The sequence below is a fragment of the Epinephelus fuscoguttatus genome, linkage group LG15 (genome assembly GCF_011397635.1).
Source record: "Epinephelus fuscoguttatus linkage group LG15, E.fuscoguttatus.final_Chr_v1".
Taxonomy (NCBI): domain Eukaryota; kingdom Metazoa; phylum Chordata; class Actinopteri; order Perciformes; family Serranidae; genus Epinephelus; species Epinephelus fuscoguttatus.
The window spans coordinates 15619801-15908158 of NC_064766.1; the positions used below are offsets into that span (position 1 = coordinate 15619801).

Below are 288358 nucleotides of genomic sequence, written 5' to 3' on the forward strand. Positions count from 1 at the left end.
GCTGTAACAAATGTGTTCATATCCCTGCAATGTCTTCATCCAGTCTGCTATGGAGTCATGTCTCCCTCTCCCTCTATTACCTCTTTTTGGTTAATGGCTTTTAATGGCTTTTTGGCATGTTTCACTGTGGTATTGCAATGATTTGTTGGTGTTTCTTTGAGTGGTTTTGTATTAAGTGGCAATTCTTTTTTAAGTAAGACACTTAAGGGGTTAGAGTACACAGATGACTGCGTGTTTAATTCAGTGAATCATTATTTGGTCATATATGGCAGATGATAACAGCAGATTAGACATCAAGTGATCCTGACAGCTTCATATGCCCTCTCCAGTTCACTGGTAAGGGCCCTAATAATGAGAGGTGACATGTATTTCACAGACAGCACATGTCAAAGTGCATGTCATGTCACTGCTGAAGGAGCCTCTGGGAGCCCTGCAGTGTAAGGTGGGGCTATGAAAAAAACAAAGCCTTCATGCAATTCTCATGTAACATTACAATGCAGCGAACAGAGGGACTGCTGGAAAAGGCAACAACAAAATCAGTCTTGACACAAAGCAGAGTGCCTTTGCAGGTCTGCCATCTGCTTCAATCCTCCAGACGTCTTTTACTTCTGCTGTTTTTTGACCCACAGCATCACTCCCCTTTCTCATCATAGTAATGCCCTTCTCATGCATCACATTAGAAAATGAAAAGGCAAGGGTAGCGCTCCAACAGAACAGTTCTTCTGATATAAATCTAATCATTATTCCATTTTCAATCCATAAATTAACATTTCCCTGTCAGGCTGTTTTGTCCTCGGCAGTGATTCATGATTATGCGTGAAATGTTATTCAGATGTAGTGATCCAGACATTCTAACACACTGATGTCACAGAACTAATCTAAAGTTGCTCTCTGATATAACCAACATGGAGACTTAAAATCAGCTGTCCAGTTGTCAAGAGGATTAGTGGCCTATAATGATCAAATCCTATGGGACAAACCAGTGGCCTATTCCCGTGTTGCCTAAAAAAGGCTTGATCCAGTGGCATTGAACTTCTTAACTGTTTGTTTATATGCATGCCCCAAACTAAAGTTATACATTGTTATGCAACTTAAGTGGAACCTGCAGCCAAACACATACACCCAGCTATATTTAGCTGCACTGAAGGGTTTCATTGTTTTAGTTTGTACCACTCAGTGATGCAGTCTGTCACATATTTTGGAGTGCCATGCTTTTATTAGTTTATTACATTTGTCAAGTACAAAAACCTTAAAGGGGAACTACAAGAATGTTACCAGTAATGATGAACTACTCCCTCCCAAATCCAAAAGCTACTCAAATTTGTGATGTCATAGGATATAAAGTCTGGAGCTGCTCCGTGAAAATGAATTGGGAATGATGTTAGAGATGACAGTGAGAGCACCCAGGGGAATGTTCTGAGTATATGGGCTGGGTATAAAAAGAAAAACATCCCGTGGGTCCACAAAATCAGGCTTGCATTCATCGTCTATCAAGCAACTCCAGACTTTATACTTGATGACATCATGAGTTTGAGACTGACTTCTCTGGTTTCTGGCTTTGGGAGAGAGAAGCTCACGTTCACAAATATGGATTAAACTTCAACAGGCCATATTGAAAGTCTCTATTTAGGTGGTGCTCCCCTTGAATCTCGGAGAAGACATGTATTGTTATACCTACTTCCATCTGCAGTAAGAGTTAGAAGTCTCGTCAGTATAATTACATGGCAATACCTTTTAAAATGCTGTCAAAATGTTGAGGTTGACAATGAATTATTGAACATTGGGGGGGGCAATGTTCCAATTATTTAGGTTGACGCCCACACACCCCTATCTACACCTATGTCTAGGCCTATCATTATCTGACTGTTATTTTAGTTACAGAAACACCAAGTTTCCAGGCTGACTGTATGAAAAACGCCGAGCAGAGGCGGCGCGTGCGTTATTTGGCACAGCGCGCAACCTCTGTGCCAGCGTCAAGGCACACACGGTGCGTGCTACTGGAAGCGGAGCGCTGTAGGAGGGAAGGACGAACGAGCCGCGCATCCGCATCACCGAGGAGGAGGAGGGTGTCGCGGTGGCATCGCCTGCAGGAATCCAGTTGTAAAGTCCACACACGAGGCAACAATGCGCTGAGGGGAAACTGTTTGGAGCTCGGTTGTTAACCCAGAGAGAATACCTTACAGCACTGAGACATCTGAAGACCTAAAACACGCTTCGGACAAGTTGTGATTTCAGAGGAAATCCGACTGGAGATGAATACCAACGATGCCAAGGAGTATCTCGCACGGCGGGAGATACCTCAACTATTTGAGGTGAGAGCTGGTGTGAGCTTTGTGAGGATGAGATGAGACGTGCAGGTTTGACCGTGTCATTTTTAAAGAAACATTCATGTTGCTCATCGATGTCAGAGTGACGGGGAAGATCTCTTTGCGATGTGTACATCTTGTTACTGTTGATGAAGGTGCGAATACGCGCCTCTCTGAGACCATACTTCTTGATTAAAATAGTGGTTTAAATCAGAAACCCTGCTGATTTTACAAAGTGCTTCCTCAAACTGTTTGTATGGTAATGTGTAATCACATTAGTCAAACTGTATTAAAGCTCCTCTGCAAAATTTAAATGGATTCATAATTCTGATGATGAAGATGTTGAAGATGTTCTCAGTCAGAGACTTTATACTTTTAACATGAAAAATGAAAATGAAGACTGTAACATCAAAAGAAAACATTCAATTATCTCAATTATTGCAGCAACTAAAGCAATATTGGCCATATATTCATTAGGTGCAGATTTCTGGGGGACGCAGGGGACACCAATATTTAGAATATGTTCATTAGTCTCCGCCAATGAAAGCATGAAATTAGCAGAGGACTCCTATTTTGCCAACTGCACCATAAATAGAAAATGAAATGTGTGATGCTCAAAATGTTTTGGCAGAGGATCACCAAACCCTGCGTTTCATATGCGTGTCCCCCAGTGTTGAAACAAAACCAAAGCCTTTGCACATATTGGTGTTAGACAGACACAAAATGACTATAAAGTATGAGAAGGTGCCTAAAATTTAACAATTAATGAAGTCTGTATCTGAATATTAAGTTAAGCTTGTTATAAATAACAAGCTTAACTTGAAATATAATATGAACTATTGTTTATATTCCCAAGGGAAACGTAAATTGGCTCATCCACTTAATTAGACACAATCCTAAGTGCGGTGCAGCTAATGTATGCAAGCAATCACTGCTTGTTTATTTACACCCAGTCCAAATTATACTGAGCAGTGAAGTGACACATCATCATCATCGTCATCGTCCTAACTGCACTGTAATTTTTACGGCTTCACACATGAAAGTGCAGTCATTATCCATCAACCAAATAAGCACATCACATTGTTTTCAGTCGGGAGAAGCTTTGTGTTTTCATGCTGCTGCTGGAGTTGGAGTTGTTGTTGTTGGAGAGGAGGGTGGAGATGAAGGAGGAAGTCCCAGGGGAAGGTATTGTTTTAAAACATTCAGGGTCGTTGAGGACAAATGTCACACAAACATACACTTGACTCATGTTTTTTGGCGTGGACTTCATTCTCACATTAATCACAGAAGCTGGCGTTCCTCCTCAACCATAACAGCCCGGCAAATAAACGCAGACCCCCGATGACCTGAGTCCTATTTCATGGGCTTCTGACAAGATGAGATGGTTTGTTCTACCCGGTGGAGCCAAGCTAGGGCAACCATATCTGCGCTTCAAAACTTCACCTCATTAAAACGTGGGCTGCTCATCACCACCACAGCACATCATAAGAAAGATGAAGTGATGCCAGAGGAAGCATCTCCTCCCTCTTATTCTCCCTTTGTGCCTCATCATGTCCACCTCCACTGTTTGTCTCCAGAGCCTGCTGACAGGTCTGATGTACTACCGGCCTGACGACCCCATCGACTACTTGGAGGGCTGTCTAAAGAAAGCCAGGGAGCTCGGAGGACCAGACAAGGTGCGGTGGGATACCTTTGTGGGCCAGGAGAAGAAGTCCCTTCCTCCTCTTAATGGCGGCCAGTCACGCAGGTCCCTCTTCAGAAATGGTGAGCAGTGAATGCTGATAGTACAGTACAACAAAGCACATCAGAGCCGAAACAATAAGTTAATCGACAGATAATAAATCAGCAACAATTTTAAGTTATATTTGAGGAGAAAATGCCAAACTTTGCTGGTTCCAGCCTCTTAAATGTGAGGATTTCCTGCTTTAGTTTGTTCTATATGATAGAAAATGCCATTTCTTTAGGTTTAGACGTTTAAAGACATCACATCAGGCTCTTAAAAACGTATAACTTATGACTAATTTATAATATTTTAAGACTAAATAATTCACTGAGATTAATCAATGGTGAAAATAATTGTAATTCTATGTCTTGGATTCTCAGCTTTAGTCCAGTACGTTGTTTTTTGGGAGGCAAATATTCTTTTGGCTTCTCCCTAAGGATGCTGGGAGCAGAACATCTTCCTCTCCTACACAATCACAACTGGCTCACTGTTTGAACAGCGAGTGTTGACATTTGTACTGTACCCTCATGAGCCCCATTGTAGATACATTGTTAAAACGTTTGTGCCGCTCTCAGAAACCCTAGCAGTGGAGGATTTTTAGGTCGTATTGAGATAGGAGGCTTTCCTTTCTGCAGCAACAGTGTGAAGCGCAGCTGTGTACATCGATACTCTCAGATGGATGTAGTTTACAAAAAGTGCCAGAAGCGTTTGTTCAGACACCAGAGCACCCACAAACAAACCACCATCTATCACCTCCTAAACCTGTCAGACCTATCATGTTCAAAAACAGACTCCAAAGTACAGAGCGCAGCCTTAAAAATGCCAGTGCTGCCTTCACTGACCTGTGGTAGCCTGGTACAGTGCAGTAAAAGAAAGATGAACATGTAGTTAATCATTCACATGAATGAAAATACAAGAAAAGGCTCTCTACTCATCAGTTATAGATTCCAGCTGTGGGTTTGAGCATGTCTAACCAATGTAGGAAGATGCAAATGTATTTTGCATGCTACGGCTGTCATATGCTAATTACATTTTCTGTGTGCATTGTATTACTAGCTATTTTAAATTCAAACATATATGTCTTTGTTTGATGAAGCATGGCAGCAATGTCCACAGGATCTACCATGAGAATAACGTAGAATAGAGTCATGTGTGTGAGCAGCTTACAGGCCAATCACTCACTCCACAGAACAATGCAAGCATGAGCAGATATTTTTTTCTAAAAGAGAAATCTTCACTGTTAAAAAGTATTGAGGGCAGACTGCTCTGAGTAATTCAGATTCATCTCACTCCTCTTAATATGTTGGTAAAGATGCCTGAAAGCTTTGCCAGCTGCAGTGCTGAGCTGCTGGGAACTTCAGTCTAATCAGAGAGAGAGATTTTCCTGTCCCGCAATTCCCCTCTTGGCTGAAAGCTGAAGCTCCAATCTGCTGTGTTTCGTGACGTCTGCGAAAGGGGAAGGCTGCTCTCGCCTCCTAAGTTATTCCTGTCTCGGTCTGATTGACTGATCAGGGTGTTAAAAATGTTTAAAGGGCAAAAGTAAGCCTGGAGATTCCTGCAACCTTCTGTGTGTTTTGCTAAGTTGTTTGCATAAAACAGCATCTCTGTTCCATTTAGTTTGAGCAAAACCTCTACGGTATATGTATTGTCACTGCATGATCAATACCATTCTCATCCCTATAATGCCGTGTAAAGAGACAATATTGGTTCTGTATGTAAATTATAGCAGCTTTTCTCTCCTGGAACAGCATGCAATAATGATTTCTGTCTTTGTTAAATGTGTTACAATCAGTGCTTTCATCAGCAGAGACAGCTGTATAATTACTAAACTGGATGAAGCATTGAATTCATCACACTAAGACGGTTTCATCTCAGATCCACTGTCTGACTGTTAAAGGACGCATGACTTTTTTTGGGGGTTCTGAAATGGGATTAGCAGCTTATGAAATAATGTGACATCTGCACCTTTGAAGTGACTGACAGTAAGTGATGATGATAATTAAGATGTTTTAATAGTGAGCTTCAGGCTCTGGAATAAAATAGTTTTTTACTAATACACCACAAAAAAAGCAGACGAATCAATTCTCATCTCTACCTTTGTGTGTGCGTGTGTGTTACAGTGTTGCCCGACAGTCCCAATTTCCCCTACAGACGTTATGACCGCCTTCCTCCCATCAGCCAGTTTTCCATCGAGAGCGACTCAGACCTGTCGGAGACGGCGGAGCTCATAGAGGAGTACGAGGTGTTTGATCCATCCAGACCACGACCCAAAGTCATCCTCGTCATTGGTAAAGGACCAGCACACGAGAAACACAAACATTCAAACTATAAATATCTGGTCATCTGCTTACATAACACAAGAATGAGGAAAGTTTGGGGCAAAAATGCATCCTCATCTGCTGCTGTAGATCTGGATTCCTGCTGAGTCATGTTTTCCATTAAATAAGACGAGGCAGTAAAGATCCTTTTATGTGTAAACATAGAAAGACGCTGTGTGTCTATTTACTGCCTCTGATCAGAGCTTTATGCATTTATATAAAAAGCGCAACAAAAATACAAAGTTTATATTTGCCTCGCTGATGATCTAAAAATAAATGGCCTGGCAGGGAATCAAAGAGTCGGGGAGTGTGTGTGTGTGTGTGTGTGTGTGTGTGTGTGTGTGTGTGTGTGTGTGTGTGTGTGTGTGTGTGTGTATACTTGCAGTGTGTTTTTCCTGGTATTTTGAAAGTAGCCCCGCCTCTCTCTGTTGGTATCAGCGGGGAGATCTTGTTGCATGTCACTCACTGTGTTAGGCACTCACGCACTCCTAATCTGATTTCCTTGATGGGCCTGCATTAACCCGTCAAATACTTTCATTAATCATATGAACTAAGCATGGCAGCTGTATATAAGATGAGAGTAATGACACTGGTCAAGCTGGGCTGAATAAGTGCCGCTATTTATAAACCCTCTTGAAAATAGTTTATCTAAGGTTTTTAAAAAAGCAAGAAAAGGACTTGGATATCGGTTAAAAGCTCCTAAAAACCCCTCTGACAGCCCATCTGCTTCAGCATGTTTTGATTTTTTGTGTCTACCTGGGATGTTCACTCTGTCTGTCTGCACTGTGGATGATAGTTATTTGTCCTCACAGCACAAAGCCAGTTTCTATCTCGTCTTTGTGAGCACATTGTGCCCCATTTTAAAGGGAAAAACAGGATGGCAGCAGCTGTCATCTCGTTGGTGGATCGTGGCAAATGTTTTGCCTGACAGGTTTGCAGAGAGAGAGAGACAGACTGACGAACGCTCATGTGGTTAGGAGGAGGAGGAGGAGGAGGAGGGTGGGTCGAACATTACAAAATACTCAGATGTGAGATAAAGTGCTCATTTGCTGAATACATATTATAGTTTCCCTCTGATCCTCCTACTCCTTCCTTGTATTGCAAAACTTTCACTTTATTGGCTCTTTTCTGCATGAGGAGGATATTTTGTTAAATCTATGAGACTTTTTGTTCATAAGACATAATGATCATAGACAAAACGTTAGAAACATAAATAATGGCTGCATTGTGTATGGTTCATAATTCTCAGTGGGAAATTGTTAAAGGGACAGTTCACCACTAAATTAAAACTACATATTTTTGGTCTTACCTGTAGTGCTACTTATCAGTCTAGATTATTTTGGTGCAAGTTGCCGATTGTTGGAGATATCACCTGTAACAATGTCTGCCTTCTCTCCAGTGTAATGGAACTAGATGGCACTCGGCTTGTGGTGCTCAAAGAGCCAAAAAAATACATTTGAAAAACTCAACAGCAATGTCTCTTTCCAGAAATCATGACCCAGTTACTCAAGATAATCCACAGACCTTGTTGTGAGCAGTTTAATGTAGGAACTATTTTCTTTCTATCAAACTACACCTACTAACAGATATCACTTAGAAGGAAGCATGCATCTACTCATGGATGACAGGCTCGTGCTCATAACAGTGCAAGATGTAAACATTAATGACGTCCTCCTCGGCTGAGCTGTAATGTTTACATGCTCAGTGGTGCTAGGTGAGCTAGTAGTAGATGCACACTTCCTTTTGTGCAGTGGTACAGTCGGTGGGTGTAGTTCCTTACAAAGAATATAGTTCCTACATGAAACTGCTCACAATGATCTGATTTCTGGAAATAGACATTGCTGTTCTTTTCTTACTATGACACGTCAAAATGTCTCTCATTAACCCTAACTGTAAGTACACTGTACCTTTTACACAATTGAGAGCATCACTTGGAATTCAGTTGTGGGACACATTACAGTTACTTCATTGAAACTTGGCTGTCTCTGATTTGTAATGGGTTTTTTTTTTCACTTTTGGGCGGACACTCTTTTCCTCTTCCCTAAAAGAAATCATTTCTGATAGCAACACCATGATAGAATAAATTACCCACACAGCTTTGTTCTCCGACTAATTTCACTTCACTCTGGCTGGGCTTTCAACCAGGAGTCATTTTTGGAGCAGTTGACATTTCTGTGGTAACAGTAGCATTTCTAAAATCCTGGAATGAAATTCAGTAAAAGCAGCATTCAGGGTGTCAGATGGCTTTTACAGGCAATTATTCATGCCTCTCAAAAATTGACAGCTTGTATAGTATGTCCATTTTGCACCATTAAGACGTCATTGCTAATAACTATCTTCCCTTGATTCCAAAATGTGGTTTTGACATATATTTTTTACTTTTTGAGGAATAATGATGTCGTTATGTGTAAAATTCTGTTGCACTGATGTTAAAACAGCAGCTATCGTGATATATATTCATTATGATGTTACCAAACTATCCAGCATCAAGCTAACACATCCTTCTTTCCTTTGAAATATGGAGATCAAAATGAAGAGGATTTGGTAGCAAATGTAGGAGGTTCACACATACCTGTTTGTCTCATCCACCCCCCCCACATGCCCTTCTTCTCCCCCGCAAAACACACACAAGCAATTACACACAGTCACGCAGTCAGACACACTCAGTTGCAAATGTGCAAACACAAGCAGAGCCATGCACGCACACACACAGTCTCACATAGGCCGGATTTCTCTCACTAATACACACGTGCGCCTACGCTAACACACCCACACGCATAATGTTTCACAATCACACAGACACATTTCACACACCAAATCTCTCCCAAAACATCAACAGCTCTCCTTCTGTGCCTAGGTGGCCCTGGCAGCGGCAAAGGAACACAGAGCCTGAAGATTGCCGAGCGCTACGGCTTCCAGTATGTGTCCGTGGGCGAGCTGTTGAGGAAGAAGATGATCCACAACGCCACAAGCAACAGAAAGTGGAGCCTGATTGCTAAAATCATCACCAATGGAGAGCTGGCACCACAGGTAGCACAGAAACAGGGAGGGAGAGGGGTGTGTGTGTGTGTGTGTGTGTGTGAGAAACAGGGAGAATATGAGAGGAAGTGTGTCCAGTCACTCGCAGGTCATTATCACAGCGAGGATGTAAGAAGGGACTAATTAGCAGCATCCATATCACAAGCGGGCTGCAGAGAGGGATGCTTATCCATCTTATTAGCATCCTTGTTTGCAAGATAATGACTCTGCTTGGGAAGAAAATGGGCACAGACCCCCTGTGGTTGTTTGCGCATTCATTCATTGAAACACTATGGAAAACGCACGTGACACTTCAATATGTGTATGAAATCAAGAATACAATGTTGATTGAAATACAAATTGCACATCAAGCTCAGAGGGAGGACTACACCATAACATAAAAGGTGTTTTTTCATGGTTAAACCCATTAAACACAAATCACTTATGCTATGGATGGCTGCTAAACACTTTCTATGAAAACCTCATTGAGATGTAAAGCATCCTGTAGACTTGGACACCCAGACAGGTTAATTACCTTCATGTATTTATTGATCAATGAAAGGTTTTCAGCACATTGTGATGCAGTTGGAATCAGGATGCTCAGTCACTGGTAATTAAAGGGGACCTATTATGCTCATTTTCAGGTTCATACTTCTACTCTGAGTTTCTACTAGAACATGTTTACATGCTTTAATGTTCAAAAAATACTTCATTTTCCTAATACTGTCTGTGCTGGGACACCTGTATTCACCCTCTGTCTGAGACGATCAATTTTAGTGTCAGTCTCTTTAAATCCCCCCTCCTAAGAAAGCCCAGTCTACTCTGGTCAGTGTTTCTGGGTTTTTCATATGTTGGACTCACTGCACCATCATTGCACTCTGGGAAATGACAGACAATAGCGGCACTTCTTATTGAGAAAAATCACCAATTAAAGCTTCTAAGCACAAGCATAAAGAATATGATCCAAAATTGGGGAGCAGTTAACAACATCAGCATCCAAGATTACATGTTTTGCTGATGTTAGCATGTAGCTACATGTAGCAGTGTATGTAATGTATGCACTTGCAGTAGCGTGCCTGGTGTAGGTGACCATATAAAGAAATCTTCACAATCTGATGTCAGTTTGTTGCCAAAATAGAAGAAAAACATAGGAAACTTAGGAAAATTCAGAACGGTCTGAAGCCTGAGCTCATACAACCTGTCATTAGAGTCGATTGATGCAGACCACTTCAAGATACAACCACCGCAGCACGCTTCTGTCAGACAAAACAAATAAAGAGTTATAACTCATCTATTATGCGTTATGATAACCCACAGATCAATTATTTTCCAACAAAAATGTTTCTTAAACAGTCATACACTCCCAATGGTCCACACAATTTAAATCCAGTGAAAATATTTAGTCCAAACGCATTATTAAATCCAAAAATATCCACAAGCGGCTGTTGCATCGTTTCAAATGTTCATATTTCTCTGCTTACTGTATGCAATATCTCCCATTTGCATGTAAATATGCTGATTCATTGCTATCAAAATGGTTGCTGAGCTCTGACCTTTTTATTGACGCCTCACTTGAGCCAATAGGAGCTTCCACAGCCAGTATAGGCTTCAATAACCAACAAGGGCATGTGTTGAAAGGAAGGGCCTGCCTCACTTCATGGCACAACAGAGCCAGTCATAAGTCAGTGATGGTCCTAAAGTCAATGGAGTTATTAAATCGTTCTTGACATTATAGACTGGTACAAATGTATATAAATGATAAACAAATGGTCCCTCTGTTGTGTTCAGAGAAAACAGTCTTTCCTATTGATTTAGGTTTTCTACAAATGGGCATTGGATGAGGACAACTAACCACCTGTTAGCACGTGACCATTTTTCAGTACTGACGTCATAGTGTAGATAGATCATCATCATCATAGATTATCACACCTTATCAAGGTTAATTTGCTGAAGAAGGCTGCCTCAAAAAGTACTGGAAAAACCACAGATATACTTTTAAGATCAAGAATGAATCTCCATGCCCATAATGCAAGACAGTGTGTGTACTTGAGACCAAACTTCAAACTAGGTTTTATTATACAAGAAAATTAATTGAATATTTTTATGACATCTGTGTTGGCTTATCATTTATCTTTCAAGTTTAATTCTGGGACAGTAAGTTGATTATGAATGCAGCCTATTTGGTTGTGAGGAAGGAAATAATAGGGAGAACACACTTTATCTATACAGCACTTTTCAGAACAAAGTTAAAAATTGTCACAAAGTACAACAGACGAAAATGTGACAACACAAGGAGAATGAGGTTCAATCTACAAAGACCCCCTGAAGTCTATAAAAATCTGCTTTACTGGTGAAGATTTAATGGAAGTCATGTGGAAATTTCAACAGGGAGGTTGTTCCAGAGTTTTGCCAGCCCTTGTGGTTTTAAGAGTAGGGCAGGGGTGAGGGGAGACTTGTTGCAGGATCTGGGCACAAAAGCTCATAAATATATGCTGCTGCAAGTCCTTGTAAGCCTCTGCTGGCTTCAGTCCTTAGTTTTAAACACACTATGTCATGCATAGCCCACTACAGACTCATGGGTAAAGTATGTGTCTGAGCTTATTTAATGCTACTTTGGTTGGAGGTTTGGTTATCAGAACAAACATGAGAATAGAAGCACTTATTTGGGATTTGTCTTATATAAGAAATAGGCTGAAGCAATTTAAGTGATTCTGGTTGTCTGGATTCATTTTGATGAACATTATAAAAACACCTGAGACGAGGGTCTTTACTGTCAACCTGGGCACCATGATGCATTGTTGATGCAGCGAGGTACAAGGCTCTAACACGGACACCGCGGACCCCCGGCTGCTTCGTGACTGACAGCTCTTAGCTCACGTCCTCTCGTGAATTATCTTCAATAACTGCGCCCACCTCATCATTTATCATCCCATCCTCACATTTCTGGCACGACGGCGCATCTCCCATCTGGCCATTCACCAGATGTCAGTCCAGGAACCAGCATGTTAAACAGCAAAGTAGGCCGAGCTGCAGACATATTAGATATGATAAAGTGACGGGTGTGTCTGTAAGGCATTTCATTTCCTGCCATGATGAGTTTAGCAAAGTGGAGAGGAGAATTTGGTTTCTTCATGATGGGAGGCAAAATACTGTAAATAACTATTACTCAGCAGCTTTAAACAGGGGCCCTGATGACAATGTTGATTGTGTAAATATATATGATGTGTTGAGTGACATATTACTGATTCTAAGCTTGTCATATTCTCCCCTTTTATACCATATGATCCAAATAGCTTTATCAATCAACAATTAGAAGAGCTGCAGAGCTTAGTGTTGGATAACTAATATATTTTCTCCGCTTCAACAACAGAAATCAGAAAATGCTGTAATTTTGCTAATTACTGAGTCTAACTGAAGATTCATGTAAGAAATCTGAGTTTTCACTTTGAGAGTTATGTTTTTAAAAGCAAATTAAAGGAATAGTTTGACATTTTTTGGAAGTTTGATACTACTCTTACATCTGTTAAAGTCGAGATGAAACGAAAAATGCCTTTTTAACCCTTTTCGAATTTTTTTAAATCAAAGTCTTCCCAATGTTATAGCCCACCTGCCCATCCTGTTTGACTCTGTAATATGTCATCAAACTGAAGCTAGATACCCTCAAAATGCTGTTTCATCTGGACTTTAAATATGAAGCTACAGCTGACAGACTGTTAGCAGCTAAACATAAAGACTAGAAACTGGTGAAACAGTCACCCTGGCTTGAAATAATCCAACACATAGCTTCCCATAAAAGCACAACTTGCCTTTTTACATGTCCATTTTTTGATGGATTTAACAAACAAGTTATAATGTGTTTATTGGTGAGGTGTTTTATAGGTGCAAGTGGATATTTTGTCTTTGGACAGAGCCAGGCTAGCTGTTCCCCCCTGTTTCCAGTCTATCTGCTGAGCCAAACTAATTATCTGCTGGCATTATATTTAGCACACAAACATAAGAGCGGTGTCGATCCTCTCATTTAATTCTCAGGCAAAAAAGCAAGTAAACATATTCCCAAAAATGTTAAACTATTCCTTTTAAATGCATAGTTTTATAACTTAGACATTTCTCTCTGTAGGTAGGCTGAAAAAAACATCATTCATGGGTTTATTCTTGTAGTTTTGAGCACTGTATCTGTGCTCAGCTGTGGTTCAAAATCCAGCAAACACGCAGAACCACTTCACTGACTCTCAGCCAACAGCCACATCAACTTCAAGTTCTCGCTGTTTGTCTGTAACTCACTGCAAGGTCATATGACTCAGTATTTATCAGAACCTCTGTTCCCTCAGAAATCCCACAGGTCTCTGCATAAGAGGATCTTGGATGTTTGACAGTCTGGTCTAAAATTAAAGACTAATAGCACTTGTGCTTTTATATCCCCAGACCATGGAAAAATCTTCATGTTAAGATGGTTCAGCAGAATCCGGTGCCCTTTAAAGACAACTAAAGACTAGCTTAAACTGTGTGGGCCTTCAAAGTGAATAAAATGTTGAATTTTAGCAGATGCTGACCATTTTTTGTCTATTTATTGTGTCTTTTTTTCCCCTTAAAGGAAAGCACAGTGTTACAAAAGCTGTGTGCCAATGCCATACGACAGACTAACATGTACATATACACAGGCTACTATGGTATGGTCTACATACTGATTGCTGCAGTTGCAGTTAGTGTAGATGTAGAAATATTTTACCATCGCTACAGTAAAAGCACCAGTGGATGTCAGTCAGACTTAGATTTTGGAAAAACACTATTAATTAAACTTCACAAAGAGAAAGCAAATAGTTTTTCCAAAGATTTATTACTTATTATTTTGTTTTGCGTTTGTCTCACTACCACAGGTAATTAGTTACATTTTCTGAAGTTGTTAGTAGCTTCATTATTAGCTCCATTATTGACAGCTCCTCCTTGATCCTAGAAACAGCAGCTGATGAAACAGTCAGGGTCCACTTACTGAGTTTTGACCCCGACACTTGGTGTTTTCAGCCAATGGAGCCCAGTTGTCATATTGTTATTCTGAACACTTCTAAAACTCGTTTGTACTATCTTGAAAACTTTTTATCCCCTTTTTTTGGTTTGTTTTTTTACTTACAAAGTCTTTTTGGGTTGTCACCATCATTTGCAATTAGTGTCATTTTTTCTGTCATGTTATGTTTAGTGGTTGCAAGCCTCAAAGCCTGTTTACAACCAGTATGCAGTATGGAACTGGGACACAGCTAACACGTTTTATGTTCCAAAGAACATCAAACCAAAAAAGTTTGACTGTTTTTCAAACTTTTTTTTCATAGTAGACCTTATGCACGAATTAGAGCTCTTTAAAGCAAAGGAGGCATCTCAGCTGCATTTTTCAGTTGCCTGGCTCACACTCATCTGACAGAACAGATACACCTTAATATTTATCAGCTGTCAGCACAACTTGCATTTTTATAGTGGTAGAAGTATTCAGATGTTTTACTGAGTTTAACGTAATAGCACCGCTCTGTGGAAATACTTTAAAGTCATACACTCAAGATTTCACTTAAAGCTACAGTAGGTAACTGTTTTAGTAAATATGACAAGAAGTTTTTCTAACTGTCACTACATCCTGACAGTACATGTACATAAAGTGAAACAAAGCATGTTCCTCTGCGTCCTCATAGTGCTCCTAATGGCACTTTTAAGAATCAAGAAAATAAGCAAAAGGACCCAAGGAGTCTCCAATTTAGCTGTCAATCATGTCAATCACTGCTTGTGAACTATGGTCGAACCTTCAAACTCTGCAGTGCTGATCAAATATGAATCAGAATTCTGATACTGCACTGACTATTTCTTGGCTCAGATGTTTTCAGAAACACATTTTAGTGTACTGTTCATTCATCTTCTAACCGCTTCATCCTCTTGAGGGTCGCGCGGGGGGGCTGGAGCCTATCCCAGCTGACATCGGGCGAGAGGCAGGGTACACCCTGGACAGGTCTCCAGACTATCGCAGGGCTGACACATAGAGACAAACAACCATTCACACTCACATTCACACCTATGGACAATTTAGAGTTACCAGTTAACCTAGTCCCCAATCTGCATGTCTTTGGACTGTGGGAGGAAGCCGGAGTGCCCGGAGAGAACCCACGCTGACACGGGGAGAACATGCAAACTCCGCACAGAAGGGATTTTAGTGTACTGTTTAGCTGTTAAATGAGAAAGTTTGCTTCGGGCGGTTGGTGGGGTTTAGTTTTCAACATGGCAGCCAGGTCACTAACAAGTGAAGCACTTTGTGCTGCATTTTTAATGTATGAAAAGTGCTATACAAATAAAGTTTGATTTGATTTGATCCTCATTTTACAGCTCAGCAGTATACACTAAAATATGTTTCTGAAAACATGTGAGATGAGAAATAGGCAATGCAGAATGAGAATGCAGTGAAGAAAAAAAGCACAATATTTCCCTCTAAAATGTAGTGAAGTTGAGTAAATGTAATTTGTTACTTTCTACCACCACGCTACACAAGCATAAATGCACAATGCTTCAAGTCTATTTCCATCTGTTCTCTGCTGATGCTGAGGTACTGCTTCAGTTGTGTCCTCATGTGTCCCTATTTGCTATATAGTGCACCACAGTTACATACAGCAGTCTTAACTGAGTGTCTAAGCTCTAGTGTATGAAATTCATACACTGCGTGGTGCCCTAAAAATTCTGTGGTGTTAAAAAAAAAAAAGTAGGTTACCTAAAAGCATGTGGGTGAACCCTCCTTTTTTTTTTTATAAATAATCCCAGTAAGTAATGTGTCACATTTATTAGACTGCACCTGTTTGTGATGGTGCAAAATAACAATAATTCATGAGGGTCAAAAAATAGTTCATTGTATCGAATGTTTATAGGAAGAAGTCAGTAAGTGAACATGGCAGTATTTTGGGCAGCAGTTTTAGGATGGTTTTCTCCAGCTGCTGTATGTTTGCTGGTACAGTGCTGTAAATAGATCGTCTCTTTGAGAGTCAGAGATTATTGTCTGATGCCTGGCACTACTGTGAGAGCACAGACATGGAGCCGTGCAGCAGATCGGAGGGCTTTTCTTGGAGTAGCTTTTCTCATTTTATTGTACACAAATACATTAATCTGTTCAATGGAATCTAGATTAGGTTTAATCTCTGTGTAGTCTGTCAGGCCACTGCCGTTATTCTGTGGGTGGAGGGAAATTAAACGTCTGTGTTACTCAGCGTCGGGCCATGGATGTTATTTTTAGAGCTGAGAGTTGTTCATGTATCTCTGCCATATCGTATGATGCATTCAGCTCGGGGAAATGAAATACATTAGAACATGTTGACCTCCTTCAGCCGTGAGGAAGTAATTGATGCTAGGGGATGCTGGCATTCTGTGGCCTGTGGCACAATCACAACAGTTGTTCTGCTGGATTCAGATGTATTAAAGTACAGTTGGATAAAGTGATTAATTATATTGTGGAATTCTCCAATGTGCTGTCATAGTTTTCCGTTCACCTTCTTTAAGACTCTAAATTAGCTCCTCATTATTAATTTTCAGGGGGTTTTAACTAATCTGCAACCTTGATGAATCTGGGAATTGCAACAACATTAACGGCACTAATCTCCTCCTTCATGCTCCTGCTGGAAAAGCTAATTATAATTACAACCATAAACATTTTTGCTTTATAAATTTGTTGTTGAAATGTCCCACGACACCAGTCGCTCACTCAGAGAACTGCCCACATTGTTTAGCATTTAAAAAGTAACAAAGTGAAGTGAAACAGGAGTTCAGGAAACCAGGAGCTCAAGCATCAGGCTAATTGTTGAGTTACTTGTATTGAACAAAAATCCAATTAACCCCCTGCTAATAGAGTAATTGTATCGTTTATTGCCCTTATGACATTTGCACATAATTATGAAACCTGTTGTTGCCACTGTTCTCCAGGAGACAACAATAACCGAGATCAAGCAGAAGATTATGAAGATCCCAGAGGCAGATGGTATCGTCATAGATGGGTTTCCTCGAGATGTCGGACAGGCCTTGTCCTTTGAAGACCAGGTGAGTGTCTATCAGATTTATTCAAATGCAGATTCCCTCTTTAAGCACTTTGTCCAAGTATTTTGATATTTCATTCTGTCAGAATCTTAAGTAGACATTGTTTTATCTGCACACTAAAGCTTCCACAACTGGTACTGTACGTGATAACAGCTGTAATGCGAAAATTTGGTGCAGGAATATGGACAATCCATGTGCAAAATTTTCGGATGACAACAAATTATTGAGCTGTCGTATTCCATTTTAACCCAGTGAGTTTCCTCCGAAATAGCAAGTCCACTCCACATAGAAAAACCTATACAATACAGATACAAGAGGCTAACTATAACACAATACATCAACTAATCGGACCCCAAATTTGACGCTAGCTGTTGTGGCTAGCCCCGTACCGTGACCAACATATAATCTTATCAAGTGTGTATCAGCTACAGTACCATCTTCATCATATCCCAGCTGCTGGGGGATCTCACGTCATGTATTGTCCTTATTTAACTAAACTGATAAGACATTTCCCCATTTTTGCAGCAAGCTAGCTCAGAATTGGAGGTATGACATCAGTTGGAACAAAGGATGTCATTGGTCAGACATATATTTCTGCCGACCAAACCTGAGTCTGAATATTTTTACTGCGCAAATGTTCCACAGGGGTGTACAAGCATTTATAACTCATTTTTAATTTCTGTACAAAACACCTATGAATGCGTCATTTTGACCCAATTCATTGTTCAAAAGAGCAGCTGATTTTCATATTTAGTGCAGATTATGTGGGACAACATGAGAGCTCCTTCAAAGCAGACCCCACGGCCATCATTCTGTGCTTAGTTCAGAACTGTTTTTCAAGACTTAACCTTAGATAATCACTTTCACTCTGAAGAGAAACAGCTTCAGGAACAGAAAACCTAAGGCTAAGGAAGGACGGACTTACAAAAAATGCTTAATTGTTCTCTAATTTTAACTATTCATTATTTCCCTATTCAATGCACTGCAGATGTTTCAACCTGTAACAAACTGGTAAATATTATGTCTTTCTTTTGGCATCCAGACAAGTTTCAGAGTCCAACACACACAATGAGCTATTCATTCACCTGCTACAAGCCAAATATGTAAACGAGTTGGTCACACACCACACGCTGCTGCTGTTATCCCTCAGGGTTTATCTCCAACAGCGTGAGATGTAAGGGCAACAACGTCGTTTGCTCTGTGGTTTGAGTCACACCGCCAGGGTTTGATGTATTTGACATCAGATGCTGCACAACGTCTCAGGGTCACTGTCAGAGCATTTAGACTCTTTGGCAAGATGTAAACATTAAAACATTTTATACGTTTTATATGTGGATCAAAGTGTATCCAAATGAGCAATTAAATTAATTATAATAATATGTGTGCATCTACTTGGCACGGCAGTCAGTCGAACGGTAATTTGAATTATCTTTGTGTAGGGAAATATGAACTGTGATGACACAGATAATGCTATTGTGCCTACTGCTTCTCAAAGAGGTCATATTTGTGGAAACAGCGTCTAAGCTTCAGGCCTCTGGGTGGGCGTCTCCCAAGGCAGCCAGTGACTTACATTTGACAGCCAGCGTTGTTTGGAGACACACTTTTTTGTCATGTGAAAGTAGCCCTATAGCCTACAAACGTTGACATTTCTGTCCTTTTTTCAACAAACCCTCATAGCATTGGTTATGTACCGCTGGCAATTGAAGCTTTCTGTCCCTTTACAACATTCAAAAGATGGTGAGGACCCATCATGCTGTTCAGTTTGTATTCCACATGAAAGTGCAAGCTGGATGCTAACGTTAGCACCGATTCTCACTTGGCGGTACTTTTCATTCATGGTATTTCAACACATGCTGAGTCATCAGCAGGTCCTGCAGCTCTGAGTTGTACCACTGTATAGAAGTGAGGTGGTGTACTGTAGCTAGCATTAGCATTCCTCCTCAGGTCCAGGTTGTGGTGACAGCAAAAATCGATGTCAGTATGAAACAACCTCGAGATAATGAAGCCCATTTTCTCCAGATAACGAAATTAACTCAAGATAATGGAGAAGATAATGGCATCGGAAAAAAATGGAAGTATGACCAATCTCCATTTCTGTATATTTCATTGCAAAGATTAGATTAAATTAAACACCTAGAACATCCTCAAGGACCTTTGGGGCATCCTGGATATAATGAGGAAGTGTAATTTCATTAATATCATATTTACCTGAACTTACTATAAAAGGAAAACGTTTCACTTTTGGAGTTACACTACTGTACAGTTTTGAATCAGCAACATAAATTTCCCAATATAGATCCCTGAAGTAACATTTCAGCATTTCAGGCTGCAGAGGGTCCATTAGGATGTGAAAGAAGCCTTATTATCAAAGATATTGACTGGTGGAGTTTGGCTGATGTTCTATTTTCTCATTAAGAGAGAGACTATATGGTGTTATAGACTAGATATTATATTTGCATCTACAACATGAGCTATAAACCAGTCAGTGTGACTGTATGATCTCGTCTACAGTGTAATATTTATGTCAGCACTAACCCTGAGCCCGTGCTGTTTGTACTCACAATGCCTCAGGTCAACATGTCTCAGCTGCTGCTGTTCAGCTATTCAACAGTGAAACAACAGTTTTCCATTTCGCTGCCCAGTCAAAGCTCAGTGTTCCTGAAATGAACAGGTAGACAAGTGTCACACTGAGCAAGGACTCTGCCCTTTGACTGGCAGGTGCACAGTCTTTGTGTCGTCAAGCATCAGTCCCACTAAAGGCTTAAAATACCTTGCAGCTGTCGCTCTGTTTTGACCTGTTTCCTGAGGATCAATAAAGCATTACTGCCAGTTTTGTGAGACAAGAAAGGAGAATTCATTTTCCATGAAGAGGCACTACAGTGTAAATCAGCAATGTAGGAACAATGAATGTGTTATCGATGTTACTCTGACGACACAGATGCTACGATACAGTATATATTCTACAGCAGTGTTTCTGTGCTGGAGCCCCCTAATGGAAATGTATCCTTTACAGCTGAGTGGCCAAGTGTGTGACACAATGGTCGATTGCTTTTAGAAGGATTGATCCTCTTCATCGCATTTAAAGCCACTTATCATTTATCAACTTTTAAATGAGCACTAAATGACTTTTAGAGTGGTTAGGGAATGGGCTGAGGTCTATCTGGGTCAGTGTGAGTAAAGCGTGACTGTATAATCTGGTCATTTTAGCTGCATTACAGGGAACAACCAAGAAGGACATCAGAGTCTCAAGTCCCATTTGGACAGGATTTATATTCCAGGGGGAGCTGAATATTTTCTCTGCTCCAGAGTACTGGAGTCATTGTTCCAGATGGTATTTCAGATGTGATCTAATTCACAAGGTAAATCAGCAGTTATTATAAAAGGTATATTATTTAGTTAAATGTCATATTATTGATTAGTGACTTTGTCTTCATAGTCCAGTCTCTCCAAGATTGCACCGACTTTCTGTGTAATTACCGGTGCCCAAAATGACCAAAGTAATACTAACATTTGTCATTAAATTTTCAAAAATGTGTTGTTTTGTGTTTTTGATTTGTTGCTGCAATATTAAAGTAAGATGTGAAAAATTATATCTGTTTTGAAAAATCATTGATAATACTTTTCATTAAGAGTAAAATGAATTAAGAAATTTAGGCAGGACCTATTTCTGTCTGCTAGCATGGCTTGCTAGCGCGGATGTTAAAGTTACATGTTTTGAGTTTTCTTTGCTAAATTTATTTAGTCTGTAGCTCCCTACCTCACTGTGTAGCACTGCCCACAAGATCCATGAATCAAATGCATAGTTTTAAACATTAGATTAGTTCAGTTTAGGTCTTACGTTGGTGAAGATTCTCAGTCATTCAGGTCATGGTAATCCTGGTAACCATTAGAACTAAAGAAGCCTCTTGAATGAGAGGTGAAACGTTGTCCAGTTGCCAATGATATAGCACTTAGGATTTAGTTTTGGTTACTTTAGAGGGCTACTGTGTAAGATGTAAGGGGATTTTGTGGAATATCGCAGTGAGGATTGCAGAGATTGCAACCAGCTGAAACATCTCCTGATTAGAATTCCCTCAGTGGTCATTACTTTACATTCTTTATTTCCATTTACAGCCACTATAGCAAAAGCGCTGCACAGTTTGCTCGGTGTCTTCTGTAGTGAGCATATCCATCAACTGCCATGTTTTGTTAATGTGGTATTTAAGGAGGCGCTGAAGTAGAGCACAAGCGTAAATATCAAACAGTCTACAAACTGCGGTTCCAAATGGTGATTAAACGTGTGTTAGTGGGCTCCTGCGGGCAAAACCAGATGGGGCTCTCCTGGAGGTACGTTTAGTGAAAGATGGCTCGGAGCTTTATCTCGTCATCTTTCCAGTTAACACATGTGAATGGCTTGTTAACGTAGGCAGTCATGGGAGGTTAACTGGCTGTATAGAGTCCGTCTGCTCCAGTCAGTTAACAAACAGCGCAAGAAGGCAATCTGTGTTTCTTGTATTGTGTCTTATTCCTTGTTTCACACCAATTACTGAGTGTGTCTTAAACACACACAAACAGAGGTAAACATGCGCAAACATATGCACACAGTCAATACATATACTCTGACATACACACATGCACATAAACATAGACAAATGCACACAACCTCATCTTTGCATCTTTGAATAAAGTCATGCAAACATATTCACACACATGGAAGCACATAGATACATATATATGCACAAAGAGTAACACGATTTCATCACATACTATACACACATATGTAGATAAATAAGACATATACATATACAGAAAAACAGGAATAGGGAAAAAGTTGTTTAGGTGCATCCCTGCAGAAAAATAATCTGTATACACGCACATATAATACATAATCATAACATAAAGACTGTAGGCAGTGAGATTCAACATGAGCATGTTTTTAAATTTGCTTTGGGAGTCTCTCTTCAGTGGTTGCAGTTAAGGTTTTAATTGTTTTGTCGGCCTTGGATTCATAAATAATACTGTGAATTAATTAATCAGGATGAGTCATATTTTGAGTCATGGTTTAAAGAATTAAGTCAGAATCATCCACTGCAGATTTGAGGGAGATTAGCATTAACACTCTGTAACTCCTCCAATTAAATGTTTTTTCTTTGTGCAGAATAATTTACTTTTGCTGTTTGTGTAAATTAGGTTTTCTTTGATTGAATAGAGGTGTGGAGCATCATAAGCTGCTAACAATGCATCAGTGGGTCAGAGCTGAGAGCTTCTTCAGGGTCTCATGTTGACCCAAACGCCAGCCTGGTCTCACTCCTGGGTCGCAAAATATGACTAAAGGCAGTATCCCCATCATCACTATTATGACACCGAGGGCACCCTTTAGTGTCTGTATGAGACACACCAAGCTTTCAACCAACCCCTAAATAAACTCAAACATACATTTCTTAGATGTTCAGAGCAATGGACAGGGTTTGAAGAGCATGAAAGTCCACTTTGAGGGTAGGAGGGGGGGTAGATGGGTCCAACAAGCACAGGACTTTAACCCAGTAGACTGGTTTTAGTTTCCCATGACTTAGAGTCAACTTTGATTTATTTGGTCATGTCAGTCACCTTAAGTGAGTCGTTAGTCAGTCATTAGCCACGTGCGTCATTAGTCAGTAGTTAGTCACTCATCATGTGAGTTGTTAGTTACCTGTTAGTCAGTCATTAGTCACGCAAGTCATTAGTCACTTGGTAGTCATATGAGTTGTGTCAGTTGTTAGTCGTTAGTCAGTCTTAGTCACATGAGTCAAATCGTGATTAAAGTGAGCAAGTAGTTTTGTTACCTAAACCTAAGCGACGACCCCTTCTTAATCATATTACATGACTTACGTGACTTACTGCTAACCCCATCTGCATCAAAATACAATGGAAAAGGCTGCTTCGGCATTATTATAAAGACTGTGGCAGTCAAGCCTCAAAATATGATGAGTATGAATTAGATTGAATTGAAAATGCTGTTGAAATGAGGTGGTATTTCCACCCTAAATTGAAGGAAACTTAAAGAATAATTTTTGAAATTGAATTTTGAAAATGGACATGGTTCCCCTTTAAGAGGAACCTATTATTTTGGGGGTTTTTAAACTGTCACCATAAAAGCCTTTGGCAGCCTCACTGTACAGATTTTAAACTAATTAACAGGTGATTAAGGTACATTATGTACCTACACTAACCAATTCATTTGTTCCTTTACTTTCATTTCTTTTAAATTACCAAGTTGCATTAATTTCCTCCATAGTTCTGTACGTTCGATCTTGAATACTCCTCTTGTGTATCCTGCAGGCAAACCTGATCAATTGCACAGCAAACTGGTACAGGCATTGTGTCTGGGTTCTTTGGCTCGTCACACTAACCACTGTGGACTGCTAACCCTCTCCCATGTCTTCGTTAGATTCTCTCATCTCCCCGGTAATTGTAACATTCGCTCCCTCTTTTTGTGAAGAGGCCAAGTCTCGGCGTAATGAGAGCTCGTAATGTGGTTGCTGCTGTCTGGAGTTCCACCTCGCCTGACAGCAGATGCCACTTAGTACATGTTCCCTGTCTGAAAGCAGCACAAGGAATGCAAACAAAGAAACAAGATGATATATGTGGCTGGCTCATGTGCAGAGAGAGGGATTTCTAACCAGACAATACCCACACAATCACACACACCAGCCCTCATTGTTGGAGCTTACAGTTTAGCTATTACTTGGTTATTATCAGCAAACTCCAGCTGTTTCAAACATGGAGCGGATCAGATGTGATTAGCATACTTTCCCTCGGCACGTCCACCTCAGCTGAGGCGGTAAATAGAAAATAGACATACAGTTAGTGACTAACTCACTCCATCCCCACATTCAAGAAGCTTAGTAATTCTTAATTAAAATGTTGCTTCATCTCTCATCTTATAATTTAGTGAACTGGTAAATTGCATTTCATAATTGATATCCACAGAAATTTAATTCAGCTGAATAGATTTTTTTATTGTCACAATGTTACTTAAACTATCACATAAAACGACTGCGAGAAGGGTTGATGACAGTTTGCAAATGCGCCCCGGGGGTTAGATAAGGACCTGAGGAAGTTCACTGGAGATGAAATCACTTAGATAATGCATGTATACAGTTGTGTTTATAACCGTGTCCAGGCAACCGTTCAAAAACAGCTCATACAGTTGTTGAGGATTGGACGGAAGCTGATGACTGCTCAGTCAATAATGCACAGATGCGGAGCCCCTGGGATTTACAATAGAATTAGGTGACAGCTGGTTATTAAAGGGCCTTTTGTGCAGCTCAGAAGCAAGGAGAGAAAATAACAGTGGAGGCCTGCATAACATGCAGAGGCCTTGGGCTGTCACTTATTACCGTGAGCTCATGAGCTTTATGGTCAGCAGAGAGTGCTTGGCAGCTTTTTTGTCCCCTGGGTTTCACATCTCAGGTGAAATACACTGGTAGAGGTTGTTTGAAAAGATATACCTGCAGACACCACTTAGTCTCTCTACTCTCAACATTATTTCTTGTGAATATATTCCTAAAAATCAACTAGAAATGAACATCAGTCAAAAATGGTGGTATTTCAAACAACAAAATCAAAGTCAAACAATATAGTAGCGTGCTCTTTGTGGTAAAGATATAAATAGGCTTCAACATTATTTATCCTAAAGTATGAGAAACTAAAAATGAATTGGTAAATGCACAATGGTGCAGTTGCCTCACAGCAAGAGGGTTCCTGGTTCGAATCCAGGGTGGGGGGGTTCAAACCTTGAGGCGGGGGAGCCCTCCTGTGTGAAGTTTGCATGTTCTCCCCATGTCAGCGTGGGTTCTCTCCGGGTACTCTGGCTTACCCCCACAGTTCAAAGACATGCAGGCTAGGTAAATTGGTCACTCTCATAGGTGTGAATGATGAGCATGAATGGTTGTCTGTCTTCTATGTGTCAGCCCTGCGATAGTCTGATTACTTGTCCAGGGTGTACCCTGCCTCTCGCCCAATGTCAGCTGGGATAGGCTCCAGCCCCCACGCAACTGCCAACAGATTAAATGGTTGGCCAGAGCCAAGAGGAAACTACCTTATCATAAAGGGACAGTTCACACCAAAATCAAAAATACATATTTTTCCTCCTACCTGTAGAGCTATTTATCAATCTACATGGTTTTTGTATGAGTTGTCAAATATTAGAGATATCTGCCATAGAGATGTCTGCCTTCTCTTGAATATAATGGAACTAGATGGCACTGGGCTTGTGGTGCTCAATTTGCATGAACTGTTTCCTCAAGATAATCCACAGACCTTGTTGTGAGCAGTTTCATGTAGGAACTATTTACTTTCTACTGAACTACACTCACCAACTGTATCACCACACAGAAGGTGAAGTAAAATGAGTTATAGCACATAATTTCCTTGTAATTTTTAGAGGTGCATGTACAGAAAATGTTTTATTTTTTACAAAATTGGACAGAGATAGGCCAGCTTTTTGGTAGATTCCAGTTGCATACACATGCTAAGCTAAGCTCATTGCCTTATGGCTGTAGCTACGTACATACCGAGAGAGGAACTGATCTTTTCATTTCAGAAATGAAAGTGAAAAAGTGTTTTCACCAAAAGGTTGAACTGTGTCTTGAAGTCAAATGACTTGTTTATCTCAGTGCTGCTTTTATCTTTGGTTGGTTGGTTGGTTGGTTGGACCTTGAGGGCATTTTAGCTTTTATACAGCTTATTTCTTATACTGAATGAAACAAAAAGATAAAGCATTTGTGTTTGTTTGACAAATTGATTTCAAGCCTCTAAGAAATAAGTCCACAGTTGCTTAGAAACATCTTTGTGTGTCCTTTCAGTTTTAGTCTGACAGTTGGATCTGCCGTATTTTCGACATTTATCTGAACATGTTCAAGTTCGTCCATCATCTGTCATGGCGAGACAAAATTAAATCGCATGCAAATCCATGTTATCTACGCCTGGTAATGTCAAATAATGTGCCTCAGTGGGTTTTTTTTGCAGGAGCAGAAAATGTGCCACCTGAATGCAGCAAAGTGATTTGGGAAGTGATAGTGATTAGGCAGTCAGGCACAGGTACTACATCATAAGCATGGTGAGGTACATACGTTGTATAGTTATAGGAAAGAAGGCTAAACATAGAAAGTAGTAGAAGCTCAGAAGAAGAGGCTATTTTAAGTAAATTATTGAGATTTGATTTGGTTTATTTAAACTTAGTCAACTGATCAATCTGCCAAATACTGTGTCATTAAGTAAATTAATCATGTGATGTATGAAATGTCAGAAAATAGAGAAAAAGATTTTCCCTTTAGCAACCAATCCATGCTTATATTGAGGTTATTTTAATTAAACCGAGTGTGTGGATCCATAAAATTTGTCCAAAAGTGACCAGAAATGCTTTCATATTTGATGCTAAGAAAGGTTGAACTTTAATCTTCACCTGTAACCTGCACAGATTTTTGTAAATGTCTTCTTTACACTTTTCTAGTTTAATCTCAGTGGCTATGTATCTGGGTGCGACTACACAGAAAATGAAAGGAGTTTTATTTAGAGAGCTTTGTAAGCTCGCTAAAAGAAGAATTATATAACATTACTGTCTTTGCAACCTTCCCTTTTAAGCCTCCAGAAACCTCGAAGGAGGAGGTAGATGAAGCCATGTGCACTTGCAGTACACAGTAATTAATTCCTCTCACAGAGTAATGTTTAATTTCTCTCTGATGTTGGACAGGAATGTGCAGAGAGAGTTTCAGCATCCACATTGAAAAAACAAAGCAAAGTAGCTGCTGCTCTGTGTTGCTGTTTTGTCCTCTTTGTTATAACCGTCATGGTGGATGAGTAAATACAAGGTGACGGCTGCAAGCAGCAAAGTGATTAATCAGTCACAACCTCGGGCCAATTGACATTGCATAACAACAGTTTTTAACATCAGTTACTGTCTTGACTTTTTCTTTTTTTATGTCAAATGTCACAGAGTAGTGAATACTGCTTGATATGTCCGTCAAACAGTCCAAAACCCAAAGATTTGAAAATTACAATGATACAGAAGAGAGGAGCACATTTGAGTGGCAGTACCCAGTGTATGTTTGGTATTTTTCCATGATAAACTTCTTGTTCTTTGTGTGACTGATCAATTGCCAAAATTGATAGATGCGTGTACTTGATTTAGACACACACAGGTAGATTGACAGGGCTGAATAGATAAACTGACACCTCTGTAGTCAAGAGGTGTGGCAGTAAAAAGCCTGGAGCGGGGGATGAAGGGATAGGCGGTCTCTCTGGGCAGCTTTAAAGAGGAGCAGGACGGTTGTGGCGTCCCACAGGAGCGGTTCATAAATGGCTGCTGTGATGTTGTAAAGGGCAGAGCAGCAGCATGGGGTAAGGGGGGACTAATGAAAATGGATGCGGCGGGTCCCCAGAGGATCACTCGGAGCTCCCACTGTGTTGAGGAATATGGGATTCAAAGTAAAGCACCGAACCTTCCAGAATATGAATTATATGATGCTTCAAGTAGCACAGAGTCTGTTTGAAAGTCATTTAGAAAGTCAATGAAACACTCAATCGGATTTAACCCTTTAGAGGTCTCTTCAGATATTCTGTGGACTGAAGCTCTGCAGAGGAAGTGGTTTGTGCTCGACCACATTCATGCAAAATGGCTTAAAACCTGGAAAGATTTTTAAATTTCTCCAAAACTGGCTTGGTGGGGTTGACGTGGGGGACGTAAACTCCCCTCTGAAATGATTCGATTCATGGATTGCGAAGGAGCTCCTCTAAGCCTGAATAAGGATGTTTATTGTTTGTTTGTTTGTTTGTAAACACATTGTTTATATTGAGGTTTATAACATTAAAATTACATTCACATTCATGATATACATCACCTCGAAATGTGTCAGATTGTTAGCACCAGCATATTTCCCAGGAATCCAAACTTTCACCCATCTTCAGATAAGGTTTCCAGACTCTGTGTGACTTTGTGGCTAACCATCCCCCTCCATCTGTCTCCTCCACCCTTCATCTTTAATCACAGCAGCTTCTCTCCATCCATCTCAGCCTTTCTTCTTCACATCTCTCTGTTAAGAGTCCAAGTCAAGTGTTGTACTACTGCTAATGATGAAGAGTTCTGAGTTGTGTCTACAGCAGCCCCACTGGGACATTTAAAAAAGACTGTCCGGTATTTTTATTACACTCAGTTTTTTAGTGCCTGTTCAGTGGAAATAATAGGCCTATACTGTGCAGTGTGGAGTTTAATAATCTATTTATTCATATCTATTTATTTATATTATGTTCTTAAATTACATACTATCAAATATCTTTGGGTTTAAAGTGATTGAGGACAAAACAAGCAATTTAAACACATCACCTTGGGCTCTGGGAACTTTTGAGGGACATTTTTTGCTACAACCTTAATTCCAAAACAAGTTGGGATGCCTGTAAAATGTTTTAAAAAAAACAGAATGGGATCCTTTTTTTTACTCATATTCAAGTGAATACAGTACAAAGACAAGATATTCATTGTTCAAACTGATACACTTTATTGCTTTTCGTAAATATACACTCATTCTGAATTTCAGACTGCAACATATCCCAAAAAAGTTGGGTTAGGGGCATGTTTAGCACTGCGTTACATCACCTTTGCTTAGAACACTCAGTAAATGTGTGGAAAAAAAGAAAACTAGTTGTTAAAGTTTTGAAAGTGTAATTCTTTCCTTTTCTTGCTTGATATACAACTTCAGTTCAATAGTCCAGAGTAACAGTTGTCATATTTCGCTCTTCATAATGCGCCACACATTTTCAGTGGTAGTCAGGTTGGGACTGGAGGTGAGCCAGTCTAGTACCCACACTCTTGTTCTACAAAGCCATGGGTTTTGTAACGTGGCTTGGCAATGCCTTGCTGGAATAAGCAGGGACATTCCTGAAAAAGATATCGTCTGGATGGCAGGATATGTTGCCCCAAAACCTGTCTGTACATTTCAGCGTTCATGGTGCCTTCACAGATGTGCAAGTTAGCCATGTTGCCATGGGCACTAACACACCCCCATACCATCACAGATGCTGGCTTTTGAACTTTGAGCAGGTAACAATCTGAATGGTCCTTGTCATCTTAAGCCCGGAGGACGCAACATCAGTGATGAACTTGTCAGACCACAGCACACTTTTCTACTTTATGTCAGTCCATCTCAGATGAGTTTGGGTCCAGACAAGTCAGTGGCGTTTCCGGATGTTGTTCATACGTATATATGACTTGTACTTTGCATGGTTTGGTTTTAATTTGTATTTGTAGATACAGCGACAAACTGTGTTTACTGACTATGGTTTTCCAAAGTTCTCCCAAGCCCATGTACTCATATCCTTTATACAGACGTGAGTTTTTTATGCAGTGCAGCCTTAGGGGTCAAAGGTCATGGCCATTCAGTAATGTTTTCCAGCTTTGCTCTTTATGTGCAGAGATTTTTCTGCATTCTCTGAATCTTTTGTTTATGTTATGGATTGTAGATGGTGAAATCCCTAAATTCCTTGCAGTTGTACATTGGGAAACATTGTTCTTAAACTGTTGGACTGTTTGCCCACACATTTTTTACACAGTGACAACCCTTGCTTGTAAACAGCTGAGCCTTTTGAGGATGCCCCTTTTATACCCACTCATGATACTTCAATCTGTCACCAGTTAACCTGTTTACCTGTGAAATGATCTAAACAGGTGTTTTTTTTAGCATTCAGCAGCTTTTCCAGTCTTTTGCTGCTACTGTTCTAACTTTTTTAAAACGTATTAAAGGCATCAAATTCAGAATAAGTGTATATTTTATCAGTTTGATGTTTTACTCTACCAGCTTTTTGGGAATTGAGGTTGTGAGAGAAATCCCTCTGTTGCTGTCCTTGTGTTGATGTCAAGATGTTCTTGTGAAGACACTAAACTGGGGCTGCAGTGATCGGTCAGTTTTTAGCCAACTGCCGCAACTATTTTGATGAGCAAAAATGCCAAACATTGCTGAGTTTGAACTCCTCACTTGTGCTGCTGTTTCTTTTCTTTTAATTTTCATTTTTACCTGGTGGTTTTATGGTAGAGGCAATCTGAAAATGTCACCTTGGGCTTTAGGAAATTGCTTTCACCATTTCCAACAATTATTTCAGAAGATAATCTGCGGATTAATGAATAATAAAAAACGAATTATTCCAGCCCTACACTGAACCAAGGCCAGTAAATGAAGGCTGGGATGCAGTCCTTGACCCCATGGGAGCTATGGGGTATAACACGTGCAATATAGCCGGAGCTGCAGTGTTGGAGGGTTACAGCGGACGGCACTAGAAATACAGGGATGGTGTCCCGTCAGGTGCCCCTTAGGCCCGGGCGGTCGCCAGAAGAAAATGTTTGCATTGCACGTTTCTGCAAACAGCATATCAATGTTTCTGAGGTGGCGTACTATATGAGCTGATTTTATCTTCAGGAGTTGGAGGGGATTGTAGATAATGTGACACTTAAAAACAACACGTAAAAAGCTGCCAAGCTGCAGATCATCGCAGGCCACTGTTCAAGACCAATAAACAACAACACAGGTTGTTTTTTAACAACCCTTTGCAGCTTTTCCAATTTTATTCCTGGCACCAAACCTTGGTGTTTTAGCAGCATGTTGTGGCGTTTCCCAGCAGCTTTTGATGCACCCAAACTACATTACAGTGTTACCCAGCTGTGTTTGAGCCCCAGAACCTGGGTGTTTTCTACCTGTCCCTTATTTTCCAGCTGTTTTTGTGGCACAATATGTGTGTCTCTTAAGCCTAAGCATGATCTTTTCCTCACCATAACCAAATGGTTTTTGTGCCTAAACTTAACCACACCTTGAATCATGAAGTTTTAACATATCCGCTACAAAATAATACATCCATGGTTTGCTAAATGATACAGTGTGAACATATTTTCTGCCACTTTGGTTGCTGTAAGGCCCAAGTCCTTATGAAGAAATGATGTGTTTGCTTTAGTTCTGTTTGTTTGGACAAGTGAAATTAATGCCACGCAAACCTCCCTGAGACCAAATGAAGAGTCTGGAGGGATTTTCCTTTTGGGAGTTTCGCCTCAGACGAACCAAGGGTCTAAGGATAGATGTGTCGTGTGCTGTAGAGACTGTAAAGCCCCTTGATGCAAATTTGTGATCTGTGATACTGGGCTATATAAATAAAACTGTCTTGACTTGTTCTCCATGAGAAAAAGGGGATGGATGGCGGGTGGAGAGGAAATGACCCCAGAATGCTCTGGTTCATGGAGACGGATGGAGACGACTGATAACCAGCAGCTCCACATGTTTAAAAAGGCAGAACAAAATAAACTAAAGGCAAACATTGGACTGATGCCTAACATCAGCTGCTTCTTCATATACAGTAGCTGTAAGATTAATTTCGGGAAAGAGTTCATTATGATTAAAGTTTGAACAGTTTGAGATAGTTAATAGAATAAAATGTTTTCCAAATGTTTTATCTCTTATTTATACAGGGCTACTTCCCACTGAACAAAATAAACTGTAAGAGTGAATGTGTCAGATCCACTATATTTTCTAAGTGACAGAATTTTACTTTTGAAGCTTTTACATTCAGCGTCATAGAAGATGTTGCAGCAGGAAAGGGAGCCACATTTCAGTGCTTGAATCTCATCTGGCAGAACATCCCTAAAAGGGTATTAGCTGTCGTGTTAGGCGCGGCGATCAGGTCAACATCTGCCTGCTTATGCACCGTTTTTAGGACTCTGTGTGTGTGCACATGTGTGTGTTAGAGAGGAAGCCTACATACCACACGCTTTCTGGCCTTTAAGCAAGAGAGATAACATCACTCACAGAACTGCCGGCATTAAAGCTGTTTCTGAAATAGACGCTCTTACGTGATGCGATGATAATACATTTCTGGAGACATTTTAATGATGAGAAATCTAATATCTCGTCATCAAACACCTGGGGTGACCGATGGCTGCTCCACATTAGCAGTACAACCTGAGGGGAAAAAAGAGGGCACCAATGTTGTCACTATGGAAACGGAAACTTTGTTTTGCAAGACTCAGAACTGAGTCGCGTTGTCGGAGTGGCATGTGCCTCAATAAACAACACCATCTGAGCTATTTTTGGCCGTGGGTGTGTGCCAGATCAAATGCAGACTCTGGAGTGTTCAACATGTGCATTTCATCTAACAAAGCAGGAAAACAAACAACGGAGTATGAATAGTAATAAAACACCCTTGATGCTTTTTATAGAGAGAAGTTCCCGGTGGTGATGAGCAGGGTGAATCCGTTGTCAGGGTCAAGTTGAGGAGAGTATCTCTGCCATCTAGAGGTGCCTCACCTTAAGAGGTTGGAGCCATAGAAGCCGAGTTATTTCCCTTTGACACTGCTTTGCATTAGATAACAGCATCCTTCTCTGATCTTAAAATAGTCAGCACACACCTCAGCCTGTTTACTTCACGTACTCGTTGGTTACTAAGGAATGTTATTGTGCATTGGACTTTGTAAAACAGAAGCGGTCAAGCTCATTGTTGTGTCACAAATTAAATGTCTATTACTCAGGCCCCAGTCTATGCTGTTGCCTGACCTTTTCCCTTTAAATTAGAAAAGCTAGTGTTTATATGCTTGCTATCAGAGCTTGGCAACAGTCACTGTAGGCTTGTTGAAATTATTACATCATCTCCTGCTGCAGTAGTTTGAGCTGAATCAGAAAGCTTTGCTATGAAGTTGATTATGAATTGGGCCACAGCATTTAAAATGACTATTAATTTATCCTTCCCAAGTTATAAATGAATAAACTCTTATTATGAAAGGTGCCAACTAGAATCATATATTATTCAACAAACCACATTGTGTGTTCTTCTGAAAACCTTTTTAAATTGTAAAGGTTTCATCCAAAACCCACCCAAGGGCTCAAAACACACCCATGCTTTCAATAATCCAAGAAGAACTCTTTCTTGGATGAAAATGGTCTTTAATGAAACCCTTAAGGCCTTTGCACACTGAGTTGTTTACATATTCAGATAAAAAAAACCTCTGTGCAAAGGCCTTTAGGCTTACAGAGTACCCTTGAAGAACTCTAACTCATTCAAATGGCGTCGTGTTTACCATGTTAACAGGAAGAGTACGCCTGTTGTGGTATTCATGGCCTCGTAAGGGGGGATTTTCTGAGAGCTCCAAGTTCACAAGTTCATGTTCACAACTTCCCATGTCGTAAACATGAGCTGACCTGTTCCATTTGAAGGCAAAATAATGACTCTTTAAAATAAACAAGTTCTTATTGGAACCTTTAAGCCCAGTTCAGACCAAAGATTCACTACAAGACCAGTTGAAACATGCAACTATTTGTGATGCGTCATCCTGTTAAGTTCTAAAAACCTGCCAAATCACACCAATGCAACTAGATGAGATGGCGTATCATCTCTATGCAACAACTCTCTGTACTTCCGTTCAGATTTCCAGCTTTTCAGGCTTATTTTGTGGCTGAATATAATTAGTAGCCTCTTAAAATATGAATGAGGATAGTGAAAGTGAGATACTGGCTATGGTTGCATTTGTAGTGGTGATGAGACGGCGGAACAGAGACAAAACGAGCAGCAGCTGAGCTGAGTTGCATCACCAATCTTTGGTCTGGGCTTTAGTCTGACAATGAACCCATGACGAAACCCTTTTTTGAAGAAGGGTTTCTTCAAAAGCAAATGCTTCTGGGTAGAGCTTCAACCCTTTTGGAACCCTTATTTCTAAGAGTGTACAGTCCCTACACATGAGCATTTTTATAGAGATTTCATAGTCTCTCACACATCACTGAAGTGAATATATAAAGCTTTCTCAAGTCACATTGTGTAATCAAGCTTTTCTAGCAAGATTTGGTATAGAAAGAAAATATGCTTGATTGCATATTTTATTTTAAAAAATGAATTAAAGCTGCACTTATCAATATTCTTAGTTAACAATGGGTCAAATTACTATGTGTAGGGTGAAGAGAGGCACTTGTAGTGATAAAGCCACCAATAATTGTCACCTAACTCTGCAGCCTCATGTATCGTTCCAGCTTCATCCAGATCATTGTTTCAGTTTTACGGCCCACAACTGCTGTTTGGTTTAAGTCTCACTGCTTTCATTGTCTTCACCATTAAAAGGCAGGTAATTTAAGTTAAAAGAAGACCCAAAAAAACCACTGTACACTATTATCTCAGCACCAAACAGCAGACAGCCATAGTTAGCAAGTAGCTCATGAACACAATCGAGCATTTAGCAGCTAAAGAACCAGATATTTCCCTCACGAGTTGGTGGAGACCAAGACAGAAGTACAGGACCATAAAATATAGCAGGTGGCTTGAAACATGACCCCAAATGAATGATAATGCTGCATTCTATCTGCTGAAAATTAGTACATACAGCAAACAGGTTTGACAAATTATTATACTTAGCTGATACATCTATGTTGTGTTTATGTGACTCCAAGTACTGATAAATAAATAAATACAACCATTCAGCTTTAAACATCGGTATATGTTATTTCAGAACAAGCTTTTAAAATTAAATCTGTGCAGCAGAGCAGGAAGTAAAATACAATGCAAAAAACACCCAATAATAACTTATGTAATCACAAATCATCAGTTACAGTTTTATGGTTGTGGTAGCAACAAAATAACAAACAAACAAAGACTATTGTGTAACCACAGCTTTTATGCATTTTATGTCTCAAGCTGTCGAATTGGACCTAATAACAGGCTCCTCTTCACATCGGATCTCTAAATAGAAAACTGCCATCACAGTTACGGAAAAGGCTACATGTGTGATCACACCTATAATGTCATTTACTGTTACTCACGTCACCAAAAAGAACTTTTCCTGTGTTTCCTTCCTTCTCTGCAATCTCAATCTTTTTTGTTAAAACAAAATCTGTGCACCTGGTAATAATGTTGAGAAAGTACAGTATTATCCTGTTGACTCATAATCCCTCCTGTAATATAACTGCATGAACAGTGGAGCAGCTGCAGGCTATTTTCAAGGCTACATTCTTAAATCTTAATGGCGCTGATTAAATCCTGTGTAATTCAGGTGGTGGACACTTCAAATTTCAAAAACTGCTGTCAAAGAAAAAAAAAAAGTAGTCTCTTTTAGACCTTACTGAGAGTGAGGTTGCATTGAAATTCAAAAAGGAGACTGACCCCAACTTGATCTTCGGTTCCCCCATTTGCATCTCAGTCAGAGCTTCCTCAGGGTCAGATCGTGAACATCGCATATGAATGAAGGTTTGGCTGTGATGTTTCACGCTTCTTTACCTCTCCCGGTAGATCTGCACTCCCGACCTGGTGGTGTTCCTGGCCTGCACCAACCACCGTTTGAAGGAGAGGCTGCAGAAGCGAGCAGAGCAGCAGGGACGACCAGACGACAACCCCAAGGCCATCGACCGCCGCCTGACCAACTTCAAACAAAACACCATTCCTCTGGTCAAATACTTCCAGGAGAGGGGCCTTATTGTGACGGTGAGTCGAGTAGAATATGTCCGCGTGTGTTCGCATTAAAGAGAAAGATAAAAGAAGTGATAACATACGTGCACATGCATGTTTATTTTCCTAAAGCAGCCCATTATCTCTAGAAATTTGCTCTAAATGACTCTGCAGTGCAGCATGTAAGAGCAACCTTCAGTGCCAACACAGAAAGTAATGACAGGAAGTAAGGGTGTAGAGCTGCGTTCATCAAGTCCAGCTTTTGTGCCAGGGACCGAACTTCCTGGCACGTATGAACAGCTATACCATCATCATGTCATGTTGGGTGAAAAGAAGCAGTGGGATGTTAAAGTGTTCATGCTACTAGATGGCTGCCAGTCTCATGGTCAACACTAACACACAAGAACAAGTAACACAAATGTTAGCAACACTTTTTTATTTGTTCATTTTTTTTAATTTTTTATTTATTTAGAGGACAGTGCACATTAATGAACATTGCTGTAAATGTGCCAGTGTTAGCCAAAGGCTAATTTTCAACTGTAGTCCTCCGGCATGATGTTAAAAAGACCTCAGACCTTTAAAAAACACAGCCTACGTCAATAAAATTACCTACCTAAATTATTTGTAAACAGATGGAGTGTTACTTGACCTGTGAATGAGTAACATTAGCGATCGTAGAGTGTGTGTAAACAATACTGTGCGTGATCCATAAAGAACTCCATATTCATTTGCTTTTTTCAAACACATTCAGAGCAAAATCAGATATATTGGAGCTTTAAGAAAAATACGTTGTAATTAGGACTTGGATGTTGACATGAATGGTACCTTTGAGCTGTAAACTGGTAATACAGGAACTCACACATTACCTGAACATGGCATCATTGACTGTGTTTACAAGGTCTTTAGTATCCCGGGTTTGATTGGGTTTTTTAAGTATCCTGTTTTTGTGTTTGTGCATGTAAACACCATATCCTGAATTCAGAAACCAGGTTATGCCCTTTTCCCGGTTTCAAGAAACCCGGTTTTGCCACCTGGAGTACTCCGATAGAAGCCGGGATACTGGAGCATGTATACGCCTTATCCCGGTTTCATGAATGGTTCAACTACGTCACACAGCCGGCTGAAGGATGCCCTGCTCATTCTGAAGTTTTCTCTCCACTCTGAATCTGTAAACTCCATGAGAACGATCCTATCCCACCAGTCACAGCTACATATTTTCATCCACTGTTGCCTTGTACTGCGTGGTGGCAGTGACAGCCGAATACCTATCAAAGTTGGTAATCAAAGTATCAAATATTTGTTGTCGCTCTCTGCTCCCATTGCTGAAGATGAAGTGGATGAGCCATAGCTGTAATGCGACGTGAGTATTTACTAATGCTAAGCCCGCCAGAAGCCACAGAGGTCTCATTTTTGTCTTACTTCTGAATATAATAAATATATCACATTTCCCGCTCAATCTGTTGCAAACAAAAGACGTAAAAGACGTAACACATACCTGCGCAGATAGGATGCAGTGATCAGAAAACGGGTTACTGGTATTTATCATGTATACAGGGATGTGAATAACCGGGTTTCTCTGTGTTCCATGTAAACATCATATCCCGGATATGCTCAAAGCCGGGATAAGCCTCAAAACCGGGATACTAAAGACCTTGTAAACACAGTCACTGTTATTTTAAACTTATTATTCACCTTTTCGGAACATAACCCCATTATTTCCCTGACCAGAATGTTTACATGCTTTAATGTTGTATTGTATTTAACCTCACTCTGAGATGCTGTTTTAGCATCTGTCTCTTTAAAGCCCCCCTGCTGAAAAAGTCCAGTCTGCTCTGAGTGATCAAAGTTTCCAGCCCTGCGTTCCAAATCGCATACTTCTACTATATACTTTTAGTATGTACTGCAGCGGCCCTTAAAAAGTATGTAGTGTAGTATGCAGTATGCATGCAGTATGCATGCTACTGGGACACACTACATCCGCTCCCTGAACTCCGACCCTCTTGCTTACTTCCGCCGCTGTCCGTAGCGCCACATTCGAATATTTTGTTTTGTTGTATTTCGGAGATGCAGCAAATCTCCTCTTGTCGAGCTCGCCAGAGTCGTGCATACCGTCGGAGGTGCCGGAGAGCTCTGTTGCTGTTATGTCGTAATGTATGTTGTTGTTTCTAATAAACTGACGTGTTCACATAAACAGTCCCAAGCCTATTATTAGTGACCTGTCTATTGAACTAGTCACCAGTAGGCATATTAACCCCCTTCACACACAGCTCTCTGTTGCTGGCAGATGTTTGATGTTAAATATATTTACAGCTATGCAGCTGCTGGCACTATATTCTGTCTGCATGTGAAGCAGCCTTACATTCACATTACTTTTATTTGTAGTTTATTTGCACATTCTTACTACATTACTTAATATGTATTTGACTTTTACTATTTATATATTTACTAGTCTATACTGCTCATACCTGGCCCATAGTGTATTCATATTTAGTCATATTCATTCATTATTTATACCACACTTACACCACTGCCTATACTGGTAGAATCTTCTATATTGTAGTCATAGTTGAACCCTGACATTGATTATACTATAATCACAATAAAGTTGTCTGTGTTGTCTGTGTCGTGTTGTCTTCCGTGCTATATGTGGGCGTTGGTTGTACACGCAGCTCAGTCAGTGCGATGTAACTTCCGCTGCGCACAGGATTGTGGGTCAGAATGGCCAAAGAAGCATGCTGACATGCATACTGCGAAATGTGACCAGATGTAGTAGAACATCCTGGTACTTTTGGCATACTGCATCTGACATGTATTGGGACACACTAATTCTTTTCTGGCATACTAAATAGTATGGTAGTGTGGGTATTGGAACACAGGGCAGGTCTTCTGCATCTCAGTGTCTCTGCATTGTGATTGTAGCAGAGTATAGCAGAACTTTTTACCGTGAAAATTCCCAAATTAAAGCTTCTTAGCTTCATAGCATGCCTGGAGCAGATGAACATAGAAAGAAATTAGCAGCTTGTTCCGAAAGTAGAAGCAGTTGGAAACAGAGAACTCAGAGCAGTCTGAGGCCAGAGGTTTCTGCTTGCAGGGATTTACTTGACATTTGTTTACCTCATTACTTGGAACTTTTGTGACACTTAATATGAAGATCTGACACTGTAACACCAAACATAAGACACGAATATGGGAAAGAGTGATGGTAGCCTAGAGGTGAAGACACATGATATAACTACAACCTCCCTGATTCAGTTCTGACCTAAGGCAAATGTTGCGTATTATACCCCTCTGTTTTTCCCCTGGTTGCCTTTCTGTCTGTCAGTAATCAACTGTCAAAAGGTGGAAATCTCCCCCAAAATGAACCTGTAAAAAACATCAGTTTTGTACAGTCGTTCAGAATAAACATTCCATCTTAATATAGAGTTGTTTGTTTGGTTGCACACTTACCATACAAACGTATGCCCAGTAATCATGTTGCCATAACCAAATTCAGCCTCATTCCTAACAAACAGAAAGTGGAGGAGGTTTCCAAACTGTTTCTGTTTGGCTGCTGATTGTTTTGTGAGGTAAAGCACAGACTGTTGCTGCTGGGATTGTGTTAATTGGAGACCACTGGGATCTTCATTAGATTGTGTGGTCTGGTGCAGAGGAGCATAGAGTTACCCTTGGTATGTGTGAGGCAGGTGCTAATAGAGCGATTTGCTCCTGCAGCCAACAGGAGGCGGCTGCCCACTCTTCAGTCTTATTGATCTGTCTGAGTCTGAGTGCAGCGTCATCTCCCTCGCAGCAGAGGGAATACTGAGCAGCTCCTCTACTGTGAGAAAAAGATTTTGTTTGCATGCTTTCAGACTGTTTACTCGGGCCATCTGAAAATGTGTGAGTAATCTCCAGCGAATCTCACATTAACGTTAAAAAGAAATGAAATGAAAATTTAATCAGACGCCCCCCAGAAGTCAGAGCCTGCAGTTTATGTGTCAGCGCTCGTCCCCTCTTTGTAGCTCTCTGTGGTTGATGCCGTTACGGTAAAAGTGAATATGTACTTAATGATTCTGGGACTCCAGACACATTGGAATTAAATCTTTTATTGCAAAAATGTGCCTTTACTCCTGTGAGATATCTATTCCAATTTCTTTTGAAATGTCATCTTTTTATATTCTGCTTAATACATTCTTGTCGGGGTCCTTCTTTCCCTTTGCTTACTTGTTTCTGCACAGCTCACACAGTTCATGAATCTCATCTGTATATACTTCTTCCATTGTATTCTTCCATCCATCTATTCTGTACACCTTATCTGTTAAGGTTTCCAAGAGCCTCTACCATGGAATGGGCCAGATGCAGCATATGTTCTGGTTCAGTTTCTGATTTAAATCACAGTTTTGCCAATTTTAGGCTAAGTTCTTCCGCAACTAACAAGTATTCTCTTCAATAACTGATTGTTATTATTTTCTTGATTAATCAATTAATAGTTTTGTCTGTAAAATGTCAGAAAATAGCAAGAAAGATGTCCCAGATCCCGGGATGTTGTCTCCACGTGTCTTGCTTTGTAAAGGTCCGGACAAACCACACTGACATCAAAGAACTAGTGGCAACGAAGGCCAACTGCTGCATTACCTCACGTTGCCTGTGTTTCAGCCAGAAAGTTGCAGCTGAACACAACGCTAAGACTACAACCAACAGCCAACTTGCACATATGTTCTGCGCCTGCATGAGAGGAAATAACTTTCCATTGCAGCAGGCTGCAATTGTCTGTGTCCATCAGTTAAAAAGGGAAACCAAAAGATGGACAAGATGGATTAAAGACGCTAGTTGGCCGGTCAGCACATTAACAACTCAACCTGGTGCTGAAAGACCAAAGGATATTTACCATGCACCAGCAAACACTTATGTTGTGTTCACACCAAATGCAATACAAATTTCCACGTTGTGTTACTCACTGAGTTTGAAAGCTAGAATATTTTGTGTTGACGTGTGTGAATTCACTGAATTCAGTGATTAAAGTTCCACCAGTATATCCTCAGTGTCATCCACCCCAGAGGATCTCAGTGCTGATAGGCTATGGCGCAAAGTGGCCACTGAAGTTCAGATTTTTCAACTCTCATGAATAAGCCTGTGACACATAATCATGCTCCTCGCTTCATTTGCTCTGCTTCATTTGTGTATTTTGCATCATTCCCATTGTGTCCATGGCGCCGCCTGGCGGTAAATCATGTCTAATCACGTCTTTACATTGACTTTGCATGTAATTTACTCGTGCAAATTGTTTTATTCACGCCAGGTGTGAACGTAGCACCACATAAGCAATTATGATCCATTTCTGCTAAAGAGCTCAATGGCTAAAAAAGAATCTAACCTAATATAACTAGTTTGTTTTACTTAAGCTGTTTGTTTATTTTCCTTACTTCCAATTCTCTTTTCATGCACTGAGCTGAACTGCCAGTTAGAGGAATTTCATTCACCATTGGACTCTACCATCTCTTACGCCAATTCAGGGTGCTGAATTGGCCGAGAAAAAGTCGACAATGGCCAACTATTGCCAAAAGTGTGGCACACACTTCAAAAACCAGGGCAACAGGGCGTCGGTGGTTTAGTGGATAGAGCAGGCGCCCCATATACAAGGCTGTTGCCGCAGTGGCCCGGGTTCACCTGTAGCCCTTTGCTGCATGTCACTCCTTCTCTTTCTTCTCCTTTCACGCTTGACTGTCCTATCGATTAAAGGCAAAATACCCCAAAAAATATCTTAAAACAACAACAACAGGGCAACAGATGCTTATTGATGGCATTACATTGACCAACCACCAACAGTTGGCTTGGTGTGTCAGGGCCCAAAGAGGAATGGTCCAAAATTGCAAGATAATCAGTTTACTAGACTGTTGTGTGTTTAGTTAATTTCATAGAGAAATACCAAGTTTTTAGAGGTTTTAAACTATTGTAACCACAGTTTCTACCTCTTTCCTTCTACCTGTGGCATGTCAAGGTGCCAGCCCTTTAGGTCATTCATTTAAGAGTCATTCAGGAGTAATGAGGTTGGTCTGAATGAGGATGTCAGCTAATACCTCTAATGTAATTACAGTGTGCTGTAAATGTACCGTTACTGGTCCATTCATAGACTTGCCTTTGTTGGTTTAGAAGATATACATGTTTGTTCTGTACTGTAGTTTATGGTCAACTGGCACATTCAGATATCAGAAATGATCAGCACTGAGCTGTAACTCTTACATCAGCTGACTTAAGAATAAAATTGAAACCCTGTTAAAACAAACCAAGATCCCTCACAGGTATAATGTCCCTGTGCAATTTGATGTGTGGTTTCTTTGTAAAAACACCTTGGGTATGACCAATTTCCTCTCCTGCTACCTGTGAATGAAAGAACTCTGCAGTCCTCACTCCAGTGATGTGAACATTTTGAGGGCTTATCGATGGATCACCCTCCTGTGAATTGCTGTTGCTACTGTCTTTGTGGTGCCGCAGCGTCGATGCAGACAGCGTCACTTCCCGTTACTCCCTGCTCGTCAAATTGCCCTTGCCATCAAACAGAGCTGACACCTCAGAAAACAAAGGTTGGCTCAGTCTGAAGCGCTCTTTAAAAAAATTCATATAGGTACGAATAAGAATTCATGACAAATGATGTCCGTGCTGAACACTTGTGCAGTTCTTTTTCTTTAACAAAAAAGAGCTTTGCAGGGAAAAATTATCTGTGTTTATATTTACAGTAGATGTGTGTAGGAGGGCATGATGAGAGGGTTTGCTTTATTTCTAACGACACTGTAAGAAGTGCGTCTCGTCCTTGAGCTTCTGAACAAGATATTTTATTGCACATTGGACTTACAGAACGAGAGTGCATTGTGTTACGTGTGTTTACGAGATGAAAAGACCCTTGAAATGTTCTCATGTTCCTTTTATCTTAATTATCCTGGTTTATTCTGTCTGACATAAGTTCAAAAACTGAAGAAACAGGCAGAAGATAAAACTTTCCAATCAGACTATGAAATATGATATTTATCCACATGACACAGGTACTGTCAAATTTGTACCACCAGCTCAAATCCTCCAAGCAATTCCTCAATTCTACATAAGCCTCTGTGAGATGTGGAGGTGCTGTCACTGATGATAAATCTTGAACAGAGGACAGATTAACACTGTGGCTCATTAAAGGATAAAACCACATGCCTGTTTAATGGACTATTAGTCATAAATCCTCCCCTGACGTCTTTTGTGTCAATTCTTTGTTAATTTTCTGTCCACTTATAATTGATAGCGGATTTGTCCATCTGTTCTTTGTAATGAGAGTGGTAGCATCTGTCTGGATGAATGATTGAGCAGTATCAATACTATTCCTAGTCATTATGAGCAAAAGACATTTTCCTCTGGCTCTGACAATATCAAATGAAAAACTGATCACTGGCAGTGACAAACCTTCAGATTTTTTCAATTAACCATTTAGTTGATGAAATATAATAAGACAAAAAATACAAAAAATGTCCATTACAACTTTGCAGAGCCTAAGGTCTTCAAATGTCTTCTTTTGTGTGACCAAAACCCTGGAGATATGATTTATGACAAAGAAATGAGCAAATCCTCTCATTTGACAAGCTGGAATCAGACAAGTTTTAATTTTTTCTTTTCTTGAACAATGACTGAAACTACGAATCAGTTATTAAATGGCTCCCAATTATTTCTGCCAACTGACTAATTGATTAATAATGTCAGTTCACCATGTAAGGGCACTGACAGTTCAGTGGCCAACCCTGTCTACTAGAAATTAGGTCTGTATGTTACGAAGCAGCTTCCTTATTACGCTGCTGTGGAAGTGTATTTGCTGCCTGGATTATGTTCAGAGATGACGTTTCTTTCAGTTAATTAAACACTACATTCATGTACCGCATAGGCCTTGAAAGGAGGTGGTTGGGATTTGAGGATGGCAGGCGTACAAAGTGCAGAACCTTGACACCAGAACGTCAGGTTTGCATCCAGACTCCTGTCTTCAGTTAAGGCAACAAACACATTCTGGTTAAGGTCAGGGAAAGATTATGATTGTGGTTAAATGTCAATGACAAAGGCAATTAAAAGCAATGCTGTAGTCACTATGACTGGATGGTGCATTGCAAGATCGGCAGAAAACAACAGAAATATGGTTTTTTTTGGTGAACATTTTGCAGACATGTTCAGTATCAACATTTTTGCAAGTTGCTAGATATGTTAAGTATCAACATTTCCTCATTATGTTAATAGAAAACTACGTCCTTGCTGTTTTGAATTAGTTGTATATGAATGTAGTCTCTAGGAGACAGGGCTGCAGTGGTAGATGGTAAAAGGAGATAAAGGACAGAAATGGACAAGTTGCAGCGTCCTCTCTGTAAAAGTCAGTACATATATGGTATATGTGAAATGTGGATTTAAAGGTCCAGTGTGTAGGATTAAGTGGCATCTAGTGGTGAGATTGCAGAACTGAAACATCTCCTGTGTGCCAAGTGTGTAGGAGAACTACAGTGGCCAACACAAAAGTGCGAAAGGCTCCAGAGCCAGTGTTTGATTTGTTGATGCCCCTAAATTCTACACACTGGACCTTAAATTATTAGAAAGCAACACTGCAACAGACTCTTTGTCTCAGATGTTTGCACCAAGTTGACACAATTAAAGGAGTATTTCAGGGCTGGAAAGGTGTTTTTTTAAAATAAAACTAGAATGTTTATGCAGTAGAAAGATGCGAATACTTTTGAAACTGGTGCTACAGAACCAGAGAAAACAGAGAAAAAGGATGTTTTTGCTCATGAGGGAGAAAACCTATAACTACCAGAATGCACAGCACAGCATCAGACCAATAAATACTCACTCGTGGAGTCGTGGGTGACATAATACAAACATGTCTGTCTGAAACAATGGCTCCAGGCAGGCAAGAAACAATCTCAATCTCTTGCAGTTAAACAGTTAGCAAAAACATGTTTCTGAAAACATTTGAGACAAGAAACAGGCAACACAGTATCAGAATCTTGGTTTAATCAGTGCTGCCTAGTTTTACCATTTGACCGTTTTTTCAGCCTCCATTTTCACTGAACAGGAAACAGTACGTTGCCCACTTCCTGCTCACAAACTGTCACTATTAAAGCTAAACAGGGCACTAAAATATGTTTCTAGAAACATTCAAGAGAAATAGGAAATACAGTAACAAAATCTTGATTAACATTGGAACTGCGCTGCCTAGTTTTACTGTTGAACCAGATTTCGGTCCGAGTTTGAGAGAGAAGGGGGGCAGGTCTGTCACTTGATCTGCTTCTACAGTATACTTTTTGTTTCCACGGTGGCAGCATGGGTGGCGGGCAATACCAAAATGCAGAAGTACAGCCTGCAGTTCAAGCAACAGCCCGGGAGCCAGTGAAACTCCACTAGACAATGTAAATTATGTTGTCCAGTGGAGTTTCGCCTGGGGGCAAGGTGAGATATCTAGGGACTGGTTAGATGGGAGGAAGTTTACCACAGTTCTTTTACACATACTGTCCATGTTGTTTTGATACAAAGCTGGTTGAAAATTGGTCATAGTAAGTGATGTTCAGAGCTGCAAACATTTTCAGCTTTTCTCTCAGAAAGACATGCATGTCAGTACAGTACAGAAACTTTCTTTCACTTCTAATCATATTGTTTTGATGTCTTAACAGTAGCTAACTGTCCTGTAACAGTACAGTATATCTGAGCGCAGATTATAAAGATTACATTAACTTCTGATAGGATGAGTTCCTTCTGCTCTTCAGTAATTAGGACTCAATAGTTTCTAATGAATGCAATAACCTCAGAGGCTTAATTGCTTTCGCTCAGCAAAAGGCTTTTGTGTGAAAGCAATCTTTTCAATTTAAATGTCAGGTCCAATAAAGGAAGTCATAAGTTTATAAAGGAACAATCGCAGTGACTCATTACCCCACATCGCCGCCGCCTGAATTGGAATGACTGAATAGTCGATATACGTCTACAAGACTCAACTTTTCACTGAATTATCTCGTCCTATTTCTGTCATTGTGAGAAAGTTTTGGCAGTGTTTTTATTTTTGAGCCATCGACAAAGTTGGGGCTTTGTGACATTTAGATTTTTGTGTGAAAAAGTGACGATGATGTACAAATGAGGGTCTGCTTTTTTTTCTCCACAATGAAATTGCAGAAAAGGACCGATAATCATTTGTCCTGTCAGTCTAGGTAAAGGGACCAATCTAATGACGTATTGAGTGAGTTGAGCTCCAGCTTTCTTCCCACATGCTGCTAGATACCACGCAGATATAAACAAACAAAAGACACCTCACTCCATCTTTCTGGGAGACTTATCTCTCCGGGGAAGGTTACAAGGTATTTGTTCATTATCCCTGGAATATAAATGAGATACCGGCATAACAAATCAATATGAATAACCATCTTGTTTATGAAAGGCATGACGGTATCTCATTTTGAAAAGAAGACTGAATAACTTGAAATAGGTTCTTTTATGTCTATCTTTTTATTGTTTGTCCTCTTCTTTGGTCCTCTTCACAGAGCGACAACATTGAGCTTTACATAACATCGACAAAACTTTTATTGTCGTGATGTACTAAGGAAGGTAGTTTTTTTTAGTTCAAACTCTTGAGGAACCTTGCATGAACTGATTCAGATGATCAAACAGAAAAGACTGAATGTACCAAACCTCTTCCTAAAAAAAAGAGTTGCAAAGTATGAAAGGAGCGGCTGCTTTAAGCTGTCTCACAGCTTCATCTGCTTCCTTTAATCTACTTCAGCTCTGAGACCTTTGAGGTGGAGGATGAGGGCTTTTACCTCGCCTCAGACTTCATAACAAGATTCTTGTGCTCTATACTGTACATACTCAGTACATGACGGTAAAGTAATTCTTTGCACGAGACATTTTTTGTTAAAAGCATGTCCCACTGTCCTCTGTGGGGTTGTACCCACTGATTATAGTATTGACTATTAACAGCTGAAGACATGTTTGCCCATTGCTGTCAGTAATAATTTTTCTAAATGCACGTATGTGTTGTACATTAAAAAACAAACAAACAAACAAAAAACTTAAAAGACACATTTCAGGGATGTGTTGGCTAGATTTTTAAACACATCCTTATCTCTCAGATTTGGCCCTCCGACCATCCGTGACACCCCCAAGGGGAGGCCAGGAGGGGCCATGGCCTCCCTGATAAAATTGCTTCCTTCTGTCCAAGGCAAAAATAATTGAGGGCAGATATGACATTTTTCAAACTAGCATAAAGATAGTTGAATGTTGTGAAACAAGACAACTGAAGACATCCAGTGGTGCCAACCTTGTTGACATAGCTTGTCACGCCGGATTTCCACTGGATGCGTGTCGGTTGCGGAACGGCAGCGCTGGTTATCCACTGTGTGCTCCGCCGTCCGTCAATACCCACCGGCTCTGTTTGCTGTGCGGTGCAGTGCAGCTCCGCCGGAAGACATCTCGGTGCACTGCCATGATTAATATCTCCTCGTCCATGGTGTTAATGGGGTGAAATTATGTCTGAAAACCTCTGACCTGTTGACTTCAGGCCTGCCTCTGCCCATAGTTTTCAAGGTGTAGTGCAGGGAAATATGATCCGCCGTGAACACTGTGTATTTTATTTTGAAAATTAACCTGATGTTTTATTGTGTTTCTGTGCACGACTTCCTGCCCTGCACGATCTGCTCTGTGCTGAACTGCTGTGTTGTGGTCCGGCGTCCGGCAAAAATAGAAGTCCTGCGTATCTGTTGCGGAGGGCCCCGGAGTGCTGCAGCTGAGACGGAGCCGGAACGCAGCACAGCCGCAGCCAGTGGAAACACTCAGTACGTTTACATGGACAGTTTAATTCCACTTTTAATCGGAATGAACGGCCATTCCGATTAAAAGTGGTCATGTAAACGGTCATTCCGATTGAAAATTAAATCCGATTAAAGGGGGTGGTTTAATCCGTTTGTCATTCCGAATGAAAGAATTTTGTGTGCATGTATACACTCATTCCTCTTTAAGTTCATTCCGGTCTTTCTGCGCATGCTCGTTTCCTTGCCCTTCTGGTGCGATGACGTATATAGCGCACATAGCAACGGGCTGCATAGCAACGGGCTGAGCTAGAGCAGTCGGACTCGTTGCACTCACCGGTTTCCATTCGCCACAGCACGGTCTTCTGCCTCCCTTCTCCTGCTCAACAGATGAAGCATTAGCAGAACAAGGTTGTTGTCGTACTGCTGCTTTAAGAATATAAGCAAAACACGCCCGAAAAAGGCACTAATAACAGCGTCGTCAAGCATCTTGTTATCCGGAGCGAGGACTACAGTGTTTTCTTCCGGTAAACATAAACACGTAACATCCGCCCCGCCCTCCAATCAAAAACCTTCCCTGCCCCAAACCTTGCGCAGACCTGAATAAAGGCGATTGAACTGATCTCCCATGTAAACCCTCATTCGGAATTAATATTTCCCATGTAAACTACCTGGAAACACTTCAATTCCGAATGATTTCATTCAGATTCATTTCATTCCGAATGAGAAGCCATCATGTAACCGTAGCCACTGACTAGAATTGAATCCTATCGGCTCCGCTGCCGTGTGTGTTCATGTACCCATACCACATAGCAAGAGGCTGTTTTAGAAAACAGTGTTTATAAATGTCAGTATAGCAGATAATGTCATTAAACTGTGTTTGTTGATCAAACAGGACGACCTGAAAACTCTAGGGTGGAGTCGACATTTTCAGATTTAGCCAGCTCAGTGTGGATGAAGCATTAGTTTTGATTATCAGTCTAATAAATGGACACAGGTGCACTTTGCTTGCTAATATAAACACTCTGTTCTGCTGCACTGAAAGTTCCCATCCCTCGCCTGCCATCTAAAGAGCCTCTGTGATGACATTAAATCATCAGCCTTTACTCCAAAAAGTCAAAGCTTCTAATCTGTCCTTGAAAAGTGACACTTTCTCTGAAGAGTCTCAGACAGCTTCTTGTAAATATAAATGGATTATCCGGAGCCTCTTTGTTAAAGTAGGAAAAAGATTTTGGTTATAAAAGACGCTGCAGTGTGACAGCGGTCATTTTTCTCTGCTCATGATGCCAGACACATCCACAGCTCTAATGGGTTTTTGAATGCCTCGCTCTCCAGAGGAATGCAGGTGGACTCAGGGGCTCAGGGGACTCTCCCACACAGCAGTCACCAGGGCTCCTTTTTTTTTTAGGTTTGTTACCATGGAAACACCAGGAGGAAGCTTGGTGGTGGGGTATCCTTATCTTACATTTCGTCATTTGACCTCCACCCACAGCTGACATTCATTCATTTCTTTGTTTAGTTAACATGGCAAGTAAGAAGCCCTCCTGAGAATCACACACCTGCAGGCAGCGGCAAACAGAGCAATTATGTTCAGCCTGTTTATTTATACCAGTTTTTTTGTACGCACAAGGTCGCCTGTCAGCTCCTTGTCATCGTCCCTGATGAGAGCAGAGGGACGGCCAAAGAGCAGATTAGGGAAGAGGAGAAGTCTGCTTCGATCAGCTTCTAGCTCACTCACAAACCCAATTCTTCACGGTCAATTTGGGAGTACTGTACGTGCAATGGAAGACAGCCCGCCTCCGAATAATCTGAAAGGCACCGACTGACACAGAGGGGAGGCTAATTTATCTAGCGTTATTAAAGCATCCTTCCGGTGTGTGTTGAATACAAAATGACCCCAAGTGTGAAGCTCCCAGGGTCGCGTCTCGTTTCTTATGTTTGATCTTTTGATGAGTTTCATTCTGGATGTCACGGCGGCTTAATGAACTGAGCATGTCCATTGTGTTTGTGATGTCGGTCAGGTCGTGACTTCAGTGTATGCCTTGCATCTGTCGTTTCTGTTAAGCTCTCAAGCGAAAATAAATAAATAAATAAAAGGTCAGGAAGCTAATTAATAAAATTTGAGTAAATGAACAGAGCATCTAAGATGATTTTCTTTTTTTTCCTCTCCTTTCAGTTGGATGCTGACCGAGACGAGGAGGAGGTCTTCTGTGACATCAGCATGACCCTGGACAACAAGCTGTTTCCCTCCAAAGAGCCAGCAGCTGGTGAGATATAAAACTTATAAAACCGTGACACAACAAGAGGACAGCAAGGAAGATTTCTCCCAACTGCCTTCACTGCTGTGGCAAATACCTTCTCCCTGACATCGTGGGGTGAACAGAAAAATAAAGCAAAGCAATCTTGCTTGCTTGAACAACATTTGTGGTGGGCCACATACAGTATATATTGAACAACAAGCTTTGAGCTTAAAATTGGTCTGTGGGCATCGATTGGCCCCTGGGCTAGACTTAAGACATGCCTGCTCTAATATAAGTGAAGGTCCTTTAGGTTTACTGCAGTAAAAGCACAAGCACCAGCATCAAATATACTTGCTGAATGGGTCATTTCAGAATGATATATATTATATTTTGGATTGTAGTCATTGATGCATCAATGTGCTCATCTCTTCAATGTTGCAACTGGTGAAGGCAGGGCTCATTTTTTAATGCTATATGTACTGCCAGGAAGCTTGTGAATTTTATCTTATCATAATGTTTTTACTGGTTATGTTTTGTATCAATAATCCGATATATGCAGTGAAGTAAAAAGTATAATACTGGCTTCCAACATGTAGTGAAGTAAAATAAAAGCAGAAAATGGAAATACTCAAGTGAATTACCTAAAAACAGTAATTCGATTATATGTACTTAGTTACTTTCCACCTCTGGAAGCCATTTACCACTTATGGTGTGAAGCTTAAGATTGTGGGATATTAAAAAAAACAGCAGCAAAGGCATGATGTGGCAGTTGAACAGACTTTTAGTCATGACTTTATTATAATGTCAGATGGCAATAGATATGCAGCGCTAAAAACAAAATAAAACTTAAAGAAGCGCAACAGAATTACAGAGCTGACTTGCAGAAAATACTGTGTATGTATGATAGAAGTGCTCTACAGTGATGGGCAGTCAGATTAAATGATTTTTGTCTCATAATCTGTTCAGTAAATTGTGGTCATACAATATATTTTGAATTATTTCAAATGATCATAATCCTACAGACTAACTGAAGGAACTCACATTGCCTGTAGCTGAATGTGAGGCGGGTTGAAAAATGAAAACCTTTATCATGGTTTAGTCACTGGGCACTGATATTTTTGGGAATTAAAAAGGAAAACCTTGACAGTGACCAATCTGCATGTATGTGTACTGGTTATGTTAGTAAGTATTGTCCCTTGAATATTATCCAATATAAGTGCTGTCGTATGTGAATACTATTTATAGACACAGTTGCTCAGTCCTGTAATTACAGTGGTGGAAGTACATTTACTCACATGCTCAAGAACAATTTTGAAGTAACTGTAGATGTGTATTTCCATTATCTTTATACTTCAATTCCACTACAATTCAGAGGCAAATATTCTACTTTTTACTCCACTGCATTTATCTTGTAACTTTAGTTACTAGTGTCTTTGTTGATTTAGATTAATAATACATAATATAATCAACAAATAAGATAACAAAGTATTTGGCTGCTCCCAGACTTGACTTATATACATATATAAAGTAACTACCTTAACCAGGCTCAACATCTAAGTGATCTAGACACATATGCATCATCTGCATAATGAATACTTTAACTTTATGTAAGCACAAATATATTCTGATGCTAATACTTTTGCACTGTTACAAAGGAAATGTGTGAAAGCAGGATTTTTCCTTGTAACAGAGTATTTCTGCACTCAAGTAAAATATCTGAGCACTTCTTCCATCACTGTGTGAGGAAAACGTTACACAGCTACGACGAGAGGCGACAGCATTTGATGAAAATTAATGTTCCCAGCGGGAGGGGTTTGTTCAGGCCAAGTCATAACAAATAAAGAAAACATTATGTTAGGCTGTGTTCCATGTATACTTATTTGTATGTAAGATGTAGTAAAAAGCATTCTTTAGAGTAGCTACGGGCCAAATGATGATGAAATATGATGCAATAGATAAAATACACGGCAAAGAAAATCTTCAGGGGATTTATTGCTTTTCAAGAGCTACATGTGTACAGTGTAGAAATGCTTCTCCAAAATAATCCACACACACGCACAACAAGAGAGAGGAAAAAAAAAAAAAAATCACCCACCAGCTCCCTGGTTACCACGAGAGTTGGCATAGCAACCGGTGAAGCAGGGTTGGCCACGTTTTGTGAGAAATACAGAATCAACAAGGTTAGAGCCGGTCTTTGATCGATCAGATAGAGACTACATGTGTTATGTAAAACCTGATAATGTACTGTTTTATAAAATGAGCCAGACAGATCCACATTCCTGACTGAAGCCGACTCATGTTGGTTTGAAAGATATGATCAGTCGGAGCTCTGCGAGTGTTTCTGCAGTAATCTCATACAGTGATAGAACTCATAAAGGTTTGAGTTAAAGGGAAAAATGTTGCTGTTGGAACAGAGCAGAGCTGGCAAAATCTGCCTGGTTTTGGGTGCAAAGCTGTCATTATTTTTCATCATAATAAAGTGTAGGTGTAACCTGTAACAGTTCCCACATCTTTTAGGCTGCTCGCTGCCTCACACAGTCTCCACGCACATTTTAAATGATTCTTTATTTTCAGGGAGTCTGTTGGAAAAGAGGCTGTTAATGTATTTACTTTGTAGTTGTGTTGTTTTCCAGTTCTTGCATATTTTGCACAATGGTGTACTGGCACGTGATGGTGACACGTTTGAATGCAAGGTAAACAGTCTGTGTGGAGAGGCAACACATTCTCACTCTGACCTCATCACATATTGACGTTTTGGTCATGGACTTTCCACACCTACATACAATGTGCAAGGTACCCTAGGTGTGTTGGTTGTTGACGATCTGGGACGCTGTGTCAAGTTCTGCCTGTTACATGCATTGTCTTCTTTCAAAATACACTTTTTACCGTTTACATAGAGTCTCTTTCAGAATAAATGCACTACATCTGTACAACACCACAAATCCACTTTTTTTGTCAACAACAAACACACATGGTTGGGTTTAGGCAACAAAAGCATGTGGTTAGGTTCTGGAAAAAAGGGTTTGGGTTTAGAATCTTACGGGACGTGAACACCGCTCTCTCTGGTTAAAGTCGCTGTTTGTTGGACTTGTCCACCACCCTTCCCGCCCACCCACTCGGACTTTTGCCACCTTAACTTTTGTCCTTGTTGGCGCTGTTTAACCATAACGTATCATGCCCATGTTAAAGGATGCCTTTTTTCGTTGGATTCTGACGCTTCAAGTCACTGCCCAATTGCTGGATTTTGACAACTCCAGAGTGTGACCAGGCATGCGAGGTGAAACACGCTGGGTGAAACGCCCATCTGCTATTGTCTGATGACGATTTAGCTTTTATGAAATTTTGAATTATGAAATTCTAGGCTGGTACCAAAAGTGATGTTTAAAAAAACAATTTGGAGGAGATGTGATCTTGAAGACACAGAGGAGAGCTTATTATTGTCATTTTTATTTCATCAAGGCAACATGTCGGTCCTTCAGACCTTCATCAGACAAATCTCTTGAAATATTAGCCCTCAGCCCCAGAGGCTTTATCATCCTCAAACAACAGCCTATGAGCTCTTAGACTTATACAGGAGAGTTTTTAAAAAATCGAATCATTATAAATTAACAGTTTGATACAGATCCCTTTACTTTGCAGGAATACTTCTATATTGTTTTTTAGGAAATACACATATTTGTTTTCTTGTAGAAAGTTAGATGAGAAGACTGATACCACTCTTAAATCTATCTGTTAAACCAAAGGCTTCAGCCAACAGCCGGATAGCTTTGCATAAAGACTGGAGACAGGGAGCCAGCTCTGTTCAAAGGTAGCAAAATCAGCCTGCCAGCACCTCTAAAGCTCACGAATTTACACAAAACAACAATGCAACATTTCACAGGAAGTTATGTACCGGACTATTTCTTGGCTGAGAACTTATCTAGACATAAAGTGAACCACACTGAACATACTGTGTGCTACAGCTCTGTTCCAAGGCTGTTGTTATACTTAGTAGCTTACTGTAAAATCTCAAATATTTGCCTTCACTTACCTGAGCTGCAGTGGTAGCTTATTTGAAGCAGGCTTATATCAGAGAAAGGCTGTTATTTATAAACCCTTTTGTCTGTGACTGGGAAGCGTCTTTCTATTCTGATCTGCTCCTATTTGCTCTTTTTAATTTTCTTCAAACTGCATTATGCTGTTCATACAAACTCAACACGGCTTTTACTGTGAAACATCTGTAGGGTACCTGTATGGTAATTCAACTGTAGCTACTACAATCTTATGACGCTTACTGCATTACTGCAAAATACAATCTGGCTAAGGAGTTAACACACTTACACCAGCAGTGACTGAAATAGGACAGAAACACTTGGTCGAGTAATTCAGAACAACAAAGAGTTGAATATGAAATGATGATATTATTGAATTTATATATCATGCACATTTTATAACATACACCAGTTTATCCACCCTTGTTTTTGTTTTGTTTTTTTGCCAGACCTTTTTTAATTTTGAGAAAGCAGGCACAGCAACATGCAGACTACTGTGAGCTTCAGTGCAAGTCTGTCAAAATGAAAGCACAGCATACATTCACAGCATATTGATTAAAAGTTGTTCATGCCAGTGGAAGGATCATTCTTTTGTTGCTTCTGTTTTTGCCTGATTTTTTTAAAGGGTCTCTCTGGTGTTGGTTGCTCATTACAGAGCAGAGGTTCTCTTAAATTGTACAGATTATAAAGCCCGTTAGGACCAACTTGTGCTTCTGGTCTTTATAAATAAACTTGACTTGGCTTGTTTTGTGGGCACAGTTGCTGCACAGCAGGAAACTGCGTAGTAACTGGGAGGAACACATTTTGAACATTGGCTATTTGTGACAAACCACATGAATAACCTTTTTTTCCATTCTTTTAAGAGCAATGTGGTTTATTCAGAAAGGGTAATTTTGTGATGAAGAAAACAAAACGGAGTGGATGTACCACAACAGATTTACTCAAGAGGTTTCTTGTCAGGACCACATATGGCACCTCGAAATAGTTCAGGAGGAGGAAATCTGTTTAGATGCAGTGTTGTTCTGATGAGAGGAGAGCAGTGAGCAGCAAAGAGAGCTGTCAGTGGACAGTCGGTGACAGTTTGGATGGGAGATCATCATCACACGATATTTGACCCACAAATCGTCCATAAAAAACAGTTTGACAGCTTTTCTGTGGAATGTCTACAATAGGTGATAAAGGCCAGATGCTTAATGTGATAGAGGCTCGCGTTTCCAGCGATTCTTGACATCAAAATTGTCTCGTGCCACTTGACAGCCACCTGACAGTCTCGACAGCAGTCTGCTTCATGACAGAACGCTGAAATACAGACTGTGAAACACTGTGTACTTGAGAGGCAGAAAGCCTGCAGAATCTAAAAGACAAAATCCATTTGCATGCAGCAGTTATGTACCTGCACTTTGAGATGCATTTAAGAGTGACAAGACATCTTAACATTCGTCAACTATGTTTCCTGTAATGGAGCCTCACAATAGGTGTTCCACCTAGGAATATAAAGAAAAGCTCCCTGAGTGGAGCGCAATTTAATAGCTCCATTTTTCACTCTTATACAAATAAGGAAAATAAGCAAAATGGGTCACATATGTGAAATCTTTAGCTTCAACCTTGCATCTTCTCAGAGCAGGCATATGCATAGAGGGAGGCTAAGGGTGCTCGAGCACCTGTCCCTTAACCATGTGATGTCCAAAGTGCCCTTTTGTAGAGGCTTTTTTATGCTTCTGCGCCGGCAATAGCCGTGGCCCGAGGCATTATATTTTGGGGTTGTGTGTCCATCCATCCCATCCTTGTGAATGCGATATCTCAAGAACAGCTTGAGGGAATTTCTTTAAACTTGGCACAAATGCTCACTTGGATTCAACAATGTGCGGATTAGATTTCAGTGGTCAAAGGTCAAGGTCAGTGTGACCTCATGTCTCATTCCTGTGAACGCGGTATCTCAAGAAAACCTTTAGGGAATTTCTTTAAATTTGACAGAAACATCCACTTGGACTGAGGAATAAACTGATTTCAATTCTGGGGTCAAAGGTCAAAAGTAAAGGTCAGTGTGACCTCACATGACATGTTTTTGGCCATAACTCAAGAATTGTTTTAGCTAATTATGACAAAACTTCACACAAATGTCTGATAGTATAAAATAATGAAGTGATGACATTTTATATTCAGATTCACTGTGACATCAATTATATTGTGCATGAAACAGTTTTCTGGCAAATACTCGACACCACATCAGGAACAGAAGGGGAAACATTTGGTCGGATACTGAACTGGTGACACTAATCTTGGGTGTCTACCTTGAAACTGCTGATTGGATAGATCTTCTGTGTATGCGTGTGTGTGTGGTGTGTGTGTGTGTGTGTGTCTGTCTGTGTGTTTGCCGCAGGGCTGTAATTATAGTTTTCTTTTTTTTTCTTCTTTTTTTGTGTGAAAGCCTTCCTGTGGCCCTTTTCAGAAAGAACATTATACATCTCATAAAAATTTAGCTTTAACTAAAATGACCTGAGTGCTGTCAGTCAGTTTACGTCACATGATGATGGCCTTCTACCTGTGGCAGGTGAAAGGTCATCTGTGAGGTGTCCTCCGTTGCGACCATAGTTGCCACACAGGATTATAACGTTATATTTATAGTAACAGCGTTACACACCTTCAATCGTGTATTAGTTACGCAGCATAAGTATAAGAGTGGTCCTGACTGCTGGTTCTTACTGCAGTCAAGTGAGACGTCATTCGAGAACACCTGGTAAAGCCAGCTGCTGCATGGATTTGTATGCTGGTTTTTTAAGTTACAGGTGAATGGAATGGCCAAAAAGTACGTATTTCAGTAATAATTTCTCACATAATAATATACCAAGTAAAATGACATTATATTGCACATTATATGAAATTCTTTTATAACAAAGGGTAAAGTTCCAAAGCTAAAATGTCATTAAATCATTATCTTTGACCTGGTATAAAACCTTTCCTTCCTGTGTTAGCTGAAAGGATGACCCTAACTATGACCATACAAAGGTTCATGTGGTTTTATTGATCAGTTCTCGAGAGACACAAAGGTCAAGTCACCTTAAATTACACACACACATTCATTATTTCCTCATATTAGAAATGTCCTTTTTTTTCAAGCCTTCATAGGTTGTATCAAATCTTGAAAAGATTCCTGTTTAGGATGACCCTGACTATGTCTGTGTCAAATTTCATGTGATTTTACTGTAGAGTTTTTGAGAAATTTAAAGGGAAAGTCAGCTCAAATGACACTGCAACATTTATAATTTCCTATTATTTATTTATTATAATTTTCCTCTGATTTTATCAGGAGCAGTATGATAACAATAGTGTGATGCGAGTAGCTGTAAGACTCCATGTCACATTCTGTTTGAATATTGGTTACTATAACTCCAGGTTATGCTGTAAATTTTGGTGCTTTAAAATATTGTTGCCCCTTTTTAACTTTGAGCACCTGCTCCTCCAAAGGTCTCTGCACGGCTCTGTCTCAGAGATCAGGTGAAATTGCATCAATCTGCTGATATTAAAAACAATATGAAAAAGCTGCAGGAAACAAACAGACCAAATGAAATTTAAAAATAGATCACCGTAGTGGAGACAAACTCTTCAAAAGAAATTGCCTCTCCATCTGCTGCTTCGAGTGTGTTTTCCCCAGGAGAGAGGAAACTCCGCTGCAGTCTCGTAAATCCTCAGTCTGTAATCATGTTGACCAAACTGAGATGTTGCTGACGACTGCAGCCTCAGCCACCTGACATCACCGGCCTCAACAGCAAAACAAAAACCGCCACGCTGTCATACCTGTCACACTTCAGCCCCTGTGTATTTTGACATGCTGCTGACTCTTAAGTCTGCAGTGACGACGCAGGTCTGATTTTCTCTCTAAGTCTCTGACGCTTTTTAACATAATGCACGGAAGAAATGCACAGCTACCGTCTCTCTGGATTCTGCCTCAACGTTTGAAGCTGCAATCTAACCCAGTTCTCTGTTCAGGAGGCTCTGGCACGCAGGAATGAAATCTGCCAAGGGGAAGTGTTATTCACGACCCAGTTCCACCGAGGAAGGGGCGGAAGATGCTATGTGTTAGACTTTATCACAACATCACCCTCTGCAGCTTTCTGACAACAGGAAGTTCAGGTCCAGTTCAGATTCAGGTGTTCATGGGACCAAAATTGACCCTAACTTGTGGATATTTTGTTTTCCTCAAAGTGCAGCTGCATGTTTACATCTGGAAGTTTGTTATGTATGTATGTATGTATGTATGTATGTTAAGAGATAATGCAGCATAAACAGGCATATTTCTACTATAATGGGATTTATCCATCATAGCTAACGATACATATATCTCTAATATAACATTATATATTTAACTTTTTTTGACACTTTCTTTACATTCTTGAGACCTAGGGTGTGACTTTTGAAGAATTCTGTCTAAAATTACACATTTGAAGAAATAAATTTAACCAGAAACAGAAGTTAAATGAATTCTTTAGCGAGCAAAAATCCTGCTTCTCTGCTTCTAGCCTCCTAAACATATTTATTTGCTGCCTTTACCCACATTTGTACTGCAACAGCAGGTTATTCCTTTCACTGAACTGGAGTCTGCAAGATTTAGGTGCCACAGGTGTTTTTCCTTTTCTAAGAGGTTTAGGGGAAATAAACACACCTTAAACAGGATAATGTGATCAGACCTTGGCCTTCTGCTAGTGAGGGGTGGAAGGAAACCTGAAGAATCAACCTTGGATAATGTCCAGTAGCATATTTAGATGGATATCACTGAAAACTAAATATCTGTTGCAGTAGCGGATGCTGATATGGGCCTAATAGGCATTTGCCCAGGGCGGCACTTTGTCACAATGTGTGTGTCAGGGTGGGGGGCGGCAGGAGCAGGGTTCAGCCCACTTGACATGCTGCTGTGTTGTGCTATGGCCTATTTAAGTGCTTACGTGACAACGCCTGAACGCAACACAGGCTCCGCTCCATACAGTGCTGTGCTGTGCTGCTGCTTACACACTGTCCATTACAATAACTATGTCAAGTAACAAACTGCGTCGGACTTGGGTCGGTTCGGTCAGGAAAATGCAGCCCGAGCCGCGCTCTAGTGTTCTCACCTGTAAGTGCGAGCACGTTTCTGTGTATCTGTGTGTTTGTGTGTGCGTGTGTGTGTGTGTGTGTGTGTGTGTGTGTGTGTGTGTGTGTGTGCGCATTGGAGTGGAACTCCGCTGTGTGCGATACAGAGAGCAGAGGAGAATTGCAAAGGAGACAGAATGGCGACACACCATTTAGGTTAGAACGGCCACTGATCTGTTGACTGTAGTCTGTCTCTCTCTCATTTCCTGATTGATGAAATGTGTCATGACAGCAGCTGAATTGTCTTAAAGATGACTGAAGATCACTGTTGCCAGAGTGAGACTTTTAAAGTACAGAACACATATTAATTTATTCTTCTATTTATTTATAGATTCATTCTTAAGAACAGGTCCAAATGTCACTAAAGCAAGTGTTTAAAAATCTTTATTTACACTGAAAATTCAAAGAAGGACACTTGCGCTAATTCCTTTAAGAAATGAGTCATTTAAAGTTAATTAACAGTAAACTCAGAGTTTGATTATTGTTCTCTTTGTTCTGTCTTCAGGTCCCAGTGAGCTGGATCTCAGTCTACTGGGGGAAACCAGCAGCCTGGCAGATGTTGCCTGCAAGTATGATGAGGTAAGATTATGATACCTTTGGAAAACATCTCTAATACAGCTGTGTTTAATGTTGTCCTAAAATACTGTGAGCAGAAATACAAATACAAGAACTTTACTAAAATAGAATCTAATCAAGGACCAGATCTGATCAAGGAACATTTAAAAAAAGACTTGACAAAGCATTAAGTGATTATTTATAATTCCTCTAAGTATAAAGGATTGATACCACACTCCATTAAACAGATGGAGATGGACCAGATGACGTGTTTCACTCTTATGCTGTTGCTTGAACTACAGAACAAGGAGTGAAGAAGCAGAATTAAAGAGAGAGCTGCCCCAAAGTCAGACCAAACGGCAATTAAATTGCAAAAATACAGCCGTTTCCTCTGTTTTGTTTGGTCATATAGCACCAATTTCAACAGTATTTGCATCTTTCTACTGCATTGACAGCCCAGTTTTGTGGAAAGGCCATCTTTTTAGCAGTGAAACAGACATTAGATTATTCAGATTACTCTAACTTCCTGTTTAGACACGCATGTAGCCACAGACCCAAAACAGCCAAAGTAGAGGATTACAACTGATATAGTTTCTGACTATAAAAAAAGTTTGATCCCAAGAGCAGCAACTTTATCCATCAACTATCCTCAGCAGCCTTTAGCCATAAAATCACTCACTGACTCAGATTAAAAAAACAGATAGCAAATCTTGCAGAGGAGAGCTTTTAACTCAGCTACCACTGAATTACTGCGAGCAAAATACTGTCCACAACTGAGCAGCCAAAAGTAAATGGAGTAGCTCCCTTGTGTGAAATCAATGTATGAATGTGAAGAGGTGTGCTCCTGAAAGAGAAAATATGTACCGCAAAACGACGTCTGGTTAGAAAACTGAGAATCATTAAAGCAACCCGGGCAGCAGGACTCCCAGGAAAAGAAGAAAGCCCTGAGTTAGAGAGATGAAGTGGAGAAAAGCTGAAGAGACAGAGGTAGAGAGCTGAGCAAATTGTTTCTAGACACTCAGAGGATGGGAAATCAGACAGAGGTCAGGGTGAAGCTTCACTTCAGCGCCAGGATTGTTTGGAGGAATGATGCTCGTCTGCATCCTCGCCAAGCATTACACAACAATATTCTCCATCTCTGGACCTCGCTGAGTCATTCGGCCTTTGAAACAACTTCACTGTGGTGCAGTTTATGAAAAGACTTGCATTTATATGTACTTTATTTGATAGGGATGATGCACTTTAAGACAGTTCCAACACAGGGTATGAGACTGATGTGTTGCACAGAGAGTTTATAACAACTGCTAATTTTCAGCTCTTGTCGTGAGTTGGGCTTTTACATGTGGGTCTACAGTGTTCATCATGAAACCACAAAACACTATAAACATTGGAGGCACAATAAAATACATCTACCACAATACACCAGTACACTTACACTAACACCCCGTAGAAATTTTGAGCGCCGTTAGCTGAGAATAGGTACAACTAAAATTTATCATTTTATGTTTTTGAAGAAAACAAAAGCAGGGCGAGAGTGGAAGTAAAACCGGCAAAGAAAGTATTTTTGTTCATAAGGGGAGACTGTGGAGTGTCTTAAAGTAATACTTTACCCATAAAACATATGATACTTGAGGCTACCACATTCCTCCTGCTGTCTTTCTGTGAGAATTTAATGTCCAGAGCTGGTCTGTTTAAGGGGTTATTTCATGTTGTCAAATCTCATTGGATCACTCCATCCCTGTCTCTTTTATATGGATGGACATATTGCATTTTGTTTTCCCCTTTATTATAGAGTTGGATTTCTATGTAATTGTGGGATTTCAGCTGGAACCAAATGCTGATCTCATACTAGTACTTTGTCTTATTCAATTTAAAATCAGTATTAGTGCGTGAAAATGATCAGGATAATGCATGTTCACAATTTGGTTATACTGATCTAGAAAGTTTATAAAATGTAGCTTTTTCACATTTTAAAGGACTGCTTGATAGATTTTCTTTTAAGATTGATGTTAGAATAGGTCTTTTTTTCCACACAAGACATTTTAACATGTCACAATATGGAAAAGCAGCATCCATCCATCCATTCATTTTTAACCGCTTATCTGAAACCATGTCGTTGGGGCCACAAGCCGAGCAAAGCATTCCAGACTCCCCTGTTCCCAGCAACACTTTCCAGCCCCTCCTAGGGGACCCCAAGGTGTTCCCAGGCCAGACAAGATATGTAATCCATCCAGCATGTTCTGGGTCTGCCCCGGGGCTTCCTATCAGTGGGACGTGCTCGAAACGCTTCTAACAGGAGGCGCCCAGGAGGCATCCTGATTGGATGCCTGTACCACCTTAATTAATCCCCTTTGACTTGAAGAAGCAGCGGCTCTACTCTGAGCTCTCTACGGATGTCCAAGGTCCTTACTCCTCCCTCCCAACCCAGAGGGGGGCAATTCACTGTTTTCCAGCACAGAACCATGGCCACTGCGTCACACTCGGCTGCAAACTGCCTCAGTGCATGCTGGACGTCATGGTGTGGTGAAGCCAATAGAACCACATCATCTGCAAAAAGCAGAGATGCAATTCTGAGGTCACCAAAATGAACCCCTTCCCATGCCCGGCTGCACTTTGAGATCCTGTCCATGAACATCACAAACAGAATTGTATCCTGAGAGAAATTGTTACCCAGCAGCTGCAGTAGCATGATGTGAAGTTACTCTACAGTCTACTTATCAAAGGCTATAGCTCTTCACTTTAATACTCTTATACGGTAGTGATACGTGTTGTCTATTGTCCACCGTTCTGTCACAGTGTTTAATGACAAACAAATTTACTCTCGCAGCCGGGTGCTTTGTCACAACAACATCCTGCTGGGTGTCTCCTGGGCTTCATGGGCGGCTGTGACTCTCTAATAAAAGCTCTCTCTCTCTCTCTTTCTCTCTTAGTCATGCCACATAAAAGTGGACTTAAAGTGAGGTTGATTGATAGTTATTGACCACTGTCACCTACTCATCAGTATTGAGGTGCAATTAGAGCCAGAACAACACCTGGTCTATCAACACCATGGGCTGATAATCCCTGTAGGAAGTACAAGGAGAGTAAAGCCAAAAAAAAAAAACAGAAACGGCAGCCGGCTCATCGAAGATGGCGTCGTCCCTGTGCAGCACTTCTTGTGGCAAGCAGTGACACTCTTCTTGTCTATGAAGTGGAACGAAGGCACCGTGCAGCCTTGTCATCCCATATTTGTGGCCTCGGATGTGAGATGGAGATGAATTTTGTTAGAGTGCCCATCCACAGAAGGGCAGAGCAGCTATTTTGGGTTTCTGGTGTCAGATCTCAGGGACATGTTCCTCCAATTATTTCTTGCTTCTCACCACCTCTAATTTTTTCCTGATGGAAGAACACCTAATGTGGATGAGCCGTGCTTTTCTGAGTCTGTATTGCTGTTTAAAGGTTCATTTCAGTGACTCAAGTACAAAGTGCAAGGTACAGTGTTTGCCTCTGAAATGTAGTGGGGTAGATGCAGAAAGTAGCATAAAATTGAAAATACTTAGTTACATTCCACCACCAAATAAACAATTGAGGGCTGTACTTTGTGAAAGCCACCTAGATTGATGATGACGAGCACTCTTCAGCCCACCAGAGCGTCTCTGGACCCATTTTGACAAAAGTGACAGTTCGATATTGTGGTCCCGAGGTTTGAAAATAATGAGTTGAGGGTGACAGCCGCACTTTATTTGATTAGCTCACACAGGTGACTCACCAGGAGAGTCTGACACAAAGGAATTGTTCGCAGAAGTGAAGATTGTACCGCTGCCAACAACAATGTCATCATCCTGCTCCATTAGAGGTCAGCAGGATTTTTAGCCACACAGAGGAGCGGCCTCTGGACATAATGATATCAGTCTCCACAACAGTTCTGTTGGTTTTCTATGTAATCTAGAAATTCATAGTTGTCAGATGATTCATTATCTCAGAAAGAGACAGAAGATTTACTATTTTGACAATTGTTAATTTCATGGTTGCAGCTTCACAAATGTGAGGATTTGCAGTTTTTCCATTTAATTAGTTTCAGAAAAAAAATCAATAATTTGAATGCATCTCTCTCTGGGTAGTCGTGATGGCAGTTCTCACTAATTTCATCATTTCTACAAATCAAACGATCAATCCATTGATTAATGGAAAAAATAATCAGCAGATTAATAGATAACAAAAATTAATTCATTAATTGCAGTGCCACACAGAAGAGTTAAAAATGAGCTCCACCTCAAGCAACTACAACAATAAGATGCTGCTTTCAAATTAATGCGTGAGTTATGATAATTTAATGATGTAATATTTAATAGTACAACAGTCATAGTGGACATTTTCCTGCATTGAGGACTTTAACTTTTAAGACTTTAAGTGCATTTTACTGATTATTTTAACATACTTTTACTCATGTCACATTTCTAAGGACTTATATGGCCAATAAACGTAGGGCATGGACGCAATATGTCATGAAGGGGCTTTTCTACCTGGTACACAGACTCCATCTTTGCAGTGTGTGGTTGCTGCCAGTTTCCCTGTGAGTGCATTGAGTTCTATCAAGTGATAATGCATTTGGTTATGCTGGGTTTGAAAGCACAGGCTATATTAACTGGTACTGAATTAACTAACTGGATCATTATAATTATAGGATGCATTGATTTGATTTGATTATTTTAATGTGAACTGTAAAAACACACACAAGGTTGCTCTGCTACATCACATTGTCTTTGATACAATCATTTTAAACAGATTGTACTCAGGTTTTACACAGTTACATGTTAGTTTTGCCTGTTAGAGGGCTGCAGAGCCATGCATAGAGAAAAATAAATAGACCAGACATATAAAAATAATGTTGTGCAGTGCAGCACAGCTTCCATGATTAGTGTAACAGCTTCAGATTATGATGGATGTGCTCTGCTGCAGGCATGCTGCTGCAGAAGTGTCACGCCACGACTGAGTCCCATGTATTTTGGCCGTTTCTTGTTGCAGAGTATTTGTACGGTGTGATATCAGTGCTTTTACTGAAGGATCTGAATACTTCCTCCACTACAGCTAAAATACAATTAAATTTGCTCTTTTTGTCAAGCTGAAAATGATTTAATTTGATCATGATGATTTTGGTGGTTTCCTGAAGACTAACACTTGGAATTTTGATTATCCAGTGACTCCACAATCAATGGCGCTCTCTGGAAAAAACTGTACAAATTTTTCACATTATACTTTAATGATATTTGATGAGAAAATGGAGGAACCATTTAGCCCCTGACCATCCGATTAGCACCACATTAAGGCCACTATTTTCATGTGTATACAGGAAAGCAATCAGTACTGTAAAAAAAAAATAGAGATAGAGATTTAACTAATCAGTTTCTATCAAGGAGGTACAGCAGCTAATTCTTTAACATCTCTGGTTGTACTGTTGTGGACAGTGTTGTATAAACTGCATGGATCACAGTTGTATCAATGTGATGAAGTACACGGGTGATTTTTCCAGGTATTTTAGTTAACTGGATTAGTAAAAACATCATGTTATATAATCTACAGTTTATTAAAGATTTTTTTTTTTAGGATGGAAATGTTGGTTGTTCCACCACTTTGTTCCGGATTTAAGTATGTCAACAGAAAAAAAAATGTCTTGCCAGCATTCGTTCAGCAGCTCTGTGTCTTAGTGTGTAACAAGCACTACAGTGTCACAGAGCTGCTAACATGGATACAGCGATAAGTTTGCTGGATGTTAGCGTAGGAGTGTGTGTGTGTGTGTGTGTGTGTGTGTGTGTGTGTGTGTGTGTTTATGACCATACACATGTCTCTGTGTGTTACATGTGCCATCATCCATCACAAACACACATCAACTTCCTAGGAATTAAGAAAAACAGTCTTTTTTTACTGAGTGCTTGTGTACGTGTGTTTACAGACATATCTTGTCTCCATCACGTGTAAGCAATGCGTGCTTTGCGTGCGTTTCTTCTGTTTCTCTCTCTCTCTAACTGAGTCATCAGACCAGTTGGTGTACCCACATGCCAAGCTGGCTCGTCGTTGGCACCCAGGACTCCCCCACACTGACGGCATTTATTTAACACTCTCAGAGCTCTGCTTCACTTTATTCTGTGTCTCTGCTGTTCTCCTCCTCTGAATGTAACCGCAGCTCCACTTCACACCAAGCGCTTTGCAAGCAGCTGCATGTATAAATTGCAGAGAAGTCAGCTTTACAGCAATGGGAGGTCAAGAGCTGCTAATACATGGAAATGTCAGAGGAGGGCTTTTTATCAGTCATCTGTTTGCAGATGATGCTAAGCTGACGTTTGTCTGACTTTACTGACAGTCAGCTGTCTCTTTTTGTAAATACCTCCATAGAATACAAAAAACAAGACAGTTTCATTGCTTAGGCAATGAGGAGTTCACACAGCGTCACTTCAGTCGGCACTCAGACTGCTGACACTTCACCTAGGGGTGGAAGACTTTAAAGGAATTTATTAGATAAATATCCTGAATACTGATTCTTCTCTGGGACTGAAAAAGTTTGGGGTTTTTTTGTTGTTGTTTTTTTTACTTTTTTGTAATCTCGTGTAGCCTCTTCTTGTTGAGCTGCTTCATTTTTGGCTGATAATCATTTAGCACGGTGGTTTTCTTCTCAACCCTTTTCATGACAAGGCCCCCTAAATTGATACATATTAGGTCATGGACCCCCATTTGATAAGATTTCACTTCAGAGACCTCCATCGGAAAAGATTTTGGTTGTCAAACATGATTAATTAGTTGATTGTTAGTTGAATAACTGGAGGAAGTGAAACCATTGATCAGGATAGTCACTCTTATAACTCTTTGTCACATCAGACTCACTTCCATAGCAAATTAAATAGTACAAATAAATTAATTTATTAATAAACTATTCTCCATTTTTTGGGGGGGGACTCATGGGAACTACCTACCCCTGCTGGAAAACCATAGTACATTGTGTTACTCGTGCACTAATATACACTCATATTTTTATTGTTCATTTTTTTTATTGATTGACCATGACTGTATCTTGTGTCCAAATCCTTTAAGTAAATTTATTATACTGATATATTTAGAGGATCAAACTTTTTGTAAAAAGGGCCTTAAATGGGTGGCATGGTGGTGCAGTGGTTAGCATTGTTGCCTCACAGCAAGAGGGTTCCTGGTTTGAACCCCAGGGTAAGGGAGCCCCTCTGTGCAGAGTTTGCATGTCCTCTCTGTGTCAGCGTGGGTTTTCTCCGGGTACTCCGGCTTCCTCCCACAGTCCAAAGACATGCAGGTTAATTGGTGACTCTAAATTGCCCGTAGGTGTGAATGTGAGTGTGAATGGCTGTCTGTCTCTACGTGTCAGCCCTGTGATAGTCTGGAGACCTGTCCAGAGTGTACCCTGCCTCTCGCCCAATGTCAGCTGGGATAGGCTCCAGTCTTTGCTTAGGCTTAGGTATAAAATGAACTTGGGAAGGTTTAGGGAAACATCATGATCTGAGTCAAGGTGGGGGGAGGCTAGTCGTCATGGTCACAATAATAAACATGTGGCATTTGTGGCTTTAAAAAAGCAACACTGAGGATACAGGAAACATTCAGTTGTCTCCCATTTTAAATTCCAGCACTGTCGCTCTGTGACTGCATCACCTGACCTCCTTTGCTTATTAAAATTTCATGTGTACGTGTTTATGTAACTGATGACAGGACTCCACCTGGGATTCTCATCTGGGTTGAATCTGTCCATCTACAGACCTTCTTGTTCGCACGTTACTCGAGCACTCTTTGTGCTCTGCACCACTGTGCAGATTTCATTGTGTTGTCCTTGTTTTAGATGAGAGTAATGAAAAACCAGAGTTAAATTCCTTGTATGTGTACATATATGGCAAAAAAAAATCTGAGGAAGACATAATGTCTTTTTTTTTAGGAGCATCTTTTATCTACTCAGCGTGCAGGTGCCTTTGTCTCAATGTTGTTTTTGCCGTCTTGCACCATACAGTTTTGGGACGCTGATATTTTGTTGCTCCATAAAATGCAAAAACAATTTAGTGAAATTACTTGGGCACAGTTTGAGAACGAGAACAACCCATAATAAATGTTTGCTACATTTATGTGCACATCAGATGTTTTTCTCCCAAATGTGAAGTCGGATGCTCTGTTTTCACACATTGAATTGCTTTTCGGTGGGAAGTGAAAGGAAACATTGAGGTGATGAAGCACATAATGGCTTGTTTGGACTCCTTTTAATAGTTGCATGCCTGAGAGACCTGGCTAGTAGAGACAATAGATGCCTGTTTCATGTTCCTAGTCAGACTTTTGTAAATGTTTTGCACAATTGGAGTAGTTTCCACTGCCAACAAACACTGTGAGGTTGTAAATTTGTGTTAGATAATGCAACTTTGTCTAAGTTTGTACTAAAGAAACTATTTTTTTGGACATTCCCTCCATTCTCCTCCTCTGGTGCTTGGATGACTGATCATTTTCTATTTGCCTTTTAAAAGATTCATTTATATTTTAATTTTGAACCCTCTCTGCTTTATTTGAATAGAAATGAGTCGGTACTAAACTGGAGAGTCCATTAGGGAAATATTTGATAAATTGTTCGCTCAAATTGTCCCAAATCAAATTATAAATCATTCATTCATATTATTAATGAATCATGCATTCAATGTAATTATTTTGCTACCTTTATTCAATCATTCAGATCCTCAAATTGCTCCACGCATTTAAATGAATATTGCTCATTTGTCTCTGTCCCCTCGACACTCACTGTAGCTCTGTTATATTTAATAGTCTTATTGTCATCTTATTTATCTTATTAAATACCTGGATATACGTCATTTTGACAGGTGGTTGTTAAACAGCACATTACGATTGACATCCTGTACACATTAATATTTATCGAGATAACAGATTGTTGCTACTGCAGATGGTAAAGATATCTCTTTAAGCTTCTGGAAAACATAATGGCTACAAGAACATAAATGGGGGCAACTGAGTAATTAGCAAATTTAGCAATTAGCAACGTTAGGGTACAAATGATTATTTCTAAAGAGTAAGTTAAAACTGCAGGAGGTCAATTGTGAAATAAGTCACTCGTAATGAATCAACAGAGAATTATCTACCACCTCTGGGGACGTCTGTCAACTTTTTGTTTTGGTTTTACTTGACTGGTTTGGGTCAGACCCTCATTAACATTGTTGCAGGCAGCTCTTCTAAACCCACTGTACTCAACCTGCTCAGCACCAAACAGCAGACAGACAGTTAGTAACAAGCATTTAGTCAGATGATACCATCAAGAGTTGGTGGAGACCAAAAACAGAGCTAAAAGACAGTTAATATTTGCCTTAAAGGGATAGTTCGGATTTTTAGTGGGGTTGTATGAGGTGCTTATCTATAGTCAGTGTATTGCTTACGATAGATGGCTGTTGGGTCACTGCCAGTTTGGAGAAGCAGACAGAAGTACCGCTATAGACACTAAGCAATGCACTGCTGTCTATGGGAGTTTGTAGCAGAACATATTTTAGCCACTTAAAATCACTTAAAGTGGGTGGTATATTGAGAATACTTTCACCACTTTACCTTTTCATCAGATAGCCCTTTCCTTTGGCACCAAATTTACTCAACTTTGGAACTTCAGTATTCATAATTATCTCCCTCTTTCAGCCTGTTCGGTCTTCCTCTGCAAAATTTGTTCTCTGTACTCTGGTTCACAAAGTTACCCTTTTGTCTCCACAGAGAACGGCATTTCCTCATCACTGACATAATCACAGTGTTTTTGGGTTTTTTTGTATTTGTTGTCTCCTCCATAAACCGCTGAAAGTCTGGCCCAAACAGCTGAGCTGCAGCACTGTTTCATTTATGCATAGGAATACGGATGTTTGACAGATGAGAAAATGTAGTCCCAAAGGAAAGGTGCTATCTGACGGCAAGTTGAAGCTGTAAAAATATTCTCAATATAGAATCCACTTAGACTGATGTTAATGTTTTAGGTTCCCCATCCACAGCAGCACATGCTGAGCTTAGGTGTTGGCACGTCTGTCTGCTTCTCCAAACAGGGACATGCCAACCTACATCTACTGTAGGTAATACACTGACTATAGATTAAGACCTCACATAACTCAGCTTCAGAATACCCAAAGTATCCCTTTAAAATCATCAGGTGACCAGAGGCACGACTCCAAATGAAAGCAAATGTTGCTCTGTATATGCTGAATGAGTGAATAAGCAACTGTTAACACGTTCATCATTAAAGACGACTTAAAGAGTTGGGTCAGGATTCTGTCTATGAGTCACTCCTTTTACATCACACAGTCATTTGATCCACTTTTCAAATAAAAATACTGATTACAGTGGTTTTAAATTACTGCAGGGATCAGAATACTGAATAACTTAATTAAGATTTGACTCCCTTTATTAAAAACAAAGCTCATGCTACATCAGGACAAAATGAGCTTCTCACTCAGCAAGACTAAATGGATTCCTGCTCTTATCTCTTACATGGCTCTGAATATTATCGTCCTCTGTGCTTCACAAAGATCCACAGTGATCCCGCTGTTATCATAATCATTCTCAATATGAGCTGTGCAGACTTTTGTGTGTTTGTCTGTTTCTGGTGTCACCAGACTGTCAGGTCATAAGAATTCATGATATTGTCTGACAATGCCAGCACTCGAGTTACTTGCAGGTCATTTGTTCCAGAATGGTGCACATGGCTAAAACTGAGGAGGATAACCATGGAAACCTGCAGCAATGAGACTTGGGGGAGAAATTATCTCAGAAAAATGGTCTCAAATGTCTGAAATAGTTAATGTGTGCTTGAACCCAATGAATCAGACTTCCTCTCAAAACAGATTAAAGTGGAAAATGTCTTTCTGTAATTTCTTTCTGCCCTGGTTTGACTTGGACATGTGTTTGTATCTCTGTATGAGGCTGCTGAGAGGTTCAGTCCTCCTCCAGGCTCAGACCATGTCTTCGCTCCAGGGAGACAGAGGGTTGACTCAGTACTCTTATTCTCTCAAAAATCATTTCATCTTGTTGTCTTTTCTCGCTTTCAGTCTGAGACCTTACTGTGTTTTTCTCCTGCAGAATACTGTAGCCTTTTCTTTGTGTCTCTTGTTTGATTTCCTCTTGCCTCTTCTTCACAGTGTTACTTGGCCAAAAGTATATGGACACCCTATGATTCTGCTCTTATTGCTACAGGATGCAATTATATTTTAAACAACAGTAAGAGGAAGGCCCATTCCTTTTTCAACATGCCAGTGACCCCATGCACAAAGCCAGGGGACAGTTTCAAAGATATTTTAGACCAGGGCTGGGTGACCTGGAAACAATCAGATATTACAATAGTTTTGATCAAATACCTCAATTTCGATATTGCAGCAATATTAAGTTGACTATTGGTGCTTTCACAAAATATTTACACAGTGAATTTTTTTTGATAAATAATCATCAGTAATGTGGATATAATGACTAAGTGGGTTACAGGCAAATAATAAAAAAAGTTTACTGTAATGCTGCCTTTAAAACCAGGAAAAAACAACACTTCCAATTTCATGATATCCCAAATCCCAAAAAACACCATATCCTGTCTCTTATAACGATATCAATATAACATTGATATGTTTCGCAGCTCTATTTTAGACTGGTCTGTAGTTAGGGTCACCCTGCTTATTTTTTTGTTGTTGTTGTTGTTGTTGTTGACCACCACAGTAAATATACAGCAATGAGGAGTCACTTACGTAAAATCTTTGTGTAGAGTAGAGCTGCCATTCATTTTATTATTGATTAATCTGCTAGTTATCTTCTTAATTAAAGGATCATTTGTTTCGTCTATGAAATTGAAGAGGCGTCATCAGTGGTTATCAACCTCATAGACGTGTTAGAAGACAGCTGCTACACCTACTAGTAGGTTCAGAGGGTCGTTATCAGCCCGATAAAACTGTCACAGTTTTTAGGTTAAGGCAAAAAAACCATGTGATTAGGTTTAGAAAAAAGAACATGCTTTGTATTAAAATGAGTATGGTCATTATGTAGTATAATGGGACATAGTTAGTTACAGTAAGTCAGCGCTGAGTTTTGGTTTCACATGGTACACAAGCAGCTGTCTCTTGGGTCAAAGTTCTGTGTTTGTTTGACCCATCCACTCACCTTGACCTCCTCCATATACTCGCTTTATTCTTTGTCCCCTGACTTCCTCCTTTGCTCCCATCACAATTACTATTGCTACAAGAGGTTGCCATCTATGCTCCTGATGACAAATAATAATGGCAATTTCATGGGCTGATACCGGCTTTCTAAACCTACTAGCTGGTGCAACAAGCCCTTTTAACCCATATCTATGAAGCTGATAACCACTGATAACAACCATTCAGTTGAGTGATAACATTTGAAGTGTGGGCATTACCATCATAATTTGTTAAAGCCCAACGTGAGTGAAAAAAATCTTTTATGAGGTTACCTCTTTTATGAGGTGCTCTGGTAGCTCACCTAGTAGAGCTTGTGCCACTTGTAAGCTGAGTTCTAGCAGTGGCACAGGTTTGATTCTGACCTGTGGCCCTTTGCTGCATGTCATCCCCCCTCTCTCTTCCCCTTCTACCCTCAGCCACTACATAATAAAAGCAAAAAAAGTTAAAAAAAAAAAAAAAAAAAGAAAGAAAGAAAGAAAGAAAACGAAATGAGAATTAAATAAGACTTCTTCTGTCAAACCAACACTTCAAGAGAGAGAGAGAGAGAGAGAGAGAGAGAGAGAGAGAGAAAATCAAAAAATTCTCACCATTTGGAAGTTTTTAAAGGAGGATTGACTTTTAACAGTTAATAGATTATCAAGTAGATTCATGTATTTTTTCTGTTAATTTTTGTTCAAATGCAATTTCAATAGGTGAATGTGGCAAAAGCACATAGATGACACAACATGATGAAACTTAAGAAGAAAAAAGATGCATTTGAGATGTGAAAACACACAGTATATAACACAAATGTCTCTGTCTTTACAGGTCAGAGAGGAGGAAGAAATTGGGTATGCTGAAGGAACCACAGAAAGTGAGTGATTGACATGGTTGATTTTGATTGTTTGTCTGTACAAACAAAGGACAAACACACAAACACACTTACTGTCCTTCTGTGAGCTGCATCACACCATACAACCCAAGCTTTTATTAGCAACCATATATTTATCCCCATCTGCTATCTTTTATATACCAGCAGCTACACTCCATTCAATATTTCATCTCTCTCTCTCTCTCTCTCTCTCTCTCTCACACACACACACACACAGAGTTCCATCTTAGTAAATGCCATGTGTGTCATGTAGCTGTACTTCATCAGATTGCTGAATGAACTTCTCCCTGTAGCCACGTGTGCCTGAGTGTGTGTGTGTGTGTGTGTGTGTGTGTGCGTGCGTGTGTGCGCGCGTGCGTGTGCGTGTGTGCGCTTGTGTATGTGTGTTTTTTCATTAGCGTTGCTCTGCATCAACAGTATTGATTGTGTAATGGAGGGGGAGAGGGGCTCGTCTGTTGATTCACTGTTGCCAGTTGGACCTGATGTTTATCTTGTCAGCTAGCTGTCGCTACGCTAACATCAACTTGGAGCAGGCAGAGGACAGAGAGGTGGAAGAGGAGGAAGAGGAGGAGGGGAGGAGAGGGAGGACACTTGTCTGATTAAAGAAGAACAAACCCTGCGAAATTTGCCAGAGCCATGTTTATAATATGAAGTATATTTTTAAAATTCATTGACAAACTCTTCACTCTCCTCCTCACTTGTCTCCAAGTGTCTTTTTTTTTTTTTTTTTTTTACAATAAAGTACATTACTTTTTGAAAAGCCGCAAAAACAGGGATGAGGTCACACACAGTGGATAAAGAGGATTGAGTCCCTGCTCCTCTGTACTCTCCCCCCTCCGGACTGAATGAATAATTAAATGTTATTATTGCATTACGGACATAATTGTTGTTGTTCCCACTGCTGTTTTATTTTCTGCTAATTGGGAGAGCACTTCTGTTCATGGCCCAGTTTAAAGATGTAAATGTTGGCATTCATTTCTTTTAGTGATTAAGTTAAGTAGGTTACAGCTGCTCAACAATATGATAACAGTTTATATCAGACCGAATGACTTGTCACTGTTGGTAACTGTTGGTGAACCTGTGAGCTAAATTAAAGCTAAATAATTAAAACATTCATTAGGACAAATGATATTGCTTAAATGACATTCTGTAAGTACACAGAAGTTATTCAGAGGGGATGCATACTTAAAACTGAGCCACTGCCCATTCAAAATGTCTGTGCATGCCCCTGGTACTCAGTATATAGGGCACACTGCATTTACTTTGTATATGAATAATTAAGACAAAACTTCTGTTTCAATTCTGAATACATTAACAGAATAAGCAAATAGACTTTAACTGAGATGAAGGTTTAGAAATAAAGCATTGTTGTAACCATTTGCCTTAGTAGTGAGTGAAGCATTGTAAATTAATACTGAGAGTTAGCATTCAGGATAATATCTTAAAAACCAGAACCTTAATTTACACAGTAATCTATTGCAGTCATAGTCATTCAAAAGATGATTAGCTACTGAAACGAAACAAGCAGAAGAATCATCAGCAGACATTTCCTGTCTTCTTGTTTTGTTTTGTTAATAGAAGGACACGGTAAATAATGACAGTGTCATCTTCAATGTTATTAACCACTGAAAAGGAAAATTAAGTTTGATGTAGATTTGGTCTGTATAGAACAGATTGTCCTGCCGTAAAACAGTTTCCAATTAAAGACTGTTGAGCCCCATTTTAGAGCCCATTCGCATTTAAAGTACATCAGTTAAGAAGTGACAAACAAAATTGCAGTAATGAGATGCCAAAGATATGTTTAAGGTAGCAAGAAGGGTCTGTTCAATCTTCATAATACAGATTTCTATTAGTTTAATTTTTTATAAGTGATAGTGATGCTAGGTCAAAAGTTAATTGAAGAGATCTTTGTCCAAAATGTGTATGGGTTGTTTGTTAAAAATGTTTTTTATTTTTTTAATTTGTCTCTTTGGCTGCTAAATGTTACTTGCTAACTATCTGTGTTCGTCTGCTGTTTGGTGCTAAACAGTAGCGCATAGAGTGCTGTAGGGATGACAATGTTTTGTAGGCCGCCGTGGAAGTAAGCATCATTACAGAAAATAAGCCCTGCTGCAATCAAACATTTTACCTAAACGTTTTATTCAGCAAGATAATCCTCACGAATGAACCCCTATTCGTGACAATCAAAGCTTAAATGCAATCGCCAGGAGTAAAAAGCTAATGTTAGGCTATGAACGAACTACACTAGACCTGTCACATGACTTAACGTCACCACCATAACAAGACTTGAAGCCATGTTTGGTATGATGACGTGCTGTAGTCTCAATTAGCCACTTGTTAGCAACCGCCTAGTTTAAGACACGTAAAAGCTTCAAAGTTTACAAGCGGGGTATTTACTGACATATTTCATGTCATAGAATAAAACGTGAAAGTCTCCTCAGCTTGTGTTTACCACAGACCTTATTTCAGGCCCTGTACAAAAAAGAACCCTTTACTTCAAGACGAGGGAACTGGAGTGATAAAATGCTAACTCATTTCCTAGTTCTTGGACTCATCCCTGGGGCTCTCTGTTGGTATTGGTCAAAAATGGTAAATGGACTGCATTTATAAAGCACACTCACAGTCTCAGTGACCACTCAAAGTGCTTTACAGCACAAGCACCATTCACCCATTCATACACTGGTGGCTGCTCATTAGATTAACATTCACATACATTCACACTTGGGATTCAATATTCCACCAAGGACACTTCAACATGTAGACCGCAGGGACCAGGGACTGAACCATCGACCCTCCAGTTTATAGAGAACTGCTCAACCTCGTGAGCCACAGCCGCCTAGAAGATGCCGTTTAAGTCTGGTTCTAGTTTGTTTATATAAGCGAAGAGGCTCATTAATATACAATGTATTACTAATTCATCTGAAAAAGTTGATGATGTTAATAATATCAATTAATTTATCATTTAAAGAACAGCTTGTAAATAGGCTGGCTGATAAAATGGTAATAAAAAGAGGGGAATAATAGAGCAGACCTCAGGAGTGTGTGTGTGTGTGTGTGTGTGTGTGTGTGTGTGTGTGTGTGTGTGTGTGTACAGTATGCCGTATGTGCTGCATGTGTTGATCTGCACTGCATGTTAAACTCTGATTTTCTCTCCTCTGACAGTTTATTGTACAGAACAGAGGAAACCAAAGGTCATCTTCATGATGGGTACGTGCACACAACACATACACACACCTCAGCACTGGTGGAGCCTACCTCATTAGGAGCAGCTGAAAATGCACACACTGACACAGGCAAGATAGTAATGAGCAGCAGCTGCTGACTGCTGGGCCGGTTGTTAGTTAAACTGGCCACACACACACACACACACACACACACACACACAGGGAGGCAGAAAATAATACCGATCAGTTGATCAGCTGCTTTGACATTTCTGCACGTTTCAAGTGAAACTCAGACAGTTGTAGCTCTGATGAAAAAGCTGCGTTCAGAAGCGTCGCTGGAGAGAAAATGACAGATGATTTGTTCTCAGAGGCTTTTGCTCGTTGCAGACGACAATGGAAAGTTCATGAAGTAATTTCAGAAAGTTTCAGCAGAAAAGTTTGCTCCTGTAGAACTTCACAGCTTGTTTCAACACCAGAAAATAAGACATTGATCATTACATGAAGAGAAGAGACGTAGTGGAAGATGTAAAATACTTCACAAATCCTCATTTAAAACTTCACTTACAAAAGGCATTAAAGTAAGTGATAAAAACAATATTTTAGGTGAGTCTTTTTTATTGTCGTCTCATATATTTTGTAGATTTTATGCTGAAAATTCAACTTCAGAGTTTCTTTTCATAAGCAATGTATGTTTATTTATCGTGCACTACCAATAGGTGTGTTTATTATGGACTATTTAACTCCTCTTATTTTCAAGATGATCTGTTTTGACATGTATTACCTCTGGCAGGTTTGATGGTTTTACCCTGCTTCGGGTGATTAAATTCTTTTGCTAACCGTGTGATAAACATTTTTACCCAGCAAAGATCCATCTGGGATCAAAATTTGTTCTGTGTAAATAAATCAGGAGTCAGTGCAGCTGTAACAGTTCATGTAATGTTGGTTTCCAGCAGCTTTGCACCTGTAAGTCATTTGCATATAATTACACTCCTTCTTCAGTTTGGGGCTATTTTCCTGCTCTCAGATCAGTTGAAGGATAAATGCTCCTACACAGGTAGCGAACGTGCCTGAATCTCTTTGGATAATCCTTAGATCTAAAATAAAATTGTGTCATGAGCTGAAACGAGGCTGTTTATTAGAATTCCTCATAAACTGAAGTAGCACAATGTAGATAACTGTCATTTATCAAGAGAAAAAAACAAAACAATTACAGGTTTAAGGATCTTAGATGTGAGGATTTTTTATTTTTCTCTGTTTTGTGTCACTGTGGATTGAGTATCTTTGGGGTTTTAGACTGTTGATCAAACACAGCAGACTCTTTGAATGTGTTATCTCACACTCTGGGACTTATGATTAAAAAATAATGAAATGAATAATGAAAAATCCTAATCTTCAGCATGAACTATATAATGTGGTGATATCTCTTATGCTGCCATTTTGAGCAGGTTTCTCCTTTTCTCTCTGATTCTAGTGAAATGAAAGTCTCACAAAAATGAAATACTCAAACACTACTGCTTCAAAGTTCTGCTCAGGTGCAGCAGATGAGTAAATGCACTCATTTACTTCCACCCTCTGGAGCCAGAGTTTGAGTGTGTTTCTTTGTGATCAATTAGTATGCTGTGACAGTGAAGCAGTGTGGCTTAGTCCACTAATTGAGGCCTAGACAGAGAGGCAAAGGTTAATGAGAGATCTGGGACTCAGAGTCTCCCTTACCCACCGTTCACTTCGCCACCACTGGAAATCACTAAAGATTCAGTCATTAAAAGATTGTTTCTTTCACATGGCTATGTGTGTTAGTGTAAAAAAACTTTCCATGAAAACCAGCATGACAAATCCCCACTGATCTGTACTAACACCAGTTTGTGTGAATGTTTGAGAAACAGACGTCGAAGTTAGACCAGGGGTTTTCCCTTTAGCAGGGGCAGATAATTGGGGGAAAATGCCAACAGCATATAAAACATTAGTCGACTTGCATGTGTCTCCTGAGCAGATTTTAGAGCATATAATGAAAAGTTGGCAACATCAGCTAATACATTTAGGATTTTATTCTGCTTATAACCTTCAGCGTGTTCTAAGAGAAATAGAGATTCATCAGAGCAGTAAATGGTTTACAGCTTTCATCACAGCATCAGTTTCTCCTGCTTTAACTTTTAATTGTCACTGTTATAAACTGAGCAGCTGTTGTCTTCATGCATGTCTGTAGTATAGCTGTTACCCTGAACTATCACTGTTCTCTTTAGATCTCTCTTAAACCTTTCGCTGTTCAGCCTGCAGGTCGCCAGAGGCAATATGTGAGACAATTCACAGACAGGTTGCACTATGACATGTTAGATGAATATGAACATGTTACATATGTAGTGTCTTTTCAAAAAGAACAACCTTACAAAAACATAGTAATAATAAATAGTAATGATAAAATCATGTTTCTGTCCATCAGGTGAGTGTAAGGCCAATATCCACTATTCTTTTCGCCTTGTTTTTGGTCTCCACCGACTCCTCAGGGAAACATCTGTCTCTTTCGTGGCTAAATGCTCCATTATGTACGCTGATTAGTTGCTAACTAACTGTGTCCATCTACTATTTGGTGCTGAACAGTAGCATATAGAATGCTGCAGGGATGACGTTGTTTTGTGGGCTGCTGTGGCAGTTGGCATTGCCTTGGTTCCCTTGACAAAAAAACAATGGAATTTCTCTCATTGGATTTTGGATTATTGCAGAAATAAGCTCTGTGGTGCTCTGAGTGCCTACACGTTTTGTTTAGCAAAATAATCTTCACAAAAGAACGCCACTTTATGATTCTTTAAGTATAAACGCAATTGTGAAGAGTAACAAGGTAATGGAAACAGAACACAACTCTGAAAACTATGCTCAGCAGAGGAAAAAACAAATGGCACCATAATATGCAACTGAGGGCTGAAATGTTAACAAAAACAGTAGATAACAGCATGTCAAGGGATTATTCAAACATCTCGTGTCTACCAGAGAGAAAAAAATGTTTTAAAAAAAACTGTCTCAGTGTCTTCCTCTCCATACATTTCTTATCATGGAGAAATTATCCCACTAAACAGCCAGTAGTGATATACTTTGATATTTACAGCTATTTGATCGAATCACTGGGTAAGATCATCATGTAAGCTAACAAAGATCAAAACCAGGCCTTGCAAAGCTTACTTATCTTCACCCTCTACAGTTTGTCTGGCCAAATTACCTAATGCTGATGACTCATGCCTACATCCACTTTTGTCCTCTTAAAAGCTCTGTTTTTTAATTCAGCACCTTTTAATTACTTAGATCTGGATTCTTTGCCCTGTTGGTAGTGCATCCCATCACACAGCAGCTTTTAGACATTTTTCTGTTGTTTGTGAGCAGAGGGGATAGACAAGGAGGCACCTTCACTCAGTACAAAGTCATTGGAGAGCAATAAAATTTTCCTCTCCGATGGGGGCAGGACTTCAATGCGCTTTGTCTCTGTAAACAAACTACACTACCATCACATGGCCAAACATCCTCTCCACAACAAGGCTGTAAAGCCATGTTTGGTCTGAGGAGACTCTGTAGTCTCATTTAGCCGCTTGTTAGCAACTGCCTTTTGAAGACACATAAAAGCCTCAAAATGAATAGGGTGTTTACTGATGTTTTTTTATGTCATACAACAAAACAAAAAATGAAAATCTCTTGAGCTTGTGTAAACCACAGACCTTAGTTCAGGCATTTAACCAAAAACCCATTCAAGAAACCCATCGACTTTTAGACAAGGGAACTGGAAGTGCAGAAATGCTAACTCATCTCTGTATTGTAGGACCCATTCCTGCAGAACTCATGTGGGTTTATCGGAGCTTTATCTCTGAAATCAGCTGCGGCTGAAAATTGGGATGATGAGAGCAGTAAGACTGAACCAAATCATTAGAGCTGTGGGCAAGACAATCCAAATAATGAGCTGTAAAATGCTAAAATGTCCTGTAGTGCTGAGGGGAACTGAAGAGTTGGGTGATGATGACTTTCTCTGGATCTACACACTTCACATTACACACAGTCATTTCATCCACTGTTATTATAAAAAAAAAATATTGAAGCTTTGAAAATAGAGTGTGTCCCTAAAACCAAAGCAACTGGGTAGTCTAATAAGGTAACAAATCCTTGCAAACTTTATACCTAAACTCATGGCAGGTCAAATCAACATAAATAGCCCATTTATTTTAACTTAAGTGGACCATCTCTCTAAGTACAGCCACTGCAGTTTTTGAGAAAAAATGGACACAATAATGTATAGCCTACACAAGAAATATAATAGACACAAGAAAATCCGAAACAGTGTCAGAGATGTTGGCACTTAAATCATCTTCCCTATTGTAATATTTAGTCAAAACAGTATGAACCCTTCAGCTTTGCATTATTTAAAGCACTTTCAAAACCCAAGTTACAAAATGCTTTGCAACTGCAAGGACTAAATTATGTAGTGCAAGTAACACAGAACTGGCTAGTACTTAACAAGTCTGTTGTGCTCAATATGAAAGTGACTCAGCTATTTTATTTACTTATGATGACTCATTATGTGGTGGAACAGGTAGTTTGTGTACCACATAAACTGAATCCTGCCTGCAAGATTAGTTTTGTGAGGACAGGTTTTCTTTCCAGGCATGTCAGATATGATGCCGACTTTGAAAACATTGTCTGTAGACTCCATGACTCAGCACGAGGACTCCTTAATTATAAATGAAAAGTTACTGTCCCCTTGTCAACCCCTCAGCTCTTTTCCAAAACTGCTCCACTGATGCTGACACTGCAGCTTCAGGGAGTTATCTGTCAGACTCTGCTCTTTAATCTGGTGGTGGAGAAGAAGAAGGGCTCAGAGTCACTTGCTGCCCATCTACCTGCCCTCTGAAATGCTGATGAGAGTGAGTATCAGGGCATCTTCAAGGAATAAAGTGAGGAGGGGATGAAAAGAAACTAGCATTATATAAGAGTTCTGGAGTGATGGTGTAAAGTCATACACCTTAAACTGGATAAAACTCAAATTGTAATTGAAGCAAACCACAGATAGGTTAGAAGAAGAAGGAGAAGAAGACAAAGGAAACGAAGAAGAAGATAAATTTATATATATAATCAGGACCTATACATGTTTTAAATGGAGAAACTGCCTGGGGCTGCCTTGGACAGGCTACCCAGGCAGTTAGGGGTTCAGTGCCTTGCTCAAGGGCACCTCAGCAGTGCCTAGGAGGCAAACTGGCACCTCTCCAGCTACCAGTCCACACTCCATACTTGGTCTGTATGGGGACTTGAGCCGACCCATGGCCACTGCAGCAAGGACATAGCCCCTGTACATGGGACGCCTGCTCTACCCACTGAGATAATGTTACTTTATGTTTGAACATGCTATGGTTAATGTGTGGGTAGGTGTAGACACAAGAACCATTTGGTTTTGGTGGCACTGTCCCGTCTGGAAACACAGTGATGTCTGGGTAAAAACACACCCACATTTGGAAAGGTTCCTGGAAATGCAGTGGTGGCTCGCTAAAAAACAAGCCAATTTAGTTGTCCATTGGTCTTGAAAAGTGGTCTGCAGCTTGGCAAAGGTCAGGCCTAGATGTCACGCCATCCCCCCACAATGACAAAGTCAGCTCATATACTATGTCAGTTTAGAAACGTTGATTTGATAGGTATACAATATACAAATGCAACATATCTGTGGTTTGCCAAAACACACAGCACCAACATTTTTATCCAGCAACTGCGGTGAGTTGCCTGCTTGTAGCTGCTGCATGCTTTGTTTTATTAAATTCCTGTCAGCTATTGAAGTATTATAAAGTTTGGTGCTGTTTTTGCCTCGTCGTACATGTTGCCAATCATCAAATACTTGCTGAACAGCACATAGAGGCAGAACTATAATCAGCAATTTAATTAAAAAAGATGTATGAGCTGTTGTTGACATCTCTCATTAAAATGAATAATAGTATATCTGTTCAGGAGAAGTATTACAGACGCATTTATGTTCTCAAAACAGCTTTAATTAAAAGTTGGGATAGAAGAGTTTTAGGTATTTGTACTTTATGTGGTTTTATCCATTGAAAACCTCCCTGACTATAACAACTGGTGGAAAAGTTGAAGCAGCATTCTGCAGCAGTGCTTCAGAAAATAGGTGAAAATGATGCCCGGGGGAAATGTTAATGTGAAGCTTCACTGGTGTCTGAGCTTTCAGACTTGTTTCATCTTCATGTTCTCAACCCACCGCTCTCTCTCACTCCTATCTCCCTCATTTCTATTTCCCTCCTCTCTGCAGAAAATTACCATTTTATTCCTGTAATAAGAGTCACATTTAAATAATGACCAAAAAAAACTGCTGTTAGTGTGAGTTGTTTTAGTAATGTTTTGCACTGATGCAATGGCAATTTTGCATATTGGTGGCCCTTGATGAAAACCAAGAATGTCATTAATAAGCAACACAGCTGTTAAAAGATGAGGCTGGTGTTATTTTCCCATCGTCAACAAATCCTATGAAAAGACCAAAACTAACAATTAAATGGTCCCTCTTGCAGTACTTTATGACTTCTCAACATGATCTGCGGCTCTCAGCCCCCAAGCCCATTCTTTCCTACTGAAAACAAAAATGTTATCTCAAAAACAGTTTCATTTTTAATGAAAAACATTTTAAAAAAAGAAGGCTCAGTGATCTCCTAAAAAGCTGAGCACTGTAGTTTGTAGTGATTTAAGATCTATCTGTGGTGGATTAATACACATTTAGAGCTTTAGTGAATATTTACAGCAGCAGGACCGTGTATGTGGAACTGAGAGCGTGTGTGTTCGTAATAAGGGAACAACAGCCTGGCTTCTCAATATGTTTTATTAGTTTTTGGACAACATTGGAACATCATTTCCATTTTCAACCACGTATCTGAAGCCAGGTCAAGGTAGCAGCAGGCCAAGCAAAGCATTCCAGATGCAATGATTTCCAGCTCCTCCTGGGGGACCCTAAGGTGTTCCTAGGCCAGACGAGATATGTAATCCCTCCAGCATGTTCTGGGTCTGCCCTGGGGCTGCCTACCAGAGGGATGTGCCCGGAACACCTCTAACAGGACACGTCCAGGAGGCATCCTGATCAGATGCCTGAACCATCTCATTTGACCCCTTTTGACGGGAAGGAGAAGCAGCTCTCCTCTGAGCTCCCTCCAGATGTCCGAGCTCCCGACCCTATCTCTATGGCCGAGCCCAGACATCTTAATTTTGCCTGCTTGTATCCGTGATCTTATTCATTTGGTTTCTACCCAGAGCTCATGACCACAGGTGAGTGTTGGGATGTAGATGGACCAGTAATTTGAAAGCTTTGCCCTCTGGCTCATCTCCTTTCTCACCACCACGGTCCAGCACAGCACCCGCATCACTGCAGACGCCGCGCCAAATTGCTGATCCATCTCATGCTCTATTCCACCCTCACTCGTGAACAAGACCCCTAGATGCTTGACCTCCCTCGCGTGGGGCAGTAACTCCCTCCCAACCCAGAAGGAGCAATCCAACATTTTCAGACACAGAACCATGGCCTCAGATTTGGAAACAGTACAACAAAATATAGAAAATAGCCACCCTGAGGAACTATCTGATGTAGTTTCCTTTCCACAAGAGGTCACAGATTAAATAGTGTCCACAAGTTGATTTACAGAAACTTACATGCTTAATAAAATTGTTGATTTTCTATTATTATTATAAACTTTATCTCTGAGGTTTTAACTGTTGTGCAGACAAAACAAGCATCTTGAGGATGACACATTTTCTATTATTCAGTTAATCAAATAAAAATGTTTATTAAAGATCATTAGTTGCCTTTGGTAATTATTCAGTTGCTCTCAAGTCAGATTGTTTTACCTTCTTATTCCACTAAAAGGAGTGTGTAAAGAAGTTCTGGCTCAAAACAACTGACAGTGAACAAACTTGAACCCTGGGTCTCTGCAGAAAATAATAAGTCCAGAAAATAAATCTGTCTTTCTACAGTCTGTGTTTACCACTCAAAATTGCTTTCTTTTGAAATTAGTAGCAGACGTCCTCCACAGTCCTTCAGTGGTTGGTGACAGTAGAAAGGAAACCATTCTTCACAAGGAGATCCAGTCATCTTGTGGGAATCTGGCAGAAAACATTTTTGTATTTTCCTTGATGTCAATAACTGAAGCATCTTAATTAGTGGAGGTGAGAAGCTCGTCTCCTCTGCAGCACTTGTTATTTGGATTGATTCATTTTTTACATCAAAGTGTTACCTGCTGAAGCTTTTAAGGAAAAGAATTACGAAGCAGGAAGGAATTCACATATGAAATTACTAGACAGGTTTTTTTCACTCGTCTATATGGATTTGTGCCCACTTTGCCTCGTTTCATCTCTGTCCCCTGCTCCATCTCTATCTAATATAATACATCTGTCACTTTTGCTCTTGTCAACAACAATGCTGTGATGGAGTTGTTTACACATGGTGGGGTTTTTTCAAATCTAAACCTCCACCTACCTGAGCTTCAGTAGGGAGACTAGAAGAGGCGAAGCAAAGTGCCATCATCTACAACCGCTCAACAATTTCACTTCTAGAGCTGCAGCATAAGTTAAGTTTAGTGGACTAAATGTGGGACTGTTTTGCTCTAAGAAATGACAAAACTATCCACAAGATTCAGAGAGACATCTGCAAACAAATGTGTGTTTGGTCCAACAAGGAGCATTTTAGTTTTCACTATGTTTAAAATTAAAAAGTTTGGAGATATTCAATTTTAAACAGGCAGGTGTGTAGTTTTGAGAGACTTCTGATGAATTTCCAAGGTTGAATTGGCATATATAACTGCATATCATCAGCATAGCCATAAAATGGAGCCCATAATTATGAATAATTCCATCTAATGTACCAGAAGAGAAGAAGACCCAGGACAGTGACTTGAGGTACACCATGTAAAACTAAAGGATTCAGGCAGGGTATATTTATCAAATACAAAATGAGAATGAAGCAGTTTCATTCTTATTTAATGTCTATCATTTACTAGAGGTGGTGTAATAACAGGCTATGACTAACGGGAACTGCCCATTGGTCGGACAGCCCATTGGTCTAATATCCCATTGACGACCCATTGTTCTGAAGTTCGTTCCGAAATCATCATGATGCCCTGTGGTTAAGGTCTGGTTAGGTTCAGGCACAAAAACCACTTGGTTAGGGTCAGGAAAAGATCATGGTGTGGGTTAAAATGAAAAAGAAAGTGACAAACACATAAGCTGTGAGCCTGTTTCGCCTCAAGCCTTTCCCATCTGACCCACAGCCGGTCGCGGCACACCATCAAGGTAGAAATACGCCCGCTGGGAGCCATTCAGCACCGCGGACCGTCAGACTAATGGGATGTCGGACCAATGGGCTGTCGGACCAATGACATGGACCCTGACTAACACCGTCAAATGCTGCACTGAGACCTAAATCTGCAGCTCCCTTGGCTTTACAGAGTTTTACAGTGAGTTTCAGCTCATTGTTAACTTGTACGACCCACAATTTTACTGTTTTGTTTTGCACTCACTGCTCTCACTGTCTTGTTTTTAACCGAAGCAGGCTGCCTACTCAGGGAATAAACTCTTTAAACTTACTATACACCACATCCTCAGCCTTAAACAGCAGACCAAAAAGATAGTGACAAGCTGGTGAACTTAGTGGAGCATTTAACATCTAAGGAGACAGATATTTCCCTCAGGAGTCAGTGGAGACCAAAAACAGAGCTCAAAGAGAGAGATTATTGGACTGAAATTCAACGGGTGACCTGAAACAAACACTCTAAATTAGTGATAATGTTGCTCAGTAATTGCTGGATGTCTAAATGGGCGACTGTTCTTTCAGGTTTAAGTTAGGCTTCAGAAGTTTGTGGTAAAAAAAAAAAAAGTAATTAAATTGGTGGAGAACCTGAACTTTAACTCAAATTAACGCAGCAAAAAAAGATATTATTACAGTATACAACAGTGCAGAGGCATTATAAACACACTTCAGACTTCTCATCTGAAGCTTTGACTATTGAGGCCAGTTAATCTAAATTTCAAATGGTTTCAGAGGGAGAAAACTATCTTTACCCACAGAGCCATTTCATACAGCAGGTCTGAGTTTGAGCCGACTAACCAGGGAGTCCCTAACAAGCTTCTCTGGGCTTTAGCTTCAGTCCTGGTGGGTCATTATTTTGCTTCCTGGCAGAGGTGTCAAGCAGCAGAGGAATACTTCAGGGAAGTAGGCGTCGGGGGCTGGTGAAATATATTAAGTCGGTGGGTATGTGCTGAATGTACAATGAATGAATGCATTACTGCCCTCCCTTCCTTTTCCTGACTTCATGGTCATCCGCGGGTGAGCTGAGCCCCGCTCATATCAGTCCGTGCTCTCAGAGGAAACGGTGATGAGGACGTTTGTTTTTGGCGGAGGGCAGCGACACTCGGATTGGAGAAGAATACTGATGATTGTGAAGCACATCCTGAGTTTTATTACTGTGCCCAAGGCTGGTTATGATTAATCACCACTGTCCACTGACGCTTCATGCAGCTTCATGGCCATGTAATACAGTTAACCTGCGATAAAACACCTACAGACCTCACAGCTCACAGCACAGCAGACAGATTGCTGAAATATTTTTGAATTCTTTAAAGGAAATAGGCTAAAGTTTAATTCCTAAATGGTGACTGGTTAGTAATGACAGTGTGTTTTTCTCCTTGGGCTGTTACAATGTATGCAGCCTGCGTGTGTGGTCTCCTATCTTTGTGAAGACCAGTTTGGGTCTTGGGAGTAAGACAGTGTGGAGTCGAAGTATAAAGTGGCATAAAAAGTAAGAGAGTACAAGCTCCTGAAATTCATAGTGAGGTACAATACTTGAGTGTGTGTACTCACCACTGGTTAAGGTACAAGGGAAAGTATTATGTCAATGTGGGACTTTACAAGTACAAAACCAATAAACATGCATGTGTGCATGTGTGTGCGTGCCTGTGTGAGAGTAGTGTTAAATTAAGGTGGCAGTGCAGGTAGATTCAGTTAGAGGAGAGAAGATGATAATGATCTGTGATAACCTGACTCTGAGCCCCTGGCAATGAATCAGACCTGTGACAAACACACACACACACACACCCACCCACACACACACATACACACAGAGTTACCTGCCTACCTGCTACACTCACACACGTTTTATCAATTTATTTATGCCCACACAAAAAGAACCATACATACAATATTAAACATGCAACAGAATACATTTAGTCATGGACCAGTGACATAGGTCTTTGCTGTAGAAAACACAGCACTCAGTTGTCAGGGATATAAGTAACAGTGTCTCCACCATATGTGGCAGTAGAGACAGCATGGTACTTTGCAGGTCATGTAGCCCTGTTTTGGGGCATCCTAAGTTGTTGAAGCCCTCTTAAGACCAAGCTGTGAATTTGTCTGAGGCTGCCCAATATGAAAGCAGGTAGTCCGCACCTATAACCTATGTCGGCTACCTCTGTAACAAACACTTCCTTGGACTCTTCACTGACAACCACAACATCTGGTGGTAGACAGATGTGAAAGGGTATCTGGGTTACAACTGTAGAGATGGAACATGGAAGGTTTGACGCAGGAACATTTGTACATTCTGGATGAAAAAAGGCAGGACATGGCTTCTGCTCTGGGGTCTACTAATCTGTCATGACGTGCTATGTACAGTCATTTGTAAGCATGACAGCTATCCAAGATGTGTGACAGCTTCCATGATGTGTTCTGTGGTGTGATGCAAACAGTGAGAAACCACTGGTTGAGAGACAGGACAGTGAGCAACACACACACCCTCCATTTCGTATTATCTCCCACTTTCATGCTCTTCCTTTACCTCTCAATTTCCTCTTTGTCATTCTTGCCTCACTTAGTGTCTTGCCTCAGTGATGACTTATGTGAGGATGGACTGACCTCTGCTTGTATCTTTGTGTGTGTGTGTGTGTGTTTGTTCTCTCAGGTGGTCCAGGCTCGGGCAAATCTCTCCAGTGTGAGCGGATGGAGGAGAGGTTCGGCCTGCGTTGCGTCACCCTGGGTGACCTGCTGTGTAACGAGCTGCAGTCTCACAGCGATAGAGGGCGTCACCTGCGAGACGTCCTGGAGAGAGGAGAGCAGCTGCCCGAGGTCAGTGGGGCACTTATGTCACCTGAAACAGGACTATCCCAGATTTTACTGTATAATGAGTTCATGTTATGGCCACCATTTTTCATTGTTTTAACTCAAAACGCTTCATTGTTGCAGTTAGGAACAAAACATGGAGCCACAAGTGACTGTTTGTCTTGGTCAGTGCATAACTTATAAAAACAGTGAGAGAGAAGAAAAAGAAAAAATATGTACTGCAAAAGTCAAGAATCATATAGGCCTATAAAAATATGTTATTCTGCTATTAGCCGAACACATAACTGAATTTTTTAGCTCTGTGATTGAAAGTTTCCTGCCAAAATGCACCCTGGGAGTCGTAGTTAACTTCTCCTTCAACAGTAATTTACAGAGGTTTGTACCTTTGACTTTTTATCAAAGTATTGCATCTTTTAGAACACAGTTGTTAATCATTTGTACTGAACGGCAGCGTTTTCATGTCCGTGTTTCAAGATGGTGTTAATTCACTTTAAGTTCAGACCAAAGATTCTTGATGAGACAAAACAGTTTTAAATCACTGCAGAGAAAAGTTGCAGCGGTGTGAACTGGGTGGTCTTAGCTCGACTCAAGTCAGCTGATGACCTGTGACTCAGCTGGTTAAATCACCAGTGGCTGGTTTTAGAATGTAAAGCACATCACCTGTTTCAACAGCCAATCAGCTTGTAGTGAAGTCCATGAGTCAATTTAAAATGACAGCAGACCGTGTGTTTGCTTAGTCTTATTCAAAAGTCATCGATATCCGGCGTTTGGGCAGTAACTTGTGGCATTAGAAACCAAGGTAAAAAGTTGTCATGATACGCGACCGGTTGCCGTTATAGTTTAACGTCAGGGGGAAACGTGGCGGGACAAGGATGAAAGTTAAAGCAGTGAAACTCCGAGTAGGGTGGGTTTGAGTGGTGGTGGATGGGTCCAGCAAACACCCACTGTCTTGATTCTAAAGCCAAATCCTGTTTTTTTTCCTAAACCTAACCACATGCTTTTGTTGCCTAAACCCAACCATGTGCGTTTATTGTTGAAGGAAAAAAAAAAAAATCGCAATTTGCGGTGTTGTAAATTGTTGACATGTTTTGAAAGAGACTGTATTTCCTGTGAGTATTTTAAGAAGCTACAAATTGTATTAATCCACAAATAGGCCTGAAAAGCTGAAAATCAGAACGGAAGTACAGTTGTTGCATAGAGATGATACACCATCTCGTCTAGTTGCAGTGTGAACTGGCAGATTTTTAGAACAGCGTATTGCAAGTAGTTGTCTGTTTCAACCTGTCTCGTTGCAAAACTTTGGTCTGAACTGGGCTGTACTAAAAGTCTTTTTTGTCTTCTCCTGCTTTGGTATGTGTGAACCTCTACAAATCTGTCTCTTTCCCTAAACCCCTGACTTTATTCTGACAGGATAAAGTCTATGAATGCTTTTTTGAGGCACAAGGGATTTTATTTTCTGGAGCAACACAGTTGGCCACTGACAATAAGGGTGTCCATACAATATACATTATATTGTTGGATTATTAACACTGATGCATTACTGTTTATGCAATAAAAAAGTACAATGTCTCCCTCTAAAATGTAGTGGAGTAGAAATCGAAAGTAGCATCAAATAAGTCAAAAATACTTTTAAATTTGCATGAGACCAGTATATGTTCTTGGTTACTTTTTGCCACTGCTTTACAGTCATTTGTTGTGACATCAAAGTAGCAGTACAAGATGAAAAGTCAAGCTGAAATCAGGCCTTATGAAAATATTGTAAGCCCTCAGCCCATTTTTGCAGGTGGAAAATTGTAATTTTGCATGTACATTTTTATTTAAGAAACTGAATATTTCACCAATAATTTTACTTGTCTTCCAGAGATGAAAGCATTAGTTTAGAAAAGAACAGACTGAGAAGAAGTGGTTTGTTTGGAATTGATACAAGAACAGAATATTAAATATGAGCAGTGATTGCAAATTGGCAGTGTGTCTGAACATAAAATCAGAGAACAATGATGCCACAGAAACACCCACACTGTTTGACTGGCAGGTGATCTCTAAGCAGTCAGCTCTGTGCGGCAGGCTGAGCCAACGAAATAATAACTTAAAAACAAGATCCTGCAGATTATTATTTCATAAAGACAGACAGCTGGAGATGCTGAAAGACAAATCCCTCCATGCTGTCACTAAAAATTGTATTACCAGCTCTCAGGCTGAGAGAATATAAGGTGTTTTTATGAAAAGGGCCTAATGAAATAAATAGAAGAGGGAGGACAGCAGCTGAAATATTACACAGTCAAGAGCCCTCAAAATGGCTTTCACAGAGAGTGTTCATCTATACACACTGTAACAAACAGTGCTGGCATGACTGTCTGAGCATATATTGGGGCTGGAAACGACCACAGAGTGTACGAACTGGATAAATTATCTACAGCTCCAAACACTCTCAGAGGAAAACACATTTTCTGAGAAGACATAAACATGGACAGCTTGTCTGTGGTTTATGGGAGATATATGATGCCGATTAAAACTCACTCTGACTATGTTAATAAGCTCAGATCTTTTACTATAGTAAAAAAAAAAAATGCTGCTCTTTACAAGTCCTACATTTGAAATTTTAATTAAAGCAGCTCTTACCTTTCTTGCACTTCACACAGCACACAGCAAATTTGAACATCCACAACTCCCACCTCCCTCCAAAGGCAGGAGTTCATTGCATTCGGTCCAAATGCAATGATTGGTCGGAGTTTTCTTAGAACCATATGAGAATGGTATATTATTTTTATCTCTGGTGGAATTCACTTACATTTTAGTGTGCCATCCGCTTATTAATAGCAATTTAACCTAAACAAAGAAAAGCATTAAATTTCCAGAAAGGTAAGTGTTGCTTTAAGTAAAAGTACAGCAGAATTAATAGGAAAATGTAGTTAATGTTACATTACAAGTACTTGTTGGGAAGAACGGTGTCTGTATTCTTGTATTCCTGACAACTCTGACAGCAAAAAGTAAAAACAAAACCCTCTGTCAATAAAGACCAAATAACTTGAGCCCCGACATAAATTAAAGGAGCTATATGTAAGAAATCTAAAGCAAATAGTCATAAAATCCTCCTAATATGTCACAGAGACTAAGGAATAATGTTCAAATAACATACTGATCTCACTGACAACAATAGTACAGCCAGAATATTCGCATTTAAAACATTTTTTTACGGTCTGCAAATCATGTTTATGTTTTAAATTTGTGTTTTGGCCTGTTGCACCACCCACCGCCGTCTACCAGTCACGCAGTCAGTAGAGTCTCAGCATCAGTGACAGTTACGACTGAGCTACAGCAGCACGGCAAGCAGCATTAGTAGTGTCCCGGTACATAGCATTAGCAGCCGACTCTTCCTCCGCTGTATCCCGGCAGCAGCGTTAGCAGCTGAGAAGCCGGACTTGCTCGAACGGTCCACTGGAAAACCGAAGATGAAGGACGCGGTGACGCAGCCCTGCCACAGCAGGTGCCCATGGGCAAACAAATCAGTCTCCAGCGTGCTGCTGTCCAGCAACCTCGAATCTGTAGGGGAGGGGGGACATGAATTTGAGTGCAGTAACCATTTTGGCCACATTCTTACATACAGCGCCTTTAAGTTACAAAGGAATATGTTAGCATGTTAACTTAATTTATAATTTATAACAATAACTTATAAACAGCTTAACAGCACTAAAACATGGGAATTACTACGAGAGCAATGTGGCTTACCTCTCCCACAGAGCACAACAGCAGAAGGGGAGCGAGGCAGGAGACACCCCTTTATAGGTGGGGTACCCCCAAAGGTGAACACAGCGTACAGAAACTGAGTATCAAATGTTTCACATATTGACTATGGAGGCCTAAGTGTGTCAGGTAATAACAATTGAAACACATTTTGTGTAATTATAATACTTAATATTACAAATGTACACTTGACTTTGTTACACATTTTACTGCTGTATAATTGACCCTGTTACACAAGAATAAAATAGCATGAAATTGAAATTAAACACAGTAAAAGTACCTTAAAATTGCACTTAGGAACAGTACTTGAATTAATAGTTAATTCTTTTATAATAAATTAATAATATTTGTATCTAATTAGGGTTTTTTTTTCAACAAAAAAGGTTGTTTTTGTTAATTTTTTTTTTAATAAAATTACATCTACTTCTTCTCCCTCATTAAAAAACCCTACTTGCTGAACACAAGATGTGTCGCACTTCACAATGTAAAAAATTATTAATGGGGTTAGTGGATAACGCTTAAAATGAAGAAGTTTTTCAGCATAAAAAAATTACATTTGTTTCATTAACATGATGTAGTCAGGTGACAATTTATTTTAAGAAGTTGGTCAAAATCCAAATCTTTTTTCACATTTATGAGTAGGATGGAATTTAAAAAGTAAGTTTGAATTTCTTAAATAAAATACTCACACACTAAATATTAAACAAAACTTTTGGATAAGTATTAAGTTGATTCAACTTAATTCAATTTTTCCATGTTAAAACAAGTCATGTTGGTTGGACTAAACTAACTGAGTTAGTCTAACTGAGACTTGTGGGACTTACTGAATAATGCCAGAGTTGGAACTACTTAAAAGGATCTGTGCAAAGTGCTACCTTAATTTTTTTTTAAGTTGAACCATGAATTCGTTTTTAAAGTGCACTTTAAAATCTGTTTTTAATGTGTGAGCACTGGAGGTTTCAAGTGTCCACATCACACTTTTGTAAGCTGCATATTGAACCATGATTAGCTTCAGGTCATGTCACTAAATCATGGTTATAATCGTGCTGAGATTGAAGGTGTGTATGGAGAAACTCATTAGATGAATGTGAAAACAGCTTTCAAGTGTCAGACTCTGCAGATAATCATTCCACACAGTGAAGTTCAAACATACAGGAAACGTAGCAATAGGCGAAACACATGATAAAGTGAAGGGGGACTTTGAAAAATGTATAAGCAGAACGGCAGTCCAATAAAATCTGATATTAATGCAGTGGGATTCAGCCCCCAGCGATGCACAGTGCAGGTGAGTCCACTGTGCATTGCATTCATTATCAGAATCCTACATCTTCTGGTCAGACTGTGAGTTCAATACCACAGTCATCTAATGTTCCCGATCACTCTGGCTGATCAGACCTCTGCTCGGGTTGAAATTGGATGGAGAGATGCTGGGAATTTATATTCTTGTTTATATAACTGCAGTGAGAGCAAGAACAGTGTCAAAAGTTAATGACAGTGAAAGTGTTAATGCAACTGATAAAAAGCCATGTAATTAACACATCTGACTTCTGCTGCTGGTGGCTCACAACCCTATCTGTGCTACTTCCTGTCCCGTGCTAATAGAAATAATAAAGCTGGCAAAACTAACAGGAGACCGAGGGAGATGTCAGTCAAGCCACTCTGTGCACACACGTTTAATATTAATAATAGTATTAAACTAAATCATTTCACAAGCCAGCCAGTAACAAAGGTCATAGTTTACCAGCAGAATATTTTCATCCGTTCTGTTTTCTCCCATACGTTATAAAAAAAGCAGGCAAATAATTTACCTCCCACCTCTCAGTGAAATATTAATAGCTTTCGAATGCAGCTTAAATCACATTATATGTGCACTATGGCAGGTGATAGATATTTAGCTTCCTCATTTTCAGCATCTATAATCACGACTGTGGACATTATGAACAGTGATGCATGTTGCTGCTGGTGATTATTAATCCTCAGCTACATATTCTACTGGTGGTTGGCGGAGAGCTTTTTAATGGAACTGCACAGAGTCTGTGACATTTTGCATCAAAACACACCCTGCCTGTCACTCACACACACTGACATCACCGTTTCACATGTTCAAAAGGTGTTTATACATACGTGTGTGTTCAGCTGGTTTGTGAACATCACACATGCACTACAGTTGGCCTAAATGCGTCACAAACATTAAGTGTACTTCTCACATTAAATACTTGAATACAAATTCACAGTCTGTCGAAGCAACCAAGAGGACACTTAGCCTTTAATCGGTCCAGGGAGGATTTATTGAGTAATGTGCAATGCAGCCTTCAAACACAGTGTGGTATGAAGAAATTCAAGAAATTAGACGATTAACGGACAGAAAATAAATCATAACAGTTTTAATAGTAGATAACTGTTTCAAGAGTAAGGCTGGGAATATTCTATAATTTCTTGTAGTCCGCAAATTACACGAAAGCACCAAAACTAGACAGACGTTGACCCAACTGTCAAGTGTTGTCTGATAAATCTTATTACTCTGTGTCACATCAGTGAGACACACTGATGCAGAGTGATGTGCTCCTTTATTACAATGGACATGAGCACTGTCTTTCACTTGAAGTCACACGCACACCATTCTGCTGTAAATACTCACTACAGCACCAAATGTGTGTTAATCCACTGTTGAAAACAGTCCCCAACAAATGACACTATTTACTCCTCTCTGAGTTGCAGTTGCTAAAAGCTACAGTGCCCAGCTGTTTTAGGAAATGAGTTAGCCTTTCCAAAAATTTAAAGTATGTATTCGTGACCTGTTTTTAAGGATGTACATTGTCAGAGGGGCTGAGAACCACAGACACTATTCATGGGCAGATAACACATTGTTGATTTTGGTCTTTTCATGGGATTAACTGATGAGAAAAATATAGTATGGGCTAGCTTTATCATTCAAGTCATTTATCAAATGAAAATATATATTCACTGGTTCTCCCTCTCAAATGTGCGAATTTGCTGCTTTTGTTCTATATCATTCATTATAAATTGATTAATTTGAGTTTTGGCGGGTTAGTAGGATTAAACAAGCAGTTTATATCTGGATATGTGACATTTATCACCATTTTAAGGCTGCAAATATTTTGATATCAATTAATCTGCCGATTACTTCCTGAAATTATCATTTGTCTATATAATTTCTAGAAAAGCTATTAGGAAACATGCATTATAACTTCCCACAGCTCAAGCTAATGTCTTCAATGGTCTTGTCTGTCCAGAAGTCCAAAGGTCAAAAGTATTAAGTTAACTATCATGTACAACAAAGAAAAGCATCAAATCATTAAATTGGAGAGGCTGGAACCAGTGGATGTTTGGCATTGTGCTTTCAAAAATTACTAAAGTGATAATTCAATTGTCTAAATAGTTGCCCATTAATTGATCGACCTTTTACAGACTGAAAAGTTAATCGATAAATACAAAGAAAGAACTGACAAATGGTCAATAAGGAACATTATCATTATAGGACTACTGCCAACAAATATTGATGTCACATTAATGACAAGAATCCTGGAGGTTAATTGCAGTGAATGCAATTAAGAACTTTTACCATCTAACAGAAAAAAATGTCAATAGTTCTGTTATGTATATTTGCAGGGGATTAATGAAGTGTTTTAACAGCAGGGACTCAATGAATACGTCCACATGCTGAGGTTTCTGGCCTCAAAACACACAGTGTCACTTGAAAAAAGTGTTGTACCACTATCCAACTGCTTTGAGCAAACAACCTGCTGCTGCTGATACCTTTCTGCTACAAGGACAAAGAAAATGTCATTCCCGAACAATAAAAGGAGACGTCGCAACAGGATTTGTGATGTGGATTTTTTACTCCACTTTTTAGTGAAAATACAAAAACTCACAGATCTGCAGTCCCTCAGTTTGCAGCATGGGTAAATAAAAGTCAAAGATGTTTTAATGCCTTTGCAAGGCCACTGTGATGGTGGTTGTTACTCATTTACTTTCTTTTCTGTTACAAGCCTGCTTCTCTCATCACAAATCAATTGATCTGCAGTCTTGGCAGAAGACCTGACAAAGTGTCCGCTCAGCTTCAGAGAATTTTTGGGGTGGACAAAATTACACAAACTGAGATTAAATTCTACTTTGGATGCAGCTGGCAGAGACTTCCTGAACAGCACAAAATGAAACAATCTGCAGCAGGTGCTGGACTGTCTGGTTGTCAGTAAAAGCAGCTGCCTCACAGAGAAAAGAAAGAGACGAGAAAAGAGCTGAAGTCCCTCAACTGTAAAATTTAATGTTAAGCAGTGGAGGAAAGAAATTTCAAACAGACTGAGAATATCTGCCACAAGGAGCTGAACGCAGCTTAACTGTATTCATGTAACATTAAAATTAAATCAGTCAATTAAATCATCAATTTTTTCCCCAAGCCCTAGTAATCGCTTCCTCGACCATGTTCAGAGACAATGTTTCTTTCAGGTAACAAAACACTATATTCATGTGCCGCATGAGCTTCGCAAGGAGGTGGTTGGGGAAGATGGCGCCATAAAAAGTGCAGCATCTTGACACCAGAACCTTGGGTCTGAGTCCAGACACCTGCCTTAGATTTATGCAACAAATAAATGAAAGTTTCATATTTTGGACCAACAATTGATACAACAGAAAACATAATCTCCAGAAAATCAAAGACATTCAGGTTTTCCATTATTGCAAGCTTTAGAAAGTGGTGCATCAAACAGATTTTCAAGCAATAAAAACACCCACGCACAGATTTACTTTAACTTTCTGTCATCTAAGTGGAGAAACCCAAATGCGTTCAAGCGTGGCTCAGCTGTCTAAGCTTCTTACAGCACATTAGGGTCATGTCCCATGTGTTCACTAACATCATCACTGCCAAACGCTTATTTTTCTGGTGTGTGAGTGAGTTAGTTATGGAGAGAGAAAGAGAGACACTGATTTAAAAGGAGGATAAATAATAACACAGAGGGATTAGTGGAGTGCAGGTTTACAGCAGGGCACATTACAGAAACTACTGTAAAACAAAATCACACATCCGAGTCGATGGTTTAATCTGAAAGTGAGACAAACTGCTGCACTTGTGAGTGTAAAAACTGATGAAGTGAGAGTTTGACTTGGTAAAAAGTTACCCTGCTGTTGCCTGGCAACACAGAAAATAAAATTGTATGTTCTCTGTTAACTGAAATCCCTTTGCAGACCGTCATCTTCCTGTCTGACCACATGTGTGCTCTCTATAAATCTGAACATACAGTGAAGAGTGCAGTCAGAAAAATCTGTCTTAAGAGTTTTTTCCCACTATGTGTGATCTTGGTGTGCATTTGAAACACACATCCCTGAGGGAGACATTCATTCACAGCTGCAGATTTTGAGCTGAAACCAAAAATCTTTAATATTTAATGTGTTAAACTACCACAAGTAGTGGATTTCTTGATTTCCTGTGGGTGCTGCACATGATTTATTGCATATTCTGGCAGCTCAGGGTCTCAGCCCAGGGTGTTGAGTTAGTCATGAATACTCAGTTTAGAGCATATCTGGCTTTTGACAAGGTCTTGTCATCGCAAAGCATAAACTACCGGCACCATTTCCCCCCTTCGTCTTCCGCCCTGTGAGTTTTCCTCTACAAGGATAAGATCACCGTTCAAGTTAATTACTTTAAAAACTCAGTAAAGGACGAGAACATGCACAGAATTTTAGTTTTGCAATCAACATCAATGTCACTTAGGATGCATGGGGGCTTTGACGACAGTTAAGAGTCTGAACAATGAAGCGGTTTGAATAACAATCAAAATGTCTATCTTTAGATATAGGCAGATGTAAAAAACAAAGAAAAACAAAAACAAACAAAAAAAACCCCCCACACAGTCCGATCTTAAAAACATCAACTACAGCAGACTAGTTACTACTGCAAAGCTGATAACATGTTGCTAATCCATCTGAACTGGTAGCTAACTGTCCCCAATGTTCAAAATACTCTTGAATGGCATTATACGATACAATTCGATACAGTATACCATAAGATACGATAAGATTCAATACAATATACTTTATTGTCCCTATAGGGAAATCAGAAGCTGTACAAATATTGCTACCTTACAATATCAGTCCAGAAAAAAATAAAAAGCATACACCATAGAAAAATATAAAACATATACTACACATAACAGTACTGCACATCAGCCACTCATGCACACAACACAACCCCTAAGCATCAAGCAACATTATTTTAAATCTTAACTGAAGTTGGCACAAATGAATTTTGAGAAATGATTTAGTTTAAATATGAGCATCCTGTATCGTCTGCCCAGAGGTAAAAGCAGATGATATTACGGCATTAAGAACAGATAAGTCACTAGAACAGACTTTTAATGTGAAACTGTATCTATTGAGGTTCATTCATCAAGTTCAGCACATCTTGTTGGATACAATACAGGGAAAACAAACTCAGCTGTCAGATTATTAGGTGCTTTACACCTACCTAACGCTTATACAGTCCTGTAATAAATCCTGCCTTTCTGAAGGTTATGATGTTCAGTTTCTGATTAAACTGTTTGAGAGAGGTGTTGATTCAACGTTATGGTCATTTTGGGACCCTGCAGTCTGTCATTAGACTGAGAAGTGTTTCTAATAACAAGTCTGCCCCGGCTGATATCCTGAACATGATGGGCAAATTATTACAAACAGGAATAAAATTTACGAGGGTCGGATTTACTGAAGCTGGCCATGGTGAATTGACTCACATAAATCCAAACCTTACAATGATATGCAGCAATCAGACACGACAACTATGCACCAAATTATTCCTTACTCCAACATATTACAATCCAAAACACCCTCTCTTCTCATATAGAGTTGATAAAAGCAGATAGGTGTCCATTTGTTGGGTGCAGCAGCATTAACAAAAGAACAGGAGCTCAGCAGTTTACATGTACTTATGATAGGATGAATAGTACGCTGCAGAAAGCTGTTACATAAACCCACGGATGTGAGTGGAATTACTTCTTTAATGGCTGGCTAAATATAAAACTTTTGGACTACATATCCTATCCTTTACAAAAGCATTGCATTTCTCATAAAGCCAGTATAACAGAGAAGTAATTGCATGTAAATGCTACTAATCTTTACATCCATAAAGTCAATATACAGCATAATCTGCTACTAGAGACCCAAGCCTGAGTCTGGGTCAACAGGAAATCACCAAAACAAGCACAACTTTGCAATAGCTGTAACCATGTACACATGTTGTCCCTTTTTGCCAACTGGCAAGAACAGTTAATCAGCTGTACTTTGGCTCAGGATCTTGGATAAGTCTGTGTATCTATTTGGATGTTAAGCCCTTTTTGTGATAGGCCATTTGCATTTTGCATCACCACGCCCTTTTAGCCAACTGGCATAAAACACAGACTGTATATAAAAATGGAGGTAGCTACCATGACATCACCTTTTTTGTGGACTGCCATTTTGAAGCCTCGAGTGTCGCCATAATGGGTTTATAACTTATAACTAATATGCATAACTTTGGGTGTTAATAAAATGTAAACAGGTGAGTTATAATAAAAAAAAAATCACCCCCTGTACAGTTGTCATGTATGTTGAAATTAGCTACAAGGTCTAAAACCATTTTTGTACCAGGCTGTAAACATGTTAATTTCTGCTGTCGGGCATTTTAACATGGAGGTCTATGGGGATTGCCTGGCTTTTGGAGTCAGCCTCAAGTGGCCATTCAGTAAATTGCAGTTTTTGGCACTTCTGCATTTGGTTTATTTTTTCGCCTTGGATATTGCTGCTTGACTTAGACGCAAACACACTCACACAGTTGATCTTCATGCTAAATATCAGCCTCCTAGGGCAAAAACTGTTGTCACTAAAGCAACCCAGTCTCACTCCGAAGTTTGGGTAGTGACTTGCGGCGTCATACGCAGCATGATACACAGCTGGTCGCCATTATAGTTTAATGGCACTCAGCAGCGTCAGGGGGAAACGCAGCGGGACAAACACTGATTTTCACCCAGGAGACCGGTGTTCACGTCTCATAAGATTATGAAGCCAAACCCTGTTCTTTTTTCCAAACCTAACCACGTGCTTTTGTTGAGTAAACCCAGCCACGTGCATTAGTTGTTGGAGGGGAAAAAATATCAAGTCACACTGTTGTACTGGCGTATTGCGTATATTTTGAAAGAGTATGTAAACTGTAAATTTGTAAGTGTATTGTGAAAGAAGAATGCATGTAGCAGGCAGAACTCGACATGGTGTCCAAGAACGTCAACAACCAACGCACCCAGGGTACCTGTCACGTCATATCTGGACGTGGAAAGTCCATGACCAAACGTCGATATGTGATGAATTCTGAGTGAGAATGTGTTGGCTAAAGGGTGGGGGAATGGAGTCAATACCAGGGGGACCAAACCTGCTGGAGGGTCTGGTTTTAGCATATTTGGGATGGATGTGTTCCCCTCTATATAATTACTGCCTTGCAGCTACTGGCGGCAGCTAACAAACCCATCATGTTATGTCACAAAGCAATCAGTAGCATGAAGCATCACAATGGATGTGCCAAACTAACAAAACCAGAAAAGAAAATTCAGCAACCAGAGCAGCATAATAGGAGTAAAATAAGCATAATCAACAGACACCAAGGCAACCACAAGCAGACTTTAGAGAGCAATAATCCCACACTAAAAATGACAGAACACAACAAAGATGGAGGAAACACTTACCAGAGCTTGTTGAAATGAAACATTTCAGGGTAAATGCTGTAGCTCCAGGAAACAACCCTGCAGGATGAGGTGGCCTTTAAGGGGGTGGCAGCTGGTATGACAAATGAACCTCCAGCAACAAGATGTGAGAAAAACACCATTATTTCACCCACAAAGTCCTTTTGAAGTAACATGATGCAGCTATGAGCAGTTTAGCTTGATTGAGTTGGCAAACTAGCAGAAGGACAGCAGAGTGAAGGAGCAGGTGGAGCTTCATAGCCTTAAATAGGCCGGCTCATTGCTGGGGGTGCGCTTCATTTGTACTCCAGTGAGGAGAGTGTGTCACATGTGTGGTTTCAATTAGCCTACCTGCACATGCTAGCTATGATAGCCACTTACAATACAGCGTGTTAGACATAATTTGAACTGAGAACGAATGTTTTCATTTTAAGTTTGACACTAATTTGTGAAAATTAAAGTGGGGCTTTGAAAATATATGTATTCAATTATATTCCAATATGAAATGCATAGATTATAAACACACAACACCTTGTATGTTCAACTATTGACAAAGAAAATGTTATATTGTTTTTTCCTCCTGTTACTGTTGCTTGATTTGGACCCCCAGACTCATAATAGCTATTGAATTATAAATTAAATGGGTGTGGTTGTCTCTGAGAAACTGCTCATACATTTTAATTGGTCACACATACAGGCTAACTTCAGTCCCAGTCTCTTCAGCTAAAACTCACTATTAGAAATAATTCTCAGTAGCCATTTTATGTTTTTAACATTATTTATTATTTATCCATGGAAACTTCCCTTAGCAATTCCTTTTATGCAGCGTCCTGGTTACTCAACCAGTGTAATGCACAAAACCTTTCAGTACTTTCAACTCCTTTTATTAAGCTTACCCTGTCTAGTATTTGCTGACACTATGTCAGACAGATTTTTGCAGATATAGTTTGTGGATTTAGTAGATTACATAACATTGGAAAGGTATTTCTTATTTGTTTTAATTTGGCTTCCCTGCCTTGCAGTATCATCTGTCCTGTGCTGCTGTCCAGCTTTTATTGAAGCAGTTTGGTCTTAAAGGTACAGTGTGAAGGATATAGTGGCATCTAGTGGTGAGTTTGCAGAACTGAAACTTCTCCTATGTGCCAAGCGTATAGAACTATGATGGCCGATACAAAAACATAAAAACCAGAATGGCCCTGTCTAGAGCCAGTGTACTGTAGAATAACATGGCAGACTCCCTGGAAGAGGACCTGCCCCATATGTAGATATAAACAGTTCATTCTACGGTAACGGAAACACAATGATTTTTTTTTGCAGGGGATTATTCACTAATGAAAACATAGTAATGAATAAAACATACCTTTTCTGCCAATAAATCCCTCTAAATCCTAGACCTTAAAGTGTGCATTTCTTTAAATTATAATCCTTACACACATTTTTGTATTCAGGGCTGCTGTCAAATGTGCAGCATTGCAGACCTACATAAAAATGCAGATACACCTGTGACTGCATATATTAGGATATCCTGCATGGGAGTTATTTATGTACCCTATAATAAGCATATATCAGTGCATATACTGTATATACATACCTGATTAACTGTGAAGGGGGGCTGTAGGAGACATATGAGCTGCTCCTGAGGAAACCCTTCATTCCTCCAACTCATCATGTCGCCTCAAGTACCCATTATGTGCAGTGAGTACTAAAACAAGCGCTAATACAAGCTTAGCTCATCAACAGAGAGATGGTCACCAACAAATTTTAGGATGTATTAAGTGTTTAATTTCATTTATCAAGGGAAAACGTCAAACAACTGCTTCTCAAATGTTAGGTTGCAGTTGATTCATATATGAGTTTGGGGTTTACATAGTGATTTATACTGGTGCTGGTTTGTGTGTGTTTGCTGTCTAGGACACTCTGCTGGAGCTGCTGTGTGATGCGGTGGCGGCGGCGGTACGACAGGGGAAGGGTCTCGTGATCAGTGGCTTCCCCAGAGACCTGAGACAGGCTGAGGAGTATGAGGCCAAGGTCAGAGCACCAAGACTGACAGGGAGAGACTGACAGACAGGTGGACACTGGGAACATGAATAAATGAAGACAGAGTTCACCATGTATCCACAAAAACTTAAATAAGAGCAAAGTGAAGAGAGACTGTAAAAAGACACTCATCTTGTTTGATTTTGAAACTTTTTTTTGAGATATCAAATAAATATGACTCATAGTAAAAAAAAATGGAGATAATGGTTGAAAATATGGGGCACGATAAACAGAAACATTTGATCTGCTTGTCCCAAGAGCAACAGGTGGAAGAAAAATGTCCCTTCTTCCTGATGCAGAGTGATAGAGTAACACTAACACTGGTGACCCAACAGTACAGTAACCTACAACATAAAGTAAAAGGGAGGATGTAGCCATCACCTGGACTTGTTGCTGACATTCCTTTTACCCTGTGTGTCAGATGGGGGAGCCCAGTGCCGTGCTCCTGCTGTGCTGCACGGCAGACACCATGTCCAGGCGTCTGCAGTGTCGCCGCAGATCCAGCTCCAGCCTCCAGTCCGCCTCAGACAGAGACAGTGCCCTGCACAGGAAGGCTGAGGGCTTCAGCAGCGACAGCCAGGCGGTGACAGCTCATTACGAAAGCAAGAATCTTCTGCACACGGTAAGGTTGTTTTTAGGGCGAAACTTGTTTTTATCGTGTGTAGCTGGACACAGCTTACTCTGTCAGGGTTAGTGGTTTATTTCCCACTGAGGGCAACAGCTCTCAGAGGTTCAGTTTATTCCTCGAAGGAGAATTAGCTCATTTATATCCACATCTCTGCTTAAGTTTATTCACAATTAAAGGGACAATACATTTTTTTTCCTCTCACCTGTAGGGCTATTTATCAGTCTAGATTGTTTTGGTGTAAGTTGCTGAGTGTTGAAAATATTTGCCATGGACATGTCTGCCCTCTCATACAATGAAGCTAGTGTCAATTGGCTTGTGGTGCTCAAAGCACCAAAAGGTACATCTAAAAAAAACTCAACAGTAATGTTTCTTACCAGAAATCATGACCCTGTTACTCAAGATAATCCACAGCCTTTGCTGTTTGCAGTTTCATTCAGGAACTATTTTCTTTCTATCGAGCCACACTTGCCAACTGTATCACTGTGCAGAAGGAAGCGTGCATCTACTACTTGCTCATCTAGCAACACTGATTGATTTTCTCAACTGAAATACAGGGTGAGAAAAAAAAGGACAATAAAAACACAAAAAGCAATATAACAATACAAATACAATACAACAAATACAAACGTAAAAAAGAAAAAAAAATTGAAGGGATCTTGTGTAAAGTAATATGAGGATCTATCCACCAGAGGAATGACTTAAAGGAAACAACGACCATTCATGTTACCTCTGGAGTGTGTCTCAAGATTCTGGGGAAGGTAGGTGTTTTACGAACAGTGTCCAGTACGACCTCCCACAATTACATTACAATTACAATACATGTTAAACGTCAGACAGGTTAGATGCTGCTACCTCCATGGAGATTGTCTTGAGAAATGTTTGAAGCCATAGTCCCTCTTTCACCTTAATCTGCATCCTTCCACTTCATGGCTCTCAGTCTTTTGGCTGTCATGCATCCAGTTGTTAAACTTTGTTCATTGTGTTTGGACCAGTTTTCTTTAACAGGGTCATTCAAAAGGCACATTGCTGGATCACAACAAACAGTAAAGCCAATGATTTTTCCCAAGGATTGTATAACATTTTCCAAGGTTTTTGTTTCAGTGCAAGTCCATATCATATGATAAAAATATATCCTTTATCCTGTTTGCAGTGCCAACGAAGGTCAGAGTCGGAAACACCCATCCTATGCAATCAGCACCACTGAGCTAGCTAACGTTCACAGCTTAACCAGGAGGACTGCATTGTTTACATTTTTGGCTGTTATGAGCACAAGCCTCACATCCATGAGTAGATGCACACTTCCTTCTGCACAGTTGGCAGGTGTAGTTTGGTTGAAAGAAAATAGTTCCTACATGAAACAGCTCACAACAAGGTGTGTGGATTATCTTGAGTAACCAGGTCATGATTTCTGGAAAGAGACATTGCTGTTGAGTTTTTAACAATCTAGACTGATAAACAGCACTACAGGTAAGAGTAAATATGTATGTACTTCACAAGTTCCTCAAGTGTTTTTTGTAGCCAAAGAATTGTACCCTGGGTACAAAAGTCCCCAGTATTTACCTCTCCAAAAAAATTTTAATGATCCTTTCGGCAGAACTTTTCTACTTTAGATTTTGTGTACTTTGATGCAAAGTACAAGTGTCTGGCTACAAAACAAATTAGGTCTCATGAGCTGTTTAGAGAAAAATAATGCATGAAGATTGTTTTTAAGAATGTGACATGCATACACAAATATGCCCAGTCTGCTTGATGTCACACAAATGAATATAAAACAGAGACAGCGACTCCTCATGGCGCATCCGAAAGCATCTGCATGTGTTATCCTTTAATTCATTCAGATTTCCTTTGATTTGTTACCCAAATCAAAGCTTTATAGACAAAGTGAATTAACCTAAAAACAGTAAAGGTAAACGATACAATTTTCAATCATCTCTACAACAGAGGTGATTATTTTAGAACATGTCTGGAGCTCAGAGGTTAACTTGCTGTGTGTTTCATGCCTCTACTCCTTTCACTGACGTTTCTATTGACATGAGGGTCAGGAGCTAATCACAGAATTTCTGTTCGGGGGTTGTACTGTTCCTTTTAAAATGAGCTGTTTGAACGTTTAAATGCCACGTCAGGTGTTGTGTGTGTGTGTGCGTGCGCAAGCTTAAATGCCACAGCAGGTATTGAGGTCACCAGTCTGCTGTGAGCTTGCGCAGGTTGCACTTCAGCAGACTGCACGTGAAGACACTGATGGCTTTTGAAAGGCCTCATCTCAGCCAGTTTGTCTCCGTCTGCAGGTTGACGCCGAGACGTCGCCAGATGACGTGTTTGCCCAGATCTGCCAGGTGATGGAGACCTTCTGATTTCTACAATTTCCTCAACACTACCACCACCACCACCACCACCACCTTGCACACCCCTACACTCTTATCTCCAAGAGGTCCACCTGTGAAGACCTTTTCTCTCCCTGTCTCTGGAGACCCGCACCCACATAACTTCACACCTGCACCAGACATATGCTCATTGAACTGTGTGGTATGCATGCCCCCAAACACTCCCAGCAATCAGTGAAACCTTCTGCTTTTGACACTGACAAAGCGCCTGGTTGTCACAGTCTTTGCTTCACCCACTTGCATTGTCTCTTACATTGACCTCAATATATGCTGCCAACTGCCGGACTGAGGCAGATAACTGTACTGAGAAAAATAGCATACCCTGCTGTGACTGAGAGCATGTTTTTAGTTGAATGTAAAATCCCTCTGCCATTCTCTCCCCCAAAGGAGCCAAGAGAGGGTGTTCCCGTCGTGCCGGAAAGTGGAAAAATCAGTGTGTGCTCATGCTCTCATGCACAGCAACATGCTTTGTATCGTAACAAGCATGCAAGAATTACAATCAAGCTTAAACTGCCTTTTGTGCATTTAAATAAAAAGCAGCAAAGAATTAAGAGTATTAAAGATTATCGCATTTGTATGTTTCCAAGCTCATCGTACAGGTGCTTGTTTGAGTCTGGTATTTAACATTCAATAAAGCCAGTGCATTTGCTAAATGGAGGATTTCTGAGTGCCTGCTTTGGTGTTTTGTGTTTGTGTGTTTGTGTGAGTGTGTGTGCGGACAGGGAAAGGTCACAGCTGATCTGATAGCACCATCTGCTGGTGAGGAGATCACAACAAAAAAGTGCTGTAATTATGAGATACAGGGATAAGAGGTTCAGCATCACTGTTTAAAATGCACAGAAACATAACTTGTTAGTCCACATTTAAGCTGATATAATACATGGATCCAACATCAGCAAAATGACCTTTAACTGCAGCACTCGGAGTGTCAGGGAGTGTTTGAAGTGACCACCAAAGGTCACCTGTGGGGAGCATGAACAAAGAAATCAGGCGCTTGAACATTTTCTCGATGACACCTGGAGGTTCATGAATTGCTTTCATTCTGAAATAAAAACTGTTTTTACACCAAATATTTAAAGAAACCATAGAAGCACAAACATGAAACAACACAGCAGGTAGAGGAGATGGCGAGTTAGCGGTCGATCATTGTGCTTACCAGTTAATGAGGAGTGACCAGTATGACATCACTCTAGGTAAAACACATTTTCAGTGTATGTTGTTTCCTTTTGAAGTTGTGGAGAATGATTACTGTAACAGTCTTATTGGCATGGAATCAGATCACATATATTGAACTTCAAGTTACATTAAACATTCCTGAAAGACTTGCAGTATTTTGCATTCATCATGGCTGTGATCATGGTAGCAATCTTAATTACAATTTCTTGATTAGGGAAATACAGGTTTTCGGAACTGCCTCTTGTATATCTGTCCAGAATACATTACCGTGCTGAAATGGCAATCCTGATTTTCAGTGAATCGTCTGAGACAAACATTGTTCATCTTTAAAACATGAGAATCTCACACGTTTCTGTTTCATATCCCTTTTTGGATCGACATGCGAAAACAAGGAAGCGAGGTGTTCGGCTCGCAGGTTTACATTTAATAGTTAACTGAAAATGTGTTAAACGCAGCTGTAGTGCATTTAACTTGATATTTTAGATGAAGACAATGATTCAATATTGAAGCGTCAATCAATCATAACTTGTTCAGGCAAACAAAATTTTGATTAGTCACAATTGTGCTAGGGCTGCATCTAACAGTTATTTCCACTATGAATTCATCTACATTATTTTCTTGATTAAACTTTTGACCTATAAAATGTCAGCAAACAGTGAAAAATTAGTCACTTTTCCCGAGTCCAAAATTATCTTCCAATGGTTTTTTTTTTTTTTTAATCAAAAGTCTAAAACCAAAGATATTCAGATTACAATGATACATTTTCTTTTATTTTTTTCTCAACTAACTGATGCAACTCTGAACTGCAGCACCGTATGCTGTGTGTGTGGAGTGACCTTCAAGATTAATAATACATGAACCACAGGTGTAGAAACACTATTTTCACATACTTTTATTTCCACGGTTCTCCTCTAGCATTTTTTTTTACATTATTATTTTTTTTTTTTTTTTTACATAAGAACAGACTGTTATACACAGATATTGAAGCAGGGCAAAGGGGGTGAGGGAAGGAGACGAAAACCATACAAAATGGTGTCTACTCAAGCACAACAAAATCTATGTGTATAAAATTGTGTGGGTTGTTCCACTGTGGAGGCACCAACCACTACCTCAATTCTTTTTTTTTTTTTAAATAGATTAATAAAAATACAATCTTTAAATGGACCTTTTAAAGTGGACTGCAAAATTAAAGAAGATCTAGAGGCATGATGACTGGATTGATAATGTAGGACAATGTGGGTCGATGTCGCCACGCACAAAGGGAGAAGTTGTGGCCAGGTTCAGAGGTGGAATTCCCCCTTCCAAAAAAAAAAAAACAAATGTCTTTTTTTTAAAAATGGCACACAGCAACTAGCGCTGGCTACTTTTCACCATATACTTGTACACTCAACATGATCAACAACAGCACACATTAGGGGAGGAGAAAAAAATGAAAACAAAAACAGTCTTTTCCATACGTTCCCATTCGCCTGCCTTCAAAAACATTTGCTCTCCGTGCTGTAGTGCTTCCTTGTTAGACATGTTTTAGTGGAGAGAGCAAAGGGAAAGGAAATAGAGATGAAAGTGTGTGTCAGTGTGTGTGTTTGAAATGTGAGAGAGCAGCGTTGTGTGACAGTGGTAGGGATGGCTCCATGCTGAAACATGGCGCACAGTCCGTTTAACACATCCAGGTCTGTCTGCAGAACGTCATGTGGATTAGCAGAACTTCCTACGGTCTGCAGCCGAAAACACACCGACCTCGGTGTCACGCTCCACACCGCCTAACTTATCTCGCAGCAACTCCCCGCAGAAGAAGCTGCAATTCATAAATACTCAATCTACGGGTACCTAGCTAGAACATTTTCACTCTTGCATAACACGGAGACCACATACACACATACAAACCACCTATGTGTATCTCAGTTGATGACTTCACAGTCCAATATGACCACACATCTCCATTAGGTGGCGCTTCACCACACTGATCGTCAATTCTCCAGTTTCGAAGCAGCACAGGGAGGTAAACTGGAGGGCGATGAGGGGAAAAGGGGACAGCCCTCCTGGAGTCACAGAGCTCGGGAATGTCGGTGTGCCTTCTATTTGTTTGTTTGTTTTTTTAAAAATAGTGTATCGTTTCAAATCACAGATCCATTGATTAACCTGGCTGAGGTGGAGCAGGGCCCCCTTGTTCTGAGGAACCAACATGGCCGCCCTTCGCTTGAGTCAGGGAGGCCAGTTTACCAACAGCCCCCCCCACCAGCAGCACCGTGGTCTGCTTTGAGGCCCCTGGCTGTCTACCTGCCTTGCTGGCCTTCCTGCCTGGCGGCGGGTTAAGCGGTTATCTTGGACTTGGAGGATGGAGCCATGCACAGAGTGACCTGTGGGATATGTGGAGAGAGCCTGGAGCTAGAGGCGCCTGGGACCCTGTCATCTGTTGGCTGGAAAGTAGTTAGGGTCCAGGTAGTTGTAGCCTGTGCTCTGTGGCAGGCAGTAGTCCCTGTCCAGAAAGGTGTCCGGCTGGTGCACTGGCTCTAGGTGGTGGTTCGGCTTGTGGGTCTCTGTCTTGAACAAGCTGGAAGACGAGCAGGACAAAAAAACAAACATCAGTGGAAAAAGTCACATAATGCCTGAAGTAAAGGGAAAAGTATGTGATAATTGTCTGAGAGAAGAGCAGCTAAACAATTTGACTTTAACCGACACTTCAATTGGGCTGTGTATTCAAAATCAATACCTGCTGACTGCTGTGTTTTTCTATCTATTTAAAGGTATCACCAAGCACACAGAAGATCGTTACAAAAATTCGAAATGATCCAATTAAAATAAGTAAACAAGATTATAATGCAAGATCAATATGTATCGTTATAATGTCCTAAACAGCTCCTAAGGGCTTGATCTGAGCATATTTTATTGGAAAAGCAATCAAAATCAACCCGATCAAATGCTGATCCTGTCTGTATTGTGTTGTACTGTGTTCTGTCCACCTCAGCCCGCAAGAGCTGCAGTGCTGCTGTTATTAACACAGCTAAGCTTTACAGTGCCAGCTGTATGAATTATAGTATATAAATGTGAAAAATTATTTAGGCGAACAGAGTTATTAGTGACTGAGTTTAGACACTGAGGAAAACAAAACACAAAGATTCGCTCAACTCCGACTCCAACAAATCTGTAATATCTCCTATTTTTGTTATTAGCAAGCAGCAGTGTACAAATCATTCAGAAAACAGCCTCAAATATTTAGCCGGCATTAGCCAGTTATAATAATAAACATCACTAGCAGCAGGTCATACAAGCTGCCGCTTATTAATGTTTCTTTTCTCTGGTTAAAGAGACTTACTGATCAAATCATGTCAATTTTAGGAGTTGCATTAACTCAGTTAAACTTTAATTAATATCAGATCGTTAATTATAAGATTATAAACATGACTATTTTTAACCAGGACCTCCAATATTTAGATCAAGTGTGCCAAATTTAGTAGCTATTTTAATGTGGCTAACATACTATTAATCAACATATAGCTACTGTACCGCTATATATACAGTATTTAAGAACCCAGATCAGGGCCACAAATAATTATCGGGAAATCTCCAGTGGTAACATTTACATTTCTTGAAATTTTATTGCAAAAACTATTTATGGTCTGTTTTTGGCTAATCCAGAAAATGTAACACCTGATAAATAAAGCTGGATCACCACATTGATGTAAAACTTATACATATTCCCTTCTGCCATCAAGATGTCAGGCCCTTTCACTTACCAATTATGGGATTGTTACCACAGTATAAACTATGAAAACATATCTTATGGTATAAAAAATTAATATCATTTTAATGTATACATCACCACTTTGTCCAACCCCAACTACCAGTTCTGTATGTGATAAACCATCTCACCAGTCAGAGCAGTTGGAGCAGAAATCTACTGAGTTATCTTGAGGACAGTCCTGACAGTGCCACCGCACTCCCTGGATGGGCTCCATGCCACAGACATCACACTGTGCAAACACACACACACACACACGCAACATCTTCAGAATGCAATTTTGGAAAAAGTTGAAACATTAACTGCTGGGGAAAACTGTCTTTGATGAACTGATTAATAATGGGACAGAACATCTGAATGTCCAATGCCCAATGCTATAATGTCATGTCACAGATAAGGCAGTATTTCGGATAAGGAAATTCTACTAGTAACACTACAAAGCATGACACTAATAATGTAGTTAACTGAAAATGTGCATGACACTAATAATGTAAAATATCGATGAAGCTGCAACTGCTGTATTTCATTGTCATTTTCAAGCTTAAAAAATGTCCAAAGTAAAAATAAAATGCATTTTTAATGATTTATTTTTTTATTTACAAGCTGTAACCAGAGCCAACATTTCTCTACTGTTACACAGCCTCCTCTCCTTTCACTGTGTGCTGCATTGCAGGGCAATATATCAACATCACATTAAAAATGGAGCACTTTCAGGGTGGATGTTGTGCTCTTTAAAACACTCCTTGTACTGTTTTCTGTTTTTACAGTGTTGAAATGCCACATACTCAAAACTGTTAGAATTGGTGTATAGTGTGTAACTACACACAAACTGCCCCTGTAGACCAACTGACTGCATAATCCCTTTGACTCAGGATTTAATTTAATTACCTCTCATACACTGAGGGCAAATTTGTATGTGCAAGCCTGGCTTTAATGGTGTGTGTGTGTGTGTGTGTGTGTGTGTGTGTGTGTGTGTGTGTGTGTGTGTGTGTGTGTTGTACAGAACTGTGCAAAGTTCTCACCTTGTAGCCTACATGTCGCACCCCAGCCTTGTCCTCATGGATCTCCTGGAGCGCCTGTTTTTTCAGTCGCTTCAGCTCTAAAAGCTCTTTGTACTCTGGCAAATTTCTCAGCTCCACAGGTATAGTCTCCTCATCCTGAGCGTGAGGGGTGGAAAGACAAACACACAGAAGTGTGCACACACAGAAAGAGACAGAGAGAGATGTTGACTGATAGGCATCAGGACGTGTACGCAGACAAAACATCTCTACATGACTCCAGGGATCCAATCTGATAATGATATCTCTAGATGTTTAATATGCTGCTGCCACTATTGATCAATCTATTTTTGGCTGAACAAGAGAACATATGCATAAACACCAATCTGGGTTTTCTACTGTTTGGGCAGCATTGTTGTAGTAAGCAGAGATTGTCTTTCGGCTGAAAGTACACGAGTGCAAACGTTTGTCTCCTACACAAAGAAAGTTTATACCCACCTCCACCTTCACACAGAGGGAAAAAACTTTAGACATGAAAAAAGTGTCAAAGAGCAACATTTTATTTTTGTCAAAACTATCAGTCGCACTTCCAGGCCTCGACAGGAAATGGCTTTGTGAGATTCCTGCCAAGCTGCCGACGCATTTGCCCTCAACAGGCTTTCACTCCTCCCTGCAAACACGGCCAAAGTAAAGGACAACCTGCTGAAGTGAGAAATTATTGTGGCCCATGCTGGCAGCACCTTTGTGCCTTTACTTCATACCGGCTGTGTCAGAGGTTTTGTTAATGCGCTGGTGGAGGCGGCAGCCTGTGTTCTCAGCAGGGCATGGCGACCCGGTTTTACTTAAAGGTTACTGCCTTCAAAAGGGAGAGAAAGAAAATGTCAGCGCTTGGGTAACGGCGAGCGTCAGGAGTCGCGTAGTTCAAATGGAAAGAGGCGAGGCTGGCAGCCCCCCCTCCGCTCTGATTTAGCCATTTTCAACAGAACATGCTGCCTTGATTGAAGTGACAAAAAGGGTGCAGATGTGCGCAATCAAGAGCCAAATGCCTTATTTCACCAAAAGGTGTTAATGTGCAGTTAAGAGGGACAGTCTGTCATGTAAAAGCAGACGTATGTGACAAGGCAGGGAGCTCAGGAGCAGTTGCTTTCTTCACTTTGTCTTAAATGGATTTAGATAGACAAATCAGGTATAAACAAGCTCCCCAAGGCACATGACATGCAGCTTTTACCTGTCTTTATCTTACAGGTCACTGCTTACATGAGGAGAGGGTGAGACTGTGGATGGTGAAAGAGAGGAGGGAATGTGAGCCTGTGATAAGCTTAATTAAGCAGCAAAGTGCCACAGCCTGCTCGGTGACCGGTGAAATGAAAGAGTCAGGGATCGGTTACAAGATAATCTTGCAGGACAAAAAAATGGGTGTCGGTATATATTCAAAGGTTTACTATACAGGAACTGCCAACAACAGTAAACAATATTGCAAGCAAAAATGAAAGCCAACCCCCGATTCACTCTCATTTGGAACAAGCTTTGTCTTCTTGCTTTGCTATATTTGTGAGGGTTTTCATCGCTGTTTCTGCAATGTTTTGGCTTCCTCTTGGACGCCTGTTGCTTACGGTCTGGCACCTGGTCCGTACTGTGCACAGGATCATCCCAAACACAGCAGAATATGAAGGAAGAAAATAACAAAATACAGGCAGAGGGCAGAGTCTCTGCACAGAAATACATCCTCACACATTTCTAGATGGTCATACGTGATGACTGAGAGGGATTGCATGGCATACCTTCAAAAATAAAGAAGAGGCATTGTGGCTTTAGTGTTCTGTGATGTGAAAGAGGACTAACCGAGTCATCAGCAGAGGGGTCCTGCACGCTGCTATAGTACGCCGAACGCTCGTCATCTTCATCCATGTAGACCGGAGGCTCATAGGAGGTCAGGAAAGTAGACGGCCGGTACAGGTGCTTGTTGAGGTGGTGCTGCCTCTTACTGGATGCCTGGGGAACAAACAGGTGCAGTAGCAAGAGCAGGCAGTTTTAAACAAGTCTTCTTTAACATTGTTGCTTAAAAAAGGGCTGGAGAATATAGGTGAAATCAATATCATGAGATATGATGATGTGGCAAAACCATGCAGAATGACTGCGATGCTCAATAAAACAAACCGTGTCCCACTGTTATTGGTGTAGTTGATGGATTCTTTACACATTTTTTAAACAAAACCTGTTATTAAAGATTTTGTTAAAAAGGTTATTGACTTGCAAATTGCACTATACAATCATGGCACAATATTGAACTAATAGCCCAGTCCTTACTTACAGACATTTAAAGAAAGTAACTGTTTATATGACATTAGTAGCTCATTAGTAGTTCAGTGTGGTTCAGGGGTTTGGTAAATGAGTGCAAAATGAGTAAAGAGTTACCTTTTTAGTGTACATGCACAGGTTGGGTGTTCTTCCAGGGACAGGGATACCAGCTTTTGTCAGTTTGATGAAGTACTTTTGAACCCTACTGGCAACCTGGAATGTTTCAACAGGAAAACGTTCCGCATTAATGATTTCCAACTGAGGAAAAGCTGCTTTAAGTAACTGAGGTCGTGCAAATGTATGATCCAAGTTCTTGCAGGGGATCTTTGCCTACTAGTATGGCAAAGTATACACTCAATGCAATTTAACAAGTTTGCATAGTAAAAGCACACAGATTTATCAATATCAGGACATTGCTAATAAAAGCCATGTAGACAATAGGGTCGGTTACCGTTCACATATTAACCGGTACTGGTTGCAGTACCTGTAATTCAGTACTGGTACTTTACCTTCTCTGTAATAACAAAAATGTACTTTTTAAACAAGCTGCAGAAGTGACATAATAGACTAAGAAGCCATTATGCACTGCTGCTCAATCAAACACTGAGCTAATCCTCTGTCTGTCTACTTGTGTGCATCTATGTGTGTCTGCTCATCTAGCGGTGATACAAGCCTATTACTACAACAATATAGAAAAGAAAATAGACCAGACGCCATAACTATTACAGTAGATCGGCAGTACAGCAATAGTTTTGGCTCGCTGGCAAGCCTACAGAGTGGCCTCGGAGCTCCGTGGACGGCTTTTTTAGTCTGGTGAAACCATCCTAATCTCGCGAGCAGATCAGTCTAGCCATGCAATCATAAAGACGTATTCTGGCAACGGTTAAAGCTTACCGGGCCAATCACAACCGTTCATTACTTTGGGGCGGGTTATTTGAAATCATCAATCAATCAATCAATCAATCAATCAATTTTATTTATAAAGCCCAATATCACAAATCACAATTTGCCTCACAGGGCTTTACAGCATACGACATCCCTCTGTCCTTATGACCCTCGCAGCGGATAAGGAAAAACTCCCCCCAGAAAAACCCTTTAATGGGGAAAAAAATCATGTCATCAGAATTCGCGTTTTGCAAATTGGGTCTGGCAACGCCATGGCTTTCTGGCTTTTGGGCACTTCCGCCTCCTATCTGAAGTTGAACCTAGCGGTCTGGTGCCTGCCTCAGATCTCTGTGGCTGGCTTCAGGGCTTCGGTGTGACTTTTGGAACTTCTGCCTCTTGTCTAAATCTGGCGTTCTGACCCAGATGCACTGTCACGTACTGACAATTGGCACCGAGGGATTTAATGTGAAGTGGTCAGGTTCAGGTATAGGTTTAGTAGGGTAATGAAATTTGTTGCTTATCTGAGGTGAATTCTTACTACAAGTCTCACCAGTTTACTCTGTAAGAAGTTGTTGTGTTTATATCATTTCCAAATGTGCAAGTAAACCAAACATTCTGAACTAAGCATGTACTAAGTGTGGATCAGCATTTCATTCAGTTCATCCTAGCTCTCTTCCTCACCTGTTTTGCTGTTCGATTGCCAAGCTCATCTGCAATCTTCTGCCATCTTCTGGACTCTACTTCCTCGGGAGGGAACTTAACGAGAAGCTGCTCTAATTTTTTCTATCAAAACAGAAAAAAGCAACATGTTAAAAGCATGATAGGACAACTATTTTTACTGGATAAATAATAATAAGTAGGCTGGAAGTTTAATGTATATAATATGATGCTTTTATCACATCATTATTATTATCATTATTGATATACACCATTCAAACACAGCCACAAGAGGGTAGCAATAATTATTACAAGTCTGGGTTGCTTATTAAAAGAAACTAATGTAAATTTAGCCCTCATTTTACAAATTGATGATAGTTTTCTACACTAATCCTGCACATTTCAGACATTCAATAAAAAAAACTGTGATTCATTTTCTGAATTTAAAGACAGAAATGTTTCAGTGCAATCCTGCGGACAGAATTATAGTACTACATCTGACACACGTGGTACCTACCTGTTCCTCCACAGTCCACAGCTGGTTAAACGTGTCAGACTTGTTTGGGTGACAAATCCTCCCTCTGATCATCTGTCAAGAAAACACGAGTGACAGCCATGTTAAAAGATACAAAAATAATGGGCACTGCACCATTTGAACAGATCTGCGCATATGAACTGCCTGGCACACTGAATCCATCAGTTTGACAGACAAAGCCCGGCTGTCAGATGAGACTCGAGATGTGTCATTGGGAAGACGCAGAAAAACAGCAACACTTTTGACAAACAAAATCCTGTTAGAATTCAGAGTGTAACCCTGGAGAATGCAAATGTGACTGCACAATATAAACAGGGAGAGCCACAGAAATAATCAAGTTGTTTGCTCAGTGCCAAACGCTTGGCGTCTTCTAATCCCAACAATCAATCAAAAGTGAAATCTTACTGCCTATACAATGTAACAAAAGACACACACAGACACACAGACACACACACACACACACACACACACACACACAACAAAGGGCCAAGAATAAGACGTAATCAGAGGTGTGGGAGAGGCGGGCTCCTCATGTTTCCATAGATACCATCTTTTGTGCTCACATGTGCTGCATGCTTAACTCTGCCGAGCAGCAAGAATGGTGGAGATGAAATCAGATGGAGGCCTTGGCGTGTAAAATTGTAATAACCTTATGATTTGTAGTCTAACCTGCAGGAGATGGGTGACTCACCAGCTACAGTTATGAATGAATCTGCATCTAATGATATACAGGGACGCAATCACAGCAGCATGTGTGTCCTCTACAGGTTATATTAGTACAGAGGCAGAGTCATACCTGCGTTTGCCTGCCGTTCTCTGGAGCGTCACTAGTGGGCAGAGAGGAGTACATGGTGGAGGATTCGCCTTCCTTCTTAGGCTCCACGGGACTTTTTGGTCGAGCAGGCAAACCTAAAGTGAGGCAATGAGCAGAATTAGTATTTTTAAATGGCAGAAGAAATCTCTCTGGTGTTTACATTGATTTTAATACACATACCAAGACACAGACAAAAAGTAATGTATACATGCCTTGGTCAAAGATCAGCTTTAGCCGCCTGGTTTTGCGTTTCTTGTCACAGAACTCTCTCTCAAAGTCCCCGAGGCCTGAGGTGTACTGCTCCCATCCAATTTCAGGGAGCTGGACGACTCGCTGAGGACACGGCAAGCCCAAATTAACCTGAGGGTCACAAGGATTGATTCTGGTCAGATTCTGTTAACAAGTAACTATCCTAACAACATCCTAACAAACTATACTGCAACATGTTACATATTTGACAACATATGAGGAACAAACACTGTAAGACAAACATTTATGTTTTGGGGCATTTTCTACTTTTGTTAGGTATGCTTATGTTTTGATAAGTTAAAGGAGCAGTGTGTAGGATTAATACATAATACCACATAACCACATAATCCCCTGAAACTAAGAATCCCTGTGTTTTTGTTGGCTTACAATGAGCCCTTCATACATTCTACATCGGGAGCGGGTCCTCTTCCACTGAGTCCCCCATGTTGCACCGTCATGTTTCTACAGTAGCGTAGAATAGAACAACCAAACACTGGCTCTTGAGAGGGCCTTACGTGATTTTATGTTACCTGAAGGCCACCGTAGGTTCTCTTTCATGCTTAGAAAGGGAGGGGTATTCATTTAGTTGCAGGTCTACACCAAATAGTTTGATGCTTCAAAGCATCATTCATAACACTGACATTCAAATTCTAAATCATGTTTGAATGCTGCTCAGCTGCTTTTTTTGTACTGATATTTCTGCACAGTTTGGAGCCAATCTGCACATAGCAACCCTAAAAAATATACATGAAACAACCACCGAACATGACCCAACCAGCAAACTGCCAACTTTCACATTATTGTAGCACAACTGTCAGGACTGAGACAAAAACAGAGACAAGGACTGAGTGTTGGATGTGTGTGTTATCGTGCATGCGAGGGAAAAAGAGAGTGACACAGAGGGGGGAGGACAAAGTTGACTATTGCTTGTAATGTTTCTTTAAGTTAATAACTTATGTGGAACACCTGCTCACCAGCGCACGTGATGTTTTAAGCTTACTCAAAGCCACCTGACCCACTCACAGGTGGGTTCAAAAACATTTTCGCACGGTCAAAAAGCTGTTTGCTCTCCAGCTTGCCACACCTGTATTAACAGGGCGTACTGGCAGCAATCTAACAGCACCACAAATTACATTTTTTTTTAAATAAAGAAAGTTGATTTAACTAAAGAATAACTAATTTAATCTGATAAAAGACTTTAATCAAATAGAGAATGCTGTTAGAGGAGTTTCAATGATGTCATAAAATATATCAACAGACATTTGAGCTTCATTTGAAAACCTTCATAGGAGCTTCGAACCTTAGAAAGACTTTTAGTACAGGCCTAGTTGGTTGCAATCTGCAACCTCACCTCTAGATGCCACTAAATCCCACACACTCATCCTTTAATCCTTTTAATTAATTTGTGCTTTTATAAAAAGCACAAAGTCTAGGCATAGCTTAGCATACTTTAAGTTAGCACACATTAGTCATTTTTTAAAAGATTTTTACAAATAGATCCCTAATCAAGGAGCAAGAAATTCTTAAACTTAGATTCACAGAAAGGTTCCACATGATTTCACATCCTCACTTTCTTTTTCTTGTATGCACAATATCCTTGTTTCCGCATACAAATTAACATACGCTCGAGTGAAAAAAAAGCAGGCACTTACTTTTTACCCGACTACACAAACATATGAATCCATTTACCTTGACATTTTATCGAGTAAGCAGTCAAAAGCAGAAAAAAGGTGGACAGTGTGCACATCCTAGCCCAGTTGTGAACAGGTGCAGAACACAATCTGAACCATACAGTGGAAAAGGAGAACTCTGCACACTGAATTTTACAAGCTCCCAAATATTTATTCGAGCAATGTTTCAACCAGCGAGATACTCCTCAGGCAAAAACCCAAGAACAAGATCTTATGTGCCATATCTCAGAGAGGGGTTGATGCAGAGTGAATCACTACAGATTTTACACAGCTCGTGCACAAATTGTTTGTTGTACACATTTGAACATACACTCTGGCCCCACTCCAATTCAACAGCCCTGCTGTAACACCTATCCTTATGGAGCTCAAAATGTTGTTTTTGCTGACACTGATGGAAATGTGTGAACTCAATTATGCTTTTTTTTAATTGAAAAGTGTTTCTAATTATGTTGTCCTTCCCATTTGCATACATGAGAGGGTCAAAATATTAAAAAACACTTCTCAAGGTAATGCAGTCTAGTACAACACCATCACAAACTGTGACCTCAATACTAAAACATACTGAATTAAAATTAATGCATCAATGTTAAAAAAAAAAACAAAAAAAAACCTGAACACAACAGGCATCATAAAAGCAGGCACTCCCTGGCTCTGTGCTTTTCACTTTACCAAGGACACACTCTGTATGTTTGTTACCCGTTTCTGCAGCTGCTCCACAAAGCTGATGGGATTGCTGAGTGCCTCCCTCTGGTGACGCGCCAACGTCTCCAGGTCCAGGATGGCCTGCGTGCGCTGGGCCTCGAGAACACCGATGGTCTGCAGCAGCCTCTGATAACTGACACGGAGGGAAGCCAGGTCAGACAACAGTGGAGGGGAGGGACTGCTTACATTATTCAACCTGACACTTGCTGCAGTGCATCAAACTTTTAGACCACAGACAATGAATAATTCAACCACGGAGCTGAGAACTTAAATACTTGCACAAGACACAAACCATTTCCTTTCCACTTATTTTGCAAATAATGTGTTTGCAGGAGTTTGCATGAGCCAGAAATGGTGCATCTCAAATTAGCTGCTTTGGAAAATAACACCTTCAGAGTTACTTTCTTAGTGTAGCCCATCAAGAAGTGCAGCCCGTAAATGAAAGTTCAAACGGTAAGAGAAAATACACTTTAACCACTAAAACACTTTTCTGATCTGTAACTGCGCACATCACTTATATTTCATAGCAATATCAAAACCTTTGCATGACAAACACTTGGGTTTTACAGTGCTCGAGGAGCCTTCCACGCTGTACAAGTCTGACCTTTCCACTCACACCCTCTGGGGCAACAGAAGAGCTGCAAACTGAGCTGTCAATGACTAAGTGTGGTACTGACTCAGAGGCCCTACAGTGCGGGCAGAGCAGGAAGAATCGACAGGAATGTGACAGCATCCTACATGGCTATAACCTAATGCAAGTGCTCAGTGAAGCAGAGTGGATCAATCTCCCCTAACGGGACATGAATGAAAATCAATGCAGAGGACACAATTTATTCAACAGCTGCCGGTGATTTGAAATCCTACAAGCAAAACATTCAAACAAGCCAAGTGTGTTTAACCTCATATCCCTTCATTAGTTACAGACACCATCCTTTCATGCAACGTGAAGCTCTGCTGACCTTGTATAGGCACCAGTAAATGCTGTGCTTCAGTGCAAACTGCAAATCTGTCACTCCAGCAGTGGCACATAAACATACTACTGCACATTTCCTGTACAAGAGTTATTCTGATTCAAATGTAAGACCTGTGCACAAGACATGAGCAAGCATGCTGACTTCCTCAGATGAACAGATGATCTCTACATTAATCTGTTTAAGAGAAATGAGGAGGACTTGGCTCTGCTCCTCAGCACTCTGGACTCCCGCCAGGTGTCCAGGGACAAACCTGGCGTACCATTGCCACCTACTGGGCCTGAGGTCCACTGAAAAACAGTGGTGCCAAATGAAAAACTGGCCAGGACAATGGTGTTGCTACATTAATGCCTGATTATCAAGGATTGTGGTTTGCTTTTTAAAATATTTACATGAAATAGGTAGAGGGAACTGTGTCAAAATAGACAAAGCTGCTAGATGACAATACACAATGTTCTGTATACACATTATCAAACATGTCCGTGTCAATTCTCCATATTCAGCAACCCTAAAAATGCCAAGTCATTCTTCTCTAAAGATGACTCCTCACTGCACTGATCTGAGCCTTCAAATATTCCTTACTCAGCACGACCTAAAACTTGGCATGTCACAGAAACTTGATCGAATTACTGTGCAATACGAGAGCAGTGAAATCTTACTCTAGAGCCATTCTCCGAATTTGAAACTTTCACCAATAATGGTGTCAAAGACAAAGGGACGTCAGCTGATGATGTCTCTGAGCCCCCACAGCCCTCTGCCCCTCCTCCCATGAAGATGCATCGTGTATCAGCTGACCTGCCACAGTGCAGTTAGCAGTGCCTGACTGAGCGCAGCATGGGATCTGTCCACAAATATAAACATCCCATCTTGTCTGATGCCTAACAACACAACTAGGAACAAAGCCCCCACGCCGAAAAACCCTTCTCCTCTAAAACAACTCATCTTACTGAGAAAAGAGAGGACGGAGGCAATCAGCAGAGTAATTTTAACATCCAATCTCAGTGGGCTTTGGAAAGATGACAATTGGCAGCTAATTCACACAATCACGGCACCAGATTGAAGGTGGAAATTAAAGGCTGAAACATGTAAAACCTGAACAATAAGACAGGAGCTATAGTTAGATGCTCATCGATAGTCCCGTAATAACTGAGAGAAGCCTCCAAAAATAACTGAGATAATTAAACATTCTGTCTAGGTGTTGCTGCTGCAAAAACACAGACACACTTGTATTAGTTGTATTCTTTCCTTTGTTTAGAAGGTAAGGTAACACTCACAGGGCTGAAAGATAAATCTCAGGGTTTGTGTGGCAATTAACAGGACAAGAAAGAAGAAAAATACCGTTCTGCCCGCTCACATTTTTTATTCCTGTTTTTCCTGACTTTTCTCTAATCTTTGCTAATTTCACAGGCAATAATAAAGTTGAATGTTTTACCTCTTGAGGCCATTAACGGTTATTTAAATAAATCAATTCAAAAGATTTAGAGGAGAAAAAAGCTTTTCAACCTATTCAACCTGTGAGGAGGGGTCAACTTTGAATTTGTTGAATCTGATTTGGCTGTTCAATATGAATATTTGACTATTAGTTTTTTCATATAGACTATCAAGTAACACTTTAGTGAAAAGCCAGATTTTTGAAGAGGTTTCGGCAGGATGTTCAAGGTGACAGTGACATTTATGTAGCAAATAGGGTTGTGAATCTCAAGTTTCATCACAATATGATATTATATCCTTTTTTGGACAATTTTATGATACTTGCTGATATCACAAAGTCTGCCATGATATGATTTCAGTTCAATTCAATTTCTTTCCGGGGCCTATGATTGATAAAATCCAACATTAGAATATATCCTCGCTGTCTTTTTCTTGACTGCTTGCCATTGTCTGCCTGGTACTAGGTTGCTAGCACTGTTTGAAAGTTTAGGAAGGAGGTGTGCTTGGATGGAAGTAGTGACACAGACGTGCCAGAGGAAATTTCAAAATAAAAGCTAATCTTAAAGATGACGATATCTATCAATGTTTTCACTTTGCATCGTGTTACAACCCAGTAGGAGTCTAGGGGTAAGGGAAGCAACATAAAACCAGACAATGAAAGTAAAGTGATTAAGGCATATGAATCATATTGGATTGTTAATCATTAAAGCGATATATCAGTCCAGATCAATGCTTTGCTACACCCCTGGTAAACAAGCCAGCTTACCCTCCAACCTAATGCGTGCTAGATATCAAACAAAAGTCAAAGACTATGCTAAATTAAGTTGCTGTAAGCTGTAAATTCAACACTTCGCAGAGCAGAGGGCAGAAGATAACGTCATCTCGGAGCCTGACTGGACAAAGCCTCTCTTCCTCCAGGCAGCTGCCCCCATCTCACTCAGGCTCACCATGGGTCTGGGTCTGTACCCACCATTGCACACATCTTCCCTGAGTGAAAGTGACGACTTCAAATAATGTAACGATTTTACCCTGGAGAACAGCGTGAAAGCGAGGAGCACTAAATCTGCAGCTACTTTTGGGGATCGAAATGTCCCCAGAAGTAGCTGCACACTGACTGGCGATGAATTGCGTAGTTTGCCGCAAATTTGAGAGCGGGCTGATAAAATGGGGTCATTTTGACTCTCATTTACTTAGCCTGAGAGTTTACATGATAATTAACTTTAGTCTCTGTTGTTACTCTAACTACTAATAAATGCAACAATTTGTGCAAGGGCAAGTAGATTCCTGAATCTCTTGCCTGACCAACCAAGTAGAGAAAAAAACCCTTAAGCATAGTCAGTGATGTTTTGGGCACAATAATACTAATTTTCAGACATATTTATGACTTGAGTAAAAAAATCCTTAAGGTTTTATGTTCAGCTCTTTCAAGACATCAGAATATTCCTGGCAAAGACAAATCCTCATCAACTCAGATGCATGCCCGGTTCATTCAAAACCATAGACCAGAAGTAACGCAATGATCACAGAATACAGTGATCAACATGTGTGAGAGCTACATCAACAAAAGATGAGGGGAGAGCAGAATCCCCGGGGAGCTCCCACGTACTCTTTGTTGTGTTTAAGAGCCAGGTGGTCCGACTCAAAGTAATACACGTCTGGCTCCTCCTCTTCCTCCTCCTCCTCTGCAGCCTGGCTCTGTGTCAGCTCCATGCTTTTCTCAGCCTCTTTGCCCTCCACAGTCATACTGTCCTCACCACCTGCCCTGTCTCCAGGATCCACGGAGACCGGCTCCTCACTGGAGGGGCCGACAGAGTCTGAGGGAGCAGGTTCCTCCACCACAGGGCAGTCCTCCTCCAGTCCAATCACCACCTCCCCCTCTTCCCTCAAGGGACCATTGTCTCTGGGGGGAGAGCTGAGCTTGGAGGAGGCCTTGCCACCGGTGGCAGCCCTCCTGGGTGAAGTCCGCAGGGTGTATCTGTGTTCGTAGAGCTCTGTGAAAGAGGGGGGCGTGCTGGATATTGAGGGGTTGCACCCTGGCTCTGTGGGGGAGGGGGTTGTTGCTAGTGGGGGTGTAGTTTCTCCTGAGTTGCTGTTGTTGTTGTTGTTGATTGGACTACTGTTCATGTTGGTGGTAGTGGAGGAGGTGGAGGCAGCAGCTTCCTGCACTGGTGTTGGCGGCCGGCCGTTGGTGTCATTCTCACTCTCCGTCACCTGCTCCTCGTGCGCCAGACACAACGGGTCGCCCACCACGTCAACCTCCACCTCCTCCACCTCCTGCTCCTTAGCTACTATCAACTCAGGGACAGGATCCTCTGGAACAGCCTCAAATGGCGGAGCAGCTGAGGCTGGCGATTCCCCTGAGCCAGAGACCTCCATCTGCACAGGGACAGAGTTTCTACAAGGCACAGTGGGGTCAGGGGATGAGGGAGCCCCCGTCTGACTACCGTTGAGCAGCGACGGGCAGTTGATGGCAGAGGTGGGGTTTGCACTAGGCTCTTCAGTTAGTGTGCTAGGTTCCTCTGCTTTATTCTCTCTGAGTCCATTAGAGGCCTTGTGAGCATTCGGAGGCTGAGCTGCCCCGTCACACTCCACATGGCCATCCTCTGCCTTCCCCCCTGTCAGCTCACCTTCATCTTTACTGTGGACAGGTGAGGCAGGAGTTGTGTTAGCAGAGTTTTGGCTGGGAAATTCTTCACAACTGTTGTCATTGCTAGGCTCTGGGACAGAGACTGGACTTTCAGGTTTCAGAGGCTCAGGGTCCTCCTCGTGTCCCTGAGACTCTCCAGAGCGGGAGCACCGTTTGGCCCTTTTGATTTGAGGACAGGCATCCCGCGCGCCCTTCCCTCTATCACATTTCTCAGAATTCTCAGGACTACTGTCTTTTTCTAAACAGGACACGCCCCGCTTCCTGGAGCTGGTCCATTGCTCTGCCTCAGCAGGAGAAACATTTGAGTCAGTTACCTTCACCTGCAACGAGCCCTGCTGCTGGCCATCCTGCTGAGTGTCCTGCTTTGTATCATGTTTGGCGTCCAGCTTTGCGTCCTGTTTAGAATCCTGCTTTGACTCCTGTTTAACATCTTGTTTGGTGTCCTGCTTTGACTCCTGCTTGCCGTCCTGTTTCGACTCCTGCTTGCAGTCCTGTTTCGACTCCTGCTTGCAGTCCTGTTTCGACTCCTGCTTAGATTCCTGTTTGCCGTCCTGCTTCGACTCCTGCTTCTTCTTGGGCGAGCGGGCCCTTGGTAGTGGAGGCACCGAGGTCTCCTCCGGCTGGGCGATGCTTCGGTTCCTGAGGGTTCGACCACAAAAGTTCTCATCCAATCCATTGAGCCCCACTGACGACCTTGTGACGCGCGAGGAACGGGACGCGGCCATACTACGGCGGGTGCCTACAGTCTCCTCATCCTGGTGCTCTCTCCTCTGCAGCAGAATGTGGGCACCTGTAAAACACACACAGACAGAATCATGCACTTCATTAAGTTAAAAAAAAAAAAAAAAAAATCACTGGAAACTGCAAACCTTTACAACTCAATGGTCACATCATAGCACTACCACTGCAAAAGCTGTACATTTGGTTGGTTTCACTGGCCAGCTATGCTAAAAATGAATGCATGAACGATACCCTGGGGTGGTTCAAACAAAAGCGTTCACCAAAAGGCCTTTGTTAAATACCGCTCGGGTCATTTCTCAGCTCACACCAGAGTGGTATTGATTTCCCCTGTCATTGTAGCTAAGCAACACCTTCTGTCCACAGGCAAAACGAGATGTCTTATCACAGCTCCATACAAAGGAAATACATTAAAAAGGTGGAGGATCTTAAACTGGCAGGAGACAAAACAGGAAACAATAAGGTCAGATCTTCCATCTAGCCTAAATGACCAATAACACAGTCACTTTCAATACTTCGCAAATATCACAGCTTTGAGACTCATCTGTATGTGCTCGGTAACTCAAGAGATAAGGTGACTACAGCGCAGCAAGCATTTTAAGTACTGAAAAAGCCCCCAAAGCTGGCAAGCAGATGAATTATAAAAAGGTAAACTACCTGCATTAAAAACCCCAAATCAAATGTGTGTGTAAGTTTCAGTGAGGGCATTTTTATTCCCTCTCTGCAGAGATTACTGCTTATTCTGTCCCACAAAGAATACATATGGTTTATTGGTTGACTGAGTTCTGACACAGAAGCTACACTGTAATTCTTACACCCCAGTTCAGCAGAGATAACACTGCAGACATAGGTTTGTCATCACACACTGTAGGCTGTTTATCTCTTTATAACAGGTGTGCCAGAGGACCAACAGGCTGCAGTCCTTCCACAACTTATCAGAACGTACAAAAATTGAAATGCATTGACAACAGGAACCCTGCACAAGGCTTACAGGCTTAGTGTGTGGACAACCATAGGAAGTTAATCGTCATGTCCTAAACCTCTGACACAATTTAAGGCACAACAAAGCTTTCCCAAACTCGCTCTGTGTGTCGCCTGAGGTATCCCGCAGATGACGTACATTTCTGTGCATCTGGACAAAAATCCTGGTTTACAAGCCAAATACTACCAGAGATTATGAAGCAGTCAATCTTAGATATCTTAATCTATACTAAAGAATCAATTTCACAGATAACACAAAACCCTCATGCAATTACAATTCAGATGTAATCTTGGTCAGAAAATCCATCATAAGTCCATCAATACTATGCCACGTAAACACCTTACTTTACTCACATTTATCTAAGGTTGTTACTGAAGCAAACATAACGTAATTAAAAGAGCTGTCACTAACACATATACAGCTTATTCTGGTTTCACCCAGTATTAAGATTCTGCACATGGTATAAAGGTCACGGAGTGAAGCGGATACAAAGCAATGTATCAAGGAAAACACAATGGCTGGCGGTCATGAAAGACGTAAGAACACAACAGCAAAGTAGCCTTGGCATTACAAATAACTCCTCAAGTAATGGAGATTACATTAAGGTTGCTTTGGAAACTCATCAATGTGATGAATAATAAACAAACAAAGTTGCTCTACTTTCCAGACATGAACTCCACAGTCAAACAATTCATTTTAGTGGGCAAGTCTGTGACTGTAAACCTAATCATCTGTAAGTCTTAAGTATACAGTAATTAGTAAGAATATGCAGCCAATGAAAGCAGGGTGAAATTTTGAGACTGCATTGAGTGGATAAAAAGATTTCCTGCCCTGGCTGGAATACATGCATTCATTCCCTAATTCCCCAAAAAAACTCCCATTCAACACACACATACACACACACACAAACCTTGCCGCTGAAGTATCCTCTAGGTAACAGCTCCAAATAATAAATCTAACAACAGAGTACAATAAAAATGTGACGTGGTAAAGGTCATATTAAAGTGACATTCAGGGAGAAATTATCTCACTGGGTGTCCTTTCTTAGAAGATGAGACACAGTCATAGCATCCCATCATAGAGGAGAGAAATTATTGCAGCAATTAGCATTGTGGACATGGTGCTCATTTACATTAAATCCAAGTACATCAATCTGTAGGCTGACCTCTGTCAAAACTGATTTAAAAGCTCCTTGTTGGCTTTCCTGGGACAATTCCTTCCTTTTCCTTCACTGTGCTAACACAGCAACATCAAAGCCAGAGGCTACCTTGGCTACAAATACATTTTGATAATATTCCTTTGGGGAGCTAACATAATAGTCACCTGAAACAAGCACTACCACATGCACATATTACTCACACTCCACTAAGGACTCCAGCTGAGAAAACTAATGTGATTTGTCCATGCATAAAATAAGAGAAAGGAAGAAAAACACAGAAGGGGAGCAGGTTATTCAGACTGAGCATTCACCCTTGGACTCAAATTGACAAAACTAATTAAGCCTGCTCATCTGACCTGCTCTCAAAAACCAGAAAACTAATCACTACTTCAAACTGATCGGGGTTACAGTTGAGTTGGATAACTGGGCTATATGAAACATTTGCTCACACTTCCTTGTCACAATAATTAACACATTGTTGGCACAGCTGACAAAGCCTCAATTAATAATTAATTAATAAGCATCTCGTGCTGCCTTCAGGTTCCTTTAAAACATGTCTGACAGAAGTGTAATGTCGGGATTGTCGTAAAATAAAAATAGTGCGGGCAGTTACAAAGTGTGTCGGATAGCTTGCATCTTTCCAGTCCATGCTGTTACCACATAAACACACAAGAACTTTGTTTCTAAAAGGGCCAATCATTGACAGACTGCTCAAAAACAGGGTCTCCTTGCCTGTGGAGTGTGTCATAACATAAGCTACCTAAAGTATGTACACACTATGAACATTAAAATAAATATACTTGTAGCCCACTGTTCCAAACCAGCTGATAGTTGGCATTAAAAGATTAATAAAGGCAAGAGGAAAATCTATACATTTCTGTCCATCCTTTGTGACTCTTCAATTTTTTGTATTTTTTCCTCATGAAACAATATATATTTTGACTTGTAATGACGCTAAAAGGTGCTTCAAATGAAAAAATCTGACACAGATAAACTACTCTTTAGTTGAACTGCTTATAACTCATGTCAGCAACAAGGCCATAATGTTTGATGAGAGGTCGCAAGAAGACATTGCTTTGTTTTATGGGGGTCAAACGGCAGAAAGGTCAGGAACCACTGTTTTAGACCACAGACCAGCAATTTGATTTGTGCTCTCTCCCTACTGTTGTTGAGTATATGACAGTGGACAGTGCTTCATTAGTGATCTGAAGGAAAATGTCATATTTTGTGACTATCTTTTGAGTCATATATAAACATTTAACTACGGTCATTTCTATTTAATCAAATACAAGCAAGCTTGAAACTCCCTCTGCCTTTTCAAGGAATGTCCTAGCACACAAGGTGACAATAAACCCCACAGGTACACATTTATCATTTAGCAGTAGAAGAGTTTGAGCAAGTTCAATAGCCTTGACACAGTATTTTGTTTATAAATTTCAATGTCATATGCATATTTATATCTGCGCATAGTTGTCAAGTGTTTGTTTCACCTTTGTTGTTCTTGTTTTTATCTGTGCCTCTATTTTTGTGCATGTACATTGAGAGCAACTAAAAAACAAGAGTCAAATCCCTTGTATGTGTACACATATTTGGCCAATAAAGCTGATTCTGACACTACTGTCACGTATAGCCACTGATCCTGACAAGGCTGGAAAATAGTAGCTCATTCTCACAGGCAGCAGTGTAACCATGAATGCTGAAGGTGTCAAAGCCAGAATGTGTTATTAGTCAGTGCACCTACTTAGACAGGACCCATGTGCGATTGTAATTCTCAATCAAACCACTTCCTGTTCTTCACTAAAGCGCGTGTTTGGTTGTGAAGTTATGTTAACACGTGCTGTTTAAATTGCCATAATCATGACAGACCAGAACCTACACATGGGTCATGTGCCATAACAAACGAATCATTGTTTTTTATTTAAATGTAAAGGCTGTAAACTCCAGCTACACATAAGTAAACATACACCTTACTGGCTAAGTGTGAATGCTATTGTTGGCAAACCAGCTAAGCTAACGCCCGTAGCTGAGATCAGAGTAAGAAATTTGTTTTATGATAAACAAACAAGCTCTGTGCTGTTTTACCGTCGAGTTGGACTGTTCATCTCTGTTGCTGACCTGTAGTTCAACACTTCCACAGGGCCTACTGGCAACGAAAAATCCACGAAGTTGTGTTGGTATACATACCGATGAGAATCGCTCAAATCCCAACATCTCAGCTAATCAGCTGCCGCGAGCTCAATGTCGACAAAGTTGGATGCTGTTAAACTAGAGCCTAGACACCGTTGCAGCTGCACGTGCCGCCGGTTAAGTTAACACTAGTTTGCAGCAGGTCAACTCTAAAGTTCATGATTAAAACTCCAACCACACGTTTGGGCAAAACAGCCCAGTTAGAAGAACTGGGGAGCAGGCTAACGTTAGCATGGACCAACTTCCAAGCGAACGTTACTTGAGCTAGCTTGCCGTTTAGCGGGCTACCCCTAGCAAACTAACTTACCGTTAGCTCTCCAGGGCTAAATATAAAACATTAACGCTTGAGACACCAAACTGCAGACTGTTGCACCCTTGAAATCCATATATTATCTTACAAGCCTCAAATGACACAACGAAGTAGTACACTGCAATCTAAAAGCCAATTTTCTTCCTTTTTTCTCTTGTGAACGACTAGTTAGCCAAGTTGGCTAACATTACCTTCGCTAGTTCTTCTCGGCTAGTTTTCCTATAAACTGCATCGTGCAGAAAAGAATCGTGGCGGTTTTAGCTGTAGCCCCTCTAGTAGCGTTACTAACATGCTAGCTAAACTAGCTCGACAACTGATACAGCCATTAAGTCCACCAGTGATACATAACCGAGTAGGGGGAGTCGCAACTAATATTTTGTTTAGCCGAGGTTTACATTTCAACCGCTACGCACGGACACAAGCGGCATGGTTAGCAACCAAGCGGTATAACGACAGTTTAGTAACCATTTAGCAGCTACGGCTAGCCGCTGCAGCCTAGTATTAGCTAGCCAAGCTAGCTGATTGTTCCGCGCATAACTTTGCCGATGTATTTGTGTATTGCCAACAATGCCGGTCAGAGGCATTTTTGGTGGGCTAATAAATTTAGGTTTTGTCATTTGCTGTACTCGAAGAACCGAACTGGAGGCACACTTCTAAATAGCGTTTGTAGCTCAAGAATTACACATACCTCACTTCCGTAAATTTGCTGCACGTTCGGCCGCAGCCATGTTTTCAATCCAGTCAACTAGCGTTAGTCGGGGTGTGTGAGCCGACTCAACCGCGCTCGTCAAAATGCAACACTATACTGTACAATTTTGCCCCTGCCAAAAGTGTAATCGGTCACACACTCTTCAGGGTCACCCCGATTAATTGATGACTGTTTATTGACACTTTTCATAATAGAAGATAGACACTACAATTGACTTTTTCTTTTCTAATTTACCCCCTTGTTTCTCATCTAACAACCTCTCTACCTAGCAGAAATGGTGACAAAATCAAGATGACAACAGTGTTCAACATGTTTTCATCAAGTTTTAATAGTGTCAGCCAGCAAAATTCAGGATAGATCTTACCCAAGTGACATCCATATGCAAAAACTTGCAGTACAGCATTGTTTACCCCCTATCAGCCAGCATGTTAAGCAACACCATGCCCATACACAAAAATAATGCCTTTAATTAATTAATTAGATTGCTGATGATGATGCTGATTACATACTGCAATATGCTTTCTGTAGCTGTACAATTTAGTGAAGATAGATCCAGATCATGACTTGTGTGCACATTTTATGAGCAGCTTTCCATTTACATGCAGTTACATGTGATGTTAAACTGGGATTGAGTGTTAAAGCATGCATTCTTAACAGACTCCGCCTGCCACTTATTTTCTACAAAAAAAAAAATCTATTAACATCTTATTAAATCACTCCCTTCTGTGATAAGTTACCAAGTGCTGAATCTTGACCAACATAGTATCAGTACTGGTACATTCAAATACAAACCAGACATTTGCGTGAGCATGCCAATTTGTACGTCTACAGAACAGTGCAAAACACAAAATTCATTCCTGAGACTACTCAGTAATTAGTCCCTTCATAACCTTATGATTTTCACCACTTTAAGTGTCACATTTTTGCTCTCCTTACCATTCACTGGACAATATTCTCTTAAGACAGGAAAAATGTGTGATATATCTACAGCAAGATGTATTGTGATTCATCAATATCAGCAACACAAGACACATGGACATACAATATGTGCTCATTTGGTCAAGAAAAAAAAAGAAATATGGCATTCAGTGGAATTTTTAGCTGCACATAATTTAAATGCTCAGTTCGGAAAACAACCTGACACATGAATACTACAGTGCTAATAGAAATTTAAGAGCTCTTTATACAGATTTGTACAACAGGACAAACCTTTGTCAGACATGTTAATTCCCTCTTGTCAGCAGTCAAAGGCTGTCATGTGGCGGTAAAGATGAGGTCCTTTGCTCGAATGCTTTTGAAATAAAAGTCAAGTGCAAAATAAAAAGGCTTTTTAATTTCTTGAATGTTTTCCGTTGTTTTCTGCCGAGTGCCTGGTTAGAGAGAGCGCGTCTCCATCTCGATCTTCTCCTCCGACTGTGATGATTCTGTTTCCTGGTGGCTGATGTTTGGCCGAACCGTCACGAGTGGACCGCCGCCGTAGATGGAATGGAGGAAGTTCCATGTCTCTTCAGAGATCTGCCCCGAGTCAGCTCCTACGGGGTCAGAGCAAACACACTTAATGACACTATCTGCATAGTTAAAGGCTCAAGGGTTGTACTGGCAAAAAGGTTTTATTTATCCATCCTATTTATGTTTTTATAGTTTACTTATTTTATGCTTCTTAAAATACCCGAACAAGTATTAAAAACAACATCTTTCCACAGCATCAAAGTAGAGACATAATAACAAAACATGGCAATAATAATAATAATAATAATTATAATATTATTAATAATAATAATAATAGTACCTTGTTTGAGTGTTAAATGGCCATTCTTGTTTACTGTTATCTTGGAATTATCAATAGGTCCCGGAGGATCTTAAAGAAGAAGAAAGACAGTTAACAGTCATAGTTACAGTATATACACAGCAGTAATATGCATGTCTATTTTTCCTCAATCCTAATTGTTTCAAAGAGCAACAATGTTAAAGTGTCAAATGTTTCTGTTACACCATGAAAAGCAATCTCTGCTCCCCACTTGCTACAGCAGGAAAACAAATATTAGAGGAGCAGAAGTCAGAGGGAAAAAAGACATTTGCCGACGTGCCAGATGTAAGCTGTTATAAATAGATGTGACAATACAAAGCAAAGGAAGCAAAGAAAATGAGAACGAGTGCGAGAAAATGAAATATATTTTGACGCTTCATTTTGCTGTAGCGGGAGGGAAACTTGACTCGGGGGACTAAAGCAAACTCTTTGAAGATAAATCAAGAGAAGAAATGGGACTTCAGAGCTTCTTTTGAACATGAGCAGCTTTTGCAAACAAGAGAATCTAGATGTCCCATATAAAACAGTTCATTTGCCATGTTCTCCTAACCATGTAAATGTATACATCTGACATGGGACATATGTTTTAAAAGAGAAATTTACATCAAACAAAATCGCAACAGTTTTTCAACCAGCAGCAATCAGGCACAAATGTCAAGATGGAAACAGTTAGCCTTTTAATCAGACATTTAAACAGGATTGGGGGTGGAAAGGCAAGACTTCTGTCCAATTACCATTGTCTTTTCCTTTGACAAAGCCCTCCCACTCACGAAACCACTGCATGCTGATGCAGTATATGACCACTGGAGACTCCTCCTCCTGGAACGCCTTGTTCAGCTACAGAGAGAGGGGGAGAGGAAATGAGGGAGGAGTGAGCAGTAGAGACATGAGGGAGGAGAAAGGATGCAAAGGGATGGGGAGGAGAAACAGGAGGGGTGGGGGGGCAAAAAGAAAAATTAAGTGAAGATGAAAGGATTCAAAGGAGAGGAGATGGAAAACCTAATCAATTCTCTCTGGTAGTTATTCCAATTAGAACAGAGTCTTAACACCACACTGCACCAATTTCATCTTTCTTGGAAATGACACAATCCAGCTTTCCGTTTCTCTCTCTCTCTCTCTCTCACACACACACACACACACACACCATCTATCTTTTCTTCTGAGCAGCCATTGTGTGAGTGAGCAGACTGAGCAGGCAATAACAGCTGCGTCTGTCCCAATGCATTAATGATAAGGCTTTCATCGGGCTCACACCTCTCATCTCCTGCCGGGGTGAAGAGCACCAACACATGCAGCCTATCAGCTGGTTCAATAGACTGGAGAATAGGCCTATACACTCCCATGAGTACTGGGCTGCACAGAGGCTCACTGACATCAAATGCATTATCACTCATGTCATTTTTTCCTGTGTCTGGCTTAATAGGGTTAGCTCCATATATGTTCCATTTTCCTAGCTGCCCATGGTCTTGCTGGTGAACATATGGTTGCAACCCAATCACCAGAATAAATGTTGGCACTGTATGTTTCCTCAAACAATTATGTAGCAGTAGCAAATATGTTGAAACTTTACATTTCAATTTTATGTTTTTACAATGCTGTTGTTAACATGTAATTAGGTTTAGGCACAAAAACCACTTAGGGTTAGGAAACCATCATGTTTTGGCTTAATCGCTACAAACAAACACAGCTGGAAATGACCCATACTCTTGTAAAAAAAAATACCTGCTTTTGTCGCTACGAGCATGGCTAGAAATGTCTTGACCCCTTGTTAAAAAACACCCCCTTGTCGCTACAAACACAGCAAGAAATGTCCAAGCTTGTTGTTTAAAGATACCTGCTTTTGTTGCTACAAACACAGCTGGAAATGTCCCAACCTCTTGTTAAAAAATACCCGCTTTTGTCATTACAAACATGGCTAGAAATATCCCAACCTCTTGTTAAAAGATATCCCCTTTTGCCTCTATAAATATGGTTGGAAATGTCCCAACCTCTCATTAAAAATACCACTTTTGTTGCTACAAACACGGCTGGAAATGAACAGCGTCTCCAACAGAGTGGTTTGCCTTTGCTTTTCATCAGTCGTCTCCTTCTCCTGATGAGAAACTTAGCTCAATAAACGTAACATATCTGTGGTTTGCAGAAACGTTAAATGCCAACATTCTGTTCTGGCGACTGGGCTGATGGTTGACAGACTTACCCTGACAAACATGTCCAGCTCTGATTTGCGCCGTTTCTCCAGTTTTTCAATCTCAATCTGGCACGTGTGGCAAACATACAGGTGGTTGACAGCTGGTCCTCCTCCGTACCTGCAGGGAACAGTCCAAGTTAACTCACACAGATGAAATTAATTCTACAAAAGGAAATGGTACTGCAACTGTGAGTAAAATGAGTAATGGGAGAGCTGAAAAAGTTTAATGCCTCCAGTTGGCCTGTCTACTGTATGTACCTGCTGTAAAGGTGATCCCACACGTTCTGTGGCAGCATCACAACCAGGTCATCAATGAACGTTGCTTTGTTGGGGGGCACACCTGATGAAACATATTAAAACATAATATACATTTGTTAAGGATCAGTGTTGGGAACAGTGTGACCACTATCTTCTTGAAAAGCCAAGAAGCTGGCAGAAATATGCACAAATATGTTGAAGTCAGTTTCAAATTGTGTTACCCATTATTAACTTATATCCTTACATGTAATATCACAGCCCCTGTCATTAATAAAGCAGTGGATTTTAACTTTGGGATCCTACTAAAGACTGTATATAAAGATGGACAGCATGACAGCTCCCCAAACGTAAAGCCAAAACATCTTAATCGCCCCCTGGTGGCTGGATGCATAAACCAGTCATAAAGAAGAAGTCATAAACCCCGCCCAGTTAGTGGATGGGACATGAGCCAAACTAAAACATCAAAGTACACATCAAATTAATTTTTCCCAAAGATGGTTTCTGTCATTTTAGGTAGTTATCATGCCACTGTACGTTCAAGTGTTATGTCATGATTGACAGCTGTGTGTGGCAATCGGTGTGCTTGCAATCAATGGCACTGCTCATGATTGTTCGGACAGGTTTATGGGTGGGACCTTAATTTCACAGAGATCGCTACTGCGCCGACTCTGGCTACAAATTACGTCACTAGCTCAAGATGGCAGCAGCTGTATCTGGGATATTTTGGCATCATTGTACAGTAGGAGGAAATGAAGATGTGTCATCTAAATTCATATACTGTCTATGGTAAGGACCCCCAAAGAAGTCTCAAGATAAAACTGAGGGGTCACAAGAGGATAAAAAAGGGGGAAAAATAAATTTTTTGTTTCACAAAACTGATTTTCTATCAATTTTTGCTTTTTCTTGTGTAACACTTTGAATAGTTCTGCCTCTTCAAGCCTCTAAAAATCTTTCCGGTGAAGCTGTCCACGAGGAAACGATCACTATCATGTCCAAACTCAAGCCATAATGATGTGAATCACAGGTAGACTTTGCCTCATTTATGGGGTCACAAGGCAGAAAGACTGGGAATCACTACATGACCACACAAAGTATTTCTCCTTGAAAGATTAAAGGGAAGCAACCATTTTATGGCTGTTTATTTGAAGAACCTCTCCTCCTGGGGAAACATGCTGCCAGAGCCCCTAATAAAGGCTTTGCATGCCTAAATATATATTTCTGATGACGCCCTTAGCAATGAACGGGAAAGTGAAAATAAAACAACTGGCCGCATTGCTGCAACACAATCATGGTTTCACTGCACTGATATTATCTCTACTTATGTACCTGACTAGCCAGTTATTATGTGCTGGTGGCTGCAGAGGAGGAGAAAACAACCTGTACGTGCCTATTTACAGAATGAAACACATTCTCTGCCGCAGCTTTATCATAAATTTACATTTTTTCCAACTTAATTTTAAATTCCATATTTTCCAGCACTGTTTGAATAGAGGGCAGAAAAGAAAGGAACTTGATTGGCACAAAACCCTTTTACAATTCTTTCTTATTCTCTACTATAACAAGAGAGAGGGATCATCTGCACAAAGAGAAGTAAAACCCCCCTTTGAAGTCTGTTGTGTTGTGAAGGGAATACTCTGCAGTCTTTGTCAAAGTCAAAAATCCACAGCAAAGGATGAAAGCAAAAGCTGTGTTACGAGAGGGTAGAGCACCATTTTTCCACTAAACACTTGTGTACAGCACAAGAAAAGGGATTTCTGTTTGCGGATACTTTGACCTCTGAGCAGTTTCAATATGATGATGACATAGTAAACTTTCAACTCAAGTCAACTTTCAACTTTATTTGTCCCAGATGGGCAATTGGACTTTGCAGTAGAACATAGACACAAGACGATAAAATACAAAAAGCCCACACAGGGCACATCAAAAAGGAGGGTAGGGAGGGGATTGAAAGTTGCAGACTCAGGAAAAAACAACAGTGGTCCCCGGTTGACCTTCCCAATTTAATGCAAGAATAAGAATAAAATGCTTGGTCACACGCACCTCCATGCGAACACAGGAAGTCGTCATTGGAAATAGGTCCCGGCTCAGCAAAGGTCTTGAACTTGTTAAGCCACTGGCGAGAGATGTAGAACTGCAGAAGGCTGGGCTCCATCATGTTAAATAAACCCGACACCCTCCTACGTTCTTTCACTGCATCCTCATTGCTCTTTCTGTGACAGGAACAGACCCACAGATTAATCACTACTGCAACTGAGTGATCAAAAGTGAAATGTAAGTTATGAATATCAAAGCAGCACAGTGAATCTTAAAATGTTTCAAGGATAAAAAGGTCCCTGTTTACAACTCTGTGTGTGTAACAATTAAAATCTTTTGTGTTGACTTACTTATAAAAGAGCACATAAGCCTCAGCATTCTGGACACAGGATTCAGAGACCTCGGTCACACTTTGGTCATCAAATTCATACCACAGATTGTTCACGTCATTCCTGCAATACGCTATGTAGTGGCCACCTGGGATCAGACAGGGGAATGCGTTAGAGCAGCATTCATAAACCTAACAAGCACATGTAAAATTTGTCTACAGGCTAATGAATGCAGGACACTACAGCGTGCCAACTGAAGGCGGATGCTCCAGTCTGAGCAGAAAGAGGAGTGACTGTGCCCACTCACTGCTGGCAGTGCCGTGGTGACAGATGACTGACAGCAGGTCATAGTTGGTGGTCTGGGCGGAGCTGTCTTTGGCCAGGAAAGGCTGCAGGTCCAGGCCCTCAAGCGGGAAGGAGACGTGGGTGCTTATCTTGGTGGAGAACATCAGTTCGTGCCTGAAGCGCTTCAAGTGGATACACAGGATCTGGAGCAGAGGAAATTTTATTTTAGAAATCCGTCGTGTAAAAAACATTAGGGCAAAAGACATGAAGTACTAAGGTTGTGTGTATACCTCTGGCAAACTTTGCATTTTACAAAACTTGACTCCGTTTCGTAATCTAAGAGGAAAAAAGACGAAGAAGGGCAATAATTACAGCTCCAGACAATTATTTCCTGTTGTGAAATGAATTAGTAGTACAGCTCAGTATTCAGCAGAGTCAGAATTAGGTACTCACTTCTTGCATTTTTCACAGCTGTACATGTTGTCTCCTAGAAAAAAAACAAGCACACAGTTATTGAGACATCAGTCTTAATGTGTGTGCTGGTAGAACAGATTTACGCCCACACGCTCACCCTTTAGTTCATCTCTGGCAAAGAAAGCTGCGAGACAATCTTGTAGCGTAACCACTGGACCCCAGAACCAACTAAAAATAGAAACAAACAGAGATGTGAATTTGACACAGAAATAGAAAAGTACAGAGCCATTAATGCTCCATGTGATGAAAGTAAATAGTGTACATATTATAAACACACCTCTTGATGTATTCCATGACAAATGCAATCCAGCCCTGTGGTGCGTAAGCTTCCCCACAGGAGCCAGCTTTAACCAGGGAGGTCTGGTGGGTGGCAGAGTGGAGCTTGGCCAGGTCCTCCTTCCCTGGGATGGGCAACGAGATATCCTGGAAGTTCTCCAGGGTCACAGACACCTGACAGAAACAGAACATACAGACAGTATAGCTTTGTCTTTGGCCACATTTCAACTGTGATTATCTTTACATGGTTATGTCAGAAACTGTCACTTTGTAGCAGAGAATTATTCTCATGACAGCAGAAATATTAAAATGTGACATGACAGTGGATGTACAATTGCATCAACACTGTGTGGGAACCATGCGGCAACTTCCAGGGCTGGAAAATGAAGCCAACCTGGATGTGCCAAAAACTGCAGTTCCTTTAATGGCCACTTGAGGCTGGCTCTAAAACAGAGTCAATCCCCATAGACCCCTATGTTAAAATGCCTGACTTAATAGCAGAAATAAACATGTTCACAGCATGGTACAAAAAAAAAAAATTCAACATTCATGACAACTGTACAGGGATGAATTTTTGTATATCTCAGCGATTTACATTTTATCAAGGCTTTAAGTTAGGCATACTTAAGGACGGGGCTGCTTAATTGACAGGTTGTCTGTCACTCATCCTCAGCTCCACCCTCTCATCCAAATACGATTACTTCTGGATTCAAAAACCAAGATGGCCACAGAAATGCTGAACTCAAGGCTTCAAAATGGCAGTTTTACAAACCAGTGGGTGATATCACTGTAGCTACGTCCATTATTTTATACAGTCTGTGGTAGGAACACCAGAGCTGAGCACCAAAGTAGATTTTTACATTACATTCTATTTTTAGGACCATGAAATGACTTATGACATAATGTCCTACTCTCTAGTGCTCTTCTGCCACTGTCCCTGTCACCCTCTCAACAATCCCATTATCTCAATAATGTCCACACTAACCCGATCACAGGTGAGGCACTGAACGGAGCTGACGATGGTCCCATCGAACACATCTGAGATGACACTGCGGTATTTCTTCTGGCGCTTGCTCTTTGGTGGGGAGAATGTGGTCACTGCTGTAGGAAGGCAGAAAGAGAAATGTGAGAATAGTGCTACAGTATGTGAGCAAAGACAGACACATGATATGATTTTGCTGCTAAAAGTTTAGAGCTTTGAATCTGGGTATGTCTGCCTCTGATTATACAGAAGTACCTTTCTTGTGTGCAGGGTTTAGGCTGGGCCAGCCTGAAGAAGCTTTGGGCGGGCTGCTAGACATTTTGGGAATGTGTCCCTCCATCGGGATCGGACTCTGTGGTCTTGTGGTGTTGGACATTTGTATGTCTGGGAAGGAATCTGGTGGAGAGCAGGCGAAATGTTTGAGTTTCAATACTGTAAATTTGATGCTGAATATCAAAAAGTCAAGTAAATTGTGGATAAAATAAAACATCAAGTCACTTATTCTCCATAATTACCTGATGTTCTGCCTTGAACCTTGATGGCTCCCTGGCTGCTTATAATGGGTGTGGTTTCAGTGGTGGTGTCAACATCTTTGTCCATGTCCACTCCAGTGCTTCCACCCATAACACCATTAACTCCGGAGCGATAAAGGTCATTAATCATGTTCTTCTCCTTCTGCCACTCCCTGTTGGCCTGAATCTCATCTTGCTCAGGAATCAGCATCTCAGCCTCGTTGGTGTCTTCCATCATCACATTCCCACCCTGCACTTCATTGTCGGCTCGCTCGCTGCTGCCGCAGGACTCACATGACTGAAAGTCATTGTCTGACTGGCTGTGGTTGTCCTCCTCTGGGCCATCCTCCACTGTGATGCCGTTGGACTGGTCGTAGGGCTCGGGCAGTGTCTCTTTCAGCTCCTCGTGGAGCTGATCCATCAAGCAGCGCAGAAACTCCTGAGAGTCCTGGAGGCCGAGAGAGGATAATCACAAGAAATGTTATTTGAGGTAACAAATTAGTTCAAGCTGAGAAAATTTTACAGTTTCTATGTAGTCATTTTGGTCACAGTAGTCTGTGAAAAAAATTGTTAATTTCCTCTCCCTGAAAAGAACACTGAAATATATCGCTATATCGCAGCACTAATTCTTCCTAAATATAATCAAGTTTGACAGACACAGCAAAGCTTTCCCAGAGCTAATTTTTTTCCCCAAATTACAAACAACAACCACTTCACCTCCTTGTTTATCCCAATTCTGCATCACAGAATCCGAAACCAAACGCTCATGAATGTGTAATCAAATTTAATGAACCACAGACATCCAATCTCCCTCTCAAGCCAAATGAACTCTCCTCTCCCAGGACCTGGAATGTTAACTTCATTCATAGCAATGGTAATTCCAAGGCTGTGCAGCCCAGCATGGCGTGACAAATGAATATTCCTCAGCTAAGTCCTCTGAACAAACACTGGCAAACCAAGAGGAAACAGGCCCTTTTATCATTTTACTGCTCGGGCTTATGAGTCCCTTATTTACAGACACTGGACAAAGACAAGACATCCAGTAAGAAGTCTTTGTATGTATAACATATAAATCTTTTCTTTCAAGCACCGTCTGGAATCAAATCAAGCAATTTATCTTTTTAGATAGGTTTAATGTGTGCATTTGTGTGTGAATGAAAGTCAGAAGCTCTGAGTTAGTAATTGCAACGGAGAGGATTCAGTTTGTCTGGCTGAGTGATCTGAGCCGGAGCTAATTTAATTTCTGTAAAGGAACGAGCATAGAGGGATATGGAGTGGAAGAGAAAAGGGAGAGACTGTATATAAGATCAACTTTACAGTCTGGGCGTCAGACCCATAATAATCCCAGCTCAGCACAAATTCATTCTTAAAGGATTCAATTCTATTCAAACCTTAATCCATGTTTTCTATTTGTATTTACTCATATTATTCATGTTATTTGCAAAGCACAGAGGTAAAAGCAAAAAAATCCACCTATTCAGGTTGCAACAGCTGATTACTTTTCAACATATAAAAGGAACAAAGTCACAGACATACTGCTGAATATGTCTCCAACCGTGAAGAGTGCCTTCATGTTTTATTTATAGAATGAATCTGTGCGCATACACTTAAGTTGCACATTTATTTCACCATCTGCAATGACCCACCTGCTGAGAATATCCTCTGAACATGGGGTTTATGGCTTTGATCCCCTGGAACAAGTTGGTTGGAACCACATAGGAGGGTCTGCAATATGACAAAAACACAGCCTGCTCAACAAGTATTCTTACACACAATGTCACAATGAAGTCTTTTGTGATGTAGAGTTTGAAATTAAAACTAGCTGATACAGAAATGTGATTCAAGTTTGGCTGTGGATGCTGAGTTTAAAGGGACAGTTCACCCCAAAAATCAAAAATATGTATTTTTCCTCTTACCTGTAGTGCTACTTATCAGTCTAGATTGCTTTTGGTGTGAGTTACCAAGTGTAGGAGATATCAGCCGTAGAAATGTCTGCCTTCTCTTCAATATAATGGAACTAGATGGCACTCGGCTTGTGGTGCTCAAAGCGCCAAAAAATGCATTGGAAAAACCCAACAGCAACATCTCTTTCCAGAAATCATGACCCTGTTAGTCAAGATAATCCACAGACCATGTTGTGAGTAGTTTCATGTAGGAACTATTTTCTCTCCACTTCCTCCTACTGTACAAAAATAAAGCCAAAATATACAGGTATGATTGCTGCCATCTTGTGCTGGTGGTATCGTTTGGAGGCACAGTCTCCACAGTAGTGATCCCTGCAGTATTGCGTTCCCACCCATACACCAATCCCACCAATCACGAGCAGCACCATTGATTGCTTGCACACAAATTGGCCAACATAGCTGTCAATCATCGCAGACATCTCTACGGGCCAACACTTGGCAACTCAGAGCAAAACAATTTAGACTGATAAAGAGCACAACAGGTTAGAGGAAAAATATGTATTTTTGATTTCGGGGTGAAGTTAAAATCTACAGCACTACAGTCTCTCTGGAGTCATATTCTAAACATTGGAAAACAATAAACGTGACCATTCAAATATGAAATCAATTAAAGAAGTGACAAACACCAACCTATTCTTGTGCCACAAATCTGACACTAGCTTCTGGTAGCTTTTGCAGAGTGCAGGCTTCTTGTCTGTCCTCACCATGCCACCACATTCAAGAAAGAACTGTGTCAAGGGCGGGCTGCAGTGGAGAGAGAGACAAATATAACATGTGGGCACCAAACAAGCTTTTACTGAGTATCTGTCCACTAACAGGTTGGTTTTAATTACCAAAACGCTTAGTAATGCCGTGGCTAATTCTGAAAAATCTTCCATTAATCCTCAACAAATCCAAGAGCAGCAGGTATAATTCAGAGAAGTACAGGATAATGTAATGTTATTATAATCTGTCATGTTTGCAAATACCTGAAGAGCTGTAAATCATTTCAGGTTTAGTATGTTTTTTGCAGTTACATTTGTAAAGGTCAATCAAAGCAGAAAATGACAAATGGAAATGGAAATCCAGGTCAGCATTTCTACATAATGCTGTCTCCTCTGCCTGTATTTTTGATTCATTAGGTTTCATTAAACCCATATTTCACTCGTAGAATAATATCACAAATTCCCAGAGGTAACTGGCCCAAGCAAGAGAACTCCACACGCAGCTGAAAGTTGAAGGACATTGGAAATAGCTGAAAAGAAAAACAGCTGAGGGGATTTCACTTGATGGATACAGAGTGGACAGGAATTTGTGAGAAAGAGACAAACTACAGAATGAATAAGGCATGGAGCGTTCCCTTCCCTTGGCAGGAGAAAAGTCCTTCGAACTGAATAATGACCCGACGGTAACTCAAAGAATCAGCGCTCACACAAACAGACATCAAAGGAAAAGTTTCAGAAAAGGTCCCTCCTTTCCGCAGCTGCGTGACTCAGTTTCTCCTATTTTTGGAACGTGATTTAGATTGCAAATTTTGACCCACATCTTTCCCCCATTTTGACTCGTATCCAGACTAGGCATCTTTCGGTTTAATTTAAAAATTTACCAGCCCCCCTGGGTAGATAGTATTAGAGAAGAGGATGGGGTTTGCTGTGCTTTGCTCTTCCATGAAAAATAAAATAAAAAGTAAGGGGTACAAAGCAAGTAATAACACAGCCACAGGCTCTGCAGTGGAGCCCTAATTTAAGTGACCACACCAGCAATCCAATCATAAAGAATGAATCAGATGGATTGGTAATTCAATAAACAATAAAAAACATGCAGCAGACTGGGAAACAGTAAATAAGTACACTTTTATGTGTCTCATAAAAAGACATGGTGGGAAAAGGAAAGGGGAAAAGGAGGAGGAGAAGGAACAGAAGATGTCGGGAAAGAGTTGATGTTCTTTTGTAACAGAAGACCCTACAGGGAACTACAAAAGGCCATTTCTGCCGTCTCAAATGGTGCACTGCAGCAATTTTCACTCAGCCGTCACTCTCCCAAATGAGCACAGCCACGGTCGTTTCTTTTCACAGTCAACAAGAACCAGGCAGTGAATAAAACAGCACAGACTACTGAAAAGTAGCGTGTTCAAAGTGCGAGGGGGGAAAGAAACGAGAAGTAACACCAAAGAGCACATGGGCGATGTCAGAGGGGTGACAGTTAGATGCAGGGACAGAAGGCAGGTTAACTGAGGTCTCACCAGTTGGACAGGGCCTGGAGGGCAGCGTTCATGTAGCAGGTGTTGCCTATGTTCTTTAGCCCCGTCAGGCCTGAGGGAGACAGAACACACAGGGGAAATTAAAACGAGCCAATCGGCAAATGCTTGTAAAATTTCATGGCAGCCAGAAAGTCTCTACAATGTTATGGACACATATTCAGTTTCTAAGATTAATGTTGTACAGCAAGAGCAAAGAAGATTGCTACCTGGTGTATTTTAAATCAGCTACTGTGGCAGAGATAGCTGATTCATCTTATGCAAGACAAAGTCGAGGCATGCCACTCCTACTGTTATTCTTCCTTTACTTCTATTTGAGGATCATCACGCTAGATGTGTTGAAACTACAGTTGCCATAATGCTTTGGGTGATATAAACAGAAAGTATGATGTTGCCATGGATTCAGTAGCTAAGCTGTTGGCTACAACTTGGGCCCACTTATTTGCCTATATTTGTTTACACTTTGGCAAATTAGCACCATTAAAAGTATGCCGACTTAGCTGTAAGCAGTTCCTCGTGTTTGCAACTTAATCAAGACTGTACAAACTATTAGATTACTTTGACGCAAAAGAAAATGTAAAAACATATGTTATATATAGTTATATGCAAACTGTTAAATGGATAAGTTATAAGAGCCTTTTTGTATGATTTCAAAGCAGATTTATGGCGTTATTTGCAACAGATTCAGAGATAATATCCTTGGAAAGTATAAGCCACACTGAATCAAAAAATATGTGTATCATTTCTGTGTTATGACTCCGGGAAATTGGTTTAAAGTAGCTTAATTGCCTCATGGTTCGTAAATCTTGGATCTTATGTGGCGAGCGCACTCTGCAGAGGGCATCAGTCTTTACAAAGCTTACTTACTGCACCTCCTGATCATATGATCTGTATTTGAGACAAAAATAACCGAGGCAGTGACTGGTGCCAACGCCTGAGCTGCACCGCATGAGGTTTAACATAACATATGCCATTCGGTGGAGCCTGTGTGTGTCTCACAGCACTGAGTGAAAACATTATTTGCATTGGTGGCTTCAGTAGGACTGAAGAACTCAGCACGAAAGTGTTAGTGCGAAGCTCAACCCATTGAATTACACAGAAGTGGCCTGTAGTCCTGCTCAGGCACCATTTGTTTTCAGTTTTGCAGTGTGCCTATCATCGTCGGTGCGGGTCGTCCCTTATCAGCAGCTACATGAGACAAAACTGTTTCAGATCACAGTTGTGTGTGAGGCGTTGGCTAGTTTGCTTTGTCTTTCAAATGATGTTGGGTCTTTGTGGTGTGTGCAAGTACAGCTTTTAACAGAAGACTTGAGGCAAAGTGAGGTGTTCGTCAGCCCAAGTACTTTGAAGTCTGCTTGGTGCGTAAAGGTCTTTAAAACGCTCGTCTTGAAGCACCCATTAACTGTTCTTATTAATTCAAATCATATTCTGTGCTTTGAACTAAACCAACTGCTGATTACTGAGCTCCAGTGTTTGAGGTTTAACTTCAAATCATCCGTGCAATAGTCTTTTTTTATGTTGTCATACTTCCACTAAGAGCTGATAAAATGTAATTAAATTTTAGTCACCTCACTGACTTCAGAAGTAAATGATTTTAATTATTAAAAAGGATAATCCAGGCAGGGAAAGTGTCTACTGCAGCAGCATTAGAACTGTAGATTAGAAAAAAGGTAAATTAGGTAAATCATTTGCAGCATTTATACGTTTGTTTCCCCGTGCATTTGTTGACCTTGTAGCTGATATCAGTGGGAACAGCTAGCATTGTGTTAACATTTTCATTTTCATACTGATTTACATTTTTGTTTGACAGCCTGTAGATACAAATGCAAGATGTTACTGGATTGTAAAAACATCTCTGTAGTAGAATCATGAGTCAAACTGTCATTCATTTTGTGTCAACACGAAACACTTCTTCTGTGTGAGCTGACCTCGGGCTCGCAGTTCATCCTCCTCTTCTGTCTCCATGTCCAGGTCTTCACAGCCTCCATTAGGGGGCACTCTCAGAGAGGTTGGGCTCCCAGGGGCCCTGCTGTTATCCTGGAGAAACAGCACAGCACACACAGATCATCATAAAACTCTTATCTGGTAAATGAATAACTGCATAAAATCTGACTGACAGTTCAACCGTCATTCAGGATAGACCGTTATCGCACAGCTCTGATAAGAATGAAGCAGAGCACATGGTTATGTAACGAAGTGATTATGCAGTAAACATTTGATGTAAACCTGTTTGGTCTGACACTTTGTGTTACCTTGTATTAAACCTGCTTTATGACTCTGCAATCAAATAACCCATGTAAGCTAAAGGTAATAAAACATGATGACAAACAGAGGGGAACCTGGCTCTTACCTGTCCAGCATTCTGCAGGGACGGGAGGGGTTTACTGTTGGCGTGGGGAGAGTGAGGACCTAGTTTACGCTCCAGGAAAACCTCCTTGCCGCAGGCGTAGCACCACACTCGAAGCGTGGTTAGGTTCACTGTAAGGTTGTGTCTCGTCTCCTGTACACAAAGTTGTAGAGGATTTTGTGAATAGACATATCAGACTGTGTAAACAAAGTGAAACAAGAGCACGGTGTTACAGCTGATAATGCTCATTTGCACTTTCTTATCAGCGTGATGCTTCTTTATCTTTGACACGATCCACCAATCAATATCTCATTAGACTATCAACAGGTTGCTTTTGCTCTTACATAACAAATATAGGTGTGCCTGCTGGTGGCTAGGCCTACCTTATTGTGTACAAACTAAACTGGAAGACAGGAAGATTCAAGCTCGGCTGCTGTAAAAGTCCAGCAGAACAAAATGTTTCCCTCGAAGATAAAACAAATTTGCAGCCCAAATGAGATGATGTAGGATAGGGCTGGGCAATGATATTATATCGATACTGTGATACAAGACTAGATATCGCCTTAGGTTTATGATATCATATCGTAACTGTTTTCCTGGTTTTAAAGGCTGCATTACAATTAAGTGATGTCATTTCCTGAACTAACCAGACTGCTCTTGCTGATCTATTACTTGCCTTTACCTGCTTAGTTATTGTCTCCATATTCCTGGGGATAATTTTTAAAAAACCTAATTGTGTAAATATTTTGTGCAAGCACTCATGTACCACCGTACAATACTGTCGCAATATCAGTATCAGGATATTTAGTATATATCATGATATTTGAGTTTTCTTCAAATCACCCAGGTCTGATCTCAAACCCTACCTTTTTATTTACTATTAATAACAATCTGTTGATATGGTCAAGTGCAGGTGGCCCAACAACCATTTTCTTATTCACTATGAAGATAAACTACGTCACGCTGGGGATTTTTTATTTGTTCTTTGAGTAGATATGAAACACCAGAGTGTATTAAAATGAGTCTGTTTATCAAAAAGAAATAAAAAGGGAAGGCCAGGGAGGGACCTGACGGAGGTCCTGGTTAAGCCAGTCCTCAATGTCCTCAAATCCTAGAAACACCCCTGCTTACACCTGACCGGTGCAGGGTTGCTGCAACTGGATTCACCTCTTTTATTCATTTTATCTGATACATATTATTAATGATTGTTTTTAACTGACTCCTGGGCTCCTGTCCTGTTTTGCAAAAGTGGCCTCTGGGCAAAGCAAGTTGAATATCCCTGGTCTTGTGTATAACACTGACTAAATGAAAATGTGTGATATAAGATGTCAGCGTTATTGACACTATTGATTTAGTTGTTAAAAAGAAAATATACAGAAAACCTTTGTACAAATCTAGATGGACTGAAACGCTGCAACACACACCAACCCCACCTCCTGCAATCAAATCATTTATAGTGCACATAAACAAGTGGTACAATTATACACCGATTTGTTTTTTTTTTTTTAACTAGTGCAATTATGTGGTCATTACTACTGCCACCTACAATCATGTAAACAAGGTATTAAGGCTGTAGTTGACTAATGTTATTAAGTAAATTACTGTCAATTAATTGTTTTGTCTATTAAATTTGAGAAAATGGCGTATCTTAAATTTTCAACTTGCTTGTTTTTTCAGATCAAAAATCCTAAACCCAACAGTATTCAATTAATTAACACATACAACAAAGAAAAGCAGCAAATCCTCAGAACTGCAAAGTTGGAACTACAGCGGTTTGGGCTTTTCTGCTTGTAAAATTAATTAACAACACCGAATATACTCATTCGACACTAGCATTCACTCCCAAGTTCTATGAGATTTCTTGCAGGTAAACAAAATCCTCCCAAATACGATAACAAATCCTAAAATATGCAGCAGTGTTTAACATTTTATTTTCAACATCTTTAAGACACCAATTCTGAGCTGAATGTTTCAGGTTACAGCTTTAGGTGGGGACAGACAGAGCGGGGGTTGCAGCAAAGCAGGGCGGCAGACTTTTACTGCTGTGGAAACATGGCCGAGTTCTGCTGACCCACTGCTGCTCTGACAAACACCAGCAGCCTGGCAGGTCGACAGGAGACTGAACGTGAGCAGCAGGCGACCAGCAGACCCTGCATTATTCATCGGGGCTGCATTAGCCTTCACACAGCGGGGCAGAGCAGAGCGGGCAGAGGGGGCACACCAGACTGAGCACGGCCATGAAACTCCCTAGCTTAAACAATTTATGAAGGAAAGTATACCAGGTAGGGCATTAATAACAAGCTGGATTTGTAGGGCTTATAGGATGGGTTTTTTTTACCAACACACATAATGTTTTGTATTACAATGAAGCACTTCGTAGCGTTCATAGTGTTAATTTGTTATATGCAAGTCTACTAAAATATTCTGCATCATAACAGCTGTCTTTAAATGAAAAAATCCTTAGTGCTCCTTCCATACACACAGATTAAAACTTGAGAAATGAAGATGATGTAAAACCTGTCTGATCATGTCAAAAGCTCATATGAACACTTGTCCAAAATAAACACTGCGAAATGTTTATGGTGTTGCAACTGCTTAGATTCAACAACTGCTCCAGCATGTAATCTACTAAGGAAGGTTGTGTCTGCAAAATGTGTCCTCTCTTGCCCTCAGCATTCAAGACAATACTATCTGTAATCGATAAAGAATAAGAGACGCCAATGGCCGCTATTCTTCTCAAGGTTATTCTCTCAGTGGATTTGCAGCATTTGCACAAGTGCATGTAAAACTGCTCGAGAACTGATCAACAAATCTGGTATTTTCAAGGGAGTACTTATAGTCCAAAAGCAACTGTAAGGCTGATTCAAAATCTTTATCAGCAATATGGAGAAGGATTTACAAAGTGTACCATTGCTCGAATTTGCCTCAGAAGCCCTCTTTGGTGCATAATGATGTTTGGAATATGATCTCCATGTAAATACTAATTATGTTTTCCATTTTGTGAAGCTTCCAACTTCTGAAATTAGCTGATGGGGCTGTAACTTTTTACTCAACACTTTGAAACACTTGTGTTTACTTGCAGTTTGACTGGCAGAGGCATCAGATCTGATCCAGCAGCAGTCTTTCTTATTGCCTAGTCAAGAGATTAAAATGTTTCCCTCCCCTCAGGGCCTCCAAAGCACTAATTAAGCATGGCCTTCATTCTTACAAGATTTAAAGATGGATTCTGCGGGGAAAAAAACAACCGCAGAAGGCAGCTGGCGAGCTGCACAGACAGATGTGCTGGATAAACAGATGGATATAAAATTCACAAGTGATACAATTTATCAGCTAATATTAAATCTCTTCACCAGCATGCACTGCATCCAAAATCTGCCTCTCATCTGGGCGGGGAGCTCTACTTCTGAAGAGGTTTGCACTTGAACTGGCCCTCCTGGACAATGGTTTGAGCAGCTATGCAGTTACTAATAGGCAGGGCAAATTACATGTTTGCTCTCATATTTCTCCGTCTCTGCTTCTAACCCCACTTGGCCCTAGCGTGCTGGAGGAAAAGGCTTAGTCAACACTGGGAGTACCAGAGGCTGAGTAAAGCTTTAGAGCAGCCAGGAGGGGCAGATACTGTTACCATGGAACTGACAGTGCTACTGAATCTCCCTCACTTCCCAGAGGAATGGCAATTAATAATGGATGATCCACTGCTGAAGTTGCACTGAATGTGGAGGTGTAGGCAGACAGAGCTGGCTTGATGGTTTTAAACAATGCATGCACTTCAAATGCTAAGAGATGCACGTGCTGGCTCTAACATCGCAGAGAGATAAATGTTAAAAATAAAGCAGTGCTGGAGGCAGTTTTAATCCAAGTCATGGCTCCTGGGACTCTGAAGTGGTATTCCTGTCCTGTCTTGCCATCTGTGCCTCCTCTGCCTCTCTACTGACACTCCTCTTTAGCTTACTTTTTTTAAACTTCACAGTCCAGACTTCAAGATGTCCTCCCTTTCAGTCACAACCCTCCCTCGCTCTTTTCTATGCATTAATTAATATATCACAGTTGAAAGGCATCAGCAAGGTTTGAGATCTCTCACCTGCGAGTGCACAGTGCTGTGGTCAGTGTGCGATTCTCCGCAGCCTACATATGCACAGCCATTCTGGGGAGAAAAACAAGCAGAGGATGCAGAGATCAAGAACAGAAATTATATGTTTCAGGTAAGAAACAAAGTGTTAGGATGTTGCTTTATTTTATTTTCCGGTGAGCACTGTCTTACCTCCAAACATGCCCACAAGTTTGGTCCTCCAACTTTACAGTCTTGGCACTGACCCTAGAAAAATATAAGGACACTCAGGTTAGAGCCACGTGCTTTAAAATGAAACTTGTCGAGACAACAGTAAAGTTCAAATAAGGCTTTGACCTCAGACTTGGTGACGTGATTTAAAACAAGTTATTCTGGGTTTCTGCAGGGTTCACCGAGTTAAATTCAAGACAATTAATTAAATTAAATTATTTTTAAATACCACATATAATGAAATTAAATGCCTGTTTCAAGGTCGTACTGGCCAAAAAATCAAAGTACAATGAAAGTAATTAATCAAATTACTTTGACTTGGACCCAGATAAGTGGCCTAAAATGGATGGATGTAATAACAACTGAAAACGAGACACGTGACACATCTGATGGTGCTGACCGAAACTCCACTTAACAGGAAGTGAATAGCCTCACCCACAATATCCATTATCGGGACAATCACACTTTTAGTTTATAGGTGTATAACATCTCCCAACAGCCAGCAATCAGATACAAAAACATTTATAACTGCCAAGGACATTACTACTTTTGAAAGACTTCTGAAAATTCAATTTAAGACTTTTTAAAACCTTTTTTTTTTTGAGGAAACTGAATTCAGTGCTTTAGGCTTTTTGAGACCTGATATTGAATTATTTTTAAAAGAGTGGTAAGTTATGCGTAAGGCAGTGGACAGTGCCACAAGAGACGGTCACTCATAGGAATGGAAATCGAGAACCAGGTCAAGTTGAGAACCGGTTCCACACTGTCCACTTCCTTGGAATCATAAACCTCTGAGCTTATCATTTCCTTTTATCAGTGCTGGAATGTTTTTCTGACAGTAGCGCATTGCAAAACAATGATGTCGATCTCATGTATCCACACTGCTGGAAACTTTCAGCAAGAAGGAGTCATGGCAAAGAAGAAGAAACAGTCCGAAGTGTGGCTTCATTTCTCAAAGAAAGGTGACAGTGCTGCTTGTGAGGGTGGAAAAATGAACAATATGCTGAAACATCTTTCTGCTCAACTTGGGCTTAAATTTCAGGATATTTTATGTTTTTGACACTCTAGGCATGAGTGTCACTTCTTCCCAAACAAGCAGCACATCCTCTACTGAGGGTAAATATCCTATCTTATAATAACAATGCCACACAGGCAGCATCAGCAGATTTCTTCTTTGACAATGAAAACCTGAATGAAAACGAATGCTGTACTAACATTCTCTCACTTCATCCATTTTAGATAATGAATTTAACTGTTGTGTTAACACAAAAAAAACCCATGTAGGCCTGCTTTTTTTATCCCACACAGAAAATTGATCAGGAATCAATAAACGGCTCAATAAAGAATCACGGTGATAAGCAGAATTGTTAATGCCATTGGTATCAGTAAAATGTTATTAATTCCCGTCCCTAGTCACTCACATGGGATTTCTGAATGAGTTCCTCCTTAGTGATTTCCCCCACGCAGTCCAGGTGGGGACAGTCACAGCTGGACGCCGGCGGCATCACTCACCCACAGGTCTGAGAGACACAGAGAAAGAGAGAACGCAACATTCATTACACAACTTGCATTTAAAGTCAGGTGATTTATAAAACAGTGTAGGACCTCTTGTTCTAAAAGAATGTTCATCGGCCCCACATCTGATACTTGATAGAGTAATAGGAGATATATCCAAAGAACAGCACGAAGGACAAGTAAAACAATCAGGCGACTGTAACCTGAGTCCCTACCAAACAACATAAGTTTTTTCTATGCCTGCATGACCGACAAATTCCTCTTATTATCAGCCACTGACACGCCAAGCAGCTCATCACGCCACAGCTGTCAACAACTCCTGTTGAACAAGCGGTGTCTGAATGTCGTTGCCGTAAATGATTTTAGTGCTGACAAGACAGAAAAAATAGGAGACACAGAACGGATGTATCAGATGTATAAACAAGTCAGAACAAATCGCCTGCATACACAAACACATGTCTACCTTCTCCTTCAAGTCCAGTGACTTTACTTCACTTCCCATGACAGCAACACACAAAAGGACGGAAGTAGCCTGTGTGTGTTTATATACCCAGTAGTGTTCTGATTGAGAAGTCAAAGTCACAAAACCATTAGCTCTGGCTGGTAGCCCATGTTAAAGTTTTATATATAGAAAAAAAGATGAGCAGAATTGTTTCTTTTGTTCCACAAAAGCCTGTCTCTGGGGCAGTAACCTATACAAGTACAATACTGCATCCTTTCTGGCAAGTACATTTGTGTAAACCTACCATGTATACCTTTAGAAATTCACCTATGCACAGGCACTGGACAAGAGCTTTATTACCCCTCCCTTCATTGTTCTGCCTTACCTGGCTGGAGCAGTTAAAATTCTGATAACACATTAAATATTTTACTATGCTGATCAGCTCTGTAGCATACTGACTATGTGTGTCACCCCAATAATCCTTTTGGATTACAACAAAACTCTTCCAAGCCTTCTTCAGATTACCTTGGGTGCTGAAGTACATGTAGTGCGGTACTTCAGGAGTCTTAATGGACTTCCTCTATCTTTCAATGTGTATAAAAAGATGAAGATCAACAGCCACTCGACAAGCAATACAAGCCCTGTACAGTGGGATGACAGGAAACCACCGGAGGTTTCGTATATCAGGCTTCTTGAGAAGGCTGCAGTCCCATCTCCTGTTCAAACAGAATCAGGGCTCATGCACTGCCTCAGATAGCCCTTAGGGGAGCAGGGGATTCGCTTAGAGAGTGACAGGGGACATGGGTTACTTAGAGTCTGTCTATCAAGGGTTCTGTATTTGAAGAACTGTAGCATCATAAAGCGAACAACCATCTGACTGTGTGCAGAAATAATTTCTTATAAGTGGCAAATTATACAAGCTATGGTTTTACAACGCATCCTCTCAGGGGAGTGGGTACATCTGTCAGCAAAGCACTTTTGAAAATGAATCTGAATGGGTGGATAAAAATATAAGGAAAGAAAACAGGAAATAGGAAAGTGAAAGCAATTGTTGCAATTCTTTATGGTGATAAAGCATTTATAAACCCGCAGGTTTTCTCCACAAGTCACAACTTCTGTTAATATTTCCCACTTTATCTATACTGTCTTACATGTGTAATAAGACAGGCTTTTGGGGAGTGTTCATGTGTCAGTGGCACTATAACAACAGAGCCCAACCCACGGCTCTCCATTTGGCTGCACATGATTCAGCATATTTAACCAACATGGTAAAAACCACTTACCCTGAGTGTCACAGCATACACTAACCTACTTCAGACCTCAGATGCACAGCTTTGGCTTGCCAACAAACATATAAGACAGCCAATGAGAGCAAATGTATGACAAAAAGCATACAAAACACCACCTGATGTGTTGTATCATGGTTAATAAGTGATTATTTGTGTTGACTCAGCACACCACAAATGCTGTTTTTGTTTTTTATTTTTGCAGACACAAGACACGGATACTACACTGTCATGCGAAGAAGTGGATGCAAGTAGCTCATCCTTGGTTAGGTTTGTTTAGTATTTACTTAAGTCAATTTGCCTGCTTCTTCCCTCTTTTTCTTTTCATACATAAAGTTAATACAAACAAGGATCATCTACCGTTATTTTTGTATTAGAGGCACACATAATTACTGTGGACATTGTAAGCATCCGTACATAAAGTCAAATAAACAAACTCACTGTGCCTCCAACTGACATCAATCACTACAACAGCTAACATACACACCAGGAAAATCGTATTAGCCGGTGGTTTCACAGGCATGCCTCTGGCTATTATGCAAGGCTGGTGGAGGAGAAAATATATTTCCTTAACTCACGTACTACCACAAACCATCCTCAGCCTTTCACTGCCTTCACAATATAATTATATTCCAGGTTTAATCCTGCACAAAGAGGTGGTACAGTCGGGGTGGGGCGTTGACCCAAACCAGGCAGTGCACATGAATCCGATGATGCCAGATTCCTTGTTATCCCATAGTGTAATAATAGTATATTAACACTGCAAGGTACTAAATTATTAAACCCAAGTGCCGTTATAGCATGATACGGCATGTCGAGCATTCACAAAAGGGTAGCATTAGCCATCACGCTGATAACGTAACGTCACCTGGCAGTTAACTTAATGTTAGCTAGATAACGTTTTGGAGTGCGGCATTTTAAACTAACTTATTTTGGCCATGTTTTTAAGTAACACTCGGTCTATTCTGTGGTGGATAAAGGAGTTAGAGGTGTGTGTGGCTTCGGCCTTGTCCACTGCTCAAATTGAGCTGTCAAAACCAGGCGAGGCGTTGACAGCGTCACAGGCTGACTAGCACTCCTTCGCTGTTAGCATTAGCCCGTTGGCTAATAATTGGTCATTAAATTGACATTTTACTTTGCAAGCTAGCCATGACACTTGTAATAACGTTAAAGGCAAGTGTAGGGTACATTTAGCCATATAAGAGGATGTTAAAAACGGTTTGCTATTGATAACCATCTCGCTAGTAATATGCTATAGCTAATGTTAGCCAGCTAACGCTCCTGTATTACATGACCACTGGCGATCCCACAGTGACTACACCGGAGTCAGCAGAGAGCTAGCTAGCATCCAGAAATAATTACAGTATCAATGCTTACCTGGACGATATAAAGAGGTTTCTCTCGTAGATCCAACTGTACTTGATGCCTAAGACACGGATTCAGCGCGTATTTAAATACATATTTCAAAGGGCAATCCTTCACGTTAGCGATAACCGTTCCTGTCGCACAGCGTGGTTGCTAACGTTACAGCTGTCTCCGCCCCTTTTCCGGTTAAAAAAAGTCGTGTAACCCCTCCCCATCCTACTGTAAACACTACATTTGATTTTTACATGCATGTTTTTCATATTTTAACAGCAGCATATTTATATAGTATCACAACAACACCAATATTAGCAACCATTTATCAGCTTAAAAACATTGTCCCCTATAGCAATAAAATACCTGCTACTGTGTTATGTTACAAGTCATGAGCTATTTTTATACAGTCTATGGTCATGATTAGCAGGTGTGTATGAAATAGCATTGTGACTGATATTAAATAGCCTAATAGTTTCTGTGTAATGGTTTTATACCAAAAGAAGGATTAGTGGGCTGAAAAAGTAGTGATGAAAATAGTAAAGGCAATAGTAAACCCATCCCAAGCGCCACCTAGCGTGTCAGGTGTATACTGTCATAATAACAGTGATGAAATACCCTCTATGAACTCAACAAAATAATCCTTTTAACATCCGAATGTGTTTTGTGTTGTAGACAATATAATTTTAGGACAAACATGTTTAATATTTTTCCTTTCTTCTATGATTCAGTGAAATGTATGAATATATAAAAACATGTTTTACTTATTTGTAAATTGACAGAAGGAAAACAAAGGAAGGTAAGACATGGGGAGAATGACGTCAGCCTTGAAAATGATAAATACTTTTGTAATAAATAATAATTTTGGAATTAATGGAATACCCAAAACACGAAACAAAAACAAATTAGTGACAAAAATGATGAATTAAATAAATAAAACACATGGTAAGTCAATATTATAAGATAAAAAAATCCAAAATGTGTCTTATGAGGTCAAATGTAATTTATTTTATGAGATAATAATGTGTAAAAAATGTTAGGTTTTAAAATAACAATTATATGAAGTCAAATATGTGACTTTTTCAAGATAGAAATTATCATATAGAAAGTCAAAGATGTTAGTCGAAATGTTGACTTTTACAAAACAATTATGACAGACTAAGTCTAAATTTAGAATTTTAACATTTTAAGTCAGTTCTATGAGTGAATAGTGAATATTGGCCTCCATTTTTCTGCAGGTAATGAAAATGTAAATTGAGGGTCTTTATTTATACATGGGCACAGTGGGACCTTTTTCAGTGTTAGTTATATTATTCCTCCCTGTAATGAAAGCTCCGTCAGTGCCTACTTTACAGTAAAAATCTGAATGTATTTGTAATATTCTAATATGGCCGAGAGGGGGCGCTGAATCTCCATACAGATGATATAGATAACGCTTTTATTTTGAAAGTCACGCTTGCAGAGCGCGTGCTGCCGCTCGAGTCCTTCATTCAGCTGCAGCTGAGGTCAGCGGGAGGATCATCTACAGCACCGGGGAACAGACCGAGGAGGACATAACAAAATGTACCGGTGATTTCATTGCATACTTTCAGTCTGTCACATTCAGCCAGAATTCAAAAACGTCGACGAGTTGATGTGTTACACTGTTAAATTCAAGCAGGTTTAACCAACGTAGCTAACGCTGCTAGCCGTTTTTAGCCTTGTTACATCAGTTAGCATTAGCTGCACAGCCAGGCCAGTGACACTTGATTAGCCATGTGCTGATATGATTATCAGACAGCTGGGATGCTGCTTTCATTGATGTCTACGGGTTGCCCTTGAAAACAACTGTTGATACTCTTTTTGGTGTTGTGCTAGCGAATGAAAGCGGTACGTGTGGATATTTAAGTCTTATCAGTATCTGAAAAGGAAAATGAAAGCAATACAGTGCAATAGCATACAAGTTGTATACAGTGTTACATTGTCCTAAATTGATTAAGGGAAGTGGTGTAATAATAGTGTCTAATACATTGCACTCTTATTTATATGTCAGTAATTTGCACGTGTCAGCCTCATCAGCATTCTTACAGTTTACTTGTAGGGTGCATATCTATATTTCTAGCACTGTTGTCTGTGCTGCTACAAAGTGCAGTACAAGCTATTCTTAGAGAAGCAATGTGTCACTTGTGGTTATAATTTGCAAACTGGAAATCAATCACCATTTGAAGAGACAAAAACTAACAATACAGGAGCATTTATATTAAATGTTGGACACAGAAAGTCAACATTTTGTCAGGGTAATTGGATAATCAGTCATATGCTGAGCCACAAGAGTCTCATGTGCAACCTGTAATTGGATGTTGGATGTTGTCAGGTGGATTTACAGCAGCCCTTCTGTATAAAGAGAGACTGTGTTTAGACGAAGCAATAGTATGTTTGCAAAGACAAGCCTCTAATTTTCTCATGTACTCAGACAGCCACTTTGCTTAGGCATGTTTATGTGGGGTAAGGTTTGAAATACCTCTGATGGGTGTGCTGATAGTCCTGTATTCAGTGAATTACTCATACATCTGACAGCCTGTCAGTTCTTTCATGATGGTTGTCATGCCAATACTAAGTATTTTAGCAATACATGAGAGGTTTATTATCCCTACTCTGCTCAGGTAAGGGAAGCATCGGTACTTGCACATGCAGTTTGTGAGAGGCTTTATGTAATAACGTCATTATATCCCCTCCTGAGCCTCCAAGGTTAAATCCTCGCATGTCATCTCCCTCAGCTCCAGGAGAATGGTGATGAGGATAAGAGAGTTGCCAAGTCATGGATAGACTGCCACAATGACACATGAGACCCTCACAAGCTCCCAGCTGTCTGTCAAGACGGCTGCTCTGCGCATGGTCGACCTGCCGCTGTCCGTGTGCAGCTCCCTGGCACAGGTAAGGGTGTGTTTGACAGTGGTGGGAGTTGGTCATCAGATTTGTCGTTGGGAGTTGTTACTCTTTTCTGTGTCTTGTTAATGAGAGGCGAGGTTGTTGAGTGTACGAGTGTACTTTCAGGTTCTCTCCTCTTTTCTTAATTAACTGTTGCAAACACTGTCTTTGTTCTTGTTTCTGTTTGATTTGTGGAGTCTTAACATTGGCTTAAACACATAGATGGACCAAAGTATGTACAGTACAGGCCAAAAGTTTGGACACACCTTCTCATTCAATGCGTTTTCTTTATTTTCATGACTATTTACATTGTAGATTCTCACTGAAGGCATCAAAACTATGAATGAACACATGTGGAGTTATGTACTTAACAAAAAAAGGTGAAATAACTGAAAACATGTTTTATATTCTAGTTTCTTCAAAATAGCCACCCTTTGCTCTGATTACTGCTTTGCACACTCTTGGCATTCTCTCCATGAGCTTCAAGAGGTAGTCACCTGAAATGGTTTTCCAACAGTCTTGAAGGAGTTCCCAGAGGTGTTTAGCACTTGTTGGCCCCTTTGCCTTCACTCTGTGGTCCAGCTCACCCCAAACATGTTTTCGCTGGCTCAAAAATTCCAGTGGGTTTCTTCTAACCAGTTTTGTCACATGGTGCGTTTCTTTTTCTGAATTTCTGTGCGATCATAAATTCATTCGCATGACGCAACGTGACTTGTCTGAACGTCTAATCTGATTGAATTTGGCACAACTCCATTCACGCTGAGTCAGTTAGGAGAGCCCGTTAGCATGTACAGTACTACTACGTGTTTACTGTGTGATGGAAAGATACTACCCAGCAGCTGAGCTTGATACTGTTGCTGTGGAGAAGGTGTGAAAGGGTTAATGTGATATGGGTATACAGTAAGGACAGCCAAAGTTCAGTGTCTGGCTCTCCAGGAACATGAATACTGACTGCGCTGTTACGTGTGAATACAATGCAGTTACAGTTTGTGTTCATCGTTATCCACCTTTCCTTGTCCTTCTGGATAGTCAACAGTATTTTCTCTCAGTGACCCCTATTGTGTGTATGAGCAGTGTGTGAGGAGCGAGTGTGTGTGTCCAGAGTCACGTAGCAGATCAGGTATCATTAAGAACCTGACAGGAGCACGCCTGACATGTGGTAGTCACAGAGACAGAAACAGCATGGCAGCACTGTAGCACCATTTCAGTCATCCCATCCCATTTAGTGGCTTTTCAAAAAAGAAAAGTCAACGTTATGGCTGTTGTCATGGCTCCAAAAACGGTGTTTATGTAATCCTCAGTTGTTGGGAATGTGCAGCAGCCGTGTCAGTGTAGATAATCCCCCTTGTCGCTCAGCGTTTCTATCTATAGACAGAATGGTGGGCTATGCACGTTATCCGAAAATTATTCTTTAAAATCTAGATGACAGGCTGGTAGCTGATTTTGAGCGCTGCCTGTTACATCATCAGTAGAGTCATGCCTCCTCAGATGAACTCTCATCAGGCAGGACATTTGTGCTTGATGTATTTCCTTCTGTTTTTTTGTTTGTTTGTTTTCATCTCAATCTCAGTTGCAGAATTTCAAACTTGGATGCTATATCAGTGACGTCTGATATTCAGTGGTTACCCTTTGTAACTGTACACTGCAGTAGTTTCTTTTAAGTGTAGCTACTTTGCCTCAGTCTGCCTCTGTTGCCTTTAGCTGGCAAGATTCTGCATATGCAAAGCATTTCTAACAAACCTTAAAGAAATGTGCTCTGTGGGTTTGATTTTGTAAAAACAACAATTTCTGTGACACCCATGTCTATAATGTATTATAAACATATGTATAATGCATCACAATCTGCTTTATAGCACCGTATAATTATAGTTATAAGCAAATACTTATAATGCTTTATAGCAATAATCATAACACTATAAAGCATTTTCAAATTACCTATAAGGTTAAGTATCAAACTACTTCATGATTGCTGGTTACTCACTGTACAGCTGTAATACATTATAATCACTGTTATAATGAATTATAATGGTGTTGGGAGCTTTCAAGAATTTTTTTAAGATATAGGCAGATATAATACATTACAAGCTAGTTATAAGTCATATGGTCATTGTTTGCTTTAAGTGAAAAAGAAAATCAATAAATCTATGCAAGAACAACACACAAAATTTTGTAAAATTAATTTATAGGTTTAGCAGGTTATAATGGATTTTTTTATGCATGATTATAAAATGCTTTATAATGTGTTATGAGTATTAAAGCATTATGAATGTTTATGAGAGCTTAAAACTATAACCCTATCCTTAAAAAGTCTTAGAAGGCAATGAATTTATCAATCTAAAAAACAAGGCCTTAATTGGTATTTAAATGACTTAAGTCAATTTTTCAAATGTCTTAAAAATGCTAAGACATGAGAAGTAGGATTTTATTTAAAAAAACATTTCCTGACATGCATTGTAAAGTCTCAAAATAATTGGTAACATCTGTGTTTTTTTGTAAACACTCTACCCCTTTTTCCCCAAAAATTGTGATCACTTTGAAGTTGGTCTTAAATTTCATCCCAAGTGGCATTAAGAGGTCTTAAAAAGTCTTAAGTCCAGCTTGCCTTTAGCTACAGAAACCCTGAATAATTATACAGTGCTTTACGCAGGTTTTAATGCATTATAAGTATTTTATAAAGCATTTAAGACACTGGCGTCTTGAAAGTGTTATCAGATACGTATAATAAAGTTTGACTATTGTTTGATTTGTCGTTATACAATGCAGCCGTTCAAGAGTGTTCGATACTCAGTGCCGTGGACATGTGTTGGTTGGTAATAAGATTTGATAAACAGCTGTAATGACTTCTTTAATTGCTTCTCTCCGGGTCTGTTTACCATGTAATGTTTTAGGATCTTTTGAATGTGAATTTTAGGCTTTTCTTATTCCTTCATTCAGGAAAAAGGATGTGATAATTTACTTATCATATGTGACGCTACAGAGAAACATGAGCTTTAATTTGGTCAGATTTGCATCTTGCCAGGTCTCCCTTGAAAAAGAGATTGTTGATCTTAGCGGGACGTACCTAGTTAAACATGAAGGAAATTAGCTTTTTTTAAAAGAGACTAACCAAATAGAAAGAAAACTAATATAATGCTCGGGATTCTTTTTTTAAAATGCATAACCATTTAACTGCAGTCTGTTTCTCCTTCTGCCCGTCCTCCAGGTAAGTGTCAGCACAGGCACCAAGAAGCTGTTAGCGGCCACTGCCTTTGGTGCTGCCTCGCTCCTCTTCCTCGCTCGCCGCTTCCAGAGGAGGAAGGGCAGAAAGAAGGCTCACTCTCCTCAGTGGGAGCATGCTGGCTTTGAGTTTTTGACCTCAGCAGAAAACGGTAAAACTTCCTGACACTGAATTTTTTTTACCCCTCAACCAGCAGCTCACCAGCCTGTGATCTCCATGTAATGTGTTAGCCCAGTTTGTGATGTAATCAGATTGACGGGCTCCTCCTGTGTTACCTTGAACTGTAAACAGCAAGCTCCAGATAAATGCTTTAACTCATTTAATCTCACTTAGGAAGATTTACCACTGATTAGAGCCCCCGAAGAGAAATTAATAGAAATGGGGTCGAATGAGCAGTTGGTCAGGGTAATTCAGTCTTTTAAACAAAATAAGTTTAACAGATCGATGAATCTTTTCATTGCGCACATTCGCAGTCGAGCTGTTGCAGTCATCGCATTGGGAAACATGGTTTATATGATTGTGTAATCCTGCGACATGCTCATATAGCGTGATCACTCTGTTCTGATTTCTCTCTTAATCATTACCTCTGAACTGTCTTTATCCACCCAGATAACACCAGTCAGAACATCACTCTGTCCCTCAACTCAAAGAATGGCTTCTCGTCCGGTCTGGTTCTCAATTCAGGAGACTACAGAAAACTGTCTGGGTCTCTGCTCAGCCTGGCCTCGGTAAGACAAAGGCTCTGGCGTTTTAGGTTACATCCACTTGAATACATTTTCATTTTAAAACAAATAACTATTGCTACATTTACACCTAGCATCCACACTACTATGCCGTTTTGGACCCCATAAAATGGAGGCCTCTGAACACGCTGCTGAACCCATTTTAGTTTGGATACTACAGGGTAGTGTTTTATTCTGGACAGGCAGAAACTGAGACTGATGCAGACACCCACATACACTTCCTGATTGGATCAAATCAGTCACAACATGTCAAGACAAAGCATTACAGCAAGCCCACATACCTGTTGTGATTTTATCCTTCTTGTGTGAGCACTCCTCTCCCATTGCCATGGCCTCCTCAGGTAAAGGATAATGCTCTGATATGTCGCCAGTCTGAGACCGGTTGGATATACCGCCACATTCATGGAAACGACATTGGAGACAACTCATGGTTGTGAAGCGAACAGTCAGTTCACAGACATCAGACTGTTAAGTAATGAGGCTGTTTAATCAGCATCTCACACCTGTCAGGTGCTCACAAACACGGATTTTCACAAATTTGTGACCGAAATTTGAGCGAAATATATCTATTGAGTGCATGAAAAAGGTCAATCTTTAACTCAAACCTGTGAAAAACGGCAGCAAAAACAAGCGTTGTGTTTAAATTTTTGTTCAATGTATTATCTGACATACCTGCTCTGCATTTATTTTAAGGGTGTTATGCTGCCTGGAAGTTAACCGTGTTCTTCTGCTGTGTCTTTGCAGGTAAAAAGCATGAACTCATCCAGCAGCAGCACTTGTGCAAATGAATCCAGCTGCTGGGACAGAGTGGGAGATGCAGATATCTGCAGTGTGGTTAACCTACCTGTCACCACACCTGAAAACCTGTACCTCATGGGTAAAGAAACTCACACATTACATCACCTCTCACTGTTTGTAATAACAACAATGGACCACACAATAAATCAGTAGAAACAATGGAAGTATTTAATATAGTATTTCTTGGAATAATCTGTTATCAGCTGTTTGGAAATGGGGCCTTTGAGTTACCGATTGTTCCAGGAGACTTACGGTGCGTGTGTGTGTGTGTGTGTGTGTGTGTGTGTGTGTTTGCAGGTATGGATTTATTCGAGGAGGCTCTGAGGCGGTGGGAGGAAGCATTGACATTCAGGAGCAGGCAAAATGAGGACGATGCCAGCTGTGCATCCGTCAAAACGGGAGCTGGAGACGCCATCGCTGAGCAGAGCATGGAGGTGAACACACAGATTAACCACACCGCCATGTTAAACACCAACTCAATAAATGTAATGCCTCATTGATTCAGGAACAGACGTGATAGAGTTGTTGAAAACTGTATGTTTTCCTCGAAAACGTCACGTGACAAAGAGTTTGTAGGTTATGCAGAGTTGAAGTTGTTCTACAAACAAATAAAATTGTTGGACAGCATCTTCTTCAATCTGACACCGAAGGGTAGGTGTATTGATTCAAGCCTCTCCAGCACTTTCTGTACTCTGTGTACTCTGAAATCCTTTTATACCAGATGAAGGTGGAGAGGAGTAGACTGCCCACAAACACTGCACTCCAGGTCATACGTGAATAACCAGCACTCTGATGAACCCACCGGTGTGTCACGGAGTTTGGATTGTATAACAGCTTACTCATTGGCTTTCTAACCTGGATTAGTGAGGGTCAGATAGTTAATCTTGGGCACCCAAACATTTGTCCAGTCTTCCGCTCAAATCTTCTGTCAAGTATATCCCCTACTAGGTCCTGCCTCTTTAGAGAGCTTATTAAAAATTAGGTCACGGTGGATTCTCAACAAGTAAAGGAGATTTTTAGAGTGAAATGTAGTTTGAAAAGTCATTTACCTCTCCCTCATCTGATACTTTTCAAACATTAACTTTTGGCTTCGTGACCATTTTGCCATGGCTGAATATGAATGTTTATGTGTTCAGGACGTCATCAGTGCAGAGTTCATCCACAGGCTGAAGTCTCTGCTGCAGAGGGCTTACAGCCTCCAGGAGGAGTTTGAGGGAGTGTTGTGCATGTCAGAGCCCTCGTCCCACAGCAACAGCCAGGGTGAGTCACTCATACAATATTATGTAATTTCCATGATCAATACAGTGTTACGCAACACGCTACAACTGTTATTCTCCATCACAGATAAAATGGCAGACATATTGGCCAGAGACGAGCTGGATGACCCCTGTCTGAGAGACAGCATCAGCATCGCCTCCACTGACTCATTTGTGTCTGCCGCTGAGGTAAAAGACGGTCTCATCATCATATTATTAATAACCATAGGATGATTATTAGTCATCTTATTTACATCTCAAGAAAAGTTATATGCTTGACTGGCCAGTGTGTAGGATTTAGGGGCGTCTGTTGGCAGAAATGATAAATAATATTCGTAACTATGCTTTCATCAGTTTATAATCACCTGAAAATAACAATCGTTGTTACCACAGAATAAGCCAGTTATACCTAGATAGGGAGTGGGAGTGTTGTTTCTACAGTAGCCCAGAAGAGACAAACCCAACCCTGGCTCTAGATAGGATCATACATGTTGTTGCATCAGCCATCATAGTTCTCATATATGCTCGGCAAACAGGAGAAGTTTCAGTCCTGCAACCTGACAGCTAGATGCCACTAGATCCTACACACTAGATCTTAAAATGTTTTTATTTGGAAATGCTGACAAGAACGAAATACAGTGAACATGTACTTAGATTTTAACATCCACCACCCATCCCACCCTCCTATATATGGAGTTACACTCAGCTTAAGGAGCAGAAATTTTAAAAAACCAACAAGGTTACATTTAGCTGTACTTAATTATATGTATACATTTGTATATGCATCAGAGCTGCAACGAATAATCAATAAATCTAAATTTTCCAGGGTCTCAAATGTGAGGATTTGGTACTTAACTTGTTTTTACCTCACAGTAAATTTAATATTTTTAGGCTTAGAAATGCTAAGAAATGACATTTTATGAAGTTACTTTAGGCTCCAAAATACTGTAACAGGCCGTTCTTATTGTTTCCTAATGTTTTGTAGACCAAACAGTCAATCAAGAAAATAATCTACAACATAATAACGAACATAATCATTAGTTACAACCCAAATATACATACATGCCTGCATCAGTCTACAAAGTAAATAGATGGTAAATCCAGTATACATACTTACAGGCACATATGGAGAAGCATTTTTAACAGTTGGAGTGATGTGGAGAGAAACAAAGTACCAAAACTGTTCTTTATACAAGCCCTGTTGGAAATACAAATTGACAAAAATTAATAGTGATAAATAAATAAATAACAAAAGTAATTGGTATGGAATGGGACAGCAGTAGCTCAGCCCATAGAGACTTGGCTTGGAAGGGTTACTGACTCAAATCCCTGTACGGACAAAGTATGGAGTGTGGACTGGTAGCTGGAGAGGTGCAAGTTTGCCTCCTGGGCACCACCGAGGTGCCCTTAAGCAAGGCATTGAACCCTCAACAGCTCTGTGCGCCTGTCCACGGCAGACCTCTGGCTCTGACATCTCTTCATTTAATGCATATATAGGTCCTGTTTGTGCATGTGTGTGTATTTCGGGCCTGTGTGTATATGAGTTAAAAAGACTGAATTTCCCTTGGGGGATTAATAAAGTATATCTTCTTCCTCCCCTTCTTCTTCTTCAAACAGACAAAGATAGAAGTGTAAGAAAGAAAAAGTACATAAATAAATCTAAGCATTTCTGTTAGTTAGACTATACATATGGTGTTCTTCATGATTCAGTATTCCTAAATTGGGAGAAATTGCTAAGGAATATTAGCCGTAGTTTTTTTTGTTTGTTTTGGGGGGGGTTTTTTTGTGAGGTTATTTTTGTGGGCTTTTTGCCTTTAATGACAGGACAGAAAGTGAAATGGGGAGACAGAGTGGGGACTGACATGCAAGCAAAGGGCCGTGAGTTGGATTCGAACTCCATGGCCGCTGCAGCGAGGCAGTGCCTCTGTACATGGGGCACCAGCAATATCCACTACGCTACCGACACCCCAAATTAGCCTAGTTTTTGAAGATTGAATTAAGTGCAGCTTTCTATTAATACACTCTTTCAACATTGTCAAAAAATCCCTGAGTGTAATATCGTAGTCCTTGATATGTGTTTATCATGCAATGACAATTTAAAAAAAAAAAAAAAAAGCAAGCCCTAGGTATTACAGCTGAAAATGTGAAACAATGGCATTGTTAATCTCATTATTTTGCAGAATAATCTGGATTATCATGTAGGTGTCACTTGCTGGGATGCAGATGAAATATTGGCAACAAACTACTACTGTAATACCAAAGTGGAATATTAGTGTAGTGACCAGGGGCTAACACCTGAAACAAGCAAACATGTAAATCTCAAACTGTGAAGCATCAAATCTACAACCAGTTCACAGCAGGAGTTTGAGTCGCGTAGCTTTGATCTCGCTGTAGGTTCACCAGCCGGTGTTTACCAGAATTCGGCTGATCTCCTTAAGTCACTGTGGGGGCTCGAGCTGTGTATCCGCTGCTACTGGTGCACTTGACCCACAAAGAACAAAAATAAACTGAATATTTACTGAAGCTACATTCCTTGAAATGTTCAGTCAAGACATTCATCTCCTAACCTGCTGAAAGCTAACCATGCCGTATATCTCTATCAGGAATATATTAACATTTATAACCCCTAGCATTTGATATAAATAGCTGCTAATAGCTAAATCACTTAAAGCCTACACCATAATGTGAATCCTTATTTTAAAACCCGGAAAAGCTTTAAATGAAGTTATTTCTACCTTCAAACCTGTTCTACCACTCACAGACCAGTGAGTGTAAGTCAGAGCAGTCAAACTGGGTCAGTCATACTATAAATAGACCTCCAACATTCTTCAGTATACAACATACAGCTCCCTGTTACTCTGCAGCCATTTTCACTACAGCTTCCACACACCATAACAACATGGAGAGATCTGTGTCTGGTCGGGAGTGGTTTCCTTATACTGCTCAAAAGTACACAGTGCAGTGTATTGACTAATAACGGTGAAAGCACAGAGGTCAGATGTGACTCAGGAAGTAACACTGTGTTCCAGGACAACCTGCACTTATTTCAGGTGGGACGAGGAGCTCCAGGCTCAGTCTGTTCAGACCACATTGACCTCAGTGTTCAGCACCTGTCAGCTTGGTTAGAATTTAACTTTATAAGCATCTTTTCTTATTACATTTTACAGAGACAGTGAATAAAACAGTATTGTGGGAGCAAAGAAACAGTGTGCAGATTCTACTGCTTAATTGCCTTAATATTTCCTGATGAAGCATCTGCTAAAGAGGTTTTTTGGATGCGCGTACCTCCTCTTCTTCAGAGGTTTTGGTGTCAGCCCTCAGAATCCAAAAGTCTGACAGTGCATTATAAATAATGAATAGTCCTTTTTTTTCAAAGTCTGCTTTCTGTCTCTGTATCAGCTGTCAGAGCATCGAGAGCTGAGGAGCGCCTTCGCTCTTGGTCATCTGCTTTTCTACGAGGAGGCGCTGCAGATGGCTGAGGACGGCAAGATCTCCTGCAGGGTGCTGCGGTAATAAAACTAATATAGTAAAACACACATATAATACAGAGATCCTACATTCCTGGAACATGCTGTGTGGAGTTGATTGCTTTGCCTGCCAACATTTTAATCTGGTCTTTCTCTTAATTTTCATCGTCAGGACTGAGATGCTGGAGTGTCGTGGGGACATTGATTTTCTGGCCAAGTTGCACTGTGTGCGGCAGGCATGTCAGGTACAGTATAACCTTATGAACTAAAATACATCATGATAACATAAATAAAGGGATACTGATGTAATAGTGGGACTAAATACAGCATACAATGTTTGAAGAGTTGTTACCAGATGGTTGTTTTCAGCAGATTTTAATGGTGTGCTGTATAAACACAATATCAGGTGGAAATGCAGCAAATAAATAACCAGGGTGGAATAAAATCTTAAATTCATTAGGTTGTGCTTCCTTACTGAGGAAAATAGATGTTAACTTCACAGATGAATGCACCATTTCAAACCATTTAAAGCCAATAAGAGTAGAATTTAAAAGTTTGCCTTCATTTTAAGCAAAGAAAGGATCTAATTGAGAACAATGTTTATTTCTCCTTAGCTCATTCTGTGCGAGAGAGCGACCCGGATGTTTCTGGCTGACACAGGAAAGAAAGTACTGTCTTCCATTATTGTTAAAGCACAGAAGGTGAGGCTGAAGCCATAACTAGTAAATAATAAGATCTTAAATGAGTGCTGCTTCGCCTCCTAAACTCTTATCCTTCGGTTTTTAGAGCCCAAGGAGATTTGAGGAAGTGTTTGAGGAGATGATCTCCTTCCTGGAGGACACAGAGCACTGGGAAAACACAGAGGTGGAGCTGGCCACACGAGGGGTACGAGTGCTACTTTACTGAATTACAAAATGGCACCAGCAGGAGTGGAGAACCTCTCTTCTTTATATATAAAAAAACAACAACATTATACTCAATCTCATCCTCTCACCAGGTGAAGCACTTGAACTTCTATGATATAGTGCTGGACTTCATCCTGATGGACTCATTCGAGGACCTGGAGAATCCACCGATCTCCATCCAGAACGTGATCAACAACCGCTGGCTTAACAGCTCCTTCAAGGAGACGGTGAGTAATCACTTGAAATACTTTAGAGAGTTTCATTTGGTAACTAGGTAGAGGTGATCAGACGTGACTCACAATTTCGTCACAATTTTTGTTTTTAAAGTTCACATGAAATCAAAATACATGTTTTATGCCAGTATCTGACCCAACAATAACTAAAAAGTTGTTTTGTAGGTATTTTAGTGTTTTTCATTTCCTGGAAAACAATAAAAAATGTTGATGTGCTTGATTGATGTGATGTTGATGAGTTTGTGTACTAATTTTACATTCAGTGAAATACAGATAATATAAATACATGGCTACTAGTGAAGTGCATTAGCTCCATCATAGGGATGAGCCTGCATTGCTCCATCAGCAGCATTTACTTCTGATCTTGGCTCAAACATGTATGGCCTCACTCCAGAAATGTTGTCTTCGTCCATTTCATCCTGTCTCCTTCGTCTGTAAAATCTGCAGGAGACTGTGACGGTGGTGGGAGGTCTTTGACAACAGACAGCAGGCTGTTGTCTCCGTGTTGAGCTAGTAGCTACTGTCTGTGTGAAATTTTGCAAGTGGGGGCCAATAGCATATATTCAGTGCTATTAGGCTCTGTAAATGCCAATCAGTATCAGCGATAAGCTCCTCCTTAGCTTACTGTTTTTACATGAAATATGCAGAATCAAACAGCACTCTACTAGTTGTTTTATGGGAATTTAAAGTTGATGTGTTCAATTTTTGGTTATTTGAGCTTCTCGTAGATTATTAATCTGTGTGTATTTTACAGGCGGTGGCCTCGAGCTGTTGGTCAGTGATGAAGCAAAAGAGACAGCACATGAAGGTAAAGGTCCAACATAATGTTCAAAATATTTTTTATGAACTCTTGGAGGACACGATGTAGATATTAGCCTCACTGATTTACCTCCTATATGACAGTTTTTATCTCAGGTCCAGTTATTAGGGATAGTTGCCTTGTTCAGGTAAAGGAATTCATAGACAACAAGCCCTACGTTTTTTTTTGTCACACAGACAACTCATAACAACTAACAGTCATTGTTTGTATTGTCTTTCAAGTGGTCAGGACAGTTCACTTCAGTAACCTCTGCTCTTTGTCTCAGGTGTCTGACGGCTTCATCGCGCATTTCTACGCTGTCTGTGAACAAATCAGCCCCGTTCTGGCCTGGGGCTTCCTGGGGCCCAAGAGCTCCCTGCACGACTTCTGCTGCTTCTTTAAGGTTGGTCACAGCACCAGAAAATAATTCACATCTCTTAAGTTTCCATTGTACCCAGATAGGACACACTAAAACAATCTTGACTGATAAATAGCCCAACTGATAAGAGGAAAGATTTTGTTCTTTGATTTTGGGGTGAAGCGTCCCTTCATGCACCCGTCCTTACAGTCTTCACCTCTCTTCCTGCAGGATCAGGTGCTGTACTTCTTAAAGGACATTTTTGACCTGGACAAAGTGCGTTATTCCTCTGTGGAGAGTCTAGCTGAGGACATGCTCCACCTGCTGCACCGGCGCTCTGAACTGTTGGTGGCCTACCTGGGAGCCGACTCCCTGCGGCACGTCAACGGCTGCAGCTCTCCGCAGGTGCAGCTGGTGCCCAGCGCCATGCTGGAGGCTCGAGTGCAGTGAGAGACAGGGTAACACACCCTCGTCACCAAAACACAACACACACATGGAAATCTCAGCTTTATTGTAGGGTGAGTTCACACCAACTGTCTGGTCGCACACATCTTCATCTTCCATCTGTTGGACAGAACTGCTCATTTAAGAACTTTGATTTAAAAAAACCATTTGACGCCCACTCATCACATCTCCCATAATGCAATGTGCTCTCATTGCTCTGTATTGAGGATAAACTGTACCAGCTGTCTTGCCTTGACACTTGATCATTACCTCCAGTGTGGCCTCCTCCTCCCCAGCTCCCCTTTTCACTGTGCCATGGCAGTGCGCGTTATAAAATATCATAGCAATAATATTTGTAATTTAAACTTGCTGTGAAGCATTTAGTGTTAACTTGCAGTAGATATTCCATTGTGTAAGTTAAAGCATATTTATTGCTGTTTAGAGCAATTTGTGTGATGACAAAGGGTATTTTACAGTATTTATTTTACTATACAGCTGAAATGATGCAGGATTTATTTTTTAGAAATTATAGTTGTGCCTGTACGCAGCAATAGATTTGTGTCAGCTTCAGACATACAGTATGAATACCAATGTTGTATATTAACTTTATTAGATAGAGATCTATTAGATGTATTTCCACATCCTACTGGACGTCAACAATGCAAAACCATTAAATGTACTTTTTGTTATAAGCACATGTTGCACAGGGAAATGTCAAACAAAGGAACTCTGAGAAATGTAAAATGTGTTGGTGATATTATGTTAAGATATTAAAAAGGACTCAAAAACTGTCATGCAATATATTATATGAAACCCAGCTCATGCAGCCTACAAGGCCCTTAATCCCATCACACTGCCAGTGACAGAAAACACAAGATTATACTCTATTACATAATCCTACAGCTGTTCCACAACAGTTATCCATGACGGGCAAACACGCAAGAAGCCTTACTATCACTGCACATATTCCAAGCCTTGTCTTCATCACTGAATGTTATTAAAAATATATTATAGTCTGCTCTGCTGATCAGTCACTGCCATGTACAGAACATGCACAACATTAAAGCTTTGAGCAGGAATATTCATGAGTGGGGGTTCATGTGGCAGAAATGCTAGACATATTTTAGGAGGGATAAATGTTATTTTCAGGATTTCCCCTTTAAAAAAGATGGACCTGAATGAATTTGAACCTATCTTGAAACTAAATCCACATGCCCCCTGTGTACTCAGAAAGAGTTACTGGTGTCTGTGATCATTCCTCCTGGTGGTATCTCAAGTACAGATGAAGCCAAAGCAGTCAGAGTCAGTCTTTTGATTCAAAATTCCCCTTTCCACAGATGCTTCCTTTAGAGGTCAAACTATTAACTACAACTATTGATTTTTTTAAGCAAAAGCTCATCGGTTCAAAGCTTTAGACGTCAAGTTTCTGGACATTTGAACATGTCACCATGGGCCCGAGTAACTTGATCTGACCAAATGATTTATTGAGGGGAAAAAAAGCGTATTGATCTATAGTAAGTTGTTGGTTGCAGACCTAGTTTCCATGACAGCAGTGGTTACAGTAGCACTTTAAAAAGGGACTGAAACTTTGAATGTTTCTCATTTGCTTTCTTACTCAGACTGCTGAAGTCTTGTTGACTTAACTTAATTGACAGCGCATTATGAAGGGATCTTTTTAAAGCCAGTATGAACAGGAGGAATGACCACGAGTTTTGTTCTATGATAGGTTTGTGGAAAATATTAAACTGTCATTTGAGGTGAATATTTATCACACCTGAAAGGATTTTACATTTGTGAGTTCACTTTGTTTTTGTGTATAAATTAAGCAAATAAAGACTAATGAGAATGTGTTGGTCCTGTTTTCTTCTTTAACTTAACGTTAAATGCTGTTTGTTCTCCCAGATATAAAATAAAACTCAAGTGAATGAGTCCAGTTCATTTGTTACAACTTTATTAATGAACATGGCAACATTTCAAAAAGTCAAACAGTTGATTTGAGAAACAAAAACCCATATATTTGATAATATACACAGCACATGAAACCATTGTTTTTTACCTCTAAGGCATGCTCCTTGTTTTGTCTTCTACACCCCCACGAACTCTGTGTTGAAACACTGAGCATCTCACATGTACAGTGCACAGTCTCAAACATTTAAGTGACCCGTTAACTACAGAGAAGTGATTTGTAACTGATAACCCCCAAATTTTACTGTCAGTATAACAGTGCATGTCATAAGTACATCAGATCCTGTCCTCATCCAACTTTCTAAAGCACATTCCTATTAACTAAAAGGTTATTGATGAAGGCAATCAAGCGATTAAGAAACCATCAACTCTAAATACACTATGGCATCATGGTTTTAAAAAAGAAAAAAAACAAGTTGATCCGAGCTGAAAAACATGTATCTGACCAACACTTTGCAATCACAGAATTTGAATTTCATTGCGTTGCTGTTTTTACCTTATCACTGGAGCTCTTGAACGGTCTACGTTCAGCAGTGGGGATTGACTCAAAGGATTCCTCCTTTTGGGGACAAACTACGACAGGGCCTGATTCTATGACCTAAGCTTGCAGCATCCTCCAACACTGTGAGCAAGAAGTGAAGGCAGCAGCGTTTCAATAGTAGATTTGCACTGCACTTGAGGGCAGATTCACACCACGACAGAGAAATAATAAAAAAATCATGTATACCACCGTGTTCTGATCTAGCGCTTGAGCACATTGCTAACTTCTGGCAACAGGTTTGCATGGCATGCATTTTGATATACCACTGTCAAAGTTGTCTAGAGCATTGATACACAGTCGCTGTCAGACTTACCGGGGTGCAAAAGATAAGGCTATCATCAAATATTAAGCACATAACGACAGTAACATTTCCTCAGTGAGCCTATGCAACAACTTTTTCTGTCACTTCTTTTTTTGAAACTTCATGTAACAAGTCATACAGCTCATATCATGCAGTTCATTCATGAAAGCAGATCATCTTAAACGGCTGTTCATACTCATAAGATATCCTGGACATTTCTTTAACGACTAAGCATAAATGCATTGAGGCATGTTAAAGACACAGGTAAGCATTTCTTTGCATGTAAATCGGTCATGTCACTGGACAAAAACACTGGTTTCCTTAGGTTGCGCTTACCTGTGTTATTGCAGCAGAACCTAAGGTGCAAGGTCTGGGACGACACTGCAAAGATCAGATATATTGCACTGTTTGCCATCAGTGAACAACGCTTGAAATTAACAGCCTTTCACAACAGTGCTCATTCAGAAGATGTCATACTCAATACTGGGCTAATCAGAAGCACTTCCACTACTAGCATTCCACATGCTCATATAAGGACAGTAAAGTAATAACAGCAGAAACCTAAGCATGCTACACTCGAGTTATGCAGTAGGACTTTTTTTACTAAGCAATATGTTGCAATAAATGGCATTTTAAAAACATGATAGTCTCAACTACACAATGGCACTTGGCAGGTCAGGTATTCAGAACGCAATAAATCCACATGGGCATCCTTAAAAACAGTTCCTACCGACAGTGTAACAGAAAGCGGACATTCAATCCCTCAGTTCAGAAATCCAACTGGCACTGAAATGCTACCTACACAGTCTAACAATCTACAGAGTATCAGCATACTGTGAAGTTTCAAAGTGAATGATGTGGAGTCACACAAGGGGAGATAAGTCTCAGAAACATGTGGTACAAGAATCTAACGTACTATTCCTCTCCTCAGAACATTTCATACTTACCCAGAGACATGAGGAAAATTGCAATAATTCACAAAAAAACTACGTTTGCAGCTTATAAATCATAAAAAAAAAAAAAAAGCGTTTATGTCTCAAGTCAGTCACAGTTTTGTACTTACAGTATACGAGGGCTCAACTGATGGATGAAGACTGCTTAGCCACCCCCGACCCTACAACATCTATGTTCTTATTTTGGATAAACACTAACAGAATGGGGACAGCAAAAAAGGCGATTTTTGCAATGTTTTTATATTAAAAAAACATTCTTTTGAAAAAACAAATTTATACATTTGAGTTAGTTCGCAATTTGAAAAGGGCAAGACAAAACTTTTTCAATGCATTTTACGATACAGTGGCAATTTACCTGACTGTCCTGGAAAAAGAACAGCACAAAAAGAATATATATAACACTAAAAATAGGCAACATTCTTGCAACCACGTTTTCTGAGGAACATGTTATGGAAAAATACTTGCTTACCACTTTTCTAACCTTGCCTGTGGAGGAGGAAGTGTCTATATCAAGGCAAAATACAGTGCATACTACCTCAACAATGTCAGAAAACCAGGCAATATTTTTAAAAAAGGAGTGCCACAGCAACGCAGTTAATGCATGAGTTACGGTACATTAAACCTATCGACTTTCTTGTGACAAACATCTGTCTAACGCTTTAGTCAGAGCAATGTCAGGAAACACAAGCGTCAAAAAAAGGTCTATTAACAAGGACGTTTGTTGGTCTGAACCACTCAGGATCATTGCACGCACATTATGTATCTAAGAGACTTATAGACAGTTGGAGAGAGACAGGACAGCACAACTTTGAGTCAACCATTTTGGACAATTTAAGCCCCCACACATGGCCTACATTTCAAACTTTGCCCCCCCCCCCCCCCCTTAAAACAAAAACATACAGAAATTCCTTTTAACTCTTTTGTTTGAACCACCCCAACTTACCAACACAGGAGGTTTCAGTTTGTTTTATTGCAAAAACACAACAGGCAAGAGCATTTTAAAACTGAGATGATTTACATGGTAATGTCTACAGCTTAATAAACATGAGTTCTAACCACATTTAATGTAGATACAGGGCTGGAATGACCATATGTATAATTACCTCACTAAAAACAAAGCATTTACAAGAAAAAGGAAAAAACAACAAAAAAACAACAAAAAAAAGAAGAGGACGTGTTCGCCGGGTAATCTGCCATCTATGTGAAACACTTTCAAACCAAGGAAATTTAAGATCTTCATCAAGGCGTCTGCATCCAAACATTTAACAAAGGATTTTGTTTCGACAATGTAGCATTTACTTTATGTCCACTTCACATTACTGGCCCTGTGCAGAAGAAATACATAGAAGATACATTGCATGTTAACAGCAGAAACAGTGGACTCAGCTTCCCAAAATAAAAAGCTAAAAAAAAAAAAACCTGTGTAGGGAGGAAATCGTTTTGGTTAAGTGTATGAAGCTGAGGCAGTCACTGGAGCCCTGTAACGCCTGAGGAGGGAACGAGGTTAGGACATAAAAAAATTGAGTATTCAGTGGATGTGGAGGGCAGATTCTTATCGGGGGTGTACCTGAGGGGCTTGTGGTGCTGCACCCATCGTCTGAGGGTTGCCTGTGCCGTAATAGGCAGCCTGCTGACGGTAGTACTCAGCCCAGGCAGCGCTGTAATCTGGCTGGCCTCCTGGCTGGGAGGCGGCTGCTGCTGCTGTGGCCTGAGGGGCTGCTTGACCTGGAAGGTAAAAGGTGAGAAGCTGTTAGGAAAAAATAACCATCTGGAAAATGAGCAAAACACTGGCCAGCTGCTTCAGGCTATTAGAATCTTCTTATGAATATGCCTGACAGTTTTCTGTAGTGTGACAGTTAAACAGGTTAAAGCAGTTTCTCTTTTCAGTCAAACAGTGAGATGCAGTACTTTGACATGCTTCCTGATATAGTTTCAACTGCTACTAATCTCATTTCAACTACCAAACAAATTCATATCACAGTTTAAGGTAAAATTCTTTTTGAGACAGCATTTGTAAGAAGGGGAACGAACCCACCACCACGTTCTTTGGGTGGCGGGACAGAATCCTTCTGCCTTTATCTTGGGCGGCTGGGAGAGCAGCCACTCTACCTCAGAGGGCTGCTAAAGGACCACAGCCACCCTTTAACATTAAAAACATATCATGTCAGAGCTACAGAGGGAACCTGACTTGACTTGCTCTTTTCTCTACTTGGGAGGGAGGCCCCCATTTCCAGCTATTAAAGGTGAAGATGATGAATCACACAGTTAAACGGTTTCTTCACTTATGTTTCTGTTATATAACTTAACTCCAAACACCAGGAGAACACCTACTTATTAAATAATAGGCCTCATGCACACTACAAGTTGGGGGCTGGGATGATGCGATAACAGAAACCAGATAGATATTGCAATTTTACTGCAATTCTACAGGTATTGCAATTAACTTATTAACACTAAACCTCAAGAAAAAAGTTAAATCACGTTTCCAAAAACAATACACATCCTAAATGTCCTTAAAGAATTTTATTCCTGAAAAGCACTGTGTGACTTAAAGGTGCTATTAAGGATAAGCTATGCAGGATTTTTCTATTAAAAAAAATAATAATAATAATGATGATGTACGCGCTCATACAGACGTAATCCCTGCCAATCATCATTTGCGACCCACTTGAGATGTGTGTCAGTGGATATTTTTTTTGCAGAGACTGCCCTCTACCTGTATTTTCACAACGATGTGGTGTGACAAGGCTTTATAAAAAGGTAGTAACTAGGTGCTGGACCATTAGCAGCAGGCATCCAAGAGACTCAGCGTCTATACAAGTATAGCAAGGTGACACGCCAAACAAGTTTATCTGGTTTGGCTTTTACTCTGACTTTTGCTGGCGAGCATTGTCACGTTACCCATAGATTACCACCATAAAAATGGCACCTTCTTTCCACCTCTGCGTTTGAATGATATTGATTCAAGAATTTAGAAAATGTAAAAGAGTAGGATTTAGGTGAATCCATTTTTCCCACTGCTACTGCAAACTGTGTTGCATTGTCCTGTATACGGTTTCTTGACTAAAATACAAAATTAGTTATTCACAACTATGTTGTATGTTATATTATGAAACTGACATAACACTGTATATCTGACTTTCATTGTTAATTTTGCATCGTGGCACTAGTTGAGGGATCAAATTTGGAATTAAAGCCTTGAGGTAAAATGCTCCATGAATGAAGTGTGGTCTTACTATAAAGCCTGATTTCATAAACAGGAGTACTGACCTTGTTTCTTGTAATACTCCTCCCATGCTTTTGTGTAGTCCTGAGGTTGTTGACTCTGTTGACCTGCAAAGAGAAAGGAAAAATGTGTCAATGCATCCAAGAGCTAAATAATTCACATCACAACATTGATCCTACATGGCTTATATCCATGACCCACAAAATCAAACATGTTGCATCATTTAACTCTACACACATTCAGTAGCAGTACAAACATTCATGACACATGGCAGAACTTTGCCATCAGTTTTGGTAAAGACGTAAGATAGTCTAAGAAATAAGCTACTCTAAGCTCAGAAAAAGGTGGTTCTGTGTCCACAGCTCAGTCCTGTAGATAGTCAAGAGTGTTTCAGTCTAAACAGCACAGGGATCAAATGTCAAACCAAGTGGAGGCACACTGAAAACGCTCCACAGCAGGCCAGCAGTACTGACAAATACCCAGACCTGAAAAAGAAGCCGATTGAATGCCCCGTCGCTGTTTAGACTGTCTTGTGTTAATAGGTGTACACTGAAACTACGTTCGTATACCCATTTTCTTGTAATATTCCTCCCAGGCCTTGGAGTAATCTGCCTGTCCACTCTGACCTGCAGCCTGTGGGTCACCTGTTAAAAAAAACGGTAACTTGTAATTAGTGAATCATTCTCAGCAGTTTGTCCTCCACCTGCCTGGGTCGGGTCTGTCAGCCTAGGGATGGTGGAGGAAAACTATCCTGTCCCTGGGGTAATATAAAAGGAAAAGTTTTTTTTAAAGCTGCTCTGCAAAAAGCAAAGGCATTTTAAAAAGGTGGAACCAAACCAATTTGTTTCCCGTTAGTGACACCCTGAGGACGTGAGCACAGACACTACTAAAGTAAAGCTAGTAAACTACACTGCTCTACTCCTGTCCCAACAGTTTCTGCTTCTTCTAGACGCACAGACACTGCTTAGCGAGAAACACGTCAGTCACCTTGGCCGTTGGTTTGAGTCGTGCCTGGAGCCCCACTTGTCGGGGTCATGGGAGCCTGTGGCTGCTGGCTGTACTGAGCGTAGTAGGCTGCCCACGCTGCTGCGTTGGCATCAGCTGCTGCTTTATCTGAACAAAATAAGTTTTGTTAGCAAACGACAGCCAAAATAAAAAGCTATAAACATACAGTCTCAGCTGTCCATTGGATCTCAGTAACTGACTGTGCAAGATGATAAGCATGATTAACTTTTAATTTCAGTCAAACATTAAATGTATTGATAAGCAGGTACTCACTTGGATCAGGTTGTCCTTGTTGCCAGTGTGGGTAGCCGTTGCCCCATCCCTGAGGCTGGTAAGGCGCTGGTGGACCGCTAATGAAAGAAAAATAAATAACCATCAACTTTCCAGACTTTCATCTGTGTCCAAGTATGCATGTTATCAGCTTCACAGAAGGAGTAAATCAAATTTCCACTGTACTTACTGTGGTCCTGGAGGTCCCTGGTTGTATGGTCCAGGGTTGTATGGACCCATGGGAGCACCAGGGGGTCCCGGTGGTCCAGGAGGACCATGTGGGCCTGGCCCTCCGTGTGGACCAGGGGGACCGTGCGGGCCACCCATTGGAGTGACGGGTCCCTGAAAACATAGACACACATCCTGGTCAGTAGACAAACTTACAAGAAACAACTGTCTCCACAGGACGTTCAAACTCTTAGCGTCTTACCCCAATTTTCTCTTCTACCAGCTGCCGGGCATAGTCGATCTGCTGAGGAGAGCCCCGAACTGTGAACATTTTGATGTTGGGATCTGCGTTGGGTGGAGGGTTCCTCTGCAGCTCGATTCTGGCTCCAGATTGCTGGCTGATGCCCTTGATTGTCTCACCACCTGAAGAGTTCAGAGACAAACATTAACCACAACAGCCAAAAACATTTATTTAGAAGGAATTCGAGAACCCACAAGAGGACCGTGGAGGACTGGTCAAGATCACCCCTGATTAAAAACATGTGCAACATGTTTCTCCTTTTACCAGCATTTTGTTTGTGTATCATAAGTCTCCAAAAGGCGTGAAGTCTGTGTATTTTAAACCTTTGACCAGATATGTCAAACTTAATACTGTTAAGGGGTGACTTGCCTTTTCCGATGATGAGGCCAGTCTTCATGGTTGGGACAGTGAAGGTAAACTCCTGCAGGCCACCAGGGGGGCCCATGTTCCAGTTCCCCTGCCCACGACCACGACCTCTTCCACCGCCATGTCCTGGAGGCCCACCGGCCTGGACGCTCCTCAGAAGATCAGAGATAATTTCTGCCGCATGCTGAGCCTGGTCAGGGGGGCCCATGATCTGTGCTATCCTGTCTGGTGTGCTGCCGTCATCTGGAAGGAGGAAAATAAGGTGATGAGAGACTATCCAGACAGAGCTTATCTTGCTGGGATAAAATCACTTAGCTCTGTGTTCAGGTCTCAGACAAGGTTAGGGTTAGGGTTATACATCAGCTTCTCAGCGTGGTGCATGAGTTTTCATCATGGACCATACACATTTTTAACTATGTCCAAATGACATGGAATGGCTTTAGACCATGGTTGTTTCTCAGTTATTTTTCTTAATCACTCACCTGGTTTAAACTGAATCCGGACACCAGTGTCATTCTGTATTTTCTTGATCATCTCTCCATTTCTGCCAATAACAATTCCCACTGCAAACCGAGGGACGGGAACCTACATGACAAAAATATAACCAAAGTTAAAAAACTGATTCAACTCCTCATATTCAACAGGATAAATGAGATCAATTATTCCACTCACATCTAAGCTGTCTCCTCCTCCACCGCCTCCTCCAACTCGTGAACCATATTCGCCCCTCTGCTCCCTGAAGCCTTGATCTCTGATCAGCTCCATCACCATCTCTTTGGCTTGCTGAAGAGAAAAGAAAGCACATCTCATTATAGACTACTCCACTGTCTCCATGGAGACAAATGAGGGATGTTAAGGGTCATGGATTTACTTATATGTAATTAATGGAAAAAAGAACAACTCTATAATGTCGTGAGTGCACTGGTCACATAGACAAGGACTCACCTGAACTTTAAAAGGTTCTCCGGAAATACGGAGTGGCTTGTCTGCACCTGTGTTTTGGGGTCCGTCTTGGATCATGACCATCTTCACTCCAGCTCTTTCCTACATTGAGAAAAGAACAACAAAAAACATGCCATCAGGGTGGCTCTGTGCCAAATGTGTACCCTGTACCCTGCTTAAAGGCAGTGATTGTGGCCACTATCACTCTGGAAATTACTGGACACTCACCTGAAGGCTTTTGATGGTTTCTCCTCCCTTGCCAATGACGAGTCCAGCTTTCGAGGCAGGGACCATAATCTCCTGGACAGTCATTCCTGGGCCGTCATTGTGGTTGAATGCTGGAGCCGGACGCCCCTTCTCAACTATTTCTGTTAGTAACCTCTTTGCAGCCCTGATGAGAGAATAATGACCATCATATACATCATGAAATCCCTGACCTGGACCTCACACAAAGACTTTTAATGAAGGAGACCACTGAATGAAAGCAGATGTTTACTCACTGGATGGATTCTGGCCCTCCTGTTAATGTCACCGACCTGTCAGGCATTCCTCCACTGTCTACATCACAGAGACAACGCAGTTAACACAAATCTTGCGAGAATAACCAAAACATCATGTCTTGGTATAACAAAGATATACAGATGACAGATCTAAACTTACCAGGTGCAATCTGTATTTTACATCCAGACTCCTGCTGCAGGCGAGATATCTGTTCACCTCCTCTTCCAATAACTAGAGGGGAAAAAGTGTGTTACCTCAGAATATTCAACCTCAACAAGACTGAACTGCTTTCTTTGTTTATTCTCTTAAAAACTTACTGAATCCAACCATTCCATCTGGAACCTTGAATTCCTCTGAAATTGACCTGGAATAACAGAGCAAATCAACATTAGCTTTGTAATAAGTGGCCAAATGTGTTTGATATGCGACACAAAAATATTTTAATTTCAATTCTAGTATCTACCTTGGGGGGCCACCCATTCCTCCCATTCCTGAAAAGGCTGCAGAAAGAGAAATTACAGTAAATTAAGAGTAGAAATATACAAGAAAAACAAGTTAAGCACATATAACAAATTTTCAATTCATGCTAATTTCTCTGCCAATTACTTTAAGCAGGGAATCATCACAAATTACAGCCACATATATTAACAACTACACCACCAGGTCACTTACCATCATTAGTTGCCACTTTCTTCGTCTCTGGTTGGTCTGCGACAACATAACATAGTAACCAGTATGAGTATCTATCATTATACCCATCATCACATTACCAAAAGTGTTCTACAATCTTAAAGTGGCTTATCAACACTGCCTGAAATTTAAACAGTCAGGATAAACAGGAGAGGCCTGCACAGCCACCACCAACCATACAGAGGTGGAATATACTTTCAGTTGCAGGTTTACAAGGTGAAAATCAATGCAGTCCAATTCAACAGTCGTGCAATAAATCATACCTCCTGAAGATTATCTTGGTCATGCTTTAGTTTGAAGTTATATGTGGTTTTAAGTTTGATTTGGCATTACGACTTTCATGAATGTAGGATATATTGCAGGATTGCTGTTTTAGACTTCATTTCTTTTTGCTTAAGTGTACCTAATGAACTGGAAACTCAGAGCTCATGATGCAAATTTCTAAATATTTACTTAAGGCTGTTTTAGCAAAGCAAAGCAGAAACCAACAACGACCCAACCTGCTCAGAAAGTATAAGGACTCTCAAAATTCCCATCACCCACCCAGAGATTTTGTCATCAAATCATAAGATCACGTTAGTTCCCCAAATATTAACACAATTTCATCGCTACAAGGTATTGATTTGAAACAGCTGTGAAGACAGTGAAAATATTATCCAACTCTCGACACATGCAATAACCAACATACTGCATTGGCTTCATAAGAGAAAAAACATTGACATAACATTAAATATGGTTAGTAGAAATATAGGACATGTTAGATTTATTAATGATTATACACATTTACATAAAAACAATATCACTTTAGATGTAGTTGAGTTAAGAACATGTCTAAGTAAACACAACTCTGCTAAAAACATACAGGCAAGCATTAACTATCAAGACTTGCATTGAATCGATTTGAGCCACTGACCGATATTCAGGTTAGGCATGGGAAAATACCCACCAGCGTCCTCCAGGGGCCTTTTCTGGCCCCCGTAGCCAAATTCGTTTGATGGGGGTGCCGCAACGCCATCGCCACCGATCTTCGCTGCGATCTGAAACACAAAATAAAAAGAAAACGACAATTTAAGATGATTCCTTGGCTGGTCGTGTTTGACGCGTTTGGATGGGCACGCTGGCTGCGGCCTTCACTTCAGTCCGGAAGTCTGAGCCAACAAAGAAACGAGAATACATTCTTACTTAAAATAATTATGTTATACCGTTAAACCTACAAAGCATGTATTTACAGTGACTGATTATATCTGTCTAATGCTTTCTGTACATTCGACTATAGTCACTTTTGCTTTCACATCTGTTCTCGTTTTTGCCGTGTGGCGTAACATTAGCTAGTCATCGTTAGCTTAGCATAGCCCGCCGTGCTGCCGTGTGTTAACGGCGGAAGAAAAAAACAGCTAAACTCGTTTTTTGCGGAGTTACTCTTACACTTAATTCATCCATAGGTCTTCTCACCTGTCTTGCTCGCTGTAAAGCATCTTTAAAAGCGTCGTTCATTCCGCCACCGGCGTTAGAGGACGGGGGAGCCACGCTGCTGTAGTCAGCCATATCTGCTGCTCTTCTCCTCCTCGGCGCAACAAGATGGCCGGTTACATTCTCGGGATCTGGACGGGAAAACTCGCGGTCAAATGTCCTCTCGCGATAACAGACATGCTTGTTTACGCTGCTATCCAAAGGTTTTAGTTTGCAATCTGACTACGATTTCACGACATTACCAACGGATCAACAAAGCTTCATCTTAACCCATAATAATAATAATAATAATAATAATAATAATAATAATAACCTATGATTATTTATTTGTTGATATATTTTGTATAATAAATCTGAATCTACAAAGTGACTAATTTGAGAAAAAGAGGTGTCAAATGAATGTAGTGCAGTAAAAAAGTACATTCCCCTCTTCACTGTAGTGGACTTGAAATATAACAAATACTCAAGTAAAGTTCAAGTACCTCAAAATTGTGCTGAAGTACAGTACTTGAAAAGTGTACTTAGTAATATTGTACATAAAAGCAAATACAGGCAGAATTGTTCCTGTCAGACAGGCTATATTACTGGATTATAATAACAATACAGATCTTTGAATATTGTAGATTGTTACAATCTGGGCTGTGCATTGCATGAAAACCTTTAGTCAAATAAATAAAGTACATTTCCCTCCTGACCTCTAGTTAAGTAACCTACATGTACCTCTAATTTGTATTTAAGTACATCACTCTAGTAAATATGCTTATTTACTTTCCCACCTTGTATAGAATTTCTTGTCTTTATCGGAGGCTGATACCCTTTTGTAGCAAATTCTGTAATAAAAAGTAGTTAGTAATGTATTGCATCTATGACTGCAGTTGTGAATTGTTATGCTTAAATTATAATAAAGGGTATGGTGCTTGATCTACCCCAAATGAAAAGTGTTTGTTTTGTTATGATTTGGCACTATATAAATAAAACTGAGTTGACTTAGTCTGTACGTTACAGCTTTGTTATGTTCATTCTAATACTTGATATTACAAATTTTAAAATAAATTTCACAGTCACACAATGTTATGTTTTTTCCCAAACTTAGCTACCCTTCTATAAACTGTGCACATAGATAAGTGATTACCAATTATCATAACACTTTAAAATCTAGTGTCTGCCTTTATTTGTAAAAAGAAAATGTTTGATGTTTGGCACACCTGTAGACACACTCAGTTCAAACTCATTACAAAGAAACACATACATTTATAACACTGATAATGAATAGAAAATAAGAACAAGACCCCTGTAATGAAATAACATTTTAATGTTCAGCTCACACTTCAACACATCCTCATTTACACAGCCCAGTATCAAGTGGGCAATTAATATATTTGTCACATTGTGAATTTAAAGTAAGTCATGCATCAGTGAGGTGCATGGAATTAAAAACTTCAGCATGTCTCATATTTTTGGTCAGTGGCAAACTGTTCACTTAACTCAAGCTTTTAAAAAAGCTACAGAGGTATTATAGGTTAAATCACACAATAATGCATGTCATCAGACATTTTCCCAGTTTTTCCAGAATTCCAGTGCTTTTTCCAGAGTTTTTCTTTTCTTCGAGTTCCCAAGAAAGCAACCTCTTCTCTGATACATCTCAAGACTCGGCTCAGGAAACCAGATTTTCAAATTTCCTAGTTAAAGTGTAGTTTATCAGAGCACATGGAATAGCCCTGACGAAACTGGCTCCCATTCCATTATAATATCCTCTAATCCCACGTTTTTCATATATCCCTCTGAGTCCTTCTAACACACCTGAAGCTGAACGTGAATCTGAACTGAAAGCTGCAAAAAAAGGAAAATGGCGATGAGTAAAACATCTCAAATAGTTTTAAATAATCTCAAAATGTGTCACAGAACATAGTATCTACCTTGTGCTTGCTGCTGAGTGCGGATCACTGCCAGTGGGTAACTGGTCATTTGTCCAGAAGCAAAGGCCACAAAACTGAAGAAAAACAGTTTGGAGTCACTGTTGTAGGCTGGATCACTCTTCGCCCAGTTCATGATTGACTGCAAATATGAAGCAAATAGTTAGGGATATCTAAAATCTGTGAGATGAACATGTTTGATTTCTGAGTGCTGTTCTGTCTTACCTGATGAACTGCACACTCCACACCTGCGTAGGGAATCATACAGAGGATGCTCGGCTTGAATCCTCTGTAAAAGGAGGATAAAGACTCGTGTGTATAAATAGATCGGGCGCATGTCACAACACCTTGGTAGGTGCCAGCTTGTTGCAGATTCAGCCTCACCTTCAGCACCTGTAAAGGAGAAATGCAAATGAAGGTTACTGAAAAATAACTCCATTGATGCACAAACATAATTATCTTTTGGGATTTTAGGGGTTCCATACTAGGAAATACTTTTTTACAGATGAGGAGTTTCATTCTTAACATTTTCTATTAAAAAAATGTATCACTTTTTTATTTTAACCAGGACCGTGTGAAACTAAAGATGTATTTGATGTGAATAATTTGTTCAAGATTTTTGAATTCTACATGTGTATATATATGGAGAATTTAGGCTTGCCTAAAAAAATGTCGCTAATTGCATTTTATCAGACTTCTGGAGACTTTTTACACCCCCCTTCCTCATTATGGAAAATGGGACACACCCAAACACTGATGCTAACATGATACTTGCATTACCATAACTGTGTTACTACAATAATAACAGACAAGGAGGGGTTAAAAGTGAGCATGATGGCCCATTTTGCTTGTAAGGACCAGAGCTATTGATGTGTTGATTGACTCTCAGTTAAACAGCAGTTGGGATGCCATTGTTTGGGGAAACTGCTTCATGGCACTTAAAAAGGAGTGGGTGTCACAAAGGTAACTAAAAATTTCAGTATCCTGTGATGAGAGTACATGGAAGTATGTGACATCAGCAAAAGGGAATGTAAATCCTATATTCACCTCTTGTTTCACCTCTCCAATTAAGTGAAAGTTAACATTTTTACCAATTCTTTTCTTATTATATATTAAATGTTTGTGCCCATGAATAAGGCTTCAAGATAGCAGTGTGCAGATTTTTTTCCATCTCTTTGTACACATTATTGTAGCCCAAGAGTGGTGGAAGAAGTACTCAGATCTTTTACATAAGTAAAAGTAGTAATACTACGGTGTAAAAAAAAAATCCTCTGTTGCAAGTAAAAGACCTGTATTTAAAATTTACTTCAGTAAAAGTACAGAAGTATTAGCATCAAAAATATAGGTATAGATTTCAGGGTGGACTCAGGGGACTGGTCCCCCTCACATGTGGATGCTTGATGCTCAGAATTGGGAGAGGACCCCCAGTGTTGAAACTCAACTTAGGCCCTTGTATAAAATATACTTAAAGTACCAAAAGTAAAAGTACTCATTAAGCAAAATTATGTTTCAGAATAATGTTTAATATTACAATCTTAATTTTGCATCTGGTTAAGGTGAATCTCATTTGTCATCTCATCATAATCTATAATAGCATATCATGATTTATTGGCTGATATACAGTACAGGCCAAAAGTTTGGACACACCTTCTCATTCAATGCGTTTTCTTTATTTTCATGACTATTTACATTGTAGATTCTCACTGAAGGCATCAAAACTATGAATGAACACATGTGGAGTTATGTACTTAACAAAAAAAGGTGAAATAACTGAAAACATGTTTTATATTCTAGTTTCTTCAAAATAGCCACCCTTTGCTCTGATTACTGCTTTGCACACTCTTGGCATTCTCTCCATGAGCTTCAAGAGGTAGTCACCTGAAATGGTTTTCCAAGTCTTGAAGGAGTTCCCAGAGGTGTTTAGCACTTGTTGGCCCCTTTGCCTTCACTCTGCGGTCCAGCTCACTCCAAACCATCTGGATTGGGTTCAGGTCCGGTGACTGTGGAGGCCAGGTCATCTGCCGCAGCACTCCATCACTCTCCTTCTTGGTCAAATAGCCCTTACACAGCCTGGAGGTGTGTTTGGGGTCATTGTCCTGTTGAAAAATAAATGATCGTCCAACTAAATGCAAACCGGATGGGATGGCATGTCGCTGCAGGATGCTGTGGTAGCCATGCTGGTTCAGTGTGCCTTCAATTTTGAATAAATCCCCAACAGTGTCACCAGCAAAACACCCCCACACCATCACACCTCCTCCTCCATGCTTCACAGTGGGAACCAGGCATGTGGAATCCATCCGTTCACCTTTTCTGCGTCTCACAAAGACACGGCGGCTGGAACCAAAGATCTCAAATTTGGACTCATCAGACCAAAGCACAGATTTCCACTGGTCTAATGTCCATTCCTTGTGTTTCTTGGCCCAAACAAATCTCTTCTGCTTGTTGCCTCTCCTTAGCAGTGGTTTCCTAGCAGCTATTTGACCATGAAGGCCTGATTCTTGCAGTCTCCTCTTAACAGTTGTTCTAGAGATGGGTCTGCTGCTAGAACTCTGTGTGGCATTCATCTGGTCTCTGATCTGAGCTGCTGTTAACTTGCGATTTCTGAGGCTGGTGACTCGGATGAACTTATCCTCAGAAGCAGAGGTGACTCTTGGTCTTCCCGTGCCAGTTTCGTTGTAGCGCTTGATGGTTTTTGCGACTCCACTTGGGGACACATTTAAAGTTTTTGCAATTTTCGGGACTGACTGACCTTCATTTCTTAAAGTAATGATGGCCACTCGTTTTTCTTTAGTTAGCTGATTGGTTCTTGCCATAATATAAATTTTAACAGTTGTCCAATAGGGCTGTCGGCTGTGTATTAACCTGACTTCTGCACAACACAACTGATGGTCCCAACCCCATTGATAAAGCAAGAAATTCCACTAATTAACCCTGATAAGGCACACCTGTGAAGTGGAAACCATTTCAGGTGACTACCTCTTGAAGCTCATGGAGAGAATGCCAAGAGTGTGCAAAGCAGTAATCAGAGCAAAGGGTGGCTATTTTGAAGAAACTAGAATATAAAACATGTTTTCAGTTATTTCACCTTTTTTTGTTAAGTACATAACTCCACATGTGTTCATTCATAGTTTTGATGCCTTCAGTGAGAATCTACAATGTAAATAGTCATGAAAATAAAGAAAACGCATTGAATGAGTAGGTTTGTCCAAACTTTTGGCCTGTACTGTATATTTTATACTAGTACTAGTAAAGTACATGTACCCCAAAACTGATGATTGCCTAAAGCACCCAAGTGCATTATATTTTTTAACTGTTAGATGCTACACAATTATCGCCACAGTATTTTCATTTGTTTGCAAAAATTAAACCAAGGACTCATGATTAAACTGACAATGACACGACATTTCAATGTTGATGTAAAGCTGTTATATCAAAACATAGGACAGGACAGAAATGTTAAAGCACTCAGACCTGCCACTGATCTCTAATACCTCTAAAGGGTAGAAGGCAGCATGAGCGACAGCACCAGACACACAACCCAGGCCGAAACGCTGCTGCACTGTCAGAGTCTCCTGGGTTCTGTTTTGGGTGTACACCTTCATCTGGACAAAGTAGAGAAGCTTGTCAGTTAGAAACAGGAAACTGATGCATGAATAATTCACACCACAGAGTCGACCTGCTGTTGTTTGCCTCACCTGGGCGTAGATAAGACATTGTAGTGTTGACTGCGGTGTTCCCTTCAGCACGTTGACAGCGTTGCCTTGCCACATTGACCGCAGACCACCTGCTCTCATCTCCTGTAAGCCTTGGGAGAAGGCCTTGGATCCATGAACCTACAGAACACACAGGGAAGAGTTTCACATGAATCACCTTCATAGACAGATACAATAAATGTGCAACAAGGTGATGATGCTTCCTGAAAAGTATTTGTTGATAACACAATAACAAGGTGTCATTTTTTTAGAGCAACAGTATAAAACAAAACAGAGACTAATAATTGTAAGATACTGCTGTCAATCTCTTGTGTCATCTACAGAGAAACATATGTTTCATAGACTGAGCTCGTTCTCAGGGATACTTATGATGCATAAAATACAACGTTGAGAAACACTGAATGCCAGCAGCTGCGAGACAACAGCACATAAAACATGTGACGAAACTTATGAACCCTTTGACCGGCCTCTTTCTCATACATGTAAATCTTACATGTAAATGTTTGGCTCTATGCAATAAACTGTGAACTGAATGCTCTTCCAGTATCAGCAAAAGGCAAATTATGTAAAACAAGGTAGGCTAGCTGATAACAGGTTATCTTTAATCACTGACACCACACAGTAATACAGGTTCAGCACTTTATGACATGGATCAAGACGCAAGTTTTCAGTCTTTGCAGTTTGAGCTGTGTTTGTCTGGCATGGAAAACCACATGAAAGAACATCAGATCAGATGTTTAATGCTCCTCCAAAGACATTCAACAACTTCATGCGGGTCTAACCACGGAAGTTCATTGTCGACCTTTCAGAGCAGTATATGTAACACAATATTATGAGCTCAAAGGACCAATTACATGTATTCGGAGCTTTCAACAGCATCAAAGGTCCCCTGCTTTCACATGATGTAGACCACTTCCATGTGGCACTGTTGACCTGCTACCTCCCCTAAAGATCCCTTGCCCCCTAAAAAGAGAAGAATGGGTCTATGGGGTTAATGTCTCTGGAGGAGCATTTAATATCTAATCTGTTAATATTTTATTGTGCTTTGCACTGTTCTCACATTTTCTCAGTTATATTACCAAGCCAAATAAGTATCCGCCTTATTCCAAGCCCCCATGACACCTTGCATGAATGATGGATGCAACTTCAGGCACTGAACCAAAACCGGCAATTTCCAATGGTAAAAGTTTGTTTCAGTACACTATTCTTCTTTCCCAGCACAACTGGGAAATAAAACGTGGAACGCACCACCTGTTATAGCTCAAACGGGATTATGTGATCATACCTCTGCCATCTCTGACAGCCATCTCAAAGCTTTGTGTGTTTTCAACTGCGCAAGCTAGCAATTAGCTTGCCTTGTTCCATTAAAATATTGCTAACTTTAACATGGCCTGAGCTAGCTTAGGTAAACAGCTGCTCCTTCTAAAGATGATTTCTTTTTTTTTTTTAAGATATTTTTGGGGGCATTTTTTACTTTATTTGATAGGACAGACAAGTGTGAAGGGGGGAGAGAGAGAGAGAGAGAGCGAGAGAGAGAGCGAGAGAGAGCGAGAGGGAGTGACATGCAGCAAAGGGCCACAAGCTGGAGTCGAACCCGGGCCGCTGCGGCAACGGCCTTGTAAATGGGCGCCTGCTCTACCACTAAGCCACCGATGCCCCCTAAAGATGATTTCTGATGTCTTATTAAGAGATACTAACACATTCGGCAAACATTTAACATAATTCAGGATTAACTGTAGCTCTGAGCGAAATGTGATGCTGAATTTAGCAGCAGACTTCAGTAATAGTAATATAAATTAGCAGTAAAATAAATAACTTTTGGCATTCATTTTTTTCTATGATATAAAGGAAGTACGGTAAATCAGTAACACATTCTCAGACGTAATGAATAAATACATACTTCAAGGTTTGTTGGTGAGTTTATTTTGGAACGAGAAATTTTCTAATGTAGGTTGAGAATGAAGTCAGACTGGTTGTTAGTCGTTACAGACACAGACAGTGCAACAGGTACCAGAGCTCCGCAAAGACATTTTAGAAAATGCTAAGTTAATATTAGTTAAATATTTGTTAAAAAAAAAAATCATCATTCATCATCAGTCAGTATTTGCTAAACTGAAGGCAAATTACTTTCAAAAAGAACCAGCGTTAGCAGTTAGCCACCAAGAGTAGCCACTGGGACTAACCCCAGACAGTCTCTGGGACTAACTAGCTTACTGCTACTTCCGCTATCTCACAGGAAGTTGAAGTGAGATGGTCTGTATCCCAAAGCTCATTGTGCTTCCATGGATTTCATGTATTCATACCCAAAGTGATGTTTACAAGAAGAAAATTAAAGTTGTCAACTATTACAACAGTTGCGTCACTGTCATACATGCTAGGAGGTGTTATCTTAGGTGTTGTTTCTGCATATCAGATTAGTCTGATTTACTGTTCTAGTGTTGCAAGTAACACCTTTTTGGGTACACACATTCATAAATGTGTGGCTCATGAAAAGCCGAATACATCCACCCATGCATCTCAGTAACAAAGCAGCACCTGAGAGTGGAGCTGACCTGGAGCTGGGTCTTAAGGCGGTCGATTGGGGCTGTCACAGTTCGGGATACAGCATCTGCCAGTCCTGCTGCCAGAACAAACGTCCTCCACGCACCAAAACCTGACGCCTCCTCGGGGAACTCAATAGGCATTGCTCGGCTCTCACCCACATCGAAAACCTACAGAAGGACGAAATGAGCAATTACATTCATCATCCTTTAATCATTCTGTTATTGCTCATGCTTAAGTGGATGTGTCATTGTTTTCTGCACACCATCATCAAAAGAAACACGGCTGTGACGCTGCCAGAAGATCTTACCAGATTGTGTTTCCATGACGACACCAGCTCTCCAATGTTGTCCACAGGGTTGAGGATGACATGGTGCAGGAATTCACCCCAGTCTACTGTCATGGAACTGTCCTTATCCATCCTGGTGGATAAATACGTGTTGGTTTGTTTGATCTTATAGATCAGCTTTTGTCATCAAAGTGCCTCTAAAACATCATCCTGATATCACTTTACAAAAAGGCATATTAATAAAGGGTTTGAGAGTTTGTTGATAATGTCAGTATTAATCAGTAATGGGCCATGAGGATATAGAAAGACACAGGTTTGCCTGTTAGTGAGTCTAAACTGGAGAACACCTCAGGAGAATAAACCATCCATCTGTTCTTAACTGCAGCGTAGATGGCTCATTCACAGAGGTGGGACCAACTCATTGCTTTACAAGTCACAAGTCTCCAGTCTTTTCACTAGTCTTCACAAGTCCTAAGTCAAGTCCAAAGTAAAGACAGGCAAGTCCCAAGTCAAGACAGAGAAGTCCCAAGTCAAGACAGGCAAGTCCCAAGTCAAGATTGAAAAGTCCCAAGTCAAGTCCTAAGTCAAGACTGAGAAGTCCAAGGTCAAGACAGGCAAGTCCCAAGGCAAGTCCTGAGTCAAGACTGACGAGTCCCAAGTCAAGACAGGTAAGTCCCAAGACAAGACTGAGAAGTCCCAGGTCAAATCCCAAGTCAAGACAGGTAAATCCTAAGTGAACTCCCAAGTCAAGATAGGCAAGTCTCAAGTCAAGACAAGTAAGTCCTAAATCAAGACCCAAGTCAAGACGGTCAAGTCCTTAGTCAATTCCCAAGTCAAGGCTGACAAGTCCTAAGCCAAGACCCAAGTCTAGTCCTGAGTCAAGACTGAGAAGTCCAGAGCAAAGTCTCACTTTAAGACTTACAAGTACCAAGTCAAGTTCCAAGTCAAGACAGGCAAGTCCCAAAGTCAAGTCGCAGGTCAAGGCAGCTAAGTCCCAAGTCAAGTCCCAAGTCTTAAACTTTAAACAGGTCATAATGTGCGTTTCAGCAAATGTAATGCTATTTTAATAACAGAGTAATAATATATTAAATGTACAAAATTCATGAATGATTTTTGTACATTGTTATTTATTTGTTCCATTAAGTTTACTGGAAGTTGCATCTTTGTTAATTAAGGGGAAAAGAGTTGATCCGTGGCACACACTTTTTAAATAACATACTTTTACATTTTGGGCTTGGGGGAAGGTATCAAGGATTTTCAAGTCAAAAGAGTCAAGTCCAAGTGAAGTTACAAGTCCCTGGCGTGTAAGTCCAAGTCAAGTTGCAAGTCATCAAATTTTTGACTTGAGTCTAACTCGAATCCAAGTCATAATTTATATCCACACCTCTGGTTATTCAAACTTGTTTTACTTGTATTGTGGTGTAAATTACTGATCAGGGAGCATGAATAGATGTATAACCATTTATAAAGTAATCTGTGATAACTTATCAAGCCACTATATCATTAGTGCACTTTATTGTACAGTGATATAAGGGCAGTGTGAGTGTGAATATGTGCTTCAGTGTATTCTAAACTCAGCTGAACCCAGTACTACAAAAGTAAAGAGTTTATATTACACATGAACGAAATACTTCTTCAAATACAACAATGAATCCATGAGGTAGTGGGCAAAAAAACAAATCTTACATTTGAATTATTTTTTTTGCATTCGGCTTTGATATGACCACTCCTAACTCCTTAAACAAACATATGATGTCGTCCTGGTCAATCACTCCTGATCAGAGAAGAAATGCAAATGATTACAAACAGGAACTGGAACTGCTCTTGTAGTTATCATATTTCTGAGAAGTGATAGTGTAAACTGAGTGCAAGGGTCACAGCCTGCAGTGCTGTTTAGTGTCCTATTGTCTACTGTGTACCACAAACAAGTAGGCCTAGTCTTTCCTGTCTGACCTTGAAAATACATTTTATTGTAAAAGAATTCATATTTATGGTAGAGTCTATGAAGAATATGTACAGGTGGGAGTACCCATCTTCTACAAGAGTAGTAAACACACAGCATGCTAACTAAAGGAGATCAAACAGGAAATGTAACTATATTATAAACCATATTAAAAAATCATCACATAGTGTTACAGTATGTAGGCCTATTCAGTAAAGCTACTGCACTTTGTAGCACTTCCTTATATTTCCTTGATAAATAAAACATTCTCTAGGAGGTAAGTCTCTGACCACTCACCACACTTGTTCTTGTCAAGGTCATGAAAGTAAATTTTCCATTTCTTTTCTCTGTCCATCATGTAGCTGAGGAATTCTTTATAATCCAACAGGCCATCTTTGTCTTTGTCATAAGAGTCAATGATATTCTAGGAGAAGACAAAAACCTCTTCAGTTAGCAGGTTTGTGATGAATGCATGAATGAAATTAGAGCCCGGCACATACAGTATACAAAACAAAGACAATAAGAATATTACCTGGACCTTTCCATCCGCTGAGAGGATCCCATATTTCTTCATTTCGTTGTGAAGCTCCGACACTGATATGAACCCATCCTTATTTTGATCCAGTTTAGCAAATAAACCCCGAAACTGATCCATGGTTTCTTTAGCAACAAATTAGCTCCAGACTAGAAATTAAGATACTGAAAAACATGCAGCCTGCATCATTCAGTGAGATGTAAATGCATTGATAATCATCATCAGAAACGATTGACCTGCAGCTCTGCTGTGACGCTGACTCATTGGCAGGGCTCAGTGCCAGTGCTGCATGGGCGCTTTCTATAAAGCAGCTCAAAGAGAAAAGCTCAGTTCCTCTGTGGTGCAGCAGGTGGCGCTGCGGCTGCAAGAGAGCACAGCTCAACATCATCACCATCTTCTTTAGACATCACTGTGCCCTCTCCTCTACATGTGAGGCAGCTCAGAGACAGACAGGGGATTATAATTATAACTTAAAAACAGTGTACATTTAAAAAGAAGCAGGATCAACAACATAATGTCTATATTCTGCCTTTATTGGTGAATGGTTTGCTGTGCACAGTTGCCTATTCCATTTTGCATTCATTTACAATGACAGTCCAAATATTCACAAATAAACAAACAGATGTAGCTAAACATTTAATCCAACATGGGCCCAGGATCTGTAAGATGGGAAAGAACAGAAAGAAATATATAAATACATATATGAAAGAATGAATAAAAACAAAGTATCAACAGAGTGTAAACTTATATAATCCTGGCCCCCCTCTCAGTATTCATGTTTCATTTAAACAGAAAACTATCCCAAACTTATTTGCAACCATTAATATAGATAAATAAACAGCAGTCTTAGATATTAAATATACAAACCCCATCCTAACCAAGCCCAGATAAATAAATAAATAAAATAATGTCTACCCCCTGGTAGCTCAAACTATTTATTATCTTCAGGTATGAATCATTTATAAGAATATACTATTGGCTGTATGATAAAGATAGACGACATGACAGCTCCTCCATCACTCCCTGGTGGTTGGCTGAAGTATAGGTCATAAACCTCTACCCCTCATGTTAGCAGATGGGACATGGGCCAAACTATAAAGATCAAGGTAAACGTCAAATAAAATTTTCCCAAAGATGGTTTCTGTCATTTTAGGCAGTTCTTATCACGCTGATATGTTCAGTGTTCATTTTTCTGATAAGTTTGGTTAAAACTAGTTATTCTGCTGTGTTCAAATGGAACGACATGGGAAATCGTGAACATGAACTTGTGAACTAGGATCTCTCCGAATAATTCCACTTATGAGGTCATGAATAGCACGACAGGGGTGGCGTTCATGGACTGTTCTCGTGAATACGGTAAACACACGCCATTAGAACGCAGCATTTGATGTAGACCTGATAAAAAGGGGGTTTGTGATGTCATGATCGACAGTTGTGTGCAAATCTGTGTGCTGGCAAGCAATGGTGCTGCTCGCAATAGGTTGGCTGGCACTTGATATTGTGATGATCGTTACCGCGTCGACTCTGGCTCCAAATGAAATTACAAGTGCACGATGGTTGCGTCAGTATTCGCGATATTTTGGCTTAATTTTTGTGCAGTAAGAGGAAGTGGAGACACATCATCAATCTTTATATAAAGTCACTGGAATAAACTATGAGTCTTACAAGTCTTAAAATATTCTCTACCAGCTAGCAATTGACAACGATATCAGATACTTTTTCAAAAGGCTATTGTCCTTATTTAAACACATGAACGAGTCCTACAACCTACTAATTAATTACAAGACTCTGTCCACAGACTGTATTTTTAATTATTAGAATTGTTACAAATGTCAACGAGATTTTAATTGAGGTTTTCCTACATCTGGAACTGAACTTTGAGGTTCTGGTTTCACTTTGGCCTCCCCTGGTCTCAAGGCCCCATGTTGAAGAGTGATCCTGTGTCAAAAATCTATATTAAGACCTAAGATTTTTCATTTGATATTGCACTTACATGGTGCCTATTACTAGATTAACTTGTATTTATTTTTATAATCCTGTCCACATAGCAGACAGGGGGGTTAATAGGGGGGCCAGCAGCTCATTTTTGGCCCAGGACCCTACAGTTGGTTAGTCCGGCCATTGATGATGATCATTTTGTGGTCCATTCTGATTAATATCAAAACACACACACACACACACACACACACACACACACACACACACACACCGGGGCTGCGCTCACCGGAACCAGAATTATTCCTTGTGTCTAACTTGACGCTGGCGCTGTGGATGCAGGGGAGGAGGCAGCCGAGGCTATTTAAAGAGGGTCATCCAGTCACGGATAAATAGCAGAAGGTCCACGGCGTTGACTAACCGCCTCTAAATGGTTTTCATCCTGCACTGTGTATCTGTCTGGGGCTACTTATTGTTCGTTAGTCCAGACTGAGGCCGCTTCACTGCTGTGACAACCATCCGTCGACCATCAGCCCAGTCTGCCAGCTCCTCACCCAGGGCTATCCTCCTCCCTTTTTTTTTATTCCTTATTATCTGGGAGACGTGAAAAATGGGCAAAGATTACTATAAAACGTTGGGTATCTCTAAAGGAGCTACAGATGAGGATATTAAGAAAGCATACAGAAAACAAGCGTTGAAATGGCACCCGGACAAAAACAAGTCTGCAGCCGCCGAGGAGAAATTTAAGGAAATCGCTGAGGCATATGAGGTCCTCAGTGATCCGAAGAAAAGAGAAGTTTATGATCAGTATGGAGAAGAAGGTAATTTGCATTTTAATCGCACTGATTATTATTTTTAACTCACGTGTGACGGTTTTTAATTCACCTTTAATGCACCGTTATAAGCCCGTTATAAAGCCTGGATGGCTGGATGTAAAACACAGCTGGCTTTAATTCAAGTCACACAGTGTAGCCTATCCGGCAGACTGAGAAAACAGCTGTTCAGCGGATCATATACATTTCGTTATTAGAATGAGCTATTACACTGTATCTGCAGTAATAAGCCTGTTATAAGAGTCATAACGGCCTGTCACCATTTCCACCGCTCATTTTCTTAAACACGTGGGTGTTGTAATAGAAAAGAACCAGCAATCTTTATTTATCATGTCAAATCTTTTATGTACAGTCTGTCCTACCTACAGGGTCTGAACAAATGCTTATGGGTGGGAAGCATGTCTGACAAAGGGAGAAAGATCCATCTCTACATCTAGACAAAAACATTAAAAGTGGCATATTGAGCTTTTTACTGTTTTTCACCATTTAATGTGATAAGATGCTTCAGATCTTCAGAAAGAGTCACTGTAAATGAAACAAGTTGTAAAGCATGCACATGTATCCTGATAAAACCCCAACATGAAATATGAACTGGGAAATTTAAAGGTCCAGTGTTCAGGGGCATCTGTTGGCAACAACTGTATATTATATTCATAACTATTTATTAATTAGGTCATAATTACCTGAATATAAGAATATTTGGAATTTAGTTTCTGTAGAATGAGCCATTTATATAATTTTAATAATAATGCACTTTAGTCATAAAGCACCTTTCAAAACACAGTTGCAAAGTGCTGCACAATAAAACTAAACACATTTTAAACAGAAAGACAATAAAACAAATAACGTCATAAAATGTCAACAACGTAACAGACAAAATAAGGAAAACTAAAACTCAAGATAATAAATGGGAGGTAACATCAATAAGTTATCAATAAAATAGACAGAGAGTTCAGATAAAGTCAAGTTATGATTTCCAAAAGAAGTATGTCTTTTGGAGAGACTTAAACGAAAACAGTGACTCAGACAGCCTTATATACAGGGTGGGTCCTCTCTGTGTGTCATGTTTTTACAGTAGCCCAGAATAGGCAAATCAAACAGTGGCTCTAGACAGGGCCATTCGCGTTTTCATATCAGCCACCTCAGTTCTCCTACATGCCTGACACATGGTAGTTCTGCAACGTTACCACTAGGTGGCACTAAATCCCACACACCGGACCTTTAACGGTTCACTCAAGCATTGCAACAAACAGAGCATCTATATGTGCCTTATTGGTGAAAAATGCAATTGCATTAACATTACTATTGGACAAACCCGTTACCTGAGTAATTATCTTCTGAAATATATCGTTAATAGAAGATGTTGAGTGCATATAGTCTCAGAATTTGTCTAACAAAGATCTAAGTTCCAAACTGTCCTGTAAAATGCACCATGATTTGATCCACTTTTGTACTAAGATGGGAGACAGTCTCCTGATACAAATTACAGTACCTCAGCTCAGGGTATTGACCAATATACTGGTTCAATCCCTGTCTTTTTTATCAAATTTGAAATCTGTATAACACACTTTGTGGAACTCAGTGGGATCATTTTTATGTAGCCCAAGGCAAGGAAACTTGATGCAACAGACTGTTGTCACTGAATGAATTTCAGACAAATCACTATATTTTCTCACGACAGTGACAAATAAACTGCAGGGCTGCAACTGAATACTTTCAAAACCAATTACTCTGCTGTTTATTTTCTCAAAAAATGTTAAATCATTTGGCCTATAACACATCAGAAAAATGTCCGTCCGGTGATGTCCTCAAAAGTCTTGTTTTATCCAACCAACACTCAAAAACCACAACTCAGTTCACAACAATGTTAAGACAAGGAAATGCTGCAAATTCTCACATATGAGAAGCTGGAACCATCTTATGTTCAACAAACAACTGATCAATTACGAAAATAGTTCTGTCAATTAATCAGCCAATAATTGCAGCTCTAATAAACTGTATTTAATGGATTGGTCACTTAATGGGTGATACTTGTTCTACTAAAAGGGTTACTTTTTTTCTTTCAACCTGGACACTCTTTTCCCATGTTATATCTAACTGACATATGGGAATAATAGCTTTTGAAAATGGTCCAGTATTGAACAAAAGGGCTAATGCCAGAGACTTTTGACAGGCTGCAATGTAAACACTTGGGGCATGTGCACACCATTGCTTTACATCCACTAAAAGTGCTTGTTTTTGCCACTGATTGGTTCAGATTGTTATTATAATTGTCTGACAACATTAGTCAAAGGATTTTGTTAAAGAGTAAGATCCTTTTAGTTTAACCAGAAGCAGCCTCGGAATTGCCACCAGACTCCATTTAAATAAAGAGTAATTTTAACATGATAAAAAACACATTTCATTCAAAGTTGTAGGAATCAAAATAAAACTCACAAAAGCCGTCTTGGTTCATCTTTCCACTGTTCCAACAATCACCAACTCTGGCCTGGTTGAAATAAACCCTTAATCCACCCAGTCTGATGTGAAGACATGCTGGCTCTATATGCTCTAAAATTACTCCTTTTTTGAATGGAGTCTGGTGGTTTTTGGGTTAGTGATTTTGGGGCTGTTTCTGGTTAAACAAAAAGAATCTTACTCTTTAACAAAGATCTATCTCTGTAAGAATCCTTTCCATAATGTCTGTCACACACAATCTGAGCCTGTCAGTGGCAAAAACAAGCACTTTAAGTGGATGTAAACTGAAGGTGCGCACATGCCCCAAGAGGTTACATTGCAGCCTGTTTTGCAGCTGCTGGCAGCAGCCCTCTCACTCAGTATTGGACCAATCTCAAAAAATTGCTGTTCCCATTAGTCACTTAGACATAAAAACATGAAAAATAGGGTCTGGGTTTAAAAACAAAGAAGTTACCCTTTAGTAAGGGCCCAGTATTTATCCAGTGAGTTGGACTGTCAAAGTATGCATTATGCACAAGTATGCACTCGTGGTATAAAGCTCTCCCACTGCTGTGTGTTAAAGTTAGGATGACTTATGAATCATTTCTGTCATCCATCAGGTCTCAAGGGAGGAAGTGGGCCCACTGCTGATGGACAAGGCAGCACTTTCACCTACACCTTCCACGGGGACCCACATGCCACCTTCGCCACTTTCTTTGGGGGTTCAAATCCCTTCGAGATGTTCTTTGGGCGTAAAGCAAATGGCCGGGATGACGACGACATGGAGGTGGATGGAAATGACCCATTCGGCTCCTTCACCAACTTCAACCTGAATGGATTCCCTCGAGACGGGCACATCGGCCCCGGAGGGCCACAGCGCCGGAAGCAGGACCCAGCCATCATCCATGAACTGAGGGTCACCCTGGAGGAGGTCTTCCACGGCTGCACCAAGAGGATGAAAATCTCCCGCAAAAGGCTAAATCCAGATGGCAGGACCATGCGCAATGAGGATAAGATTCTCACTATCGAGATCAAGCGGGGCTGGAAAGAGGGAACCAAGATCACGTTCCCGCGGGAGGGAGATGAGTCACCCAATACCATACCTGCTGACATTGTTTTCGTCATCAAGGACAAGCCCCACCCCCACTTTAGGCGGGAGGGCTCAAACATTGTGTATCCCGTGCGTGTGAGCTTACGACAGGTGAGGCATTTTCTATTTTGGCACCCACTTATGACTGAGTGTAGTATTAATAGAGTCTGATAGATGGATTAGTCACACACAGGGGAGAATCAGAACAACCTCATATTTACTTTAGAGTGATGCTTTAAAGATGCTCAAAAAATCTGGTCACAATCAATAAGCTGTAGGTAGTCTGCCTCAAAAATTGTTTTCCATGGAAAGTCCAGGCGTCCTGAATGAGCATAGTACTGCACTACACACACACTTCGGCTGTGCACTTATGTAATCTAGATCATCAACATTGAGAAATAGGAGCTCTATCACAGGGAGGGCAGAGAGGTGGCGGACGCCCACGTGCACACATTGCAAGATGTACTTATATGGTTCCTCCTACTCTCTTCAACACTCTGAGATCTTGCTGCTTTATCTCTGAATATGTGATCGATGTATGCAAACAGCCGCAGATCAGCTCCACATGATATGAATCACGCTGAGAAATTGAATCACCTGTCAATCACATTAAATGTTTCCACTCACATTGTTCATTCTTTTAGTTAAAGTAATTTAGAATTGCAAACTAATTGGAAAAGGTCGTCTCTGCTAAAACACATTTGTGACTATAATCAAATAGCATGCATAGCAGCATGAAAGTTGCATTCTTGACTTTAATAACAGTAGTATAATAAAACAATCTTATCTCAGGGATCACTCTCTAGCTTTTTCCAGAGCTTTCCACACCATCTCACAGCAGTTTACGCCCAGAGATCTTTGAATAGAGAGATTACGACCACCTGTTATCATGTGATGACAACTGAGCCATCTCCTCAACAGCTGAGCAAACCTCCATCCACCACTGAAGACTGCTGTTGTGCTCTGTAGCAGGAGAAAGTTCTGGAAAAAGCTATCAAATGGACCTTAAATTAGGCCGACTAGTATTTTGTCTAAATAGTTACATGATTTGCCCAGTGTCCAAAATATTAATAGTACATGTGTAGATCTGTGAATAAATATATCACAAAACTCTGAGGTGGATTGAGGTCAGTTCCAATCAGAAATCTCTTATAAAAGCGAATTCAGTGTCAACTGTCCATCAAGTAGCACAAGCTTCAAAACACCAAAGGGTATTTGTAGATATTTAGAAGGCCAGTTTTGAATTAGAGGAACCTGCTCACCAACTACTAGAGCTGATATTAGTTTATCACAGATATACGGAGTAGTGTTGATGTACGTGTAAGTACTGCAGTATGAAAATGCCAAGGATGTGTTTGAGGCAATTTAGACACCATCTCCATTATGAAGTTTGTTCACCAGAGAACATGCTCAGTACATTTCTTGTTAACAAGTCTTTAAAACAGGGATTTTTTTAATGTATATACTTACATAAAAAAAAATGAATATTGGCTGATATATGATATTTTCAGAATGTCAAATGTAGGATGTCAGGATTAAAATTCACAGGTGTTGCATTTTAAGATTAAGTGTGTAAATGTGTTTACACTGAATCCTATTAGTGTGACATCTATATTGTCAGCTTATTAGAGGCAAGATGTTAACTAACAAAACTAGTTGCTTCTTTTTTGTTTGACACATGACATGACTTTGGCTTTATGTAATGTAAAGCCATGCATTGTAGTCACCTGCTTTGAATCAGTTTGACTTTTTATATGATTTGTGAACATTTGCTACATCATGCAGTATATTTATATCAGAACATATCTTTATTAATATCATGTTCATTCTAATATTACCCAGCACTAGTTTGGGTTTTTACAGTAGATTTTGTGTGGGTTGCTGTTCTCCTGATTCTCACTCTGACTTCCATGTTCCTGTCCTCTCAGTCGTTGTGCGGATGCTCGGTTACCGTGTCGACGATAGACGGGAAGACGTGCAACATGAAGATCACGGATGTCATCAAGCCTGGCATGAGAAAGACTGTTGCTGGACAGGGTCTGCCATTACCCAAAAATCCCGAGCAGAGAGGGGACCTGGTGGTGGAGTTTGATGTTAACTTTCCTGAGGCGTTGCCAGGCAACGCCAAGGACGTCTTGAAGCGGCATTTACCTGCTTAGGATGAAGGACAAAGACTGAACGATGGGAGATAACCGCATGACAGCGCTCACCCTCATTACCAGCACACAATCACACACACACAGACAGTTCTGAGAGTTCACAGATGGACCCCCTACGATGAATGTGCAGTTTCTATTTTTGAGCTAACTGGTGTTTTTATAAATACCATGCATGCTGCCAAGTTGATGTAAGTGAAAGTGAAAGACAGTCTGGGTTGTTGATATCTGAAAGAAACACATTTTATGTACGTGGGTCTTTGCCACAATCACTTTATCTTTTTGTTTGTAGGAAATATTTGGTAGTGAGTGAGTCAACAGTGATCCTGGGAAACATTGCAGTGCCAAACAGTACATTTTCTTGCTCTCGTTTCGATCTGACAGGCTTCATTACTGACATTTTCTAAACTGTCATTCATGTTTATGTTGTCATGTAGAGATACAAGCTTCAGTTAAGAGGCGGTCTTAAAATCAGTGTACAGGTTATTCAAGAGGAACGTGGTTGAGTGAACTCAGTCATATGTGCATTTTAGAAAGTGACATGTGAAGATAATTGAGCTTGAATTTTAAAATAAATATTTCCACATGACGTGATCTTGAGCTGTCTAAGTTATGGGGTGGCATGTGATGAGTCCTCCTCCATGAAATAAACAGTGCAACAATCACTTTAAAACCATGAATGCTGCTGAGGACTATTTATAGTCCACATAGTAATAATGCACAAAGTGAGCACAAGCAAAAAAGATCTTGAGACTTATATTTTAGTAGTGAAATGTGAATATATATTGTTGTAAAACTTATACAGTACAATTTCTGATGTGCAATTAAAATACATTGACTGAATGCTTACTAATGGCAAAGCTATGAGTGTGTAAATATAGCTGTCTGGTATCAGCTGCTGGCTGTCAGCTGCCAACACAGAGGCCTTCAGTGTGTGTTTTCCCACCAGGGGACGCCACATCACTCATTATGGCTAAGGGGCCCACAGAGGCAGGGTCCTTGTTGGACAGAGTGGGCCATTTGGCTGCTGACATATGTACTCATTCATTTTGAAGCTCAGAACAGGAAGTGCAACATTAAAAACAGCACTGACAAGTGTTTGGGCTCTTTTAAAGCCATGTACAGTGGTATTACACGGCTGTAACATGTGCGCATAGATTTTCATTTAACATCACAAATACAGAGGCCTATAGCACTTTTTATTACTTCCCACCAAAGTCATACCAAATTCATCTGTCTGTGTCTTTTTCTGTCTATCTGTCTGTCTATCTATTGACTGTAGCTACTCCCACAGACTTGAGCAATCCTTTACCAAGAAACCAGTTTTTCTGTGTGCAGCAGTGGTGGAAGAAACATTCAGACCTTTTACTGACATAAAAGTAGCATACTACATTGTAAAAATACCTTGTTACAAGTAAAAGCCCTGCATTCAAAATCGTACTCAAGTAAAAGTACAAAAGTTCCTGTATTAGCATTAAAAGATTCTTAAACTAATGAAAGTAAAAGTACACATAATGCAAAGCAGCCCATTTCAGATTATATTTCCGAATTATAATTAGCGATACACTCATGTGTTCATCACTTTAATGTTGTAGCTGGTAAAGTTTGAGCTAATTTTAATTACTTTAAGTACTGCTTGGTATCTTAACCTCTCATAATGCCTCATAATTTATTAGTTGATGTGTATTTTGTATTATTATTCTGACTCTGAAAAGTAGCTAAATCTACCAAATAAATGTAGTAGTGTAAAAAAAATTGCCTCCAAAATGTAAAGTAGCATAAAATGAAAATAAGTAAAGTACAAATACCTCAAAATTGTACAGTACGGTGGTGGAAGAAGTACTCGGATACTTCACTCAACTAAAAAATTAAATATGACAGTCTAAAAATACTCCATGACATGTAAAACTCCAGGATTCAAATTTTACTTGAATAAAAGTACATAAGCACTATCAGCAAAATGTACCCATTGCGCAGAAAGGCTCCTTTCAAAGGGTTATATTGTTTTAGAATATTATATATTTGTGTTTTTATCACTAAAAATACATGTCAGAGCATTTTAATGTTGTAGTTCATCAATGTGGAGCCAGTTGTAGATACTTTTTGTACACTACTGGGTAGATTATAGTACTGCATAAGCATAGCATACGTTTTTTAACGTACAAATTAACTGATATCTACAAGTGTAAAATGAAAGTAGTGAGGTAAAAAGTACAATATTTGCCTCAAAAATGTAGTAATGTAGAAAGAGCCTATAAAGTGGGATACAATGAAGTACAAGTATGTCAAAATTGTACTTAAATACAGTGTTTGAGTAAATGTACTCAGTCACCTTCCACTACTAGTGTGCATGTATAATTCAGGCCACTTTAACCTATAGTAACTTGCAGTACGTGTTTTAAAAAATACCTGAGTAATTGTTTTACAGTGATCCCCTGTGATGGGGTGCAGGTGCACTGGGACTGAGCCCGGCTCGGTCCCAGTGCGCCTGCGTCCCGCGGCACGCTGATAGACAAACAGAGTAGCTATTGTTAGCCGAGCAGCAGCCAGCAGGTTGTGTCAGAGTTTATCCCACACTCACCGCCACCTACCTGTTGAATATTCACACCATTTATTCACCCAGCGAGTGCCGAGCCACTGTCGAAGAACACATCTAAGCTGTGGGACAGGTGAGGAAAAGGAAAAGTGTGTCGCGGAAGGAAGGAAGAAAGGAAGGAAGGCATTTAGGAAAGCTCGGAGTAAAGAAGGAAGTAAATAAGGACAACACGACCGTTGGGCTTGGAACTCAACAGGTTAGCTACTTCAATGTTCTAGCAGCGGCTCGGACTTTACACTTCCAACGTCGAGAAACAAACAAATAACAGCAAAAGATGCCATTGGGACCATGGAGGAAGAAAAACAGGTCGACGAAGGAGCATTTGGTGGAAAACGAGGAGGTCGGCGGCGGACACGCAGGTGCCGGGAGCTTGTCTAAATCCGCCGTGAACGGAGCGGGGCTGCCGCCTCCACCTGCCAACCTGCGGCCCAAACTGGTGTTCCACACGCAGCTGGCTCACGGAAGCCCCACCGGCAGGATCGAGGGATTCTCCAATGTCAAGGAGTTGTATGCAAAAATAGCAGAAGCGTTTAATATAAGCCCACCTGAGGTAAGAACTCACCTGTGGTTAAAGGAGGGAAAAAAGTCATGTGGGTGATTTAGTGTTCAACTCAAAGTATCCACACAGACACTTGTTTCTACTCATGTACAGTACTTTACTTGAGTATTTCCATTTTACACTACTTTATACTTTACATTTTATAGGAAAATATTATATTTTCACCTCACTACATTTATTTGACATGTGTTGCAACTAGTTTCTTTTCATTTTAAGGTAATGACACTATGATAAATTTATAAAATACAATCCAAATGGGACAAGGGGCTCTGGCAGCTTTTAGTTGGGGCCCCTTGACCCTATTTCAGATGTGACAGTTCCACACAATCCAACATTTGCCCTTTAAACCTCACATATACATACAAGTGTTTGAGGCCTGATGAGATCAAGTTATCACTCATTAAAGGACACTAAGATTACAAAAAAGTCAAAATAATGAGTGCAACTTTATGTAGCTCAACTTGATTTTCTTCTTCCCTACCCTAAAAAAATTGAATTTCCCCTCGGGGATTAATAAAGTATATAAAATTTAAAAAAAATTAAAATTATTAATCACATCACGACCCCACAGACTAAATATCTCTGAATAAAAGACCCAGCTGTAGGTCTATGTTATTAAAACTAGCTCTACCTTGACCAGCCACAACAGTAAAATTTTACTCACTCATTGATTTATTAGTGTCATTAATCTAATAAAGATGCATGATATTAAATCAGGTACAGGAGACATTTTTCTGCAAAATGACTACTTCTATACATACATTTTTACCGATTATACTTAAATACTTGTACATGAGTACATTTTTAAATACTTTTACTTATAATGGAGTATTTAAAATTGCGGTATTGCTCTTTACGTAGAATCTTTAATACTTCTTTTACCAGTGCGATGATGAATGAGTAGTTGCAGTAAAGGCCTGGGTAAACAGTTTTCTAAGTGGCTTTTCTAAGAGATTAGCCCCGTGGTGGCCATTAAAAGTCAACTTTGATTGTCTCGAGTCAAAGCAAGCTGGTGTTTGTAAAGGCACGCCCTGCCAGCCTGCACACCTTCAACCCCACAAGTACTGAGATAGATTGGTGTCTTATCTACGTTATGAGGTCACTGGATACCTGACAAATTATCCCTATTTTTAGATACAGTTGTTCACTCAGCATCGGATTCCAATAGGAAGCAAAAGCTACGTGTAGACTGTGGAGGTCCCGAAAACAAAAGCAGGTTCTGTGTCCTCCTGTAAGCCCAGACGGCTTAAGCTCTTCTTTTCAAAGGAAAGTGTGAGTGGCATGTTTGGCTTTTGTCAGCCTGAAATATGACTAGATAGGCTAGCAGGGCAGCCTGTTATCAGCCTGGAGACGTGAACTTCCTTCCCCCGCTTGAAATGAAGAGATACAGTCACTTCATTCAACGAGTGCAATAATTGGAAAGGAATTTGTCCCAGTGGCATTGATACACAATGTATTACACAATCACTTAACAATGTACATGATTCTGGCCACAGTCTTTCTGATTTGATGGTACAAAATATCTGTAATGAGGCTCAAAATCTGCAGGGTTTTTTTTTTCTGAATGGGATACCAGGCATTTTTCTATTTGTTCCATCATGTTTATCAGTATACCTCATTAAAGCCTTTCTGCATCTGTCTAGACTTGTTAGTACAGAAACTGCCTCGAGATGTGTTCTTTAGTAACAGCAAGCACTGTACTACACAGGAGCTAAAGAGATTTGGGATTTTAGCTGATTTTAGCAGCTTGTGTTGGAGGAACAGATTCAAACCTCCATGTCTGCATGCACTGCCTTGCTAAAGTGTCTTTGAGCAAGACATCAAAATTGTACCAGCTCTCGGAGTACTGTTCTGTAACTGTTCTGGACCTTTGACCTGTCTGTAAAGGGGGACAAATGAGGATCTACTGTACTTGGATCAGTAAAGAAACACATTTATTTTTGTAGTTGCCACATAAAGGGAAAAAAAGTTCCTTGCTGAAATAATGCCTCAAAGCTTGCCAAGCATTGCATGTGTCCAGACCTTTGAATCCACCCACTCCACCGAGGCAGTGCCAAGCAGGTAGCGGAAGAAAATAACAACCCAAATTTCAACATCTCACTCTGTCCTGTTAAGTGGTTATGTCACATTGGCATTCTTTGATGTAGAAAGTATGTGTGCCATTGAGGATGTTGGCTTATTCAGAACTGGGGCATAGATAGCCACACAAAGACAGATGCAGACAGACATGCGGATGGAGTATGAGTTGTTGGACTCCACAGTTTTTACCACAGGAAGTCCCTCACGTCCGGCTCAGTGGGCATCGCCTCAAATCTAACTAGATAACTTGTCCCAGCCAAAGCCAGAGGCGTCCCACAGGACCCAGGGGAGCAGCTCTGCCCAGGGCCGCCTCCCTCCATAAACACCACCAAACCCCTCTCACATGTGACTCTGCTGCCCATTGTGACCGGACATGACCTGATATCAGCACTGACAGATCAAAGTCTTGTTACTTCCCAACGGAAGTCTAATTTTTAATGAATACCTGTAAGTAGGGCTGGACACTGGTGACGATATGATATCCCTCAAATGTGCTACCCAAATGTACTTTTTTCTCATTGCACTGTGAGGTGTTTCTGGTATTTCGCCTACTCAATTTATATACATGAAGGCAGACTAAATGTTAGAAACACCTCTCTCAGCACAAACGCCAGGCTCCAAATGACCCCCAAGTTTAACTGACACCAAAAACAAAAACTGAACCTTATAAATGTCATAAAGACGGGATTTACTGCAGGCATTTATGAGACAGCATTAGCGAAGTGTTATTAGTGTACAAAACACAGCTTTAAAGAGATTAAGTTAGAAGTTTAATTTCTTATCGATACTTAATTCAAAGTTTAAGTTTTTCTTGTTCGAGGATTTGAAGATATTAACTTGGACTCTGGGAAACTGCAATAGGCATTTTGCTATTGATATGGAGCTATCAATAATTTATCAGTTGAGAAAATAACCTGCAGGTTAATTGATAATGCAGTAATTGTAAATTGCTGCTGGATAGTGTTTCAGTTGTCATTTTCATTTAGCTGAATATGCCAAAGTTTTCACTGCATTGGTGTTTAATGTTGTAACACAAGAAGCAGCTGAACATTAACTTTCCCTAATTACAAGTTGCACATTTATGAAATACCTGACAAATAAATTAATAATAAACAAGGCTAATAATCTGGCCAAGCATTTGATGCCAACTTTACTTTATGATACCTGATAGTTTTTGATACTCGATGCTAAGGATACATGTCTGGCTCAGTATTGAGGGTAAGGAGGAAGTGTTGATGTTCCAGTGCTCGCCATGTTATTCATTACAAAACTGTCAAATGCAGTCTGCACTCAAAATTTCGCACTGAGCATCAGACATATGTTGAATGTGCCATCTGCTCTAGCTCTGGTACAGACTTGAATCTGTATGGCTTTAATATTGTAAGTAGCTATCCTTTAGATATATTTACATATTAACACATCTTAAAAACAGCTGGAAATAAAATGAAATTACATATGAAGCAGAGATAATGCTTTTATTTTGGCACATCACAGAGAAGATATAGTCTAAAATGGCTTCAGTTTTTTCTTTCACATTTGTAAACATGTCAGTAAAATTGCATATCCAGTTAAGACAGGTGTTTTGAGTTATCATTGTAAGTTTAAGTAATATGTGCTTATTTAATTTTCTCCTGATTTTCTGGTATAATTTTCTTCAGAATGTCAGAATAGCAGTAACAACTTTCTTCTTACGAAAAAGGTGATTGAAACATTTTCTCTCAGGCTTTACACCACAGCACTTACAGGTTGCTTAATTCAAACACCAATGTCAATTCTGCAGCGTTCAGATTAAAATGTAGTAAATATAGTGATATAAACTGACAACAGTTGCCTTAAAGCAAGTGGTTCCCAACTGGTGGGTTGTGGTCCGAAAGTGGGTCGCAGGCCCATTCTGAATGGACCGCAAGTGACTCGCAAATATGTCAAGTTTGTAAAAAAAACACAAAAATCACTTAATCATTTATTTTTAAGTACAGAAAATTTGCAGTGCAGAGCTTTTAGTATGAGGTGCTGTTTTGTGCTGTAGAGTGAGTGACTAACCCACAGCTTCTTGCCAGAGACAGCTCAACAACATGGCCAAACACAAGTATGATACTGAATATATTAAATCATGGGACCTAGAACTAATGACTAAGGAGAAATCTGGACCCTGTGGCTGGACCAGCTGGGAACCAGGTATATGATGCAGGAATTGCGGCTGTTGTTTGTAAACACAACATTCAAACTTGGCCCCTCCCCCCTACACTGCTTGTATGCACACTGCAAGTTGTTAATGTAAGAATGTTACACTTGTTATAATAGAGAGGCAATAGTTAGCATACTTACTAAGCTAACCGCTGGCACCTACCTGTCAAACAGAAAACACTCATGTCGCTCTGCATCTTCATCCTCTTCTTCAGTGCTTGCCAGCGATAGTGAGAGCGAAAGCCAACCCCAGATTCATGCTCTTATTGGAACGAGCTTTGTCTGCTTGAAGTTTTGCCCCACTGTATTCACGTATTGTCCGTGCTGTGTCTGCGATTTTTGTAGCGTCCTCTTGGATTTGTGCTGCTACTTGTCTGACACCTGGTTGCTACCATTTAATAAAGTCCCGACCTCACCTGTGTGCTGTTATTGGCTGGAGGCTACACGCACAGAAAGTCCCGAACACAGCAAAATAAAAAGGAAATACAGGCAGAGGTCAGGGTCCTAGCAAATAAATACACCACCACTTTTCTAGTGGGTCACATTTGATGATTGAGACGTATAACTTTTGTGTGATCTAGATATTGTTTTTCGTTTATAGAAAATCCTGCATAGTATACCTTTAATAATAATGGAAAATAATCTACTCTTAATATCTAAAATACCTGCTGTGAAAACACAAATCATTAACACCCATTGAGGAAGTGCTTAATTTCAATGTAGTGTAACACTAAAGTAAACTGGAGGACAAAATAGTCACACACGGAGCCACCCAGAAACCATTTGTCTGTGGTTGTTTGGAAACCAGTGGCTCTGAGGTTACGCGAGGGATTGGCTGATGCTGATATGAATTATGTAATAAACAATGGCATTGTCTTCGTTGTGCTCATGGCCTCTAGTAGGTGACACATTTCTTTCCAAACAGACATCACATTGCATTAAAGCATGTCTGGTTTGACTGTGAGCAGCTATTGTTGTGCCTTTAATGAGACATTAGTTCTTATGTTGCACTAAAGCTCTGTCAGTTTTTTAAAGAAGCAGAAGTGATTGAAAGGAATTTGTCTGAGTGAAATGACATCTCAAATAGCAAATACACTAAAAGTAAAGGTGTTACAGAGCAGATGTTATGTAAACTCACTTCAGTTTCTGTGTTATCTCAGCCAGCAAGACATGAATGTACTGTTGTAGTGTTTAGATGAGGAATTATCTTTTTATGTGTTCAGGTCAAAGTCTGGTTATAGGCCCTATAGCTGTAGAGTTTGAGGTGTGGCTCTCACTGTGAATTTGCTTCTCGTCCACCTGCTGACCAGAAACACAGCCATTTGCCTACAGTTTGAATATTTATGCTGCAGTCATGCATCACAGAACCACACATCTTGCTTTTGTTTTGCAGATTTGAAGGTGGCTGTACTTCCAAGTCTGCAGCCAGACATTATTAGGTGGGATTAGGTGAAACAATCTCATTTGATGGAGCTTGAGTCTGCTGTTTGTGTAAGCTGAGCTCCTGCAATCACTTATAGATGTTGTACATAGCGCATACTTTGGATGACCTGATAAATGGATTGATGTGTAGATTTATCTATTCTTTTGTATGTAGAGAATGCTAAGTGAGCTTTTGTTGTTGACCATGAAATGAGCATAAGCACTTGCTCTGACACCTAATCTACCTTTATTAAGCTTATAATGGCCATTTTTTATAAAAACTTTCAGAGAAATCTGAAATCTAAAGCATATCACTGAGGCTGTAATTGGTAAAGGTGTTGAACTGGACTGTATTATATTCAAATGTGTTGCAATGATCTTCCCCCTCATGTCTGTATATGTGTGTGATCAAAACATCTGACACACCTCTCAATATAATGTTCAACACCACTGCAACCTACAACCTTAATAATAAACATATACTGTAGGTAAATTATCATCATCATATGATTAATTATCATCTATGTAAGTATGTAGAATATACAGCTGAGCTAAAATATGGGATTTCATCATATTTCATTGGTGTAACTACTGTAAAAAAGTGGCCACCTAGTGTGTATCACAACATACCAAATATATGCAAAATGACATAATAATCAGTGTAATGAAATTTGTTTTTGCTGTTAAGCATTACATCGGACACAACTCTTCACACATGATAAATAACAAGAACTTCATATTGGGAGTTCAGAATGAAAATGTGTGTAGAATGTTTAATTAGGATGATTTTGTATAACACAATGTGTCCATATCATCACAGTATGACTCCAAAGTAAGTCAATATATGATAGCATCTATCTATTTGTATATCTCTATACAGTCTTTGTTTTCAGACAGGATCCATAAAGTAGTGTTTTCTTTTCTTTTATATCAGACAGGATAAGGTTTGTTTTTACCTTGACATGTTTCAACGGGTGTCTTCCTGGAAGAAACATGTCAAGGTAAAAACAAACCTTATCTTGTCTGACATAAAAGAAAAGAAAAACACTAATTTAACACTTAGACAGAAAGAACTTCTATGGATTAGGATTCATAAAGGCTTGTAGTGGCTTCACAACTACAAACCTTTTGATGTTTTTATTAAGTGCTGCAACCAACCATTTTTTATTATTATCAAGAAATCTGTCAATTGGGCTGTATGTTTTGTATGTTTACTTGTTTGGTTAAACCCTCCATTTTGAGAAACTGGAACCAGTGAATGCTCATCTCAGCAGCTCAAACAAGTTTCAAAAGTCTGCTAGAAACCAAATGGTAAGAAAAATATCAGTTAAGTATAGTGATGTGCAGAATATGAGCTAAAACATGCAAACCAATGTAAATTATCAGTGGGATTATTTTATTGTATTAGACAAGAAAGCTGGTGTTTTCCCCTCTTGTGTAAACCAATATTTTGTTTTGATGTTCACTATAATCTTAAATGTCTTTTTGACCAGTTAAAACCACTGTTATTTCCTCACATAGTAAACAAGCCCAGTTATATTGTATTCGTAGCTAATAACACGTTCTGAAATTATCCTGCAACATGATTCCAGTGAAGATGTGGTTACTGGTAATTGTGCTTCATTACACATGTGACAAGCAAATGAGCACCACTGTGAGAAACAAGTGTGAAGCTAACGAGGAGAGTGTGTGTGTGTGTGTCGGTGTGTGTGAGGCTGCAGAAACAGACCCCAGGTGTGTGTGCTCACCACTGACTGGACTGGATGTGGTTTTATGGCGATTGAAGTGGTTGTTTACCGGCAGCGATGCAGAGGAAAGTGTTGCTAGGGCAGCTGAGCCCACAGAACAACAACGGCAGGTTTATTCAGAGGCAAGTTCAGGTTTCCATCAGTCTCTCTGAGGATTGATGTGGTGGCGAAGACAAAACAACCACAGATAAAACCCAATATTTGTTATCATCTGTCTGGGACAGGTGTAGTGATGTATTAGAGAGAGACAGTCTGACCTCTGGTTACCACACAGCCCACTCTCCCTCCCTTTGTAGCTGTAAATAGTCTCTAACAGAGCTGCAGTAGCTGCATTGTTTCATCAACACATTCAGTAATCAGTTGTTTAATTCAAATGGATTTCAGTGTTTTCTTTAAGCTTCCAGAGAGGTGTTATTGAAAGCAAGATTACCCGTTAAACCAGGCTTACTTCTGTCATTCTGGTTAATTTTCAGGAAATTCTGTTCGATAAACCTGCTGAACCAGTATTACAACCAATCTGACAGTTTTCTTTTCAGTTTCTCCTCTGTACTGTTATCACCACAAGTCAATCCATCACTTTTTGACAAAAGCTATTTTGACTGTACTGTAACACCTGTATTCACCCTCTGTCTGAAACACTCTGTTTTAGTGCATGTCTCTGTAAATCCCCCCCCCCCCCCCCTCGAAAAAGCCCAGTGTTCTGATTGATCAGCATTTCTGGGTCTTCTGTATCTTGGCGTCATTGCACCATCATTAGCTGGGGAATTACTGTAACAGAGTATAGTGGCACTTTCTACCGGTAAAAATCATCAAGAAAATCTTCTAAACCCCAAATTTCCCATAACCAAACCTGTTCTGGCAGTTATGTGATCCGACATTAGGCAGACATTAACTACGCTGGCACCCAAGATTACATAGTTCCCAGATGTTAGCATGTAGCTACATGTAGCAGTGTATGTAATGTAAATTTTGCAGTAGCATGCCTGGATCCTTAGATCCCTGACTATAGCCTAATAGTTAGTATCATTTTCACAATTAATAAATAAAAGTAAAGAATCAGACACCCAGAAATCTGTCTATTAAAAACACATTAAGAAGCAGAGAACCATATGAAGGTATTTAAACAGTATTTAGTTGAGTCACACACAAATCCTAAAGTGTCACATTTTTATAGAATGTTTATCTTATTATTCTACTGTAAAATAAATGACCTAGCTGTCGTCCTATTTGATGCCTTAAAGTTGTTTATACAGTAGGAGCGCTATATGACATTCAAAACATTGATATAGCAGCAGACAAATATTTGCTATGTAAAGAATGGTGGAGTAATGACATCCTGAGCAGAGAATGAAGTCACCTTCCCTCTGACGCAAGACGGTCCTTAGACGGTCTAGGTGCATGTGCAAGTTGGTGCACGTGAGTCCCTGTGAATCCCTGTGAGTGTTTATTTCACTGGCTACCTACTTTCTCATATGATGGTTACTGCTGTCCCAACCCATTGTAGCAGAACAGCGTAGTTGCAAAGTGTAGCACCCACCCTCTGTTTCCCCCCTCATGTTAACACTGTTAGCTATATCAGCACTGTTGCCAATAGCCCCTTTAACACTGCCAGATTTTCCGCGAATGTTGCTGCGAGCGTTTAGACACACAGAGGTGGAAGGGCACGTTGATCCGAGGTGCCAATTTTCTGCCTCGTAGGGTAGTCATATTGGCGGAACCCTTTTAGTTTAAACAGACCAAGACGTCCTTCCGCAACAGGAGGGGCTGTTGAAGACTTATGGGAGAAGCTGTTGATGATGCCGCACGTGCGAGCCACAGGCAGTGGATAAACAGGAAACAGCTGATAGCAGGAATTAGCAAGCAGCTAGTAGCAAGAGGGAAACGCAAACCTGAGACACTGTAAAGATGAGCAACTGAGGAGACAAGGAATAGCGCACCCTCCTTGCCCTCGCAAACGAAGAGGCCATTAACCGTCAGATGACAGAGGCGGTGAGGAACGAGAGAGAATCGGCATCTGACTACCGCCACCTGACTAGCCGCGGCTTCCCTCCCACGTCACTGTTTACGTCAGACGCTGTGCTACATGTTTTGTTACTTGCTCACGCCCCCCATTGCCCCGAAAAAGGCGCATTCTGTATAAACAAAAGTAGGTAGGTGGCAATTTTCCGCCACGATTTTGTTTTTATACTGCCAATGCTGAAAAAAGACTGATAGGGCTTTCCTGCAAATTTGCACAATTCCTATCTAAAAAGGGCTATTGTTAGCACTGTTCACACTGTTAGCACAGTTATCTGCTTGCTGTTGGCTCAGTCCCCTCCATGTTGAGAGCTGTGTTCAGGGACTCCCAGCTCAGACACTGAATCATAGATATGCTCTGAATGTTGTGCACAGCTCTGAATGATCATGTAATATCTATTCCTTTTATTTTCAGAAATTATACAAAGAAACTTACCTTATTGCAATGGTTTTGCTTGCTTTTGCTGCAGTATTTTACTCTTCATATTATATTCAGTATGTGTGAACGTCACAGTTTAGTCCTCACATGTTCATTTTGTATTGCTGTGAAATGATGTGATTAGTGCTGGAAAACTAGGATCACAGTTGCCCTGGCTTTATGAAAGAGATCAATATTGGTTGAGTTCGCCAGACTCACTCAGACGTGCTTTTCATCGTGAGCTCTGCTTCTCTGAGCCACCTTTATGAGACAAACCCTCAGCTGTCATTCTGAGGAATCTCACATCCGCAGTCAGGTAAATGATTACACCGGCTTAAATGCTGATGGATGTGATATCCTGTTGAAAACACAGCCACACTACAATACACACAGCTGACATCAGCATTCCCTGCTAACTAACTACTAAAAATCATGCGACACAGAAATAACAGTAGACGAGGACAGGAAAGGAGAAGAACATGAGTCCACTGGTTACACATGAGTAATTCCCCTCTGAAAGTATGGTACCCTCTGTTTAATCTCTCTAACCCTCTTTCCTGCCATTAAAAGATCTGTTGAAGAGGCTGTTAATGGACAGACGCTCAGTTACCAAAGAAACAGGTTTCCCAAGTCCACACTGTTTTAATGCAGGTCATAACTCAGAGAGAGATACAATTAAAGGCGGTACTTATCCTACCTTTCTTCAAACACAGGTGGGAGAAGTGATCTGTTTGGAGAATACATGTGGGCGGAGATTTGTAACATTCATTAGATGTACTTTTACTTTTATGTTATTGCACAATATCTGTTTGACAAATCTCTTTCATTCTGTTGAATTGCAATTTATTTTTAGAGCTGGGGGACTGGTTGCCCACACTAAAGGGGAACAAAACTGCAGCACAAAGGTTACTTCTTTTTCAGCACAGTCATTAGATGAATAGTTGTGTTGTAGTGCACACTGGTACAGTCAAAAGGAATAACTTAAGATTAAAACGCAGCCTCTCCTTTGGGTTGTAAGTAGCGATGCAACTAACAAATGAATTCACCATTATTATGCAACGTTATGATGATTATTTTGTGATTAGTAGATTAATGAAATGTCAGAAAATCATGGAAATGTCCATTACAATTCCCTAGAGCCTTAGATAACATCTTCAGAGTTTAATTTTGACAAACATTTGAGAAGCTGAAAGTGGTTAAAATTGCTGATGATCATAGGCGTGGATTTTGGGGGTTTCATATTTGCAATGTGGAAACAAAACCTACACCCTTGCTGGTGATTAATTGTCTTGAATCGTTAATCAATCCACTAATTGTTTCAGCGGCAAGATGTTGAGATCAAAACTTTAGTTACAAAGTAATGAGTGCTGTCTTAAAAACTAGTAAATATCTCAGAGTATCCAATATCCAACAGGAAATGGTTTAGCAGAGGTGGTAAGCATTGGCTACAAAATACACTCACATTACAACACAGTTTCAACATGTAAAAGCACATATTGTATTCAAGTTAAAGTACAAAAGTGCTCATTATGCTGAGCGTTATATATGTATTCATGTGTAAAAATCATTTTAATGTAGGATGTCAAAGTGAAGATAAATATACTGTTGTGCATTGTATATTTTGTAAGCTTATTTTTATTTTATTTTTTTAATTGAACCTTAATTTAACCAGGAAGTCTCACTGAGTTTGAAAATCTCCTTTACACGAGAGACCTCGCTAAGGTAGCAGCCAAACAAAACACATTTTAAATGCAACAAATACAACATATAATACAAAAATTCCACAATAAAACAATAACTATTCAAACATAGTGGCCTCTGAAGAAAAACAAGCACATGTCTCTGTCACCACATTCTGTATGATGCCCTTAAATTCATCAATGGATATAAGTGTTTCTAATTTTAGATCTTTTTGAAGATTGTTCTGTTAAAACCTGGGGTAGGCCTACATTAAAAGCAACCATTTGGAGGAGTGTAGCTGTTAACTACCAGAGCTGTAACATATATATCATGTATTGCAGCATCTTCATTTTCGAAGTAACTACTGACTTTGGATATCAAATACATGTATTGGTGTAATGTAGTGGAGTATTAAGTAATATAAAATTTGAGTAAATGTTCAGTTACATTGCACCACTGCGCTCTGATGAGTGACAGTGCGGCAAACGTGTGATGTGATTAATCCAACTGTCACCCTCTGAGCTGAATCAGACAGATCCTGACACATCTCATCTCATTAGCAAAGTAGGCACTAAAAGACACTGTAAATGCCTCATATATCAAACATGTGGCCTCTGCTGTGTGACGCAGCTCCACTGCTTGTTTTCCCTGAATCTTACGAGTAAAAATTTGAATTGAAAATATAGGTGGGGAAAAGAAAATAGAGCAATAGAGCAACAAGACCAACACAGAAAAAACAAACCATAAGTGTTCAAGGCTGAGACAGCACACTCAACCAATATGTAATATAATCAATGGCTCAATTATCTTTTTTTAATACTGTTAACAACAGTGTGTTTGGTCTTAGTCTTGATTGTAAATTTACAGGTTGGGTGTGTCTCTACGACAAAGGGAAAATATTTGCATATTCATTGATTCTGTATTTTGCAATGAAGGAGCTTTTAAGAATTATTAACTAGGTAATTTAACATTGTATGGAAAAAATATATCGGACACAAACTACTATTCAAAAAATGATTACTGTATGCCATAAAAATGTAATGTGAGGGTACTTTTAGTTTCATGCATGGCTCGATGCCTTTTTTATATCTTATATTGTGTGATTCCTCTCCATTCTATTTTTACTCCTCTTTTGAAAGCGTTGACCCATGAGTAGCTCTGTCTGGGGTGATGGTGAACAGATTGCACTGCCTCTCCTAACACTTGCCCTCTCCCATGTGGTTATCAAGGTTCTGGTTAGTGTGGCGCAGGCTGTGGGAGGTGTAGTATCTGCCGTCGTGAGTAAGGTCGTCCGAGGAGAGGCAGTCACTCTGCAGTGTGTGTGACACTGCATCTTAGCTATACCCGGCGGTGCGAGCACGCTGTGGCTGTCAGCTCAGCGGGAGGAGAGGCAGTGCTGAGAGCTGCTTAATGTAGTCAGCAGCCTTGGTAACCGGGTGTAGGCGTCCGCTGCTGTTCCTCCCACTCACTCTTGGGTAATGCCCTGGCCTGGGAGGGGAGAGGCAGGCTCTGTTATGGAAAAGAGCCATCAATTCATCTACAGTACACCCCTCCCTTGCCTCAAACATGGCTTCCTCTCCTCCTCCATACTCCCATTCTCTTTTTGCCCTCATCCTTCAGTGGCCTCCCTCCATTATAATCCCATTCTTTTATTGTCTGGTAACCCAAGGCAACGCACGAGGCCATGTCGGCTAATGTGTGTGTGAACAGCGCCTGTTGGTACACAGGAAGAAAAAAAAAGCCCAAACAAGGCAGGCCTCGCTGCCAGAGGCTGATTGGTGCACAAAGGTCATCCTCCTGATGAACCAGTACGAATCAGTTCCTTTCTGCCATGCAACCCGGAAGTCAGACACTAAATCCTGGCTCGGTATTTCACAAAGCCCCACTATAAGCTGATTCCACAAAAGAAGTTGCATAAAGGCATAACTGATATGATTTATCTGAGTAAATAGATATAATAGATGTTATTAATAGCTTCTGTCTAGGTGAGTTACAGCGCAATAAATGATTCACATCCACCAGCCTCCTCCTGGGTTTCACTGTCCAGTCTCTGTTTAAAGTGCTGTTAAATCAGGCCACTCATGTATCGTGTTCCTGGTGCTCACATTTCCCTCGCTCTGTCCTGCCAAGACGTGGCAACCGCAAGGTGTGAATCCAGATTTAAGCATTTCTGGCACAGGAAGGAAAGGTCATTTTCCCCCTGTTTGCTTCATCACAGGCTCAGGATTTCAAACAGACACACAGCACACACTGATGACACTGTGGGGTAGAGCAGGGCATAGCTGCATAACTTGGCTGCTGCATTAAAGACGGAGCTCTCTGATGAGTCCTGTATTTAGCATACGGAGGCAGTGCTCTGTCATCTACACTCAGACACTCTTATTTATAATCTGGCTCCGTTTTCAGACTGTGACTAAAACAGGAATGTTTTTTTATATGTTATATAAAAGATGTAAATGTTTCTGGGGCTTTTCTTCACAGAGGGGCCTCTTCTTCTTTTTTTTGTAAAATTACAAATGATGAATAGTCTGTTTCGGTGCATGTTAAAAGTCAAAGTAGTTTTTAAAACCACTTTTAGCTCAGTTTTATCTAATATGTGTAATGTTTTGAGTCTTGTAATGTACTATATCTGTGTACTTTGGTCTGTGTGTACAGATTCTGTTCTGCACCCTCAACACCCACAAGATTGACATGGACAAACTGCTGGGGGGGCAGATTGGACTGGAGGATTTTATTTTCGCCCACATCAAAGGGATCAAGAAAGAGGTGGAAGTTTATAAATCTGAAGATGCTCTGGGCCTCACCATCACGGACAACGGAGCGGGATATGCATTCATAAAGGTAAGAAGAAGCTCACCAACATCGACCTTTATTTCACCTGCAAGTAATGTAACATACTCACTCAGGCACACAATGAGAAAAGGGAATTATTGAAATGAATTAAACGTAAAGAAGAGGAACTTATGTTGTGTACCTGTTCGTTAGTGGCTGTCTCAACATTTGCTCATTCCAGTGTCAGAAATTAAGCAGGGCTAGGATTAAACAGTAAACTGTGTTGATTGGTTTAAACTAAAAAAAATCAATAATAAGTCTGCCTTTTTTTCCAGACAAAGTTATGTATAAAAAAATCAGGTCAAGACATTTAGTTTATGTTTCTCATGTGTGGATGCAACAACCATTTTTTTTGTGAATCTATTGATTAGTTTTTCAGTTTAAAAAAATAAAGCATGAAGACCACGGGTAATTAATTTACGTTTCTATAAGTCTTAGTGATACAAGAACACTTATTATAAACTTATAAAACTAATAAATGTTAGATGCTTTTAGATGGAAAATAACCCAAATGATAGCTCATTATGAAAGTTGTCATTTATTAATCATCTGTTGTTTAACTAATCAAATAATCATCTAATTCTTTATCATCTAGAGATTTACTCCCATATAAAACCAATGTTATTCAAGTAAAGTAGTAAATGAAATGCACATTTGTCACACACACTCAATATACAGCTGTTTTCATTTTTTAAACGTATATATTTTACTTGTTATTAAAAAAGGGCATATTTTTAATTTTGAATTTCCATTTTGAATTTGTTAGTCTTTTTTCTTTTCTCCTACTGTGTTTATTGGGACAGTAATGCATCAAAATACCAATGCAGTTTCTTATCTGGATTGGCAAAGTGAAATATTAAAACAGACAACTGATTCCTGCTTCAGAGGAACTTTCTGGTCACAACTTTACAAATTTGCTTTCTTAGCGGAAATCACAATTCAGCTTATGCCTCTGTTGATGCAGACACTGTAATGAGCTTATGTGGTCTCAGTCATCTCACTCCAGCATAACAAAGTGCTCACATGTGCCATCATGTGATGCCCAAACAGCACTGCAGCCAATTAACCTGACTGACTGTGACACTTAAGCCTTGGGGTTTGATGTCTGAAACTTAACTATCTAAACTTCTTTAACAACTTGTAGACTCTTAACAACATGAACAGTCCAGCCTCATGCAGCTTGTCTCTCACATCTGGACTGTTTTACACCTTCTGATGTGGAAAACTGTTGACTACAGAGGTTTATGGAACTAAATGTAGGTCAGGAAGCATTTACCAGACCTGCCTGTAGCTCAAGGTAACAGAGGAAATTAATTAAAACGAACAGGTTCCCTGTAAAATATTTTATCTTCCTGAGCAGAAAAAGACCAGGAGAATATTATTCAAAATAATAAAAGCAGTGAAGATGCTCCTAAGCAGGTAGAGCAGATATATTTGCATCACAAATGTTTGTTTTCTCTTTTTTTTTTAAACCTTTTGAAGTCTCATACAGAAATAAGCTTTCCATGGAAGCATTTTTTAATAAGTCAAGTGGTTGTGCATCAGTGGGCCCATAAAAAAGAGAAATTTCTGGTATTACATTATGAAAGAGGGAACTCAGGAGACTCCTGAAGCATTGCAGCAGGATATTTTTACCCACACTCTTGGTTTGTTTGTGCTCTTGTCTTTTGTTTTTTTGTCCTGTGGAGTGTCATGAATATATAATATAATTGCTTTTGTCACTGATTTCTTCTGTATGGCAGCGTATCAAAGAGGGCAGTGTCGTGGACGGGGTGAAGGTGATCTGTGTGGGCGACCATGTAGAGTGCATTAATGGACATAACATCGTCGGGACGCGGCATTATGAGGTCGCCCGCATGCTCAAAGAGCTGCCCAGAGACAAGTCCTTCACCCTCAAACTGGTGGAGCCGATGAAGGCCTTTGGTGAGTGAGACACAAAATGCAGAAAAGGTGCAGACACATCCGCATGAACACAAGTGACCCACATGGTTTAAGACAGGAGATTCACCCGCAGGATTCAGACACATCTGGACAGGATCTTGTGCTGCCGTGTTTCCCAGTATGAGATCATTTGTGCATTTGCAGGCTCATATAGGATGTTTTTGTGTCTCGGTGACTATTGGAAACAACAATTTTTGAAACTGATGCAGTATTTAGCGAGCGGACTGCAGCTGGCAGCTGCAAAATGGGCTGCAATGTGACCACTCAGGGCACCCTCACTGTACCGCCACTAAAAGTGTTTTGTTTTTTTCCACTAACCACCTCAGATTGTTATTATAAGTGACAGTGTTAAAGAAAGGATTCCTGCAGATAGACCTTTATTTTAAAGAGTAAGGTCCTTTTTGTTCAACCAGAAACCGCTTTGAAATGCCATCGCCAAAGCCACCAGACTCTATTTAAACAGTCATATGAGCGTGTATAGAGCCAGCATATTTTCATATCTAACAGGGTAAAATAAGGGTTTATTTCAATGAAACCACAGATGGTGATTGTTGGAACAGTGGAGAGACAAACCAAGATGGTTTTTGTGAATCTAGTGTGTTTAGTGATGGTGAGCCCAGGTCTGTAGGGAAGATGTATCTCTGTAGGGATCCTTTTAGACACTTAGATTTTTCATTAACAGGCAAAACAAGCACTGTTAGTAGATGTAAACTGACAGTGCGCACATGCCCCGAGTGATTACATTACAGCCTGTTTGTCAGCTGCCTTCAGCACCCCTCTCGATCAGTACTGGATTTTGAAAATTGTTGTTCCCATTAGTTACTTGGATACAAAAACATGGAAAACTAGCGTCCAGGTTTAAACATACCAAAATTACCCTTCAACTTCAGCAATGGGACAGTTTGCCAGATAATTGTGTAATATTGTTTCTCTTCGTGTTGACAGAAATGCTTGAGCCCAGGTCAAAGGGTGCCAAACCTACCGACAACAAGATCGGCACAGGAAGGGGGACTCTGAGACTTCGCTCCAAGGGCCCAGCTACTGTAGAGGAGGAGGTAAGTTTCTTTAGGTAATCCTGCTGAGACTCAAGTGTCACAACTCAAGCATGCGAGTGTTATGGATGTCCTACTCTGGGAAAGAGGACTTTTTCCCCATCTTTGGACATGAAGCTGTTGGCACTTGTTACAGATTCGTCTTGTGAGGACTGCCTGGAAATCGTCCCTTTTTGCTGCCGATATATTCTTAAAGGCTTTTCTCTGTTGAAGATACCCACATAGAAACAAACAAAAGATGGCACATACTCATCCCTACATTCTCATGTAATCTACATGTACTGTTTGTCCCCCCTCATCGATATAATCTGGAATAATAAACCAAAGTCAGGCTGATCTCCTGATCATATTTAGATGAAAATACACATCATCCTGTCAAGTGCTGTGCACAAACATTACAGCAATAAAACACAGTAAAACTGAGAAGGGAATAATTAAAACTGACTTGTTTGTTGTTTCCTAGCCAACTGAATTTGAGGAGAAGGCAGTAAAAAAAGTGGACGACCTCCTTGAGAGCTACATGGGCATCAGAGACACTGAACTTGGTGAGTATAAATATTCACGAGCCAATATCAAACCGTGCAATACTAATGTATGCTGTTCATTCTTACTGAGAGGTCGAAGATGATTTGCCTCTGCGTTTTGTCATACTTAATGGGACAGTTCAACCCAAAATCATAAATAAATGCATATTTTTCCTCTTAGCTGTAGTGCTGTGTATCAGCCTAGATTGTTTTGGTGTGAGTTGCTGAGTGTTGGAGATATCGGCTGCAGGGATGTCTGCCTTCTCTTGAATATAATGGAACTAGATGGCACTCACTTTTTACCGGACTACACTGGCCAACTAATTTTCATGTCAGAGGTCTGAAAGAAAGCAGCTGATACCTTGCGAAATAATTTGTCTTGTGAGTGGCCTCATTATGTTCATTTAGAGTCGATAAGATAAAATAAGCCTTTATTGATTCCCAGAGGTGAAAGTCAGGTAGATGATTAGATTGGTTAATTAGGCCTCGATTATCTCTCTCTGTGACTTCAGTCTGTATGTTACTCCATGATTTAGTCACATAGTGTTCTCTACAGAAAAAACAAAATATTTTATCATGCCACTCAACTGTTCTTTGAAGGCTAGAGCAGTGGCCATTGCAGTGTGTAGAAATACTGGATTTAAACACTGGTTTCAACCCTGGAAAGCATTTTTTAAAATTCAGGGCAGACAGTAGACATCCGTGAAATCATGAATATAACTTTGAAGATTCAACCCCCAGCTGAATTACACCTTAAAAATGTTTTTGTATAGGGAACGCTGTTACCAAATTTTAGACTTAGTTGAAATTAATTTAGGAAGTAGAAAAATCTCTCACTCTGAGAAAGTCAGGATGTGAGCATATTTATGAAAAGTTCTTCAGTCAAGCTCTTGTGTCTCCAGCTGCTACGATGGTCGAGGTCGGCCGTGACAAGAAGAATCCTGATGAATTTGCCATGGCGTTAGACGAAACCCTTGGAGACTTCGCCTTTCCTGATGAATTCGTCTTTGACGTCTGGGGGGCCATCGGAGACGCCAAGCAGGGAAGATTTTAAGTTTTGCTCCTGCCTCCCCTCAAACACACACACACACACACACACACACACATACTCACACTCCCTCCTTCCCCAGCACACTTCTTAATATCCTCAGAAGCAAACTGGACAAACTTTAACCAGCACAAACGGGGGGGTGGACAAAGTGTAATTGTGTAGAAGTGAAACTAGTGTGTCATCTTGTAGAGATATCCATGAAATGCAGTTTTCAACACTGAACCTTGCCTCTTGCATGATGAAGACTTGGTGATTGATTCCAGATGTTTAAGTCTTTTGCACACACCCCCACCCCCTGAGAGACATCACTCTTAAAAGCTCATAATGTTGCTCTTCTTGTCAGAGCAGCAAATGTAGTCATCAGTGGTCTATTACACTGGTTATGAAATGGTATGTGCACATTTTAAATCCTAAAACAATCCCTCAGTTTTAATCACACATTACAGCTGTGTCATTTTTAATAAACAGATGTATCACACAGCTTTTTATAGACTTTTTTATATGTGAAAATGTTGCTGATTTTATAGCAGCAGCTGTGTAATTAGTGTAATTATAGTAATAATAGCAATATTTCTCTCTAAAGCAACCTTTATCTCCCTCCCATCTTTTGAAATGACCTCACAGTGAAGAAATGTCAGCGTTCTTTTACTTTGTAATTTTCTTACAACTCTTCTCTGTGCCCTTAAACACACCTTAGCTTGAGCCCTTTGTCCACCTGTCAAGAGACTGAGCAATACAGATAACAGAGGATTTATCTTTAAATGCCTTTAGCCATGTTTGACGATACATTCCACCAACATTCCTTATGTTTCTCATGTTGTTTTAGTCTGTCAGCATTGTTAACACGTCATGAAATGAGGCTTATTTAGAGTTGCATGCTTATTTTTTTTTTCCTGTATTTATTTTATCATGAAAAATCAAATGCTGTAAGACATTTTTACACTGAGACATGGCTCTGTATGAAAGAGTGTTCTTTCCTAAATAAGCCATTGTGAAGGCCATGTCTGGAATGGGATCAAATTGCAATCCGATGTCTTAAATAAATGCACTTGCATTAATGTAACTGCACTATTTAAAATCACTGTCAGACTGAATTTAAATAGTGACTTGATTAGTGTCATCCACTGATGTTAACTGTTATTGTTTGACAAACCATAAGGGATCACTATTGTTGGATAGACAATAAAATTTGATATACTGTTATCACAGCTGTGTCATGAATGCATCCGGCTCACACACGACTCAGTACAACAAACTTTATTTGCACACTTGGCTGTGTACATGTATAAAATACATCAAGACACATAACCAATGTTTTCATCTCTCATTCAAGTTTAAAAAAAGAAAAAAGGAACAGAGCGGTGTCACTTCACGAGCAGCAAAACAAATCCAGAACAGGAAGAAACAATTATGTAAGATATAGCTAAGTAAGTATACATAAATTGGCAGGTTTAAATGAATAATTAAGATTATTTTAAAGACTGTGGATAGTAGAAATCAGAAGTACAGAGTTGTAGTGCAGGGTAAATAGTATCACAGATATAACTAATGCACTGTAGAGGATCTTTGGAAGCACGTCACAGGAGGTGTTAAAATATTTATCTCGACTAGTATGAAGTATGGTCATTGCTGTTGGGTGAAAACACCCAATTAAATTTAAAATTAATTATAAAGTTGTGAACAAGGTGTTTGAGAAACTTCTTAAAACTAAGAAATTTTCATGGTTGTCTGGTGACAAACAAGGCAGTTACTTAGGACTTGGCATAATTCAGTAGTTTCCGTCCAACAACAGTGTATGTCAGTGGGAAATAATAGTTAACTTGGCTATTCTTGAGTTGGTTATATCCTCTACAGACAGTAAGTACAGTACATGGCATGTAATTAACAGTAGATTACAAATATACATGTTTTAAATCAGAGACAGCGACGGGAAAACGAATCGCGGTGCTGGAAAAACCGTACGGGACAGAAACAAATACTCAAGCACCGATTTTAATGGTTGGCTTGGTTCAGTGAGGTGGACCCCACCATCTGGTGTATAATTAGTGAAGGTTTGGGAGTATAACAGGGCGCTCTGAAGCACAGGCTCAGGTGGAGGAAGTGTAGCCCTTACAGCCTGATGCCCGTCGCTGCCTCCTCACAGCTCGTCTCCAGTGTGACGCTGCTTAAAGGCATCACCCGTCAGCTTCTCCTGAGCTTCCTTCATACCGGATATAACTGAGGCAGAAAATACACGCAGTGATTATCAACCTCATGATTGATCTCAAATGTGAGTTTTCTTTAATCCCAGCTATCATATTGGAAAAGAAAGCAGCTATATAATAGCTGACAGCTAATTGGAGTTGGACTAGACAAGAAGTTTGTTTCCTCTTATTACTTTTCAGACATGAACAGGGGTTTTTTAAGTGTTCAAAATAAAGTATATTCCATTCAATATATTCAATGCAGTACTGCAGTGTGACAGCATATTTTCCACAGGTAAATGATAATAATCTGGATCGTTACCTTGTTCTGCGTTGCTGTAGAAGTACTTGTAGTTTGGATTCCCATTCTTGTTGGTGATTTCAGGATGGACTTTACCGCTGGGATCTGTGAGGAGTCAATTAAAAGATTTGGTCCAGTTATAATCCAAACAATATAAGGCTTAAACAAGCTGTTCTTTTCTTTATGAATTAACCAGACAGTTACTTGTTTGATTGGTTAATTATTGGTTATTATTTGATCATCAAAATGTCATAAAATAGTTTAAAATGCTCCCTAATGGCTCCCCAAAGCCTGATCGGACATATTGAAATTGCTCTTTTTGTCCAATTACAAGTCCACAATCCAAATATAATAAATTTCTTATTATATAAGAAAGAACAACACCCAATATTAGCAACTGACTACAAAGAACCAGTAAATTTTGGGCACTTATTCTCGGAAAATTCATCTGCAGCAACTGTATGATTAAGTCATTTTTTGCCTGTTAACTAACAGATTAATCAACTTATCGTTTCATCTTTAAAGCAATATATTCAGTTGTTGTGTAACTAACATGAAAGAATTTTAAAATGTATCAGACCAATTTTAACATTGGCATAACATATTCAACACCACATACACAGGACATTTTAAGCCACTCAGTACAGTCAAAGGTCAAAGGCCATTCATTCTTCTGTCAGACACCTTAAAAGATTTGGGATGTGTCTGTTTCATTAATTTATTTCTGTGTGGTCTAATATGCACTGCTGTTAATTACCAGTTCTTGTTAAAGGGTAACTTTGGTATTTTTCAACCTGGACCCCATTATCCCTTGTTATTTTGACTGAATGCCTAATGGGAACAGCAATTTTTGAAAGTAGTCCAGTACTGGGTGAGTGGGCTGCAGAGGCAGCCATGAAACAGGCAATGTAACTACTCGGGGCATGGTCGCACCATCAATTTACATCCACTAACAGTGCTTGTTTTGGCCACCGATAGGCTCAAATGTTATTTTCAGCGTTTGACAGGATAATGGAAAGGATCCCTATATAAATAGATCTTTTAATTATGGAGTAAGATCCCGATCTGTTTAACCAGAAACAGCCCCAAAATTGCTATCGCCAATTCCACCAGACTCCATTTAAATAGCGGTTTCAGGGCCATTTTTGGTTAAACAAAGGGAATCTTACTCTTCAACAAAAAGGTCAGTCTCTGTAGGGATCCTTTCCATACGTTTTCAAACACTTAAAATAATAATTTGAACATGTCAGTGCTAAAAATGGGCACTTGTAGTGGATGTAAACTGATGGTGCGAACATCCCACAAATGGTTATACTGCAGCCTTTTTTGGCAGCCCTCTCACTCAATACTGGACCAACTTCAAAAATTGTTGTTCCTGTTAGTCACTTAGACACAAAACATGGGGAAAAAGCATCTATGTTGAAAAATACTAAACCTTCCCTTAAAGCAGTTTGCTTTCATGTGCAACATCTCTGGCTTTTCAGTGTCTGAGAACATGCTACTCAAACTTTATCAGGCAGGAACTGTGCTATCAGTCTCTCCAAAGGAATCCCATTAAGTGTTTGCATTAAGAGTGACTCAACCCCCTCCGTACCAAGGAAAAGAATCCGAGGAATGTATCCACCATCAGGGCTGAAGGCGTCATCCTTTGGCTCCTCTTCATCCTGTGCAAATAAGAGATAACAGATTATTTATAAGCCTTGAAACAAACCTGAATCATTAATAATAAAGGTTAATGTTGGCTAACAGTGCTATCATAAGACAGAAGTTAACTGAACCCCGGTTAACTCAAATTAACCACTCGAAACGTCCTTACCTCCAGGTTGATCATGACAAAGTTGTGTGCAAGCTCAGAGATTTCCTTGGACTCAGCAAATTTGGGCTTCAGTGCTGATGGAGAAGCAAGAAAATACAATTTAATTGTTATCTTGTTTTGCCATGAAAACAAAAGCCAGCTTTAATAATAATTTCCTGTCTGAATTGTTTGCCCACATTACAGATGGTGGTTTGACTGAGCGTGTAGGATGGGCTTACTAATGTTTATTCATCTGCATACAGTATGATACCGTTTGTTTGCTGTCTAAACAAAGGAACGCCTCATATGTCAGATGTGAAAGTGGATGTAAACAGTCAACTAAATATGAGACTTTAATATTTCTTTTCCCAGTAGCATATTGTATTGTTTTATTATTTAAAGTCACTCAGCATGCTCTTATTGGTTTAAGTTTGTTTATTTCAAATCAAATGACACCCCATGTTGTATTTTTGTGTTCTATAATTACACTGTAAAAACTAAATACTAATAAATATATATATATATATATATATATATATATATATATATATATATATACCATATAAAGAAATAAGTGACTCAGCAAAAGTCACATACTATGATTTAACTTAAAATTATGCTTTTAAACATTTAACTGAACTTGATTCATGCAAAATCTACATTCCCTTCTGGCGCAGCTGTAAGTCAGAGATAACATGCCTTTACATGGTGTCGGAGTAAATCGGTAAAATCAGTTCCTAATTGGAAAACTTCACGTAAATGCCCCCTCAAGTCAGAACAACTCGGAAAGTGGGCGAATTCTTTGGTACCCAAGTTGCCATCATGTAAGTAAAAATATGGCAGATGAAAGTGTATGTTCAGTTGATGGTAACAAACTTTATTAATTCACATTTTGCATGTCAATGTTTTGCTCACATGGAATTTGTAATGTGATATTAGGCTATAACTGACCATCTGTCCATGCAGAGTGACCTAGATTAGTCAGGTAAAGCAATATTTTAATAGTTTTAAGGAGATATACTGGTGCAACAACAAAACCACCTTGTGATATAAAACTGCAAACTGTAATCAACATGTTGTTTTAAATGCTCTGGACAAAAATACAACACATCCTTGTAGCATCCATGTTGTTTCCACATGACTGCGTAACATTCATGAACGCACCAAAGTCGATGCACACATCCCAAATCGGGAAATGGGACCATCCCAGGAGCACTTGAATACAGTATGACATACAGTAGATTGATGGATATATTGCCCCTGATTGGTCACACAGTCCAGGCAACTCCTTGACTTACTTTTCAGGTCAACTCAAAACATTTTGACATGTCACAGTAGGAAAAGCATGTGTATAAATAATGGCCTCAACGATGATAATTTAGTCCCATCCAGCTGCTTCAGTTTCAGGGTTCTGGTATTGTGCATGCAGGCTCACTGTCATGACTTACTGGGACACCTGAACAGAGCAGAGATGTCATTAGTGTTATTAGCTGCACCTGTGCTTTTCCTACTATGACAAGTCAAGATCTGTGCTTTGAACATTACCATGGTTATTACTGTCTCTTGCTTAAAGGTGTAATTAAGTGTAGGAGTGTAAATTGCTGCTCAAAGGAAGTGTTTTTAGCAACCAAATGTCTTTGAAGGGCTTTATAGACACTGAATGGAGGAATTATTTGTTTAGTCACAACAAAACACAGCTGGCCCTTTACAGTCAGGAAACACTGGACATGTCAGGCTGCATTTATGTGTTTAAATAATATCTTTTTGTTATCAGACATACTGGAAGGTGTCCTACATGTGACTGCTACACATCAGTCAGACATGACGGGGCAGTTCCTAACCTGAGGTTCTTATACTGAAAGGGAGAGAACATTGTTTTACCTTTGCAGGCTCCACACCAGCTCTTGTGGATGATGAGCATGATTGGCAGCCCGCTGTCGATGCAAACACATGGAAACACTTGTCAAGACCAAAACTGTGCACTGAAAACTACTAAGTCTGACTTTAGTTTGTAACACTTGCAGCTGTAGTAAATAAAAAAACACTCATCTTTGAATAAAACATTGAGTAAAAGCGACTGATATCAGTCTGCCCCAATTATTAGAGTAAATGCGTGCGGGGGATTTCTTTGAAAGCCGCTGGAAGCCTCAGGGCCAGTGGTTGTGCAAAATGCAGCTCAGCAGGGTTTCAGGGAGTGTTTGTAATATTTGAGCTCTCTGCGAACTCACCTAGCCTCTGCCTCTTTCTTGCCATCATCCAGCGTCCTCCAGTGGATGTTATCTCCAAAGCCTGCAGGCAGAAATGAATTAATGAGCACACCAGCACTGTGGAACTGGTATTATATTTCTCCAACAGGGTGGGTCTGCCCTAAATACAGGTTCAACAGAAAGAAGTGTGATGAAACAAATGAATGGTGGTAATTTAATATCAAGCTGTGGGGAAATAAGGACTCTGCCTGCTCTGTTACCTGTAACTACCTACAGTGAGCAGCTCGCAGGTTTGTATGGTGGCAGCAGGGACACGTCATCAATACAGCAATATATTATATTGTGATGCCTCCTCTTGTTATACTGAGACAAAGGTGTAACCACATGCTGTACAGCTGCCTGTTTTACATAGGCAACATTTCCTGGTGTTACTGTTGTACCCTTTATAGTATGTGAGAGTAGTATTTCTGTATATAAATACACACATTCATGAGTAGCATATGTACAAGCTATTGTTTTTGGAATAATTACGTTTCTTTCACAGTTGGAACCTAAAATGTTGGTAAAGGATGCAAGCTCTTTATGCAGGTGTCCAGTGTACAAGACCAGTTAAACGACGTTAATTGGATTAATTAAAACAAGAAAGACTGACAAAAAAAAGGCAAGAACACGATGTTTGGGACTTGTATCCAAAAGTTAAATGTCATCTTGACATTGTCAGTATGTGTGTTGTTGTTAAAGTTTTATCTCGCATGTCTATAAGAAATAATTGGGTGAATATGAAAACAACTCCGAGATTATCATTCTACGTTTTCTTCTTCCAGTTACAAGAATGTTACACATCCCAGATCATCTTGCACAATTTCTTATGATCTGTTTGCTTTTAGACAACACACAATGACATTGGTATTAAATATAATTACTGTATGATTTCTGTTTCTGTTCTACCTCAGGAAACCTCTCACTACAGTGCTGTAAAATTGATGTGTACACCCCTTGAGAACATTGTGCAAAAAAACTATTTAAAAATTAAGGTTTCCTGATATCAGTAATAAGAAAAGTTTAGTTTAAATTCAAGTAAATGAAAAGTCTTTTGTTCACCAGGGCTTAATGTCTGTGAGAAATATTTGATTTGAACTTTTTTTTTTGTCCTATGAAGATCTCATTCAGATTTTAACTCATTTTACCAATCAGAGTTCTGTGCTATTCAGCCCCACACAAAGCTAGATCTCAAAATGTCTTAGTTTTATCATATTCCCTCTTTGCATTGTGATACACCCCTCAATATAGCTTGTACAATTGTTTACCATTTATATTTCAATGCTTGTAATATGTAACACATTAACACTGATGCACTATTCTGTACAGTTCTTTCATTGCTTATAAATGATGACAACTTGTGCACCTTAATTCGTGTTTTCTTCATATTTCATTTTAAATTTCAAGGGTTTCATTTGCAAAAACATATCTCTTAATTATATTTTGTGCATGCAAAGGGATATTAACTGAACTGGTGTTGGGCTGTTTTAATGGGATACCTCAATTTCTTCATTTTAATTTCATACATTCTGGTTTATTTATTTAATTGCTGTGCACTCAAGGGAATAACAGTCAAACTGGTATTCGATTTAAGAATGGGGTGTGACTGTTTTTGCAAATGATATTCATTTTATAAGGAATACTAAACATGTTTGGCATATAAAAATGTCCAGGAAAAATAAAGTTTGGTCTCATTTCAATGCAATAGCCGTTAATATTAAACATTAGCATTAGATGAAATAATGATGTTGGCAATAAAACAAGTTGGCTCACCTGAAAAAGAGGAAATTAAGAGTGTGTGTGTGTGTGACAAAGCACCAAGTCGTTAAAGTACCTGTCCAGGACACAGACTTTGAGATCCAGGATGCTGATGCAGCTAGCTCACCTCTGGCTGTGGTAGCGTAACACTATCAATGACCAGCTCACACTCGCTTCAGTTTCTATATTTAATTTAAAAAACACAAACTCACCTTTTCCGCTGGCTGCTTCGACAACCTCTTGAAAGCACGTCAAAGACAACAAAACCTGCAGGGACGAGAATAAAACAATGTTCGCTAAAGACGTTTGCATTTCGACTGGCCTTTTCTTTTTCCCCCACAACTGACGATTAGAAGCTAATGGCAGTGACTGTTCATTAACCAGAGACCCGGATGTTCAACCGCTACATTTCACAATAAAAGTCTAGACTAATAAAGTTGTCATATGTTGTGTGTGGGTGTGCGCGCGCCCGTGTGCGCGAGGTGCCCCCTCCTCCTATTGGTCAGCAGTGAATCATTTTCCGCGTTCACATGACGTCACATCCACACAACCGCGTGCTCCTGCCTGCGGCTTTAGCTGGTCAAGCTAGACGACGAAATATCAGGAACAGACCGGAAATGATTTTGAAAACAAAAGTTTAAAAGCCCCAAAGAGAGTGAAAAATTAATATAATTGGTGATTTCAAGCATTTCATTGCACTAAAATATATTGAAACTTACATTTTACAATTTAATATTAATAGGTGTTCCACATAAATCAAAAATGTACTGTTGCTTTGAGTCAGGATAACTTTATTATGAAAGTATTGACAGGAAGTACTATGTATTGCTGCTATCTTGACGCAAGTTTAAGCTGCACCGTTTCGGCTTCATTAGTAGCGTGAGGACTTGGACTGACAGTCAGTTAATTCCCATTAAAAGGTAAAAAATATTTTTCATTTTGTCGTTAACATTTTAGCCGGTCTGTTTTATCATTTAATCTGAAGCGGACGTTAGCTTTTTGCCTCGCCAGGAACAAAAAGTCAGGTCGTGTATCTTGTTTAGCCACTATGCTAATCTTAGCTAAATTAGCCTTCAAGCGAGTTAGCAAACGAACATTAGCAACAGTTACGTTAGACATAAATGTAATTCTTAAGATTTGCCCCTAGATATTTTTTCCCATTCAGTATATTTTGGTTAATGCCGACAGTCAGTATGTCTGTAGTATAATTGTCGGCTGATGTGTTAGCAGTCTGCTAGCTTGGTGTTAATGTGTGGAAGTGAGGATTATTGTAGCTCTCGATATTGTGTCCATTGCACTTCAGCAAGTAATCACGTGCTCCCTTAGACTGTTTCTACTTTTGAAAACTGTATATTGTTATTATTATAACTGTATATATCAGTTGCTCTTATATGAAAAGCATGAGAATAACATCATGTTGAAATTGTTTTCTGATTCACTTCAACAGAACACTATGAATCAAGAGAAGCTTGCCAAACTCCAGGCACAAGTGCGGATAGGAGGGAAGGTACAGTCTCCTACTATTTATGGATTTACTAACGTTACTAAATCTCTTGTACTCTGTTGACAAATGCCAAATGTTGACATCCAAATCAGGGCTTTCAGATTTGTTCTGTCGTTGACACAGTTGTTGCTCTTTTTAAGAAGTGTGATGGCATTTAGCACCTGCCAGGTCTTTCCTCCTGACCTCAGCATTCCTTTTATGGGAGAGAGCATTGGCCTCCTCACTTGTGGCCTCTGTGGCTTTGTTAATATGCACTGTGAGGTCTTCAGCCACACACTAGGTGGCGTTATTTGTTATTTTTGCTCTGACAGAGGCCTTATGCCTATTTCCAGGTTGCACCACATTGACATTCTCAAGTAGTGTACTTATAAACTCACATTACTTTTTTTCAGCCATGCAGTTTTTTTTATCCTGGACATTTATCAGTTAGAATTGATAGTATGCAAAATCTTTGTTGCTATTTGAGTTGTAAAATCCCTGGTTAAACATAAGTGGTTGAGTAAAAGCACAATGGGCTTTAATTTGTTTAAAGTAAAACTTATGGAAATGTTTAGGTCAAATTAACCCTATTCAAACTAGTGGAAGTTAAGTGGAACACCTGGAAATAGCAAAAATACAGTATCTCAACAAATTAAAGACAGAGCACTTTTCTTTTGCTGCAAATGGCCTTACAGTTTTCCAAGTCCCTTTTACTTATAAAGTTATTTCTAATCACATAGCCACAGTAATGAAGGCTTTTTAACTTTTTGAACTTTAATGAGGCAGTATTGCTTTGACTTTTGGGGAATCAGTTCTCTTTTTTGTGGGCAACATTTAGCTTACTGGTGCATGGAATCCCATACTTTTTGTTTCATTACTGTCAGATCTAATTAGTGCTTCATTCCTTGTTTTTCAGTGCAGTTGTCCAGGCTCTTTTGACGTACTGACAGAAGTAGAAAATACACAAACGTATGGCATTTGTACAGATTTAGTAAAAACATTGTTTTGGTGAAGCTTGTTTTGGGCAAATTACTGACTTTAAAAACACTAGAAGTATGCAAAAAGATGTTTTTTGTACAATATAGAAATGGGTAACTTGTACTGTTAACCAATTTTAGTCTTGTGTTTGAAACTGCTTCACCACAGCTGTTATCTAGATATAAGAAAATGTGTCCAAGTTAGAATGAAAAATTGTCCCATACACGTTAAAAAAGTCTGATATGACCCAGTGGTATAAACCGTGTTTGACATTTTGGTAAATTCAGCCACCTAATCCTTCTGTTGGCATCCACACCTGTTTACCCCCCTAGGGAACAGCCCGCAGGAAGAAAAAGGTTGTTCACAAAACGGCAACAGCTGATGACAAAAAACTTCAGGGCTCGCTGAAGAAACTGGCAGTGAACAACATTGCGGGGATAGAAGAGGTGAGCTCTCAAAGGAGAACTAATGTCAGCGCTGTTCTGTAGATGTACTGTTTTGACTTTTCTTTCTTTTTTTTTTGTCGCAGAGTCCTGAGAAAGAAAGATAAAAGACAGGGAGAGCCCAACCAAAAAGCTTTCCATGTCATCTAGTTTATTTTTAGAGTGCTTTTATCCAACTCGCATCGAAGCACAAACAAACAGATGCAACTTGAGGATAAGACATTAAAATGATGCACGCAATTCATTTAGTCTCATTCATTCATGCTGTGGCTCAATTTTTTTTGTGATTTACTGTGAATTATTAAAACCCTGCAGATATTCACTCTGCGAATCAGACTAAGAGCTAATTTAAGACAATGTTTACCTGTTAAAGGTTTATTTCGGGGAGTTTTTTTTTTAAATCTAAAGTGAGGGTATAAGGATAGAGGGTGTCATATGCTGTTTAAGCTGACACACAGCTGTGTTTTCCATCTCAGTTTACCCTCTTTTCAGTTGATTATTTGTCACATGTCACCTTTACATCTAAAACAGACACCAAAAAAAAGTACCCCTGACTTAATGTCTTCATGTTGCATCTTCTGTCAGGTTGTATTGGCTCTAAGTCCGACTGTGGGGTTTTGTTTCCTCAGGTGAATATGATAAAAGATGACGGGACGGTGATCCACTTCAACAACCCCAAGGTTCAGGCGTCTTTGTCTGCCAACACCTTTGCCATCACAGGCCACGCCGAGACCAAGCAGTTGACAGAGATGCTGCCAGGCATCCTGAGCCAGCTGGGAGCCGACAGCCTCACCAGCCTGCGCAAGCTGGCCGAGCAGTTCCCACGGCAATGTGAGTACACACGCTCAAACACACAGTCACAGGCACAATGTCAGGGTTCTCTGTGGGCGCGTAATATCAGGGATATTCTTAGAAGTTTTAGAGGTGTCTGCAAAGTCATTAGTCTCCCAGATGGGGATAAAAAGCGCTGTAGTGAGAGAAGTGACCACCTTCCAACCACAGCACCAGAGTTTTAGTCTCCATAAATAACTCAGACATTTAAGGGCGCTGGTCGTGGTTGAAATTTTCTAAGACAGAAACACAGTATGAAGATGCTGCCTTTAACACAACAATGCACTTACGCAGGTTTTTCAACAGCTTTGTTTGTTTAGAATCACTGGAGAATCGGTAAAGATTCAATCTGTAAACGTGACCTAGAAAAACCGGTTATAGCAGTGACTTAAGAGAAACTGAAGAGAACAGCAAGGATTATAACATAGTGTCTGCATGTTCGACAGAAGTCTGAAAATGCCTTAAATTCACTTTTATATATATTATGCCTTAAAGTCCCAGTACGTAGGATTTACGGGTGTCTAGTGGCGGATATGGTGTGTAATATTCAGAGCTATGTTTTTATTAGTTTATCTTCACCTGAAACTAAGAATCATTGTGTATTGGTTACCTTTAGAATGAGCAGTTTATATCAACAAATTAAGCAGGTCCTCTTTCCCAGAGTTCACCATGTGTTTTTCGCAGCCACAGGAGCCCCTCTGCGACAAGCGGCATCAGAATTAAACTGCTTTATTCAGTGTTTTAACCACTTAAATCACCAAGTGTGTTTGTTTTGGAGAGATAGAGACCTCTGTGGATAATTCAACTTCTGTAAAAACCTCCTGAACATGTGGATCTTAAGTTATCAGAGATAAAAGGTGGGCACAGATTAGCAGATGCTGAGCTAGCAGCCCGCCTTGACATGCCAAACCGTATCAGAAAGACAGTGATTTGTAACATGAAACTGCTTTATTCAGGGTTTTTACTGGTTGTAATCACCTGATCCATTTGTTTTGGAGAGGAGGAAACCTCTTGAAATAATTTGGCTCCCAGAAAAACCTTCTGAACAATGAACACTGAAGGAATTCTAACCGGGAGAAGTTTCAGCTGGTTGTAATCTTCAATCCTCACCTCCAGCTGCCATTAAATCCACCTAAATCATACACATTGGACCTTTAAAGCACTGCTAATGTCATGAAATTTTTCAATAAGATTTTGGTAGAAACAGGGGGACATGCACACCTGTTCAAATCTGCAGTAATGATCACATAATTTACTTTTTCCAACTTTTAGCTTAATTTTTGATGTACCTTTTTTTCTTTTATATATTTTTCAGCAATGGACATGAAAGCAGTCAAGGAGGAAATTGCGGAAGAAGAGGACGACGATGTACCAGGTATAGATGTAGATGACTATTGCTTAAATTTACTGAGAATTTAAAGTTGAAATTTGTTTTTAAATGCTTACTGTCAACTCTTCAGTAACACAGTTTTAGAAATGAAGGATAATATCACTCACATCCGTTCACAAATTGCTTCCAGAACAGAATCCTGATGTGCTTTGTTGTTTTCTGTCTCACAGATCTCGTGGAGAACTTTGATGAAGCCTCAAAGAATGAAGCAAACTGATGAATCCCATTACTCTTTTGCCTCCATCAGCCGTTTTAATTTTTTACCTCTTACGGACTCGCAGAGGGCATTTCCTCTTGTGGGGAAATGTTAGTTAAAGGTGCAATGCATCATCATCTCCGGAGACGTGAACCACTCTGGTATAGCCTGCCACAACAGCACAACAACAACATGCAGATACAGTAGGTTTTGATTTCAGTAGGCTGTGATATCGTGGACACGCCGAGAAACAAGGATCCATACGATTCCTCAGCACCCAAAGGACTCCAACTACTTTAGAAATAAGCTTTCTACATGGATACACGTGGCTAGTATTTAAGAGATTGTTTATGAAATTACAATTAAAAGTGAATGAAGAATTCGCTTTACATCATAGCGGTGATTATGAATTTAATAAAACATTTTTGGGCTATGGATGCATCTCTTTATTATTTGATTTCTCAGATTTGTTTTGGCCCCCAGGGAGAATACTTGTCACCTCAGTGTCTGACCAAAAAAAAGGAAACAGAGTCAGCAGTATAGTATTTCCCTACGTGTCTGCCGTGATGAGCACATTTGAAGTAGCGGTTCGGTCCTTTGTATGTGAAGTATTTGTAACTGATGCTCATTTTATAAATAGAATAAACAGTTAAGCCAATAAACGCCCTGTGGTGGGCCTCTTCCTTTACACTTCCTTGAATTCATAGATATCTGAGCTGTTAGGTAACACAATAGCCTGGAGGATGAATTAAAACATTTCACTACAAGTACATATAAGCATAATTCTCAATTACAAGAACAAGTCCTGCAGTCAAATTTTGACTTAAGTACAGTAATTTCAGCAAGATGAAAAGTACTCACTATGCAGCAAAATGCCCTGTAGCAATGTGTATTACGTATATTATTATTTAGTTATTACTGATGCATTAACATGTTAGCAGCATTTTAATATATTAGGCCTGAAGGGAGCTAGATTTAACTACTTTATTTGATTATTGTACAATTAATTTTAAGTTTCATGCACTGTTAGGTAGTTACATATATAATCATACTTAAAATTGTATGAACTGAACAAAGGTTTTGTATAATAAATCCTGATATGCATAGTAACTGTGAGAAACAGCTGTCAAATAATTTTAGTGGATTAAAAAGTACAATATAGTAGCAGAAAAAGAAAATACTCAAGTACATGTAAGTACAGTACTTGAGTACTTTCAGGCTCTATAAATTCCATTTTTGGTTGTTTGATGTAATTTTCTTTGATAAATAACAATAGTGGTGAATTGCTTTTTATTGTGTTTTGTTTTAATATATTTTTCCTGCTAGTCACAGAAAAAAAAGTTATTTATTACATCACATTGGCTTCAGAAAACGTTTTGCACATAATTTTTGCTATTTTAAGTTGTTATGAATCATCAATCAGAAAAATAAGTGTTCCAATAGTCTTAAACTTCATCCCTTCAATAATCTGTTGTTAAAACTTATAATTGTGTGTGCACATTAGGAGGAGTTAAAAGGTATTTACACAGGCGGCACTGTCACATCCCCTTTAATTGATCAGCTGTGACGCTGCTCTGCTGCATCGTGCTGATCAATGAGCCGCTGCTGTCAGTCTCTGTGCAGCGCGAGGGATCTGACAAGGTTACAGGGGATGAGTGTGCCATTTTGGCTCTAGTGTGTCGTGTCGTGAGGCGGGGTGGGGGGGTGTGGGGGAGCTGCGGACCCGCCCCGGGGCTCACCACACCACCTTCAGCCTGGTTTGAGCCAAAATGTCCCTCCTGCTGCTGCTGCGGCTGCGGCTGGACCACAGTGCAGGAGCTGGATGGAGCTGAACCGCTTCAGAGCTGCGTCAAGATACACAGTGATAGCTGGGTCACAACCGGAAACCATGTGTGTTCGCCTGGAAAATAAAGCTCAGCAACAACTGTAACTAATAGAGATGATTAAGATTAGGGGTGTAAGAAGCAGAGGAGTGATTATAAAAAAATAAAGCTTTTAAATGCTGGTGATGGAGTGGTTGCAACTATTACTATCCTGAAGTACTTGCACTTTAATTTCATGCTACTTACTACATGTTAAAGGGATATGTTGTACTTTTTACTGCTTCAGCCAGTTACAATATTCAAATACTGCTCAAAACTTGATGCATCAGTAATACAGATCCAACAATAAAGTATATAATAGAACACAGAGGAGCCAATCTGCTGCATAAATGGCGATTTTACATTTGGTATTATAAGTACAGTTCTCTATTTATACTATTATATTTCTCCAGACATGTTTTAAGACACATAAAAGTACTCTGATTTCAATAATATTCTTATCTGATTTTTTTCCACAGAAAAGATTCAGTTTCACATCTATTCCTTCTGTCTTGTTGAAAAAATCTGTAGTATGTCTGCCACTTCAATAACAAGTCCTTTGAGTATGTACAATAGAGGCTTTAAGTTTCCAGTTTCCATGTACACAGGTATGAGCCTGTGTAAGCTGCATACTGGACCACAATAGGCTCCCAAACCAGCAGTTGTTATATCACAAAATCATTGTGTGCGTGCATTTTAAACTCAGAAGCACACTGAAGGTCAAATATGTATATATCATAAGTCTCTGACTCATAGGTGGATTATGATAAAATGGGCCCCTGGGTCTGGACATGCAGAAGTCCCTCCACCTGAAGTCCTATAGATAAACTGAGGGGATAGAAATACTAACTTAAAGTGTATCATGGTGTTTTTCTTTCTTGTGACATGAAAAGGCTCTTAATAAAATCACAGTAATTCAGTTCAGTGTGCAGTGATTTATGTTTAAGATTTTATCTGAGATGTTCCTGCAGCCGACCAGCACCTGATCCTTGAGACTGGCTGTGCAGAGGGAGATCTGTTCACTCATATTTGAAGAGCATGTTAAGGCTCCTCCATTTTTTTCCCTAGAATGTCTGGGGTTCTGTTACTGACATGACTAAACCCTTTGACAAGAAATGCAAAGTTAATAACAGAGTCTTGATGGAGAGGCTCTGGCTTAGGGGCCCCTTGAGCCTTGGTAGGCACATTCAGTAATCCACCCATGCTCTGACTTGCAGGACATAATGGGACATTGCATGCAGTATCATGGCCATAATCATGAACTGGCTCTGTACATCAGAGTAACCTGTTTATATTTTATATACATTTGGCATTGTATACACTTTGGATTTGCACCTTACTGTTATTTTATCTGTGCACTCCATTTGCACTATTTCCTACTTTGTACTGAAACTGCTGCAAAGCAATTTCCCTCAGGATAAAAAAGTTTCATCTAAACAATAAGCAAAACACATGTAAGTAAGATTACATAGCTGTGTTAGTTAAGTAATATCTGAGTAATTATTCTAACACTGTTAATGCATGCTTTAGCCACACATTCAGAAGTAGGAGCTTTATTTTAAGATATAAAACCGGAAGTGGTGTATTTCCGTTATGGCTGTCTTGACGTTGCTCCTTATTTTTCCCAATATTAAACCTTGGGGGAGGGATCCTTGAGTGCTGTCGCGCAACTAATGCAGACTACAGGCTGTACTTTCCGACTTGCGCCGTGTGAGTTGGGCAGGCAGCGGAGGGTCTACGCCAGGATACTCAAAAATAGCCTTCAAAGGCGATTAGGTATGACGGATACTGACGGAGGGGCTCCGCGGGACTGTACGTAAAGATGAGGATTCCTCCGGTGAGTGACTGAATTTGTTTTCATGACATTTCACAGGTCTGTTGTTGCTCTAACGTTACAACCCGCCATTGCAACAGCAAGTGTTACATTAACTGAGCCGAAGTCAGTGTGGACGGGTGATATTCTATGATGTGTTTAACGTTAGCTAGCTAAACGGTGAGGGACACCGTGAAAGGTGGTGTTACGGTAACACTATTTTACGTTCAATTACACAACACGTTAACGTTGCTTTACGAGCTGTGGGTTAACATTCACTAAAAACGCTAGCAGTGCGGCGGGAAGCGAAAAATACTTCCAGTGACAGTGAGAAAGGAGTTAACCTGAGGAGCGGTGCTTTTCATGTAACCGTTAAAACTGGCCGTTAGCCGCAAAGCCCACCGAGTCAGCAGCGGTGTGAGTGTCCGTCAGAGCAGCAAGTCGCTGCCGTCACTCGGCGCACGACTACCCGCTGAACCGTTGGAGCTAATACTAGCTACTTCACCCCCGATACACCCTGCTGCCATACAGTGGTGTTATATGGTGTCTACATTTAAAATTTCTCCCATTATGTTCAGTCAGCTTGATGATAACTGTTTTGAAAACTTACTCGTGGCCTTTTGGTGTGGTGGACGTTAAATTCAGCTAGCAGCAGCCCTGCTAATACAACTAACTACACAAGTTCTGCTGCAAACAAAATCTCAACTGTTGTGATTTTGCAGCTGTTCAGCTTTAACCTGCCACATTTAATAACACAGAGGAGTTCCCCATGTGTTTACCCTGTCTACCTGTGAATAATATTTTCCAGCTGAGGCTGTGTTTGGCCTGTAGGCAGCAGGCACAGCCACAGTGCCACTTTATGGTTGCATAATCCAAGCTAATGGTCATCTATCTTGCTCCACAGAGTTGGTTTTGTGAGGTTTGTTGCTGCCATGTCTTTTGCATTTACCTCATCATGTGGTTTCAGGGCCTTTAGGCAAGTGCTGGAGGTGGATTCATGAAGAAGTGGGCCCATCCCAGTCCCACCTTGAATAGTCATCACCAGTGAGGAATTTAAATTGGAATTATCACTGATGAGAAAGCCAGATTAGATAATATTAAAGTGTATTTCCTCTCTCAGATCAGCTGGAAAGGCTTAGACTTTATAACACCCTTAGTTTTCTTGGCATCTCTCCAGCCCTGACTGAAACATACTAAACAGGTCATTTCATTTTTACCTGTATCTTACTACATCTTCAAATGGTATTAAATCTCAGGGGGTTGATTGAGTAGACTGATCCAACAGGCTTACCATGCAAAGGCCAGCTCTCATGTGTGCAGAGACTTCCCAGATGTAGGTTACTGTACGCTTTCAGAAAGTATTACAAGTCTCTCCCTGATGGCAGCCCAGCAGCCTGTCTCCTCTTGCAGTTTTTTTTCCTGTCTGGTGGTGGTTAAATGTAGATCAAAACATAAGGGAGAAAAGGAGATCATAATAGCTTTTGACACTTGCTGTGAAGCAGAGCAGCTCTTTGTGACAGGAGGACAGCTACTCGCTTCTTTACCTTTATCATCTTCAAACCTCAACAGATTTACCATTTCAGCCTCTCTTGTCAAAGAGATGTTTTGAATTATTGAAGGAGTACGACCTTTTTGGAGGATACAAACCTGTGGCGTGCTTTTTATTTTTATGTTTTTCTTTTATTTCATAAATCTCTGGCGGTGCATGGGAATCAGGATAAAAAAATTCAAGAGGAGGTAGGACAACTCCCAGTGTACTCCCAGCCAGGGCGTTAAACATTACATAATAATGTGACACTCAGTCATGCGATCGTGTTGTTAGAAAGTGATGTCAGTCCATTCTTAAAGAGAGGAAGTGATCATTTGAGGTTTCCTGTGTTCACCCTGAATAGGCGGCGTCTGGAGCACGTCTGTCGGGTATGGATCTAAAAACGCTGTTTATCAGGATGTGAACTTGAAGTCCTGGGAAGTTTGAAGCACCAGAAAAAGGAAGCGTATAGAAACTTGGTTCAGAGCTCTGTTTTCTTGAGAGCTGTTGACAACCATTATCGTTTTCACAAGAACTTACTGATACAGAGGATTTCCGCTTAGGCTGTGTGATATGGAGAAAATCAAATACCACAATACCTTTGACCAAATACCTCGGTATTGATATTGTAGGGCTGATTATCGGTGCTTTCACAAAATATTTATATAATGAAATTTTTGATAAGTAATCATCAGTAATATGGATGTAATGACTAAGTGACTAAAGACAAAAAAAATAGAACAGCTACAAGACGTCTGGTAAGTTCAGAAAATCACATCACTTTACTTTATTGCAGCCTTTAAAACCTGAAATGATACGTAGTACAGTATCCAAAATCTAAGACGATATCTAGTTTCATATCATGCTATTAATCTAATATTGATATATTGCCCAGCCCTAATTTTCCCAGCAGATACAGCAGTTTTTAATGTTGGGCTGCAACTCATAATTATTTACTTATATATATATTTTTGCTTTATTAATCTTTTTTTCTATACAGTGTCAGAATGTAGTGAAAAATGTGCATAATACTTTCTCCAAGTTGCTTGTTTTATTTAGCCAATAGTCCAAAATTGGGCTAAAACGAACAAATGTTTTCACAGTTTTCTTGATTCAATGGATTAATTGTTTTGTTTATAAAATGTAAAACAAAAAAGTGAAAAAATGTTTTAGATTTTGCTGTGATGTTGTAAATTTGTTTGTTTTGTCCAACCAATAGTCCAGAAGCTAACAATTTTTAATGTTCTGTCACATGTTTAAAAAAAAAAACAGCAAACCCTTATATTTGAAAAGTATAAACCAAATAATATTTGGCTGAAATGATGGTCATTTATCAAAAAAGTTAGTTGCAGGTTCATTTTCTGTTCATCAGCTAATCAATTGATTAACTAATTTTGCAGCTGTAGTCCAGAAATAAACTATACACCATTTGTTATCACATACAATAAAGAATATTAGGAAATCCTCACATTTGAGAGGTTGGAACCAGGAAATGTTAATATGGTAATATTTGCTCATCAGGAATGACTGAAATCACATTAGCTGCTAAATATTTTTTTGTCGATAGACTTGTGTGATATATCAACAGTGTTTCAGCTCTGTTTACCATTACCAGCGTACCATTGTCAAAGCTCTCAAGCTGCTAGAAGTTGTGTAGAAAAATCACCTATTGCTGTCTTCTTCCTTCATAAACCAATCGGTGAAGTGCAGAGACCAATAAATATAAAACTGATATATAATTATGATCTTAAGACTGATCCTAAGCTTTGACTTAGACGTGAAACAATTCTAAGCAAAACAGACCGAGGTGCTTCCAATAAAGACACTAAAACACTTAGTTAAGTCTTAGCATCACTCTCAAGTGCTGACTAAAGGAGCACATTGACGTCCCAAATACTCTGATAAGTCAGCCAATAGTAGGCCTCCATAGGTAATGCGTCAGGGCTGCATCACACCATCATGGTTTAATGCACAGCTTGTCATGATTAATGGGTTTGAAAACCTCCTCCTCATCACTCATCGTAACGTATGCTTCAGTATATTGAAGCATGCAAGGAATAAGCTTATGATAAGATGTATTTGCCTGTGTTGTGTTAGCGTCAGTGTCTACCTGCCCAGGGACTGCAGGAGGAAATTGGCAAGTAGCTAAATCTGGTGCAATATGTCTCTTCTCCTTGTGTGAGAATAATGGTTTTGTGCGCCGTCACTGACAAATAAATGTAATACACTAAGCTAGATGATGATACTTATAGCTGATATGTTGACAATATTAGAAGTGTTAGTTGAAATGCCGTTATATTAAATGAAGTCATATTTTGAGCATGAAAGTTGATTCCTGACCTTTGGGTCAGTATGTATGACAACATAATATTTGGAACTTGAGGACTTCATCTCATTTTCTTTACAATTTTGTATTATCATATATTTCCAAAACATATTTTTCTTTGCTGGTAAGTGTGTGGCCTTCCTCTTTGTAGGCCACCAGCTCATAACTCATAACCGTGTTATGTCTCCTCGTGAGCCCTCTTAAATACTTTAGAGGCTGTGCCTAAGTCTGAACACTTAGCAACATTTATGCAGGACATTTCATAATTTGAATAAGAAATCTTAGGTTACTCCCAGTCTTTTGCTATATTTGAGACCTGAAATTTTGGGCTTTATACATACTGGCCCAGTTTTTTTTTTTTTTGACTTGTCACAGGAAGAAAAGCGCAAGTAGAACTGATACCATTAATTATGGGTAACTGATATATAAGGGCCCCATGCCAGTGAGGCTGTATGCACACTACTGGAATCCAGGAAGTAGTGCTATTAAATGCTATTTTGCCACTATCAAGGTAAGGATATTACACCTGTAATTTTCTTCTTGTGACATATCAAATTGTCTGCCATGTAGGGGCCTATTGCCAAAATGTGGAAGACCCCAAACAATGCATTTATTTATGAATTGAAAACAAGAAACCAGAGAAAGAAAATCATTGAAGGAAAACGTCCTAAAATAGGGATGTGTTATTTACCTAATCCTGGTCCAAAATGCTGTAAATTTCTACACATAACCAGCAGATAGATGTCAGTGATTGTAAGGGAATTCCTTCTGATATGTGAGGAAGTGAATGCAGCTCCCTCACCGGAAACAGCAGCAGGAAACAGAGTCTTGTTCTGACAGGGCGAACTTAATGAACTGCTGTAGCATTCTAGTTTGTCCGAGCTTGCTCGCTGTTTATGCCCTTGTCTTATTTAATTTTGTTGCAATGCCAGGATGTCCAGTCAGGCGTGGTTTATCGTGTTAGTAGTCTGTAAGGCCATTTCATTATTAGCATGTCTGGCTGACACTGGAGGCTGGAGCGTGGCTTTAGTGAATGGATATCAACTGCACTTGGCTCCATTTAAAAATAGCATAGTGACCCCGGTCTTGTTTTCAGTCATGTTTGTGTTATACTTTTACACTGTTTTCAGAATACCAACCTGTCTCCAGTCTGAGGATTTGCAAGGTTTCTGTATTTGATTTGATTTTAAATTTGATGTCTTTAATTTTTGGACTGTTGGTCAGACAAAACAAGTATTTTGAAGATGGCCACTTGGACTTTGGGAACATGCCATGGACTTTTTTTTTTAATATTCAGTGGCATTTCATAGACCAAACAATTGTTTAAAGGGACACTTTGCTGATTTTCAACCAGCTGTGTATCATAACACTGTGGGTAAACCGGGGTTGAAAAACTGAGATCAAATGGTAAAAGTAATCAGTGTTGATGAAATATAAATCAAGATTCTGACAGTGCATTACCTGTTTGTCACCGCAAATGTTTTCAGAAACATATTTTAGCTAGCTGGTTAACTTTAATTTAAGATCGTTTGTTACCAGCCTGCCTTCATATTGTTTCCTGCATCAAAAACGGCCAAGCTCGCATTAGGACAACCACCATCGTGAACGTTCATTGGTCCAGTGCCTCACAATTCTGGTACTTAAAGGTTTTCTGTCTCTTGAGTAAAATGACATACCACAGCCATTTTCTCTGTTTTCCCTGGTCATACAGCACCAATCAAAAGTGTATGAGTCTTTATACTGCATAGTCAGTCTAGTTCCATGAAAATATGGTCTTTCCAGCAGTGAAATACTTCTTTAATTAGCAAAGTAATCTGCACATTAATTGATAATGAAATCCATTATTAGTTGCTGATGTAAAATGTTAAAGGCAGCATTGTTGTGTCACTGTAAAAAGAGGCAGTGCTAAAATGATGAGGCCTAGTTGAATCAGTTACCGTAGTTGACATTAAGCTGATTCCAGTTTGATTGTCAGTGGTCACACAAGTAACAAGAAGAGTCTGCAGCCATGGTGAGGCTTCTCTGTATTGCTCTACTTTGTCACAGCGGTCTGTCATGAGCTGAGTCTGTATAGTTTATAGATCAGTTAGGATAATCGTCAGGTGATCTTCACTGTCATGTACAGACTTGATATTCTTGTTTGACCTAAGGCAGCACCACGTGGTTTTAATTAGTTTTAAGTTGAGGAGTTGAAACATGTTTGTACTAGGGCTGGGCGATGAGGAGAAAATCAAAATCACAATATTTCTGACCAAATACCTCTATCGATTTTGTGTTGGGTTGATTGTTGGTGCTTTCACAGAATATTTACACAATGGGATTTTTTATAAAAGGTCATCAGTAGTGTTGATACCATGACTAAGTGGATAAAGGCGAATAATAGCAGCTAGAACAGTCGGGTAAGTTCAGAAAACTACATCACTTTGCTGTAATGCTGCGTTTTAAACCAGAAGACTTACGATATTCAGCATTTAAGAAGATACCTGGTCTCATATCATTATATCAGTATTATATCGATATATTGCCCAGCCTTAGTTCAAACACATTATCCTAATATCATGTAGCTACAGGACCATTTGCTTTAGTCCTACAGGGTCTCTGACTGACACACTCTCTCATGCACATATGTCTCCTTTAGAGCATCTCCCCAAGTTTACATGTCTAAAAATACAACTCCTTCACGCACTTTGACTAAAGATGCATTATTCAGTGCCTCTGCAGGGTAATTAAATCTTAATCAGGGACGGGCTCCTGTCCTCATGGAGGCATTTCTGTGTGTGTGTGTTTGTTCATGTGTTTGTGTGTGCACTGTCTGGCAGTCCACAGGAGGTTTTCAGGTTTTTATAGTGCAATATAATTTTAAGAATTCAGTGTAGAGGGAAATCTCCTTACTGAAGTAAAAGGTGCAGAGGTTGGACAAGGTTAAACCTTGATGCGTAGATGTTGCTCCCATTCAGTGATCGGTTCAGGTGATGTAAAGGTAATTTACTCCATCCAAACTGGATCATCTTGCACTTGCAGGCTGACATGCAGCAACTAAATGTTGAGTGACTTAAAAGTGTACAGTTTGGGGTTACTACATGCATACAAAGATGTCTTTACTGCTGGTATTAGATTAAATCCCTATTACCTGCTATAGAGTAGATTTTTAAAAGGTGATCATGTGAAATCATTGTTAAAATGTCAGTTTATTTGTATTTTATCAAGTTGTGTGTCACGTCACGGCTAGTGTTGTGCCTAATCTGAGTCATCATACTCCATCTGGACTGTGCTTGCCTAAAGGGTTGTAACATGCTCTAATTAAGCTCTTTTGTTTTGTTTCATTCACTGATGGATCATTCATGTTATAGATATTCTCAATTTAAAGAAGTATTTTTGTACTGGTTGCTTTTTCTTTTGTATTTTTGGCTCAAATAGCAGCCCCCAGCCTTGCTCGTGGTATGGCAGAAACACTTTGACTCATGGTACACATTACATGTGTAGCTTCCTGTCCTGTGCCTTCACTGTTTTGTGCTGACATCGTGCCCATGCTTGCACCTTAAACTAAGCGGAAAATGTGTTGACTCTGCTCCTTTCTCCGAAGCTTTGCTCTGCGGAATATCTGGTCTCTGGTGTAATCCCTGGTCGCTCTTGTCCTTATGAGAATGACCCTGAAGTTCATCCCGACTGTTACTCATTCGCAGCCCCACACTCACACACTCACACACACACACACACACACACACACACACACACACACACACACACACTTATACACCATCACATCCTCACTTCAAGGTCTCCTCATCAGCAAGGACAGACTGGGCAGGTTTACTGTGCAGTGATTCAGGCTTCATCTGTTTTCCATTCATGACTCTGATTGCCTTGTCGGGTGTGGATGGTAATAGCTCACTATGTATGATAATGCGCAATACACATGATAAGCTGGATGTGCTGTATCCTCAATTGAAGCATGGTGTTGTTCAGAGACTAACGTGTCCCACACTTACCTAACATTTTGTTCTGATTCATCATCAGCTGAGCTGTCTGAGTCTTGTCTTGATTTCAGCATAAATGTGTACCACATGCTTGAAAACAGGGCTGTGTCTAATAACTTTTTCATCATTGATGAATCATTTTGGGTACAAAATATCATAAAATGGTGAAAACGCCCATCATAATTTCCCAGAGCTCAAGTTGAAATCTTTAAATTGTTTGTTTGATCCAAACAACAGTCCAAAACCCAAAAGATATTTAGTTTACTTTTATTCGTGACAAAAAAGATGCCGTAAGTGAATGTAATTGTTTGTCATTTTTGCTTAAAATATGTCTGAAACAATTAATCCACTGTCATAATAGCTGCTGATTCATTTTTTGCTCATTGATCGATCAGTTATTTGACTAATAATTTCAGCTCTACTTAAAAATACCAAATATACAGAGCTTTACTTAATTCCTAAATGAACTGGGTGATTTGACCTTGTCTTGTGTTTTAAAGGCAGTATTTTCATTTCCAAAGAATGCCAGCCTGAACCCAAACTGACTTGAATATGTACACTTTTTGCTCACAGTAAGTGAAATATTAAGCACAGACCAAGCACTTAGCTAGCTTTACTTTCCTATAATTTAAAATTCATATACTGTAAGCACATAGGAAGTGCTGTCACTATACTCAATACATCATCTGGTAGTGAAACCAGCAGCGTGCTTTGTCTCACAGGTTGAGAGGCAGCTCTTTTACTGAATGGTGTTTCCCCTCTGTGTCTAAGGTGTGGGCGCTGGGCGCTTGCCAAACTGGGTGAAGTGAGAACTGAGAGGGAAACCCGCTGAGAAAAAACACCACCTGGGACTGCTGAAGAGGACCTCTGTGCAGGTGAGGACTGACGGAGAGAGGAGCATTACTACATGACTAAATGTATAAACAAGTTTTCCACCAGGGTCAGAAATGTTTAGAAAAGAATGTAGACCATTTCTGTGTTTTAAAAAAAGCAAGTCATTATGACTGCAACAACTTTTGCATGAAGGAATCCTGTTTTGTAGAGGATGGGTCTGTGCATTTTTGGTAGAAGAAAAAGTAATATTTTTTTAGATTTGTTGGGTGTTTGTTGCTTAGTATATCGGCTGTAGAGATGTCTGCCTTCTCTCCAAAATAATGGAACTAGATGGCACTCAGCTTGTGGTGCTCGAAGCGCCAAAAAAAAGGGAAAAACTCAACAACAATGTCTCTTTCCAAAAAACATGACCGGGTTACTCAAGATAATCCACAGACCTTGTTTTGAGCAGTGTTATGTAGGAGCTTTTTTCTTCTACACCTGCCAATCTTATCACTGCAGAGAAAGAACAAGCATCTACTGCTCACTCACCTTGCACCACTGAGCTAGCTAACGTTACAGCTCGGCCGAGGAGGTCATTAATGTTTACATCTCCCAATGTCACAAGCATAAGCCTCTGGTTCATGAGTGGATTCATGGTAGTTTGATAGAAAGGAAATAGTTTCTGCATGAAACTGCTAACAACAAGGTGTGTGGATTATCTTGAGTAACTGAGTCATGATTTCTGGAAAGAGATATTGCTGTTGAGTTTTTCAAAAAAAAAAAAATTAAAAAATTGGTACTTTTAGCACCATAAGCTCAAGAGTTCCAATATATTAGAGACAAGGCAGACATCTCTATGGCCGATATCTCCAGTGCTCAGCAGCTCACACCAAAACACTCAAAACTAAACAGCACTACAGGTATGAGGAAAATATGTATATTTTTTTTACTTTTGGGGTGAACTGTTCCTTTAAGATGCAACTTAAGAAACCCTTTACTTAGTATTTAGAGAATCTGATAAGTTTGTATTCTGGATGTATCCTTGCTACAGGTCATATAATTCACCCCATAACCTTCCTAATCAAACCATAGCCATCCTTCCCTCTCATTATCTCCGTGGCCCCAGAGCAATCACAAAAGAGCACTGGCATGGGAGGGAAAGGAGAAGTAAGGACGAAAGCTAGTTAGAGGGGATGTTTCTGCTTAAACAAATCATATTAAAGTGAGATATGAAAAAGGAGATATGATACAGGCCGTGGGGGACATCTGCATTATGCGGTATGAAAATGTGAATAGATTTAGTATTGAGGACAGTGTCTTTGTGTTTCTAGGTTCACACGGCCGTCGGCAGGGTGGAGCTTCCTGACCCATGGAGAATTACTTCCAGGCCGAGGCCTTCAACCTGGACAAGGTGCTGGACGAGTTTGAGCAGAACGAAGGTGAGCCACTGTGTTAGTTTAAATGGATGTGGAGATGAGACAGGGACACACAATGAGTCATTGAGGTTGAGAAAACACGGATGGGACAAGGCATAGCTGTGGAATGACGTTTCAGAGGAGCTATGGTCAGGTTGCTGTTATGTAACCCAAGGGTAAATCATCAAGATGTCAGACAATCAGCCACTACCCAGTGAGTTTGAGTAACATTTACAGGTGGTGATTGAGGGTGTGCAGAGAGGGAATAGGACTAATTGGATTATCAATTTCCCTTGGGGCTTGTGTGAAATTGGCGCAAGATGAGTCTTTTTTTTTCCACACTTAATGCTCACAAGTAAAGAAATTGTGTTAGGGCCTTTATGAAACGGCGCTTCCACTGAGTTTATTTATGGTGATTGTAAAGTAAACACTGCATTACCGAGCTCTGTCTATGAACACCCCCAGTTCTCCAGTCTGCTTATTATAGAGGAAAGACTGCTTTTTTTCTGGATTCATTGCAGATGACCCCAGAAAAATGCCACTCCTCCACACACAGCATATTTTGATGGTACTGTGAGCTCAGTGTGTATTTTGGCTGTGAGTGATTATCTGTGTGTCCTCTGCCAGAGATCCAGCTTGGCAGATTAACTCTGTGTGAGTGAATGTGTGTGCTTGAATCTGCTACTGCACATACTAAAACAGCTTAGCATGAATTCCAGTGGAGGGAAGAGAGCGCCATACAGTAGCTGACACGGCTGTGTGAAAAAGTCCTTTGAATAAATATTATAAGAATTTCCGCTTGTATTACACAGCATTCATGTGTCAGCTTGACTGATGGCTCCCAGGGGCGAGCGAGCCGTTTGGCCCAATTTCTCAGAATTTCCCAGTCCATCCACACACTAATTTCCCACTCCATGCCAACCTCATTTCTCAATTTGTCCCCTGGTTTTGTTCCTGCCATTTTTAGCTCTTTTTCAATCACCTGGGAGCGTGTATCTTTGTTTCAGTTCTCTTTGGCAGTTCATTTGAGGCTCCCTGTCTTGCTGTTTTAAGGTTCATGATCTCGTTGCTAGTAGCCACTTCTCCTTATTTTCTGTTTCCAGAAAAAATAGGGTAAATGGTGACTTGTGCAAAATATAGATCAAATTATTTGCAAAGTGCAGCAAAGCCACTATTAGATCAATTGATGTCACATAAAGACTGTGGCTTTATAAGGCAAAGTGAGCTCTATATAATCATCTGTTTTCCTCTCTTCTTTCTCTGCCAGATGAGACAGACAATCCCATTCTCTCGGATGCCAAGTGGACCCAGATCCTGGCCCCGCCAGCCCACCTGCTTTCTCTGAACCCCGCCCTGGCCCACGCAGACCTCAGCCCCCGGGAGAGTCCGCTGCCCTTCAAAACCCTCCCCGACTCCTCCTCAAGCGCCTCCCCGGGGGGCGACCCCAAAAGACATCCCGGTCCCGAACCCTCATCCTGGGTAGAGGAGAGGCCGGCAGACGTTCACAGCCCACCACTCCCCCAGCCCAACATCGGCAAACTGGTGGGCACAGACGATCTCTCGCCGCCCCCTGTGACGGCCTGTACTGCTGTGGAAAATGGCTGTCCTGCCAGCCCTGCAAGCCCACAACTGGATGGGCTCGGCAAGGAGATAAATTCTCCTTCAGACAACCAGCCTGCTGCTTCTGACCAGGAGGCTAAACGTCATCTGGAGGAGAAAGCCACATCAGCGGGAGGAGGAGGCTCCGCTGTCAATCACACTCACTTTACCTTTGAGGATGGATTACGACACGAAGAAGAATCTCCGTCTCTGAAAACTCATCCACATGTGGAACTAACAACACAAAATGGGGAAGATGTCAAAGGGGAGGCTGTTTTACAGGAAAATGATCAAGAAAAACAAATTGCAAACTTAAAAGAGGAGCAGGTAGAAAATCTCCTGAATAGAGGGAGAGACATCCAGGCTGGTTGTGAGGTGGAAGAGAATGGTGTATCTTCTCCTGACAGGGTCGGAGTGGAGGAGAAGGAGAGGAGATGTGGTCCAGAGGGACAGTTAGACCAACTCCTCAGAATAACAAGCCTTCCCAATGGATTGGAGCAGGAGAGCAGTAGCCATTCCAAACTTAAGGAGACAGAGGAGGAGGACGAGGAGGAGGGTTTTTCTCCCTCTCCTGTCCCCTCCAAAGAGGACTCTGTCACTGAGGAGAAAGAAATGGAGGAAAGCAAGCAAGAAAGCAGTGATGGGGGAGCAATGGGGTCAGGTAGCATCCAACCAAAACTCAACAACAATAGGCTACAGCCGGTCAGTGTTCCCTATGGAGGGGCACGACCAAAGCAACCAGTCAGCCTCAAGCTTCAGATTCCACAGCCGCTGTCGGGCCAGGTCCAAAATCAGCTCGGCCCATCTGCCGTCAGCAAGAACAAAAACCAGGAGAACCAGTGTCGGAGAGGCACGCCCTCTGAAACTACGCCTAGTGGGACTGAACAGAGTGTAGTCGGGGTGAATGGAGATGGTGTTGTCCACTCTCCTCCCCTGATGCCCTCTGAGAGCCCAGACAATGACCTCCAGGCAGGTCAGCAGGGCACACTGTGCAGGAAGCCTGCCAACTCCCTGGGAGAGGTTGCCCCTGTGTGGGTGCCTGATTCCCAGGCGCCTGTCTGTATGAAATGTGATGTCAAGTTCACCTTCACCAAAAGGAGGCACCACTGCAGGGCCTGTGGCAAGGTCAGTGGAGTGCTAGAGCTGCTTTTATGTGAGAATGTAAAGTAAAACCTTGTATCACACTTAAAAACACTGATTTTAAGAACCTGCCATTTCTGCGCCAGTTCTATTGTTAGGTTAGTTATTGGTGGTTTTATATTTATAATCCCTGAATAACTGACCAAATATAGCCATGTGCTGTCGCTGTAATGTAGCTACACTTACAGAAAGGATCTCCTTATGTCTAAAACACTAACAGAAAAGGTTTATTTTTTCGGTCAGCCCCTTAGACGTAAAGAAACTCCCGTTTTCACCAATGTGCACCACATATCCAGGGGGAATTCAATCAGGAAAAAGAGAGAGAGAGATTTCCTAACCATACAGTAGCCTGCACAGACTAATAGATCAGAATGCAGTGCATTAATAAGACATATTGCATTGTTTTGTAAGGTGCATGACATTGAAAATCTTCCCAAAAACCTTGCTTGCCGTGCTGTTATCATTATTGCTTTCACCACCCGCATGTTCTCCAAACTGTTCACACCTCTCTGGGGGTTTTATCAAAGGGCATTCTGGGTATTTCCAAATGATGTTGGCCTTTCAAGGTAGGCTTAGGGAAAGCAAGACTTGCAAAGTACTTGAGCAAAAATGCACAGCAGAGAATAGAGGTTTCTTTCTACATTTATTCAGTACATTTTTGTCGCAGGGATTTAGCTGATTGCTGCATCTTGACTTTCTTATGATGAGCGAGTAGACGTGTAGGAAGTTGGCATGGATAATAGGGCTGCAACGTATCATTTTCAATATCATTAGTCTTTATACTTTGTTGTTGAGTGTTTGGTCTATAAAATGTCAGAAAAATTGAAACTTTTTAAAAGCCCATTGTCGCTTGTTTTGTTTGACCAACATATTCAGTTTAATGTGACATAAGACAAAGAAAAGCAGCAAATCCTCACGACTGAGAAGCTAAAGTTAGAGAATTTTCTGCACTTGCTTGAAAAATGACTCGAGCAATTTGATTATCAAAAGTGTTGCCGATAAATATTCTCTTAATCTGCTCATCAATTAAACATTTCATCCGTAATAAACACTTACCTGGAATCACCAAATCTGTAATGTGTAAGAGTCAATCGGTTGTCAGTTGACAGTAAATTGTTGAGGTCAAATAAAATGTACATAAATAAACATAAAATATGACACAACTGCAAACAGAACAGAATAAATAAGTACCCAACAAAAGATGTAAATAATGCGTGCAAGGAGAAAAACACAATGATAAAATGCATTTCAACCTTTAAAATACACAACCAAGTCATATTCTAAACAGGGAGTATTATTAAAGGTGCTTTGCTGGACTCTGTGGAGTAATGTAAATCAGATGAGTTGCTTTGATAGATGAGTTTCTTTTTAAGCCTTTCTTTGCAGATAAACTCAGTAGGTGTGCAGGTAGCTTTCTAGCATTATGGCCACCCACACATACAACGGGGTGTCCGCACAATGCTTTAAAGTGGAGATGTGGTCGCTGACACTGCACTGGAAAATCTCTGGGCTGCTACTTAATTTCCCATGGTGGTAAACAAACACACTCTCTGCCACTTGAGCAGGGAGGAGCTGGCACTGCAGTAATACGGACACCAGCTCTGGGGCCGCAAACAATAGACGCCGTAGGATCCTCCTGTGAACCCACCACCACCAGTCTGGTAGATCCACAAACAAGTGTGTGATGGTGCTGTGAGGATGTGAATGTTACGGGATAATGATGTGTAATGAGGTGCTAATTCACTGAACTTAAAGTGCCCTGTACACAGCTGCAGCTCGTTGAAGCCTTGGCAAAGTACAGGAAATCAATATCCATAAAATGGTACATTTGCTGCACACTAAATCACGACTTATTTTCAATTCTTCACCTTTTAAAAACCACTCACAGTTAAAGTAAAATCATTTGCAGAAATGTTTTGCGTCCAGTGTGCTTATTCTTAGAATGTGGTACAAATAATATCTTTTTCTTGGTGTGTGTTTTTAAGGTGTTCTGTGCGACATGCTGCAGCCTGAAGTGCAGGCTCATGTACATGGACAGGAAGGAGGCTCGAGTCTGTGTCACCTGTCATTCTGCACTGACGAATGGTGAGCATCATTGCAAAAAGAAAGTTTGTTTTTTCCAACTTATATATTGCATTTATATGTATGCATTTTTATTAGGAGTGTGTGATATGGCCATAAAAACCCTACCAGACTTTATCAGGCTCAATCATTTCCCTTTATTACCTTTCAAGGCAGCTGGATTTGTGACAAGATCACACAAGAATCACAAGATCATGTGAGAATCCAGTCCTGATTTGTCACATGACCAAAATGCGAATTTGCGTTTCCTAGAATGGTGACATGACCCGTCCTATTCTTCCCCTGATTTGTTAGTGCACGTTTCCTTCATTGGTTTGGTTACGTTTAGGCATGACAAGTGTGATTTGTAAGGGTCAGGGTAAGAATGTCATGGTAAAGTCAGAGGCAGAATAAGTCAGAGTAGAGTGGATCATGCCCTTACTGTCCCAGGAAACATGAATTTGCGCCCGAATAGTTCCCACAGTAGAAACAGTGTTCTCCGCCAGTTGACATATTTCTACGGTGTATACCAACATATCGTTCAGACCTACTTTGCTTTTTTAAGTGTAACTGAGAATGCCACAGCAGTAAAAAGGACTTAAAATTTAGAGTATGACTGGTTGTCTCTTAGCAGACATGAAGTCTTTTCAAATAAAGTGTAGCAGCATTATGATTTTTGCATACATGTAGAGTTTTATATGTAGTATAGTAATGGGGCACAGCTACTGTATAAATGGGCCTTTTTTCAAAGCAGACGTTTTGACCTAGGTGTGATTAATAACATAGATTACGACTGCATTTCATTTAGCTGGGCCAGCTGGCTTATTGGATCACTTACTGGAACAGATTCCTTGTTAACTAAATTAGTTACACCTGTTCTTGTCACACTAAGACTAAGTCTAAGTCAAACAACCTGCTCTACCAATGGGAAGTATCTACGCAATACACCTGTTAAAAACATGTCCAGTGGTACTTCTTATTTTTTAGCAATATCGTCTGTTTATAGATTTGGTATTTTTAAGATTGTTTCCAAAAAGCATAGCCACTGATCTCAAACATGTGGCACCGGTTTACACTTAGGATTTGATGATTTGATGTATTGCTCTGTGTACTTTTTCGACTTAACACCCAGACACAAACACACACACACACAATTTACCTAATGTTTACTTTTATGTTTTCTGTCTCTGTCAGCTCAATCATGGGAGACACCTGCTACTGGAAGCAACCAGAGTCCGAACCCCAACAACCCAGCAGAGTACTGCTCCACCATCCCCCCTCTGCAGCAGGCCCAGGCCTCGGGGGTGCTCAGCTCCCCTCCTCCTACCGTCATGGTGCCTGTGGGAGTCCTGAAACAGGCTGGCAACGAGGGTACAACCTTTACCAAGAATAAAAATGCTCTTTGTTGTTCACCTTCTACTGTGACATTCTGTCCCCATTACATTTAAAGAAGTATTTTCATGGGTAGTTCTTAAAAGGGTTTGTCTGCATACAGTTTTTATTTAAGTAACCTTGTCGTGTTGCGCTATGGGTCTCTCCCCTTTAGGGTCCTTGACACGGGAGCAGAGGAGGGTGTGGTTTGCTGATGGAGTTCTACCTAACGGAGACACAGCAGAGTCCCCAAAACCTCCCACCTCCAGCCCAGCCCCCTCCCAGTCACTGGCCATCTCCACGTATTCAAACAAATCCACCACTTCTGAATCCTCAGAGGTAGGCTCGGCATGAAAAACATTCACCCACAGCTAATGCTATTAGGTGAGCTTGTTACGGTCATGTTAGCTACCCTGCAGCTAGCTGAGGGAAGCCACAAAGAACTCTTTCTGTGGGATTCTTGGTGATTTAGTGGCTGGGTCATGGTCTGCAGTAATTCAAAGGCAACATTCCTTGTTTGCTTAATCAGAGTTATAAATCCCAGTCGACTGATGTGCTTAAGGAAAAATACTGTAAAGTTTGCCACACAGCAAATAACAGAACAGCAAGTTGAGTGGGGTTGTTTCTGTTGTCGTGCTGCTCTCCACTCATTGGACTTGAATGCCACCTGTCAGGATGATTCATGGCCTGTTGAACAGAATGATTGTTGAAGCTTTAAAATGGCTTCCTTTCAGATGGCCTGATGATGCCATGCAGAAAGAACTTGAGTATAAAATCCGACTTTCACATGACACCATGAAAGTCACACTGGCATGAACTCAGTAATGCATGGATTTGAATTTATTGCCAAAGGCAAGGTGACTGCCAGTGCTACTGGTGAGCTACAGCAAAGTGACGAACCACTGATAAACAGGGACTCCTTCTGCGCCATTCGGTTTTCATGGTTAGCACATTATAATGCATCAAACAAAAGTGATTAAAAGGAATTTAAATCAGGCCAGTAGGGATATTAAAATGGCACTCCTTTAATTTCACATGTCAAAATCAATTTACTAGTAACAGTGAGGACAACTCAGCCTGTGAAAACAGTTGTATGATGTCTTCTGTGTCTCAAGAGAAGTCTTATCAAATCTGAGAAAAATGACTGAATCACTTAAATTCCATCTCTGGACATATTTTAGAGTATGTAAAAAATACTTTGCTCTGATTAATATGTGGTTTACCATGGTTTTACATTCAAAGGAGCCGGAAGCAAATTTACTCTCAAAATCCGGTGTCCAACCTGTCCACTTGCTGCTTGCCATAGGTTTCACTTTCTCCAGTGCCAGCACAGTGCTAAAACAAAAAGTGGAGACAGGTCTGGCTATGGGAAACTAGCATTAGGTTGAAGGGTGAAAGAGCAGCGTGCATCGAGATGGCTAGCATTAGCAATGTAGAGGAAACATTGGAGAGATCCAGCCATACATGTTTGAGCCTCAGTCAGACTCAGACACTGATGAGGAGTCTGTTGAGCATTAAAATCTGCGACATATCAGAGTGGTAAGAATAGTGAGCACCTTTTTATTGGTTGATGTTGTTTGTTAGCTTGTAAGTGTCAGTTGATGACACAGCATTAATAGTTGTGAAACATACAGTAACATCTGCTGCGATGTTACAGTGTGTTCACATTGTCACATTATTATTACGTAATTATATACCAGAGGTCAAATAAAGTTTGCAGGAGGATGTATTCCACTTGGAGTTTTATATCATGTGTAATAAGTCTGCTCTGCACTGGAGGTTTCGGGTTTCTTTGCCAGCATTTGCATTTGCATTTGCGTATACTTTTGAATCTTAGATTTTAAGGAAGTGCACAGACATCTCCCCTGTCGACCAGCTTTGTACAGATACATCTCAGTTTAGTCAAGGTCAGACATTTTAGGTGACATAAACACAAGGACAGCACATTTTTAAGTGAAGGGAATCTCTAAGTAATCTCATTTTGATCTTTGGGCAAAAGATGCTATCAATTTGTATCCAGTGACTGTGAGTTTCACTTGTATTAGGAACTAAAAGTCAGGATGAATTGGGCATCTGCAGTATTAATCTTGACTGGTCTTTTTAAAATGTGAACTTAATTGGTTTTTGGCCATTAGAGCTATAGGACCCAGATGTACCTGCAATAACAGCCATGAAAACCCTTTTGGTTACTGCCACTCACTGTATGCAATAAGGTACATCTAACACTACACCCCCACCCCTCCTCTCCACCCCCAGGCAGCCCATACCCCTGTTGCCCCGGTGGGCAGCCCCGTGGGCAGCTCCCTCAGCCTGATCCCGGAGGACGGGCTCCCTCCCATCCTCATCTCCACCGGAGTCAAAGGAGGTACGGGAGGCCACATCACAGGTGCTTGCCCTCATCCTCACCATTCTGCTGCCTCCTCATTGCTCCGTCAGCTGCTGTGTTTGTGTGCTTGCTTGTCAAGTGTGTTTTACATGTGCTTTATATCACGGCTCATGTTTCAGCCACTCATTGCCAACAGGGGGGAGGAGAGGGTTTGTGTATGGGAACAATGCAGTGATGATGTTTTAAATAAATGGGAGGATCTCTGTTCACATGACTCCTCTGTCATCCTCACTCTGACATCTCCACCTCTCTCTCATCTTCGATTCTTCCCGTCCGTTTATCTAACTTTACCTCGACTCCTCCCTCCACCCTCCTCTCCTTCTTTTGCTCCACCCCACCTGCAGACTATGCAGTAGAGGAGAGGCCGTCAGAGATCGTGCTCATGCAGCAGCTGGAGGAGGGAGGCCCAGACCCCCTGGTCTTTGTGCTCAACGCCAACCTGCTTGCCATGGTCAAGCTTGTCAACTGTGAGTTACCCAGCCAGTACCTCAGTACCATTTAGAGCAGCAGTCATTTTAAAAATGCAGGTCAAAACATTCACATGAGGAAATTTCGGAGGAGCAAAAATCAGTGTGTGGACCTACTTGTGAATTATTAATTTCATGATGATCTAAGGAAAAAGGAAAATACATATTTGCACTGCATTAATTTTTAATTATGCCTATTAAGCTTTTGTCTGTGAATTCCTGAGTAGCCAAAACTCAAATTGTTCTTTTTTTTTTTTTACTTCATGGCAAGTAGCAAGTGATCTCTCCATAGTGAATCCATTGATAACTTTAATAATTAATTTGATCATTTATTAGAGAATTCTGCTGCCTGTTAGAATTCTGTCATTGTGCACTGTTGCAGATTAAACAAGACGTTAAGCTGGCACTCTTAATTCCTATTAGCTCTTATGCTGTCTGTAAAGTGCTGTGCTGCATATTCATGTATTCATCCATGCACTAAACAGGTATGAGCATTTGGGATATATGCTTTTTTGGCATTGCAAGGGGGGGGAAATCACTTTTCAAGACTGATTTGACATGAAAAGAATTTTCTGTGTAAAATTGGTTCAATCACAGTGTTTTGTGGTTTATTAAATTAATTCTGTCCTCTTTGTGCAAAGAAGATGATACTTGAGTAATACATTTTTAATTTACTTAAAAAGAAAGGAACATTAAATTTCTCTCTGAGCATTTAATCTTGTGCTGATGCGTCTTTATGTAAACCTGACAGCATTCAATTCAAACTTCTGTTGGAAGCGTGACAAAATTGTTGCTAGGTCCAAATTAGTAAGACTGCCATCATGACTTTTATGCAAAAGTGTTAATTCAGACACGAGACAATCGTAAAATTGCCATTATGTTAACAATGTTTGAAAGGATTGAATGGCTCTGATGTAACTATCTCCTGTATGTCTGACTAGTTTTCTGTTCTCTCTTTACACAGATGTGAACAGGAAGTGTTGGTACGTGACGACGAAGGGGATGCATGCCGTCGGCCAGTCTGAGGTTGTCATTCTGCTCCAGTGTCTACCTGACGAGAAGACCATCCCCAAAGACATCTTCACCCACTTTGTGCAGCTCTACCAGGAGGCCCTCAGTGGTAAGAACATAACCAACAGCTCCACCAGGAGGCACACTGCGAAATTAGTCCACCTCCACCGTGGGCCCCTCTTGGGGGAGATAGCAGCTCATTAGTAGTTGTGTCCACAGGTGAGTCTACCTGTCTCAGTCAGGTGCTGCCCAGTTAAAAATGAACTAACCCTAAAGTAATGTAGTATAACGTGAGGGGGAAATGCCCCAGCTCTACTTTTTGTTCCATCGAGACGACAGGTGCACCTAGTCGTCCTCTATTTGGAAACCAGGTTACTGTCCGCCGCTGCTCAACTGTGTCTCTGCCTTTTTTCATGAAAAATGGTCCAAACATTAGCGTCATGCTGTCAGGTCGCCTCCCTCCAGGCGTGACACCTCACCACTGCTTGTCGTGCGTTTTTAACTCCATATGCTGCAGAGCAGAATCGACTAATATCGGGTGACTTTGACGGCTCGCTCCCCTCAGGCTGTTTCCTTTTTCATATTCACACTGGAGCAGTTTCAGGCTGGTGGAAGAGAGCCATATTGTGTGTGTCGTTCCTGATTAACTCGCCGTCACTCAGGTCTCGGGAAGAAGTGCTGGCTTTAGCAAGTCCCAGCCACTGAGCTTTGTCATGGCATTATTGCGTTACGTGGCATCTAAATGACTCCCTCCCTCAGATAATTAGTAGCATGAAACCTTAGTGGGTAATATGAGACTGTAGGTCGAGCAGACAAGATAGGTTTTATTCATTGTTATTGAACTTGATACAGACTAACCAAGGCTCTTTGTGCTCACAGTAACCTTAGGTGCACACTGAGAGCCTCCTCTTTTCATATTTACCTCCTGTTTCAGAGGATGAAAACTCTGGTTTGTCTCTCTTTTGCCCCTTTATTTCTTATTTGAGTTAATTTTCATGCTATTCTTCCATTTTATCCTCTACATTTTTATTCATATACCCCTCAAGTCATTCCCCCCCTCAACTGCTATTACATGACTCCTTTTTCTCCCCCACTACCCTGCTGTTCCTTTCCCTCTCCCGTTTCACCGACCCCATCTCCTACACCACTAACTTCTCCTCCCCTCCCTCTCTTCCTCGTCTCCTAAAGGCAACGTGCTGAGCCACCTGAGTCACTCATTCTTCACGCAGAGTTTCCTGGGCAGTAAAGAGCATGGCGGCTTCCTCTACATCAGCCCCTCCTTCCAGTCGCTGCAGGACCTGCTGCTGCCCAACCCGCCCTACCTCTTCGGCATCCTGATACAGAAGTGGGAGACGCCATGGGCCAAGGTCTTCCCCATCCGCCTCATGCTGCGGCTGGGTGCAGAGTACCGATGTGAGTTCGGACTGCCGGGGTTCATGTTATTTTAAACTGTTGACATACAGACAGTTTAAGCTCATATGTAGTTTCATTATTCATAAAGAAAATGCAAAAAAATCTATTTGCACAATGACGACACAGTAACAGATTCAGTCCATAAGGCAAAGACTGAGTTCATTCTTGACCTTCAACAGCAGTTAACAAGACAGTCTCACCTTGAGGGCCATTTGATAGTTGTTCTGGAGCTTTCAGTTATGTCACATGATCTGCATAGGCACATTTTTTTTCTTCAGTGGTCATGGAAATTTAGATATACCTATTTCTGTTTTTTCTGAGCACTTTATAGCGCACTCAAGTGAAGTCATCGGTCTTATTCATTATTTCCTTCTTGTTGCTCAGCAGGGTTGTCAGTCGTCTTTTGAGTGGTTGTCTCCTGATCGAGCTTCAACTTCCACCTCTCTGCAAAAGCATTTTTTCATTTAATGAAACAAGACTAACTTTTCAAATGTTAATATTAAAAATAGTAAAGCTGATTGATATAAGAAACTGATCGACAACAAAACAAATCTGAGCATTTGCCGTCTTTCTTTAATTAAGTGTAGTATAAAGTATGGATTTAGATTTTAGTCATTTTCAAGTCTGGATAAATATGGAAAAAACCAGAAGAGAGAATGGAAAAATATTTGTGTTTCCAGACTATTCCCCTATTCAGTTTTCTACAATATAAAACTTGTATTTCTAAAAATAAATTTGTCATACACGCACAGTGTTTTTCATTTATGTTTGGAGCAGGCAGCCAGCACAGCTTGAGTGTGTGGACCAAAGCGAGCTTGATGTCATCGAAAGCAAGACAAGAAGCATGGCGTACAACTGAAAGCACACTCACCTGTACGTCACAGGCTGTAAAGAAAGCTCTGCCCTCAGTGCCGTATAACTGTACCAATCCCAACTTCCACAACCAAATTAGGTTGGGAGAAAATGCGACAATATCTTTGGATTGCATATTGATACATAGATAGCAAAAAATCAGGGCCGAGATGTTTTATAGTGGAACATCATCAAACTTCCTGCAGAGGAGTATGGACTGAATGGCCACAAAAGATAAATGCAAGTTTTGTAAGGGCTGGGTATATGTGCTCAGATATCAAATATCGTCTGGAAAAATATGGAATTTTGAAATGGAAAATGTATAAGAACCCTGGCACTTGTCAGCTGTCGATACTCCGAGTAGGACACATTTTGGTCAGTGTTTTGGTCAGCGCCAAAACAGGAAATGCGTTGTTGAGTTGTGGGCTTCAGCTGGTGAATGGGAGACAACGCAATTAACAGATATTAAATACTTCTGTCAAGTGTTGGAACCAAATACTACAAGGTTAAATTTGGTGAAAGTGAGAGCAAAGAATGTGAGTGTCACTTTGATGGTTTCCTGTGGTAAAAAATTAGGATCCAGCTTGATCTAGAGAGCTTAGCATGTCAGTTGTCAAAAGAAGCCTGTCAACATCAAACCAGCCTGCTCTCATACGTTTCTCTCCGCTTCTCACATGAACCAGGAAGTCTTGTCGGGGGTTTTATCAAAGAGCCTCCTCTCCCACCAAATCCCCCTCTCTTACAGCCAGACCTGCCAGCACAGAGCACCGCCTGGCTCCGCTAAGCCTCTTGCCTTCTTGCAGCTTGCTCAGATAGAATACATTAACAAAGCCGCATACAGTTGAGGCTCTTAAACACAAAATGTTACCAGCACCGCAAAATTAATTCACCACACAAACAGCGTAGCTCTCCACGCCACTACCTCTTACCTTAAGCAGTGACCAGCAGGAGTGTGGGTTGCTCGTCAGTGTGAGGATCCCCACTGAACTGCAGATTGAGGCTGAGATTGGTTTTTATTGCTAATGAGAGTTTGTGGCAAGATCTTATTTCCAGCTGTTTGCTGAGATAAGGCTAAAAATAGTCATCTAAGGAGCTTTGGTTGCCGGAGAAAAAAGCAGCCTTATTTTTCACTTGTGGATTAGGAACGTTCCTCCTAACTGCAGGCGCACTGTATTTGATGTGTGTGTGTGTGGGGTCTCTTGTTCAGTTCATTTGCATTCATGAGTGAAGCGGATAGAAAACACAGGAAACACAAGTTGTGCAGTTCATAAAAACATGAGCACCCACTAAACCAAAAATACAGACCCAGACCCAAGACTGATTAAATAAATTAATAAATTAAAATAATAAAAACAAACAAGGAGGAACATTGTAACAGCAACAAAGACCATAAAATAAAAGTGAATAAAAATATTCTTTTCCCTGACCACATCTCTGTAACTTTTTGTAAGCGAGAACAAACCCAAAATGTTGGCATCGTTTTGAGAGAGTGAATATATTTCCATGACAACTGAATGAGACACTTGATAAATGAAAAATAAGTAACCCTGATATTTGAAATCATTGATGATATCTGAGTGGTAAACCATTTCTATTGTGGATTTATCAACAACTAAACAATTTGTTTTGCAGTTTATCCGTGTCCGCTGTTCAGTGTTCGCTTCAGAAAACCCCTCTTCGGAGAGACCGGCCACACTATCATGAATCTGCTCGCAGTAAGTTGCTTTGTTTTTTTTCTCTTCTCTTCCTGTGCTCGGTTATTATTTATTTTCGAGGTTGAAGAGCTTCGCTTTGTGCTGTTGGAAAATAACATGAGCCTCGAATACACTTTACAAAATGCAGTAGATTCTGTGTGTAGCAGGATGATTTTCTCACTTATGTTACCAAAAAAATACAGTTTCCCTGTCCTCATCATTTTTCTGTCCCTGTCGTAGGACTTTCGTAACTACCAGTACACGCTACCAGTGGTTAAAGGTCTGGTTGTGGACATGGAGGTGAGGAAGACGAGCATTAAGATCCCCAGTAATCGTTATAATGAGGTGAGTGTCCTGCATCACAAAAACAGACATCCACATCTGGTTATTCTTTCAGTTTCTACAGTTTCTCAAAAGAATTTTCTAGAAAATTAAATATGTAATGTTATAAACGTTCTTACACTGTCGTAAATTACTTAATCTGTACGAAAAATATTCAGTCTAATGTGATCTGCATCAGAGAAAGGCAGGGAATTCTCATATTCTAAAAGCTGGAACCATCGTGAGCATTATTATTCAAGACAGCTACTTGACCTTATGTTGAGTAACGACAAGCAGGTGGAAACAGAGGCTTCTTTTGTGTAATATAACAGGAGGATTATTATGCTGTTGCTATGTTTCGCTCTCTTTTTGATGAGAAACTACTGAAATACACGGAGCAGGACAGAAGTACAAAATGCATCTGCATATGATGTACATGCATGGTTACCAACTATCTCGCATATATATGCTGCTTACACCGATTGCTTCCTTGACAGTCCACATTCAGACGATGGATTTATTAGTTATTTCAATCAGGAGAGACTCGTTCTGAGAGAACAGAATATTTACTTACATGTGCACATAAGTATGAAAAGGTTGAAAAGTCTTTGGCGATTAGACCCCATTGTGATGTCATCTATTCCGGGAGGGTGGTAAAGACGTAGTAGATTAGGGATCCCCCCTGTGGAGTCTAGATGCAGGTGGTGGTAATGGTGGTGATGAGATGTGATGAAGAGGGAGCTGAGGATCTGGATGTGAAAAGGTATGGGCTTTTGATGAGCTCATCCTGGGCTCAGGGAAAGATGACTGGAGGTGAATGGGGAGGGCGTGACGATACTGCCTAAGATGACAGCTGACAGGAGCAGAGAGAAGAACGGATTTAAAGTTTGGCAGCAGCAACATGAATGCCTCAAGGAGATAGTGGCAAAGTTTGATTGGCTAACTCGGAGAGGGAAAACTTGTGGTCAGTTGATTGGTGGAAGTAGTAGGAGTGGGCTAGAGAGAGAATTGTGAATGGATATAGCGTAAAGGAAATCTTCCTGATTGACCTTAATGCAATTTATAGAACACAGCAAGTATTCAAATTCAGCATTTACAACAAAAGATAAATAAATAAAATGTACAAATATGGTGCAGACATTAAAGGGATGTAGGGGAAGGGTGGAGGTATTTGTCAGCAGTGAACATCAAACGTGTAGTCAGTCAGGAGCCTCACCAGAGTCCCACTGGAAGCTGAGTGAGACCCTCCTCTCACGTCATCTTGGCCCGTTTGTTTGGTTCACACCAGATTTTGATTGATAATTTTCACACCAGCCAAGCTTGTTTTGATGTTGAGGCACCCTAAAACTACAAAACCTTCCAATTCTTCTCCTTCTTGGCATAAACACTGATTCTAGAGGTGGAGAAAAAACAAGAGCTGTGACTCGTTTGAAGCAGAATCATACATAATGTTTCTAACAACATGAAACCCTCCAACAGACTAATGACATCAGTGGAGGAGGCTCCTGTTAAGCTCCCCGAGCGTCAACACACATGTTCATTCTGTGTAGGTGATGTGTGACAAACTCTCCAGGGTCCCTGCAGCTGAACATTAGGCGTGGGCTGCCTACTTGTTATAACGCCGCTGCCTCGAGGGTGTGAATGAATGTCCGACCAGAAGAAGTGATACACACGAAGCACCATTTGGCTGAGAAAGAAAGCCTCGGCGGAGAGAGCGATGCCGGTTGTAGCGTTTGGCTGCTGATGCAGGAACAGATGGGAACCCAGTAATGTGAAGTGGGGACCGTTTCTCGACAGCTTGCGGGCGAGCCTTTAGCGCAGCAAGTGGTTAAAGCCCTCCAGATTTTCAGTTTTATTTCTGATTTGCAAAAGACGGCTTCAAAGAGACGCAGAGGCAGGGGATTTAGCAGAATTAAAACGTGGGATTTTTCAACTATTGATATGCACCCATGTCAGTGTCTTTCCTCATAATCTGTCATCTCAACACCATCTCATTTAACTCGAGGACTTCACCCACGAGCCCACTGCAATTAGGCTTAACCAGGCGGCCTCTGTTAAGCCCATTTTCCTCAGCTCACGCACCCAAAGGGCATCTTAATTAGACATGGATACTATTTGTCCTTGCAGCTGGTGAAGGCCATGAACAAGTCCAACGAACATGTGCTGGCCATGGGGGCGTGTTTCAACGATCGGGCTGACTCCCACCTGGTGTGCGTCCAAAACGATGACGGGAACTACCAGACGCAGGCCATCAGCATCCATCACCAGCCTCGCAAAGGTGCTGACGCAGAGACAAGATTCATCACATTTCCTTTTATCTCTCACTCTGTCTGGTTTTTATATCCAGTTTGTCTGCAGAGCTGTTTGCCTGAAAATCCTCCTCCTGGCTGTCTCTTATTATCTCTCTTGTCCTTTCTGTTTGCCTGAAAACAAATTGACCTCAGTCAGTTGTTGATTCATGAAGTGAAGTTGTGATTTATTTTTCTCTTTGTATTGTTACTACAGTAACTGGAGCCTGCTTCTTTGTGTTCAGTGGTGCTCTGAAAGCCTCATCAGGCTTCTTAGCCAAGACCAGCATTGTGGAAGGTGAGAACTGTAACAACAAACTACATGCTGGCTGTAAAAATGCTCAAATATTAGCAAAAAATATTGGTATGAAGCTACCTAACAAAAGTCTCCATACACATAAAGAATAACGCCCATGTTGGCACAAATTCATGGTCAGTGCTGCCACTAGGATTTGAAGATATAAACTTACAAACTGCCAAAGATTTTTGCTATACAGTTATTTTTGTATTATGCTGGGTGTATTATGCTGTTGTGGGAAATACTGCAAACCAGTGAGAAAGACTGCTTCATTGCAATATGTGACTCCTTTGTGATTTTGGCCACAAAGTGACAGTGTACTTAACTTTTTGCCATGTATTTAATACACTGGAATATCCATCTGCATCTGGTTATCACTATGACAGCATCACATACCAGCTGAAAATAAGGTCCAGAAACAGACATCGCCATCTGATTATTTTATCTGGAAACAGTTTCTCAAACAAAATTAATGAAAAAAAAGGAAAAATATACTGTGAAAGAGGATTGTATCCATATTTTCCACCACTAGCTTCAACTGACAACCATCTAATTATTAATCTGCTCATTATTTTGAATTTGTTTTGTCCATAAAATGGCTGAAAAGAGTTAAACTGTCCATCACAGTTTCCTGAAGCCTTGAGTAAACAGTCTAAATACTCAAAGAAAGTCAGTTTACGATGATATGAAACAGTTAAAAGCAGCAGATCCTCACATTTAAGAAGCTGAAACCAGTGAATGTTTGACATTTTTGCATGAAACATGATTAAAAAGGGGGTTCCCCAATGATGGTCTCACAAGAGAGACTGGTGTGGTACAAACATGTGCAGCAGGGGTGCACAGTAGCTCAGTGGGTAGGGCGGGCATCCCATGTACAAAGACAATGCCTTGCTGCAGCAGCCGCAGGTCTGATTCTAGCCTCCAACCCTTTGCTGCATGTCATCCCTCTCTGTCCCCTTTTCATATTAACATACTGTCCTATCAAATAAAGGCAAAGAGCCCAAAGAAATAATCTTTAAAAGATATGTGCAGCAGAGGCTGAGATGTCCTGATATTTGGTTGCTAGTACGTTATGCTGCACTTGCCATAATTTCCACCAAGAACATTTTTTTCACTCACCTGATAATGCTCATATCTGTCCAGCTTCACATTTCCCATTTTTAGCAGACTTTTTTTTTTTTAAGTCATCTTGAACCCTAACAGCATCACCATCATACTTCTCATGACGAGTTGCCCTTTAAATGATTTATTTATTTATTTAAACAACTGCCTTTCTGGACAGAATTTCATAAATCTTCCTTTGGAATTTCCTACATTATTTTTAGGATGTACGGACTTAAAGGCAAAGCGTTGTGACAAATATATGTTTGCTATTTTGATATCTGCTTGCAAGAAAGTCCTCACAAGGTGCTGGTTGCTTCCTGAACCCCCCACATTAGAGGAGTGGATCGATATTGTAAATGATATTTATGTAATAGAAGGATTACTTTTTCTCTTCATCTTTAGAAAAATATGTTCATTGAATTAGATAAGATGATTTCAAGATTTATTTGGCAGGGAAAGAGGCCTAGGATAAGGTATAGGACATTACAATTACCCAAAGAGAAAGGAAATCTCTCCCTGCCAAATATTAAAAATTATTACCGGGCAGCACAGATAAAAACTCTAGTCCACATATGCAACCCATCCTACAAGGCACAGTGGAAAGAGATAGAATGCCAGATATCAAGCGTTATTCCACTGCAAGCTATAACAGGTGATAGTGCATTAATTAATTATCTAAAAGAAGCTAACCCATGGATAAAGACTTCACTCAAAATCTGGTTTCAAATCATTAGAGAACATCAGGCCAAAGAACCCTATCAGCTAATAAAATGGATAGCCTATGATCCAGATTTTACCCCCAACAGGATAGATACTGGATTTAAAAAATGGATAGATTACGGCATGGTTAAATATAGTGACCTCTATGTAGACGGAGTTTTCAGAAACTTTGAGGAATTAAAAGTTTGACATGACCTAATGAATTTGGACCGATACAGATTTATACAAATCAGACATTATACTGAGAAGATAATAAGAAAGGAGGATTTAGATAAGACAGATTCAGGTATTTTGAATGTTTTTTTCAAAGGGATATAAATCGGACCCAGGTCATAAAAGTATTTCAAAGTTGTATACCGCACTAACTGAATTAATGGGTGAGGACACAATTTATATAAAAGAAAAATGGGAAAGGGAAGGGAATTTCACAATGCGATTGGAATTATGGGAAAAATTGAACAAACAACAGTGGAAAAGTACAGCGGCCTTCTCCTGGAGAGAATTTGGATGGAAAAATATAATAAGGTTTTTTAAAACACCAGCACAACAACGGTTTTTAAACTGAGACATTTCTTGTTGGAGGTCCTGTGGAGAGGACCAGGCGAATCACTACCATGTGTTCTGGGGTTGCCCACTGCTCAGGCAGTATTGGGGACAAATCAAAACTGATATGGAAAAGGTATTGAAAGTAACAATCCCATTCTGCTTCCAAAGATTGTACTTGGGTTTGAGACCAGTTACTGTTAAGGGTTTTGAAAATAGGTATATGTTCAATATTTTGTTGATGGCGAGTAAGAAGGCTCTCATGAGAAAGTGGCTGAAAACTGAAACCCCCACTGTTGAGGACTGGATCAATGTGATCCATGACATTTTTGTCATGGAAAAACTGACATTTGTACTCAGACTTGAACAGGAAAAGTTTGAAGACTGCTGGAAGGCATGGACTGAATATGTATCCTCCTTTAGATCGGACTTTAGACGAGACTAACCCACTGACTCCCCTAAGTTCTTCAGCTACTCCATTGTCTCCATTGTGTACAGCGTGCTGTAGTGTATAACATGTACCAACCTTGTTCCAAATAAAAATTTGAATCAAAAAAAAGAAAGAAAAATATGTTCATTAAATTCGTGGGTGAAATGCGTAAGACCCTTACGACCTAATTTTGTGGAGGTATCGTACAAAAGACCCTATGATGTTTAGTCAAGCAAACCTCATTGACTGCTGTTCTATTTTTATTTTAAATTTTTGTCTATTTAATCCCTCCTCAAGTCTCCCCGACATATGGCGCTTATTTGACTTAATCTCTCCCAAAATGTCCTACAAGGTTTTTAAATTGTGAAAAAAAATTGAACAGCAGGAGAAATTATCATAATTTATGTTTTGTTTTGTAAACTGCTGTCGGAAAAAAAAAAAGTCAGAAAATATTAAATTGAAGCCTGAGGTGATGTCATAAAAAAAAAAAACCTAACAGATTTATATAGTATTTGTTTCAGCACTAATCATAATGATGGATCCCCCTCTCCCTCTGCCCTTAGACGGTGTGATGATCCAGATCACAGCTGAGACCATGGACTCTCTACGGCAAGCCCTGAGGGACATGAAGGACTTCACCATCACGTGCGGCAAAGCCGACCAGGAGGAGAACCAGGAGCTGGTCCACATCCAGTGGACAGAGGACGACCACAACTTCAACAAGGGGTGAGACAGGAAGAGAAAAGAGCCGGTGAACAGACGAGGAGAGGGAGACGGAGGAAGAGATGCATTTATGTCATGGACAATTGAACTGATAGCTTCCCAACCGCTGCTTTTACTACTTCTCTATAAAAACTCATTATGCATGCTCGGGGAAGCCCTCTGGAGGAAAGTCTCAGCCGGGTGGAATGATGCGGTTTGACGTGGCTTTGAGATACAGACCAAGGCAATCAATTTTACAGCAGTACTGATAAAATCTGCAAATATGAATGTGACTTTTGACTATTAAATATAATGGAGGCCTTTCACCAGATATTCTATCAGTTCATTAACAGAACAGTGTCTGCACAGGAGCTGTTTTAACCCTTGTTTCACCAGATAAGTTAACAGCTGTCATGCTGCTATCAGAGCAGGATAGTTACATATTTACTGCGTTATACACCATGTCTGTTGTTTGATTACTGCTTGACTTTCTTTTTCCTCAGGCCTTCTTCACTTTACTTTTGTTCGTAATAGAATAAAATAGGTTAAAAAAAAAAAAAATTGAACTTTATTGTCATAGCGATAAGAGGGTCATCTAGCTTTTCACAACATAAAAAGGCAGAACATGCAGCATGTAGAACTGAAGAATAAAACACAGTACACCAGTGAAAGATACAAGTAAAATACTTGTTTTTTAATTTAAAATGGTGATTGCGATGTTATCGGGTTTTTTTGGTTGTTCTCTCATTCAGTGAAACCACACTCTGCCCTTCCCCACCTCCTCCTTACTCTTCTGTTTTACGTTTACACTCCATTTTTAATTCTCTGTTTAATTAAACACTGTTGTTTCATGGGTTTTTGTCATTCAGTGTCATCAGTCCAATCGACGGGAAGTCTATGGAGTCCATCACAAGCGTCAAGATCTTCCACGGCTCGGAGTTCAAAGCCAATGGCAAAGTCATCCGATGGACAGAGGTACAATACAGCTGACACTTTGTATTTTACTGAGGATAAGTAAGAAAATCAAGCCATGTTTGGTGTTTTTAAGTGGAACTCTGTGAGGCCGGGGGTTCGAACGCTTAGTCTTTTTTTAACTGAGACCAGCACTGACTTGCACAGTACTGAGTCAGCACTGTGATTAGGTTTGATTCACCAACAGTTAAGGTTCAGGGATTGTGTTATTTACCTGCATCACATCACACGTCTAGTGCAGCTTTAAGACCTGTTTCTTTTCCTGTTATTTGTGGAAGAAATAGGATTAAGGTTTGTTTATTCAAAGAACGTTATTTTTCAGCTCAGCTCTGTTGATTTAATGATGTTTTTTTCCTTCACTACCTTCTCATTGTCAAATATTAAACAAATCCGAGTCTAGTCATCTCTTACAGAATGTCGTGCACCATTCTTATGCACCTGGGATCTGAGTCAAATGTTAAGTTCTTGTGGGGGCTGTGCATTTATATGCCATGGTTTTCGGGTTGTCCGACCGTCCGTCCCATTCCTGTATATGTGGTATCTCAAGAACGCCTTGAGGGAATTTCTTCTAATTTGGCACAAACATTTACTTGGATTCAACGATGAACTGATAAGATTTTGGTGGTCATAGGTCAAAGGTCAAGGTCTGTGTGACCTCACCTGTCTCATTCTTGTGAACGTGATATCTCACCTTGATATAATTTCGTAAAATTTGGCACAAACGTTAAAAGAATCCATAGGCTAATTATGACAAAACTTCACACAGATGTCTAACAAGATAAAATAATGAAGTGATGACATATATATTATATCCAAAAGGTCAAAGGTCAGCTGCACCGTGACATCATAATGTTCTGCATAAAACAGTTCTCTAGCCTTTGCTCAACGTCATAACTCAAGAAGAGAAGGGGAGACAATTGGTCAGATACTGAATTGGTGACACTAATCTTGGGTGTCCACCTTGACACTGTGCTGCTTGTGTAGGTCTTCTGTGCTGCTGGTGGAAAGATGTGTGTGAAGCATCCATGTTTTCACAGCCATGGATGTAAACTTTAGAGAAGCTTGACCGGTGAGTGGAGGCATACAACTGTGGGGTGGTAATAATGAAAATATTATCATGTGTTTCTGTCTGTCAGGTGTTTTTCCTCCAGAGTGAAGATCAACCCAATGGTCTGAGCGACCCGGCCGACCACAGCCGGCTGACAGAGAACGTAGCGAGAGCTTTCTGCATGGCGCTTTGTCCGCACCTGAAGCTGCTGAAGGAGGACGGCATGGCCAAACTGGGACTGAGGGTCACGCTGGACTCTGACCAGGTGGAATGATTCAGATGTTACAGAGACATTACTGCAAGCACAAAAACTTTATGTAGCACTTCTTAAAACAAAGTGAAGGTGTAACACAAAAATGGAGTGATAAGAGACGGACAGTAATATGCTTTTGTTTCAGCTGTATATTAATATAAATTTTACACTGTGGGTTTTGCAGCTGTTCTGATTGACAGTCAACTGAATCTAGATGTTTGTGGTGAGGATCCAGTCTGACCTGTCTTCATCGTTACAGGTGGGCTACCTGGCAGGAAGTAACGGCCAGCCTCTCCTGCCTCAGTACCTGAGCGACCTGGACAGCGCTCTGATCCCCGTCATCCACGGCGGGGCGTGTCAGCTGAGCGAGGGCCCGGTAGTCATGGAGCTCGTCTTCTACATCCTGGAAATCATCTCCTAGAGGTCTTTGAGATCGTCACTTCCAGACATCCTTTTTACTTTCTGACATCATCTCACAGCCCGCTCCTCCATCATCTCCCTTCAACCGTTTGCACTTCAGAAGAGCCCGAAAAAACTGTGGCGTGCCAGGCGGGGTAGCATTCCTCAAGTCAAACCTATGCATCCAACCGCCGTCTGTTCTGCTCCGGAGGCCGCCTGGGGCCTGAGGAAACTCAGAGCAGGATCATTTTGTCATGTTGTCCTGTGTACCTGAACCTCACCTGACAGGTACTCCTGACCTCTGGTGTTCATGTTAGGGTGCGCCGAGCAGGAAATGAACACCAGAGATCATTCGCCATCTGACCCCTGTGTGGTGTTACAGTGTCTATAAGAAGTATTAACCCCCCTGCAAAGTTGAGTTTTGTTTTTACAACAGTGAATCAAAGTAGATTTGATATGAAATGACTCTCCACAAAGTCATAACAATTAATTGGAAATATAAAACATAAAATACTTGTATGTGTAAGTATTTACCCTCTTTTAATGGGACACACTTAAACAATTACTCCATGCAGTAACACCTTCAAAATATACCGCAGTGTGGACATCATCTGCATCACACGGCTTAGTGCAACAGATGAAACTGACCCCAGATCCTTTATTGATCAAGAATTTGTGGCTGAAATAGCTGCCAGAGGTGCAGCTAATATATACTGACTTGGAGGTGGTAAATTAGTGATGTCACGATACAGGAATTTCTATTTTAAAAAATTATCGATATTCGTTACCACGGGGAGAAATTGAGGCCATAAAACTTTATTTTTTTATTAAAATATAAATGTAACAATGCTAGAACCTGACAGCATCTTTACTTGGATAGTAGCAGAGGACAGAATGATGAGAGAGGAAGAATACACAGCCGGTACGGGTGTATCAATAGAAGGAAAATGGGTATCGAAACTGCTTATTTATATATAAAATTTGGATCAGTCTGAAGAGATGTTTCAACATTAAAGGGTCTTTTTCTGTTTGTCAGTGTGAGAAAACCACTTTAAATCTTCTTTGATTCAGTGTTGTAACACAATTAAACTTCCAAGGAGGGTGAAAACTTAATTATAGGCATTGTATGTCGCTCACTCGTCACTCCAGTGTCACTGTGGCAGTTGGGGGGTCCTGAAGCACTGAACTCTGTGGCCTCTGTGTAGCACGGATGCTCATAAACAAGGGAGATTCATATCCACCACTGAAAAGCCTGGGCTGTTCCTCTGAAGTTACGTTAAAAAGGAAAATACAAATTATCAGATGACGAGTGGGAGGGTGTGTCTGTGTGGCGAGTTTAGTTTGTTTTTTGTTTTTTGCACCATGGTGCTCAGTGCCTGCAGCAGCGACTCATCGAGTGATTAAGAAAAGACATTTCAGCTTCACTTCTCTTTAAGCTTTACTCATCAATCACCAGATGCTTTAATTCATGGATAAATCCATTAACCTGCTGTACATATTTTTGTAGGCATAATTACTTCATCCTAACTCTGCATCTGTAGCCTCCAGAGATCCTAGTTTAAAGACAGTGTTACTGAAGCGACCGTCATGGACTCCTGACTGACTGACGCTCTGTGAAATAAGATTACAAAACGCCCTTTTTTTGTCCTACAGTAGACAGATGATTTAAAAAAAGGTTCCAATGCTTTATTGATAAACTCAATCTGTACATAAGGCTGAAGAGGGAAATCAGTTTTTAAATCTCATCAATCACTTCATCAGCTTCAGCATCATCAGCGCTTGTTGTTTGTCCTGCAGTGGTTGGAAATAATCACTCGAGTTATTTTAAAGAGAATAAGTGTTGAAGATGTAAAGATATATATACATAAGAACTGTATTAAATTGCAGAAGCAGTGCACTGGATTCTAAGCCATTAACAGGAGAGCGAAAGTGAGCGTCAGGGTTGCTGCTGTGTCCTGGAAGATGTTTTTTTGTTTTGTTTTTAACAGCAGAAAAGAAAAATTCAGTGTGTGTAAAGATTCGGGGTTCCTGCAGAAACAAGTTTGATTGACCTGAAGCTGAATGTATTTCATCTCACATTTCCCTGCAACTTCTCGTCCTCCCAAAGCCCTGAAATCATTGACATCCCGCTCCAGACTTTTCAAAACTTTTTGGACCTGCGTGGGAACCCTGCAGATTGCTGATCCGTCGTCTTCAAAAGGCCTAAACTGTTTTAACTGTATCTGTAAACAGATCACTGCAGCCCGTCTCTCTCTGCTCTGGACTGTGCTCTCCTTCAGCTACATGGACCTGGAAAAAATATAAGAATGTACTCCTCCTGTTTCTGTTCAAAATCTGCAAAATGTGTGTTTTGTCTCTGACTAGACTAATCACCAAAAACCACTCTGTCACGTCAAAATGCTCTGTACAGTAATCATTCTGCATTATGGCGACTTCTCCATCTTTGAACATGCTAATATAAAACCAGAAGGGGCTACACAAAAAAGTGCTGTAGACACAGTACGAGAGGTTTTTTTTTGAAGCATTTCATCAGAGAAACACAATCTCGTCATCACAAGTGAGAATCAGACAATCACATGAAAATCTGCAGACGAGCCAACGCTTCGACCAGTTTAAATTAGACCCGTAGCTGTTCTATATTCGTTTAGTACTCAATTTGAAGTATTTTAGGAGCTACTGTAGCAAAGTAATGTTAGTGAAGCCGATTTAAAATGTTCAGTAAAGACTGACTGAGAGGTCAAAAGGTCACCAGTTCTGGGTTTATTACTGTGATCATACCAGAGTTGGTGTATCTCAATCACTGTGTCTTCACTGTGTGACGTTCATCAGCCGCCACCGTCGCCGGCAGTTCTGTTTTTATAAATTAGCATTAATGAAGAGGAGACATGAGGATTTATTTTTCTGACTTCCTGTTTTCTGTTATCTTTTGTTTTGACGTTATCTGACGTGTGCAATATGTCCTGAATCCAAAAGAAAAAGGTGCAATTTGTTTGACTGAAAAAGTAGCATTTTCTTTTTGTATTCAGTTGTAAGATGTTACTATCCAAACTTATAACACTGCATGCAAACAAGCTTGAAACGGTGAAAGAGCAAAATCAACTTTACATTTTAACAGTTATATCTTCTAGTTTGTGGATGAAACTTAAAGAAAAAAAATCCACTCCTTCAGTTCTGTCATTGACTGGGTTTTGTTAAATATAATTTCTTTTTTTTGGTTTGTTTTTTAAATAAACATCAGTCAAAAATGTTTGAAAAGCCAAAAACCCTGTACATCTTTTTTTTCTTTACACTTACAAATGTCAAGAAAAGTGGTCTTTATCAAAAAAAACAACAACTGTAGTATATGTAAAATAAAAACTTATACAAAATTGAATTGAGTGCTTAGTTGTTGTTTTTTACCTGAAAGAAAATACTTGACAGTCAAAAATTAAAACCAGATATTTTTTAATTGGTACATTTTTAAGCAGGGTAGGCAAATTCAGTCTTCAATTAAAAACAAAATATAGCCATAATTCTGTTTTTGGGATTATTATTACAGAGATTATCATTTTGTAAATATAAACAACATGACATCATCGATCTTTGTAAACAAGTATGTTTAAACAGAAAATAAAGTGATGGGTAACAGTGTTAATATTTATGCCAATGTTTTATATTAACGCTGCATTGATGATGTTTTTCCTCAAATGGAGAAACAAAGAAATGTTGTGACCACAGTAACGTAATAATGTTACAGACAGTTTTGAGGTAAACATGTTGGGAAATGTATTGATGTAGTTGACTCAGTGTGTGTGTTATGGCTTCTTGTGGAGCATGTTTCACAATGCTGCAGTTAAAACTTTAAAGGTTGAGTGTGAAGGATTTAGTGGCATCTAGTGGTGAGGTTGCAGAATGGCCCCATTTAGAGCCAGTGTTTGGTTTGTCCCTTCTGGGCTACTATAGAACACAATGGCTGACTCCGTGGAAGCAGACCCGCTCCGTGTGCAGATATAAACAGCTTATTTTAAGGTATTAAAAACACAACAATTCTTATTTTCAGGTGATTATTAACAAATTAAAACATGTTTGTGAGATTATATTCCATGTTTGCCAATAGATGCCTCTAAATCCTATGCATGAAACCTTTGAAGGGTCAGTTCACTCAAATTATCACCACAGAAAACTTTAAACCTTTAACAGCATCGTATCTTTTCAGAAATGATCTGATTACCTTTATAACTCAAACCAGCAGCGTTCATTCAGGATTAAATCTTCAGTAGAAAGTTGCTCCAATAAAACTACTTTACAGGACTTTATATTTATGAAAATGCATGTTAACAGACAAAACAGTCTCCCTGTGAGGTCAATTTAGTAGCTGTTCGAAACGTTTGAACAGCATTAATGTTCAAATTTCCATTTTTTCCAGGCACTTTAAGGATGACTTCTCCATGTTGGCTCAAAGCTGAGAATGAAAGTTAATTATTGTCCAACTATTTTTCCCTAGTTTCAATTTCCCAGGTCAAAAATCAGCTTTCCATCTCAACATTGCTGTTAAGTATTTCATTTTCCAAATCTCTGAGCAGCACAAAACATATTCAGTCTGCATTGGTTGATATCGCAACAATAAATAAGAAAATATAAATCCTTATATAATTTAGGTGAACTGGCCCTTTAAAACAATGAAGGATTCAGGATCTGATGCATAGCTGTGTAAGGTAGTTACCACATTTAAAGGATTCATCCGACACTTTGGGAAATACACTTGATCACTTTCTTATCCAGATTTTGATGAGAAGCATCAGGAGGTCATTAGCTTAGCTTAGCTTAGCTTAGCTTAGCTTAGCACAAAGACTGGAAGCCGGGGGGAAACAGCTGGCTAGCCTGACTCCGTCTAACGTTTAAAGTAATCCATCTGCCAGCAGCTCTAAGACATCACTAACTGAAGTCTTGTGAATTAATGAGCTTTAGAGGTGAATTTTTTAACTTTGAGCTGTGCTAGCTGTTTCCCCTTGTTTCTAGTCTTAATGCTAAGCTAAGCTAATTGTGTCCTGGCTGTAGCTTCATAATAAAGACAGACACGAGAGTGGTATCAGTCTTCTCATCGACCTTAGCAACAAAGCTAATACGTGTATTTTCCCAAAGGTCAAACTATTCCTTAAACTAAAATATGTACAGGATACTATCAGAGTTTACTCATCCAATCATGTTTACTTATAAATGACCTTTTAACCACTGTATGTGCATAATGTTTGCCTTTAAATAACATTAACATTTAGCTTTTTAAACTAAACTCAGTGAGTCTGCACTGCTTTGTGCTATTAAGTGTAAACAACAAATAAATCTAACACACCTAAAGCCAAAGATATGTGAGTGCGCAGTTTAGTGACCACAGTTAGAGGACTTACTAATCAAAGTGAAAAGTGCCAAAAATCGGAGTGTGGTCTTTAAAATGATTACATAATCGTACCTTGTGTAGTATCATGATTTCTTGGCTTACTCCTTTAAAACATAATTGAGGGGTGCTGCTGCATCCGCCTGCGTTCTCACACTGAAAACCAGATGAGTTGTGAGGGGAAAAATAATTTAAAATAAAGTCCCGTCACATATTAAACTCTCCTGAGCTCTCATGTCATCGTAACAGGTTTGGCAGCTAAAGGGCGACTTCAAATATGCAGGATCTTACAGCAACAGTGATTACTTTGGTATTAGTGCATAGGTGCAGTTCTAGATACCAGAGCTGTAATAATATGAGGAATATGCACACATTCTTTGATATATTATCTAAAGTCATGCCGGGCAGCAGGATCAGGTTAGCTCGACACTGAGCCCCTTAGCAGAGAGACACACTGCCGGACGTCCTCCAGGAGATGGAGTGATGCGCAAGGAGGCTTCTTGGGAAAAAAAGAGTGCTTTTCATTACGCTAACGTGTCTCTTCCTCATGGTTTGGCTCCTCCCAGCAAAGTTGAAGAGCCAAAGCAGGCAAAAGAGAAACCCTTGGTTCCATAGCATCATGCTGAAGCGACTGTGCTACATGTGGAAGTGAGGCGTTTATATATATATGCGTTTCCTCGCTCTAAGCTCCTCCAGAAGCCTCTTCTCTCCTTAAGTTGCATTTAAGGGATTGGAAGATTCTCCATGATCCGTGTCAAAGAGGATGTGTAAGTTAGCATAATGAAAAGCAGCCAGTGATCATTGCCTGAATAGTTTTCTCTGATTCAAGGAGCCTTCACCTTGTTGCCCACAAGTCTGCCCCGCTGCATCACGAGCTTACATCTGCATCCCATCTGTGTGAATCACCAAACGAGAGCAACCCTGCCCTCCATTTAGACAACAAGTATTTGTCCATCAGCTGGTGTCACACTGAAGACAAATGGACCAGCTGACCTACCATAAACCAGCTCCCTGTCTCCTCCTGGTGAACTGCAGTGTGAAAGGGAGCTCTTGTGTCTTGCAAATGTGCAAAAGTTTTAACAAGTCAAAGACCCGTGTAGGTCTGAGTTGACTCTGAACAACAGACCGTCCTCTTCACATCCCAAACTCTGTCCTCCGAGTGTTTATGATTGAGTGCCTTTAATCTGCAAGACAGAGAGGTTGTTATCAGTCAGGTGAATCAAATACACCCAGCTTCATATTTATCATACAGACATATGATCCTCTCATCTAACCCTCAGCAAGAGAGTGAATGAGCTGATGTCCTTTTTCTAATATTTCACTTCATTCAGTTCAGTTCAGACAACAAAAGAAGAAAATTACCTTTTATCTTGTGAATCATCGTAAGTCTTTCAGCAGCATCTAAACAACAACCTTGGAGATAAAAAAAGAATTAACATCAGATGCTTTTACATAACTTTAGCTTTGTCTTTAGCGATAACAATGCTGCAAAAATATTATCACTGAATATAAGACCTGCATTCCAACACCTATTTATGCCAGAAAAGGATTCAGTATGTCACAGTATGTCAAATGCAGTATGCCAGAAATACCAGGATGTCCATTTTCCAGTATACAAACATGTTTTTCTGACTATTCTGACCCACAGTCCTCTGCACAGCAGAAGATACGTCACATCGACTGAGCTGCAGACAGCTGACAGACACCTAAATGACAGATAATGGCGCATTCATGTCTACAAACTACTTTTCTTTTTGTGACTTTTTTTTAGCAAGAAGGTCAATGTTCAGCAACTATTGTTATGACGAAGTTGTATGTCTCAGCTGTATGCAACAGTATCTACTTTGTAAAAGCAGCTGCAGTACTTACTCAAAGAAAAAAAAACTACAAGTACTACAAAGCAGTTGTATGCCTCCGTAAACAGGTCAATTTGCAGTCACAGTTTACATCTATGTGAGTCCAGACTCATATGTCAGCCATGACAAAAGACAATACTTCAAAATATGAATGCTGCTGCAAAGAAGCTACAAATTCTAAAACAAGGATGCTTCACACACATCTTCCCCCTGGCAGCACAGAAGATTCACACTCAAGATTAGAGTCATCAATTCAGCATCTGTCCAGTTGTCTCCCGTTCTGTTCCTGAGACATGATCTTAATTAATGGCCAAAAAAGTGATTTTGCAGAGCATTATGATGTCACAGTGAAGCTGACCTCTGACCTGTCATCACTTCATCATTTTATCCTGTCAGACATTTGTGTGGAAATTTTGTCATAATATCATATGAATTCTTGAGTTTAGTCCAGAAACATGTTTCTTTAGGTCACAGTGACCTTTGAACACCAAATTCTAATCAGTTCATTGTTGAGTCCAAGTGGACATTTGTGCTAAATTTGAAAAAATTCTCTCAAGGCCTTCTTGAGCAATCGTGTTCACAAGAATGGGACGGACAGACGAACAAAACTTGAAACCAAAATGCCTCCAGCCACTGCTATCACCAGCATGGTGGCATAAAAAAACCCAGCGTTAATATTACCCGTTAAGGGTCGATCACCAGCCAGCGCTCGGTGCTCGTCTGCATGTCCTGCCCGCTCAGCGGCTCTCGCAGTCGGACCTTCACTTCAACACGACCACCTGTGGGTTTACGCCCATCCATCACCTGACGCCAGAGACACAAGGTTTGAAGTTACCAATATTTATTCTGTCTGTCAACATCTTAGATAACAAGACTGCTGTGCCTCCATCTCTCTTGACCAGCTTTGTTTTATGGTGTCCTTTTTTAAAATCTCACTCACCTCTACGATCTCCCTGATTTCACTCTGTGACTCCAGTTTTTCCAGCTTTACGAGGGCCGTCCCGATCGGCTTGTCGCTCCGCAGGAAGCCGCTGTGAGACGACACACAGCGACAGCATCACTGCCACAGTCTCAACACTAAACAACACACAGGTGCTCTGACGTGAATGCAGTTCTGAGATCACTCACTGGCTTTCATCTGTTTACTTGTTAGTGTTTGTTGACCAGCTTGTACATAAAACTAAAAGTAGGAGTCCAAACTTCAAGAACCATCCCCTGTGGTTTTACATGTTTTATAGCATTAAAGAAGCTTTGACTTTTGAGGTTTGAGCCACTCATTCCTAAAAAAACACGGCACCACATCCGCTGATCTCATACTGCTGCTGTGGTCGATTACCAAACTGAAGACGAGAGAGGTCATCGTCCTGTAGTGTGTGCAGCTGTCGGTGACTCACCCTTTGTGCAGCAGCTCCAGTTTGAGGCCTTTAGAGTTCACCACCCTCCTGAAGCCGCGGTGGTTACGGTTGATTGACAGGGTGAAGCTCTGGTTATATTCTGGTTTAAGAGAGGTCACAGATGAACAGATGCAGCCTTGTCCAGACACATATGATGTGAACTTCTTAATTCATTAGTTAAAAAAATCTTTTGTAAACTAAATTTATAAAGTGAATGAATATCAAAAAAACAACAAAAAAAAGATCTTGTAAAGTCCCTACACTGAGAAACTTTCTGGATATAATGAGCTAGTATTGGTTCTCATTATTTTAAGACACTTAGTCTTTTTCTTGATACAAATATATGACCACAAATCTACAGCGAAGCATATGTCTCACCTGGGGAGTTAGTGTTCTTGATGACAGCTGTTTTGTGTTTCTGTGGCTGCTCCTGGTGGAAACAAACACAAATCAAACACTTTAAGGAGAGAAGTCACCTGTTTAAACCATCTCAGCAGCCTGTGGTGGCTGTGAAAATGAAAACGAGCTGCTGTAGTTCGAGTCTCTTACCGAGCTGGGGTAGGGGAAGTCAAACTTGACGTATGCATCCAGATCATTTGTTTGAATCCCTGAAGGACAAATGGAGTGTATCACAAAGCATCAAGCAATGTTTAGATTATTTAGACCTTATAATCTTTATTGAATGTGAAGGTTTTAACAATAAATTGGTTAAAAAAAAAAAAACAAAGGTCATAATGACATAAAGGTCACAGCAACCTCTATTTTAGACTCAAAGCAGGGCTTCAAACACAGAGAAGAATGAAGCATGAAAACCATCATCTAGAAGCCTCTAAAATTAAAGCTATAAAACACTATGTGGACTTGCTGTGCTGTATGTGAGGACTGATAGGTGAAGACTTCTGTTTTTACCACTAGGAGCAGGAAGATTCATCCCTTTGACGATAATAACAACCATGTCAGTGCTACTCAGGTCTGGAAATATCCTGAAAGGGAATGAAAGAAGAGGAGAAGACAGAACGTAAGTTTAAAAAAAAGAAGAGGAAAAAAGATTTATTGCTTTGGCTTCTAATTGAAGTGCAAAAAAGGACAAAAAGTTTGACAGTTACTTTAGGTTTGAGCAAAATATCAAGGCACATCTCAATTTATACATACCACCCCGGCACATTTCAGTGCACCACAGGGAATACAAACCCTGCTCTATAGTGAGGCTGTAATATATCAAACATACACACTGACAATACATTCTACCTTTACATAGATAATCATGTTTAGTTACACATTTGTCATACACTGTAGCATAATGCATATATTTTTATATACTTCTTTTATTATATTTTTGTACAATTCCTCTATGCTTATAGAAAAGCAACTGTTTAATACTAATTAATACATTTAAAGGTTTATCAGAAGGCAGATCACTGAACAATGGTTTGTAATCCTCATGGTCAGGATTTTACAACTCTGTAAAGTTTTTACAGTGGCGAATATTTTATTTTTCCTGGCAATGATCATGAGGTATGCATTAGAAAAATGGTGTTCACGTTGCAAAGTCATCTGCCAGGAATATACACTTGCTTGTAACTGACTAGCCAACGCAGCACATGAAGGGTAACAGCAGCAATGTGCGGCTGCTGTCAGTCTGAACGTCACAGCCTCATTCCAGTAGCAGTTTGCAGAGATGTTGAATTGAACTGAATTATACTGAGAGGGATTTTTGACTTTATGCCCAGCCTTTTACAAACATGAGAGGAAGATTATTAGAAACTACAACACCGCCACTAATGAGACCTTAAACATATAGTCAAACTGACACCTCTCGTAACATTATAATTGAATTAAAACTGCATTACATTGTTGCAGACATGTACCTAATGAAGTGGCCAGGGTGTGTATATATTTCAACATTTTTATTATTTAAACAAAGCATCTTTTACTTTAACCCAGGCACTGCCAGTTTCTATATTTTTAAACAGAATTTGTTGGAATAATAAAAAATAAAAAAAATTGTATGAAACTTTAGTTGAACTTTTGCAGCACAAAACCGACCTGACAGTGTGAAACGATCTCTCCTCAAAGTGATGTTTCGGAGGAGGCAGACCTCTCGACTGAGCCAGCTTCAAAATTTCCAGACTCTTCTTACATCTCTCCGCCATCCTCTCAAACCTGAAGAGCACGCACACATCAGTACATCATGCTGTTATTGACTGTATATTTTATCATCTAAATATTCAGGTATACAATCAAAGACACAAAAATTCAGACAAGAAATATAATTATTTACTCATATTTTCTATATTTGATCTAAATAGATAATCAGATTTATTAATTGATGAATTAAGTTTGGCATTATAACTGAGTTTGGAGCTTGTGTGTGTTCTGACACAGGAAGCTTACTTGGTTGTTTCCGTGATGTTCCCCAGGTGTGTGAACTGCTTGGAGTGAGTCATGCATTTCTAAAAAGGATGAAGAGGAAGACAAAATCTCAGACATCTCAAGGAAAATGTTCATCTTCACAGCAATAACAAGAACAGTGTAGAACAACCACACTGGGAATAGAAACACAAATGCTTTTGTTGGCATCAGAATTCATCTGGAAACTTATATATATGTTGGATTCTACACAAAGTTTCTCCAAGGCCATCGGATTTCTGAACATCAAGAACAAACAAGAAGTTTACTCGTATGATTAAAATGTTATCGTAAAGAGAAAAAAATATTGAAATGCATTCATTTAAAACTAATTAAGGAGATATACCAATAAAACTTTAATTAAGAACAGTGAACACGACAACATGATAATCTGTAGCCCTGCAGTTTTACCTCGTACTGCTCTTTGAGGATCTTGGCCAGTTGTGCGTAAAGCTGCTCTGCTTTCTCTGAGATCTGCACGTCGCTGTGATGAACCAGGATGAAGTCGTCGTCTTCGTCACCAGGGGGCGAAGGCACCTACGGGAAACAGCACAGAGAGCGTCAACCACAGTAGGCCTCCATGAGCTATATTATTTCTTAATTCCGTGCCTCCTTGTCTCCTCTTTCCTCCGTCTTCCTGCCTGTGACCAAGCGCACCATCTTGTGTGCAAGTTTTCCTAAAATGCATCTCAAGGAAATAAACGAAGTGAGAGGAGGCTTAGCAGAGAAGGTATGAGAGAAGGTGCAAAGGTATCCATTGCAGAAGTCTTTTTGGCACTTGTGACATACAAGGCTGAACTCAGACTACATGAGTTTTAAAATCCTAACTGATTTTGAAATCAGGTTGCATCAAGCACATGAGGACACACAAAATTTGAAAATAATGGTGCATCACATTACAGGACAAGAGGCATCAATCAATCTCTGAATATATTTTTTTGAAATCACTTTCTTCTCATCAAGTTCAAAGTACGTTGTGCTATAAAAAAAATTGACATATTCTAGGGCTACAACATTAATCAGAAAAAAAATCTAATTTCTCACAAGCAAGATGTTGCTATTTTAACACAAACAGTTCCTTCCACAAGGTAAAGAACCTCAATAAATAAAGCTGTGACAAAGAGTGAATCACCCATCTGCTCACCGTGCTGATGTCCACAGACTTGCCGCTGCGCGCTGCGTCGATCATGGGTTCGAAGCCCTTGGCAGTGCGGAGGAAGATCTTGGCCTGCTCCATGTCGTTCTTCTGCTTCGCCTGCAGAGCCGCCTTCATGTACTGCTTCTTCCTGCCCTCCAGAAACTCCAGTTGCTGAACCGCTGCAGGACAAAGAATGTCAGAAAGTAAACAGACCATAAACAACTATGTAGTTAAAGGGTTATCTCTCTCTTTAATTGTCACAGAAATTAAATAGTGTTGGGGTTTTAGATGACATGCATCCTTTTAGGGACTGACCTGTTGGTGAAAGTCCTTCTCTGGCAGATGTCCTGTCAGGTGAGGCTGACGGAGACCTTTTCCTTCCTTGACCTGGGGTGGGGACATCCAACGTGATCTTCTTTGGCTCTTCTGGAACAGCAGGCTTCGACTGCAACAAACACAAAACAGGGTATCAACAATTTATCCACTAATACGTATAAAACATTATAATGTGCAGCTGATAACCAACCTCCTCCTCCTCCTTCTCATCTTCTTCCTCATCTGCTACTTCAGTAGCATCAGTGGAGGCAAGCTTATCGGCTGCCTGCAGAGCAGCAATGAGTCCCTGTTCAGCTCCAGTTGCCTTCAGGCCCGGGATTGGAGGAAAACCTGAGAAACATAAGCAAATTTGTCATTCTGACTGGCTTCACATATCTTAAACACCACATTCTAGTTTTACTCTTTCTGTAAAGTACAAAAACATGTCCTTATGTAGCTGATACAGAGACTCACTGAAGGCTTTTACAGTGACACAGTTCACAGTAGCACCCCAGGACAACAGACCCAGAATGGCAATTCAAATCCAATTTTACGGAGCTAAATGTGACTTGGAAATTACACCGTCGACTCAAAAACATGAATGACAAAAGAGTCTTACCAGGGGGCACCGGCAGCTCCTCAAAGTTGACCGCTTTTCCTGCTTTGTGAGCTCGGATGGCACTCTGGTATTGCTGCAGAAGGAGAGAGGTGAAATATTATTTCACAGCTCAGCTTATGCTGATGTGATGCTGTAAAGTACAAAAAATGTTATTGAGAATAGTGCCATTATTGTCAGTAGTTTTACTGTTGTCATGCTGTCTTTAAAATAACTGGCTATACACTATATATAAGAACTAACTGAAAAAAAGGAGCTGTAAGCTTATAATGTTTCAGCTTCATTCTATTATGACACCTGTAACTGAAACATAATCATGTAGAAAGATGAAGCCTGACAACAGTTTTAGCAGAAGAGTTCTGTAAAGGTAGATACAGACATCGGAAGGAGTCTTTCGTCTTATACCTTGGCGATACGGTCGTGCATTCGGGCCTTGCGATCATCTCCACTGGCTTTGGCCTGATTGGACGCCTCCACATACTTGGCTCGTCTCTGCTCCAGAGCCTCCAACACATCTTTGGGAGCTGCAGGGGCTGATGGGGGTGCAGCGGCTGAGGGAGAGAGGCCACAACATTTGCAAAGAGTTTCTAGATATGTGTTTTTTGTTCTTTTATTGTGAGATTTTACCTCAAAGCTAATATTATTAAACAAGATTATGAGTCTACAGCCACACCGTGAGGCTGTTTTATGAGACATCAGAGGTCTCATTAC

At 40.3% G+C, this 288358-nt stretch overlaps 12 protein-coding genes across 25 annotated transcripts in view; 6 read left to right on the forward strand and 6 right to left on the reverse strand.

Annotated features, from left to right (window-relative positions):
* Positions 1-1895: 1895 nt before the first annotated feature.
* ak5 (adenylate kinase 5) lies at positions 1896-106054 on the forward strand. Its single transcript, XM_049599252.1, has 14 exons — positions 1896-2312; positions 3884-4070; positions 6150-6317; positions 9205-9377; positions 17298-17411; positions 35664-35855; positions 49767-49857; positions 59491-59564; positions 72530-72575; positions 75756-75800; positions 87715-87878; positions 102242-102358; positions 102789-102989; positions 105281-106054. Exons 1-14 carry the CDS (start codon positions 2253-2255, stop codon positions 105344-105346), a joined length of 1698 nt encoding a protein of 565 aa, XP_049455209.1. The 5' UTR covers positions 1896-2252; the 3' UTR covers positions 105347-106054.
* A 1407-nt stretch (positions 106055-107461) lies between these two features.
* zzz3 (zinc finger, ZZ-type containing 3) lies at positions 107462-130389 on the reverse strand. 6 transcript variants are annotated; one of them, XM_049599254.1, is made up of 12 exons: positions 130234-130389; positions 123129-124959; positions 119115-119253; positions 116691-116838; positions 116461-116573; positions 115647-115718; positions 115154-115255; positions 113705-113800; positions 113132-113281; positions 111314-111448; positions 110423-110523; positions 107462-109103 (listed from the first exon to the last, which is right to left on the reverse strand). In XM_049599254.1, exons 2-12 carry the CDS (start codon positions 124892-124894, stop codon positions 108959-108961), a joined length of 2967 nt encoding a protein of 988 aa, XP_049455211.1. In that variant the 5' UTR covers positions 124895-124959; positions 130234-130389; the 3' UTR covers positions 107462-108958. The 6 variants fall into 6 exon arrangements, with proteins under 6 accessions (XP_049455211.1, XP_049455213.1, XP_049455217.1 ...); XM_049599256.1 differs by lacking the exon at positions 130234-130389 and adding an exon at positions 129737-130087; XM_049599260.1 differs by lacking the exon at positions 130234-130389 and adding an exon at positions 129543-129696.
* A 539-nt stretch (positions 130390-130928) lies between these two features.
* usp33 (ubiquitin specific peptidase 33) lies at positions 130929-155003 on the reverse strand. Its single transcript, XM_049599261.1, has 24 exons — positions 154846-155003; positions 151647-151745; positions 150208-150261; positions 150028-150090; positions 145950-146099; positions 145528-145636; positions 143585-143654; positions 141994-142107; positions 141046-141124; positions 139403-139847; positions 139143-139283; positions 138891-139006; positions 137907-138079; positions 137727-137797; positions 137609-137642; positions 137446-137491; positions 137178-137358; positions 136892-137018; positions 136548-136717; positions 134508-134589; positions 134259-134367; positions 132796-132898; positions 132044-132112; positions 130929-131786 (listed from the first exon to the last, which is right to left on the reverse strand). The coding sequence occupies exons 2-24, from the start codon at positions 151728-151730 to the stop codon at positions 131629-131631; spliced, it is 2748 nt and encodes a 915-aa protein (XP_049455218.1). The 5' UTR covers positions 151731-151745; positions 154846-155003; the 3' UTR covers positions 130929-131628.
* Positions 155004-156301: 1298 nt separating this feature from the next.
* On the forward strand, positions 156302-171797 carry miga1 (mitoguardin 1). The gene is made up of 16 exons (XM_049597361.1): positions 156302-156387; positions 157581-157737; positions 160934-161099; positions 161558-161676; positions 162436-162568; positions 162787-162923; positions 163626-163749; positions 163834-163934; positions 167145-167254; positions 167385-167457; positions 167827-167913; positions 167999-168097; positions 168210-168344; positions 169105-169158; positions 169436-169552; positions 169739-171797. Exons 2-16 carry the CDS (start codon positions 157639-157641, stop codon positions 169955-169957), a joined length of 1773 nt encoding a protein of 590 aa, XP_049453318.1. The 5' UTR covers positions 156302-156387; positions 157581-157638; the 3' UTR covers positions 169958-171797.
* Positions 171798-171885: 88 nt separating this feature from the next.
* fubp1 (far upstream element (FUSE) binding protein 1) lies at positions 171886-182779 on the reverse strand. 6 transcript variants are annotated; one of them, XR_007451002.1, is made up of 20 exons: positions 182633-182779; positions 182094-182217; positions 181163-181198; positions 180954-180990; positions 180808-180854; positions 180650-180721; positions 180490-180547; positions 180218-180380; positions 179993-180091; positions 179720-179830; positions 179530-179632; positions 179051-179290; positions 178643-178803; positions 178403-178554; positions 178216-178292; positions 177925-178050; positions 177507-177581; positions 176982-177044; positions 173095-175436; positions 171886-172538 (listed from the first exon to the last, which is right to left on the reverse strand). XR_007451002.1 is itself a non-coding variant. In XM_049597363.1 (20 exons), exons 1-20 carry the CDS (start codon positions 182723-182725, stop codon positions 175028-175030), a joined length of 2004 nt encoding a protein of 667 aa, XP_049453320.1. In that variant the 5' UTR covers positions 182726-182779; the 3' UTR covers positions 171886-175027. The 6 variants fall into 6 exon arrangements, 5 of the variants coding, with proteins under 5 accessions (XP_049453320.1, XP_049453321.1, XP_049453319.1 ...); XM_049597363.1 differs by having other exon boundaries at positions 171886-175036; positions 175279-175436; XM_049597364.1 differs by having other exon boundaries at positions 171886-175436; positions 182127-182217.
* A 1165-nt stretch (positions 182780-183944) lies between these two features.
* On the reverse strand, positions 183945-193854 carry slc25a24l (solute carrier family 25 member 24, like). Its single transcript, XM_049599246.1, has 10 exons — positions 193581-193854; positions 193346-193472; positions 192793-192880; positions 191128-191239; positions 190829-190987; positions 188259-188396; positions 188055-188165; positions 184789-184956; positions 184567-184705; positions 183945-184480 (listed from the first exon to the last, which is right to left on the reverse strand). Exons 1-10 carry the CDS (start codon positions 193701-193703, stop codon positions 184305-184307), a joined length of 1341 nt encoding a protein of 446 aa, XP_049455203.1. The 5' UTR covers positions 193704-193854; the 3' UTR covers positions 183945-184304.
* A 1975-nt stretch (positions 193855-195829) lies between these two features.
* On the forward strand, positions 195830-202622 carry dnajb4 (DnaJ heat shock protein family (Hsp40) member B4). The gene is made up of 3 exons (XM_049597554.1): positions 195830-196339; positions 199408-199988; positions 201806-202622. Exons 1-3 carry the CDS (start codon positions 196129-196131, stop codon positions 202034-202036), a joined length of 1023 nt encoding a protein of 340 aa, XP_049453511.1. The 5' UTR covers positions 195830-196128; the 3' UTR covers positions 202037-202622.
* Positions 202623-204553: 1931 nt separating this feature from the next.
* gipc2 (GIPC PDZ domain containing family, member 2) lies at positions 204554-225338 on the forward strand. Its single transcript, XM_049597555.1, has 6 exons — positions 204554-205179; positions 219391-219576; positions 221310-221490; positions 222454-222563; positions 223024-223105; positions 223987-225338. Exons 1-6 carry the CDS (start codon positions 204904-204906, stop codon positions 224136-224138), a joined length of 987 nt encoding a protein of 328 aa, XP_049453512.1. The 5' UTR covers positions 204554-204903; the 3' UTR covers positions 224139-225338.
* Positions 225339-225377: 39 nt separating this feature from the next.
* Positions 225378-232815, reverse strand: txndc12 (thioredoxin domain containing 12 (endoplasmic reticulum)). Its single transcript, XM_049597556.1, has 7 exons — positions 232631-232815; positions 230643-230703; positions 230296-230348; positions 228436-228509; positions 228214-228283; positions 226641-226724; positions 225378-226352 (listed from the first exon to the last, which is right to left on the reverse strand). Exons 1-7 carry the CDS (start codon positions 232728-232730, stop codon positions 226273-226275), a joined length of 522 nt encoding a protein of 173 aa, XP_049453513.1. The 5' UTR covers positions 232731-232815; the 3' UTR covers positions 225378-226272.
* A 431-nt stretch (positions 232816-233246) lies between these two features.
* LOC125901704 (transcription factor BTF3 homolog 4-like) lies at positions 233247-238172 on the forward strand. The gene is made up of 6 exons (XM_049597557.1): positions 233247-233338; positions 233866-233925; positions 235212-235325; positions 235952-236153; positions 237469-237528; positions 237714-238172. The coding sequence occupies exons 2-6, from the start codon at positions 233872-233874 to the stop codon at positions 237758-237760; spliced, it is 477 nt and encodes a 158-aa protein (XP_049453514.1). The 5' UTR covers positions 233247-233338; positions 233866-233871; the 3' UTR covers positions 237761-238172.
* A 3060-nt stretch (positions 238173-241232) lies between these two features.
* Positions 241233-277921, forward strand: zfyve9a (zinc finger, FYVE domain containing 9a). Of its 2 annotated transcripts, none has more exons than XM_049599547.1 (19): positions 241233-241438; positions 250017-250120; positions 251393-251500; positions 252744-254200; positions 256201-256300; positions 257471-257647; positions 257823-257986; positions 259904-260033; positions 260378-260500; positions 261465-261620; positions 262700-262924; positions 265409-265491; positions 265711-265815; positions 267919-268069; positions 268297-268377; positions 271738-271900; positions 272746-272851; positions 273985-274161; positions 274409-277921. In XM_049599547.1, the coding sequence occupies exons 3-19, from the start codon at positions 251431-251433 to the stop codon at positions 274568-274570; spliced, it is 3630 nt and encodes a 1209-aa protein (XP_049455504.1). In that variant the 5' UTR covers positions 241233-241438; positions 250017-250120; positions 251393-251430; the 3' UTR covers positions 274571-277921. The 2 variants fall into 2 exon arrangements, with proteins under 2 accessions (XP_049455504.1, XP_049455505.1); XM_049599548.1 differs by having other exon boundaries at positions 259904-260012.
* A 54-nt stretch (positions 277922-277975) lies between these two features.
* Positions 277976-288358, reverse strand: part of cc2d1b (coiled-coil and C2 domain containing 1B) — a 20484-nt gene continuing 10101 nt past the window's right edge. For 2 of the 3 annotated variants that reach the window (XM_049599551.1, XM_049599549.1), the window contains exons 11-25: positions 288053-288198; positions 287651-287723; positions 287243-287382; positions 287032-287161; positions 286723-286895; positions 285990-286115; positions 285564-285622; positions 285216-285332; positions 284079-284152; positions 283719-283777; positions 283548-283599; positions 283170-283269; positions 282716-282806; positions 281282-282579; positions 277976-281103 (exon numbers count right to left, since the gene is read on the reverse strand). In XM_049599551.1, coding sequence (XP_049455508.1) covers positions 282460-282579; positions 282716-282806; positions 283170-283269; positions 283548-283599; positions 283719-283777; positions 284079-284152; positions 285216-285332; positions 285564-285622; positions 285990-286115; positions 286723-286895; positions 287032-287161; positions 287243-287382; positions 287651-287723; positions 288053-288198 — 1460 coding nt within the window. In that variant the 3' untranslated portion in view covers positions 277976-281103; positions 281282-282459. The remainder of the gene's footprint in view (positions 281104-281281; positions 282580-282715; positions 282807-283169; positions 283270-283547; positions 283600-283718; positions 283778-284078; positions 284153-285215; positions 285333-285563; positions 285623-285989; positions 286116-286722; positions 286896-287031; positions 287162-287242; positions 287383-287650; positions 287724-288052; positions 288199-288358) is intronic. The other variant, XM_049599550.1, reaches the window with a different exon arrangement.

What these genes read in the sequence shown, in the direction of transcription:
- slc25a24l (XM_049599246.1), bottom strand. Translation starts at nt 193,703, where the DNA reads ATGGATCAGTTTCGGGGTTTATTTGCTAAACTGGATCAAAATAAGGAT. An exon ending in GCAAAAAAAATAATTCAAAT is followed by an intron (nt 191,240 to 192,792) that starts GTAAGATTTGTT and finishes TTTATCCACCAG; the next exon opens with GATGGATAAGGACAGTTCCA. An exon ending in GCCTTAAGACCCAGCTCCAG is followed by an intron (nt 188,397 to 190,828) that starts GTCAGCTCCACT and finishes TGTGTTCTGTAG; the next exon opens with GTTCATGGATCCAAGGCCTT.
- zfyve9a (XM_049599547.1), top strand. Translation starts at nt 251,431, where the DNA reads ATGGAGAATTACTTCCAGGCCGAGGCCTTCAACCTGGACAAGGTGCTG. An exon ending in ACTGCAGGGCCTGTGGCAAG is followed by an intron (nt 254,201 to 256,200) that starts GTCAGTGGAGTG and finishes TGTGTTTTTAAG; the next exon opens with GTGTTCTGTGCGACATGCTG. An exon ending in CATGGTCAAGCTTGTCAACT is followed by an intron (nt 260,501 to 261,464) that starts GTGAGTTACCCA and finishes CTCTTTACACAG; the next exon opens with ATGTGAACAGGAAGTGTTGG.
- LOC125901704 (XM_049597557.1), top strand. Translation starts at nt 233,872, where the DNA reads ATGAATCAAGAGAAGCTTGCCAAACTCCAGGCACAAGTGCGGATAGGA. An exon ending in ACATTGCGGGGATAGAAGAG is followed by an intron (nt 235,326 to 235,951) that starts GTGAGCTCTCAA and finishes TTGTTTCCTCAG; the next exon opens with GTGAATATGATAAAAGATGA. An exon ending in CGAGCAGTTCCCACGGCAAT is followed by an intron (nt 236,154 to 237,468) that starts GTGAGTACACAC and finishes TATATTTTTCAG; the next exon opens with CAATGGACATGAAAGCAGTC.
- gipc2 (XM_049597555.1), top strand. Translation starts at nt 204,904, where the DNA reads ATGCCATTGGGACCATGGAGGAAGAAAAACAGGTCGACGAAGGAGCAT. An exon ending in GGAGCCGATGAAGGCCTTTG is followed by an intron (nt 221,491 to 222,453) that starts GTGAGTGAGACA and finishes TCGTGTTGACAG; the next exon opens with AAATGCTTGAGCCCAGGTCA. An exon ending in CAGCTACTGTAGAGGAGGAG is followed by an intron (nt 222,564 to 223,023) that starts GTAAGTTTCTTT and finishes GTTGTTTCCTAG; the next exon opens with CCAACTGAATTTGAGGAGAA.
- ak5 (XM_049599252.1), top strand. Translation starts at nt 2,253, where the DNA reads ATGAATACCAACGATGCCAAGGAGTATCTCGCACGGCGGGAGATACCT. An exon ending in CAGGTCCCTCTTCAGAAATG is followed by an intron (nt 4,071 to 6,149) that starts GTGAGCAGTGAA and finishes TGTGTGTTACAG; the next exon opens with TGTTGCCCGACAGTCCCAAT. An exon ending in ATGGAGAGCTGGCACCACAG is followed by an intron (nt 9,378 to 17,297) that starts GTAGCACAGAAA and finishes ACTGTTCTCCAG; the next exon opens with GAGACAACAATAACCGAGAT.
- fubp1 (XM_049597362.1), bottom strand. Translation starts at nt 182,725, where the DNA reads ATGGCTGACTACAGCAGCGTGGCTCCCCCGTCCTCTAACGCCGGTGGC. An exon ending in TAAAATACAGATTGCACCTG is followed by an intron (nt 180,548 to 180,649) that starts GTAAGTTTAGAT and finishes TCTGTGATGTAG; the next exon opens with ACAGTGGAGGAATGCCTGAC. An exon ending in CAGGGACCTCCAGGACCACA is followed by an intron (nt 178,293 to 178,402) that starts GTAAGTACAGTG and finishes TTCTTTCATTAG; the next exon opens with CGGTCCACCAGCGCCTTACC.
- zzz3 (XM_049599254.1), bottom strand. Translation starts at nt 124,894, where the DNA reads ATGGCCGCGTCCCGTTCCTCGCGCGTCACAAGGTCGTCAGTGGGGCTC. An exon ending in TGTGCATGTACACTAAAAAG is followed by an intron (nt 113,282 to 113,704) that starts GTAACTCTTTAC and finishes TTTGTTCCCCAG; the next exon opens with GCATCCAGTAAGAGGCAGCA. An exon ending in TGCTCCAACTGCTCTGACTG is followed by an intron (nt 109,104 to 110,422) that starts GTGAGATGGTTT and finishes CTCGTCTTCCAG; the next exon opens with CTTGTTCAAGACAGAGACCC.
- usp33 (XM_049599261.1), bottom strand. Translation starts at nt 151,730, where the DNA reads ATGCCGCCGGCGTCCAGCTGTGACTGTCCCCACCTGGACTGCGTGGGG. An exon ending in AACTCATTCAGAAATCCCAT is followed by an intron (nt 150,262 to 151,646) that starts GTGAGTGACTAG and finishes ATATTTTTCTAG; the next exon opens with GGTCAGTGCCAAGACTGTAA. An exon ending in AGCTGGACATGTTTGTCAGG is followed by an intron (nt 132,899 to 134,258) that starts GTAAGTCTGTCA and finishes CTCTCTCTGTAG; the next exon opens with CTGAACAAGGCGTTCCAGGA.
- miga1 (XM_049597361.1), top strand. Translation starts at nt 157,639, where the DNA reads ATGACACATGAGACCCTCACAAGCTCCCAGCTGTCTGTCAAGACGGCT. An exon ending in TGTGCAGCTCCCTGGCACAG is followed by an intron (nt 157,738 to 160,933) that starts GTAAGGGTGTGT and finishes CCCGTCCTCCAG; the next exon opens with GTAAGTGTCAGCACAGGCAC. An exon ending in GTGTGCGGCAGGCATGTCAG is followed by an intron (nt 167,458 to 167,826) that starts GTACAGTATAAC and finishes ATTTCTCCTTAG; the next exon opens with CTCATTCTGTGCGAGAGAGC.
- dnajb4 (XM_049597554.1), top strand. Translation starts at nt 196,129, where the DNA reads ATGGGCAAAGATTACTATAAAACGTTGGGTATCTCTAAAGGAGCTACA. An exon ending in TGATCAGTATGGAGAAGAAG is followed by an intron (nt 196,340 to 199,407) that starts GTAATTTGCATT and finishes GTCATCCATCAG; the next exon opens with GTCTCAAGGGAGGAAGTGGG. An exon ending in TGCGTGTGAGCTTACGACAG is followed by an intron (nt 199,989 to 201,805) that starts GTGAGGCATTTT and finishes CTGTCCTCTCAG; the next exon opens with TCGTTGTGCGGATGCTCGGT.
- txndc12 (XM_049597556.1), bottom strand. Translation starts at nt 232,730, where the DNA reads ATGCAAACGTCTTTAGCGAACATTGTTTTATTCTCGTCCCTGCAGGTT. An exon ending in AAGAAAGAGGCAGAGGCTAG is followed by an intron (nt 230,349 to 230,642) that starts GTGAGTTCGCAG and finishes TTGCATCGACAG; the next exon opens with CGGGCTGCCAATCATGCTCA. An exon ending in TCCTCGGATTCTTTTCCTTG is followed by an intron (nt 226,725 to 228,213) that starts GTACGGAGGGGG and finishes GACTCCTCACAG; the next exon opens with ATCCCAGCGGTAAAGTCCAT.